At 46.3% G+C, this 245,598-nt stretch overlaps 5 protein-coding genes and 3 long non-coding RNA genes across 24 annotated transcripts in view; 3 read left to right on the forward strand and 5 right to left on the reverse strand.

The window, feature by feature from the left end:
- Positions 1–3,840, reverse strand: part of LOC309644935 — a 21,458-nt gene extending 17,618 nt beyond the window's left edge. For 2 of the 3 annotated variants that reach the window (XR_014254665.1, XR_014254666.1), the window contains exon 1: positions 1–3,840. This exon is cut by the window's left edge and continues 1,813 nt beyond it. This is a non-coding gene — a long non-coding RNA (uncharacterized lncRNA). The other variant, XR_014254664.1, reaches the window with a different exon arrangement.
- A 16,873-nt stretch (positions 3,841–20,713) lies between these two features.
- SNAI1 (snail family transcriptional repressor 1) lies at positions 20,714–40,500 on the reverse strand. Its single transcript, XM_082430499.1, has 3 exons — positions 34,150–40,500; positions 32,876–33,403; positions 20,714–29,099 (listed from the first exon to the last, which is right to left on the reverse strand). Exons 1-3 carry the CDS (start codon positions 34,229–34,231, stop codon positions 28,915–28,917), a joined length of 795 nt encoding a protein of 264 aa, XP_082286625.1. The 5' UTR covers positions 34,232–40,500; the 3' UTR covers positions 20,714–28,914.
- A 7,979-nt stretch (positions 40,501–48,479) lies between these two features.
- Positions 48,480–64,511, reverse strand: RNF114 (ring finger protein 114). Of its 3 annotated transcripts, XM_082430500.1 has the most exons (7): positions 64,340–64,511; positions 60,110–60,260; positions 59,483–59,512; positions 57,935–58,041; positions 57,500–57,614; positions 51,834–51,941; positions 48,480–50,308 (listed from the first exon to the last, which is right to left on the reverse strand). In XM_082430500.1, exons 1-7 carry the CDS (start codon positions 64,477–64,479, stop codon positions 50,243–50,245), a joined length of 717 nt encoding a protein of 238 aa, XP_082286626.1. In that variant the 5' UTR covers positions 64,480–64,511; the 3' UTR covers positions 48,480–50,242. The 3 variants fall into 3 exon arrangements, with proteins under 3 accessions (XP_082286626.1, XP_082286627.1, XP_082286628.1); XM_082430501.1 differs by lacking the exon at positions 59,483–59,512; XM_082430502.1 differs by lacking the exon at positions 51,834–51,941.
- A 10,938-nt stretch (positions 64,512–75,449) lies between these two features.
- SPATA2 (spermatogenesis associated 2) lies at positions 75,450–86,478 on the forward strand. Of its 4 annotated transcripts, XM_082430472.1 has the most exons (4): positions 75,450–75,796; positions 75,986–76,114; positions 81,708–82,155; positions 83,122–86,478. In XM_082430472.1, exons 3-4 carry the CDS (start codon positions 81,820–81,822, stop codon positions 84,346–84,348), a joined length of 1,563 nt encoding a protein of 520 aa, XP_082286598.1. In that variant the 5' UTR covers positions 75,450–75,796; positions 75,986–76,114; positions 81,708–81,819; the 3' UTR covers positions 84,349–86,478. The 4 variants fall into 4 exon arrangements, with proteins under 4 accessions (XP_082286598.1, XP_082286597.1, XP_082286599.1 ...); XM_082430471.1 differs by lacking the exon at positions 75,986–76,114 and having other exon boundaries at positions 81,644–82,155; XM_082430473.1 differs by lacking the exon at positions 75,986–76,114 and having other exon boundaries at positions 81,647–82,155.
- A 134-nt stretch (positions 86,479–86,612) lies between these two features.
- Positions 86,613–106,280, reverse strand: LOC309645427 (interferon lambda-1-like). Its single transcript, XM_082430503.1, is given in 2 exon segments — positions 86,613–89,411; positions 89,414–106,280. Coding segments are annotated over 2 exon segments (573 nt in total). The 5' UTR covers positions 89,838–106,280; the 3' UTR covers positions 86,613–89,262.
- Positions 106,281–106,380: 100 nt separating this feature from the next.
- LOC309645428 lies at positions 106,381–107,617 on the forward strand. Its single transcript, XR_014254883.1, has 3 exons — positions 106,381–106,405; positions 106,459–106,534; positions 106,690–107,617. It is a non-coding gene; the product is annotated as an uncharacterized lncRNA (long non-coding RNA).
- Positions 107,618–107,764: 147 nt separating this feature from the next.
- SLC9A8 (solute carrier family 9 member A8) lies at positions 107,765–175,299 on the reverse strand. 10 transcript variants are annotated; one of them, XR_014254881.1, is made up of 19 exons: positions 175,110–175,195; positions 174,515–174,669; positions 173,032–173,210; positions 167,294–167,374; positions 152,537–152,595; positions 147,134–147,217; positions 141,939–142,040; positions 140,789–140,823; positions 134,987–135,130; positions 129,511–129,649; positions 127,897–128,002; positions 120,619–120,735; positions 118,295–118,377; positions 117,959–118,015; positions 115,413–115,524; positions 111,760–111,980; positions 109,502–109,648; positions 108,781–108,901; positions 108,079–108,192 (listed from the first exon to the last, which is right to left on the reverse strand). XR_014254881.1 is itself a non-coding variant. In XM_082430461.1 (18 exons), the coding sequence occupies exons 2-18, from the start codon at positions 174,547–174,549 to the stop codon at positions 108,085–108,087; spliced, it is 1,809 nt and encodes a 602-aa protein (XP_082286587.1). In that variant the 5' UTR covers positions 174,550–174,669; positions 175,110–175,195; the 3' UTR covers positions 107,765–108,084. The 10 variants fall into 10 exon arrangements, 9 of the variants coding, with proteins under 9 accessions (XP_082286587.1, XP_082286595.1, XP_082286591.1 ...); XM_082430461.1 differs by lacking the exon at positions 108,781–108,901 and having other exon boundaries at positions 107,765–108,192; XM_082430469.1 differs by lacking the exons at positions 108,781–108,901; positions 174,515–174,669 and having other exon boundaries at positions 107,765–108,192; positions 175,110–175,299.
- A 9,913-nt stretch (positions 175,300–185,212) lies between these two features.
- On the forward strand, positions 185,213–217,846 carry LOC309645432. Its single transcript, XR_014254887.1, has 2 exons — positions 185,213–210,372; positions 214,226–217,846. It is a non-coding gene; the product is annotated as an uncharacterized lncRNA (long non-coding RNA).
- Positions 217,847–245,598: the final 27,752 nt, after the last annotated feature.

A 245,598-nucleotide genomic window follows, 5' to 3' on the forward strand; every position in this document is an offset into this window, starting at 1 on the left:
TACAGAGTTTCCTCTTGGAGTGATGGAAATGTTCTGGAACTAGATGGCGGTGATGGTTGCACAACAGCATGAATGCACTAAATGCCACTGAATTGCACACTTTTAAAAGGTTAAAATGGTAAATTTTATGTGTCTTTTACCACACACACACACACACACACACACACACACACAAAGTGCTTAGCCCAGTGCCTGGCGTACAGAAAGCATCCAGTGAAAGTTAGCCAGGATTATTATCTTATTTCAAGAGAATCTCGTTGTACTCAGGGCTTGGGTTCCAGAGTTGGCTTGTGAAGCTTAAATCAAGTCAAAACTACAATCCACAAAACCCAGGACCTGTTTTCCCTGCCATCCATCAACGGCTCCCATGCTTGGATCCTGTGGCCACATTTTCCATGCCATGTGGCAGCCAATAGGTAACTCTGGGTGATTCTGCCCAGCTGACATTGCAATTATGGGAAAAGAAAGACAGTACATCCCTATACACGGGATAAATAGAGACTCTGATGCCACATAGCGATGAGTATTATAAGGAAGAATGAAATGAGGGCTAGTTTAGCCAAGGTCATCAAAGAAGGCTCCTTGGATGAGGTGACTCAGGGAGCCAAGAGGATCTCTGTGATCTGCTCAGCCCTGCATGATTCACCCCCAACTCCCTCAGCCCCACCAGGCTGCCCCTGGTTCACCGCATTCTAGCAACACATTCTCTCAGTCACCTGGCTTGCTCTGTTCCCAGGACCTTTGCACATGCTGATCACTTTGCCAGGAGCCCTTTCCCCACATCTGCCCCCGACCAGCTGCTTCTCACTCTCTGGATCTTTTCTCAAACGTCACCTCCTCCGAGAGGCCCTCCTGGACTGCCCTGCCTCAAGGGGTCCCCAGCAGTCATCTTCTGTCACTTCCCCCTGCTTTATTTCTATCCTAGTACTCTTCCCACTTGAAATTATGTTTTTATGTGTCTATTATCTGTCTCCCCCGTTAAACTATCAGCTCCATGACAGCAAGGCTTTTGGTCTGTCTTGTTTTCTGGTGTATCCCCCTATGCCTCAAGCCTAGAACCATGCCTGGCACATAGTAGGTGTTCAAGAAATATCTGTGGAAGTAAAGCACAAATAAATGAATGAGTGAATGTGTGAGTGAATGAATGAAAGAATGCCTCTTTGCAGAGAGGATGGGGCTCTGTCCAGAAAAGGGCCAAGGGTTCCCCAAGGGCATGCAGTGGGAAGAGAGGTGACTCTAGTGGTCCCCTCTTGGCTCAGGACTTAGCCAGGGTGTCAGTGAGGCCCTGCTTGTTGACGAGGGGCTGTGGCCAAGGTAGCTCTGGTGACCGCAGCCCCATCTGTCTTCCTCCCTCTGGACGCCCACTCTGCCCACACAGTGTGGGAGCTCTGCCCGCCCAGCTCCCCAGCCCACGTCCTGGCTGTGACAGCCTCCAGCCCTGGGTGACCCGCAGGGACTTCCCCCAACAGGTGAAGTCTGGGGCAGGGAGAAAGTGCTAGGCAGTTACCAGTCTGACCTTGTGTTCCCGAAATTGCCATCCAGGAAGTGAGTAGGGGGTGAGAGAGTCAGTGCGGCTCTACTGAAGGCCCCCCCAGCACCCCGCCGCCCAGTGGCACTTGAGGCCCGGCCCTCAGTCAGGACGCCCAGTCCGAGTGACCCTGGGCGGGTGGGCACACTTCCCTGAGCCTCCAGTTCCTCATGAGTAAACGTGGGTGATAATTCTCACCTCATAGGGCTGTGTGAAAAAGAAATGGGGGCGTGTGAGCAAAATGCCTCCCACAGGTCCTGCCGTGGGGCTGCACGGGATATACTTACACTAATAGATATTGCATGGGATATGCTTATACGAAAAATGTATTTGCTGTTTATCTGAAATTCAAATTTAGCTGGGCATCCTGGGCTTTTTGTTGTTGTTATGGATCTTGTTTTTGTTGGTGCTAAATCTGGCAACCTTAGCCAGGCACGAAATGTGTTCAGCGATGTTCACTGAATGAACCAACGGAGCTAAAATATATTAGCTGAAAGCAGAAACAAATGAGGGAGCGGTTGAAAGCTCCGTTGTACAGGCATTATTATTATGCTTGTCATTGTTTTCTCACTTGTGGTTCAAAAGTTCCTGCCTCTGAGAACATTCCTGCTCCTGTCCCAGGCTCAGGCTGTTGGGGGAAGTTGGGACCTGCAGAGCAAAATGACTCACCCAAGGCCCTCAGGGCCTGTCGCTTCTGAGGCCAGGCCATCTGCACCCCCAGACAGCGATGAAAAAACCCACCCCAGCTGGGCATACGTGACCCCTCTGAATCTCAGAACAGCCCCACCAGGCTGGGACAGCTGCCCTCCCACCGTGCCGATGTGGAAAGTGAGGCTCCGAGAGGTGAAGGAATTCGTCCAAGCACACGGTGGCACCTCCTGGATGCTGCTTCTCATCCCGGGGCAGAACCTGGGGCCCAAGAGCCACAGCTGGCAGAGCTCCAGGCTCGGCTAGAACTGTGAGTCCCACGGCCCCATGCCTGCCCTCCCAGCCGCCGCTGGACGAGGAATTACTCAGACCCGGCTCAACTTCATGAAGGAAATTCCTCCCCCTGGCAGCCTTCCCACAAATCCCCAGCTCCATGGCCGGGAACTGCCTCCCCCAAGGCCCACTCACCTCCTGGCAGCAGCAGCAGATGTGGAAACCCAGGCTTGGCTCTGAGCTGGCAGACAGTGGGTGGCGGGTGGGGCTTGAGCCAGACACGCTCCACCAACGCAGCCAGCTCTGCATTTCATTCAGTCATTCAACAGACAGAGGCCCAGGCACCAGGCCCCTTTCTTGTGTTGGCTGGGGGGAAAAGTGGGTCAGATGATGAATGTTTAAAAAGCCCAACACACAGCAAGCGCTCAGGTATCTATCCTTCTCCTCTGAGCACCTACTGTGTGCTTGGCACCAGCCATAGGCCTGTTTGGCCTGTGAGGGGGACAGGATCACACCAGGAAATCAGAGTGAAGACTAGGAAGCTGCTGGAAACAGCTAATGCCCTCAGAGCCTATTCTATGGGGCTTGGGGTCCCGGCGTTATCTCACAGGGTCCCCGTAGCAACCCTCAGTGGTAGGACTGTTACTATCCCTGACACTCAAAGCAGGGCGAGACGACCAAGGCTCACAACAAGGATTAGCACTCGCTTTGATATCTCCCACATTTAGGGAGAATGAGCCGTTACTGAGGTAATAGCCATTACCTATTGAGTCAACTCCCTTCAAGGGGTGATCATTTATTCATTCCACAAATATTTAGTGAGACCTACCATGGGTCAGGCCCTGGGGACACAACAGTGAATAACACAAACAAAGCGAAAATTTTATACAGTACTGGTAAGAGCACAGGGTCTGGAGCCAGATGCCTGGGCTTTAAGTCCCAGCTCTGCCACCTACCAGCTGTGTGACCTTTAGCAAGTAACTTGACCACTCTGAGCCTCAGTTTCATTTTCTGAAAAATTAACAAGAGTAACAGTACTCACCTCCTGGGGCTGTGAGGATTGAATACATTTCTCCATGCAAAGTGCTGAACTCAGAGCCTTGTATACACTAACAGTTCAACACATATTGAGCCTTTTTCTTTTGAATCTCCTTTTTTCAGATGAGTAAACCAAGCCTCAGAGAAGTTACAGCACCTGCCCAGAGTGAAAAACTAGTTGAGGTGAAACTTGAATCCAAAGAGCCAAAGGACTTAGAGGGCCCCTCCTTCAGGTCCCCAGCCTCAGTCCACTCCAGTTCAGAGGGGTCCAGCTCCCTAGCACCCGCCCCACCCGAGGCACAACTTTTAACCGTGATCTTCAAGGCCCTCCAAGGACACCCTCGTGCAGTGTCCCATGAATCACCTGCATTTGAATCTCCACCGGGTGTTCATCTCCACCGGCCCTGCCCCCAGTGTGCAAACATGCCTGTGTCCATGCAGGGCCCTGGGGTCTGCATTTTAATAAGTGTTGCTGATGGTTGCTGTACTGGGGCCTAATGCAGCCAACTAGGCCAGGAGCAGGGCTGAGATGGAGGTCATCCAGGCAGAGGTGAAAGCATGAACCAGATGTGAGGTGGGCTGGAGTAAACAATGTTTTATTTCAGACAGGAGGGAGGGGGTGGGGAGGAAGGAAGGAAGGAAGGGAGTGAGGGAGGGAGGGATGAAGGGAGGAAGGGAGGAAGGAAGGAAGGAAGAAAGGAAGCAAGCGAGGAAGAGGAAGGAAAGAAAGAAGGAAGGAAGGAAGGAAGGGAAAAGAAAGGAAGAAAGGAAGGAAGGAAGGGGGAAGAAAGAAAGAAAGAAAGAGAGAGAAAGAAAGAAAGGAAGAAAGAAAGAAAGAAAGAGAAAAAAGGAAAGGAAAGGAAAGAAAGACAGAAAAGGAACGAATTCTCATCTCGCCAAGCTTGCCCAAACTGAGTTTGGGGCCAGACCACAGGGCTCTCATTTCTCCCCTGATTTTTCTGCCAGAGGCAGGAAACGTTCTCCCTCGGGATGATCAGAAATAGCTGAGTTCAAAAACTAGGCTGGGTGAGAGAATTCCAGGCTAGGGGGAGGGATTTACACCAAAGAGCTCTGTGGAGTCTAGAGGTTCAGGGCACAGCCGCTGGCGCCAGTCGGCCTGGGTTCAAATCCCTGTTCTGCTCCTGCCTGGCTGTGTGACCCTGGATTTGGCCTCAGTTTCTCACCCACAAAGCAGGAACCATAATGGTACCAGGATTGGCTGCATCTAGGTACTCAGATTTCATCCTCAGCACTTGCTTTCTCTCCATTTTTCCTGCCTCCATTCTCATTCAAACTCCCCGCTCATAGAAGCAAGATGAACTCCATGCTCCAAGCTTCCACTCAACCAGCAACCTGAATAAAAAGCACTTCATTCTTTTTGGTTCCAGCTAAAATCCCATGCCTGCCTCTCATTGGCTGCGAGGAGGCAGTGCTCTGATTGGTCAGTGCTGGGTCACATGCCCTACCCCTAGGTGAAGCGTTGGCTCCACCCCAAATCCCTGGACTGGGGATCAGAGGGGGGGGAGTAGGTGCTGGTTAGGAACCAACAAGAGACGTCCCCAATAGGGGCCCATAAGGGATAAGAATTCAAGAGAAGGAGGACTTAACACATGTTGAGTACCTAGCATGTGCCACTTTATTTACAAGATCCTGTTAAGCTTCCTGACAATCTCTTTTGGAAAATATCCCCTTGGGAAGGCTTGGAGAGGTGAACAGACTGGGCCAAGGCTACCCAGAGCCGGCCTCAGCTCCTGATCCCTCCCCCTCCACCCCTGCCCCTCTCCCATCTCAGCCTCCAGGAGAGGAAAGGTAACAGGGATGACTCATGGGACATTTGCCTTGAGAAGAACAGTCCCGTCCATCTCCTCATCCCTGAGCCTGGGGGGAAGGGTAATCACCTGAGGCCCTGAGAGGTTCAGGCACTTGCCCAAGGTCACACAGCAGGGAGAGGGGAGCCAGGGTCTGGACCTGGTGCTGCCTGAGTCTAGTCAGGGCCTGGAGGCAAGGCTGGCTCCTGCCAATGGGTCCAGGACAAGGGTTGGGGGAGCCAGGCCCCCTGAAGGTGGCCTGGGTTTGAACCCAGCTCTGCCCCTTAACCCTTGTGTGACCCCAGGTGAGGTGAGTGCTTTGGTTCTCTGGGTCTCACTTGCAAAATGGCCCTAAGCCCAGGAGACACTCCGTGGGGTTGTCAAGCTGATGCTTACAACTAGCACTTACTGAAAAGCTGTGTCCCGCGACTCTGGGGCCCCAAGCCTGGCTTACACAGTGTGGGACCGGCCGCTGCGGTGAGCACTTTACCCGGATTAAACTTCGTGACCGCCTGGAAAAAGGGAGGTGCTGCTGTTGTTGTTGTTATTATTACCTCCATTAAGAGAAACTGAGGCACAGAGAGACATGACTTGCCCGAGGTCACATAGCCAGAAAAGGGCAGAGCAGGGATTTGAACCCAGGCCACTCTGGTTCCAGAGCCCACCTCTTAACCATTATCCAGTGCCCTGCACGCAATCAAGGCTAGCTGCCATTACTGTTTTTGTCACTGTTACTGTTGGTATCTGCCTAGCTTTCTGCAGTTAGGGTCCTACCCTGAGAAGGAGGGTACGTCCAAACTTCCCAGGATCCCATCCCAAATGCCCACCCTGCTATGACCCTGCTGGGGAAACTGAGGCACAAAGCAGGCATGTATGGTGCCCAAGGTTGCACAGCCCTGGGGTCAGCTACAGCTTCTCAAGGCAGCCTCCCCCCGAGCCAGCATCTCCTGGACCACTCCGCATCTCCCTCTCTCTCTCTCTCTCTCTCTCTCTCACACACACACACACACACACACACACACACACACACACACACACACACTCCCCGTGGGGCAGGGGCTGCCTCCCCCGCCTCCCTCGGCTCCACGCTGGCTGCGGGACATTTGTTACTGTGTCAGTTCCAGCTCCCGCCCTGATGGGGGGCCGACAGGCAGGGGGCTTCCTGGCGGCTCTGGGAGGGAGGAATGCGCCCCCGCCCCCAGCCCCATATGGCCTCCATCCCGGCCCATCTGCTTCCCATTGCCTGACGCGGCCACTGCGGGGCCGCCAGAGCCCGCCCGCAGGGGTGCGAAGTTTATGTGGCCGGGACCGGAGCCGGCGGTGACAGGGCCACACACGCTCGCACAGACACACACCGGACACCCCCCACCAGCCCTGATGCGTGCACGCACACAAAATCCATCCTTCCCTCCGCCCCCAAACACACCCGTGTTCTCACGCTCACACCAGCTAACAGCAAAGACCCCCAACCTGAACACTCCAGAGACCTCCAAATCCCACACAAATACACCAGAGCCCCCCACCAAACCCTGACACACACACAACAATCCACTCCACTCCCAGAACTGACCCGCTGACAAATATACACACAGACTCACACATGCAACCACTCTACACTCCCCACCCACTGACACACACCCCCCACCCTCCCAAATGTGTCTCCCGCACAAAGACACACTCACACCTACACACACACACCCTGCCCTGACCCAGATGACACCCAGATGACAGCGACGCAAAACGGTGACTCACACACAGTCCCGGGTCCCAGAGAGGCCACCAGGCACAGAATGGCCGCTCCCCTCCGGCCCTGTCCCACCCTAGCATCTCCCAAACCTGGGAGGTGTTACGAGGGTCCAGACCCCTGTGCTGGCCATCTGACACCTACTGTCCTGCCCCATCTTCCCTCCTGGAAGCCTGCCGAAGTCGGACCCAGGGGACTCCGTATCCGGTTCCTTTTCTAGAACACCTGAGGCTGTTCCCACCAGACTCACCTGGGCTCCTGGGCACCTGGACCATCTCCAGGAGACCTCATCATTCACCACCACCTCCAGCGGCCCACGGTGGAATTCAGGGGTCCATGAACCTGGACTGGGAAAGAAAGGTACATCTTCACTAACCAACTGAAATTCAGCATTTCCTGCTCTTACAGGTGGACTTGGGAAATGAACCTCAGCAGGACCGTGGCTTTGTCCCTCAGAAATCACATGCTGTTCCACATCCCTCTACAGTGTCTCAGAAACAGCTTTTATCCTCTTTTCAACTTCAAAATTACCCTAGTTATTAGGCCCGATCTTATCATTAAATTCATTAGCAAAGAAGTACAGCTGTCCCCGTATCGAACATTCGACTAGTTCAATATAACTGGTTTCTTTTAATCCTATACACTTTAATTTATAAATTTAAATCTAAATTTACAAACATAAAAGGGGTCCATGGCATGAAAGCAGATAGGAGCCCCTGAACCAGGTTCAGGTACTGTATTATTTCACATTTTTAATATTATTATAGCTTTTTATGGTTAGGAACACAGTGCGTTTGGGTAGGTTGCCCAGGATCACACAGCTCCAAATGGCTGAGCTGGGATTTGAACCTGGGCAGCCTGACTCACCTTGAGCTCTATGCTATCGGGACTGTGAAAATGCAGGGTCCGTGCCCCGCCCCCAGGGAGAGGATCCCAGGGTCTAGGAGGCCCCACCAGATACACTGCCCAGCCTGGGGACCCTGGGAACGTCCTGGCCAGCCCAGGGCAGATCCAGCCGGCTGCCCCAGCCAGAAGGGAGCCTAGCTGCCTTTACAACGTGTGAGATTTCTCACCAGTGGCAATGACAGGAAGAGCAGGCTCCCAGGTCCCGGCCCGCATGCCACTGGGGCTGCTGCAGAAGTTGAAAATGAGCTTCCCTCTGCAGGGCCCCTGGAGGAGGGAACAGCCGGTGGGCCCTGGACCCCTCTGTCCCCTGTCCCTCTATTCACCTGACCCTCTCTCTGTCTGCCTGCCTGCAGCTCAGGAAACCTGTCCCCTACAAGCCAGAAACAGTCACCAGAAAGAAAAGGGAGGCTTTCTTTGTCCTCCACTGCTTGGCTCTGTCCATTCATTCATTCCTCAGTCATCTATTGAGCACCTACTCTGTGCCAGCCCGGGAGCAGAGGCTACAGCTGTGAACAAAATTCCCATCCTGGTCGAGCTCATGGGCAAGTGGAGGTCTCAGACGAGAAATACGTGAACAAAAAGATATATAATATAATAACAAGACATAAATCAGGGCCGGGGGCAAATAGAAAAGCCCGGGGTGGGAGTGTGTTTAGCTAGTGGTCGGAGGAGGCCTCGTTAAGGAGGTGACCTTTGAGTAGAGGCCTGGAGGAAGCGGTGGCGAGAGCTGTGGAATATCCAGGTGGAGGAAGGAGCAGATGAAGGGCCGCTGCCATCTGGCTGCCCTGAGCTCTGCTTTCTGCCTTCTTCCAGTCTGACTCTGAAACTGGGCATTCAGGAGCTTGCCTTCTCGCCAGTTCCCCCATCCTGGGGTCACCTCCCTTCATCCTCCCGTTCCTCCCTCCCTCCCTCTCTCTCCTTCCACCCTAAGGGCCCAGGGTGTTACATAAGCACCTATGTAACTATTTGTTTCCCTCTTTCAAGGGACTGCCTCGTCACCCCCACTGGAGTGGAAGCCCAGGAGTCCAGAGGCTGGGGGTCCTGCTCCTTGCTCTTCCCCAGCACCTGGTACAGTGCCTGGCCTGTGCCCATTTGACAGATGAGGAGACTGAGGTTCAGAGCAACACCTTGGCTGACTCAAGCTTCGCCATGGAGGCTCTGCAGCTGGGGACTCAGCTGTGTCAGACTCCAGGTCCTGGGCCCATAACCTTAATCTGATGGCCTCTTCTTCAGGGACTGCCCTGATTCCAAGCCTGTCTCCCGTCTCACCGCAGGCGGTGGGGAACAGCCCCCAAATCCAAATGTGCCGCGGTCTCCTGAATACCTCAGCCTCAACTTGTGGCTGATGAAATCATAAAGTTTATGGTACCCATAAATTACTAGTTTTGTCCAGGGCTTCCCATGTGCTGGACACCATTGCATCTATCAACGCATTTAATCCTCCCACCCACCCTAAGAGGGCAGGGCCCATTTTACGGAGGAGGAAGTCAAGGCACAGAGCAGCAAGGCGCCTGGAAGGGAAGAACAGCCGGCGCGGAAACGAGCAGAGCCCAGGCGCACGGCGCTCCCCGCTCCCTCCACCTGCCGACCACGGCCACGGGCAGCGCGGTCCCGGGGGGCCCGGGGAATGCGCGGGGGCGGAGGGCGCCCGCAGAGCCCGGCTCACGTTTCCGGCCCGGCCGGCAGCCCCCTCCGCCCCCTCGCCGCCGCCGCTGCTGGCGGCCCCCTCATTAAGGCGCCTTGCCTTCCACCTCCGAATTTTCCACGCAGGGTTAGCCTGGCGACGCGCTGTCTGCGGGCCCCATAAAGGCCGCCGTGTGCTGCATTCGTCTCGCTGGGGGCCGGCGGGGGAGGGGGCCGCGGCCTGGAGGGGCGCCCGGCGGCCCGCGGGCGGGGACCTCGCCTGCTCCTTGCAGCAAGGGCCCCCTTCCCGGGACGGGACGCAGCCTCGAGAATTCCACATTCATAAATATCTATTTCCAAAAGGCAAACAACAACAAAAAAACCCAGCCGGCATTTATGCAGCCCTGCTAAAAGGACCAAGCGAGCTTCAGAACCAGCACGTCCCATGAGACCCTCCTAGCAAACTCAAGGTGGAAAGGCTTTTCTGAGCTTCGTTTTTGCAGGAGAGAAAACCGAGCCCAGGGAGTTGAAATAAACTGACCACGGTCACACAGGAGGGTGTGGGATCACTTGAATGAATCCGAGCACAGCTCAGGCTTCTCTATGGAGTACCTACTATGTGCCAGGCACTGTTCTAGAGATTGGGATATAGCTGTGAACAAAACACAAAACTTCCTACCCTCCTGTGGCTGATGTTCCAGTAGGGGAGCCAGACATTGGCAAATGAACTCCTAAAATAAAGTGTCAGATGGTGGTGAGTGCTGTGGGGAAAGATCAAGCAGGAAGGGGGGCTGGGGAGTGAATGTGGTGGGGAGGCGCTCTGTGAGGGGGGTGGGGAGTGCATGAAATGGTCCATAATAGGATGGTCAGGAGAGGTCTCTTTGAAGGTTGGAGTCATGTGGACTTCCATTAGATAATGGAAGGGTGTTCCAGGCAGGAGAAACAGCATGTGCAAAGGCCCTGAGGCAGGAGCATGCTTAGCCAGCATTTCTTGATCATTTACTATAGGTATCTCTCATGCATTATTTTTTTCCATTCCTTTCAACCACTCTGGCCAGTCCAGGAATCTACATAATTCTCTTTTTCTAGCTGAGGAGATTGAGGCTCAAGAGATGTTAAGAGGCCTACCTAAGGTCCCTTAGCAGGTCAGTGGCCAAGGTGGGATTTGAACTAGGGTCTCTTGCACTCATAATGATGTGGCACATTGATGTGACATGGGCAAAGGCAAGTCTGATTCTCCATCTTTTAGCACAGGGACTGGCCAGGGCAGTAGGGGAGGGACAGAAGGGAGGAAGAATTTCAGAACAGTGTCCACCCTGCATCCATTAGTGGTGGGATTCCTCCTGGTGGCTCATCTCTGTGTGAAGATGCATGCAATAAATAATACCTAGATTGTCTCAGAGGAGGGCAGCATCTGGATGAGTTTGTCTGAGCCGCCTGCACCTGGTGCTTACAGGGTCCTGCAACCTGCAAGGGAATTCAGAGGGCAGAAGGACAGAACACTTGGTAAGTGAATCTCTGTCCTTCTGCCTGCTTTGTTTATATCCACGTTTGTTTCAAGGGCACACACACACACACACACACACACCCCACACTACCTTCCATTTCTGCTGTCAAGAGAGGGCTCGGGTATCCTGGGAGCTTTGGGTTTCTCAACCATGTCCACATCTGAGGAGAGTGGGGTCCTCCCATGAAGGGTCCTCCAGTCCTGACTCCCCAGACTACACGTCAGTCTCAGCCAGCTTCTCACTGGCTCTCCAAGCATCTCAGAACCAAGAGGCAACTCTTGACCAGTGACCCTGGCCTACTTTACATTCTCCCCCAGCGACACCAGCCTCCTCTGCATTATCACCTCCACTGCACAACTTCACGTTTCCCTCTCCATGCCAGCCAGGATGCCAGCGGAGTTATTTTGCTCTACCCGGACTTCCCCTGGGCATTCTTCAGAATCGCTGCGCTCATCAACAATATACCATGTTTTTTTTTTTTTTTTTACTCCCATCACTTAGGAATTCATGCCCAGCTCTCCGAGAGTCACCTGTGTCACCCAGCTACTCTCCAGCCATCCCCAGATTTCTGTGTGAGTCAGTCCATCACTCAGGAAACCCCCGTCGGCTCAGACCTCGGGGGTTACTCCTTTTGCTCCCCCATTTATACAGCATTGCCTCCCCGACGTCCTCCAGTTCCCATGCTTATCTTTCCCACTTGACACACCCGGGACCTCACAGCCACGCTCCATGATTCTCCTTTTACTTCAAGATGTGACCAAGGTTTGGGCCGACATAAGCCAGTGTCATGCCTATTTCTCCATGTCCCCGTCACAGTCACACACCCACCTGCAGAAGGAACACTCCTGCATCCCGCCCTCACACACACTTGCTCTCAGAGGAGACCCAGCTAATGGCTGACTTCACCACCCTGGCCTTTGTCACCCTTTCTCTGTGCAGTGGGACCCTCCTGCCTGCCGACGTCCTAGCTTCTGGGGTCCATGCTAGCGTGACTCCCCAGCTTGCCTGTGTCCTTTTGGGTGACACTGCAGATGACGGGGACCCCGTATCCCCAGTGTACCTGCGTCACTGCTGCAATGATCCCCTAGCTCACATATGAGCAACTGGTAGAAAACAAGACCGTTACTGAATCACCCTCTTCCTTCACACCACCTCTCAGCCTCCCAGTGTCTCTCGACAATTTTAAACCATCTTTCCCTCCTCATTTGGTTTCTCGCTGTCTGGCCACTGCCCCCTCTTCTGTGCTCTGCCCTTTCCCCGCCTTTGCATCCCTCTGATGTCATCCATCACTGCTTTTGTTCTTCCTCTCCGGAGGCCAGGCTTTCCTCTGTGTTTTCCCAGGAAAAGGGCTACAAGCCCAGCTCTCTTTTAGTGGCCCCCTCTGCCCTGCCTTCCTCTTCCTCCCTCTTTCCCTCTGTGTCGGCATCTCCTCTCCATTCTTCCTACGGCTCCAGCCTCTCAGGGAACACGTTGTCTCTATTCATCTCTCTCTGAGTCCCTGTCTTAGGTTCATATCTCTTTCTTCTCTTTTCTCACTTTCTAGCAACTCTCTCATCATTTTACTCCCTTTCTACCCTCCCCTTCTCCAACCTCCCGAGGCCCCCTTCCTCCTCCCCGTTCTTGCTCCCTCCATCTCTTGCTCTTTAATCCTTTCCCCCATCTGTCACTCACCCACCCCATACCCCAGGTCTTCTAGTCCCCTGTGCTTCTTAGTCCCCTTTTCCAAGTCCCACCCCTTGTTCTTTCAATTAAGCGCATCACCTTATTTCCTTCCTCCACCCCATGACCCTGATCCATCTCCAGATCCATAGATATCTTTATGCCCTTTATCTCGCAAATTTATATTCACCCTGGTCCTCCCTCCACCATCTTTGGCCTTTATCCAACCCCACCCTGACTTTCATCTCTGCACCAGCTCTTTTCCCCATGAGCTCCATCCCCTCATGAGCCAACCATCCCACTCTGCCTCAACCTTGTAGGGTCTTCCCCCCACTGTATGGTCTGTCTCCCAGCCCTGCTCAGACCCCCTACTAATTCCACATCTTCTGCCACCTCCCCTTTTGCTCTCTGTCCCTGGGCCACCTTTCTGCCCTGTCCCTTTTATCTATCATACCAGCTACACACTCTCCTCTCCTAACCCCATGTATACATTTCATCTCAGTACTAAAATTCCTGAGGGTTAAAATCTCTGTTTTCTGAACGCTGACTGAAGCTGAGTATCACCACCATGGAATGCATCTGAAAGGCAAGGGGGAATGTAAAATCCTATTGGACAATTTAAAACTATCCGTCCATTTTATTATTACTATGATTAGTAGTCAATTTTAAACTTTGAGCTCATTGGGAAGATCAATTTCTCTCACGCTGTCAGCTGCTCGGGGACCCTTTCCCTGCGCCCAGGGCACAACACTGAAGAGATGGGCCCTCTCAGCAGACACATGGAAGGCTATCACTGGTCTCTGGGTCCAGGGCCATGAATTCCCAGACACACTTTTTCATAATATGTTCTCAAGATGGAACTTTTTTACCCAGGATTCACGATTTGGGCAAATTTAAAACGTCCTTCCTTTTCAGCTACTGAAGTACTTGCATGAATAGCAATAACTATAGCACGTTGCTTGTACAGCGTTGTAGCCTGAAGACAGGAAATAGTATAGAAAGTATGTACCTAAAGCTCTTGCAGGATATCCATGGTTCTGCAGTTTGATCGGCAAGGACAAAGGATCATGTGGTTCCTCATTTTCTCTAAATCTTCCTTCATTTTCTAAATATGCCCAAATAAGATTTTTTCCTAAAAGACTCCTAAAAGAGGAAATGAAATAACTGAAAACTATTACATTCTTAAAGGTTATATTCTTATTATGAATTTTATGATTTGTTATGAAAGCTAGCAAACCACATAATGGTACAAGTAGTAGAATTAATGCTACTGCTCTGTTGCTATCGTTTAATTATTTATAATCATTTGCTCGAGAAAAAATGATGTTTCATCCAAAGTTATCACTTTTGTATTAACCATCTATTTATTTCCTTAGTTTTGATTTCTTTGAACCTTCTTGTTTTTAATACAGTTGACCATGTTCACAATAATTATTAAAATAGGACTGTGTTTTGCTCCTTTATAGTAAATATACGTTTATATTTCAAGTGATTTATAGACTTTCAACCAATAGAGCCCACAAGAAGATATTCACTCAACTGTCCTGTAGTGACAACTTTTAAATTTTGCCAACTTTTAAATTTTTATTTTTCTAAGGCCTGTAGGCTTTTGCCAATGTTTCATGATGACTTTTAGAAGCAACCAGTAAAGTGAAATACAAGCCTTGTTCATATCCCTGATGAGGTGCGACACTGACAGCATGTTCACATATTGGCAGGTCAGGCCAAGTGTGGCTGAAAATAACCGAGAGAAAAGCGCTTGGTTCTTAGGACAAACAAGGCCATTGTAAGCGTTTGCTTATGAAGAAACAGGAGTTTCTTAAAATAATTCTCATCTTTAACACCAGAGGGACACAGCTATAGTTCTCTCTATTCTTTATTCTATTTTACTTATTTTATTTACTTATTTATTTATTTATTTTTGGCCACGCCTCATGGCATGTGGGGTCTTAGCTCCCCGACCAGGGATCGAACCCACACCCCCTGCACTGGAAGCTCGAGTCTTAACCACTGGAACACCAGGGAAGTCCCCTATTTTACTTATTTTAAACAATGCTCGGTCCCATTTACCTTTGATCATCGACTCCCACCCTCATCCCCACTCTCACTAATATTTCGAGTCCCAGTGTGTCACCCCCTTTCAGAGCCTCCTCAGCCCCTAGATAGCCATGGAGGAGACATGCACTTTCCCAGCACGCGCTCTACGGGCCAGGCTCTGGTGTGGGTCTCGGAGGAGGCAGGTGAGGCCATAAAGGACCCTGGCCTTCAGCTCCTCCTCTGTCAAATGCAGTGATTAGTTCTGATCACTCAGAGCTGCCGTGAGGATTAAGAAAGATCCATGTGAGGGGACAGGGTGATGCTGGTACAGGGTCACCTAATCCCCGCATTCGTTCAGACACAGACCTGCTCCCTCAGCTCCACTGCCACAACAAATCAAAAATCTGATATGCCATTGAACTTGTCTGAATTTCATTAAAATAATAATAGTAATAATAATACCTAATTTTTTTTTCCAGCCTTTACTCCATTTTACCTGCATTCGGGTATTCAACCGTCATATGAACCACCTTACAGATGGGGAAACTGGGACACAGACGGAAGTCCCTTGCCCAAGGTCGTGCAGCCAGGGAGTGGCAGAGCTGAGATTTGAATCCTAGCACTTGCACTCTAAACCACAGTGATGAAAATGATAGCAATAAAACTGCCAGCCAGTGTTTCCAGCGTATATTACAACTCTCTTCAGTCTATCTGCCAAACATATCTGATAAAGAACTTGTATCCAGAATTTATAAAAAACTCTCAAGATTCAATAATAAGAAAAGAAGCCAATTTAAAAACGGACAAAAGATTTGAATATTGTATATCTTCACTAATTAAGATCTATTGATTGTAAATAAGTGCGTGGAAAGAGGTTCAATGCAAACTAAAACCACAAGGAGAAACCAGTAAACACCCAAGAGAATAGCTAAAATCTAAAAGACTGGCCGTACCAAGTGCTGGTGAAGCCATGGAGGCGCTGGAAGCCTCGTGCACTTCTGGTCGGAAGGCAACATGGTGCAGCCTCTTTGGAAAGTGGTTTGACAGTTTCTTAAAAAGTTAAGCATATACTCATCATTCAGTCCAGCAATTGCACTCCTGTGTGTTTACCCAAGACAAACAAAAACATATGCCCACACAAAGACTTGTCCATGTCTGTAGCAGTTTTATTTGTAATCCAGCCCTCAGGTCTCTTCCATAGAGGCCACCAAACACATGTCTGTATTAATGCCTGGAATGCTCTAGAAGGGCCTCTACCTAAAGGAATTCTTTCTCGCCCCAGGCCCCAATTTTTTTTTTTTTTTGCCAACTTTTAAATTTTAATTTTTCTAAAAAGTCTTTTTGAGGACAAAAAGATTAGATAAGGACCTACGCAGTTAGACAGGTCTGGGTTTGAATCCCTGCTCAGCCGTTATCACCTGAGGGGCACCTTGGGCAAATGCCTCCTTACTCTGGGACTCAAGTCTCCTCATCTTTAAAATAAGGATGTGATAGTGAGCGCGTTTGCATCTCCCAAGAGCTGTTGTGATATCCTCCTTCCTGGGCTCTAGAACCGGTTGCTCCACCTTGGTGAAGATCCCCGAGAGCCTCTGCCCTTCCACAGGCCTGGGAGAGGAGGGAGAGAGTGAGCGAGAGAACTCAGCCTCCCTTCCTCCGAACTCCTCTCTGGCTCCCTAGTACCATACTCTCTGCCAAGGTCATCCACAGCCTTCTTTAATTAATTCACCACATATTTACTGAGAGCCTGCTGTGTGCCAGGCACCGTACCAGGTGCTGCTCCTGCCCGCTCAGAGCTGCTGTCCGGTGAGAGAAGCTCACTGAGAAAGGAGGTGGGACCAGGGGAGGGAGTTGAGGGGGGAAGGTCCGTAGAGTGCAGGGGGCTGTCCATTTGGTTGCTGGTGTGAGGCATTGCATCACAGGTCAGGACTCGGGCGAGGAACACCGAGGCGGGGTGGGGGCTGTAGCGGAGATGGCTGGGGGAGGGTCCGGCAAGAAGACAGTTCTAAAGACTGTCTCCATCTTCTCTCCACCGCCCTCTTTTCCAGCCAGTAGCGCTGGAATCCCTCCTCTGCTCATCGCCTCATTCAGTCGCTCTCCAACCCCACCCAACCCACGCACAAAGACACCTCCCACCCATTCTTCCTCGGCCGACTCTCCAGGCGGAAGCCACAGCCTGCAGGTGCCTCCTCTCTTGTCTCCCACTTCCTTTCAGTCCCCTCAGTCAATTTCCCACCCACAGCCAGGGGGAAGTCTCTCCTCCGCATAAAATCCCCCTGGCAGCTTCCCATGGCTTAGAATAAAACCCAAACACCTGGCCTACAAGGCCCTGAGGGGTCGGCCCCTGCCCACGTCTCCCACCCCCTCTCCCATCTCTCCCCTCCAGCCACACTGAGCTCCTTGTCACATCATGAAGACACCAAGCACATGCCCACACCAGGACCTTTGCACTTGCAGTTCCCTCTGCCCGCAGCTTCCTCATCCCCCTGAAGTTCTCTTTGCCTGGCTCGCTCCTGCTTTTTCACCGTCTTGGGACGGCCCCCCAAATACCTCCACAGCCCTGACTAAGCTGGCGCCCTCCTGCTGTCTCTCGGCACCCTGCACCCTTTCCAGGCAAAGTCACTCCCCTCCCTGGACTGTCAGCTCTCTGAGAACAGACCTCGACTATCTGTTCACTGCCTGGAATGGGGCCTGGCACACAGTAGGCGCTCAGTGTACGTGCTGAATGCAGATGGGACTGAGCTCCAGTCGCGGACGCTCACGTCTGGAGCTGCTGACCTTCTGTAGACCTGCCCTCTGCTCAGAGAGAAGACCCAGATGGCAGAGTCAGGGCTGAGGCCCACCGGGGGCACCCCAGCCTCCCCTTCCCAAGGCAGTGGGCCCCGCCAGCAGAAATCCCCACCGGCCTACGGGCAGGGCAGACACCAGTTCAAATACCGGTGCCTGAACAGAGTTACCACATGACCCCAAACTCGTTTATTTCCCAAGAGACTAACTTATCAAAATGTGTACTTTATACCTGGCAGTTGATTGCATGTCAATTACATCTTGAGAAAACTCTTACACTCATACACACGCACACACACACCTTTATGCACTAAAATGGCTAAAATAAAAACTAAGAACCCATAATAACAAAACGTTGGCAAGGATGTAGTACAGCTTGAACTCTCCCATAGGTTGCTGTGGTCCACACAAGACCTGCACAGGAATGTTCACAGCAGCCCTCTTCATTAGAACCAAAAAGTGGAAACAACCCACATGTTCGTCAATGGATGAATGGATAAACAATATGTGGTATATCCATCCGTGGAATATTACAGGGTCATAAAAAGAATGAAATACTGACACATGCTACAACATGGATGAACCTCAAAAACCATCTGCTAAGTGAGAAAAGCTAGTCACAAAAGGACACGTGCTGAATTGTATGATCCATTTATATAACATGTTGAGAATAGGCCAATCCATAGAGACAGAAAACAGATTAGTGGTTGCCAGGGGCCAGGAGAGGAGGAAATGGGGAGTGGCTGCTCATAGACACGGGGTTTCTTTTTCCGGTGATGAAATGTTCTGGAATTAGATGGTGGGGTTGGTTGCACAACCTTGTGCATGTACAAAAAACCACTGAATTGTACCCTTTAAATGGATGAATTGCATGGTATGTGAATTACATCTCAATAAAGCCGTTGCAAAAAGAAAATCCTGGTGCCACCAATTATCTCACAGCTGTGTGCCCTTGGGAAAGTCCCCTGCGCTTTCTGAGCCCAGGCTCTGCCTCTCTCACTCAAAGGATTGACCAACTCACAGCCGGTAAACAGCCCTGCACAGTAACCATCCAGGCTCTTGGTGAATAACGGCCCCACCAGGGCTGGAGGATGGGCTGCTCATAGACACAGAGGCCGAGGATGAATTCAGCTCACGGGCAGTGCCCGGGGTGGGGGAGGCGCCCGATGACACCCAGACATCACCCTGCAGCCCTCGAGAAAGTGACAGGGTGGCTGTGATCACCATGCGTGACTTCCTTCACCTGGGGACATTGCCAAGTCTTGAATGTCGTTCTTCTGTGTGTGGGTGTGTGTGTTTCTGTTTACAAAGAAAAACACACGCTCATTATAGAAAATTCTGAGATCTATGAAGAGTTCTTCTGTGTGTGGGTGTGTGTGTTTCTGTTTACAAAGAAAAACACACGCTCATTATAGAAAATTCTGAGATCTATGAAGAAGAGAATTGAAACCTCAGCAACTCCGCCCTCCAGACAGAACCACCCTTGACCCCCAGGGCACACACATCCCTCTTGGTGAAGGCAAAGATGGATAAAGGTGGAGGAACTTTTTACCCAAATGGGACCGTACTTTTTTTTTTTTTCAGGCTGATCTGTGAGCTGCTTCTTGCACAGGTCGGCTCCTTTTCAAGTCAACCTGTGAGCATCAGGTTTATCCATGAAAATATCCATTGATTGACTGTAAATCAAGAGATGCTCACCGGGGGGAACAACAATAACACAGCAGTGGAAAAGGTTAAAAATTATGAATGAAATGCCCTCCTCTTCACCAGCACCTCAACCTACCCCCAGAGACAATCACGATGAGCAGTGGGTACACTTCTTACAGATCCTTCTTTTTCTTTTCTCTCCTCTCTTTTTTTTTAATAAATTTATTTATTTTATTTATTTATTTTTGGCTGCATTGGGTCTTCGTTGCTGCGTGCGGGCTTTCTCTAGTTGCCGCGAGCGGGGGCTACTCTTCGTTGCGGTGCGCGGGCTTCTCATCGTCGTGGCCTCTCGTTGCGGAGCACGGGCTCTAGGCGCACGGGCTCAGTAGTTGTGGTGCCCGGGCTTAGTTGCTCCACGTCATGTGGGATCTTCCCGGACCAGGGCTCGAACCCGTGTCCCCTGCACTGGCAGGCGGATTCTCAACCACTGAGCCACCAGGGAAGCCCTTTTCTTTTCTTTTCTTTTCTTTTCTTTCCTTTCTCTCTTTCCTGTCAACAACTATTCAGTGAGGACTAACCACTCATGCATTCATTCATTTCATCATTCGAGAAACATTTGAAGTGCTTTTCGTGTGCCAGACATTTGTCTTTCTCCACTCACATGCTACCTACACAATATATATTTTAAAGATTGTATGGACATTTATAGTAGCTGCAAAGTTCTCAGGATACGCAAGGACCCCAGTTAACACATTCAGTCTCCTGGTGCTGGACATTTGGGTTGTTTACGGCATCCTGTTATTCTGAAAAGCTCAGGGTGGAATGTGTTTATGTACTTTTTATTTGATGATTGGGTCAAAAGTTGAACATGTTTTACTGATGTGCAAAATGAGGGCTAGGGAGGGCAGGGACTCATCCAGGGTCACAGAGTGAGGTATTGGTGGCACTTGGATCCACAAGGCAAGGACCGAGTTTCTTAGGAAATCCCCTGCCCAGCCCCAGCTCATCTCCCTAAGGTAAAAATGGGTTTCCTTGGGGGAGTCCCACCCTAGGCACCCTCCTGGGTGATACATGGCGCTCCTTTCTCCTTGCTGTCACCTTTTCAGCACATCTAAAATGTTTTTTCAGGCCACAGCACCAGCTAAATAGAATTGGGTTTGGCAGCACTGGTTCCCCTCACCTGAGGCCCTTCCAGCTTGTACCCACAGAGGGATGGGGGACGTAGGACTTCACAGAGAGTCTTCAGCTCCCCTGGGCCCTGCCACCTGGCCACTCGAGGCTCCAGGGGAGGGATTTCCCTGGTGGTCCAGTGGCTAAGACCCTGCACTCTGAACGCAGGGGGCCCTGGTTCGATCCCTGGTCAGGGAACTAGATCCCACATGCTGCAACTAAGAGTTTGCATGTGGCAACTAAAGATCCTGCATGCTGCAACTAAAGAGCCTGCGTGCCGCAACTAAGACCTGGCGCAGCCAAATAAATAAATAAATAAATATATTTAAAAAAATAAATAAAAACTTTGCAATACCTTATTTATTTATTTATTTTTTAATTTTTTGGCTGCATTGGGTCTTCGTTGCTGTGTGTGGGCTTTCTCTAGTTGTGGCGACCGGGGACTACTCTTTGTTGCAGTGTGCGGCCTTTTCATTGCGGTGGCTTCTGTTTGTTATGGGGCACGGGCTCTAGGCACACGGGCTGCAGTAGTTGTGGCTCATGGGCTCTAGAGCGCAGGCTCAGTAGCTGTGGCTCGTGGGCTCTAGAGCGCAGGCTAAGTAGTTGTGGCACACGGGCTTAGTTGCTCCGCGGCATGTGGGATCTTCCCGGCCCAGGGCTCAAACCCGTGTCCCCTGCACTGGCAGGCGGATTCTTAACCACTGTGCCACCAGGGAAGTCCCAATAATAGCCAATGTTTACAGAGGCTTTCCTCTATGCCAGGCCCGAGGCCAAGCAATTTATAAATATTCATTCATTTAATCTGTACAACAACCCCCAGAAGGAGGGGCTGTCCTTCAGATGAGGAAATGGACACAGAGAGGTTGAGCAACATGCTCTAGGTCACACAGCAGGTAGGCCATGGAGGAGACATGTGAACCTAGGTAGTCTGGCTCCAGAGCCTTATACCTGTATGACCTAAGGTTGTTATGCGGATGAAATCAGGTAATCTGTGCAAAACAGATAGTGAACTGTCGTGAGCTGTTTATTGTTGTTATTATTATCATTGTTATTATTATTATTTGCCTGACTGGTTGCTCTTTGCCTCACTGAGTCTTTATTTCCCTCAGTTGCTGAAAAATCCGGACAAGGCATTGTCCTTGCCCCCGCTCCCTCATTCCCAGATATCTCTCCACTGCATCCTTTCCTCTGCCTCATCTGACACCAAGAGGGCGGGGAGTCTGTACTGCTGGTTTTGCTCCCTACACAGCTGCCCATGGGATCTTCCCAAAGAATGTATTCATTCATGTTCCTCCCCTGCTCAAACCCTCCCGCCCCTCCTGAGTGCCCCCAGGGTAAGTCCAAAATTGCCCCCCAGGGACTTCCCTGGTGGTCCAGTGGTTAAGAATCCGCCTTCCAATGCAGGGGACACGGGTTTGATCCCTGGTCAGGGAACCAAGATCCCATATCCTGCGGGGCAACTAAGCCCGAGCGCCACAACTATTGAGCTTGCGCGCCCCAAAGAGAGAGAAGCCCGCGTGCTGCAACTGAAGACCCGACGCAGCCCCAAAGTAAAAAATTAAATAAATTAATAAAAATAAATCTTAAAAAAACAAAATTGCCCCCCAGGCCTACATGGCCCTGGTCCTAATCCCAGCAGACCTCTCTCACTTGGCTCCTATCCCCCTGCCCCTCTCACACAGTAACTTCTGAGATCTGGGGTGGGCAGAGATTTTGCCTAAAGACCTCTCTCTTCCAAGAACCACAGAGACAAAATCCGACTCCTCAGATCTCCTCCTAAGGGTCCCCCTCCTCCAGGCCAGCTTCCCAACTCTCCCTCAGGGTTTGTTGGGTGAATAATAAAAAGTTCCCAAATCCATTCCAGGCCCTGAGAAAGGCTTGTCACACCCTTGGCTGTAACCACCTGCAGGGGGTTAAATTGGGTTCCCCCCCACCACCACCCGCTGTCACCAAAAAAAATATATGTTCAAGTCCTAACCCCCAGATGTGTAAATATGACCTTATTTGAAAATCATGCTCTTGTAGATGTAATCAAACTAAGATGAGGTCATACTGGATTAGGGTAGGCTTTAAATCCAGTGACTGGTGTCCTTATAAGAAGAGTGGGTACACACTCAGAGAAATAAAGGCACAGAAGAAGCCCACGTGAACATGGAGGCAGAGACCAGTGATGCAGCTACAAGCCAAGGCTACCGGGAGCCGCCAGAAGCTGGAAGAGGCAAAGAAGGAGTCGCCCCCTAGAGCCTTGGGAGGGGGTATGTCTCGGCTGACACTTGACTTTGGACTTCTAGCCTCCAGAACTGTGACAGCATAAATTTCTGTTGTTTTAAGCCACCCAACTTGCAGTAGTTTTTTTATGGCAGCCACAGGAAACTAATTTTTCACCCAACTGTGGGCACCCAGAGTGGGTCTAAGGCCCTAGGTACCGAGGGAAGTCGGACCAAACAAGCTCTTGCCAGGTGGGTGGTCCTGCCCTCATGGAGCTCCTAGTCTGAAACTTCTCCTGGTCTTCAGGGACCACACAGGATACCCCACCCCACTGGGTACCGTTGGGGACTGAACTCTCTTTTCCTGGTCCTACACCACCCCTCTATCTATGCACACCTTTGGCTGGCTACCTGGCTGAAGAAGGATGTGTGGTGTTTCTAGAAGACATGTTAAAGGTCAGAACGGGCCCCTCTATGTGAGAGAGTCTAGGCAGGCGAGTGTAGTAGGTAGAGACCCAGACTCTGTTCTACTTCAATTTAAAAAGTTTTAATTACACCCACCCCAAAGGGAGAAGGAACAAAATGACAACAGTAATAAAAGAACTCAGGGTTTCAATCCCAGCTCTGCCACTTACTTGCTGTGTGACCCTGGACAAGTTACTTAACCTCTTTGGGTCTTGGTTTCCTCTTTCTTGAGTCAGTTGTGAAGGTTTAATGAGTTAATCTATACGAGGCACTCAGCACAGGGCCTGGCACATAGAAAGTGCCCCATGAGAATGGTGGCAACGTTGTACTTCCTAGGGGCACACATATATTCATTCATCATTCATTCAGCAAAGTTTTACGGAGCGTGCTCCTCCTGTGAGAGAGACGAGAGGCACCGCGAGACTGCACTATGAACAAAGCAGACGAAGTTTCCACCTGCGTGGAGCTGCCATTCTAGTGGGGAAGAGAGTCAACAGAGAAACTGTGGATAGTGAAATACATGGATTGTCGGATGGTGACAAGTGCTATGGAGAAAACAAAACAAAACAAAACAGGGCAGGGCATGGGGGCTGGAATGTAAAGGGGAGAGGGATGGTGGGGGAGACCAGCCACGTGAGCTTCTCTGGGGGCTGAGTCTTCCTGGCAGAGGAACAGCAAGTGCAAAGGCCCTGAGGTGGCAGAGGACCCCACGTGACTGGAGGAAGTGAGGGGGGTAGGGGAGGGGATGAGGCAGAGGTGATGGGGCCGGATTGTGCAGGCCCCTGTGGGCCAAGGTGAGGACTTTGGCTTTTCCTGTGAGTGAGATTGGAGCCATATGTGCATGTAAATATTTATTGTTTTAATCTAGAAGATATAAACTAAGCCCTTCACAGTGGCACGCTGGGGACAGTAAAGGCATCAGGATAGGGTGTGTTGATCACAGATCACTTGAACCTCACATCTAATCTTTTCATTTTTTCTTTTTTAATGAAAGAATAAATTTCCCTAACATTTGTGAAATTGACAATTTGAAAGCAAAAAGGAGCAAGGAGGACCCAGATCCCTGCTCGCCAGAGTACCCCCCCCATCCCAGCTCAAGGGACATCCATGAGTAAGCCACCGGATCACTAATGGGGCCCAGATGTGCCCAGAGGTGGCCCTGGCCGCAGACCTGCCTGCCTGGACACTTGCACGGAGACCAGCTTTACAGCCAGTTTATTTCCTGGACTCGTTTTAAAGAAAAACCCAGGGGAGGATCTAAGGGCCTGGCCAGACCCTGCTCCTCCCCACCCAATCTTTCCCAACCCACAGCTCTGAGCTGCTGCCCAGACAGAGGAGGGTAGTTCTTCCCTACGGTAGAAAGCAAACCAGTAAAAATAGAAGGAATGATGGAGCTAGAAAAATCACCATTTGGCAACCACCATAATAATAATTGATTTAGGCAGAAAACACCAGCGAGGGCTAAACCTTGTGGGTGGAAGTTTGAGGAGTAACGTGATATTCACGTGGCCCTGGAAGGTCTCCCCACAAGATACGGATTAAGTACAGAAGGGGAAAAAGAGGGACTTTATCCAGGCGACATCTGGCAGACACCACCTTAACCAAGTGATCAAAGTTGATGTCACCAGGAATGGGACAAACTGACGTCATGTGCCCCATGATACGTTGCACTGAGAAGGATGCAGCCCCACCGCTGTGGTTCTGCCAAAAGTGCACAGCTCAGATCTCATCATGAGGAAGCATTGGGAAAATCCAAACTGAGGGACGTTCTATAAAATACCTGGCCTGAACTCTTCAAAAATATCAGAGTCACAGGGGCTTTCCTGGTGGTACAGTGGTTAAGAATCCGCCTGCCAATGCAGGGGACACAAGTTCGAGCCCTGGTCTGGGAGGATCCCACATGCTGCGGAGCAACTAAGCCCGTGCGCCACAACTACTGAACCCGCGAGCCACAGCTACTGAGCTCGCGTGCCACAACTACTGAAGCCCGCAGGCCCCAGAGCCTGGTCTCCGCAACAAGAGAAGCCACTGCAATGAGAAGCCCACGCACTGCAATGAAGAGTAGCCCCCACTCGCCACAACTAGCGAAAGCCTGCGCACAGCAATGAAGACCCAATGCAGCCAAAAATAAATAAATAAATTTATTTAAAAAAAAAAAGTCAGACTCACAAAAGACCAAGGAAGGAGCTGTTCCAGAATAAGAGAGACTAAAGAGGACAAGTAAATGTAACGTGGGATCTGGATCTCTCCCCACCCCCTAAAGTGCTACGGAGGGCATCACTGGGGCAGTTGGGGAAACTTGATTATGACTGTGGATTGGATAATAGCATTGCACCAACGCTAAATTTCCCGATTTTGATCATTGAACTGTGGTCATATGAAAGAACGTTCTTATCCTTAAGAAATACCCGCTGAAATACTTCGTGGTAAAGGGGCATCATGCCTACAACTTACTCTCAAATGGTTCAGAAAAAAAAAAAGTGGGCATGTGCGTATACAGAGAGAGAAAATGCAGACTTGCATTTGATAAAATGCCAATTGAAAGATTCCAGTTTATTGTACTTTTCTTGCAACTTTTCTGTCAGGTTGAAACTATTGCAAAATCAAAAGTTTTAAAGAAATCTAAAAAGCCTGGCTCCCTGCTCTCTCCTGCCTGCCTCCATCCACCCCATTCTACCCCTGCACCCGCCTAGAGATGGCTTTGATTGTTTTATTGTAAATCCTTCCAGAGTTTCTGTATGCAAATACAAACAAGAATGAATAACATGCTCAATTCCACCCTTCTTCCCACAAAAGGGAGCATGGTCTGCATGTTATTTTTTTCACTTAGCTAAATGTGGCTGAGTGGGGGCTTGTCCACATCAGAACACAGGAACCATCCTTCTTTTTATCCCCACCCCCGCTACCGGGTCCAACATCTCCTTTAAATAATCCCTAGTAACTCGCACCCACCAGCGCTCAGGTGTGCCTGGCACAGCGCTGGAGGCGCAGCTGCTACAGATTCTTCAATCCAACCATCCCCCGAGGCCTCCACCCCTCTGGGCCAGGACAGCAGTCATTCCTCTGCCTTGGGCCTTTCACTGGCTCCCAGCTCTGACTTGGCTAACTCCATTCTCCACCAGGATGGGGGGAATCAGTGTAAAAGTAAAGCAGGCCTCATGGCTCCCCTGCTTAAAATGTCCCCGTGGCTGCCCTCTGGGCTCAACAAAATCCAACTCCTTCTCACCACCTGCACAAGTGCTGCAGGAGCTGGACCAGCTCATCAATCCCACCTGGTCCCCCCCAGCCTCTCTGCCACCCTGGTGTTTTTCGGCATCGTGGCAAGCTTATTCCAGCCCCGGAGTCTTTGCACTTGCTGCTCCCTCGCGAGGCTGGAGCTCTCTTCTCCAGGTCTCCGCTGGAATGGGCGCTGGGCTGCAGCTCTCCTGCCTTATCAGAGGGTGCCCTACCCCATCACTCTCTAGTAGGCGCTCTCTTTAATTCCATCTTGGCACGTCACTGTAGGAAAGCGGCTTATTTAATCACTTGTTTGTTTTCTGTCTCCCCTGCTAAAACATTAGTTCCCTGAGTGCAGGGACTGTCTCTCTGTTCAGGGCTGTAACCCTGGGGCCTAGAACAGGGCCTGGCACACACGGGGCTCATCAAAACCGATTGGATGGACATCCCTTCACAGTCTCCGGGGAGGAAGGCGCTGTCATCACCCTATTTTAGAGGCAGCAACTGGGGGTCCGAGAGGCGGAGAGCCTTGCTCCAAGGCCTTGCGAGCCAAGGGCATGAGCCTGGTTCCTGACTCCCAGAATGATCAGAGCCTCGTGCACCCACGTTGAATGCCAGCTGGGAGTTTCCATGAGGCCCATCCCTCTGGGAGTGTGTGAAATCAATTATTCATTCACCATCAATGTCAGCACCAACTACGGGTGGATGTATGACACCCAGGGACGTGGGACACAGTAGGCCTTCAGCAAATTGACGCCCAAGCCCCCAGCCCCCCACCGACTCCCTAACTTCCCTTCAGGGAGGCCAGCTACAATTTGGCGATTGTTAGAGAACTTTTTTTTTTTCTTTTGGGAGGAAAGCTGCAAGTCATTAAGGGCTGCTCCCGGCCTGCGGGTCACCATTTCCTGTTTAGAAGAAAGAATCATCTCTCCTTTGGAACACGAAGCTCCCCCGCCCCCGGCCTGACTCTGGGGCTCTGGGACGCCCGCTCAGCTCCCCGCAGGAAACTGGCACCTTCGGCACCTTTTGTGCTCAAAAAGGACACTCATTTTCTCCTGGCCCCAGGAGGGCCCCAGAGGTGAGGTCACCATGACAGCCTGCCGGGAGTGAATTATCTCAGCCCGGGACGCAAGCTGACCGTCTTCCCGTCCTGTCCTGTCCTCGAGCAGGAAGCAGAATGACCCCTACCCTTTGGCCTGGCTTCTCACCCTCCCGACTCCAGCCAGCCAATTTCCTTGCATCAAAGGCCATTTGGTACCCAGGGGCCAGACAGAGGTGTGGGTCTGACAGGGAGGCCGGAGCGGGGCCTGGAGCCCTTGGAAACAGGAAGGACGTCCTCTGTCCCCTTCTTGCTCGTTGCATTCCACTCCCTCATCTGGGAGCAGCGCCGCTCCCTCCCCAAAAGACCTGCAGTGCTGGGGAAGGCCCCACAGCAGGCCTAGCTGCTAAGACCCAGGAGCCCGCTTCTCGCCCTGTGGGCCTGGTGGGCTTCAAAACGGGAGCACGAGAGGAGTAAGCGCCGCAGTGTAGAGACCACTAAGAAACCTGCACACACAGCCCTACTGCTCACTGGCCCACAGGTGTTTCCCAACCTCCGCATCGGACAGGACATCCAGGCTCGGAGGAAAACCCATCTGCACAAACAAGGTCCCTGACAAACCCAGAGGTCCAAAGCCATGTGATGTTTAAGAGGCCAAGATTTAAGGCTGTGTCAGGAGTATCTGAGCTCCACGAATCCCTGCCCCCTCCTCCCTCCCTAAAGGCCCTTTAAAATACCCACTCCACTATAAAACCAAGTAGACTTTTTTATATATAAATTAACCACTTTATTGAATATCAATAAACCGAACATATAACTATACAAAACGTTTCCTTAGTACAAAATATCGCTTGCAATATAAATACCAGTGTACCTTTAAAAATGTAAACATCTTCCTCCCGGGCCCACCTGTCGGGCCCCCGAAAATAGTTCCGGGAGACACATCAGTGGAGCCGAAGCACCCCACTTGGGCCCCGGACAAGTGAAGGCAATTATTCACAGTCCCTTTGGAGACGTTGTTAAATTGCCCGTGAAACAGGTGCCACCATGACAAACAGGAGGCTGAAATAGCTGCCCAGGCCCTGGGGCATCCTGGGGTCTAGACGCTGTCCTTGTGTCAGGGACCACCCCCGCGAGTGCACCTGGGGGTGGATGTTTGCATAGTTAGTTGCACCTTCTGGAGGGGGTGGCCTGAGGGTTCCTGTAGGGGAGGCTGGGGTCCCCTGAGTGGGGTGGGAGCTTCTCATCAGTCTGCTGGCTTTTGTCCTGGAGCTCAAAGCAGCTGTATCCAAACAGCTCTGGATACAGAAACCCACGCAGAAAGGCCAACTCCAGAACACTCTGGAGCAGCGGCTGCCAGGAGGGGGTCTCTGCTGCAAGCCACTCTCCCATCAGCCATCCACAGAAAGGCCCCCCTCAGAGCCCGGTGAGGCGCTCAGAGCAGAGGACTGGGAAATGGTCCTCAGAGTCCTGGGGGGCCAACGCAGCCAGAAGGCGGAGCTCAGGAGGGAACTCTGCGGCAGCGAGAAGGATGCCGGGTCCTTCCTTCTGGAGTTGGGGGAGGCCACTGCATGGTGGGGGGAGGGCCCGGAGAGGCGCAAGGAGCCTTGAGAGTCAGCGGGGCCCCCCTGAGCAGCCTGACTCTTGGTGCTTGTGGAGCAGGGACATTCGGGAGAAGGTTCTGGAGCACGTCTTGCACTGGTACTTTTTGACATCCGAGTGGGTCTGGAGATGGGCCCGCAGGTTGGAGCGGTCAGCGAAGGCGCGGCTGCAGTGGGGGCAGGAGAAGGGCTTTTCGCCTGGGGAGAGAAGACAGGAGGGAGCTGAGTGAGACTCAGCCACTTGGGAGAACAGCTGATGTCTACTGAAATCCCCACCCACCCCCGGCTCACCCCAACCTTGAGGAACTCCTGCGACCCAGAAAAGCCAGGCCATACAGTGTCCAAAGGCCTGGATTTGGCAGGGAGCGCTGCTGCTTCCCACCGTGTGGCCCTGAGCAAGTCAGCTGGCTTCTCTGAGCCTCCATTTGCTCATCTGTAAAATGGAGCTGTTCATCCCCCACTCATAGAGGCTGGTAATTGAGAGAAGGTTGAATCAAGTACTTTTCCTGCCCTGCCAGCAGGAAGTGCTCAACAATGACAGTGATGGCAACTGTGTTTGCTGAACACTTTGTGCCAGGGACAGTGGAAGCATTTTATACTATCTCATTTAACCCCACCTTTGTCCTGAGTTTAGAGATGGTGAATCTGAGGCACAGGGAATATGCAGCGTCTCAGCAAGAACCAAATAGCCCGACTCCAGCGCCCTTGATTTTAACCACTACACAGACTGCCCCTCAGTTAAGGGGGCTGTAATGGGTGTTCCTTATTAACCCCTGGATTTACTTCCTCTTGAGGACAAAGCTTAGGAGTCAGCCTTAAAGCCCCACCCCACCCCCATCCCCCAGCAGGTCACTCCTTTATCCTGCTTCCCCATCAACTCGGATCACACTCAGGGTAGTTTCAAGTCTGTCCGTCCCCCAATCAGACTGAGTCCCATGAGGGCAGGATCCCACCGCCCGCCCGACCCCGAATCCATTCCAAGCTTCCAGCCCAAGGCCCAGAACCCCCAAGAGGCAACAGAAACCTTTTACCTTATGACTTATTTTTTTTAAAAAACCCCACCTGTGGCCCTCATTCACCTGCCCGGCCAGGCTGTATTGAGAAGAGTCTTGCACTCGGGGCTGGGTACACAGTGAGAGCTCAATAAATGCTTGTACAACAATAAGTCTTTTTTTATAAAGGTCTCAGAAGAGCCTGACTCCTCAATCACCACCAGAAAACACCATTCACCAACTTTTCATAATTCCTGCCCCAATCAAGAGACTGTAACTCACATTCCAGAAACGTCAAATGCTGTGTTTCGTTTTTTCCTGGGGCTGCAGCATTTCCCAAATAAAGTCAGAAGGGTAACGCATTAAACAAATACTAATCAGGCTCCTACCACAGGCCAGGCACTATTCTGTAATACTGAACAGTCTTTTCCAGAAGAAACTACATTCTCCTATCCTTCCATTCCCAGCCTTATATGCCCCTAGGCCAAGGCCCTCTAGTTGAATCCCAGTGCTGGAATTGAGAGCTGGGAATGAATGAATTCCAGCAGCCTTCTGGGTGCCTGGGGCGCTGCGCTGAGCAGGGAGGGCGGGGTCCAGAAGTCGGATGCCTGCGGCCCACTGTGGAACCACGTTCATGGGCTCAGTCTCCTGGGGCAGGTATACAAGGAAACAGGCCACCGGCAGAGAGCAGGGACCTAGCCAGAGGATTGGGGAAGGGACACCTGAGTAACCTGCTCTGCCGTTATTGAGCTGCCTCTGCATACCAGGCCCGAAGGGTTTGATGACTGCAGTCTACAAGGTCCAAGGGAAGTTCCTCCTCATTCACACACTCCTTTGTGAACTCAGGGCCCATGCTATGCAGGTCTGGAAAAGGGGAAGGAGTCCTGTAATCCCCACTGCCCCCTCACCCCCTTGGCCGAGGTGAAGGAGCCCTGGCTCCAGCCTATGGGCTGTGACTTGGGAAAGTGACTTCCTTCTCTATGCCTCAGTTTCCACACCTGTAAGATGGGGTTTATGACGGCACCTCTCTCTTAGGACTGTTGGTGGATTTACCGCCTTGACACAGGTGAAGGAAGCCCTGAGCACCACGCCTTCCCCCGCCTCCCGCACTGCCAAGTGCTCAGTGAACGTTATCTTTATGTTTCTTATGATTAGACACAAACCTGAACAAAGGGGCAGGCTTGATGGGATGTGAGGGGTGCAGCAGGAGGCAGTAGACCTCCACCCCTCGCGGATTCCCCCTCCCCAGCCCAGCCACTTCTTTATGGTGCTCCTGGAGTGTGAAATCGGCACCAGACCGGCGGGACAAAGGCCGCCGAGGGGGGCAGTGTACATGCGATACTCCCTGGATTAAAGCGGCCTGACACACTGCGGGCCAGCAGCTGCGGCCCGGAACAGGTGCTGGGCACCGCTGCCCCGTGCACCTGCTCCACCCCGCAGCCCCGCCTCCTGGGCGCACCATTAAGGCACACAATGGGAGTTGATGAGGATGGCACTGGTGCATTTCAACAGGCTTTTTGTGTCTGAGCCATGCCTTTACATTAAAATAATGTCCGAGTGGGAGGGGAAAGAAGCTGAGGGGCCCAGGGGAGCATCTGAGGGCTTCCACTCCTCCCAAATAGAGACCCCATCAGCTGGGCAGGCACCCAGGACAGAGGACAGGCAGTTGGACCCCTCCATGTTAAAATCAGGGCTGTTTGTGCACTAAGTAAGAGACATGGGTAGCAGCCACAGTCTGCAAGCTGTGGAGGATGCCTCCCCCCGCCCCCCCCCCGTAAGAGTAATGACGACACCAGTAATGCCTGCAAAATGCCAGGCTTCACAAACCACCTCACTGACCCTCACGGCTCACTCAGAGGTCAGCCACCGGATGAGGAAATGCCAGAACTGAGTCTCCAACCTGGCCAACCTGACCCCGAAAACCAACAGTCATGACCCTTGAACCCTCTTCTCCCTCAGCAGACACTCTCCAAAGAGCAGCCCCAAGCAGGGTTGCCTCCACCATTCATGTTCTGAAAAGGTGGAGTGGCTACCTTTTCTGCATTTCCAGAAAGCTAAAGACTAGAACAGGCTCCATTTCATAATTTTCTACACATTCAGCATTGCATTTTTTGAAACATCAAGACATAATTGTGTTTTCTGCCAGCAAAGGTGTTCCCGGGTCTGCATGATAGGATTAAGATTATCTCTTCAGCAGTGTGAGTCGGGGTGGGGAGAGCAGATCTGAGAACCATGATGATATTATAAAGCGATTAAGGAGCCACTGAATCTAGACAACCCCCTAGGAAATGCTACCATAACCCACCCTGTATGATTATATTATAATCGGAGAGGCTCAGAGCGTTAAATCACTTGCTCAAAGACACACAGCATGAAAGCAGAATGAATACCAACTATGATTTTTGTGTGTACTGATCATGTACCAAGCACTGTCCCAGGTGATTTCTGTATGCTTTCTTTCATTTAACCAGAGCAAAAACCCTACAAGGTGTTTCTATGCTCATTTCACAGAGGAGGGTACTGAGGCTAAGAGAGGTGAAACAGCAGCCCAAAGTTTGGGGAAGATCCCAAAGCAGGATTCAGAGGCAGGTGGGGAGTCTGACAACATCCTGTCTGGCTGGGGTGGGGGAAGGTGGAGCAGGGTGAGCCCCTTCACACCTGGCCCCAACAGCAAGGTGTTGGTTACACCTTTCCCATACCCAGCTCCAACCCATTTGGCTGAGGAACTGAGCCTGCAGAGGGACTTGTAAAAGTTATCTCCTTAGCCCATCTGCTTAGCTGATGAATGAACGAATGTTTCTGCCAAACTTTTCAGAGCCAGGCCCCTGAACTCTTGAGCTAGGAGTCAGGAGACTGGGCGGGGGTGGGGGGTGGGGGGCTCAGTTTCCACAATCTGAGAATAACAGCAAACCCATCTTACAAGAGCTGGTAGCAAAGGCAGTGGGACACTGAGAAGGGCAGCCAGCCTGCAGGGGTACTCACCAGTGTGGGTCCGGACGTGGCCCTGCAGCAGCCAGGGCCTGGAGAAGGCCTTCCCGCAGGTGCTACAGACGCAAGGCAGCGTGTGGCTTCTGATGTGCATCTTAAGGGCACCCAGACTGATGTACTCCTTGTTGCAGTATTTGCAGTTGAAGGCCTTGCGAGACTGGGGGTCCTTGGCCACGGAGAGCCCAGCCAGCTGCTTGGGCAACTGGCCCAAGCCTGGGAAGGCAGCATAACCCTCGGCCTCCAGGGAGGAGGCTGAGGTGGAAGAGAAGGACGAAGGAGCCGGTGAGGGTGGGCTGGGGGGCTGGGAGCCTTTCCCGCTGTCCTCGTCAGACAGGGAGGTCAGCTCGACGGCCTTGGGGACCTCCTGGGGCAGAAGAGAGGCCCAGCCAATCGGCTGGGCTTGGGGGGCCAGGAGAGAGTCCCAGATGAGCGTAGGCAGTGAGGCCGTGGGATTGAGGACCTCAGGCGGCGGGATGGCTGCCAGCAGGTGGGCCTGGTCATAGGGCTGCTGAAAAGTGAACTCTGGGGGGAGACAGGGAAAAGGGCAAGGTCAGGGATTAGATCATTCAGTCAGTCAGCAAACATTAGCCTGATGTGGGCCAGGGGCTGAGTGGGGATGGCACTCAATGCTTAGTAGATGAATAAAAAAGATTCATGACCAGGACAGACAGGTTCCTGCCCTGGCAGAGCCCCCTCCTCAGCCAGGTCACCTGGTTCTCCCATCTCAACCTCCAGATCTTACAGGAAGGACCCCCCCCCTTCCCCAGCTCCAACTCAAGGAGGTCATTCTCAGGTCTCCTTCCTCCTGCGGTGCCCAAGTCCCCAGCCTGAGGCAAGACCCCCAGCTCCCTGGCCCCTAATCTCCCCAGCTGCCGAGGCACCACCCCTGTCCCCCTTCCATACACATCTCTTCTCCCACCCCCTCCCCCAAATCCTCTGGACTCCGGACTCTTTCCAGCCCCTGGCCGCCGTCTATCCAGACACAAGCCGCCTCCTCTCACTTCTGTGCTCTCGAGGCGCCCGGCTTCTCGGCGGTTAATTAGTCCCCTCAGCCCAAGACCACCGGCCTCTAAAAGCCCTCTCCCAATCTCCCGGATCCACCTGCCCCGGCCTATTCACACCCAGACTGTTATCTTTTGACTCGACTTTGGCCCCTCGACTTTGGCCCCTCGATTTTGTCCCCAAGCGCCCTGCCTCTCAAGTGCCCCCCATGTAGCCTTCGCCTGCCTCCCCCAAACTCCCTGGGGTCCGGCACCCCGTCCACTCACCTGGAGAAGAGTCGTGGAGCTCGCTGTAATTGGGTCTCCGGCGGGAGCAGGCGGACTTCCTGACGAGGAAAGAGCGCGGCATGGTGGCCGAAGCACCGAGGGTAGCCGGGTCGTGCTGGGATCCCAAGACCCTCCAACCGCGAGGCCGTGCAACTGCGCTATGCGTGGATACTGGCCGCCAACTCCCTTAAGTACGCCAGCCGCGGGTGGGCGGGGCCTCCGACGGCCGCGCCCCTTTGTCACCTCCGCGCCAATCGAGGCGCGCCTTCGCTGGAGGCCACGCCCCAAGCAGGTGCGCCGGGGTCTGGCGGGGCTCGCGCCGCGTGGCGCTGGGAGCCGGGAGGGGCCGCTCGGGCGCTGGGCCTAGGGGCTGCACTCATCGCCCGGCTGCGGGCTGCCGGGGGCGGGGCGCCGGGAACCCCGGACTAGGCGGGACCCCCTTCGGGACCCGAGCTCCAGCCAGCCCGACGCGGCACGGTCGCCCGCCTCTGGCGCCCCCTGGCGCCGCGCGCCGCGGGTCTGGACACCTGACGTTCCGATACTGCCACCGCCTCGGGTTTGGGAAGGGCGTGCCTTCGCCCATAAGGTGACTCGCAAAGAGCGTGGGATTGACAAGGGACAATACACAGTTCGGGGACGGAGAAGAGCAGTGGACTTCTGCACGTGGTTATTGACTGTGCAGTGCCACAGCCTTTTTTGCAAAGCAAACGGGCATCATCTAGAAAAATGCATTCGTTCCCTCAGTGTTTACTGAGTGCCCACTAACATGCCAGGCACTGTTACCGGAGCTGGGGGTACAGCCCTGAACAAAACACTCGGGGTCTCTGCTGAAGGGTAGCTCCCCGTCCGGCGGAGGAGACAGACGAAGTAAACAGACAATTCCAATGCAAAGGGAAGTGTGCTTTGATGAGGGGAGACCACAGGGCACCGTGACAGTCAAGAGGCGGGTCACTTGACAGGGGGTCGTGGGGGGGAGCCACTTACCAGAGGAAGTGAAGAAATACCGAGGGGAAAGGCCTGAGGTTAGAATCAGTAACTATTTCAGAGCCACTGAGAGCAGCTCTCAGGGCTGGGGGTGGGGTGGGCAGGGCTGATGGGTCAGATCTGCCGGGCCTCCAGGGCCTGGAGGAGTTTGGACTTTGCCCCAAGGGCACTGGGGAGCCAAGGAAGAATTTTCAGCTGAGGAGGGACCTGTTTAGAGTGGTTGAGAAAGAGTACTCTGGGCAGGTGGGAGAAAGAAGTGGGGAAGGGTGGGGCTGAGGTGGTCTCCTCACTTGTCTGGGGACATCAATACTGTGCCTAAAGGACCTAATGCTGGGCTCCAAGGGGGGCACTGACTGATTCATTGTGGGGTGGGCCCAGGGGAGGGACACTTCATCCTCAGCTCTCCTTTGAGCCCACCAACTTTGAGGGCCATGCCCAGCCTAGAGTGGGGTTGTGGCACAGAAATAAATCCACAGGTCTTGCCCACGGGTTTCCACCTGTGAAGCAAGGACGATGAAAACCTGTAAGTCCCTCCACTCACCACCTAGAATGAGGGCAGGGACAACTGTCTGTTTTGGTCATCAGGTGCTGGGGATAACAGCTGTGAACAAGACAATCCTTACCATGTTCTAACTGGTGAGGGGAGGGTAAGGTAGGGGAGACAGGCCATGCACAATCATTACGAAGAATATAGCCTCTTCTACATCTGTTTACTTTCAATCACGATTTTCCACATGCATCCAGAGGGAGGAGTAAGGCTGTGTCTCTCTGCTCAAAACCTCCCATGTTCCTATCTCACCCAGAGTAAAAACCAAAGTCTTCACCACGGCCCTCCACCCTGCTGATCTGACCTCTGCTGATCTTGTCTTGAGCCACCCTCCTCCTTCCCCCTGCACAATGATACCACCCTTCTTTCTGTTCCTCCGCATCCCAGCCCTTGCCTACCACAGGACCTTGGCACCTGCCGTTCATCTTCCCTGCCCCCTAAATCTCTCTCCCCAGATCTTCACCATGTTGGCTCCTTTTCTGTCTTTGTTTCAGCATTAACTTCACCAACTGCTCAGCCTCATTAGTAATGAGAGAAATGCAAATTAAAACCACAGTGAGGTACCATTTCACACCATCAGAAAGATAAAAAGTTAAAATTTGGTCACTAGCAAGTGTTGAGGGTGTGAGGGCAGCAGGACTTTCGTTCCATGCTGGCGAGAGTGTCATAGGTACAAGCCACTTTGGAAAAGTTTGGCATCAGCTAATAACAGGTGACTCTCCTCCTAGCAATTCTACTTCCAGGCCAACTGCATCCCAGAGGTTCTCAGCCCTGGCCGCAGATTAGATTCCCTCAGGGAACACCCTAGCCTGGGCCCCACCCCCAGAGCCATCCTGATTTGATTAGTCTGGGTGGGACCCTCTGGTATTAGCATTTAAAAAAACTCCTCAGGTGATTCTAGTGAGCGGCCAAGGTTGAAAACTGCTGCCAGCCCTAATCCCAGAAGAAACAAGAGAATATTCATTGCACCGTTGTTCCTAATAGCAAAACAAAAACAAAAACAAAAAACAAAAAAAGTGGAAACAACCCTAATGTTCTAATGTTTATCAAAGGATTAATAAACTGCACTTCATTCCCATAATGGAACATATACAGCAATAAAAACAAACTGCAACTCCATGCAACAACAGGAATAAATCTCAAAAACATAATGTTAAGCAAAAAGAACCAACTCACATGCATACAGTTAGTTGGATTTACATAAGGTTCAAAAGCAAGCAAACGAAACCCTCTATTGTCTAGGAATGTATATGGAGGCGGTAAAACTATAAAGAAAAGCAAGGAAACGTTTAATACAAAATTCTGGAGAGTGGTTAGCTGGGGGAGAAGGTGCTTCTAGAGAGTTCTTGATAATGTTGTTTTAAGCACAGAAAGATATTTATTAGTAGTCTTGAAACTGTACAGTAGACAATTTAAACACTTTTGGTAAGAATGATATATTTAACACAAATTTTATGTCACCTCAAGGGAGGCTTGCCTGATCATCCCAGCCAAAGTAGCACCCTGCCCCACTCACAACATCACTGTTTATTGCATTACCCTATTCAATTATCTTCAAAGCTCTTAGTAGGGGCTCAAGTACTTGGTGAATGACTGATTACTGGCTGTACCTCCTCCTGGGTCACCCTGTGCGAGTTACCCAGTCTCTCGGAGCCTCAATTTCCTCGACTGTGAAAGGTGGGTGTTCTGTCTCCTGGAGATGTCGGGATGGGCAGAGTCCAGAGGCTGGTACTCAAAACACCATTGCCTGGGCCTGCCTCTCTCCATTTTCCTTCGGTCGGTCACCTGCGCCCTGGAGGAGGTGTAAGGTGGGGGAGGGGCCTTTCTCAGATCTGGGCTGTCCCCTCCCTTCCTATTGAACTGTCCCGGCGGTTTCTCCTCCCGGGTCACCCTCACAACCCTCCCTCCAAGAGGCGGCGGAGACTGCGAGGTGGGAGGGGGCTTTGGGCGAGGCGAGGACCTGGGCGGCGAGCCAGCTCCCGGAGGTGCGGTCCCGGCCTCCTTGCAGGTGAAGGCGAGGCGACACTTTTGATGCTGTGGTGTCAGGTCCTCCCGGAAATGGACTGGCTCTGCGGCTGGGCTGCAGCGGACCCGGTCGGCCCAGCCCTGCCCACGGCCCTACGCCCCGGGGCGCGGCCCTGCGGCGCCCTCTGCTGGCTGTCACGTGGGGCCGGGTGCACACGCCTTTAACGAGGATGAAAACTGGTACAGCTGCCTTGGAGAGCAGTTTGGGAATATCAAATGCGGCCAGGAAAGGCCTCTGAGAGAAGATAAATTTGAATAAAGGCCTGCATTTTCCACGGGTGTCCACCCCCCACTAAAAGAACAATAACTAAAAATGTGATTTACAACCCAACCAAACAAAAAAGCGTCCCTCCATCCCAGATCTCCATTTCCCTCTGCAAAGGTAACTAAATATTTTTACCAGTGTCTTGTATGACCTTCCAGAGATGGTTTTTATAGAGACGAGGAGATATATGCATATGTGAATATAATATGTACCTCCCTTTTTTATGTAACACAAATGAGAGCCTATATGCTAGCCTACTTGCTTTCCTCCCAAGTACCTATACTGCGTGTCTTGAAAGTTGTTCCAATCAAAGTTGTTCCATATCAAAGTTGTTCCACATCATCCACATGTAGCTCCCTTCATCTGTTGCAGGGCTGCAGACTTTTTCATTGCATGGATTATACCATAATCACACAATTTATCTAACAAGGGGACTTGTGATAGGCATTTAGATTAGAATATAATTTTTTGCTACTACAAACAAGGTGGCAATTTCAATGAATGTCTTGTACACACATCTTTGACCTGAAGTGCAAAGATACGTTATAAAAAATGTTGAGGGAATTCCCTGGTGGTCCAATGGTTAGGACTCTGCGTTCTCACTGCCGAGGGCCCAGGTTCAATCCCTGGTCGGGGAGCTAAGATCCCAAAAGCCATGTGGTGTGGCCAAAAAAAAAAAAAAAAAAAAAAAGTTGATACATTAGTCCAAATGTCCTCTAAGGAGGTTAAACTAAATTATACTTACCAGCAGGGAGGTGGGGGCCCTTCTCAAAACCTGGTGGAGGCAGGGTATTGTCAAATTTTTTTTATCTTTTCCCATCTGATAAGGGAAAGTGAGATCTCCTAGTTACAATTTGCATGTACATGATTGAAGCGTTTCTTACATACTCCAAAGCCATTTCCTTTTCTCCATGTCCTGAACTATCCCTGTGAGTCTGTCCTTTGGTCACTGAGTTGATGAACTTGCTAACTGATAAATACTCTTTGTATATTACGCCAACTGGCCCTGTTGATTATTAGATCATTAATCGGTGAGTGGATCAATCAGAGTGGATCAATCAGAGTGGATCAATCAGAGAGTTAATCTCGACCGGGAAGAAGACATTGTCCATGGGAATTTCAATGAATGAATCAAGGCTCAACCTCCATCCTTATCCTTGATTTAAAAAAACAAAACCTCTTGAGTGTCTCCCACTTGCCTGAATGCAAATAGTGATTCAGCCTCGGGCCTTGACTCAGAAGGCGCTCTGTCACCATCCCAGGATACAAAAGGCTTTCAAGGGAAGTTTTTGGGTCCAAGTCCATTGGGCGTGGCCGAGTTGGGGGCTCCAAGAAAAGATGGATAAGCCCTTTTTGTTCCCATTTACTGAGCACCTGCTGTGTGCCAGGCTCTGTGCAGGAGCCTCACCCACACAGGTGCCCCTTTAGCATCCCCAAGTGGTATTTGACGCTCCTGCACTGGAGCCAAGGCCCACATAGGACCAGTTGACACTTTACAGTGCAGTCAGATTAGCCACCTGTCAGAAAGAAGGAAACTCTAGATGTAATGGATGTGGAATCATATCTAGACATGAAGTGGTAAAAAGCAAGGTACAGAACAGCATGCGCAATGTGATGCCATTTGCATATAAAGAGGGAGAAATATGTGGGTATTTCTTAGAGACACAGAAACAACCATTGGAGGGAGAACTAGAAACTGGTCACAGGGGATTGTCTCTGAGGAGGGGATCTGGGTGGCGTCCGGGCAGGAGTGGGAGGGAGGTTCTTTACTATCTGCCCTTTCCTGTGTCTTAAATTCTTTTTTAATCATTTGCAAGTATTAACCTCATTAATTATTTTTTTGAGGATGGCCATGCCTCGCTGCATGTGGGATCTTAGCTCCCCGAACAGGAGTAGCACCCGTGCCCCCTGAAGTGGAAGCGCAGAGTCTTACCCACTGGACCGCCAGGGAAGTCCCTAACCTCACTAATTCTTTTTTTTTTAAATTTAGTTATTTAATTTATTTATTTTTGGCTGCATTGGGTCTTCATTGCAGCGAGCAGGGGCTACTCTTCTTCGCTGCGGTGCGCAGGCTTCTCATTGCAGTGGCTTCTCATTGTGGAGCACGGGCTCTAGGCGCGCGGGCTCAGTAGTTGCGGCGCACGGGCTTAGTTGCTCCGTGGCATGCGGAATCTTCCCGGACCAGGGCTCGAACCCGTGTCCCCTGCATTGGCAGGCGGATTCCCAACCACTGCCACCAGGGAAGTCCTAACCTCATTAATTCTTAATAGGGTAGCAAAAGTTGTCCATCATGGAGGACCTGTTAAATATATAACAGTCCAATCAATGGAATATTTTGCAGCTGTTGAAATGTTGAAGCCTGTCTATGTACATATAAACGCTCCAAGGCTCCCACCTCTCTCATAGGAAAAGCCAAAATATTCACACCACCATGAGGCTCTGCGGGACTGGGCCCCCTGTGGCTCCTCTGAATTCACCTCCCTGACGAGGCTCCAGCCGCAACGGACCACACCAGGCATGCGCCAGCCTCAGCACCTTTGCATGTGATGTTCCCTTTCTGTGGAATATCTCCCCCTCCCCCCACCCAGACGGCCACCAGGCTCAGCTCCTCACGTCAGGGAAGTCTCCTCTGGCACCACTCCATCCCCCACCTACCCAGCCTCTCACACTCCTTACCCCCTCTCCTTGTTTGACTTTTCTCCCCAGCACTCAGCAAATATCTGACATCATGTATATTTTACTTATTTTACTGACTGCCCTTCAGACCAGAGGTTAGCAAACTACAGCCCCCAGGCCAAATCCAACCTGTGGTTTGCTTTTGTATGGCTCTTGAGCTAAGAACAGCTTTTATAGACAAACAGTTGCTATCAATTTGAGGAAAGGGAGTTCTACCTGGGCAGGAAGTATCTGTCTCCTTCACTGCTGTGACCTAAGCCTGGTTTATAGTAGGTGCTCAACAAATATTAGCTGAACAGATGAAAGAACTCATATACTTTTTTTTTTTTTTTTGGCCACACTGCGCAGCTTGCAGGATCTTAGTTCCCCGACCAGGAATTGAACCTGGGCCCCCTGCAGTGGAAGCGCCGAGTCCTAACCACTGGACTGCCAGGGAATTCCCACTTTTAAGTGAAAAAAATTCAGGTGAGCAGAATATCTCAGAGGCTGCCTGTTGTGCAGAACTTAATAAATTATAAGTTTAGGCCCAGACTGTACAATTAGACCCAAGAATCTGGTTACTTCTGAGGAGGGAAGCAGACAGGGCTGGGAAGGAGATTTCTTTTTCTCTAAACCATTTCTGAAGGATATGAATGTTTTATTTCAGATGCATGTGTCACCATTTCAAATAAAATACTTTTTCATGAAAAAAAACCCAACCACAAAACCCAGGCAAATACTGACTGCCTGCCGCTGAGACCCAGTTTCTTCATCTAGTAAATGGGGGTAAATAAGTAGGGTGACCAACCATCCTGGCTTGCCCAGGACTGAGCGAGTCCTGGGACGGTCCCAGGCAGCTGGGAAGAGGGGGTCTCCCTGGGTAAAAGGCAGTTGTCCAAGGCCTTGAGGGTGGTGGGTGGATGTGTGGGTGCTGAGTGGCGCCCTGAAGCTAGACCTCTCCACACCTGCTGGGCCGGCATCCCACCTGGAGGTCCACTGATGTTCCAGACCTGACGCAGGTCCCTGGATCTCTGGATCTTGCTAAGGTGCAGAGCGCATCTTGCCTGGCTAATCATGCGTTTGCCAAAGGGGCTGACATCCGTTATCTCGCAGACTATCTCGAGCGAGCGCACTAATTTGCCTTGGCAGCCTCGCCCCTCGGACTGCACTGATATCGCCCTGTTATCTCCACTTCCTGACAGAAGGCTGAGCCTGTTTCCAAGTAAGGCCCCAGGGCCTCCTCTCTCCCCACCTGTGCCCACCTTTCGCACCTGGAGACCTTTGTGCATCTCTGGACCACTGAGTGTGGCAGATATTGCCAAGGAGGGGAAAGTGAGAACAAACTATTTCCTTAGGTCAAAGCTACCTTAGTCTCGGACTCAAAATAAAATCCAAACCCTGCTCTTGGTTCACAAGATGCTACCTAACGTGGGGCTCGTCTCCTCCTCTGTCCCCGCTGTTCACCTGCTCCAGCCTCAGTGACCTTCCTGCTTCCTCTTCATACAGGTTCTTGCCCACAGCAGGGCCGCTGCCCTTGCCGTGCCCTCTGCCCACGACGGCCTTCCTCAGAGCTCTTCTCAGTTCATACAGCACCTCCCAGATGCTAATGTCATCTCCCTTGCCCACTGCCGCCACATTGGCCCATATGACCCCCACAGCAAGCCCTGAGTGGTAGGCAATATTATCAGCCTCTTTTTATAGATAAGGAAGCCGAGGCTCAGAGAGGTGACATGCTAACATGCCCAAGTCACAGTGAGCAAGCGATGGGATGTTCCTGGCCTAGCAGGCTAGGATATTGTAATAAATCAGCCAGACACAAACAAGCCCCGATGCTCGAGGAGCTCACAGGTGAGGAAGAGTGGTAACGGGCAATTTGCCAACCCCGAGGGACCCAGGTGAGTCAGAGGAGTGAGACTCTGACCGACTCCAGGCTGAGGTCACAAGGATGGGCAGGTGAGAAAGGGAAGTGAGAAGACATTCCAGGGGGCAGTGACCGCTGACCACCACGATTAAGAAGCCCAGGGGCAGACGAGTGTTCCAGGATGAGAAATGAGTTCAGATGGCAGAGGCTCCAGGGCCGAGAGAGCCCCAGGCCCCTTGAGCCCATGGGCCCACCTCCCCCATGAGGCTCCAGCCACAACAGACCACACCAGGCATGCTCCGGTCTCAGCGACTTGGCATGTGGTGTTCCCATTCTGTAGAATATCTTCCCCCCAGATGGCCCTTGCAGTTTTTGAGATTGCCAGTCTTTTTTAAAATTAGAAATGTTCAAATGGAGTTTAGAAAACTATGGTTTGTTTTTAATATTTTTATTTAACACATTAACACTTTTAAGACATATACGCACATTACTGCAAAGCACAAAGGTGGGGTCCCACCTAGCCCTACCACCTGTGGTTGTGTGACCCTGGATAGGTCCCTTCCCTTGAACTACAACTACCACGTAGGTTGGGACCTAGAACCTGGAATAGCCACCCCAGAAGCCCTCCTCACAGGCACGTGTACACAGACACAGACACAGATACACAGACACCCGGACACACACACACACACCCTCTATCTTGATTTCACCTGGCTGTTCTCACTGATCTTGGAGATAGGGTTGCCAAATAAAATACAGATACCCTATTAAACTAGAATTTCATATAAACAACAAATAAGCTTTTAGTATCAGACTGCATGGAACAGAATTAATTCTTTACCTGAAATTCAAAATTAACTGTATCTCTTGTATTTTTATTTGCTAAGTCTGGCAGCCCTACTTGGAGACTGGCTCCGACCAGCACTTAGAGCACAATCTATATAACCAGTCCCCTGCTGATGATGGGCAATGAGGTTGCTTCTCATCTTCTGCTTACAATAGTAAGCAACAGTCCCATGATAATCCTTGCACAAAGGACACTGACCTCATCTACAATTGTATCTGTAGGGTGTGTTCCTAGAAGTCGCTTAGTCACTCTCTGCCTGAATTCCTGTGGCCAGGCTGTCAGGGCCTCCATGCCTCAGACCAGCTCCCTCAGTCTCCCTGGAGAGCAGCAACCCTTCTCTATCCCAGTCTCTCCCTCCACCTTGTTCTTTCTCCTTGTCTTTCTCCATCTCTGTCTCTTTCCCACTCTGTCTCTCTGGGAGTCTCTTTCTGACTCTGTCTCTCTCTCACTGTCTCACCTTGGGCATGTCTCTCTCTGTCTCCCCGGACTCTGTCTGCCTCTGTCTCTCTCAGTCTTTCTCCCTATTTCTGCCTCTCTCAACCTGTCTCCATTTGACCTGGCAGCTCTGTATATAAAATGCTTAGATGAGCAGGCAAGACATATTTGGAAGGATGCTCACTCTAGCACAGTCCATAACGGTTGTGAAAATTAATAAAGGGAAAGAAACCTCACTAAAATGGAGGTGGGAGGCCAGAAGGGGGAGCTCTCATGCATATGCCACTAGAAGTCAATACAAATCCCAACAGGGGATGTACCTTGCATCTCTGGCAGGAAGTGACGCTATTTTAGTAGTACCAGCAGGAGGAAGAAAGATTTTCTCCTTGCTTGACAATAGCTCAGCCATTGAGAGACTGTCACAATGCAGCCAATGACAAGGCACTATACTTTGAACTCCCAGTTTCCTCCAATGGACTTTTTGTTTATAACAGCCCCTCCCAACTTCCCCTTCTCCTCTATAAAAGAGTTTCCTCTCCTTTGTTTTACCAGACTCCCATGTGGTTTGCCATAGCTGCATGTCCCGATTTGCAATTCTTTGCTGCTCCTGGATAAACTCATTTTGTTGGTAAAATAACTGGCTGTATTATTGTTTTAGGTTGACACAGTCAAACTGGAAACAACCTAAATACCCACTGATAAATGAAGTATGGTCCATCCTCACCAGGAGCATCATGCAGTCATTAAAAATGACACCACAATGACAGGAAGGATGTTGAGAGATAGATCGTGGCGTGAAAAATGCAGGTTATAGACCAGAAGGAAAGCATTTGCCCATTTTAAGTTTCAATCAAAAATATGGTGATCCAAGGACATGTTAAGTATTTCATTGAAGAAATGATCACTGGTTGTCTGTGGGGTGGGATGAGGAGTGGTTTCCACTTTCTTTTTCAGATTTTTCTGCTTTACCTGTCTTCTGTTATTTTTTAAAACAATAAGCATTATAATTCTTAACATTGTGCATATTTGCTTTATCGTTTTATTTATGTATTTATACACAGGCATGTATAATTTTCTTCTGAACCGTTTGAGAGTAATTTGATATGCTCTTCTATGCATATCTCCTAAGAATAAGGACACTCTCTATGTGACTGTGGTGTAATTATCAAAATCAGGAAATCTAACACTGATAAAATACTATTACTTGTTCCACAATCCATAGTCAAATGTCAGCATTTGGCCCATTAACATCCTTTAGGGCAACCCCTATCCCATCAAGAATCCAACCCAGGATCATGCAGCATTGCAGTTGGTTGCTTGCCTCTCTAGTCTTCTTTAATCTGACCTTGACATTTTTCAAGAGTTTCGAAGAATGTCCCTCAGTTTGGATGACTTGCCTGATGTTTCCTTATAATTAGACTCAGGTTAAACGTTTTTCTGCCAGGAACCTCGGAAGTGCTGCGTCCTCGAGTGCATCCCATCAAGTCACCCACGGTTTGTCCCATTATCGGGGATACTAAGTCTGATCCCTCAGTAAAGAAGGTGTCTGCTAGGTTTCTCCACTACAAAGTTACTAATTTTCCCTTTGTAAATAATTTGTGGGGTCATCATGTGAGACCAAACAGATAGCCTAGATGATTTTTATAAGCAGAAGAGTTAGCACTAAAGTCTTGTAAGAACTGAGCTTGTCCGCCTGGTTCTAACCATCAACTGAGCGGCTGCCCCACCCCAGCTGCAATAGACGTGTTGTAACACTAGCCTGTGTACAGAATAGAATTTCCTACCCTAGCCTAAGGATGCGTTTTACCTGAGGCTCTTTTCAAAAGATACAGATTCCCAGGCCCCACCCACATCTGCCAATCAGAATCTCTAAGAGAAGAGCCTGAGAATCTATTTTGGAGCAACTGCCTCCCAGGTAATTCATGTCTTCAGGGCAAGTTTGGGAAACATTTCACTTAATAGTAGTACTTAGTCATCAAACAATTACAGCTGCTAGCTGCTTGGGTGAGGCTGAGCACTGCTGGGTGGTCTCAAGAATGGAGGAGAAAAACAGTAGTGGCACTGCTAGCTCACATTTATTAAGCACTTATTTTGTGCCAGGGCCTGTTCTAATGCTTGACGTGGATTATTTCACTAGATTTCCCACAACTCCGTGAGGAAGACACGTTTATTAACTCCATGTTACAGATGAGGAAACCAAGGCACAAAGAGATTAGAATAAGTTGTTCGAGGGAATTCCCTGGCGGTCCAGTGGTTAGGGCTCTGCGCTTTCACTGCCCAGGGCCCGAGTCTGATCCCTGGTCGGGGGACTAAGATCCCACAAGCTGCATGGTGCGGCCAAACAAAAAAAAAATTGTCCAAGGTCACACAACTAGTAGTGTAGATGCTGGGGCCTGTGCAGTGTGCCTGAGACCATGCGTCTATTCACACCTCTATGCTGTACCACCGAGTCGCTCCTGTTCCGCTCGGGCAAATCACTCACCCTTTCCCTCCTCCACTCCATCATGTGTGTAATGGCAAGGCTGGTTAAGAGGATTCAATCAGATTGACTTTTCTGGAGTATCCTGAATGCCTGGTTTTGGTCACCTTTCAGGAGAGAAAGGAGGGAGGATTAAATAAAAATTATTTGAGGGCAGGCGTTGTGTCAGGAACCCGGGATGAGAATGATTATCTATTGTCGTTATTCCTGTACTCATTAACGCCCAGCTGAGCCTCATATGGGACATTCAGCAGATACCGTGGAAGGCCAGGGGATATTGAGAGAGGAAAAAAGGCAAGAGAGCGTCCAGGGATCACGTCGAGGGCCTGGGCAGGTCAGGTCCCCACCAGGCAGCAGCCATCTTACCTGCCCCCGGTCTCGCCCCCTCTGCCCGTCAAGTCCTGGCTCCTGCGCTTCCGGTTTGAGGACCCGCCTCCCCGCGCTGGACAGCGGGGCCAGCTTCCTTCAGGCTCTTTTCGCCACCGTACCGGCCCCTAATTCCGGGCTGGAAGAGTCGCCATGGAAAGGAAGTATCATTGTAAAAGGGCTCCCTTTAGTTCCATTTCAATTCTAGGAATATTTACTGAGTATACTCGGGGTCAAGTATGGAGGACAGTGGTGCACGAGACAGGTATGGTCCTTGCCCTCAAGAGCTTTACTAGTGTGCGAGGCAGCCATTAAAACAAGTAACTGCGCAAATGATGATTTAATGACAAGGTGTGAGCTGCCTGGCATATAGCAGATGTTCAGGACATTATTCTGCTAATATACATTGACTGGGGCTTCCAGACTTAACGGATAAAAATACAGGACACCCAGTTAAATATGAATTTCAAACAAACAACAAATAATTTTTTAGTATGAATATTCCTGGTGTTCACTTCCTAACTTGGGGAAATTACACTCCCATGCAATATTACAGGAAAGGGAGAAGGCACAGGTGGAGAAGGGATAAAAGGTCTAGATGCTTCTGTAACCCTTTGGACTTCCGGCTTCTAGTTTCTTTATGAAGTAGGAGGTATTTACTATTTATGAAATAGCTACCATTTATTAATCCCCTACCACGAGCACTCAACAGTCTGTAATTATACATGTGATTAGTGTATAAATCCCCAGTGGCTACCACAATCCTGGCTCATAATGGGTGCTTAGTAAACACCATATATGCCTGAATATAAGGAAATCAAAAAAGTTTTTTGGTCAAACTGAATGTGAGAGCTTTTACCACTGAAGATGAAATACTTCTAATGCCTACTTATTTTTAATTATACTATATTTAAAACAAGTGTAGAAATATATTGTCTAGTCATACATTTTAAGAAATAGTTTGATCCACATCCATCTTTGACATCAGAGTAATTGACAACATCAGAGTAACTTTTAGAGTTACTTAAGTGTCCCAGGCATGTCCTAGTCCTACTTGAGTTGCTTGAGAGCTGGCACTTCCTGTATCTTGTGCATGATGCTAGAAGTCTTACCCCAAGGCCTAGGTACCCATCCCTAAAACATCTGATTCCCCCACAGCTGCTCCTCTTGAGGAGTCTTCCCTTCAATTCAGAAAGATAACTCCACCCCCCACTCATTCAGGCCCCAAACCTTGGTGTCATTCTCTCATGGCAACCCCTCTCTTGCTTTCACACCTTACCCTCAAAAAATATCTGACGGAATCAGACAACTTCAGCACCCATGGCTACACGGCCCCAAGCAGCCGCTGTCTCCTGCCCGGAACCGCCAACAGCAGCCTCCCTGGTCTCTGCTTTCCCTCTTTCCCCGCTGTTGTCCCTTCTCCACATGTAGGAGACAGATCCTATTAAAACCTATTTAAATCGGGAGGGGGAAGTATCTTCCAGATGTCCTACAGCCAGCGGCAGAGTGCAGCACGGAAACACGCCCATGACCTCAGATCTTCACGTGTGGAACCCTCTACTATGATGTCTCAGGGCTGCCGCTAAGGCACCTGAAGTCGTTTCATGGAACGTGGCCACTTCTTGCCTCACGGGAGCTCCCAACATGGTGGGCGGGGTTCGGCGGGGAAGGGGGTTCGTTCTCCAGACAAGACAGGCCCGGTGAAGCCTGCCGGAGAAGTGTCAGAGCTGAGATCAGAGCCAGATGGGACTCACTCGTGACAGACAAGACCTTCCCCTTAAAAAGAGCAACAATCTTCCGGAGGCCCCCCCAGGCCCAGACTTCAGCAAATGGTGGTTAATGAAAACAGGCATTACAGCTTACCAGTTGGATAAATTATGAAATTTATTTATATTTCACCTTTTAAAAGCCAGAACATAACAAATGTCACTTTCTGGAAAGTCGTCTTATTAGAAATACATGAAGTGCACTTAATACAAGGAACTCAGTTTCTTGGTATCACCAGTGAGACGACCATCATCAGGTCCCGCAAATGAAGATTTGTCAAATTTCCCTCTAAACTTAGACTGAGATGAACTTCTTCCAGAAATTACAGTGAAGAAGCTGACCATAACATCGGGGCCCTCCCAAGCAAAAGCACATTAGAAAAAGTTACTTTGACCCCAAAGGGCCCATCTTTGCTGGGCCCTGGGCATGTGCAGCTCTCGCTGGCAGGCAGCGCGAGGCCCACAGCGCAGTGCACAGGCCCAGAGCCCCTTGTCATCTGAAACCTCAGCCACTGACCATAAACAATGTCCATATTCAGACAAGAGGTCTAACAAGGAAAAATGAACCTAAAACCCAGATGCCTTTTGGTGGATCAGAAGCTCTGCTCCTACAGATTAGACAGCGCTTAGCCTTGTATTTATTAATATTCGTGAAACAGTCCAACTTCAAGCTTCCGGAGCTATTAGCAAAGCAAGTTTCCAGTGGACAGTTTCCATTACCGACTGCTCCCAGGAAGTGTGCTGTGCCTTCTGAACAGCGTGTCTTGTCAGAGACAGCAGCGGCGATGCCAGACCTCCCCAACCCCTCTGCTTTAGAAGGCAGGTCTTCACACACCAACTTACGTGTTGAAAACAGTTTTATAAGGAAACCATTTGTGATAGAAAAGCAACACGCAGTTTAATCTAAATTACCAAATAAAAGAACTAGTATCCACTGGAGAGCCCAGACTTCTTATTCATTTGAGGACTCCTTTTTGTGCTTCAAGGACAGGAACATAAGCAGGCTCCCCAACAGAGAAGCAAACATAACCAAGTCACTGGAAAATACTTCATTAGTTTGAAAATCAGAACCAAAAAGCTATGGCCCTCCCACCTCACTTAGGTGACCCTCCTCCCCACTTATGGATAAATGGAGTTTAACTTCCCTAAGCCAGAAACACTTACTTTCACTAAAAATATGTGGTTACACCTTTATCCTAAAAAGGCACCATGCAGGCATTTAAGATTGAACCAGTTACTCCTAAGGGTGTGCAGGAATGGTAGGAAAATATCACTAAGCAAAACTTCCAGCACCAGAGCATGTTAAGTCCAGAACATTCACCCCAACAGGACGTGTGAAATGTCTCCCATGAGGTAACTCCAGCTTCTGGCAGCTGCTGCCAAGGACCAACTAACAGGAACTTGCACAGCACAGAAGGAGCTCCATCACTGATCAGATGCATTATTGCCAGAGCTCACACACCCCGGGGACAAGGAGAGGAGACGCTTGTCTCATCTGTGCTATTCATGACCCAGAAAAGGTCCTGGCTGGCTCAGAGGACCTGAGAGGTCAACATAGAACACGAGGCTCAAATGTGAAACAAGGACAGGTGGAGAAGCTGGGTTCCCTTCCAAAAAGGAGGGAGAAGCTGTAGGACGTGGCTGAGGAGCAAGACCAGACATGTGACAAACAGGGTAAACAGTAGGGGAAGAGCCCAAAGGAAAGGAGGGCTCTGATCTGGGGACCTGTTCCCTGTCGGAAGTGACCCTGTCCTAATACCACGGCTCACTTCCAGGTCTGTTGTACGTTTAGGTGGAGGAGTCACACGTTTCCCGCTGAGCACGTAATGGAAGCTCTGGAACACGAGCCCCAGCAGAGCCTGCTCACTGGTCGATGATGGAGCGCTGCAGCACCTGGTTCATCATGTCCTCCTCATCCACGTCGTAATCCTGCGGGCAAAAAAGACGCTCAGCCTCAGCCAACTGTGCGCAGCTGCAAGAACTCACTTTCAGTCAGAGAAGCAGGGCATGTGAGCGGCGGCTCTGGAGAGGGGCCAGAGGCCAGGGGCCAGCTCCACGGTCTGCGATGCTGGCTGCATGACTCTGGGAAAGTGTTTGATCTCTCTGTGCCTCGGCTGCCTCATCCTGACGATGACCATGATGACGGCTCCCTCAGACGGGAGGGTGGGGACCAGAGAGCACCTGAGTGAAGCCTGGCACAGACCAAGCGTTCAGACCTGGAGCGCTCCGAAGTGAAAGCAGCCTTTTTGATTCAATGAGGCAAAGCTATCTACTTGGGAACTGTATTCATCTTTAACAAAACGACAGTTATTTTGAAGTCTTGAGTTTCAGATACTCTGTTAAGCCGAGAGTAAAATACTCTTTATGACAACTCAGGAAAGAGTCATGCTTTCCTTCTCAGGTCCTGAAACACAGTCATTAAGACTGAATACTAGGGGCCTGACTGGCGGCGCAGTGGTTAAGAATCCGCCTGTTAATGCAGGGGCCACAAGTTCGAGCCCTGATCCGGGAAGATACCACATGCCGCAGAGCAACTAAGCCCGTGAGCCACAACTACTGAGCCTGTGCTCTAGAGCCCACAAGTCTGAGCCCGCGTGCCACAACTACTGAAGCCTGCATGCCTAGGGCCCGTGCTCCTCAACAAGAGAAGCCACTGCAATGTGAAGCCCATGCACTGCAACGAAGAGTAGCCCCCATCACCTCAACTAGAGGAAGCCCGAGTGCAGCGGCGAAGACTTGATGCAGCAAAAAAACAAACAAAAAAACTGAATACTATTCTAAAATCCGAACTTGACATCTGTATATGCAAATAAAAGGTTTACTTTAAACAGCCGGCCGGATTTGTCTGCCACTACAATGCCAAGACAACAGTGTGCTCTTCAAAACCACTCAGCTCTAGAGAAAGGATATAAACCTGATGACCACACTTGGCTTGTTGGTGTGTTTCGTTTGACCTGAAGTACTTTAAAATAAACCCGGGATACGTCATATGAAATTCTGCATTGCCAGCTTCCTGGGGCTGGGGCGGGGAGGAGCCTGGCAGTGCTGTGCCTGTCTTTCCACACAACAACAATCAGCTGGCGCTGCTGGCTGCACTACCTGAGTCACACACCGCCCAGCTTGCCATTCCTTAGCAGAATCACTTCCATTACTTGCCTGGTTCCCGTGGGCACCTGAGCTTAAGGATCCTAAACCAGGTTCCGTAACAGGTAGAAACCACATACCGAAGTGGACAAAAGTTTTGGAAAACATAAAATAAAAGCAAGCTTACTATATCTCAGTCTAGATGACTGGCCAGTTCATCTTCTTAAATACCACACAGCTGTCATTCCAGGGAGCCCATCACATCAGTGACAAAACTCACCAAGGAGGCCCACAGTTCTCCAGGTAAGAGAAGGGAGGGAGCTGTGCCATCCCCCGGGGGAAGGAGTTAGAGCCCAGGCTCCAGACTCACCACGAAAGTGTCGTAAGAAAACTGGTGCCGGCGCTGGATGTGCTCTATGAAGTTGGCGCTGCGGTAGTTAGGGTCTCCCCAGGGCATCGAGGCACATATCGGACAAACCTTTCAATAAAGAAGCACGGTATCAGGTACTGGATGTCTGAGCTGACATCAACCCTCTGTGGCCTGTGTCCAGCCACCTTTCTTCCAGGACAGCTTTCCTGACCACCAGTCCAGGGCCTGGTCACATCTTCAAGTGCACATTCACATCCCAGAAGACACCGTCAGTCTCCTACTCGAGTCAAAAGGCTTAGGCCATGATACCACCCATTTTTGATCCCCTACTGAGGTGAGAACACTGTGTCAGCCTAGGAGGAGCCTAGACTACGACCTTCCAACCCAGCACACAAAATGATCTAAAAGCACAAAGAAAACCAAGGAAATGACAGATGAGCAACATCCCAAGGAAGTAAAACACAGCCTTACGTGCTGTTTTTATAAAGTAAATGCTCAGACGAGGGGGCTCAGGCTAAAGGGCCTTCACACAAGAGGTTGATTTGGGCTTTGAAGAGCGGGAGATATTTGGAAAGACAAAGAGTACGTGGCAAGCAGCCAATGAGTCTGGCTAGAATGGAAAATTCAAGGCGAGGGGCAGAGAGGGGGGTGGGGGGAGAAGTAGGTGTAAGTGGTCTGGCTTGACAATGGAACCCCACCATCTACAAGGAAGATATGTGACCAAGGGGGTTGACATGAGATAAATGCGAAATGGTGAAGGAGCCAGGCAGGCGGCTGGCGCTGTGGAGGAGAGCATGATCAGAACCAGAGTCTGGGGAGGAGGAGGCTTCCAAAGGGAAGGGCTGAAACACTGACGTTTAAGGAGTTCTGCAGAAGCAGAGGAGCAGAACAGAGGACCAAGGGCTGAAGGAAGTGAGGCTTCAACAGAGCCAAAATAATCAGAGGGATTTCAAGAAGCCAAAGGAGGGAAAAAAAGGACAAAAAATTAGGTTGCAGTACCAGATACCACAGAGTAGTTTAGCAATATCTATCAAAATTATGAGTGTACTTAACCTTTGACCAAATTAATCCATATCTAAGACTTTATTACTATTCTTTTTTTGTTAGGAAGTGGGATTCACTGATGGGCCTCAGTGAGGAAGGGACAGGGCCAAGGTCTCATGAGTGCCTCTGTCCAGGGGCCATGATTAGGGATGTATTTGACCCCAGAGCCATCTGGGATGAGCCACTTCTCAGCCGCCACGGCTTCAGATTCATCTGCATTACACTTAGTAAATCCCCACTCCTTGGAGATGCAGATGTCCTGGCGGCCAGGGAACCTGAACTTGGCCCTGCACAGGGCCTTCATCACGTGCTCCTCGTTCTGCAGCTTGGTGTGGATGGGCATGATGACTTGGCCAACGAAGACTCTGGCCACTGTGCCCGAGGGCTTTCCCAAGGCACCCTGTGTACCTGTCTGGAGCCTAGACTGGGGACGGCCTGAGGCCAGACATGAATGTCCACTGGAAAGGGCTGTCTCCAAGGTCCCTTCGGGCAACCCGTACAGGCAACAGGCTGCATACACTACCAAGGAGGCTGCTCTTTGCAGCCATTGCACACCGGGCCCCCACGGAGAAAAGAGCACGGTCGGCTTAACTGGCTGCAGGCTAAGACTTTATTTTTCAGACATACGTAAATATAGGCAAAGGTATGTTAAAATCTATGACAGCCTTTAAAAATGTACTATGAAAAACTTCAGAACTATAGGAAAGTAGATAATAGTTTGATAAACCATCCCTTATCCTCAACACCTAGATTTAAGTTTGGCATACTTACTTCAGCAAAAAATGAAGCATTTAAAAATAAGACACAACAATTCACCCTTAACTGTTTCAGAACAGTCTTAAAAATATGTTTCCCTTTACAAATACAGTACTATTTATTATCTCACCCATCGATCAACAATTTTTTTTAGTAGCATTTAATATCCAGTCTTTCATCAAATTTTCTGATACTGTCTGGAAGTAACCTTGACGTTTATCAATAAGGGACCAGTTAAATCATGGTACAGACAAGTAATGGAAAACTGAGAAGCTCATTAAAAAAGAATCAGATCTACATGTACTGATGTGGACAGATGTCAACAACATTGGTTAGTGTGTAGAAATGAGCTGTCACTTGCATCCAAAGGGGGACAAAAGAGGAGGACAGCATGAGTCATACACGTGAAAGCTAGAAATGTCTCTGGATGACGTAATTTTGTATTTTCCACACACGCAGTGGAGCACTACTCAGAGGCCAATGAGCACTCCACACAGGTGTCTCTGATGCTGTTAAGACAGAACTGGTTTAGGAGCCAGGACACTGGGCTCCAGTACTGGTTCTGCACTAACCAGCTTCACAATGTGGGCAGTCCACTTAGCGTGCGTGGTACGCTGGTTTCTTCACTTATTCACTTCCAGAAATGAGTGCAGGGGAGACAGTGGTAGGAAATGAATTTGAGTAGCTCTATCATTTGACTTAACATCCGTTTTAGTTTTCATAATTACTAAAATAGTTGAGCTTATCTGGCTAACTTTAAAATGGAAAATGGGTAGTGGGGGCAGGTGGTGGTGTCTGTGTATCTCTGTGCCTAAGCTCATTTGCTCTTTCAATTAGTAATTGGTTATTAAGAACCATAACTGAAACATCTTGAAGAAGCAGCTGAAAACTTGGCTTTGGGGTGTTTTTCATAGAACATATCATGCTTAGTGCAGACAAAGAATGTGTACTGAGCAGCTATTCTGGAATCATAGGAAAAGAAAATGTCTGGCCTCAGGCCGTCCTCAGTCTAGGCTCCAGACAGGTACACAGGGTGCCTTGGGAAAGCCCTCGGGCACAGTAGCCAGAGTCCACGTTGGCGAAGTCATCATGCCCATCCACACCAAGCTGCAGAACGAGGAGCACGTGGTTGAGGCCCTGTGCAGGGCCAAGTTCAGGTTCCCTGGCCGCCAGGACATCTGCATCTCCAAGGAGTGGGGATTTACTAAGTGTAATGCAGATCAATCTGAAGCCCTGGCGGCTGAGAAGTGGCGCATCCCAGATGGCTCTGGGATGCGATGGCCATTCCAGATTGGCATCTGCCTCAGAAACCTCAACACTCATCTATGTAATAAAGATACAGATCTCAGAAGGAAGGGTATTAGTATCAAATGATGGGGCTGTTTATTTTTGAGAGAAAATAATCAATTCTTTGTGACTGATCTCATGAAAGGCCGGCAGGCATGGTGTGGTGTTTTACTTTTACACTGGGTTTACTTCTATTATACAAAAATGACAAGTGGTAATATAATGCATGTATTACATCCAAACATAAACTAAATTGCAAAAATATAAAAAATACTTGAATAACTGATGGTATAGAGGGAACCAGGAGTCTAGGGGAAGAGGCCACAGTCCACTTCTTATACAAGGAACTGACTACATACAAAGAAACAAATTTTTAAAATTGTAGCAAGGTGACAGAAAACAAGGACTTAAGAAGACCAGCTGGGCCCCTGGATAATGTGATGCCAGCAGTGGACGCTGGACTCTAAAGGGATAAAGGAGAGAACATGGAAGAGACAGCAGCAGCTGACAAACCAAAGCTTGAAGGAAAAGAGAAACTGTAGGCTATATAGAGAAAACAGTGGATCAAATATTCCTCCCACCAATTAGACAGGGAAGACTGGGCATGTCTGAAGGAAAGCAAGTGTTAGGAGCGGGTAGAGAGAAAAGCTGAAGGTGACAGGAGAAACATGGTGGGGAGAGGAAGCCTCAGGAGCAGGGCAAGGCCCTAGTCTCAGTCCTCCACCTGGATCTGAGGATGCGGGCAGAGAAGAGGCAGACTTGCAAAGGAGCCTTTTCCTCAGCACGAGGGAATGATAAGGACACAGAACGAGGGGTGCACTCTTCAAGTGTTCACAGGAACCCGGCGGGAAAGGCAAACAAGCAAAGCAGGATGTCTGTGAGCCATCTCATCTAGAGGGGCCAGCACTATTCAGGGCCAGCCAACTTCTGCCGGAACTTCTAATTTCTCAAATGTAGAGTATCAAGGTTGAGAAATCTGCTGATTTTTAAAGTTTGGGGAAATGAAATTGTGTATGGGCCAGACAGGCTGCCAGTCTGTGACCTCAGAGATAGATCAGAGAGCTCCTGAGACAGAACGAACAGAGGAGAAAGGAACACACACCTGGTACTTGGAACTTAGTGAAAAGCAGGACTCACCATTATCTGTGGAAAAGATGGGGACAGTTCATGCCAGGAACTTAATGAAAAGAGAGTGCCCAGAATAGCCACCAGACAGTGTGTGTGTGCGCCAGCGGCAATAGGGCCTGGCTGAAAACAGCGTGCTCGCTGGGCCAAGCCAGCCCAGTTCCCTAGTTTGGGGAGTTGGGAAAAGCAGAGAGAGGGGGGATTCATCTGTGGAATCTGTCACAGCACAACATTAAGAGTCCAGGGAGCCCAGTGTAAAAAGTAGCTGTACTGACCAGAATTTGGACTTGGCAAGGAGTTCAATAAAGAGAAGATTCAAGGTATTCTCAAACAGACTAGCTGAATCTTAAGATTTAAGACAGAAAAACACAGAGTGCCATCAGGCCTAATTCTACTAGCAAAAGCTCATGCAAATTCTCAAGTCTGTGCACCATCTTTTACAGCAGTGGAGCTGAAGATCTGCTCATAAAACTTGCTACATAGTTCAACAGAAGCAGTGTGAGATAAATGGGAAAACAAACAAAACTACAGAGAAAGTTGTATTAAGACCTAGTCTGTCAATCACATTAAGAGGGAAGGATAACACTGCTGAGATGGACCAAATTCAAACTTTTTTAAAGAAAACTACATGTCAGCCTTGATATATAAATTAAATATCAAAGGACTGATAAGCACTTTCCTAATAATTTCATCTACATTCTCTTTCCCCACAACTATGAAGACGCTACTCAAATGGAAAATGGCAGCTTTATGCAGACGCCATGGGATCCAAGTTAACGTTACCAACAATGGGAACAACAAACATCACATGACCCTCCTGATGTATACCCGGACGTGTAGCATCCCTGCACGATGTAGCACCCCTGCACGTAATCATGAAGAAACAGACAAACCCAAATTGAAGGGCGTTCTACAAAACAACTGGCCTGTCCTCTTTAAAAATGTCAAGGGCATGAAAGACAAAGAAAAACTGAGGACTAAAGAGACATGACACCTAAATATAACTCACAGATCCAGGATTTGGGGGCCAGGGGAGATTGCTATGAAGGACACTACAATTGTTAAAATTTAAACATGAATTCCAAAGGAGGTATTAGATTGTATCAATGTTACAATTCCTGAATGTGAAAATCAAACTCACAAAAAAATGTGGTTTTCTAAGAAGACATTACTTCTTCTTAGGAGACATGTGCTCAAGTATTTAGGGACAAAGGGTCATGATATCTGTAACTTATTCTCAAATGGTTAGCATAAAATATGTATATAGAGTATGGTTAAGCAAATATGGTAAAATCTTATTAATCTGTGACTCTAGGTGAAGGGTACATAGAGTTCATTTAACTAACCCTGTAATTTTTCTGTTAAGTTTGACTTTCTTTCCCCATAAAAATTCAAAAAACAACAACAACAAAAACCCACATAACAAAACAAAAAACTCAAAGAGTTACTCTTACCACAGATTTAGTGTCCGTGCTATGGAACAACTTGCAGTGTTCTACAAGTCCTTCTTGATCAAAATTCTTCTCGGGACAGTAAGGACAAGGAAACGTATAACGGTTTGGGACATTTCTGGAAGATGAAAGGAAGGAAAAAAGAAGAAACCTCTCTGTGAGTACCTTTCCGCACAATTTCAATCACTGTACCCTCCCAAAAGGAGCAAAGTTCACTCAATGTGTTATGACAGGGGTTCTGATGATCACTTATGCATCAGGTCAAATGATTTGAAAATAACAGCTCAGCTAATATTTGAAGTGAACATGAGAGTCCTTCTCCACACCCACCCCAAAACAAAACCTTAGGTCAGCTTTAGCCAGCATAACAATTATACCTCCACTTTCCAAAACTCACGAAGAAAGACGTCCACCTAAGAGAGTGACAGAGTCATTTACCTTGGCTGAAGGGACACATCCTTGGTGGTGGCCTTCACACCTTCCATGATGTAATTCTGGTATTTGGAACAGGTGGCCACATGCGCACGGATCTTGGATAGGAAGAACTTAAGTAGGAAGAACCAGAGCCCACAAGTTAGTCAGGATCTTGTACCCAGTCCAACATAGTCCCAAAGCGAAAGCAAGATGAAAACTAGACCTATATCACCCTGGCAAACAATCTCACCAGACTCCTGGCTATGCTGATGGGACTGAAACTCTGACTGTTGCAGGGTTTCTGTTAATACCAAGCCTGATGTTTTACTTGACCGAACAAGGATATCTGCTTCCACTCTAAAATCACTCTCAGAGAGGTTTGCTTTATTCATGATATGCTCTCTGCTCACAGAGACACTCCAAACCCAGTGAAGTTTTTAAAGTTTTCCACACTAGCACTTAAACTAATCTCCTTACGCAAGCCAAGAACCACATTCCATTATAAGTGCGGCAGAGAAAAGTGATGATTTACGTAAAAGGGATAAAGGCTAGTAATCCTAGTTAAACAATTATATCCTATCACCAGATTGTGATAAATGATCTTACAAAAAAAACCCAGACTCTGAATTCTATTTCTCTAATAAAATCTAGTCTTTGCAAGATGGAAAGAGAAAAGAAAACCCACAGGAAGAGTGCTTCATCACAGGTGATCTAAAAACAAAGAAAAAGTGTAAGGAATGAAGAAAGAGGAGGTAAAGGGAAGATAAACATTTTTGGAGGTATAATATAATACAATCACAAAGCATACAGAAATTTTTAAAAACTCATCATGCATACATAAAGAAAGATGAAGGTAACAGGAAACTTTATTTCAGTATATTGAGTTTCTAAATCAAAAGAAACTACAAGGAAAAATATGTTTCAGTATTTGAGCTGTGGCTTACCATGATGCTTCTTTCTGTCTTATCTCCAGCTAAAGAACTTGACCTCAAGCTGTCTATCAAAGAGCTCCCAATTAAAAGGGATGGGAAAGAGCCCTACTCAGAACTGCAGCCACTGTGTACCCCTAGTGCTAAATCACTCTGAAAGGAAAGAAATGGTAAGGTATATCCATTTTATGGCTATCCGTATTAAGGTGTTAAAGTAATGAAACTAACATGCGAGGATGTCAAAGTCATTAAGTAAAAAAGTTTTCAAAAGTGAAAAGAACTTGCAGAAGTATATATTATAGTATGATCCTATTTTGTAGAAATCCCACACTTGTGTTTGTCAATGGGCAGAAAAATGTTTTGCAGCCTTCTAAATTGAAGCATTTTTAAAGAGGTAATCTCTGGAGTGGGGAACAAGCCTACATTAGTTTATATTTTTGTGTTGTTTGGAATTAATAAAATCATAATGATTTAAAAACCAATAATGCTGTGTATATCTCTTTGAAAATAAAATGTTGTAACCTGTGCAGTTACAACAGATGTTAAAATAAATATTCTTGACTCTAACATGGTCATGCAAAAGAGTATGGGTGCATTTCAAATGTTAGATATTGCTATTATAATCAAATGACTTCATATTGACCTTTGCACTACAATTCCTCCTTGCCAAGTGCTAAAAAGTTGAACAAGTTTTATATCTTTAGTAATATACATTATAAAATTTCCCCTCAGGACTTCCCTGGTGTTCCAGTGGTTAAGACTCCGCACTTCCACTCCAGGGGATGCGGGTTCCATCCCTGGGGTTGGGGAACTAAGATCCTGCATGCCGGGTGGCGTGGCAAAAAAAAAAAAAAAAGAAAAAAAAAAATTCCCCTCAAACTCATTGCAACAGGTAACTTTGAGTCACTGACTTCATTTTATATTTTAAAAAATTAAGAAATATCATTGTCATTATATTCTAATTAAAACTGTGTATGCTGCTTTGGGAAAATGGGTCTTTTGCAGGAAAAAACTGGGACAACTGATTTCTATGGCTTTCAAGGCTAAACTATGTAATATACTAAACCAATTTTTAAAGGAAAAAAACCCCCACCACAACCAATTAAGGTTACCAAAATGCAACAGCACAGCCACTGCCACAGATAACCAGCATGCACACGTGCTGTTAGTCACTTAGTCACGTTCTAACTTCAGAAACAACGTGGCAACAGATCTACATTTTACCCATCTTATAGAAAGACACTGACTCTTCCGTTTTACTTCCACATACATTTTTACGGCAGCCATGGCAAGAAGTCTCTGTGCTCTCAATCTGCCGCTCGAGCTCCACGGCTCGGACGCCAGGTGCCAGAGTGCTGCGACACACCCCACAGACAGGCTTCTTCGGCTTCAGACATTCCTGCAGGCATGCAGAGCAAAAGCTAGAACAAGACATACAGAGAACCTGCGTCATGCATCGTGGAGACAAGACAACAAAAATGGATAAACTTTTAAAATGACATCAATGAATAAAAAACAACTTGCTCCCTGCTCTTGATTCAAATACTGAGTCCTTCTGGGCAAGAAAAAGGGGGGGAGGGTGTTCCTTGCAACGAACACACAGGTCCAGCAACAGAAATAAATGCAAACTCCCACGGCATGGCAGAAGGTGCTATGGCACAGTCTTCAGACCTCAGCCCCTGCCGCTGAGGGATCTTGGTGGGATCTCCTGAACTTCAGTTTCTCCTCTGTGAAGTGGAGATCATAGTACCTACTTCTAGGATTGTTGGGAGGGTGGATTATGCATAGCACACTCTTACTACAGTGCCTAGCACATATGAAATGCACCACAAACAGACGCGGCTATCACTAGAGGTGAATGCAAAGCACTATGGAAACACAAAGTCAAGAGCAACAGTTGTGACCCAAGGACAGAGCTGGTAAGACTTCAGAGGCAGCATCCGCGAAAGAGCCTTAAAATAAAGAGTTCAGTGGTACAGGAGGGGAAGAATATTCCAGGCCCTTAGACTTAGACTTTTATTTCCTCAGATGTATGGTGAGTGTTTAACAGCTTTCCTCATAAGCAGTAGGGAGCCAGGTGTTTAAAACAAGGTAGCAACCAGACCAAATTCAAGTTTTAGAAAAATAACTCTGGCGTTATCATGAACAATAGAGTTGTCGGCTTTAAAAATTTTTTAGATGAGGAAAGACGAGAAAAGACTTGATGTAGAAACCAAACAGACGGCCAAAGGCAAGAAACCGCGAGGCAATAAAGAATTCAGGAAATGATTCAGGGGTAGAATCAGTAGGACTTGGTAATTTACTGAATTTGGAAAAGCAAAGAAGTCAAAGATGACCAACTTTCTGTCCGAAGCCTAGACAGGTGGTGATACTCAGATACGGTACAGAGAAAGAAGGAATAATAAGGCATGAAAATACCCTGGCTACATACTCAACCTGACAGACAAGATAACAAAATCTGCCAGGAAGAACTCAGGACATATAATCAAAGGTAATTTGTGCATCTGACCATTTTTTACTGTCTCTAAAAATTTTCTTCCTTTTTGTTATTTAGCTAGATGTTAAATGCTGCTAGACAAAATTCTAAACCAGGATGGGAGAAGGTGAGGGGGTCTAATGATTCACAACCGAGGGCACAGTGGTGAACTAAATAAACAAAGTCCCTGTCATCATGATGCTTATATTCCAGAGTAGAGGAAAACACAAGTGTTAATTTCAGATAGTGATTAAATATATGAAGGAAATAAAACAAGGCAAAGAGATCAGCTGCGGGGGAAGGGGATCACAGAAAGCTTCTTTAAGGGGGTAACAGTTGAGCTGAGACCTAAAATTATGAGGAGAGCCGCACAGACGTGGATGAAAAGAGTTCCACAGAGATGACACCAAGTGCAAAGCGGGAACCAAGAGGTAGAAGGGAAGGTCTCTGAGGCCATGATGTGGTAGACCACGGGGAGAGAATAAGTGATGAGGTTAAAGAGGCAGATGGGGCCTTATGGCCATCATTTGTTGTACCTCTTCTCAAAGGCAGATCAATAGAGTAACCCAAGAGAGCACAGACGATCCCAGAGAGCATAATGAAATCAAACCCAGCTTGTAGATAAAAGCGGCTCAAAGCCTCCCTTCAAGCATACACCGAGATTCAGCTCAGAGATCAATGTTCACAAGCCACTCTGTGACTGAGTCATGCCCGACGAACAAGCCTGCTTTTAAATGGCCCCTGTATCTTGGACTGGCTTTTAGTTTCCATTTCCTATTTATGGGCCTTTTTCTAGTTCAGCCTTCTAGATGCTCCACTTCCTGTTATAATGCTACTTAGAAAATCCTTCTCTTGGGCACCCAGCCACCTGCCATTCTCCAGCTGTACTCCACTAAGTTGGAGGGGGATGTAAAATTCAGGGCTTGAAATAAAGTTTTATAAAAATTCAATGCCCCACGCAGCCGGAGCTGCAGTGATGCTCACTTCCAAGCAGGAAAGTTAGCAAAAATCAACCAGGCAGAGCAAAAAGCACTTGGCTGGAGCTGAGGGAGACTTGGCTGCCCTCACAGAGGTGTAGCCATCTGTCTTCAATCAGCACTGAACTGATGAACACACGGAGCTAGTATGGTGAGTATAGAAAAGAGCCCAGGTTTGAATCCCAGTACTGCCCCCTGACCTCTGACCTAGGAAAGGTCCATCTGGCTCAAGGAAACCTCAAATTTTGCTGCTCTTCAGTTGGCAAATTGTGCTGGGTCCATTCTCCTTATAAATGTTAATTGTAAATGAAATCCACTGAATTAATCCAAAATTAGGTAAACATAATAAGGAGGACTGATCCAAGGAAAAGAGGAGTCAGCGAGAAAGCTACCTGGGCTCCACTTCAACTTTCACAAAGTATGCTTCCCCCACTAATTTCTTAGTTCATTCGTTCCTTACTCGATCACTCCCCCTGCCCCCACCCCAGGTTTGATCTCTATAATACCTTCCCATCGCACAATGAGTTTTGACAAAAGTTTGAGCATTAGTAGTACTTATTTATCATCAATTCACTGGACTGTGAACTCCATGGGCAGAGTCACCTTGTTCCCTACTGTGCCCCCAAATCTGGCGCATAGTGAGCACACAAATATTTTAGCCAGTTGAACATAAGATTGGAAGATGGTTGCTCAGACACTACGTTGGGCACCTGGGACAGAAAGAGGCGCAAAACATACATGACCACTGCCCTCGTGATCTCTAAGTTTTGCTCTGTGCAAGATAGGAGAAAGAAACCCCAGGAAAGAAGCAGAGAGGTAATTTAAATGGGGATGGTGACAAGGGAGGTAACTTAAACTGGGACTTGAAGTCTGGAAAGGATCTGGGATAGTGACGGGGGAGGTGCAAATGGGGCAAGAAGAGTTCCAGGCTAACTGAACTGCAAACAGGAACAGCCTGAAGCTAGAAAGAGCGTGGTGCACTTGAAGAAGCAAAAAGCAGTCAGTGTGCCTGAAGAGCCCTTGCCAGGTGCCAACTGTTCTCTGAACTGGCAAACAGACACCTGCAGTCCATCTGGGGAGAGTAGACAACGGTGAACCTGCCCTAAGTGAGCCTCAGTGCCCTCACCCGCAAGATGGCCTCCAACCCTCTTCCCCTGCAGGAGTGCTGCAGAAATAAGAATGCCCATGAGGTCCAGTAGGTGCCTATTGTGCCTACTGACCAACAGAGGAGTCCTAAGACCAATACCAAGATGATGCCCGTGACGAGCACTGGGGAAGGCTACAGAGGAAAATCCAACTCCCAGTAGCAAGAGGAAGGTAGCCACATTCTCTACAGTTCTTTCAACTTAAGTGTCTGATGTGTGTCTGATGGAGCAAGGCTTAGATTCAAATCCAGCCAACCTCAAAGCACCTACCCCAGAACCTGTACTGGACATTGTCACACACATCTCCTTTAATCGTTATAAGCAGTCTATTAGCAATATGGAGGCTTTATAATTTCAAATACAGTGCAACAAACCTCGTACCCAAGTAGGAATGCTAACAATCACTATCTGCCAACTCCCCACCTCTTTCACAGTGAAGGGCAGACCGGTCAGATCTACATCAAGACTTCCCTTTTGTTCTTTTGGTCTAGTCCGGCGTTTCCCCGACTGTAGTGAACACTAGCATTACTTGGCACAGCTGGACACATGACGCCATACACAGTGTACTTCAGGGGCCACGTACAGACTATTTAAGGGAAACTGGCTCCCCAAGAGCCGACTTTAGACCCTACCAAACCCCCAGCAGGGAGCGACTCCACCATCGCGCGTGGGAAGGAGCCTGGCAGGCTGCCTGTAACACAGCAGGCGCTCAACAGAAGAGCGGGATACTTGGGTGTAAGCAGGGCGGAAGAGAAGACCACCCCGCCAACTTCCACGGGCCTCCAGGAACTCCATGTCCTCTCGCTCCCGCCTCGAGACCCTCCCTGCCGAGGCCTCGCTCCTCGGCTCCATTTTCCTCCCAGTCAGGCGCCCCCCCGACCGGCCCCTGACCCTCCACTTACACGTGTCCACAGGGCACCTGCACGGGCTTCTCGTACACCTCTAGGCAGACGGGACACGTGAAGCGGCCCAGGGGGTCGGCCTCCGCCGCGGGCCCTGCCAGCTGCGAACCACCATCACGGTCCTGCAGTTGCGCCGCCATCTTGCCGCCGCTGAGCGCAGGGCAACGGCGGCCTAGAAGGAGGAGCCCGAGGGGCGGAGCTAGGGGCGTGGCTTATGGAACGTGCGTCGGGCTGGGGGCGGGGCTAGCGGGTGGGCCGCGCCTCCTGGCCTCTCTGACGGGAGGGAGGGAGGGAGGGAAATCTGGAAAATGTGGAGCCAGATCCAGAGACTGGCTTTGTGGAACAGGCTTTGTGCTTCAGCCACTGTTTCCCAAATTTAAATAGTTATTACTATTACTTAATATTTACTTATGCACTATTACTGAATCTTTCTCTTCAATCGAGTTGTTCTTTCTTTAAACTTCAGCAAACAAATTTTAAAGGGAGATCTGTTATCACTCCCAAGCTACAAATAGAAAATCAGTATCACATTTCTACAGGACACTGGAAAAATACAATGGAAACAATACAATCTTATAAAGTCATGCTGGATACTGTTGCCGCTGAAAAGGGAGATTAAGCATGATTAGAGAGGTGCTGAAGACAGACTACCACCACACTGAGACTTCCTAGTGAAAGCAGAAGTAATCTCTATCTCCCTTAGAGTCAAACTATTTAAAATTGTGTCCACATGCCTCCTGGCCATGGGGTCCAGCTCCAGCTCTGTATAAGATGGGGAGCCTCGGGTTTGAAGAGAGAGACTAAACCTCAGTCTTGAAAGGAGCAGGCCTAGAACCCAGATGTTTTGAATCTCAAATTTCTCCACTTTTCACTGCACCAAATTGGCTCTTGTATATAGCCCACTTAACAAAAGCTACATCTTTTTAAAAGGCAGGCTCTGCTAACAAGTCTGTGTGGTTTTCTTAACCAGGAAAGTCAATGATCAATTAAACTCCACCCTGAAAGGCCACAAAGCCCTCACAGTAAGGAGTCTGCACAGGACAAATAAACCACATTTACTAAGCCAGATAAATTGAATGCAAATTTGCGCCTCATTTGTCCCATTCTCAGTCCTCTGGGTTGATTTTGCTTGACCTGCTGGCAGCAGGAGGATTATTTTTAGCTTGCCATGTGGGCATCTTTTCACAAACGAATAACCTGGCGGGTAGGCAGCAACCCTAGAGGGCCAATGCTTACGTTTTACCATTTCTTTTTCTTGTTCCTATGCCAGGCACCTGTGCATCTGACCTCTTCCCAGCCAAAAGTGCCCTTTTTCCTCTCCAGGGATGGGGGTGCTTTAGTGGGGGCAGAGGTGTGTTGTGGGTATTTATAAGCCTTTGTGTTGGCTTTGTAGCTGCCACCAGACCCTGTGCTGAGAGCAGGGAGGACGGTGAAGGCAGGGGAGTCCCAGACCCGGGCTTCAAATCCACTGAGTGCCTCCAGTTTGGGCTCTTGAAATGAACTTTCCATGAGCTCGTACACTTAGTCACAGAGACAGGAGGACAGGATTGAAATAATACTATATTAATAGTGAACTTTTTGTATGCTTATTATTCTAAGCACTTTACATGAATGAATCCTCTGAGCAAGCTATGACTTAGGTTCTACTACTCACATTTTACAACTATGCAAATCGAAGTACAGAGAGATTAAATTACCTTTTAACACAGATGGAAACCCGGAGTCAGGATTTGAACCCATGCAGTCTGGCTTTGGTACCTGTGCATTTAAGAGTGCCAGTCGTTCTCAAACTCTTACGTGCATCAGAGTCACCTGGAGGGCTTCTGAAAACAAGAGGTGCTGGGGCAGACCCCCAGAGTTCCTGATTCAGCAGGTCAGTAAATCTAGGGTGTGGCCTGAGGATTTGCATTTCTAACATTTTTTCCAGGTGATGCAGCCACTGCTGGACAGGACCATACTTTGAGAACCACTAACCTACATTATACGCCGCCCCCTCCCCAGCCCCCAACCCCAGCCCCAGTCAAATGCTGAGACTAGACTATATGTGCAATATTCCTTCCTATTTCTTCTGGGCATTCTCCGTGAAAATGTCCCCACTCTCCCTTTCTTAGCTTGCAAATGTATTGCCAGCCCTCCTCATTCGCCACAATCACACTGGCTGTTTTTCAAAAACAATCAACCTAATAATGTGTCAAATGAATGGATCTTTCTCCTCCCATTTTCCCTTAATGTTCTTGAGGAAAACGTTTCCCACAATCATCTCTTCCTCTTTAGTTTTTGGCAGCCTCTCTCAGATGGCCTACATCATCTAAGACCCTCTTGGGGTTCTGATGAGAGCCTGGAGTGGGGAAGGGTCCTGCTCAAAGGCTTCGCAAACTTGATTTTTACTGCCAAGGGAAACTCATTCATTCAGGCAACAAAGAGTCCCTGTGGGCCTACTGTGTGCTGGGCCCTCCGGTGCCGGGGATATGGTGTGAGGGAGAAAGACATGGTCTCTAATAGGCAGTGAGGTAGGCAGGTGGCGACAGATGGTTTAAAAAATTATTCAACTAAATAGTGATCCTAAGGAAAATCAATGGGAAATCTGCTCCTGTAATCTTCTGTTATGCCATGATCCAGTCCCGCCATGCCCACAGAAACTGTGACATAGTGTGTGTTGCTTAAGCTGCTAAGCTTGTGGTCTTTTGTTATACAGCAACAGATAACTAATACAACCTCTTTGTGGGCGATTTGCCTATAATTATCCAATTTACAAGAGCACACATCTTTTGATTTATCTTTTCTATTTTTAGGACTTTCTCCCACAGACCTGCATCATCCAAAACTGTGGCTATTTACATTTAAAAATTTAAATTAAAAAAAAAAATTAAAAATTCAATTCTTCAGGCTCACTAGTCATATTTTTAGAGCTCAATAGCCCACGTAGCTAGTGGTTACATACTGGACACAGCAGATAGAGGACATTTCCGTCAACACAGAAAGTTCTGTGGACGGTGCTGCTATAGACCAACTCACACTGACATGTAGGAAAGATACATACACACAAATGTCCAGGACAGCATTGGTCATAATAGCAAAGTGATTAATACAACAGATACAATTACTGGTATGTTAACTCCATGAGGAAAGGGATTTTTGCCCATTTTGTTTACTACTGTATATTCAGCTTCTAAAACAGTACCTAGAGCATGGTAGGTAACTCCATAAGTATTTGTTAAATGAATATACAGCTGATAAGGAATGATGTTTGAAATATAGTTTTGATTAAAATAACACCAGGATGCTGAGTAATGCAACTAATATGTGTATATGTTTGTGTATGATGAATAGATGTCTCTGGGAGGTAGGGTGACCAACTATTCCAATTTGCCTGGGGCTGAGGGGTTTCCCAGGATGTGAGGCTTTCAGTGCTAAAGCTGGGAAAGTCCCAGGCAGAGCAGGATGAGTTGATTACCCTACTGGAAGGATTCCAGAGAATCCAGTACAAGTGGCTATTATCAGGAAGTGAAACTGAGGGCCTGGGGCCTAGGTTCTGGGCCTGGAGCAAGACTTACTTGTCATTCTCTTCCCTATTGTATTGTCTAAACTATTCTATCAAGTTCATGCATTACTTTTTAAGTAAAAAAATAAACAATGGTGCATTAGGCCCTGTGGGAGAATAGTTGAGATGAATTAGACATGACAGCAGCCCTCAAATCAAGAAACCCTCAGAGTCCTCTCAGCCTCAGGTCACATTTAAAATTTATTACTATGCTTATCTAAAGTAGGAAGAATTTACACCATGATGCATTTCTACATTTATTAATTTATGGGTAGATAATTTCATCCAGTTCTTCAGGATTGCCAAACTGGGGACTTCCCAGGTGGTGCAGTGGTTAAGAATCCGCCTGCCAATGCAGGGGACACAGGTTCGATCCCTGGTCCAGGAAGATGCCACATGCCGCGGAGCAACTAAGCCCGTGCGCCACAGCTACTGAGCCTGCGCTCTAGAGCCCGCGAGCCACAACTACTGAGCCCACGTGCCGCAACTACTGAAGCCCGTGAACCCTAGAGCCTGTGCTCCGCAACAAGAGAAGCCACTGCAATGAGAAGCCCCTGCACCGCAATGAAGAGTAGCCCCCTCTCACCGCAACTAGAGAAAGCCCGTGTGCAGCGACGAAGGCCCAAAAATAAATAAAATTAAATCTTTAAAAAAAAAAAAAAAAGATTGCCAAACTTGTAAGAGAGCCAGGAGGAATTCCCATCGTCACCACTAGGGGGCGTAGGAGTATCTCACAGGCTCACCTGGCCTGGCTCAACTAGGTGATCATGGCTTCCCTTGCTCTTTACAGTTCCTTAAATGTTTACTGCCCCTACCTCTATGGCTTACTGTACTTAGCATGGAAGTAAAAACCAAAAAGAAAAAGAAAAAGACTGGGGAAAAAAAAAAGGACATAGTCTCGGATTGCAAGGAGTTTTTATTTTTATTTTATTTTTTTTTGCAAGGAGTTTTAACATGAGTGACACTGACATGTAAATGTCTATTTAGGGACTTCCCTGGTAGCACGGTGGTTAAGAATCCGCGTGCCAATGCAGGGGACAGGGGTTCGAGCCTTGGTCCGGGAAGATCCCACATGCCGCGGAGCAACTAAGCCCGTGCGCTACAACTACTGAGCCTGCGCTCTAGAGCCCGCATGCCACAACTACTGAAGCCTGTGCGCCTAGAACCCATGCTCCGCAACAAAAGAAGCCACTGCAGTGAGAAGCCTGCGCACCACAACAAAGAGTAGCCCCCGCTCGCCACAACTAGAGAAAGCCCGTGCACAGCGACGAAGACCCAACACAGCCAAAAATAAATAAGTAAATTAATAATAAATAAATAAATGTCTATTTAACCAAATAACTTCTAGGTGTCAGGTATCCTGATAGGTGTTGAAATTATGGCAGAGAATGATTTGGATATAAACAGGAAAGACGCAGGGGATGACCACGTAAAAAGGCTGCTTCCAGAAAATTGCAGTTCATCAGTTACTCCACCAGCTCATTGCTTTTGCACAGCATTTTACAATTTGTATTATATCAAGGGTCAGCAAGATCCGATAAGAACTAAAACTGAAAAATGGATATTATGGTTGCTCCTGGTGATGTCTAATCTACTTTCTGTCCTTTGGTTGTTTTGTTTTGTTTTTTTTTTTTGGCTGCGTTGGGTCTTCGTTGCTGTGCACGGGCTTTCTGTAGTTGCGGCGAGCAGGGGTTACTCTTCATTGTGGTATGCAGGCTTATTGCGGTGGCTTCTCTTGTTGCGAAGCACGGGCTCTAGGCACACGGGCTTCAGTAATTGCAGCACATGGCCTCAGGAGTTGCGGCACGCGGACTCTAGAGCGTGGGCTCAGTAGCTGTGGTGCACGGGCTTAGTTGCTCTGTGGCATGTGGGATCTTCCCAGACAAGGGATTGAACCCATGTCCCCTGCATTGGCAGGCAGACTCTCAACCACTGCGCCACCAGGGAAGTCCCTGTCTCTTTGAATTTGCCTATAATAGGCATTTCATGTAAGTGCAATCACATAGTATTTGTCCTTTTGTGACTGGCTTCTTTCACTTAGCATAATGTTTTCAAGGTTAATCCATGGTATAGCATGCGTCTAAACTTCATTCCTTTTTATGGCTGAATAATATTCCATTGTGTGGATATACCATATTTTGTATATCCACTCATCTGTTGATGGACACGGGTTGTTTTCACCTTTTGGCTATTGTGAATAATACTGCTATGAATATTGTTGTACAATATTCTGCTCAAGTCCATGTTTTCAATTATTTTGGGTATATACCTAGGACTAGAATTGCTAGGTCACATGGTAATTCTTTTTAACTTTTCAAGAACTACCAAACTGTTTTCCACAGCAGCTGCATCATTTTTTATTCCAACCAGCAATGTACAAGTTTTCCAGTTTCTCCACATCCTTGCCAACATTTGTTATTTTTCTTTTCTTTTCTTTTCTTTTTAATTATAGCCATCCTAGTAGGTGTGAAGTTGTATCTCATTGTGGTTTTGATTTGCATTCCCTAATGGCTAATGATGTTGAGTGTCTTTTCATGTGCTTATTGGCCATTTGTCTGTCCTCTTTGGAGAAATATCTATTCCAAATATATATTCCAGTCTTTTATCCATTTTTAAATTGGGTTGTCTTTTTTTTTTTGTCCACGCCCTGCATCATGTGGGATCTTAGTTCCCCAACCAGGGATCAAACCTGTGCCCCCTGCAGTGGAAGCTCAGAGTCTTAACCACTGGACCGCCAGGGAAGTCCCTAAATCGAGTTGTCTTTTTGTTGTTGAATCGTAGGAGTTCTTTTTTTTTTTAGGGGTTCTTTATATATTCTGGATATTATAAATTCTACTCTTCTGAGCAGCATAAATGCAAGGTGCCCAGGATTGAGCAGAAAGACATCAAGCACAACCATGTTGCCCAAACATCTGAGGCCTACTGTACACCCCAGCCTAGCAAGCCCCATGAGTCTGAGTCAGAAACAATCCTAGCTAGCTTGTGTTGAACTATCACTCCGCACGGGCACCTGTATTAGCTCATTCAATCCTTGGGGGTAGTTAGTTCTATTAACCCCATTTTGCTGATAAGGAAACTGAGGCCCAGCGAGGTAACTAGCTTGTCCAAAGTCACATATAGTTGGAAAGTGGCAGAACTGGGATCTGAACTCAGGCCTTTTGGCTTCTTTTCACAAGTCCCATCATTCTTTTGGCACTTCCTTACTTTCCGGCTCAATAAAATGTGCCAGCCTCACATTGTAATTCCCCTGCCGCAGCTCTGACAATCAGTTGTTCCTCCAAGGCTTGGTTCATTTTAGTGGAGAATGGTATTTAGAAAGCAAGGCATGGGTGCTCAGTGCTTATTGCCACAGCGGTGTCATTTCTTTTTCTTTCTTTCTTTTTTTTTTTTTTTTTTTGCCATACTGCATGGCTTGTGGGATCTTAGCTCCCCAACCAGGGATGGAACCTGTGCCCCCTGCAGTGGGACCAGGGAGTCCTAATCCCTGGACCGCCAGGGAATTCCCCCCTCCCCCCCCACTTTTTTTTTCTAACAGCGGTGTCATTTCTCATAGGCTCCCTCAGTAGACAGAACTAGGAAGTATATCTACATATAGTGTTTATAATTGCAAAATTTCACTTAAAAATCTGGACTTTCGGCTCCTCTTCAGAAACCTGAATATCTGATCATGATCATCTGGGAAATTGGCAACAATCAGCTGGAGGATGGTAGGGGTTCAATAATTTTTGTTTTCTCACTAAAGTATTTATTGAATGCCTACTGTGAGCCAGGTACTATGTTGTATTACATTACTACTAATTTCTGGTACTATATAGTATGAGATGATAGTACTCTAGTACAAGTTATGCCTACCTTATATGTTTGTAAGCAGTTGAGTTTTAATTTCCAGTCCTTACTTTTTATTGCTTTCTTCCCTCTAGCTGGAAGGAAAGCTGGACATGCTTACACGTCCAAGTCACTCAAAGCCCAGTGCAAATGCCACCTCCTCCTTGAGGCTGTCCCCAATTTGCCGTCTCAGATGTCACTTCTCCATTCTCTAAGCTCTCTATCCCTCTCATAACGTTCGCCACCTTCTATCCTGAATCACTGGTTTTTAGTTCATCCTACTCCTAATTTATTAATATTCTCTCTCTCTCTCTTTTTTTTAAAGTATTTATTTATTTATTTATGGCTGTGTTGGGTCTTCGTTTCTGTGCAAGGGCTTCCTCTAGTTGGGGCAAGCGGGACCACTCTTCATCGCGGTGCGCGGGCCTCTTACTGTCGCGGCCTCTCTTGTTGCGGAGCACAGGCTCCAGACGCGCAGGCTCAATAATTGTGGCTCACGGGCCCAGCTGCTCCGCGGCACGTGGGATCTTCCCAGACCAGGGCTCGAACCCGTGTCCCCTGCATTGGCAGGCAGATTCTCAACCACTGAGCCACCAGGGAAGCCCAATATTCTCTCTTTTTAAAAATAGTTATTTATTTTATTTATTTGGCTGTGCCAGGTCTTAGTCGCGGCAGGCGGGCTCCTTAGTTGTGGCATGCGAGCTCTTAGTTGCGACATGCATGTGGGATCTAGTTCCCTGACCAGGGATCGAACCCGGGCCCCCTGCATTGGGAGTGTGGAGTCTTAACCACTGTGCCAGCAGGGAAGTCCCTTAATATTCTCTTTCTGATAAGGAGGCTGCATGCTCCTTGAGGGCAAGGGCTGTATCTGTCTTGCTTGTGTCTGTCTCTGCCCCTTAAATCGAACATCAATCCTGGCACATTGTAGGCATTCAATGAAAATTTCAGTTGGAAACAAATGCTGTTGAGCTCTCTAATGGGTGTGCTACTAGTAGTAGTGTAGTATGGCAGGTAGTAGTAATATAATTGTGAGCAAAACAGGTATACTAGTTTTGTCCTCACAGAGCTAACTGACTTCTAGGGGAGAAAGATATTAATAAAAATCATATAATATGTATTTGTAGAATGATGTAAAAAACATTGATCTGTATTTGCATTATTGTCCACAGTTGGCTTCATACATGTGCATACATACATACGCACCCTTAGAAAATATATAGTATCAGTTGATGTTTTGTTTTCCATTTCAGGGTATGTCTCTTTTTTCCTTCCAAAAATGTCTTGCAGAGTTATGTAGGTTTACATTATCCTTTTTAAGTGATACATAGTAGTCATTAGTATGGCTACACCATTCCCTTATTGATGGACATTTAGAATGTTTCTGGGTTTTGTTTTGCATTACAAACAATGATGCAACAGGTCTCTTTGTGCACTTATGCTTTTTCTCTGGTAGATTCCAAGAAATCAAATTGATGGGTCATAGGCTTGCTTTTTTTTTTTCATTTTTTGCTCTACACGTCTGTGTCATTAGAATTCATGCATTACTTTTGTGATTTAAAAAAAAAACACTAAAAAATAGAAAGATGTAGGTAGATGGTTCATGTTGCTGGCTTTTAGAAAGTAGAGGTGCCTAATCACTGTTACATGACTGTTACATAATCTGCTAATCATTATGTAATAAAAGCTGAAAAGGATGCTCCTGTGATTCCATGTCACCAAGCAGAGAACTCTCAGCCCTCCAGCCCTGTCTAAAAGATGAGAAACATGTCTCCCTTCAGTGACTTTGGTATTTTTCTGATATGAAATGTCACCGAGAATCAATGGCCAGGGTTTCCTACCAGTAAAACCTTCTTAAAAATCTGTTTTCTTTTTTGCTGTCACAGAACCACAGAGCTGGAAGGGACTTATTAGCAGCCTCATGCAGTCTTGTAACAGTTTCCAAAGGACAGTTTTGAGTTGTTGCAAAGGCAGAGGGTTTGGGTAGGACAGTTTTTCTCAGCTGGAATTCCTGTAAACACCATCACCTTACAGGTGATTAAGAGAGGAGCTTAAACGTGAGCTGATAACAGCTGAAGTATACAAAGACCTTAAGTGATGCTCAGACAGCAACAGCTAAATATAGTAATTGCTGCTGTTTGAATAGCTGGTTGCTGGTTCTCCAAATGCTCTCCCATGTATTATGTCATTGACTCCTGAGACAAGACCCACTGACTTTAGCTGGGGACTCCAAGGCTGTGAGAGAATCCTGCAATCAAGCAACATCTGTTGGGTACCTCCTGTTCATGTGCAGAGCTCACAGGAAACAGAGATAAATAAGAAGCTCCAGGTCTTGTGGGGGGTGTCAGGTTTAAGTATATATATATATATATATATATATATATATATATATATATATATATATATATATATATATATATATACTTATTTATGGTAAGAGCTGAGATAAAATTATGAAAGACAGTGTTATGGGGTGGGAAAACAGAGGAAGGTGGGTCTTTGCCTGGAGAAATCAGAGAAAGCTTCAGAAAGGATGTGAGGACTGAGCTGGGGCTGGAAGCCAAGAAAACAAGGAAGGGAAGAGGCAAAAGGAAGAACATTCAAACCCAGGGAACAGCATATAGAGGCATAGAGGCCAGAGGGGAAGAAGAGTATGGTAGGTACAGAGAGCCAAGACCATGTTGGAGAAAGAGAACTTGGCATGGAGTGGGCTCTGAGTCTTCAATAAATGTCTGGGGGTAAGATAGAGAGAATGAGTGGTTCAGTGGTAAATATGTTCAACAAAGTCTTGAGTATGTGCTAGGCACTTTGCAAGCACTAGGGATTCAGTGAGTGGTGAATCACAAAAGCGGAGTTCACGGTCAATGTGGTGGGTGGGAGGCAAATCTATGAAGTGAAGTGACAAGCCACCAGAATTTATGCCAGTGTAGTTTACACTGCAAGTGTCTGGTGAGGTCACAAAGCAAGGAGGCAATATTTGGTTTGGTCTTCCCCAACCCTGGTTTCCATTCAAGGAAGTTGAGGGCTGAGAGAAGTCATTTCCTTTAACTTAACCAGATTTTATTTTATTATTTATTTATTTATGTATTTATTTCTGGCCCCGCGACAGGGCTTGCAGGATCTTAGTTCCCCCACCAGGGATTGAACCCCGGCCGACGGCAGTGAAAGCGCCGAGTCCTAACCACTAGACCGCCAGGTAATTCCCAACTTAACCAGATTTTAAAAACAAAGTGTATTTAGATTATTACTATAAGCCAACTACTGTAATAAGCTGTTTCCATACTCACTTCATTCTCACATGAATCTCAGGAGGCGGTATATTATTATTGCATTTTACGGGTGAAAAAGCTGAGGCTCAGAGAAGTTAAGTAACTAGCCTAAGGTCATGCAGCTGGTAAGTGGCAAAGGCAAAGCTGGAACCCTTACTAAACATAGCCTGTAACATCAACAGTCCTCTCAAGTCTGGATCCAGGCTCACGTGATACTGGGCACCTCACTTGCTCTTTTTAAGCCTCTGGTATTTCCACCTGTAAAATGGGGGTGAGGGAGCCAACTGTCAGCTTCTGGTCAGGCGCGGTCGGGAGCTCAGCCCGCAGATCATCTCGACAAGGGGAAGAGGAGGCCGCGGGTCGCTCAGTCTGAGATCGCAGCTCCGAGCTAAGATCTCCAGACTACATACCGGTTCCCATGACAACCCGGCCAGCCGCCATCCTGTGACCGAGGGCGTGCGTCACTTCCGGCCCATTTATTTCCGGGTCCCAGCCCCAGCAGTGGCAGTGGGCCTTCAGGCCCCAAAGCGGGACTCCGCGGCCTCTCTGCTCACTCTTCTGCCTCCCGCTTCTTCCTCCGCCGCCGGCGAGCAGCAGCCTCTCCCCAGCCCAGGGCGTAGCCGCGGCCCGGCCTCCCTTTGCACCCGCCTCCGAGAGACGTCACTTCCTGGTTGAGTGTTTCCGGGTCGCCGCGGCCCCGGGGTACTGGTCTCTGTCTCCTGCTGCCGGCCGGAGCTGCGAGAGCCCAGCGGGGCCTGGCTCCGGCGGCGGCCGCGGCTCCTTCTTGCTCCCCTCGGCCGGGGCGTCCTCGGCGGCAGTGCCGGGGTGAGTGCGGGGCGGCCGGGGGCGGAAAAGGCCTCTGGGGCTTTCCCTGGCGGAGGGGGAGCCCCCGGTTCGGCGGGGCCCGGCCGGCCCGGGAGCGGGGTCCTTTCGCGGCCTGCGGGGGCGACGGGCGGGCCCGTCTTTTCGGCGCTCCGGGGGCCCATTTAATTCTCAGGATCCCCACTCCCCCAGGGTGGCTCAGGGCAGCTCAGGAGGAACACTCCCTCTACAGCGAGTAACACGGCAGGAGGACACCCCGATTCCACCGTGAGGCAGTTACCGCGCAGTGGTCCCCAGCTCACGCTCTGGCGGCATACTGGGGTTTGTACTCACTGTGTGACCTTGGGCAAGTCACTTCGTCTCTGAGCCTCAGTTGCCTGATTAGTTAAATGAGGAGTGAACCTGCCTACTGGGGCCGTGGTGGGGATGAAGTGAGACGCATGCGAAGCACAGTCTCTGGCATACAGCAGGCGTCCAATAAATGATAGCTGCTGTTAATTCATTTACGGACCCGTGGGGAGGGCCCGAGTTTGGGACTAGGGTGTTTTTCACAACTGATGTCGCACTCAGAGGCTGTTGGAATTATCAGGCTGGGAATAGCAGTCGCCAGCTTCTGTCCCCTGCAGGGACAGACCTCCTTGCTTCAGAGCCCCTCTGCGAGTCGCAGCTGCCACTGGGGAAGCCCAATTTCAGCATCGCTGAGGTTATTTTCAGAGGTTTGGAAACCCTCTCTCTGAATTTCTCTGGAACTGGGTTGGGGTGTGGGGACCCTCTGGCGCTTCACAGCCAGTGGAAGGTTGCCTAGGATGTGTCTCACGGGCCTCGGGCTGGGGATGAATGCAGAGGAGTGGGGTGCGGAGGTGGAGGGGGTTGATCTGCGCTCCCCTTGCTGCTGTTTGGAGGCCAGGGGAACTCTGAGCCGCTTGAAGCTAGACCAGGGATACATAAACCTGTGGACTGGGGCGATGCCGGGCCCAAAATAGCTTCTGTCTGTGCAGGGAGGGGGCGCCTTCAAATGCTGCTTGGGGAATGTTTCTGCTTGAATGGGCCAGCTGAGGTAAAGCCAAGCTCATGCTTTGCTATCCAGAATCATTTCAGTTCCGTTTAGTGAGGTTTTAAACAGATATAGCTTTCCTTTGAAATGTTTAAAAAATAATAATTAAAAAGCCACCACCTCCCTGACTGCAATATCTCTCTCTTCATTGCTTTGCTTTTCAAAGGGGGCCCAGATTGTGAGTGCAGGAAGTGCTGACCAGGCCTGTTGGCTCTGGGCACCCGTCTGATTCTGTTAGGGATGTTCACGGTGCCATTTTTTTTTTTTTTTCTTTCCGCCACACTGGCACGTCTTGGCGTTCCAATCCTTGGGTTGCTTGGAGAAATTAACGGCTTCTGTCACCAGGCTGTCTTGGTCTCCTGTAACCACGCTGTTTTTGCAGAGAGCGTGTTTTTTGTTGTTTTTGCAGAGTGCTAGGAATAAATTGCTGGCTCTATGCTCAGAAGAGACACCAGCTACAATGCAGCCTGTATTCTCAGGAATGAATTCAGGAGGGATGATGTCAGCTGCTCTACCACTGGCCCGGCTCTGGTCAGCCTCTCCTCTTGGCCCTTGAGCTTACGTCATAAATAGATTTGTGGCTCTTCCAGCCCCATTCTGTGTGAGAAGATGTGAATTTTGCTACTACAGGAATTTTTAGAACTCAACTCTGCTGGCCCTGCCATAGGGCATTCTGACTTAGTTGAGCCCTTTCAAGAAGAGCTGTCCAGCAGCAGGACAGCTTTGCCTAAAAGCAGCACAGCTCAGAGCTTGAGTCAGGGTTTTGGCCTCAGACCTAGGTTCAGATCTCAGAGGCACTTCTTCCTAGCCTTGTGACGTAGGGCAAGCGACTTGGCCCCTCTGAGCCTCAGTTTTTTCTTTTTTAACCCTGGGGTTGTCGTGTGGATTTCGTTGATTTTCACGGAGCACTTAGCAAAGGGCCCTTATGTACTAATCCCTTGGTGAATGGTACTAATGGTAACAATAAATGAGTGAGATAAATGAGAAAAAGCACAGGCTGCAGGGCCGGTCAACCCAAGTTCAGATTCCAGCTCTGACTCATTCAAGCTGTGTTGGGCAGGTTGTTTAATGGCTGAGCCTTGGTTTGTTTCCTCGTAGAATTGTGAGGATTAAACTGGGTGATGCAGTTAAAGTGGAAAGCCCAATGCTTAGCACGTAGTAGGACTTCAGTAATTGTTAGTTTCCTTCTCTCCTTGCCTTAATTATCTTTTAGCATTCATTTTCTTTCACCTGTTTCCTCATCTACCTAGGTTGGTTCAAGATTTTTCTTGGATGGGTTTCCTATCCTTGACTTTGGGACTTTGAATACCAACTGGGCTATTTGGATCCCTTTTCCTTGTTTATCTGTCAGCCATAAACAAGAGTGTGGACTGTGGTGTGATTACAGAGCAGCAGACGCTGAGCTTGAGGGCGGCTGACTTTGTTTAAAAAAAAAATCAGTCTCTATTAGCTGAAGGCTGACGTCCTTGGAGAAAAATCACAGCAGTGTTTAGAAGACTTGATGTCCCTCTGTTTAAATTGTTCTCAGGTGTACTAAAAAACAGTCCCTGGGGCCAGAGGCTGGATGAAAGCTTCTTTTGGATTAAAAAAAAATTGGTATATGTATATGGGTTTTTTTTAGCAAGGACAGTGATGTCGTCTCTCAGGTTGCAATACAATTTTATTTTTTAAGAGAGCATACATACTTTGTTCCTGGGCAGTAAGCCCTTTCAAGTAGAATTCAGGGCAGAGCTATATCTTCTCAACTTCTGTTCCCTACTGTCCCCTACCCACCCCACATTCCCCCCACTGCACCCAGCCTAGGGCCCGGCATAGGGTAGGTGCTGCATACTTGTTGAGCTCAGGAATCATGGGGTGGTGGGAGGTACACAGGTTTCAAGTCATAAGGCCAGTGGAATCTGGGATCCACCTTTTCCTAACACTGAGCTATAGACAGCATGTCGTGTCATGGAGCCTCGGCTTCTTCTCGCTCCCGCTGGTCTCCCAGAATTCTGGGGAGAGCTAAATGAGAAACTGAAGCATCATTTCGCCTGTTTTATCAAACACCTACTATGTGCCAGGAGCTGTGTTAGGCATCTTGGTGAACAAAACAGACACTGTCCTTGCCTTTGTGGAGCTTACTGGGTATTGGCGGGAGACAAAGAGAGGAAGCTAGTAAATGAATAAAGTTGATAATTTCAAATGGTGATTACCCCAGGGTAACGCAATAACGAGGGCCAGGGCAAGTGGGATTTACTGAGCTGAGGTTGTCAGGGAGAGCCTCGGAGGGATGACATTTGAGCTGAGACCTGAATGATGGGAGTGAGCCAGCGACGGGAGGAATCAAAGGAGGAACATGCAGAAGGAACAACATGTGCAGAGGTCCCGAGGTAGGGACTTCCCTGGTGGTGCAGTGGTTGAGAATCCACCTGCCAATGCAGGGGACACGGGTTCGAGCCCTGGTCTGGGAAGATCCCACATGCCGCGGAGCAACTAAGCCCGTGCGCCACAACTACTGAGCCTGCGCTCTAGAGCCAGCGAGCCACAACTACTGAAGCCCACGCGCCTAGAGCCCGAGCTCTGCAACAAGAGAAGCCACCGCGATGAGAAACCCGTGCACCGCAACGAAGAGTAGCCCCTGCTCACTGCAACTAAAGGAAACTCGCGCGCAGCAACGAAGACCCAACGCAGCCAAAAGTAAATGAATTAAAAAAAAAAAGAAAGGCTACCTGGCCTTTAAAAAAAAAAAAAAAAAGGTCTTGAGGTAGAAATGGGCTTGATGTGTTTGAGGAGCAGACAGAAGGGTCCTTGTGGGTGGACCTTAAGAGGGAAGGGAAAGACTGCTCTGAGGACCACAGAGACGGTCAGGAGGTAAAATTTGATCCCAAGTGGATTTGTTTGCCTTGTGTGCTCCTCAGGCCTATTTGTTCTATTTGTTCCTGAAGCCTTGGGCTTCCTTGGCAGGGCAGTGGGTGGGAGAAGGTGACCTCTCTGTGTCCCTAATTCTCCTGCATGTCTTACCCCTCACCCCACAGTTAAGACCCCTGGGTGTCTCCCCAAAACTGTGGAGAAGCCAGAGGAGTGGCTCATTGAGACATGGGTGATTTTATTGACTTCCTGGTAGTCGCCAGGCTGGTAGGCCCTTAGAACTTCTGAGCTGAACTCAGATCTGCTAAAGGACTCCACAGGTCCGTCCCATCCCACTGCGCCTTCTTTTTGGTCCCTCATCATTTCCCACAGCCAGCAGGACCCCACCCTTCACTCAGGCAGCAGGTCTTTATGAAGCACGTAACCTGCTCTGGCATTGTGACCCTTATTGAGTCATTTGGTCGCAATCCCTGCGCCCATGAGCTTGTGGTCAGGAAAGGCAGGACAGGCGAGTGTGAAAATGCATGTCCACCCCCGAGTCGGAGTTATTTGCATCACTCTGATCTGACCTTGAGGATGCTTGGAGGGTCTAGCACCTTCACACACCAGGAATGTCTGCTTGTGTGTATCAAGGGCTTACTTTGAGCTGGCATTCTGAAGAGCTTTCTATACTGTTTGCATATAATCCTTCCACCAGCTCTGGACTATGAGTGCTATTATTAACCCCCTTTTTCAGATGAGAAAACCGAGGCCCAGGTTGAGTAGTTTGCCCAAGTAACCTAGAAAAGCAGATCAAGGGTTCACACCAGCAGTCCAGCTTTGCAATCTGTTTGTAACCCCGATGCTGTGTTGCCTACCCTGGCCTGGCAGGTCCCTCCATGAATCCAGATTTGCTCCCAGCATCGTAACACCAAGGATACTGATGGATCTGTGCATGTTCTACTAACAAGTGGCCAAGGAGACAGCAAGAGTGTATAAATTCTGTGTGTCCCAGCTCAGAATGTCCTTTCCTCTCCCAACAGTGGACTGTAAAAAAAAAACAAAGTCGGATATGGAATTCCCTGGTGGTCCATGGTTAGGATTCCACGCTTCCACTGCAGGGGGCATGGGTTCGATCCCTGGTCTGGGAATTAAGATCCCACATGTGGCGCGGACACAAAAACCAAAGACGGATAAAGGCACTCTCCAGGACTCAGCAGCCAAAGTGGTCTTTTTTAAAAAATTGCAGATATGATCGTGTCCCTCTCCCCCTTGCTTTGAACTGTTCAGGGGCTTCACTTGGCTCTTTGAATAAAACGTACGACTCTTTGAGACCTTGGGGATCAGGATCCCGCTTATGCCGGCAGCTTCATCTCCTGTGACTCCCCTCCTCTCTCTGCTTCAGCCACACTAGCCTTCTTTGTGTTCACATGCCAGGCTCCTTCCCGCCTCAGGAAAGCGGGGTGTGGTGGTTAAGGGGACGGACTTGGGAGCCAGCCTGCCTGGGCTCTGATCTCAGCTCTGCTTCTTAATAGTCCTGTAACTTTGGGCAAGTTTCTTGATGTCTCCATGTCTCAGTTTTCACATTTGTAAAATGGGGATAACAATAGTGCCTATCTCCTGGAGTTGTTTAAGAAGACGGAATGAGTTAGTCCATGTAAGCACCTGGCATGTAGTAAGTGCTGAAAGTGTTAGCTCAGGGCCTTCCTCCCTGCCGACGCCTCATCCTTTGGGTCTAACCGTCACTTTCTCAGGGGCTTTTTAACCATCCCCCATCCCCATGAAACCAGGTTAGGTGCCCCAATCGTATTTTTCATTTGTGAGCTCAGCAAAGTCAAGGACCTTATCTGTCTTGTTTCCACTTCAACGTGGTGCACCTATTCACTAAATGTGTTGAATGAGCAGAAAGGGCCAGGGGCTGGTGGTGCCTGGTGTAGCTCAGGACAGCTCTGTTTTTTGTTTGGCCTCAGCAGCTGCAAGCTGGGACGTGGACCATCTCAAGGAATGATGTGCTGCTTATTCTTCCTCTTCCAGAGCATTCTGCTGGTCCAGGCAGGCGACACGTCAATGCTTTTAGCAATGTCCCTGCCTCTAACTCAGAAGCCATGGAGGAAATAAGGTAGCCCCCGTCCCTGGATCGGATCGGATGGGGAAGCCCAGTTCAATGGATGCAAAATATAAGGATGACTTATTTCGGAAGTACGTGCAGTTCCATGAAGGCAAAGTGGACACCACCCCCAGCAAGCAGCGGCCTGGCAGTGATGAGTCCCTGCGGGTGGCAGCCTCGACCCTGCTCAGCCTGCACAAGGTGGATCCCTTTTATCGATTCCGGCTGATCCAGTTCTATGAGGTGGTGGAGAGCTCCCTGCGCTCGCTGAACTCCTCCAGTCTGCGGGCTCTGCACTGTGCCTTCAGTGTGCTCGAAACGGTGGGTGTCAACCTTTTCCTCTACCCGTGGAAGAAGGAATTCAGAAGCATCAAGGTAAGGTCTCGGGATGGGCTCGCCACGCTGGTCTCCCTTCTCCCTTCTCGCCCCTTCCAGTCCATCTTGAGAGGTTTTGTACCCATCTAATCACATCCTTCCTCTGCTCGCGGGCCCCCCCGGCTTCCCCACTGCCTTTGAGATAGCAACCAGAACTGCCCCCATGGCTCCCCACCTGGCCCCTCTGCCTGGTGTCATCTCTTAACTGGCTCCCCACCCCTGGCAGCTCACATCTGAAACTGAGGTTGGAAAGGTGGGCAGTACCCGGTTGTGCAGGGCCTTGGAGCCCAGGGCAGAGGGCTGGAATTTATCCTAAGGGGGCTGGGAAGCAGGCAGTGCCGGGATCAGGTTTACATTGGAAAAGAATACTCCTGCTTGCTGTACGGGAGATGGATTGTAGAGGGGCAAGAGTCGGCGGGGGAGACCATTAGGAGGCTGCTGAAGGTGTCCGCGCAAGCTGAGGAAAACAGAGAGGAGGGAGGAGGATGAATTCGAGACAGAGAATTCTGAATCATTCCACAGGCAGCGATGGCTCAGGAGAGTTTGCACCAAGTCAGGCTAAGCCTAATGTATGCTTCACACCTTTGTAGAAATGCCGGAAAGGAGTATTCTCATTGCTCATGGCTGTTGTGCCTCTAATCCGATCCCCTTTCTTCACCCACGTTTGCCCTGCTCTTCCTCAAGGAGCAGAGCCACTGCACCCCATGTAGAAAGCTAGTGGCTTTGTTCCCTACGCTGAAGAAAGGAGCGCTGTGTCATTTCCCTCAGACCCGTGCGCTGAGCTGTTGGGAGGCATTAGCCTCTGCCTCCCGCAGTGAGACGCTGCCCTGGAGATCACTCCCCCTTCCTCTCCCTGCGTGTTCCGGTTCAGACTTGATGGGATACGCTCTGATGCAGGCTCTGTGCGTTGTGTGCCTCAGAGAGAAAAACATGCCTCTCTTTTTCTACCCCCCTTCCTTCCCCTAGACCTACACGGGCCCCTTTGTTTATTATGTCAAGTCCACATTACTGGAAGAGGACATCCGAGCCATCCTGAATTACATGGGCTACGTGCCCGAGTTGGGGACTGCGTACAAGCTCAAAGAGCTGGTAGAGACCCTCCAAGTGAAGATGGTCTCCTTTGAGCTCTTTCTGGCCAAGGTGGAGTGTGAACAGATGCTGGAAATCCACTCCCAAGTCAAGGACAAAGGCTACTCTGAGCTGGACGTGGTGAGCGAGCGCAGGAGCAGCGCGGAGGACGTGCGTGGCTGCTCAGACGCCCTGCGGCGGCGGGCCGAGGGCCGGGAGCACCTGACGACCTCCATGGCCCGCGTGGTGCTCCAGAAGTCGGCCAGCGAGCGGGCAGCCAAGGACTACTACAAGCCCCGTGTGACCAAGCCCTCAAGGTCGGTGGACACCTACGACAATTACTGGGAGAGCCGGAAGCCGCCCCTGAAGGCCTCGTTGAGCCTGCGGAAGGAGCCTGTGGCAGCAGACTTGGGGGACGACCTGAAGGACGAGATCATCCGCCCGTCCCCCTCACTCCTGGCCATGTCCAGCTCCCCCCACGGCAGCCCGGATGACCTGCCGTCCCCCTCCCCCAACAATGGCCTTGGCTTGCTGCGTGGCATGTACTTCTCCACTCAGGAGGATGTGGATCTGTACACAGACTCGGAGCCCAGGGCCACATACCGGAGGCAGGATGCCCTGCGGCCAGACGTCTGGCTGGTCAGAAGTGATGCCCACCCCATCTACCACAAGCGCTCGCCCCCCGCCAAAGAGTCCGCCCTCTCCAAGTGCCAAAACTGCGGTCTGTCCTGCAGCTCCTCCCTCTGCCAGCGCTGCGACAGCCTGCTCGTCTGCTCCCCGGCCTCCAAGCCCGGCGGCTTCCCCAGCAAGGCCTCCGCCCACGACAGCCTGGCCCACGGGTCATCTCTGCGGGAGAAGTATGCAGGCCAGACACAGGGCCTCGACCGGCTGCCGCACCTCCACTCGAAATCCAAGCCCTCCCCTGCAGCCGCCTCCCGCTGTGGCTTCTGTGACCGCCCGGGGGCCGCCAACACCTGCACCCAGTGTTCAAAAGCCTCCTGCGACGCCTGCCTCAGCACCTACCATTACGACCCCTGCTGCAAAAAGAGCGAGCTGCACAAGTTCATGCCCAACAACCAGCTGAACTACAAGTCTGCCCAGTTCTCCCATCTCGTGTACAGATAGACTCGCCTTGCACCTCCCTGCTACAAGGGCTACACCACTGACCTTTCTGGTTTCCTGGGGAAGAAATGTTAACGCGTTGATCTCAGAAGCAGAGGCCTGCACTTGACCACGTGGTTGTGGCGGGGGGATCATGCGGCCGGCTGCCTCACGTGGGAGTTCCCCTATCGACTCAGATATGTCAGCTGATGGCTGCTTTGCCACCTGGCAAGAGAGACGGTGGCACTTGCATTCAGATTCATTTTTGCTAATCACTCCCTGTTCCGTTCTTTTGTTTTTGTCTCTCAAAGAGGATTTCTATCTCTGGGACTCTTGCCATGCCGACTGCTCCCACGGCAAAGCCAACTTGGACTGGGAAGGGCCCTCCAGGTCCCCTCCAAACGCCCACCTGGAGTGGTGAGCTAGAGGCCTGTTGGCTTGTGAAATGAGCCCTCCTGCCACACCGGGCCTCATCCACTGGCTCATCCCTCCACCACCCTTTCCCAAACACGAGGATCCCCGGCGGCAGCCCCCCACCCAGCTTCCCTGCCTCTCCACGTATCGAAGGTGACCCGAGCCCAGGATTCGCTTAATGTCATCCTGTTGCCTCCACAGCTCAGTTCAGCCTTGGGGTTTGTGAAGTTGGCTCTAGCGCTCTGAAGGGTGGACCTTCCACACTGGGACTGACTTTTCCCCCCTTTCTGTTGTTTGCACGTGCCTCTCTTACTCTACTGTAAATAGATATTTTTGAGATTTATTTTTAAATAAATATTCAACTTGCTGTGTGTTTCAAAGTGGTTAAAACATTAACGATGTAGCTATTTATAAAAATGCCCCGGGTTCTTTAGTCTTCCAAGGGAGGGGCTCATGCCCTTCCACCTTGTATCCTCCACTCGCCACAGCCCGAGGGTAGAGTGGAGATTGTAGGGGCAGAGGAGGAACAGAGACGATGTCCCCTGAGTTGGTGGAGGGCCACTGTCTTCCCTACAATAAATTTCTAACACCTACCTCCAGTGTGCACTTAGGGGGTTAGTCCGGACCGAGAGGTCTGTGCGCCTGCAGACTGTGACAACCTAGTGACAATTCAGGAACCTCACCCTGTGGATCTCCAGCCTGGTCTTTGCCGCTTGCTGAGCGTGAACCTCGCACTCCAAACTTCTTGAGTCTCAATTCAGAAGGAAAATCGTTTGGGATTCCCACCACCCCTCCATCTCAGTCCTCTTCTCTTCACCTGTTTCCAGGATTCCTCTGCAACATTTGTGACCTTTTTGCACTAAAAGGGGGCAGGAGCCGGCGTGCGCCCATCAGACAGATGTGTCCTGAGATTCTTAGCTGAGCCTCAGCGCTTCTAAACCCGAAGGCCTCTTAAACTCCTCATGTGAATTGCTGACCCCGGATTTCCTTTTGGGGTGCAGAGCAGGAGTGGGGCAAGAATTTGAAAATAAAACTGCTTCCTTGTGAACTAACAGTATATTTTAGCCATAAGTGTTTGTGATGTACAGAATGTTGTAGGAATTTACATGCAGTGGGTTTTCTGATAGAAGGAGGTATTCAGCTCTTGAGCAAATTTAAATCTGGCTGAATCCTGAGGCCACTGTGAATTTGCTGATGTTCTTCCAACTCAGTTGCGTGATTTTAAGGTTTTCAAAATCTTCTATGGCTCTTTTTCTATATATCTAGTAGATCACATGCAGATATTCAATGTGTATATAAAGCTGAATTTCACCCAACTTCATTACTAAGACCCACCCATTCTGGGGCATTCATCTCTGATGTTCTTTTCACGTTTCAGAAGTGTCCGTGCCTGTCCCAGTCCTGAGTTTTCTAGTTTTCCATTTCCAGACTGCTCTAGCACTACACTAACTCTTTTAACCAACCGTGATGCCACGTAACTTACACAGCAGACAAAAGTAGGAATAACTAACTTGTCCTGGAAGAGAAAGGCCAGTGTGTGTATCATCACGGAAATACTGTGTTCGTGGACTGGAATAGGAAATGCTATGACCATGCTCCTCCTCGTTGTGTATCTTATTGTATGAGGTTGCTGTGACCGAGATAAATACACGCTAATTTAAAAAAGCAGATGTTTTGCATTTGATTTCTACCAAGAGTTGAAATGTTGAGAGATGATTTAAAAAAAAAATAAAGTGTCTTCCATTGTTAAATGAAGTGTTTGGGGTTTTATGTTCCTCCTCCCTGCTGCTTTGAAGTTTGGGTTGCTTGGGGGTTTTTGTTTTTTTTTAAATTTAACTTCAAGAAAATTTTATTTATTTATTTATTTGTTTATTTATTTATTTATGGCTGTGTTGGGTCTTCGTTGCTGCGCGCGGGCTTTCTTTAGTTGCAGTGAGTGAGGGCTACTCTTCATTGCAGTGCGCAGGCTTCTCGTTGCGGTGGCTTTTTTTGTTGCGGAACATGGGCTCTAGAGCACAGGCTCAGTAGTTGTGGCACACGGGCCTAGCTGCTCCGTGGCATGTGGGATCTTCCTGGACCAGGGCTTGAACCCGTGTCCCCTGCATTCTTAACCAGGCAGGTGGATTCTTAACCAGTGCGCCACCAGGGAATTCCAGTTGCTTGGGTGTTTTGGTGTTTGTTTTTTGGTTTTTTGTTTGTTTGTTTTTGCTCAAGCCATGTTCTTTAGTGACAGGACTCACATTTTCTCCTCCATGAAACTGACAAATAACAGCCAGCATTTGAGTGCTTATACTGTGAGCCAGGCATTTTATACGCTGAGACTTTACATTCATGATCTCATATAATTGTCTCAATCCTCCTAGAAGATAACATAAATCCTGCTCTGATCCCCATCTTACCAATGGGGAAACCAAGGTGTTCCGAGTTCAGCCATGTTTCCTAGGAGTGAGACTGCAGACTCCAGGAGAAGTGATTGTTGATGGTGACTGACAGGAATTAAATAACATTGAAGGGCGTTGTGAAAAAAATTAATCCCATTAAAAAGTTTTTTGATCCGTTTAAATTCCCTAAGGAGGATCCTGGTCAGTGTAATGGGAGTTTGTCTTTAACAAAGAGAAAGCACGAGTCAGGCTGAGAACCTCTGGCAGAATCTTAGGTTTTCAGTTACCTTCTATTTAGGGCAGGCCATACTACTTTTCCAATGATTGGGGATTACTTTAAAAATCAATTCAAGGTGTTTTTAAAAATGAAGTTTCCTGAAACTAATATAACATTGTAAATCAACTCTACTTCAATAAAAATAAATAATAAATAAATAATGAAGGTTGACTTAAAAGCAAAATGTCTTGCAAAAATCTTAAGGGTGGTATAAGAGCAGCTGTGGTTTGGGACATCCTGTCTTTATGCACTGGTAGGGTGTCTGTGCCACCATGCTGACCACTCTGCAGGGTTGGACCCCACGAAGCCACTCAGCTGTCGGGGAAGAGACTGAACGGTTTTCTCCATCTCATTCACTGGCTGAGCAAATATCCAGGCCTTGGACCAGACCAAGGCCCAGGTGCTGGGTTTGGTTTTAGTGACAGCATAGGAAATGGCACTGCCATCGTGGCTCCCGGGAACAGCAGCTTCCTAGAGCTGAACACCCAGCCTGGGAGAGCAAAGGAAGCCAGACACTCACTCCTGTATCTAAAGCGGAGCAGAGACTCTGAGCAGATTGCTTAATTTGTATATGTAAATGACAAGCATATTTAAACATCCTCAGGCCCACCAGCTGTACAACATTAACATTAGCCTTGCTGCCAGTTCTGTACACCACACGACATTGCCAATTGAACCCCAATCTCTGCTCACCCTTTCTCCCTTGGTAATAGAAGCCTTGAGTTTTAGACATCTAGCCATCCAGAGTAAAGACCGCCTTTCCCAGCCTCTCCTGCAGCTGGGCATGGTCATACGGTTATGTCTGGTCCCTAGGATGGAAAGATGCTGTGTGTGGCTTCTAAGACATGCCCTTCAAAGAAAGAAGCTTGTTCTTCCCACCCTGGCTGCGCTGGCTGGAATGGAGCAGCCATGTGAGACACTGAGGCAGAGGCCAAGTGAAGGGGGGTGCAGTTAGTAGCTGGAAGAGGCTGGGTCCCTGGTGCTTAGGAAGCCACCATCATACCTGGCCTGCCCAACCTACCTTCAGAGTTTTATATGCGAGAAGTAAACTTCTATCTTGCTTAAACCACATTTTTTCCATTTGCTCATTTTAGAAAACTTTTTATTTACAAAAGAAGTGAGACTACTCTAATGATGCCTCATGTACATCGAACGCAGGACTTCACCAGTTCAACGGTTAACAGCTTCTGGCCAATCTGACTTTTTTCTGTACCTGTCCATCCACTTCCCCACTCCTAAGTTCCTTAGAAGCAAATTCCAGACATCTGTTTCATTTGTGAACATTTCAGTACCTGTATCTAAAAGACAAGGACTTTTAAAACAATACCATGATCACATCTAAATTTTTATAACAGTTTCTTAATTGTAACAAATATCCAGTCACTGTTCGCAGGTCCAGTTGTCTTATAAGTGCATACTTTTAAAACTGTGTGTTTGCATTGGGGCCCAAATAAGGTCTCACGTTGTTGCAATGGATAGATCTTTAAATCACATTTATCCTAAAGGCTGTCCCTATAGAAAAGGACACTTTTCTCTTTCTCTTTTTTTCCCTTGAAATGTATTTGTTGAAGAAATCGGATTGTTTGTCCTTTAGTTTGCCCGAGTCTAAATTTTGCTGATTGCAGCCCCTGCTGTTGTTTATCATGTTCCTCTGTTCTCTCAACCTCCTGAAAATTGGCAGCTGGCTCTTCTTTTTTTTCCAGTTTCTTACTGTTTGTTTGAATATGTTGTACAAAAGTAGAAAAATAAACATTTCTTCTGCAGCTCCATAAATAAAGGGTGAGAGGAAATAACTTAAGGCAGGGTTGGGGCTTAGTGCATAAGTAAGGTCTGGGTCCCAGACGGGGTGGGGCTGGGTCCAGGTTTTCAGATATGCAGGTCTCCACTGGCAACAATTCTCAGGTCCCTTATGAGGAGGCGGAAGAGGTTGAATGTGACAGAGGCCTCGAGACAGCCTTGGGATTCCTCCTGTGTGGCCTCCTGGAGCTGGCACAGCCAGTGGTGGAGGCGGCCTGGGGCTGGGATTCTGCTGTGGGCCGAGCCGGGATGCAAGCCTGAAGCTCAGAGTGGATGTGGCGCAGCGTGTGCAGCGGCTGGTCCAGGATGACCCCCGAGGACGAGTCTGCCACAGCACCCAGGACCTTCAGCGTCAGGTCTAACTCCGCCTCCAAGGCCACAGGGCGCTCCCACACCTGCGGCTGCCTCAGGTCCCGGGTCCTGGGGAAGTGGTGAGAGCTGCAGCTCCAGTTCTTCAGTGAGAGCGACTCTTCTAAGGCATCCTTGGCTTTCTTGAAGCCCTCCAGCTCCCGTGGCGACAGAGATTGGAACCGGCCCATGTGGCAGCCCTTCCCAGTTGTGGTGGGCTTGGACGTGGGGACAGGGCCTGCTCTGGCCAAGTCCAGCATCACAGTCACCAACACCAGGACCCAAGCTGCAGCCATGGCTAAATCCCAACTGCTTGTTTGGCCCCATGGCTCTGCTTTTAGCCAGGTTCACTGGGCAATCCCAGCTGATGTGTATAACGTGAAAAGGCAAATGGAAATAGGAATCTCCACTTTGATGGCAAAGGCACGAGTCGGGGGGCCAGTCGCCGAACCAGGTGAGCCTGGACTTGTGCCAGGAAGGAAAGAGATACTGAAATTCAGTCACAGGAGAGAACTTTGCTTCTGAGAAGTCCCTGTGCATGGAGAATCTCCAGGTTAGGACTCCCGGGGGCAGCCCTTAGCTCGCTGACTTTGGGGAGCCTCCGAATGAGGCTGAGGCAGGTGGAGGGATGGGAAACTGGCTCGAGGACTCTCACAGTGGGGTAGGGACCTGGCGGGTGTGGGTGAGGCTGCCTGAGCGGCAAAGAAGGGGCATCCCTTGAATGTGCAGAAGTTTTAAAGTTTGCTGTGGTCCCCTTTTCTACTTTTGCTTTTGTTACCTATGCTTTTGGTGTTATATCCAAGAAATTGTTGCCAAATCCAATGTCATGAAACTTCTCTCTGTTTTCTTCTAGGAGTTTTTTAGTTTTAGGTCTTACATTTGAACCTTTAATCTGTTTTCAGTTTTGTGTATGATGTAAGGTAGGGGTCTAACTTCGTTCTTTTGCATTTGGATATCCAGTTTTCCCAGTACCATTTGAGGAGACTGTCCTTTCTTTCCCCATTGAGTGGTCTTGGCATCCTTGTTGAAGATCTTTTGACTACATACATGAGGGTCTATTTCTGGCCTCTCTGTTCTGTTCCATTGGACCATATGTCTATCTTTATGCCAGTACCACACTATTTTGATTACTGTAGCTTTGTATGTAATGTGTTTTGAAATCAGGAAGTGTGAGGCCTCCAACGTTGTTCTTCTTTTTCAAGATTGTTCTGGCTATTCAGGGTCCCTTGAGATCCCATATAAATTTTAGGATTTTTTTCCCATCTGTGCAAATATGCCATTGGGATTTTGATAGGGATTACATTGAATCAGTAGACTGCTTTGGGTAGTGTGGACATTTTAATGCTATTCAGTCTTCTAACTCATGAGTACAGGATGTCTTTCCATTAATTTGTCTCTTTAACTTCTTTCAGCAATGTTTTGTAGTTTTTGGTGTACAAGTCCTTCACCTCCTTGGTTAAGTTTACTCCTAAATATTTTATTCTTTTTGATGCTATTGTAAGTGGAATTGTTTTTGTAATTTTCTCTTCAGATTGCTCATTATTCGTGTATAGAAATGCAACTGATTTTTGTGTGTTGATTTTGTATCCTGCAACTTGGCTGAATTCATTTCTTAGTTCTAACAGGTGTGTGTATTTGTGTAATCTTTAGGGTTTTCTACATAAGATCATGTCATCTGAGAACAGATACGATTTCACTTCTTTCCAGTTTGGATGCTATTTATTTATTTATTTATTTTTGTTTAATTGCTCTGGTTAAGACTACTAGTACTATGTTTAATAGAAGAGGCAAGAGTGGGCATTGTGGCCTCTTCTAAAGGAAAAACTCAGTCTTTCATCACTGAGTATGAAGTTAGCTGTGGTGTATGTGTTTTCATATGTGGCTTTTATTATGTTGAGATAGTTTCCTTCTATTCCTAGTTTGTTGAGTGTTTTTATCATGAAAGTATGTTGAATTTTGTCAAATGCTTTTCATGCATTAATTGAGATGATCTTGTAGTCTTTGTTCTTCATCCTATTAATGTGCTATATCACATGGTAGCTGACTTTTGAGGCTTGCTCAGATGTGGGTATGATTTTTTTTGTTGTTGTAAGAATACTTCATAGATGTTATCTTCTTTCATCAGGAGGCACATGATGTCGAGTTCTCTCCCTTTGGGATATTAATAGCCGTTAAGGCTGTTACTCAGTACTTAGAACCATTATTTCATCAGAGCATGCAAAATGGAGATATTCCAATTCTAGTCTTCCTTGTTTGGCAACTGGAATACTTCTATAAAAAGAAACTTTTCTGTGGTGATATGACTCTATACCTGGGACAAAACTGCATGGAACTAAACACACAGACGTACACACACACACAGAGGACAGCATGTAAAACTGGTGTAATCTGAACAAGGTCTATGGATTGTACCAATGTCAGTTTCCTGGTTGTGATACTGCTTTATAGTTGTGCAAAATGTTACCCCTGGGAGAAACATGGGTACATGGGACCTTTCTGTACTATTTTTGCAACTTCCTATAAATCTATGAATTAAAAAAAAAGTTAAAGACAAAGAAACTTCCCTTATCTACTATTTGACTACCAGTGATATAGTTTAAGAAAAGCAGGATAGGGACTTCCTTGGTGGTCCAGTGGTTAAGACTCCGTGCTTCCACTGCAGGGGGCACAGGTCCGATCCCTGATCGGGGAACTAAGATCCCGCATGCCACACGGCCAAAAAAAGGTGGGGGGGATAGATGCTTACTTCTTTGCCTTTATTTATTTATTTATTTATTTTTGGCTGTGTTGGGTCTTCGCTGCTGCATGCACGGGCTTTCTCTAGTTGCGGTGAGCGTGGGCTACTCTTCGTTGGAGTGCGTGGGCTTCTCATTGTGGTGGCTTCTCATTGCAGAGCATGGGCTCTAGGCACATGGGCTTCAGTAGTTGCGGCACGTGGGCTCACTAGTTGTGGCTCACGGGCTGTAGAGCACAGGCTCAGTAGTTGTGGTGCACGGGCTTAGTTGCTCTGCGGCGTGTGGGATCTTCCAGACCAGGGATCGAACCCGTGTCTCCTGCATTGGCAGGCGGATTCTCAACCACTGCGCTACCAGGGAAGCCCTGCCTTTATTTTTAAAATTTATTTTATTTATTTATTTATTTTTGGCTGCATTGGGTCTTCGTTGCTGCGTGCGGGCTTTCTCTAGTTGCGGGGAGCGGGGTCTACCCTTTGTTGTGGTGCATGGGCTTCTCATTGCGGTGGCTTCTTGTTGTGGAGCATAGGCTCTAGGCACACGGGCTCAATAGTTGTGGCTCGCGGGCTCTAGAGCGCAGGCTCAGTAGTTGCAGCGCACGGGCTTATTTGCTTTCGGCATGTTGGATCTTCCCGGACCAGGGCTCGAACCCATGTTCCCTGAGTTGGCAGGTGCATTCTTAACCACTGTGCCACCAGGGAAGCCCTCTTTGCCTTTATTTTTACTTAGAATAATGAATTGGTGCCTTAGAATTCCCCAGCAGTGACTGATTTTTTAAAAGCATATTATTATGAACTCATTGATTTCAGTATATTTTAAGTATTTCAATCCATTACATTATTACTGTTATTGATGCTCAAATTCCCGTCTTTATTCAGTCAGAACCTCTTCAAGCTGGCTCCTGAGTCCTGACCTGACCCTGAAACCTCTGATTGCTTCCTCTCTGTTTGGTATGACAAGGGGTTCCGTGTTCATCTTTGTACATCTCGTGCCCAACTCCTGGACTCAGACGTTTCTCCAAAGAGCCCTGGGTCCTTTTGCTGTGAAATGACATTTGGATACCAAAGTCTGAGAGCTAAGCGTGCTCACTGCCACTGGGTTGGTCATTGTTTCCAGGTCTTTTCAGTGAGCAGAGCTAGCAATAGGTTTATATCTCTAAAAATACAAACCACGTTGTAAGTTCATACTTATACTTAAATAAAAATTCAGGACCACAGGATTTTTGCTCAACCTCATTTCTCTTTTATTCCCATGCTGAGGATCCTGGTTCTCAAGGGGTCCAGGGAAGCCACTACTAGTTTTGATTTTGTCGCCATAGCTACACCTGATCCTGAAAGGAGGGAGTCACCTGGGACAACCCTTGGAGAGCATCTCAGTTACTCACCACAGAGCGGGGAGAAGGACTAAGGCTCAGAGAGCATGAGGAGCCTTTGCAAGTTTGCACATATGATTAACTCCTGGTTGCCCATGGCTCTGTTAGGAAATGAAACATCAGGGATACAAGTGAAGCCAGGGTAGGTGTCATGTGGTTCAAATGCAGTTCCTCACCTTCCTTCCCCTACCCCAGAGGAGCCCTGGATCCTGGGGTTAACTTTTCCAGCCTTTCTTCACACTCCGCTACACTTGGCTGCATCCCCAAGCACTACTGTTTCACAACATCATTTTGCCTGGTTTTATATGTACTTATTCATCTGCAGCTTTCTTTCTCTCCTCCTTTCAATATTTTGAGATTTATCCATGTTGATATGTTATTCTAGTTTCATTCATTCATCCATCCATCCATTCTTGCTGCTGTATACTGTTCCTTACATGACCGCGCCACTGTTTATCCATTCTCCTAGTGGGAAACAGCTCGTTTCCAATAATTTGCTATTACAAATATTCTTGTAGGTGTCTCCTGAGTATGCATGACTATGTAAGAGTTTCTGTAGGGCAGCGTGGGCAAACTTTTTCTGTAAATGGTGATAGTGAATATTTTTGGCTTTGGGAGACAAGAGGCAAAAAAAAAAAATGTATATATATATATATATATATATATATATATACACTATATATATATTTATTTATATATTATTATATAGATAATATAGAACAAAGAGAGAAAACAAACTTCCACGGATTTTTTATTAAAACATTCAAAACTTTATGGACATTGAACTTCGAATTTCATATAATTTTCACGCCATGAAGTACTGTTCTTTTGAATTTTTTTTTCAACCATTTGAACACGTTAAAATCCCAGGCTCAGCTCGCTGGTGGTACAGAACAGGAGACAGGCTGGGCTTGGGCCTCAGGCAGTAGTTTGCCTCTCCTCGCTCTCTAGGGCTTAAACCGAGGAGAGGACTCGCTGGATTGAAGGGTCCCAGGCGTCTTTAACTTTACTAGGCACTGCCAGGTGCTCTTCAAAGTGATTCTATCAATTTAGACCCTCACCAGAGCATGATGAGACTTCCTATTTCCTTAGCGCTCTTTTTTTTTTTTTTCACTTTTTAAAAATCTTTTTAAAATTTATTTTTAAATTCTTAAAAATTTTATTGAAATATAGTTGATTTACAATGTTGTGTTAGTTTGAGGTGTCCAGCAAAGTGATTCAGTTGTACATATATATATATTTTAGATTCTTTTCCATTATAGGTATACTGAAGATATTGAGTATAGTTCTGTGTGCTTATACAGTAGGATTTTGTTGGTTATCTATTTTATATATAGTAGCGTGTATATTTTACTCCCAAACTCCTAATTTATCACCCCCTTTCCCCTTTTTGGTAACCATAAGTTTGTTTTCTATGTCTGTGAGTCTTTTTTTTTTTTTTTTAAATTTTATTTATTTTTTTAAGGAACTCCTTTATTTATTTATTACTTATTTTTGGCTTTGTTGGGTCTTCGTTTCTGTGCGAGGGCTTTCTCTAGTTGCGGCAAGCGGGGGCCACTCTTCATCGCGGTGCGCGGCCCTCTCACCATCGTGGCCTCTCTTGTTGCGGAGCACAGGCTCCAGACACGCAGGCTCAGTAGTTGTGGCTCACGGGCCTAGTCGTTCCACGGCATGTGGGATCTTCCCAGACCAGGGCCCGAACCCGCGTCCCCTGCATTGGCAGGCAGATTCTCAACAACTGCGCCACCAGGGAAGCCCTGTGAGTCTGTTTTGTAAATAAGTTCATTTGTATCATCCCTAGCCCTCTTGAAATCACATCACATCTCTCCATTTAATGCATTGCTCCTCTAGTTCTGGTTTCATTTATAATCACATTTTGAAAAGTGAAGATAGCACGCTGTATGTTCCTTATTATTGAATGAAAGTTCTTTTTTTTGAATTTTATTTACTTTTTATACAGCAGGTTCTTATTAGTTATCCATTTTACACATATTAGTGTATATATGTCAATCTCAATCTCCCAATTCATCCCACCACTACCAACCCCCTGCCACTTTACCCCCTTGGTGTCCATACGTTTGTTTTCTACATCTGTGTCTCTATTTCTGCCTTGCAAACCGGTTCATCTGTACCATTTTTCTGGATTCCACATATCTGTGTTAATATACGATGTTTGTTTTTCTCTTTCTGACTTACTTCACTCTATATGACAGTCTCTAGATCCATCCACGTCTCTACAAACGACCCAGTTTCGTTCCTTTTTATGGCTAATATTCCATTGTATATATGTACCACATCTTCTTTATCCATTCATCTGTCTATGGGCATTTAGGTTGCTTCCATGACCTGGCTATTGTAAATAGTGCTGCAGTGAACATTACGGTGCATGTGTCTTTTTGAATTATGGCTTTCTCTCGGTATATGCCCAGTAGTGGGATTGCTGGGTCATATGGTAATTCTATTTTTAGTTTTTTAAGGAACCTCCATACTGTTCTCCATAGTGGCTGTATCAATTTACATTCCCACCAACAGTGCAGGAGGGTTCCCTTTTCTCCACACCCTCTCCAGCATCTGTTGTTTGTAGATTTTCTGATGATGCCCATTATAACAGGTGTGAGGTGATACCTCATTGCAGTTTTGATTTGCATTTCTCTAATAATTAGTGACATTGAGCAGCTTTTCATGTGCTTCCTGGCCATCTGTATGTCTTCTTTGGAGAGATGTCTATTTAGTTCTTCTGCCCATTTTTTGATTGGGTTGTTTGTTTTTCTAATATTGAGCTGCATGAACTGTTTATATATTTTGGAGATTAATCCTTTGCCATTGATTCATTTGCAAATATTTTCTCCCATTCTGAGAGTTGCCTTTTTGTCTTGTTTGTAGTCTCCTTTGCTGTGCAAAAGCTTTTAAGTTTCATTAGGTCCCATTTGTTTATTTTTGTTTTTATTTCCATTACTCTAGGAGGTGGATCAAAAAAGATCTTGCTGTGATATATGTCAAAGAGTGTTCTTCCTATGTTTTCCTCTAAGACTTTTATAGTGTCCGGTCTTACATTTAGGTCTTTAATCCATTTTGAGTTTATTTTTGTGTGTGGTGTTAGGGAGTGTTCTAATTTCATTCTTTTACATGTAGCTGTCCAGTTTTCCAGCACCACTTACTGAAGAGATTTGTCTTTTCTCCATTGTATATCCTTGCCTCCTTTGTCAAAGATTAGTTGACCATAGGTGCGTGGGTTTATCTCTGGGCTTTCTATCCTGTTCCATTGATCTATATTTCTGTTTTTGTGCCAGTACCATGTTGTCTTGATTACTGTAGCTTCGTAGTATAGTCTGAAGTCAGGGAGTCTGATTCTTCCAGCTCCGTTTTTTCCCCTAAGATCGCTTTGGCTATTCAGGGTCTTTTGTGTCTCCATACAAATTTTAAGATTTTTTTGTTCTAGTTCTGTAAAAAATGCCATTGGTAATTTGATAGGGATTGCATTGAATCTGTAGATTGCTTTGGGTGGTATAGTCATTTTCACAATATCGATTCTTCCAATCCAACAACGTGGTGTATCTCTCCATCTGTTTGTGTCATTTTTGACTTCTTTCATCAGTGTCTTATAGTTTTCTGAGTACAGGTCTTTTACCTCCTTAGGTAGGTTTATTCCTAGGTATTTTATTCTTTTTGTTGCAATGGTGAATGGGATTGTTCCCTTAATTTCTCTTTCTGGTCTTTTGTTGTTAATGTATAGGAATGCAAGAGATTTCTGTGCATTAATTTTGTATCCTGTAACTTTACCAAATTCATTGATTAGCTCTAGTAGTTTTCTGGTGGCATCTTTAGGACTCTCTATGTATAGTATCATGTCATCTGCAAACAGTGACAGTTTTACTTCTTCTTTTCCAATTTGTATTCCTTTTATTTCTTTTTCTTCTCTGATTGCCGTGGCTAGGACTTTCAAAACTATGTTGAATAATAGTGGCGAGAGTGGACATCCTTGTCTTGTTCCTGATCTTAGAGGAAATGGTTTGTTTTTCACCATTGAGAATGATGTTTGCTGTGAGTTTGTCATATATGGCCTTTATTATGTTGAGGTAGTTCCCCTCTATGCCCACTTTCTGGAGAGTTTTTACCATAAATGGGTGTTGAATTTTGTCAAAAGCTTTTTCTGCATCTATTGAGATGATCATATGGTTTTTATTCTTCAGTTTGTTAATGTGGTGTATCACATTGATTGATTTGCATATATTGAAGAATCCTTGCATCCCTGGGATAAATCCCACTTGATCATGGTGTATGATCCTTTTAATGTGTTGTTGGATTCTGTTTGCTAGTATTTTGTTCAGGATTTTTTCATCTATATTCATCAGTGATATTGGCCTGTAATTTTCTTTTTCTGTAGTATCTCTGTCTGGTTTTGGTATCAGGGTGATGGCCTCGTAGAATGAGTTTGGGAGTGTTCCTTCCTCTGCAATTTTTTGGAAGAGTTTGAGAAGGATGGGTGTTAACTCTTCTGTAAATGTTTGATAGAATTCACCTGTGAAGCCATCTGGTCCTGGACTTTTGTTTGTTGGAAGATTTTAAATCACAGTTTCAATTTCATTACTTGTGATTGGTCTGTTCATATTTTCTGTTTCTTCCTGGTTCAGTCTTGGAAGGTTATACCTTCCTAAGAATTTGTCCATTTCTTCCAGGTTGTCCATTTTATTGGCATAGAGTTGCTTGTAGTAGTCTCTTGAGATGCTTTGTATTTCTGTGGTGTCCATTGTAACTTCTCCTTTTTCATTTCTAATTTTATTGATTTGAGTCCTCTCCCTCTTTTTCTTGATGAGTCTGGCTAAAGGTTTATCAATTTGTTTATCTTCTCAAAGAACCAGCTTTTAGTTTTATTGATCTTTGCTATTTTTTTCTTAGTTTCTATTTCATTTATTTCTGCTCTGATCTTTATGATTTCTTTCCTTCTACTAACTTTGGGTTTTGTTTGTTCTTCTTTCTCTAGTTCCTTTAGGTGTAAGGTTAGATTGTTTATTTGAGATTTTTCTTGTTTCTTGAGGTAGGCTTGTATAGCTATAAACTTCCCTCTTAGAACTGCTTTTGCTGCATCCCATAGGTTTTAGATTGTCATGTTTTCGTTGTAATTTGTCTCTAGGTATTTTTTGATTTCCTCTTTGATTTCTTCAGTGATCTCTTGGTTATTTAGTAATGTATTGTTTAGCTTCCATGTGTTTGTGTTTTTTATGGTTTTTTTCCCCTGTGATTGATTTCTAATCTCATAGTGTTGTGGTCAGAAAAGATGCTTGATATGATTTCAATGTTTCTTAAATTTACTGAGGCTTGATTTGTGACCCAAGATGTGATCTGTCCTGGAGAATGTTCCGTGTGCACTTGAGAAGAAAGTGTAATCTGCTGTTTTTGGATGGAACATCCTATAAATATCAATTAAATCTATCTGGTCTATTGTGTCATTTAAAGCTTGTGTTTCCTTATTAATTATCTGTCTGGATGATCTGTCCATTGGTGTAAATGAGGTGTTAAAGTCCCCCACTATTATTGTATTACTGTCGATTTCCTCTTTTATAGCTGTTAGCAGTTGCCTTATGTATTGAGGTGCTCCTATGTTGGGTGCATATATATTTATAATTATTATATTTTCTTGGATTGATCCCTTGATCATTATGTAGTGTCCTTGTCTCTTGTAACATTCTTTATTTTAAAGTCTATTTTATCTGATATGAGTATTGCTACTCCAGCTTTCTTTTGATTTCCATTTGCATGGAATATCTTTTTCCATCCTCTCACTTTCAGTCTGTAAGTGTCCCTAGGTCTGAAGTGGGTCTCTTGTAGACAGCATATATATGGGTCTTGTTTTTGTATCCATTTAGTGAGCCTGTGTCCTTTAGTTGGAGCATTTAATCCATTCATGTTTAAGGTAATTATCGATATGTATGTTCCTATTACCATTTTCTTAATTGTTATGGGTTTGTTTTCGTAGGTCCTTTTCTTCTCTTGTGTTTCCCACTTACAGAAGTTCCTTTAGCATTTGTTGTAGAGCTGGTTTTGTGGTGCTGAATTCTCTTAGCTTTTGCTTGTCTGTAAAGCTTTTGATTTCTCTGTCGAATCTGAATGAGATCCTTGCTAGGTAGAATAATCTTGGTTGTAGGTTCTTCCCTTTCATCACTTTAAATATAGCGTGCCAATCCCTTTTGGCTTGTAGTGTTTCTGCTGAGAAATCAGCTCTTAACCTTATGGGAGTTCCCTTGTATGTTATTTGTCATTTTTCCCTTGTTGCTTTCAATAATATTTTGTCTTTAATTTTTGTCAGTTTGATTACTGTGTGTCTCAGCATGTTTCTCCTTGGGTTTATCCTGCCTGGGACTCTCTGCGCTTCCTGGACTTGGGTGGCTAGTTCCTTTCCCATGTTAGGGAAGTTTTTGACTATAATCTCTTCAAATATTTTCTTGGGTCCTTTCTCTCTCTTCTCCTTCTGGGACCCCTATAATGCAAATGTTGTTGCATTTAATGTTGTCCCAGAGGTCTCTTAGGCTGTCTTCATTTCCTTTCATTCTTTTTTCTTTATTCTGTTCCACGGCAGTGAATTCCACTGTTCTGTCTTCCAGGTCACTTATCTGTTCTTCTGCCTCAGTTATTCTGCTGTTGATTCCTTCTAGTGTATTTTTCATTTCAGTTATTGTATTGTTCATCTCTGTTTGTTTGTTCTTTAATTCTTCTAGGTCTTTGTTAAACATTTCTTGCATCTTCTCGATCTTTGCCTCCATTCTTTTTCCAAGATCCCAGATCATCTTCACTATCATTATTCTGAATTCTTTTTCTGGAAGGTTGCCTATCTCCACTTCATTTAGTTGTTTTCTGGGGTTTTTCTCTTGTTCCTTCATCTGGTACACAGTCCTCTGCCTTTTCGTTTTGTCTACCTTTCTGTGAATGTGGTTTTTCTTCCACAGGCTGCAGAACTGTAGTTCTTCTTGCTTCTGCTGTCTGCCCTCTGGTCTGAATAAAAGTTCTTTGTGAAAGAAATAGAAAATATCTTCAGACGAGATCTTAAAAGTTACCCATTATCCTTCCACTCAGAGAGGACCAAAGTTCTCTCAAACTTCGTACCTATCCTTGCACATTTTTTCCTATATACACACACATCACTTTAATTTTTGGAGGCTGATGCTATGTATGTTGTTTTGGAATCTGCTCATCTGACTTCATGAAGTTCTTTCAGTTAGGATTATTTTTGTTGTAACATAAAACCCAACCCGAATAGCATCAGCAGCAAGAACACGTATTGTCTCCCGCAGTGAGCTCTGGAGGGAGGTCGGTTCCAGGACTGGTTAATTCACTGGTCCGACAGGGTTGTTAACAACTCAAGGCCTCTGTCTTTCTGCACAGCAGGTTGGTGAGGCCTTCCCTTGTCTCCGAATTGCTGCAGCAGGTCCGAGCACTGCATCCTCACATAATGGGAGGCAAAGGCCAGACCGTGGGAAGAGGGTGCTTCCCTTCTTTCAGTGACTGTTTGAGTGTGAGGAAACAGTCCTGGAAATTCCCTAAGATGTTGCTTCATTCTCCTGCCGGAATTTGGTCAGAGGCCCATTCCTCAGCATTCTCAGGCGAGGGGAGTGGAATGACCATAAATGGCTTCATCTCCCCTCAGCTCCCCTGGGGGTCAAGTGGAGGTCATGGGGCCCTCAACTTTGTGTGTGACCCTCCCCTGCAGCTTTCTGGCCTCTAAGGAAAATACTTCTTCCCTGGTTTGCTCCCCTTCACCCTGAGTGCTTTTTCTAGACATTGAGAAGGTTGAAATGTGAATGAAAATACCCAGTCCCACTCAGGCTCTGCTCACCTTTACTACCAGGGTTCCACTTTGTCCAGGCTGACACTCTGCTCGTTTCCCAGCCTCCCCTGCAGCCATCGGTGGCCTGGGAAGATTCTGCTTTATATGTGCCAGAGGCCCATCACTCCAGTGCCGCCTGTTATCACACCTGCACGGTTTCATTAGGGTGGAGGAATCCTTCTCCGAACCCAGGTCTCCGTCACAGGGGGAAGGGAGCTGAGGGCCACGTGCGCCTCCTACCAGCCCTGCTCCCTGACCGGGTTCCCTGCCTGACGCCAGCAGGCATTGGTTTGGGCGTGCAGTTGGCAGTCCAGGTAGAGGAAGGGTCCAGCATATGATTTATTCTCCCCGCACCCTTCCTCCTTTGGCCTGGGGGTGGGGGTAGGGGGTGGGGATGCATTGCAGGGTGGAGAGGAACTAGAGTTCCGGTTCTGGCCTCCCTGTCAGGAGGTTCGTGCCTGGGGTCAGGACAGGTTCTTCTGCCTGGTTTCGTTTATGTCACGTGTATGTTTTGTTTGCCCCTGTTACCGTAAGTAGCTTCAGCTGCCTTCTGGAAGCATGAGAGAGTATAAACAAACGGAGCCTCCAGACTCCCCATAGATACCGCCACCAGCTTCCATCTGACTCGCACGGCCGTGTGGGTTCAGAGCCTGGTTTCAGTCAAAGGCCTACCAGGGGCCAGTCTGCAACCCCAGCAGGGAGGAGGGCGGCTAGCCCAGCGAACCCCAGGGAGGACAAGTCCCTCACACCTGTGAGGAAGCAGCTGTGGCTGGAGGCTGGAGGCTGGGCCCGAGCTGAGCCCTCCTGCTTGGCCTCACGTCCTCCTCACTGAGGGACTGTGTGCTTAGGCCATTCAAGATGGCTGTCTCCTGCTCTCTGCACATCCCCTGCTCGAGCAGCCCCTGCTTCCCTCACGTGACTATCCAGTCCTCTTAATCATAGGGCTCAATTAGTTCCTGGTAACCGAGCCCACCTGACATCAATCCCCCCTGTAAATGGCAGCCTCCTTCTCCCGATGTGGTGAGGACTGCTCCCGTGTCCTGGTGTCCCGTCCGACGGCTGCTGCACGCCGTGGGGTTTCGCTCCAGGACCGTTTGTTAAGATCCCTCTACCCAGCAAACCGTTCACGTCTCTGTTGCTGTCTCTAGGCTCTTTCTCTGGTCTCAAGGCTGGGCAACTACAAGGCTTGTGGGCCCGCGGGGTCCAGCCCAACAGGGACAGGGGCAGGAATTGGGCCCCAAAGCCCGCACTCCTGCCCACTAACCACTGCGTTCTGCCAGGCTTCTGGCCGCAAGAGCCGGGCAGGCGTGGACAGAGCCGAGTCTAGGGGGGCGAGACCCAGGCCTCTGTAAAGCCACGGAACACAAACACAGAAAGTGGGTCTGATTCAGCAGCATTCATTTTTATTTCTAAATAAGAATCCAGTGACATTACTGTTTTCCATCCATTTCTGAATTCTTTAAAGAGTCCAGTGAGACGAGGTAGAGGCTCCAGCAGAGCAGCTGCAGGTCCCTCCACCTCCGACCCACCTTCCCCTCCGCAACCCGCAGCCCCACCAAGAAGAGCAGCAAATCATCTCTCAGGAACCAGGACCTAACAACTGCCTCTCACATCTTACTTGAGGGAGGGCAAAAGAACAAGCCTGACCTTCCCAATAGTCCTTATATCAAAAAGCTGTACTTAAAAAATCCTTCATTTTTACAAAGAAAATTACTCAAAAGAATACAAGATTCTGATTAATCTTGAGAACAAATCAAGCTTTGCAGGAGCTGTACTGGAGAAAATGTTAAAGCCTTTGGTAGCCACGAACCTAACCTTCGGTAGTCAGCCGAGCGAGTGAGGAGCCTTCCCTGGCCCATGGGCCTCCGCGGCTCCTTAGAGCAGCGCTGGGGCCTGGAGAAGTGGCTCTTCCGCGTGGCTGACCAGCTCCTTGGACAGGGTCCCATAGCGCTGACGGGTGACCTTTCTCTCTTGACCACCGCACTGCACAATCCCCATCGATCCCATGGCTACGGGGCCCACGGCTGTGCTCCGAGCGCTCAGCTCTCTTGCCCTGAAGCCAGGACGCTCACGCAGAGCAGCTGGGCAAAGACCAGCTCCTGGGTAGGAAAAGCCACACATTTTTTTCCCCTCTAGGATTAGGGACTGTGTCGGCTGGGGTGAGAAAGGGTGAAACGGGGTGGGGGAAATTAGAAAGTCTTCTTTCGTAACATGGGCGATGACGGTGAAGTCCCTGAACATCCAACTCCATTTGTGTGAGAAACGGCAGGAGACTGAGTGGACGGGAGTGTGGCTGCTTATCCGAAGCCGTCACTCTGACTGTGGTGTTTTCATTTAAAACATATCGCCTGCCTGGGGCTTTGGAGACTGCGTTCCTGGTAGAACAACTTCTTAATGATTCTGGCTGCTCTACTGGGAACGTTTCAGATAATTTCCTACCCACCACCCAGCAGGAGAATCACATGCCTGCATTCTGGAGGGAATGGGGAAGGAGCAAAGGATCTTTCTTTCCTCTTTTTTTGGCATTTGAAGTCCTAACTGACAGTCAATCATTGCTGTTGAGAGAGATTCCTCCTCCCACTAGAATCAGGGGTCAGTTCTAAGGCCAGAGCCCCCCTAAGCCACGCCTGCACCTTCCCGCACCTTTGGTGGCCCGGACCTGGCTGAGGAGAAGCCAGTCTCCGCCCGGCCCCACCCTCACTCTCCCCACTGAAGCAGAAGAGGGATTCTGGCTGTGGCCTCCCCGCTGGGGACTTTGCCACATGTGTGGACCCCCGTGGGAGTGCAGACCTGAGACCCCGGAAGGCCACCTTAGGCAAGGGCTTGAAGGAGAAGGCTCCCCACTCACCAGCCTTTCCACACTCCACTGCACACAGAGGAATCTGCAGGCAAATCAGGGCCTCCCTAGGCTGACTTGGGGTACTCAGGGGCTGCCAACATTCTGGGCCCCCAGCCTCACGTCAGCCGGGGCCCAGCCAGCATTCCCAGTGTGTGGCCTGGGGGAGAGGGTCTGCCCCTGGGCTGAGTGAGCACCAGACGATGGAACTGAGCCACCTTCCACCTGGCTCTGTTCCAGCTCAGCCCAAACTTGGTCTCCGGGTACCTAGGAAAAGCCAGCTTCTTCTCCTGGGAGGCCTCACACGCCAAGCCTCTGAGCATGGTTACTCCCAGAGGTCCTACAACCACAGGGCTGCAGAACACGTGATATATTCCAAGTCCCCAGTTGTAGGGCCTGCTGCGGAGGGGCTGCTGGGGGAGCCTTGGGGTGGGGCCTTAGTGCTACAGAACACCCCAGCTCCCCAAGACGGCACGTCTTCAGAGTTCACTGGCTAGCCAACCAGCTTCCCCAGAGGCACGCACTGACCTTACAGCCTTCACCTCCTCCTAAAGTATTACCTTCTCTCTGTGCTATACTTCTCCTGTCCCATGGCCTAGACCTAAAAGAAAACGTGTGTGAAGTTATAGTTATGCTGGATTTTTTTAATCTTCTAGGCATTTATTGCCCCAAACAATAGAATTATTAGGAATGCTAAAGATAGACAGCAGCAATTTTTGATTCTCAGGCAAAGACATCTGAAAAAAGTCCACCAGAGGTGAACAGACAGATGGCTGAGGCACACGGGGTGCCCTCCTCGACGGGGGAATGCCCTCCCATGCTGCTAAGCCACTACTTGGCCAGCAGAGGGCAGGAGCAGCTCACGGGACACCCAGGTTGGCGCTGCTCCAGGCCGGGCAAGACTCCCCCAGCCACCTGCACACAGCCAAGCCTTGGGGACCTCGCCCCGCCCCCGCGTGCTTCTCTACTTAGTGTCACTCTCAGGTCTCAGCTAAAAGTGGGAGGACAGGTGGGACCTGGTGACAAAGGGCAGTCTGAACTGAGAAGACCCTGTTTTCATTATTTAATCTGTGAACTTACAGCCAAAAAAATTTTTTTCCGGCAAGCTATTGAGTTTACAATGCAACTTACACCTCGGAGATCAGACTCTGAATTTCAGGGGGAAAAGTCAGTGACTTATGAATTGGAGAATGAGAGAACAATCTGGCCTCTGATCCCTGCCCCCTCCCCCATCCCCTTATGGACAAAGGTCCCCTCCCTTTGACCTCTTCTCTTTTCCACTAAAAAGAAACAGGAAATGATGGAGCCTGGAATTATGCATGGCATTAATCTTCCAGTGGGGATATTAGGTGAAGTAAAGTAATCCTATTTGGCTCAAATTATGGGGTTAAGGTGGGAGATTACAAAAAGAAATGATCATATTTTAGCTCTATCAAGTACAAATTTACTGTTCATGCATAAAAAGGAAGCCATGTGCCCTCCTGCCTGACTGGCTTTACGCTTACACTTCTGGGGCAAGGGAAGGGGTTAGGGCAGGGGTCTGGCCTCGTGGGCTGGGTACATGGGTCCTGGAGGGTCCCGAGGTCAGTCCTTCCTCACATCCAGAGCCACGCTGCCTGAGGCTGAGAAGATGGAAACATATTTGCCGCCAGCCCAAGGTCCACGCTGGCCCACTGTGTCCGAAACAGAACCAAGGACATGCACATGATGAATTAAACCACGCCAGAGGGTGCTGAGTTCCGAGGCTCCAGCTGAGACCCTGAGGCACATATGGAAACGGCCAGAGGCCTGTAGATGGGCACAAGCAAGCAGGTAAAGACTTGTTAAAGGGCCGGTGAAGGGGGTGGATGCGGGGAAGTCAGAAACTCCATGTCCTCTGGACATGACTGGCAGCTCCTCACCTTGAGATGGCCCGGGGGCCCCGACCATGGGGCCGGGGCAGGTGTGTGTGTGTGTGTGCATGCGCGTGTGGCTGGGGCAGGTGTGCGTGTGTGGCCAGGGCAGGTGTGTGTGCGTGCGCGCGTGCGTGTGCGTGTGTGGCCTGGGCAGGGGTGTGTGTGTGTGTATGGTGTGTGTGTGCGTGCGCATGTGGCCGGGGCAGGGGTGTGTGTGTGTGTGTGTGCGTGCGCGCACGCGTGTGCGTGTGTGGCCTGGGCAGGGGTGTGTGTGTGTGTATGGTGTGTGTGTGCGTGCGCATGTGGCCGGGGCAGGGGTGTGTGTGTGTGTGTGTGTGTGTGTGTGTGTGTGTGTGTGCGCGCGCGTGTGCGCATGTGTGGCTGGGGCAGAGGGGGTGTGTGTGTGTATGGTGTGTGTGTGTGTGCGTGTGCGGCCGGGGCAGGGGTGTGTGTGTGTGTGTGTGTGTGTGTGTGTGTGTGCGTGGCCGGGGCAGGGGTGTGTGTGTGGCCGGGGCAGGGGTGTGTGTGTGTGTGCGCGCACGCGTGTGTGGCCGGGGCAGGGGTGTGCGTGTGTGTGTATGGTGTGTGTGTGTGCGCGCCCGTGTGTGGCCGGGGCAGGGGTGTGCGTGTGTGTGGCGTGTGTGTGCGCGCGCACGCACAAGCACTCTGTGAGCGAGTCCTGAGGCAGCAGTGGCTGCTCAGGGATTGCAGGTGAGACCCAGATGCATCTGGCTGCAGGCCACTGGAGTCCCGGGGAGGGGTGGCAGAGGAGGAGCATGGGGACAAATGGGACCCAAGATGGTAGAGAACTGGGAGAGGGAAAAAAAAAAAGATGCCGATGAGCACTGAAGGTGCAGCAGGTAAACGGTGGGCAGAGCCCAGGAAAAGGGGCCTCTGAACAAACAAGGACCACTAAGTAAGGAATCGAGGTCAGGGAAGGGACTGCTAGGCTCTCACCACTTTATAAAAGTGCATGAATTTAAACTGAATTCTAAGACAGCAGCTGCTGGCCAGCATAAACCCTGTAGACTTTCCCTCTAGAGAGTGCTCTGACCCCACAGAATAGGGTCGCTCACCCCCTAAAAAACCCAGGGATACGGCTTCCATTGGGGCTCTAGAGAGGTGCCTGTGCCCTCGTGCTCGGTTCCAGTGTAAACATTCACAGTATTCCCAGAGAAGGGCAGTAGCTGCCTGCTGCCCAGGGAGACAGCCTGTGAGATGCCAATCAGAGGTAAAGAGAAAAAGGTCACTCAGTTTCTCTTTCTCAGGGAGTGCAAGCGACATCACGAAGGGGAGTGTGAGGTTTTCAAGGTTTCTGAGCCTGCCGCTTAGGTGAGAACCGCTGCTGCTGAGGGCGGAGGCGTCTTGATGACGCACAGGGAAGCGGCAGCCGGCTCCTCACCCTGCTGGTACCGACACCCGTCCAGCAGGGAAGGGCCCCTGTAATGAAGGCAGTGGCCAGGGATGGCGGCAACGGCACACCACGCTCCCGGGACGCCCTGCACAGTGGGTCCACAGCAGGATTTCTCCTCTCAGGCACCTCGGCGTGACAGATGACTATTCCCCGGCTACAGAAGCAGAAGGAAACATTTACCTGCAAAGGTGGTCCCTCCAATCCGCGGGCTGGGAAACCACCCTGAGGGAGAGGTCCAGCCCAGTGAGGAGCGGGGAGAGGGTGCTTCAGGGCAGCCGGCTGGCTCCAAAGGCCTGGGAGGTCCTGGGTTAAGACGACAGTGGCCTGTGCGTCACCCTGCTTCCATCCACCCTAAAGAACTGCCAAATGCACACGCCTCGGGGGCCCTTGCTGGGTGTTCGTCCTGGGAGCCGTGGGGAGGCTGGATGGCACTGCTGCGGCCCCGGTTGCCCGGGAGCCACGGCGTCCCACTCGGTCACAGCAGCTCCTGCTCGTCGTCCTCGGAGCCTGAGGGGCCTTGGCGCACCTCTTCGTACCACTTGTTGGTGAGGGTTTTCATCTGGATGCGCCCGTGGTGGAGGTCCTGGGGCGGGAGACACAGCAAGCCCTTGTCAGTGGGTCTGGCTCAGGGTCAGGGTTGAGGAAGGGAGGAGACGGGAGGCAGGGTGCACGGCCACAAGCAATTTCAAAGTGTTAACTGACTAACCGCAAGCTGGGATCATTCTTTGTGGAGGAGGAGATAACGGGAGGTGTCACCCTGGAACAGGAGTAGGAGGCAGGATGGCATGATGTTAAAAAACCTGGCCTCTGGAATCAGACACACTTGGGCTCTGCTTCCAGCTTTGCCACGTACTGGCTGTGTGACCTCGGGGGGTTACTTCACCTCTCTGGGCCTCAGTCTCCCCGGCTATCAAGTGAGACAACCCGCTGCATCTACTGCATGGGTTGCTGGGAGAATGAAACGAAGCAATCATGAAAAACGTCTGGTGCAGCGCCTGGCTCACAGTAAGAACTCACGTGCTGACAGCGATCCTGACTGCTGACGGAGGGAAAACGGGGCTCAGAACCAAAGCGGGGCAGCAGCCAGGAGAACCCCTCCCCCACCCTGCACGGTGCAGGATGACGGTTTCAGCAAAGCAGGCCCAAGCTGGTCCCTGAGTGTGTCACTCACTGTCAGGCCAGTGGTGCCTGGAGGGATGGAGCGAGAGCCCTGAGCCTTGGGCCACTGTCCGAGGCCCTGGCAGGTCTGAAATTCCTCAGCTCAGATTCAGTAGCCGATCAATGTCCCAAGTCTATCATCCAGGAAAACCAAACTGGGTTAACAAGTCTATTATTAAACTAGCACTAGAGACTTCCCTGGTGGCGCAGTGGTTAAGAATCCACCTGTCAATGCAGGGGACACGGTTCGAGCCCTGGTCCAGGAAGATCCCACATGCCGTGGAGCAACTAAGCCCATGCGCCACAACTACTGAGCCTGCGCTCTAGAGCCCGCGAGCCACAACTCCTTAGCCCACGTGTCACAACTACTGAAGCCCGCACACCTAGAGCCCGTGCTCCACAACAAGAGAAGCCACCGCGATGAGAAGCCCACGCACTGCAACAAAGAGTAGCCCCCGCTCGCCGCAACTAGAGAAAGCCCGCGCGGAGCAATGAAGACCCAACGCAGCCAAAAATAAACAAACAAACAAACCAGCATTAAATACGGCAGGAAGGAAAAACAGCAGATGCAGAGTGCCGCAAGCATATCCAGCCCGCGAGGCTGGGAAGGAGAGAAAGCTGAGTGGGGAGAGGCCCCCACCCAACCCGGCATGTGGGTCTTCCCTGCCCACCCTGCTCTTGGCCACTGCAGGCCCTGAGGGAGGAAGGCAAGGGACCCCTGGCCTGCGTCCCACCTCCTGGGTCAGCCGCCGCGTGAAGAAGGGGTTCAGGTACTTGGCATCCAGCCACAGGAAGCCTTTGAGGTCCTGCCGCCTGATGTAGTGGGCTTCGTACTCCTCCTCGGTGAGCTCCGACAAGTGCTCCGACTCGATGGTGTTGCCCTGCGGCGGGTGGGGAAGGCAGCCGAAGGCTCGTCAGCTGACACCTGCCTGGAAGCCCTCACACCACCCAGCCTACCTCCTCGCAGCTCTTCACCCCGGCCCCCGTGTCCCCAACCCTAACGGTGGCAGCAAGAGGCCTCCTGGGAGCCTGTAGGGAGGCGGGAAGGTGTGTAAGAACACGATGGACATCCAGGAAAATCAGAATTGTGAATAAGTTGGAAGCTCAGGGCTGGGGCTTGGTCTGTAAGTGCTCCAGGTGGCTGGCTGTGCGGCCAGGACTGGGAGCTGTTCTAGGCTGTCTCTTTACCAGTGAACTCAACGAGGGAGGCCGCTCTTGTCGTTTTTTGCCTGCAGAGGCCCACTCTGGGTACATTCGCTGGTCATGTGGATGCAGCGGGGAGGGATGTGGAGAGGGAGATAGGGAAGGAGGGAAGGACCACCCACCCTCTGCAGGGGCGACCAAAGGCAGTTTTGCATTGCCGCCCCCAAGCGCAGGTGTACCCCGGGTGTAGGAGGTGGGAGAGAGGGAGGGGCAGGGAGGGCATTTTCCTGCCATGGAGCAGTGCTTCTCAAACTCTGGCCGGCATCGGAATCATCTGGAGCTTGGGGAGCCACAAAATGCTGGGCCCACTAGGCCCACCTGCAGTTCCTGATTCAGCAGGTCTGGGAGGGGGCCCAAGAATGCGCATTTCTAACAAGCGCCCACCGATGCTGCTGGTCCAGGAACCCCACCTTGACAACCAGTGATGGAAAGTGGGGTGGTTAAGAGTCTGTGTGACCACAGCTGTGTGATTTGGTCTCTCTGTGCCTCAGTGCTCTCATCTGCAAAATGGGGATCATGAGACCATCTGCTTCCTGCAGGTTATCAGGGACAGTCCAAGGAGAGCGCAGGCACCACAGAAAACATGCCCTAAACAGCAGCTGCTCCCCGCTGAGCACACATCCTGGTTCTACCAGAGCTGTGCTTGGCCAAGTGTGGCTGCACCTCCCGGCAATTCATCAGAAATGCAAATTCTCTGGGCGTCCACCCCAGACCTGTAAGACCCTGGAGCCCTCCACCAATCCTGACACCCACTAAAATCTTTGAGAACCTATACTTGAGCTTTGGTTAAAAACAGACGAGAAGGCTGGTGGATGGGGGTGGGGGGAGAAGGGCTACGGAGAGTGAGGAAAGTTCTGTGAGCCAGCCCTCCCTGAGGTCATCTGAAGGTTCTCCCAGCAGCACAACTCTGGCTGGAGAGGCCGCGGGCAGAGACTGGAGGCCAAGATCCACCCAGACTGGACTTTCCAGAGTGAGAAATGGGCCACATCCCCTTTCCCCACCTCTGGTTGAGGATTTCTGTGCCTTCCATGGCTGAGTAAAGTTACTGATGGCCTTGAAAAAGGAAACTAGAAAAAGATGCATTTCTGCAAACGTGTGTGCATGGAGCAGGGGGTGGTGCAGGAAGGCAGGACAAGAGGCCAGGGCTCCACAGCCAGGGCCCGAGGGAACACAGGGTAGGAAAGGCACAATCACAGTGACTCAGGGCAGGAGGGTGGCTTGGAGGAGGCAGAGGTGGGCAGGGGTCCGGGGGCCTCAGGCTCGCAGCAGCTGGCCCTGGGCACCTCCACCCCCAAATCATGCCCTCGCCTGTCCTCAGTGGAGGGCCCTCTCCCGTGACCCTCCAAGCCTCTGTGAGCACTTTCTCCTTCTCCAGCCCCAACAGGAGGCTTTTAGTAGATGCTAGGGAATGATATGATTTTGTCATTTTGTGATTTTGAAACCCTCCTTCCAGTCCCGGCCTGATGGGGTGGTGTGGTTACTGGCAGGGGAGGAGCGTTACTGGAAGAGTCTGCTAGGGGTCCACGTTCCTACGCCACTGCCTCCGTGGCTTCACGAGGCCGGCAGACAACCCACCCCAAAGAGCCACGCTTCAGACCCTGAGTCCAACCTCCTTGTCACTTTGGGAAGCTGGTGCGTACGCGTGTGCATGTGCCGTGCGCCCATGCGTGCGTGCCCAGGGACGGATCATCCTCAGATCGTGTCTCGTTTCCCCATTTTCTGGCAGCGAGTGGAGACCCACCCTCTGCCCCTGCCCACCCGCCTGCCTGCCCGCCCGGCCGGCACTCACCATCTTCTCGGTCTTGCTGAGGTTGACGTCCTTCTTGTTCCTGCGGCGCGCCCTGGCGTCCTCGATGTCCGCGAAGCGGATGAGGGGCATGGTGCTGCCGCCCAGCAGCAGGATGGTGAAGAGCACGATGCTGATGGTGGTGGTGCCGATGAGCTGCCGCTTCTCAATGGGCTCCAGGTCCAGGTGCAGGCTCAGGGCGTAGGGGATGGCCCCCCGCAGGCCTGGGCGACAGTGAAGGGAGTAAGAGGGACGGAGGCAGGCGGGAGGGGGCAGCGGTTCTCGGGGGATCTGGGCCCAGGCCGGCACCACGCTGCTCGACATTCTAATGCACCCACTGGAGAGTGCGAACTCAGCCTGTGAGGCTCTGGGGTGTGAGAAAAGCAGGCGCAAGAAACGGAGGCTCACCTCCGTTCCCACTTCTCAGGGCGGCAGAGCGGATCAGGTGAGGTGACCTGCCCGGGCTGTGACGCGCCGGGCGTGTGCGTGTTGAGGATTTATCAAGCCCAGCGCTTACGTTTTAGAAACACGACAGCTGGTGCAGACGAGCCCTCCCTGTGCGTGCCCGGCCCTGTGCTACGTGCTCCGCGGGCACGACCTCATCCGATTGTCACAGGAAGCCCTGTAGAGCTGGTCCTGTTATTCTCACAGCGCACAGATGAGGCGCCGAGACTGAGAATGAGGTGTCCTCCCAGGGCCACACGCTTTACTGGCAATGGCACAGAATGCCATTTGCCCAATGCCCACTGTAGTGGAGGATGCCAGCCCCGCGGTGGCCAGCGGCTCAGGGGACCGCATCACGGCCTCTCCCTTACTTCCTGTTTTGGTTCCCTGGGAGGCTGCTGGCTGGACTGAGGGGTGTGGACTGAGCTGGGAAATGGCATTTTATCTCTAAAAAACTTCCTGGCTTGCCTGGTGCCATACAGGGGGGACAGGACCTCCCAGAGCAGCAGGGAGGAGAGACGTCAAACGAGGACTCGTGAGGGTGAGGGCCTGAAGGAGAAGGGAGGGCGGGCCGAGCACACAGTGACAGGATCTGACCCAGATGTGGAGGCCAGCACATCACAGCATGATGAGGGGCTGGCTGCTGCAGCCCAGACCCTACATGGGGACACAGCGGGGCGGAGGGAAGGGGGTGGAATTAAAAGAGACACGGGGAGCAGAAGTAACAGGTCACAGGAGCGAGGGGAAGGTGGGGTGACCAGGGAAGGGAAGGGCCTGGAGGATGCCCGGGTCCTAGGAGGCTTGCTGTGCGATGGTCTGGGCACGGGGTCAGGAGTCTGGCTCCTGGGTCCACCCCCTGGCCCCCTGCTTTCCCTGGGGCCTCCCAGGCTGGCACGAGGAACTAGACACAGGGCCTGCCATGACGGTGGCCCGAGGATGAAACGCCTTGGCATAGGACAGCATGTGCACACAGTAAACACTTCGTAAGAGGCAGCCACGTGTTACTGTTTCCTGTGGAAGGAAGGGGGATGCTGGCAAACAAGCAGGTTGGGCAGGAAGGTAAGTTCCGTCCTAGACAATGAGCTTGCAATAGCGCCACAACATCCAAGGAGGATTCAGACGCTGGAGTCTGGGTCTCAGAGGGAAGGCCTGGTCAGAGGAAACAGCTTTGGGAGGGTGGGAACCAGATGGAAGTTGAGGCCACAGGACAGGTGAGCTTGTGAGAGCACAAGAGATGAAGCAGGTCTGAGGCTGAGTCCTGAGGAAGCCAATATTTACTGAGGTGCCGGTAAAGGCAGATGGGGACCTGGACAGGAGCCTGAGGAGATCCCAAGGGAAAGGAGGGGAACCAGAGCATGGCCTGGAGGCCAAGGGAAGAGGAGAAGAGGGTATCCTCCCAGTCAGAGGGCACGTCGGTGGGAGGAAGGAGCCCCAAGCCGAGGCGGCGGGGGGGATGAGGGCTAACCGGTGCCCGCCAGGCCTGCCTGCGGGAGGCTGCTGGTGACCCAGGCGAGGCCAAGTCCAGCCCCGAGGACAGGAGGTGAGGAAGTGGAGAAAATGGGCAAGAAAAGCTCGCTCAAGAGGTCTGGCCACGATAGGAAGAGATGGGGAAGCAGCTGGAGGGGACGAGGAGCAGGGGTTTTGGCTGAAGTTGTTGGTTTTCTGCGGGGAAAAGGAGAATCTTCCTGGAGATTCATTTGGAGGAATCATCATCCCAGGTGATTCTTACCATTGAGAAGAAAAGCTCAATGATGGAGGCGCCAGTGAGACAGGGTGAGGAACCAGGAAAGAGGGCGGGAATGGACGGCGGGAGGCCTGGGCAGCCTGAGGACACCCGGGACCAAGAGCCGTCCCTGTTTGAAGCCACCAACCACTTCCCTGTAGAGTCTCTCACGACACCCCCAACCCCCAAAGAGCTCACATACTTTGTAAAATGCCCGATACATTTCTTAGATTTTCTTCCAGAGTTTCAAGACCTTGGATCAACTACTTTACGATTTTTTTCCCTCACTGGCAAAAAAGATTAAGAAAAAAGCTTCTCTCACTGTACACACATATATACACACCTACCTACCTATATCAGTCACACACACACCTATGTATATATTTTAAACAAGGTCTTTTGAAAAAGAAGAGAAATCTGCGAGAAATTTACAGATATGCTGTTGGAGAGAAAACAGCTTACAAAGCATGTTGCTATACCCTGACCCACACAGAAATATTTTAATTATAATATTTAAACAAGAAAGCACAAAGAACTGGATGTATTGCTCCTAAGTAAATTTAAAGATGTCTACGGATCCAGTTATTTAGGAGTCAAAGATTTATGGAATCATTTCCATCCTTTAAAAAGTAGAGGAGGGCTTCCCTGGTGGCGCAGTGGTTGACAGTCTACCTGCCAGTGCAGGGGACACGGGTTCGAGCCCTGGTCTGGGAGGATCCCACGTGCCGCGGAGCAGCTGGGCCCGTGAGCCACAATTACTGAGCCTGCGTGTCTGGAGCCTGTGCTCCGCAACAAGAGAGGCCGCGACAGTGAGAGGCCCGCGCACCGCGATGAAGAGTGGCCCCCGCTTGCCACAACTACAGAAAGCCCTCGCACAGACACGAAGACCCAACACAGCCGTAAATAAATAAATAAATACTTTAAAAAAATCTATAAAAAGTAGAGGAATATGGGATTGAACAGCAACTGAAATGGCCAAATAAACTATCAGAACTTAGTAACTGAATTAAAAAAAAAATCCAAATCTAGCCTGTAGTACAAAAAAGTTTGAACTTTAACCTTTTTATTCTGAGCCCCTTGTTACTTCAGCCTAGAAAGCGCTCAGGTGGGAGTGGCGCCGTGCACACCTTGCCCTGGGCTGCCCGTCTGTCCAGGAAAGAGTGGAGGGAAGGAGGGCAAATCCTGGCTCTGCTTCCCGGGGCCCCTCGTCCCGAGCAAGTCCTTTACCCTTGAGCCTGAGCTTCCTCACCTGTAGAGCAGACACGCACCACCCACTTCCTGCGCTGTGGGGAGGGGTACCGCCTGCGAAGGGCCTTGCTCAGGGCCTGTGTTATAACAGGCGCCCCTAAATGGAAGCACATGCAACTTGGGGCTGATGAGGCAGGCTCGTTTTGCAAGGGCTCCGGGGACACGCACGTGCATTCTCCGCAGGGCCTGTGCCTTTATAACACGCACTTTCCCTCCACCATTCATTCAAGATTGGGCTTACCGCTGAACCACATGATGAACATCATCTTTGGTGTGATTTTATGATCACGGAAGAAATTCAGGAGGTAGGAGAGAGGGAAAATGTTCACCGCTCTGCCAAACAGCACAAGCACCTGTTAACAGCAACAAACTAAGTCTTAACATGGAAACCTCTGGTTCTTCAAGTTGAAGCTTGTTGAGGCTAACACAGACCTGGTAACACACCCATTATAAAGGCAGCATCCCCTTGTCATCAAAGACATGAACTCAGTGCTAGGCAGAGACCCAGGAGATGCCAGTTTCTATGTGTCTGGGAAAGGATTAAAGCTTTGTAGGTTACGTTTCCACTGTCAGAAAGAGAGGACTAACAAGGTATCAATGACAACTTTAGTAATGCCAAGAGGCCGCGCAGAAGTACCCAGAGATTAATTTAAGGGTAATCTGGCTCCTCCAAATGTGCTCCACTGTGGGACGGGCCTGCACTAATCATTCCCAATGGGCTAGCTCTGGAGGAACAGACAAGGTATTCCTGCCTCTCCCATGGGGGCCCCACTCCTCAGGGAAAGGAGCGAAGACTGAGAAGCGCCTACCTATGTCCGTAAATGCTGCTCCCTGAGCAAGAGGAATGCACAGGTGGGTTCTAACTGGAGGTCACACACACCCTGTCTAGCCAGTTGCTTCATGGCTTTTGGTTCCTAGCCATCTCCAAAGGCATGTCAATTTTAACAAAATATAGCTTTATGTAAAGTCTAAATCTTATCTAAGTGGCTTCTTAGAACTACTTATTAATTTACTTCCATTTTCTTCATCTTGGTTCTCACCATAACTAACTTGAACAGAATAATATATATATAGACATTCTAAGGCTCTAAGTTTATTCTTTTAACCAGCATGAATTGAGTGTGCTTTGGACTGTTGTGCCTTGGAAGGTCAAGTTAATAATTACCCACAATCATCTAACATTTATATGCCAGACAATGCTCTAATCATTTTATATGCATTATCTTGTTCAATTTACATCCTTCCAAAGGTCTTATGAGGTAGGTATTACTGTCTCTATTTTAGAGACAAGTAAACTGAGACAGCGAGAGGTTAAGTATTAAGTAACTGGTCTAAGCTGACCCAGGCAGGAAGTGGTGGAGCCAAGTCCCAAACCTGGCTCAGTCCCCAGAGCCCATGCCCTTGACCACTGAGTGAGTCTAAGGTAATCCATCTGAACAGCACAGGCCGTCCCTAGGAGTGCCAGGGCCAGACTGACCAGTTGCTCAGCGGAAAGTGAGTCACCATCCCAGGCATCGCCTCATTTTTCTTTCCCTCCCAGCTCATGGCTGAGATCGCCACCTCCCTGTTTCACCCACTGAAATCTAATCCTCCATTCCCACATGTGTGTTTCAGGGTTGACCAAATGTGGCCCCTTTCACCCAGTGACCACACTAAAGGCTACTATACTTTCTATAAAAGACTTTTGCTGCTGTTTTCTTGTCCTAAAACCTGAGTTTGGAGGACACATAACAGTGACAAAAGCAATGAGCTTGTGCCGACTAAGGTAGAAGCACCCAGATTGCGAGGAGAAACATCTTTTTCTTTAGGGTTCCTTATCTTCTCTGCCTCAGGTTCCCCATATGCCAAATAGGTAGGCCTCACTGGTTTGCACATGGTAGGTGACAGTGATTTAAAAGAAAAAGACTGCCTCTCAATAGCTGTGTTTTGTTTAGTGGAGCTGGTAATAAAAGTTAACTCAAGATGAATTATGGTAACTCAACAAGGTGTGCTTTGTAAGTGCCTTAAATTAATAGAGGATCTAAAAAGACAACAAACAGATCAAATTAGGGACAGGAGTATAAATCAGCAGGAGGACCTATGGGAGATGGGTTCACACTGACGGGACAGAGACACAGGAGGGACACAGACGAGGGACCTGGCAACACCAGGCTAATGCCCAAATGTTAGCCATTCCCGGCACTTTGATCAGATGCCTGAGGGAGTTGGACCTTTCTTTTAAATGCTTAAACATTTATTTTTTTCCTATTCCATTCCCAAGATCTGATTTGAATGCAAATGATTAAACTTCTATTTTCCTTTTTTAAAGGTACATTTTAATTTGTCTCCGACTGCCACCACCCCTCTCTCGTCCAGTTACAACACTGTTTCCCAAATCTTCTCAATGGTAAGAATCACCTGGGATGATGATTCCTCCAAATGAATCTCCAAAGGAGGTAAGGGCCTCGTAATCTTTACCTTGAACAAGTGTCCAAGGTCATGCTTATAAATGGACACATTTGAAGGAAACCACAGCAAGAATTAGGTATATTCATTATAATCATCCAGAAAAAGTAGAAAAGAAAAAGAAATCATCCCCAGTTCTACAACCAGTGAACATCTGGCTGCATTTTCTTACATATTTTCTTTTTTCTATGCATGCTGTTTATACATGGTTATGATCAATTACACATTCAATTCTGAAATCTGCTTTTAATACCTAACGTTAAAAACTGGTAAATTTTTTTTTTTTATGGCTGCGCTGTGCAGCCTGCAGGATCTTAGTTCCCTGCTGACCAGGGATCAAACCTGTGCCCCCTGCAGTGGAAGCTCGGAAGTCTTAACCACTGGACTGCCAGGGAAGTCCTGAAAAAAATGGTAATTTTTAAAGAAGACTATAACAATTCAAGGCCACTTAAAATTAAAACCAAGCAAAAATTCTTTTCTAGGGATATTTATTTACTTAATTCCATACCTTCCCATTTATTGTATGTTCATGAATTTTTAACAAAAAGAAACTTTAAACAGAAGGTTGTCTATGTAGCTGTTGACTTTGACCAGTTAACAGTTACATAAATGAATCCAGAATACATGGTTATCGACCTACAAATAAGTAGTTAAATAAAAAACAAGGAAAATACTTACTATGCACCAGATGACAAAGGAAATTTCAAACTTGTGAGGGAAACTAAAAATGGACAGGCCAAGAAATGCAAACACACATGTTTCTGAAACAAACCAAAGAATGGATTATTCAGCCTCAACTATTTTCTTCCAATACAGCACGGGATTGTTATGCAAGCAAACATTCAGAAGTTAATCAGAATCCAGTATACCACTTTGCTTATTTTCTGGAAAATCCTGCAACCAGTACCTTGGCAAACTTGTCCTTTGATTCTCTCATTCTTTTCTATCACATAAGCAACAAGTGCTTGCTATTCAGAATCTCCTAATTTAATAAGCCAGCTGTCAAATACCCATGCAAATAAATACTCTCCCGCCTGGGGATGATGATAAATATATGAATCTGTCCATTTGCTGAACACTGCGATTAGCAAGGATCCCAACTGCGGCAAAGTGGCAAAAATTCAGAGCAAATGACTGCAGACGCCATGTGACTAGTGTGAAAGGGCCCTTTGTTAACTTCCTTGCCAGAGCGGACAAAGCCAAATGACTGACTTCACATATTTAATGTTGCCACAAAGTTTAGAAGAAAGCTTACACCCTGCAGGATTTGCAGGAAGAAATACATTTCAACTCTTGGCTCCACTCCACAAGTCAAAGAGAGTCTGACATTTACTCTTGCTGTACAAGCAGTCACTTGTGTATCCTAAGAAAAAGCACCTTAGAAATTCCTAGCACTAGGCTCCCTGCTTAGACTGTGACATCCTCCAGAATAACCGTACAGCCAGGGAGACAAAGACACTATTTTAAAAGTTGAGCATCATAAAACATCAAGGCTGTTTTAAAACATTTCAGCAATGTTTTTTTTCTTCAAATGTGTATCCTTTTAGAATAAGTCCACAAGCTGGACAGTATACTTACCCTTCTACTCCTTGAATGTTTTTATCAAATATTTTTGTCATCTTTCGAAATCAGCTTATTTAGAACACATTCAGATCTATGTAATGCTCTTCCCTGGCGGCATGAATACTATTATGTGGATACGTCATGGTTAATTTAATGAATCCTTGATGGGTATTTAGACTGTTTCTATTTCTGATATTGAAAAAGCAACAACAAACATCCCTGTGCACAGACTAAATTCCTGATGGTAGAATCGCTGGGTCAAAGAGTATGTGCCTTTTTAATTCAGACTGATGCTGCAAATGACTCTCCAAAAAAGATGGCATCAATGTATATGCCCATCAACAGGGCCTATTTTCTATACATTTGTGCCAGAAGTGGGGAATCACCAAACTTAAAATCTGATGGGTACAAAATAGAATTTGATGGATGTTTTGCTTTACATTTCCTTATGGTGAGAGAGTCTTCCGCCATGACTTTCTGAGAAGGGTGCTGTGGAAACAATACCCACTGGGCCAGGAAGAGACAGACCGCTTCCAGACGCACTTCTTAGCCATGAGACGGTGCTCGGGTCATGTGACCTGAGACTCCCTGTTTGTGGAATGAAGTCTCTGCACAGCTTGCGCCCAACTCCCAGCACGTGACAGTGTGGAACTGGTGCTGCGAAATGAGACAGCCCACAGAAATGCCAGGGGAGGTGCTGATGATGACAGGCAGAGCACAGCCACTTGGGGACCGGCGTGAAGGGACAGTGTGGGAGTGGTTCCTTCACTCCCAGGTGTAAACTAGGGGCAGGTACATGACGGGTTCATCAGACTGTGATGCATAACTGAAACTGCTTAAGAGAAACAGTCCTCACGGTGTGGCCCAGGCCAACGATGACACCTCTAATTCAGGATTTGCCTGAGACACGTCCTTCAAGATGCTCTTGTGGACAGAGGATCCTGTGGACAAGTTTGGGAAATGCTGTCACTCTGTCTCTCTCTTAGAAATTCCCAATGCACGTTGGCGGAAAAGTCTCACAAGTTCAGAAACTTGTTAAACTTTATTTACCCCAGGATTTCCCAAACTGTTTTTTGACTATGGAGTCTTTTTTCACTTAATTCTCATCAATATCAGTTCCAAGGAACACATTTTTTAGAAATGTCACTTTTATATATTGCAAATACATGAGTCTCAAATGTTCATTATTAGCAGTTCTCATTATTTTTTGGTCTTAAAATTATAGGCATCGAAAGTTCCATTTGTTAGGTCTTAGGCTTACTTTATGGAATGTGAAAGCCAGAGTAACAAACAAAAGCTAAGGGAGTGCAGTATCTGGCTCTGAGGAATTCTGCGGCCTCCTCTGTCAGGGAAAATCTCAACGGACTCCTGGAACAGGCTGAGGAAGAACAAGTAGCTCTGGGTAGGCCCACGTGGGACCACACAGAGGCAGAACTCACCGCACAAGAAGGCCACAGTCCGGAGGGTTTGCTGCATGAGGATCTGGGTGACTGGGGACAGGTTATGGTGTGTGTAGTGAGACATCACGATGCCTGAGAACAGGATGGCCATAATGCCTAGAGAGGGACAAAGGGGCAAAGTGCACAGACATGAAGAGAACAGAAAAGCACCTTCCATGTGATAGGCAATAATGCCTCACACCTCCTACAAGTCCCTGGAGCCTATAGTATTAGGTGTTTTAAGAAAAAGGACGGGAAAATAACACCTGAGGCCTCCCAGAGGCTGCAGAGAACTGCTAAGGGCCCGTCTCTCTGGCAGCTTCATTACCGGCTGGATGACCTTGGGCCAAGTTTCTTCCCCTCACCAAGCCTCAGTTTTCTCAACTGTACAGTGGGACTAATAGTACCCATGCTCATGGAAATGTTAGGAGGGTAATGCAGAGAAGCCATGTAAAGTGCCCTTCACAAGACCAGGGCAGAACAGGTGTGAGCCATCACTATATCCATGTCATTCATGGATATAAGAGGGGCAGGTGAACCACTCTTGGGGCAGAAAGGGAACATAAGAATCTGGGTATGGAGAATGGGTGGATTTTTATTTACTTTGTCATACTTTAATTTTGAATTTTCCTCTAATCGCCATGAATTAACCTTATAATATGAAAAGAGAGATGTGTTATTAAAAAAAAAAAGTGATGTCTTTTCTTTAAAGGTCACCATGAGAGAGTCTACAACTTTTGTTGTGTACTCAGGATTTGAGTTTCAACTTTCGTCCACTGCCCCTAATCACTGCTGAAGCCACTTCCATGGGTTTCCTCTCAGTGTCTCCCTGGCGAGGCAGAAGCTGAGATTTTTACAAAGCCATTAAACAAGCTGCCAAGATACATGAATTCCAAGTCAAACTTTATAAGCAAAAATTTAACTCACTTCTGCCATTTTGTAGAAACAGATTACTGGCTAACTTTCCATTTAAAAATGAGTGAAGCAGGGCTTCCCTGGTGACGCAGTGGTTAAGAGTCTGCCTGCCAGTGCAGGGGACATGGGTTTGGGCCCTGGTCTGGAAGGATCCCACATGCCGCGGAGCAACTGGGCCCATGAGCCATAATTACTGAGCCTGCGCATCTGGAGCCTGTGCTCCGCAACAAGAGAGGCCACGACAGTGAGAGGCCCGCGCACCGCGATGAAGAGTGGCCCCCGCTTGCCACAACTAGAGAAAGCCCTCGCACAGAAACGAAGACCCAACACAGCCATAAATAAATAAATTAAAAAAAAAAAAAAAAGAGTGAAGCAAAGGAGAATGTCCTACTTGGGAGGGCAGAAGCAAAGGAACTAGACAGGAAGTGCGCTTGGGGGACAGAAGTTTAGCTTTGATAGCTGAAGGCTGGGTCTCTGCACAAGGAGACTCAAAAGGGGGCCCTGCTTCCAATTTCCCTCTTCCATTCCCAGAGCTGGTACAAGGCTTGGAAGAACGCCCTTGGTCTGTTGGTCCAGTGTTACCTGTCATCCATTTAAGTGTTCCCACTTTCAAGTGACAATCCTCTCCTTGGTCCTGCCATGGGCAGAGCATGTCTGGCGTACTAGCCTGACTTTTACACCCTAATCTTGAGTTGAGGAAATATATGCACAGGAGTCAAAGAGATGTCTTTATATCTGACTGTACATAAATGAAGTTTTTTTTTTCTTTTTGGTGCAATAAACTTTGTTTTGGCAGAAAACAAAATGACTGAAAAACGCAGAATTGCGTTGGAGACATTTCAACTGCTAAGCCTGCTGCGTAAACAATATCTTACAAAACAGAGGAAAACCCTGCTCTTTGTGGTGCCCAACAGGTATTGGCTGGCCGGAGAGATAGCAGTAGCTGGAATGTGTTATCTCCTAGCCCTCTTGGGAAACAGCAAATTCCTTTGCTCTTTCATTTTTCCCAAAAAGGAGGCCAGACAGGAAAATTCCAGCAACGGTGCCCACGAGCCACACCTGACGAGCCTGGAGAAGGGAAAGGACAGGGCAGGAGACTTCTTTACTTGCTACTTTAGAGCAGTGAGAAGACTCTGGAAGTCACGAGTCGTTCTGAGCCTCTGCTCTGTTAGATAAAACACAGGATAACAACACCTCCGCTGTCCCCTCAATTCATCTGCTCTTCTCAGTAAGTTCCTGCAGGCGACCACCCGAGAGCTTCTCCTTCCTGACTCTGCACCTAGACCACAGACGCCACAGGGAACGTGAGGGGAAACAGAGGGAGAGACCAGAACCGTGGAGGTCGGGGGAGGAGCACGCGGCACAGCACACTTCAGTTTCTATGGACTTGCTCCTCAGCCTCTCTCTGCCTTCTGTGCAGTCCAATGCTAGAGACGGCTCTGGCTTCTGGGCTCTCAAAGGGCTTTGTTTCACCAGCCTGCTTCAAGAAGGGTTATCAATTCACTGCAAAGCTGAGGCTTTGGAGTTCTTACCCTGAAGGGAAAGTCAACCCCAGAGGAGCCTGAACCACTTAAGCTGTGAATCACAACCGCTTAAGTTGTGACAGGAGTGGCCTTCCGCCCACGTCATCATTCTGCCCACAGAACGAGGTCGTCATAGCTCACGGGAGTCCCGGCATTGAACAGCCACTCCAGAAAGCCAAAGGTTCTGGGAAGTCAGCTCTGACAGTGAAACGTGGAACTTCTCGTGGGACTGAGCGTCAGGAGAGGCCACTGCCAGAGCGCCAGCAAGCCTTCCTCCACAGGAAACAAGGAGACAGGCTCAAGGCAGAAGGGGTCTGGCTGGCCGCTTTAGTCTGGTGCACTACAGGCCAGGGGTTGGAAACCCAAACTCCTCAGGGGACAGACAATAAAAATAAAGATAAAAACAATAAGTGGGTGAGTGGCACATGGGCAAAGAAGGCACAAGCCCATCTATAAAGGGCTGATGGCAGCCCTGTGGATGGGGGCCTAGTGCTGACCAGACTTTCCTTCTGGTTTTTGAGAAACTCCAGAAATCTGTTTCTTATGGGAAATCTTCCAACTTTTTGTTTTTTTTGGCCGTGCCGCACAGCTCGCTGGATTTTAGTTCGCTGACCAGGGATCGAACCCTGGGCCCCTGGCAGTGAAAGCAGCGAGTCCTAACCACTGGACCGCCAGGGAATTCCCAGAAATCTTCTGACTTTTAACGACAGCAACTAATTCAAATGTTTAAACATTTTCTGTAGAGATAAACAAATCCCATTTGGGGGCTGAATTTGGACCATATAGAAACGGGCCCTCTGGCCAACAAAAGAGTGACCAGCCAGCCACGACCCTCATGCCAGTCTAGTCTGGGGTCGGAGGAACTTTCAAATCCCGGGGGCTAAAGGAAAGAGTCAGGGTCAGCAGTGGGTACAAAAGCCGCAGGGACAGCTTAAGTGTTTGCCCTACGTGCCCTCCCTAAGCCCAGGTGACTTTACCGCCCAGACGACCCTCACCCACTGCAGCTGCCCCCGGTATAGGCTGCAAAGACACTGAAGGGGAAACCGGTCCAGCAGGCTCGCTCCTGGAGATAAAAGGCCTGGGGATTTAAAACATGCCCTGGAATGAAGAATCCTGATATATTTACTTCTTTCAGAAGGCAAAATCATTTAAGGAAGTAGACAGCAGTGCAGCAAACGGTCAGCCTCTTAGAAGGAAGGCAGGAAGAGAAGAGAGGGAGGGAGGAGAGAGGAAATCCATTTCTAGTCTCAGTTAAATCCATTGTTTCAAATGTAATTAAGGAATAAAGGGATTCAAATCCAAAAGGCAGGAGTTGAAAGGGTATTGTGTACAATTTCTATTGCACTGAACTTTACTGTGGGTAAAACACGATGTACTTCTTGAAGGCTGAGTCAGGCCATAGTCAGTTTTCTTTGTTAATTACCCAATAAGGAACATATTTTGCTATAAAACATCTGAACTCAGAGGTAAAGAGTAAAACAAGACTCTCCATTCACACCGCCTGCCCAGAGGTGACTACTATTAACAGTTCAACATGCAGATTGCCAGCTCTTTTACTATGCCATTATAAAGTTTATCTGTCTTTAAAAAAGTAATAAACAGGGTCTTCCCTTGTGGCGCAGTGCAGGGGACACGGGTTCGAGCCCTGGTCCGGGATGCCGCAGAATGACTGGGCCCATGCGCCACAACTATGGAGCCTGCGCTCTAGAGCCCGAGAGCCACAACTGCTGAGGCCCGCGCGCCTAGAGCCCAAGTTCCGCAGCAAGGGAGGCCACCGCAATGAGGGGCCCGCACACCGCGGCGAAGGGTAGCCCCCGCTTGCCGCAAGTAGAGAAAGCCGCGCGCAGCAGCGAAGACCCAACGCAGCCAAAAAAAGAAATAAATAATAAATAAATTTATTTTTAAAAAGTGATAAATGGTATCATATTACAGATATGACACGTATTACTGGCACAGTGATTTTTAAAAAGTCCTCCAACACTTGGCTTTGCATGTGTAACAGAACGCCAACTCCTTCCCAGGCCTACAGAGCCCTGTGGGACGGGGTCCTCGCCCCTGTGTCAGCCACGCCATCTTCCTGCTCTTCCTGGAGCAAGCCAAGCTCCCTCAGGTCTATCTGGGACTCTCGGCACCTGCTGCTCCCGCTGCCAATCGCTCCCTCCCCAGAGCCTCCAGCGCTGGCTCCTGTTCACCACACAGGTCTTAGCCCCAGTGCCACCCCTTTGAGGACACCTTCCTGACTCGCTACCTCATAATGTTCCTGCCCCCGTGACACTCCATCACATTACTCTGATTTCTTTTTTTCACGTCACTTTTTTTTAAAAAATTAATTAATTAACTTATTTATTTTTGGCCGTGTTGGGTCTTCGCTTCTGTGTGAGGGCTTTCTCTAGTTGCGGCGAGCGGGGGCCACTCTTCATCGCGGTGTGCAGGCCTCTCACTGTCGCGGCCTCTCTTGTTGCGAGGCACAGGCTCCAGATGCGCAGGCTCAGTAGCCGTGGCTCACGGGCCCAGTTGCTCCGCGGCATGTGGGATCTTCCCAGACCAGGGCTCGAACCTGTGTCCCCTGCATTGGCAGGCAGATTCTCAACCACTGCGCCACCAGGGAAGCCCTCACATCACTTCTTACTACCTGAAATTACCCTATGTGTTTGCTTACTTGCTTATTATCTCGCTTCTGCAGGCAGAAACCTGATCTTGTCTTGTTTATTACTGTACCTCTGAAACCAAGGAGTGTTCTCGGCACAGGGTAGGCATTAAATAAATATTTGCTGAATGGATGAGTGAAAGGAGGTTTTTCTTTTTCTTTTTTAAATTTAATTAATTAATTAATTAATTAATTTTTGTCTGCGCACGGGCTTAGTTGCTCCGCGGCATGTGGGATCTTCCCGGATCAGGGATCGAACCCGTGTCCCCTGCATTGGCAGGCAGATTCTCAACCACCGCGCCACTAGGGAAGCCCCAGAGTGGCACTTTTATTACGTCTACTTCATATTAAGAAGTGGAAGCTCAGAGTGGTTAAGTCTGCTCTCAGAGGTTACACAGCTAATGAGAGGTGGAGTTGGGATTCAAACCGAGTCTGTCCGGTGCCCTTAACCGCTGTGTTCTAGACACACAGATTTAGGTAAATGATTCTTAGGGAGAGCGTCCTGTTTGGTGGTCCTGGTAACCACTTAGTCCTTTGTGACAGTCAGGAAAAGCAGAGCACAAAGAGGAAGGAGGGGACAGCACCAAAGTCACCTTTTCTGTTTGTACCCTTACAGCAACAGGGTGAGCCTCCCCTTCTCTGAAAACCCTGCATGACAAACATCCCACCGGCAGAGTGTGGGCAGAGCCAGCCCGTCACCCAGAGGTGGACGCGTGTGTTCTTGGCTTGCATGTGCTCTTTTTGGCCCCATTAGCGTGCACGGCAGAGGTCCCTAAGGAAACGAAACCCCTACAAATAGAAAACACTGCCTGTCTGAAGAAAAGACAAGAAAAACACTCCCTGGTTTTAATCACAAATTTCAAATGGATGCATGAAATATATCTTTGCCACCAGGTACTCAGTGTTCATCTCAAAGGGGTGGGGAATGATCTAGAAAAACAGACGTAAAAATAGCTAGGCTAGAGCCAAATGACTTACAGGTAGTGGTAAGTGCCAAAATTCAGGAAAGATAAGAGAGGGAACAGGATGGCAGATACTGGGATGAAATTATCCAAGAGAACTGGCTTGGGATTAAAAACAAACAAGACCCTGAGGTTTACAAAGTTCTCCAGAGAAAATGGCCAGAGTCCTCTCTGCCTCCTCCTTGGCAAGACCTGCTCACAGAGAACCCATGTGTGACGCCAGACAGTGACCTGAGGGAAGGAGAATTCTGCTCAGCAGCAGAGGAGGAACAGAAAAAAATATTGCAAGAAACTGATAAAAACGTACTACATTTGATAAAAGCCATACACTTACACAAAGTATAAACCCACGAAGTTCAACAAATCCCAAGAGGAATATAAAGAGAACCACACCAAGGCACATCAAAATCAAACTGCCACAGGCCTGTCAAAATGGCTAGTTTTTAAAATTAAAATAAGTGTTGATGAGGATGTGAAGCAGCTGAAACTCTCTCATACATTCTGGTGGGAACGCAAATGGCCCAGTCACTCTGTAAAACACTCGGCAGTTTCTGATTAAGCAAAATATACACCTACCGTAAGACCCAGCAACCTTACTTACTCCTAGGTATTTATCCAAGATAAATGAAAATACGCATATTAATAGCCAAAATCTGGAAAAGTCCAAATGTCCTTCAAAGGGTGAATGGAAAAACCGGCTCAATAAGAATGTAAAACTACTGATACAGCAAAAATGTGGTGTCTCTCAAGAACATTATGAAAACTGAAAGAAACAAGTCACAAAAGACTAAAAACTACATGATTCCCTTTATATGACATTTATATTCTGGAAAAGGCAAAACTATAGTGGAAGAATGCAGGTCAGTGGGTGCCGGGGCCCAGGGACGGGCTAAGGGATTGACTGCCCTTGGCAGTCTGACCCCATCCTTTGACTGAAGGCCCTTCAGAGGGCTTGTTTTGAGAGAGAGGCAACATTGGAAGAGATGTTTTGATCTCTGCTACAGGATGGCGGGTAAAGAGAAAAGGCGACCGTGACAAGACTGAGTTCCTGGATCCAGCCAGGTCTAAATTCAGATGTATCCCTAGAGAGCCAGTTAGTCCCCTTTATTGCTTAAGCTCTTCTGAGTTGTGACTGTCTCTTATGATTGAAAGTGACCCAATCGACATAACCTTTCACCAGGCAGGACAACAGACCATCAAGCCCAGCGTTTCAACACTCTCCGTCACTTACCTGAGAGTGAGATTCCTTCTGCGAGCCCATATGGAAGATAAGCGAAAATGATCATCATGCCAAACTCCAAGGAAGGCGTTTTCCTCAAGTCAATATGCTTTAGCACGTAAATGACAATTGTCAAGGAAAAAGAATCAAAGGACACTTACGGGTGATCTAGAGAAGTCACAAAACTGCTGCCTTCCAAATAGAGAAGGTAAACAATGGATACAAAGATTTGGGAACATCTCAAGGTAACAGGTGAAAATTTGTCATGATGGATTTTTTTCTTTGCTGGGAGACTCTTGTTTTAAGGAAGGGAATCTGACAAAATACTAAGAGATGTAAATTCCTGAGACAAACGGTAGGGGAAAACTAAAGTCACCCTAAGTCATTTCATTTGGAAATGCTGACTTGGAGGGCTGGGAGCCACGGGGTGCGGGGGGCGGGCCGGCTGTGGGGAGCTGGGGCTGCAGACAGACTGAGGACAGCCCACACTGCCAGGCCCCTTCCAGGGCCGTGTCCCTCTTCCACTCCTCTGACGACATCAGCTGAGGTCACTAACGGGGTTTCCAGAATCCTGGGGATCAATGCCCCATTGAAGGACCTTCTCTCCTATTCCTGGACATTTATAAACTCATGTTCCTGTGAAAGGAGAATCTTCCACGTGTTCAAATGTTGTTCACATGCCTGTGCTGGAGCCCACAGCATCCATTTACTGGGGCTTCATTAAAGAAGATGCTCTCCCCGCCCCTCCGCTCTTTTAAAGAAAGAGATAAATAAAGAGGAAAATACTGAACTAGAAAAAGTTTTCTTTTCCATTCCGTTTATTGATACAATATGAGAAGCTGTCAGCTGACTCAATAGCGCCTTGAGACTTCTGGACATAGGGACTGAAGGGAAAATTCAACAGGATGGCAGACAAACACGCCTGTCTCAGGCAGAAGAGGCTTTCCTGGACGGCCATCTGTGAAACAAACTGCTGGCGGAGGAGGGCCAGGTGGCCATCTCCCCAAGATGCATGCAGGCTTACGCTCACACAGAAATGGTCTGGTGCCTGTTCCTGTTTTAAACGTGACAAATTTTCTACAGCAATAAAGGTGTCGGCGGCCTTAACAAGCCTTTTGGCTTCTGTGGCTGGAAAAGCTTATGGGTTGTTAAGCCACAAAATCAGTGTGAATAACTTAGATGGAGCTCACTTTGAAAGTCTCTTTTCTGGTTCTTCCAGATAAATACTTTCAGTGGCGTAGAGATTTTCTCAATTTGACATTTTCTAAGGAAATTAATTTCCGATTTTCTTAATGTGAAAAGTGAGACAGCAGAAAATGAAATTCATCTGAATGCAGTTATCACACTCTGGGAACTGAGAAGACCCCAAAGTCAGATCTGATATTCAACAGTGTACATGTTTTTTAAGCTTTGAAAAGTGATATCCTAAATTTCACATGTTAAATTTTAAAATCCTTGAGTTTAAATTAAAGTGTTCTTCAAACCAGAACTAAGCATAAAAATCCTCCTTAAATACGACTTTAGACTAAAATTGGTCCCCTTAAGGAACTGGAGAAAATGACGAGAGATGGATGTAATTAGGAATAATCTTCTCAGCCACGTGTGTTCATCATATTAAAAGGATATTAATGCAGAGATTAAGCCAGTGAGAGTGCCGAGTGCTGCTGAGCCAAAGAACATTTTGAGGAAGTAGCCAAGGGCTTGTAAAAATGTTTGCCACCCACTGACATCTGACATATTTTTTCTTGTTAAACCTTCAGCTGTGCTAGGAAATAAAAGAAAAAAAAGAAAGAAGTTAAAATGTTATAGACAAAGTTATTAGAAATTAACTTAGAACTCAAAACTTATTTCTGGCTTATTCTCTCATTCATTCATTCATCATTCAACCCGTTAGTCAAACACTTATTTGTTCACCTACTTTGTTCCAGGCACTGTGTTAGTTTCTGGGGGTTCAGAGATGAGAGCAGGTGCCTGCCCTTAGGGAACTCTATAGTCTAATGAGGGAGAAAAACAAGATGGAGGGCTTTCCTGGTGGCGCAGTGGTTGAGAATCCACCTGCCAATGCAGGGGACACGGGTTCCAGCCCTGGTCCGGGAAGATCCCACATGCCGTGGAGCAACTAAGCCCATGCGCCACAACTACTGAGCCTGTGCTCTAGAGCCTGTGAGTCACAACTACTGAGCCCACCTGCCGCAACTACTGAAGCCCACGCGCCTAGAGCCCGTGCTCTGCAACAACAGAAGCCACTGCAATGAGAAGCCCATGCACCACAACGAAGAGTAGCCCCCGCTCACCGCAACTACAGAAAGCCCACACGCAGCAACGAAGACCCAACACAGCCAGAAAGAAAAAGAAAAAAAAAAGAAAAAAAAAAAACAAGATGGAAACTAGGACCATCTCAGGAAAGAGCAAAGAGCTGTAGGAAATACACGGTGGGCATCTAACTCAGACTGGTGGGGGTCAAGGAAGGTTCTTTATGACACATGGGCTGGGTTTCAATTTAGGATAGAGAAGAGTTAACCAGGTGAAGAAATGAGGGAATGCACCCAAGGCAGAGGGAAGAGCATGTGGGGAGGTAGGGAGCCCCAAAATACTAGCAGCATATCTAGGAGCAGGAGATCACACCGATGACTGTGGACAGAACACAGGAACTGGCTGTGGGGGGAGGGGGCTGGTGGGGAGGACAGTGGTAGAGTAAGGCAGGAGCAGCAGGCAGGGCCAGGCCCCGTGAAAGGCTTTCGATGAACCAAGCTAAGGAGTTGGTGTTTCGTCCTGAAGGCCCTGGGGAGTCACAGGGAGTGTTTTCAGTGCAGGGTGGGCGTGGGGGAGTGGGGATCCTGTGGGATAAAACCCGAAACTGAGGCTGTGGCATGAAGTCAGACTAGAATGGAGCCTCCTAAAGAAGAAATATCAGTGGGTAAGGCCCAGAGTGGGGATTTGGGAGGAGACATCAAGAGGAAGAATTGAAAGGACTTTCCTTTCACTGCTACAGAGCAAAGAAAAATGTCGGCAGCCATTAAATTCAACTGTTGGTTTTATCCCCAAAGGTAAAACCATTACACCATTAAAATAGTTATTCTCATTCAATATCCTCCTCCTGCTGATTCCACCTTCTCTCAAATCCATCCACTTCTCTCCCTCCCTCCCCTACTATCCTCCAGCTCAGGGCTTCTGCCTCGCGGATCTCTCTCTATATACATCCTGCTCTTCCTAGGAGAACCCATTCTCTACTCAGGGGCCTGAACGATCCCTTGAAAATGCACATCTGATCGAGTTATTGGCCTGTTCAAAACCCCCCGTCAGTCTCCTGCTGCTTCCTGGGGGAAGCTCAGCCTTCTGAGCCTGACCGACTCCTCCCACCACACCTCCCACCCCACCTCCTCCTCATTCAGGCCGGCCTCCACTGTCACCGACACCTCCCCGTAGGTCGTAGGTCACTCTTCCTGGGCTCCAGCTGACTCTGGCTTGTTCTCAGAACCCAGGGTCAGTGACACTCCCTCAGGGACACCTGCCTTCACATAGGCCAGCCCATTTACAGGCTCTCCTGGTGCCTGACTTCTCCACAGCATGTGGAACTAGTGAATCATTCCATGAGGACCATGCCTGTGTCCACCTTGTTCACTGCCATATATCCAGAGCCTAAGCAGAGCCCAGCACACAGAAGATACTCAACAAATTTTTGCTGAATCAGTAAACAAAACAAAGAATTGTCAATAGTAATGTTCAGCTTCATTAATCTGCGTTTCATGAACTGGTATAATTTTAAAGCAGGATAATTTGTGATAAAAGGGTGGCTTGGTCAGATAACCTCAGCCTTTTCTGGTGATTTACAGCATAATATAACATAATAAAGGTTCTGAGAAGTCCTGCAAAAAAAGAAAACCAACTTTTTTCACATAAAAGTTTTCTAAACTCACCCCAATAGCCCCATTCCCTTTCTTTCCCAGCAGATCCCATGTTAACATCCCAGCTTGGGGAAAGCTGGGAACCAACAAGGTTCTTACTGGGAAAGTACTTTTGAAGGCTAAGATCACCTCTCGGTCCCAAAGGGATCTGTGGGCCACGAGCATAGCATCCAGCCCCCACCTCATTTCATTACCACAGCTGGGACACTGGCTGGTGTCACTGCTTTCTTTTCATACAAAGGAGACTGAGGCCTAAAGAAACTGGCTAACTGGGTGAGGTCACACCAATGGTTAACAGCAGACCCAGGGGCGAGGCCAGTGGTTTCTGAACTCAAGATAAATGAAGGTAGATTTCGGACTCTTTCTAGCCTGGAAATGTTGTGCATTTTATTTTTTCAGGTCATGTTTCTCACACCTTAAAGAATAAAAGACAATGTTGCTTCAGGATCCATTTCATGAGCTTTAGCTGCAGCGGCAGAGAACAAAAGGTTTCCTCTACCACAATTATTGTAAGACTAGATTGTCATAGTAACAAATCAAAACTAAAAATAATTTAATTAAGGTTAATGAAGAAACAGAAGATACTCAGCCTTCTGGCACTTATGAAAGTGAAAACATTAAAAAAGGGGTAATTCATTCACACACTCAGTTACAAAGATAAATGTATCATCATCAGATCACTTTGCAAAACAAGATGTGATTCTTCCCTGTAACCAAGGAAAGCTGACAACACCTCCCCCTACACTGCAAAAACAAGGCAGTCCTACCACATCCCCTTTCTCCCCCATCTCCCGCTTTTACCTGAAAATGCCTAAGGACTCACAGGACAACCCATCTGAGTCAGAGACTTAGGTCAGTGACTCCTACCCCAGCCTGTGTACCGGTAAGTAGTGGAGGTGAAGGCTGGAAACCATATATGCATGTGGCCCACTGATTCAATTTTGGAAACTGTCATCATAGGTGAACTTGGCCTTCAAAAGCAGTATTCCAGGAAGAATGCATGGCTAGTTACAATGACTCCATCCTTTCTCATTTTAAAAAGAAAGTATCTCCTAACCTTTGGCCTTTTTGTGGCAAAGGAGACCTGGGAAAGCTCAGAAAAGATCCTACTTCTGACAGATTTAAGAAAAAAATAAATTAGAGACAAGGCAGTTGAGTTTAGCTCCTCATGTATAAGAATAACTCATGATGTCACCTCCAATTTAGGCACAATTCCTTATCACAAATGTTCAAATGCACAACCAGGACACAAGATAAAGGTAAAAACCAGAAAACTGAGACGCTTTCAAAGTAGATCTTAAGAAAAAATATCAGATTTTTTAAAAGCTCTTACAGCATGATATATGATAATTTCCTAATAAAGCTATAGAAATTTTTGCTAAGAGAAACATGAAAAAGCCAGCAATAGGGAACTGGTCAAACAGATCACAGTAAATCCATAAATAGATCACAGTAAATCCACAGAAAGAATACTCTGCAACTAGTTAAATGATGTTATGAATATAAATGATGTTTATCAACTCCATTCAATGGAAAAGTTACAATACAGTATATACCCATCTAAATAAATTACATGTACCTTCTACCAAATTGTTAACTGTAATTATCTCTTGGGAGTTACAATGCTCGTATTTTTCTTTTCTTTCCTTCTTTGTGAGTTTTCTAAATTTTATATGCAGAATATATGTATTATTTCAGAATACATACATATGTTTTTGTTTTGTTTAAGGGTCTGCTGAGCACCTCTTTCAATTAAGCAACATTTGGTAAGTTCTTCCTGCAAAAGCAGGACAAAAACAGGACAAACAATAGCTGGGGGACAGGAGCAGAAAAGGAAAGGATCTCACATTAACCGATGGCAGATGCTTTTCACATAGTATATTTAACTACTCAACCCTCAAATCCAATTCTAGGCTGAGGCATTATCACCCTCACTTTACTGTTGAGACACCTGTGGCTCAGAGAGGTTAAGGAGCTGACCCAGGGTGTCACACAGCTATGAGTGGCCATCACTGGGACTTGAACCCAGGTCAGCCTGACCCCAAGACCTGGGCTCTTTCCATGATAAAATGTTCTTTTATTCCAACATAAGAATGCTGAATATAGTCTATAGTAAGGCTTTTAAGAAAACCACAGAGTGGTTATGCTTTGCAAGGAATCCCACAACAAAGGAAACAAGTCCAAAATCAAAATGGAAAAACTATTCTTTAACAGAACACATAATGGCCCCTAAAATTCTCTTAGCTCATCTCTGATACATTGTCCAGGGCTCTTTTCTCCAACTGCTTTGACTGTCTGTACCTTCTTGTTTTTTGGTAAAACTGTCTGGGTCTCCTGCCCATACATGAACACCACAAACCTGGCCAAGAAAATAGCAAGGAAATAGCCCCGCATCCGACAAATGGATTTGAGATGAACTTAGACTCATTTGCTTTTCCCAATGACTTCTTGACATTTTATGGCTCATCTCTAACTTCTCAGATCCTATCAGCAAGGGCAGTATACCAATGAACAACTGAAAAAGAGCTGCAATTTCCAAAGTAGCTTTCACATAATAGCATCTTAAGGCAGGATGCCTGTGAATATCACTACCGTACCTTACAGCTGCGAAAAGGAAGGTGACGTGCACCAGCTCACAAGTGGGAGAATAGGGCCTCTGTCACATGCTTTCATCTGGAACAATGCTGCCCAAATACTGATCCCTCAACTGGCTGCTCCATCATCATCTGGGGACTCACCCCAGACCTACTGAATCGGAAGCTCTCAGGGTGGCGCCTGGGAATGCTACATTTAATAAGCACCCCCGGTGATGCTGATGAGAAGCTGGGCTTTATTTATTTATTTAGGCCACACCCCATGGCATGTGGGATCGTAGTTCCCCGACCGGGGATCGAACCCACACCCCCTGCATTGGAAGAGTGGATGGAGTCTTAACCACTGGACCGCCAGCGAAGTCCAAGCCGGGTTTAGTTTAAAAGCACTGCTAAAAGGTAGATCCTAAAAGGCAGATTCTCCTCTAATCACCCTGGGCCTTGACAATATTCCTGGGGCACATCAAGACTTGTCAGGCCAGAAAGATGGAGAAGCAGTGAACCAATCACCCAGAGGATAAGCAACTGTACACGCAGCTGCATGGAAATACCTGCCCCTCTGATACAAGGCCCTTTAGTTCCGTCACTTGAAGAAAGCACACTTACTTGGTCAGGACAATGGAGACTGCATCGTTGAGGATGCTCTCTCCAAAAACCAGCATGTTGAGCACCGGGTCCACATGAAGTGCATTGAAAATAGCAATAGTAGCCACTGGATCAACAGCAGAAATTAGGGAGCCAAATGCAAAACTGTCAAAGAGAAAAGGAAGGGGTAATTCTGTAATGCTTAACCCCTGGTCCACACAGGAAAACATTAAAGTCAAAGACCGTATGTAGTATAACATAACAGTACACACTGTAGCTGAAGGAACCACAGAAGATGGTGTTTTTTCTCCACTTAAAATACCTGCTAATTGACATTGTGGGTGGAGAAGTGAAAGTCCCACTCTACAAGTTGTTGTTATGAATGGCCTGGTTTTCCACTGAGAATACCAAGATTTTATTTTGACCAATGTCAGAGGGAAGACTTTTGCTTAAAAACATGACAGCCATCCCAGCCTTCTTGGTCAGAGCAGCTGGAACCATGGTGGCCCGGAGGGCCTCCCCTAAACGGCCCATGTGCTCCTGGGTCTGACCTCTGCTTTGCCCCTTGCCACCAGGCCACCGGAGTGCCATCTGTGACCGACGCCAGCCTCCACTCAGATCTGCAACATCTAGGAAAGTGCCAAAAGTCAGCAGCAACTCCAGCCTGCTTCAGGAGCTGCGCAGCCTGGGAGGCAGACAGCGACACCAGTGCTGCCTACCGCCAGGCCGGCAGCTCTCGCCCCAGTACCCACGAGGGTCTAACTACCTCCGACAAGTGGGCATTAACTGCCTAATATGTTTCAAGCACTAAGGCTTTTTTTTTTAAAAAAACATTTATTTATTTGGCTGCGTCGGGTCTTAGCTGCAGCATGCAGGATCTTCGCTGCAGCGCGCAGGCTCCAGAGCGTGCGGGCTCAATAGTTAACGGTGAGGGCTGAGTTGCCCCATGGTGTGTGGGATCTTCGTTCCCTGACCAGGGATCGAACCTGAGTCCCCTGCATTGGAAGGTGGATTCTTAACCACTGGACCACCAGGGAAGTCCCAAGGCTTATAATAATAGCAAATATTTATGTGGCACTTACCACGTGCCAGGCACTGCTCTGAGCACTTTACATATAGTAACTCAATAATCCACAAAGCAACCGTATGAAATGGTACTAGTATTGCTCTGATTACACAGGAGAAACCTGAGGGACAATGAGGTTAAGCAACTTGCCCAAGGTCAGACAGCTAAGAGGTGGCAGAGCCCGGATCCAAACACAGGCCTTCTGGCTCAGGGTGGGTGCTCTTAGCCGCTACACTGGATACAGCAAAACCCGGAGGCCAAGGCCAATTTAGAAAAGGCGAGTGTTACACAGGAAGTCAGGGTGATGAGAGAAAGAGTAACATGGCAGGGTGGTGTGGAGGCATGGGGGTGGGGCCCACTTAGATCGGGGGGTCAGGAAAGGGGGGGGTCTTCTCTCTGAAGAAATGAGGCTTATTTAAACGAGGGCCTACCTGACAAGAAGCAGGTAGACAAGCCAAGACCTGGGGGCAGCGACCAGAGCAAGCTACCTCGGAGGTGGAGCAAGCTTGGTTGCCTGAGAAACAAAACAGTGAGCCTGGCAGCAGCGCAGGGAGGGCGAGTGGCTGGAAATGTTGGCGTCTGGGAGGGAGGCAGGGCCAGGTCACCCCGCGGGGCCTCGGGGGCCGCCTAAGGAGTCAGGACGATTATTCTCGCAGCCCATTTGTCTTCTTCCCCTTAGAGTTCTTGCAAGCCCTTGTTGGTTCCCTCAGAAGGCCTCGCCTGACACTGCTTTCCTTCCAGCTCAGCAGAATGGTTAGGTCTGCCCCCTTCCGCAACACAAGGAGCCACGACGGGACAGCCTCGGGTAGAGACGTGAGCCAGAGACCATCCACCTGCTTCCCGCCCTCACCAAGCCTGCGGTCTGGGAGGGGTGAGGCGCTAGCTGGCCTGGGGACTGGAGCGTGCTCTGTCCACCGTATGTCACCAGCAGCCTTCCACGAGCATCTGGCTCCGGGCTCAGGGAGGGGAGTGCTGGTGGCAAGGGACGCGTGGCTGCCCTGCCAGTTCCAGTTCTCTTCATAAATCGATAATCTGGCATACTGGTTTCCATGGTGGCACGCTGAGTTCGCTTAATGTGAATTCCTGCAGGAGAGCCTGCTCACTTCAAAGACGGCCTCAGCTCAGACTTCAGTTCCCGGACTTGCCCTGTCCTCACAGAGCTTGTCGCGTGCATTATGAGCTGTGACTTCACCTGCCTCTCACCTCACTGTGAGTGCCCAGAGATACCTGGGGAAGGCAGGCAGGAGGGAGGGATCGGGGAGGGATGAGAAGGTAACTCCACCGAACAGCTGCCAACCCGGGAGGCCACGATTTGTTGGCAGCTGGCCTTGAGGTCCTTGCTCTGCAACCCACAGAGATTCCTCTCTCTCCTCTCCTTCTTTTACTCCCACTCTCATCACCCACAGCGACATAACAGAGGCCTCGAAGGAAGAAGAACGTCTAAAAAGTACATCTTGGGGACTTCCCTGGTGGTCCCTTGGCTAGGACTCTGCGCTTTCACTGCCAAGGCCTTGGTTCGATCCCTGGTCAGGGAACTGAGATCCCGCAAGCTGTGCGGCAAGGCCTGAGTAAGTAAAAAAAAAAAAAAAAAAAAAAGAAGTACATCCCAAAGCAGGGTGGGAGCCTGGGAGTGTGCAGCGGGTTGTGTGCTGGGCGACGACTCTGCGCGGCTCGCGGGCCCCTCCCTCCATCCCTCAGCAAGCGCAGGGTGGACAGCACCCACGGCCCCAGTGGGTGTTACCAGCTCTGGTAACAGCACTCCAATTTCCCCTTGTGGAGCCAGGCCTCCTCCACTCTCCATCCCTGTATTGCGTGGGGCTCTAGGGGTAGGCAGGGGACCCAGGCCTGGTCAGAGGTCCATCGCCAGGCATTTCACCAGGACACCAGGAATTAGGTTGGCCCTTTTGGCAGGGACGGCGAGGGTGATGGTGAGCCAAAAGCCATTGGTGCTGCCACGTGGGGTGAGCGCGCCGGAGGATGACGTCGACCAGCGAATAGCTAAGACAGAGAGAGGAGAGGTTCCTGACATCACAGGCCCCCAGAGGCTGCCATGCAGGAAGCCATCACTCCGGGGACACTTCTGTTCTACCAGTCAGCAAACTTCTTTTTTGCTAAAACGAGTTCGTGTTGGGTTTCAGTTGCACTGAAAGAGGCCTGACTGATGTTCTTTGTCATAGTTCCTGTGGCATCCTGAACTGAAAATCAAACAGCAGGAACTAGAAGACGGAGTGATGAATGGACAGAGGGATGGAGAGATGGAAAGATCTGTGGTTAAAGCAAATCCAGTGAAAACAGTGATTGTAGAATCTAGGTGGTCATGTGCGTGTCCACTGTACAGTGCTTCACCTTTTCTGTGTGTTTGAAATTTCCACAATAAAAAGTTGGGGGAGAAGTGCTTTGCATAAATTATGTAACACATTTAGCTTTGGCTGAGACTCTAAATTGGGGCACAGTGTTTCTGACAGTGAACATGGAAAGTCTGAAATATGAACTGCCTGAATCATGGAGAGGTCTGAATATAAGCAGTCATTGAATCTTGCCCGCAGCTGTTCCACTTCACACCTTATGACCCAGTCTTTTAAAAGGCCAGAAGCCAGAAGTTCAACTGAACAATGTGTTTTCTTTATTCCATCATCTCAAAAGACAGCAACGTCAACAAAACAAAAAGAAAACGGACTGGGGGACTTCCCTGGTGGCGCAGTGGTTGAGAATCCGCCTGCCAATGCAGGGGACACGGGTTTGAGCCCTGATCTGGGAAGATCCCACAGGCCGTGGAGCAACTAAGCCCCTGCACCACAACTACTGAGCCTGCGCTCTAGAGCCCATGAGCCACAACTACTGAGCGCACGTGCCACAACTACTGAAGCCCATGCACCTAGAGCCCGTGCTCTGCAACAAGAGAAGCCACCGCAATGAGAAGCCCCGCTCGCCGCAACTAGAGAAAGCCTGTGTGCAGCAACGAAGACCCAATGCAGCCAAAAATAAATAAAATTTAAAAATTAAAAAAAAAAAAAAGAAAAAGAAAATGGACTGGGATGGTGAAATAATTTAGGGTGTATCTATGAGTGGATTAGCTCTCCAGAGGAAACACCAATGAAGTAAAACCTTCTGTGCAAAAAAGTTATTTTTATGTTTCCTACTGTGCAGAGGTCCATGGGCCTCATGTTTGACCTGCATGGTATTTTGAAAAATGGATTAAGTTGGCAACATTTAAAACAGGAAAATTCCCTATTAAAATCCAGAAACTTGGCCTCTTTTGGAAAAAAAACAATTCAGTATCTGGCAATCCTGGGCCCATGTTCCCACGTGGTAATTAGCAGGTGGAGCTAAGAGGTGGCTGTCCCCTTCAGACGATGGGCTCTCTGGCTCACCACTGTCACCACCTCCAGACACACACCTGGCCAGCTCCCCTCTGTGAAGGGTTCTGCCAGGCCCTGCAGCTGTGTGGGTTTGCGACCGCTGGCTAATTTCCCCCAGAGCACCCCCCACCTGTGGGACAGTCACTTTCTAACAGGAAAGGAAGCGTCTGCCCCACAGAGAGAAACTCCACCTGGTTCTTACTCTGCTTGTCTAAGGGCCAGTTCTTTTATTCCTCTCCTCCTGAACATCCCAACCTCCGGTTCAATTCAATTTCACAAGGATTTATCAAGCGTTTTTTGTATCTCTAAGCAGTTGCCCCCAAACAGGTTGAAGGAACGAATGCTGTGACATCTTCCTTTACATCCACTGGGTTTTGAGCATTTCTTTTCAGTTGCAAAATACCTACAAAATGCAGGGCATCAGTTCTGCTCGGCTTCATGCTCCTTATGGAACAGGAATGTGACTTTCGCTACTTGTTTGTATAGCAAGACTATCTTACAACAAAGGCTTTGAAATTTATGTCCCTGGAGAGAAAATGAGATTGGACTTGATGCTATCAAAGGCACATTTCTCACGAAAAGGGCCCCAAGATTCTAATCTCCAAGTTGCTGCTGAAGGCTGTAAGCTCCGGCTGGCCCCGTGAAAGGGACCCCGGGGCCGAGCACTGGGCCCCACTTCTGAGCTCCCCAGCGAAGCCACAAGACAGAGTCCAGTGCTCCGGGGGAGAAACACAGAGCGAGGCTGCATACTCACTGTGCTTCTCAGAGAGGGGAAACCAGGTCACACTGTGTGTGGGCACTTTTTTAGCACTAGGCTTCCTAGGTTGCTTCTTGCTACACCAATTATGGAAATTTCTGGATTGGGCTCCTAGACAGCAGCTCTGAGGGCCCAATGGAGTAGCTGCAGCCTGAGAAGGATGCCCACAACAGAGCACCTGCTTCCCCCTCCCCATCCCCACCGCCTTTGTGGGAATCCCAGAGTAAAGATTCACATCTCACCCCCAACTCCATCCCCAATCTATCAAGAAGACAACTTTTCATTATGGCCATTGCAAAGCCTTAGAAATGAGTTGAAGATGATTCTTAATAATAAAAGGACAATGGTGCAGTGTGTGGTGTGTGTGAGGTGGCAGTTAACTAACCAAGAGTTATTCCCTTCAAAGCTGAAACTAAATCATTTCCATCAGCAACCCTCTGACTGGAGATCTTCAAAATTCCTCAATATAGTTTTGATTCATTTCAGAGACACAAATTAATTCAGAGTAGATTCTACAGCAGAAATAGTCAGCAAAACGAAAAGACAGAATAAAGAAGTACCACAGCCAGGAATCAATGTGGAGAAAACTTGGCCCCAGTCTGAAAAGTAGCCACATGGGTGTTAGAGTATGAAAGGTTTACCTGTCTGTCATGTTGAGTTTAGAGATTACATCAGCCTGTAAAATAAAACACACAAACACAGACACAAAAAAAAACCCCTGGAGAACAGCCAAGAAGATTAAAATGTCCATTAGTGCTTTATTACAAACTAATAAGGACATTAATCTTCAGTCCCCAAACCACTTGAAAAATACAGAAAACTCCTAAGTTTTAGTTTAGGCATGCATTCAATCATCATACATAGGAAGTATGAAAATGAACACTAATACTTGCAAGCCAAATTAACTAGTTTTCTTCTCTGAAGTTTATTCCCATTTGATGCTGGAAGCTGAGCAATGAAGAAGGTTGCATGACAGACAGATTTATTCTGGTGCCATCGAGGCAGCAGTAAAGGTGAAAATCAGATGGAATGGGCTTTTACCGATAGCCATCAAAAGAAGCAAACACATCTGACACATATAAGAGAAATCTGCCAGTCACCCCAAGGCCTGAATCTCAAACTGCGTTTGCAGAACTAGGGCGGACAAACTTTCTGCAACTGACCATATTGGAAAAGAACTGTGACATGCATAGACGTGCATAATGCAAAGCTACAGATACTACCTTCCTAGGTAGGTCTGGTTTAAAGTAATTCAAATTAATTTGAATTCAAAGTACAAAACACTCAATTGATGACACCGGGAATTGGTTTAGCAATGGTGGAAAATCCAGGGAAAATAATTCTACAGGAGGACAGCTTAGAATTGAGTGAAGACATTCAGAATCATCTTTGATTTTTAAAATGCAAATTTTTATTAAAGAAACAGTGTTTAACCTTGATTCAGTCTGATAATAGAATTGATACTGTTATAATTTGAAGATCTTGATGTATATATTCTGCTTTATTTTTAGGTATTCCAACTTAAGACAATATTGGTTTGCAAATAAGATCAAATACTTTTGGGGATTATGGAAAAGATTCACTCAATTCCAGACACTAAAGCTTCTCGAGGACACTGAGAGACAACTTCAGCATGCCTTTACTGTGCCTTGCTTGAGTCTGGATTTCTTTGCAGGAGAGCATTTACCTTGACTGTAGAACCCAGGCCCCATGAGGTGTCTCTACCCCACTTCCCTGCATGAGCTCTAAGAATGTAAGCTTTTCAAAGTTTCTCAAAGATGTTTTCCTTACCTGACCCAGAAAGTAAATTCCTCCACCTACTACAAAAGCGGAAATTGCCGTACCAAAAACAGCAAATAGGGTGATGGAACCAATATTTTGAAAGAAGTTACCCTGTTTGAGAGAACAGAAATGAGAGGAATGATTAGAAAGGCTGGTCTGCTCAGTGAAGACAAGGACCCCACAGCTGGCCCTTCTCACACGCTTGATTCTCTGTAAAGGGCACCATCACCCACCTTGGTTGGCAAGCTGGAAACCTGGGCATCTTCCCTCACCCCCACATGCAATGCAGAGCCAAGTCCTGTGGCTTTTGCGTTCCCCGACGCGGGGAACACATCTCCCTGCTTCTCACATCTCCCTGCTTCGCTCCATCACCATCCCCACCGCCCTTGCCCAACTGCCATCATCTCTCCCCTGGACCACTGCAATAGCTTCTAACAAGTCTCAACCATCCCTGGCCCTTGCCCTCTGCTCTCCAAGTGCTTCCAGAATGATCTCTGCAAAAGATAAATCTGACTGTGCTGCCTACACTCTGACCCCCACTTCCACTCAAAACGCAGTTAAAACCCAACCAAAGCCTCGATGGTTTGACCCCTCGAAGGCCTCTAACCTCCCCTTTGTTCTCTGGGTTCCAGTCACACTGGTAGCTTTTTGTTTTTCAAACACATCATGCTCCCTGGGCTTGGACCACTCTTCTTTCCCCTTCGCTTAGTGAACTTTAATCGTCCCAAGATCTCAGGACATTTGGACTCTTCCTGAGGGAAGCCTTCTCTGATCCCTTACCCAAGTCAGATCCCAGTCTATGCTCTCAATGCACAGCGACTCTCCCCTGGTAGCACTTGACATAGCTGAAACGTTACATTTATTTATGTAATTATTTGGTATCTGTCTCTGCCACTAGGCTGCAGGCTCAATGGGGGCAATGACCACATCTGCTTTTGTACAACACAGTCACTGGCATACTGCCTGTCAGATGCAAGATGCCCCATGAATAGGTACTGAAGGAATTAACTGTGTTTCATGTCTGATTAAAGTCCAAAGTTTATATAATTATAATTTTTCAATTAATTAAGAAAAGGTACATTACTACAAAGAATGTCAGGATAATAGGTTATACTATCAGAAGCTCCTTTGTGTAGTCCACATCTTTTAAGCAGTTTTATTTCACTCTATTAGTATCATCAAATATGACAGATAAAATATATTCCCATCTATACAGCATTTAAGAGAAAATATTTGAGTCCAAGCAGTATGGTAACATCTTTCAAATTTCCATAAAATTTAAAAAATTAAGCTATTTATTAGAATCCTGTGGACTCTGTTTAGGAATAAGGGCAGGGAAACTTGATGGTCTGTGATTGTGGGTCTGGACAAGGAAAACCATTTTTTCGCTCAGAAACTGTCGAGCCATAGACAACAGGAACTGATACTTTTTTTTTTTTTGGCCACGTCACGCGGCTTGTGGGATCTTAGTTCCCTGACCAGGGACTGAAACCTGGGCCCTCGGCAGTAAAAGTGCTGAGGTCCTAACCACTGGACCACGAGGGAATTCCCAGGAACTGATGCTTTAAAGCTCACTTCAGAAGACTGCCCTCAGCTCAGCACTGACAACCCACTAAGCCTATCTCCTTCAGGAAGTTTCTTTGCTTCATTTTTTGCAATTTTGATTTGGCTGACCATAATCCGACATTCAATTACTTTGTTCGGCATATCAATCTTTAGCACACAAAGAACTTTAAAATAGCTCAAGGCAAACACAATGATTTGGTTTTTTCCTAAACAAAAGGCTTTTCATCTATGAGTTTTTCTTTGCAGAGAGCTGCTTAATTTTGTTATTTAAAAATAGATTACACTAAGTCTTGGTTTGTTTATAGGGATCTAATTCTGATATAACTTACGTAGTTGGCTAATATTAATCTGGATGTTGAAAAGTTACCCACATTCAAGTTGCCCCACTGTAAGAACTTCCCTTTGCTTCATAAAGCAAATTTATCTGCTTCTCTCAGACATAATTTAAAAAATGTTCTATTCTTGGGCTTCCCTGGTGGTGCAGTGGTTAAGAATCCGCCTGCCAATACAGGGAACACGGGTTCAAGCCCTGGTCCGGGAAGATCCCACATGCTGCGGAGCAACTAAGCCCGGGCACCACAACTACTGAGCCTGCGCTCTAGAGCCCATGAGCCACAGCTACTGAGGCCCATGTGCCTAGAGCCCGTGCTCTGCAACAAGAGAAGCCACCACAATGAGAAGCCCGCGCACTGGAATGAAGAGTAGCCCCCGCTCGCCGCAACTAGAGAAAGCCTGCGCGCAGCAATGAAGACCCAACGCAGCCAAAAATAAATAAATAAATAAATAAATTTATTTTTTTAAAAAGTTCTATTCTTTATATGATATTAATAATTTAAAGAACCAAATAGCTGCCTACCTAATGCATACCAACTGATGATAACTGTACTGAAATTTTTATTCCAAGTCCAAATTTACATCAGCAAATACAGCAATATTAAAATAAAGTCAACTTCCTCTCTTCTTTGGGGGTGGGTAGGCAGTGGACAGAAATCTCTGAATTCCCATTCCAACTCACACTAGTCCCACATAAATTGTCACAGTTTCTGCTATAAAGCCATCTTCAAAAATATGTTCTCTTAAGAAACTACTATTTTCCTCAAATTTTGAATGAGTTTATTTCCCCTCCCTCCAAAAAATTAGAAAATAAAAACTTTACATGTGCTAATATAATAACCAGTCTTATGTTTTTAAGTCAAAATCGAATCATTTTTTGGGAGTTCCCTGGCAGTCCAGTGGTTAGGACTCTGTGCTCTCACTGCCGAGGGCCAGGGTTCAATCCCTGGTCGAGGAACTAAGATCTCACAAGCCGAGTGGCAGCCAAAGGGGGAAAAAAAAAAAAAAAAAATCAATCCATTTTCTTCAGCACTATTTTGAAATACTTTCATAATCTGCTCTCAGTTCTTTCAAGATTTGTTCACAAAATTAAAGAGTAAGAGATACTGACCTTCAAATCCTTCTTGCTTGTTTTCTTTTTAACAATTATCTGATGTCAGTAATGGTTTATAAGATATGGGATTTTTTTTTATATTAAACTTCCTTTTCACTTTTTCTTTTGATTAATGCACAATAAAATAATAACTTAAAAAACAATCTGGCCTGAACATCTTAGAATAATTTTGCTTCAATATCCAGGAGGAAAATTAAAAATTTAATTTGTATGTTTTTACCAAAACTCTCATAATAAATTTAACTCAAGTTTATTACATTATTATTAATAATAACACTAGTCATGTTATAATAGATAATGACAAGAAGCACTACCAATTATTTAATGTGGTGAGTGGTGCTTTGCATACATTCTTTCATCTAATGTAAATCTCAAAGCAACCTAGGAGGTAGGGTTTTGGGGATCTTTTTGTTCTCTGTTTTTAATTTCTACTCTACTCAAAAGGAACCTATAGGGGGCAGCGCATGATTAGGCCTAGGTCTCTCTGGCTCTAAAGTCCAGGCTCTTTCCTCTCTCCAAAGATAGGCCAAACCTTAGTCCTTCCAACCTTCACAGTTTTTTAAAATCACATTTACAAAATAACTGTTGTATTACTAGTATTTTAAGTTGAATCACCTTTTTATTTTAAAACTTAAATACACTTATATTTAAAAAGAACTCATATGGACTTCCCTAGTGGCGCAGTGGTTTAGAATCCGCCTGCCAATACAGGGGACACGGGTTCGAGCCCTGGTCCGGGAAGATCCCACATGCCATGGAGCAACTAAGCCCATGTGCCACAACTACTGAGCCTGCGCTCTAGAGCCCGTGAGCCACAACTACTGAGCCCACGTGCCACAACTACTGAAGCCCGTGCACCTAGAGCCCATGCTCTGCAACAAGAGAAGCCACCACAACGAGAAGCCGGCGCACCGCAATGAAGAGTAGCCCCCGCTCGATGCAACTAGAGAAAGCCCGCAGGCAGCAACAAAGACCCAACGCAGACAAAAATAAATAAATAGGGCTTCCCTGGTGGTGCAGTGGTTGAGAATCTGCCTGCCAATGCAGGGGACACAGGTTCGAGCCCTGGTCTGGGAAGATGCCACATGCCGCGGGGTAACTGGGCCCGTGAGCCACAACTACTGAGCCTGCGCATCTGGAGCTTGTGCTCCGCAACAAGAGAAGCCGCGATAGTGAGAGGCCCGTGCACTGCGATGAAGAGTGGCCCCCACTCGCCGCAACTAGAGAAAGCCCTTGCACAGAAACGAAGACCCAACACAGCCAAAAATAAATAAATAAATAAAAAATAAAAATAAAGGAATTCCTTAAAAAAAAATTTCAAAAATAAATAAATACATAAATAAATTTATGAAAAAAAAGAGTTGCTATACAAATTAAAAAAAAAAAAAAAAGGAACTCATAGACAAGGAAAAGACTCAGGTACACACACAAACTGGCTTAAAAGTGAGAAGCTCCTGCCCAGGCAGAAAGAGCCCCAGTGGAAGCTGAAGACAGAGACCAGAAATGCCAGAGCAAAGCAGAGAACTGAGCAGGGCCCAGTGACGCTGCTCTCCAGGGTCAGGGAGCCAAGAATGAGCGGAGCAACTGTGGGAGTAGATGAATGGGCCAGAAGGAGGTGGAAGACTAGGGGGAAGGATGGGGGCTCCAGTTTGGTGAGGAAAAGCAGGGCCAGGGAGAGGGTGGGAAGGAATGGAGACTGGGGCTTAAAGGGCATAATGGCTGGGAGTTGAGGCCCAGGGCAGTGCCCTGAGAGGGGAGACACTGAAGGATGGATGGGTGCAAGGCAGGAGAAAGGCCCGATATGGTGACATGAGAACCAGTAGGCCTGGGGCACCTGTCCCTGTCATCCCAGGACACAGTCTGTCCTCTTAACATGGGTCAGTCTGTGTCCAAGAGGAGTCAATGTAACACCTGTGTACCATCAAAATCACTTTGGCTATTTCTTTCTAGGCAAAGTACCCCTCTATGGAAAACACTAGTAAGCCACACTGCCTGAAACCATGAAAGCAGCCCACTGACCATGTTTGTTCCCTCTGCAAGTCAGGCATGACAGTCCAGCTTCTACCACAGACGCCAGGGTGTTCACACAGAGCCACCACTGCTAAATTAACACCCGAGCTTTTAAGGAACTTGCCCTACAAACACACGGAGCCACCCAGACCAAAAGCACTAATGTGTGCCTGAGTCTTACCTTGTGTAATGAATATCCTGACTCAAATATAATAGGTGGAAGCAAAAGGAGGAAAAACATATTTGGACGAAACATTTCTTCCTCCTGTAAATATAAAATGGATATTTTCAGAGGCATGAAATCTGTGTAATTAAGAAATAAATCCATCAATGATAAGCCAAAGTAACTGTTCTCTTAGAACCTGGCCCAGTGGAAAAATACAATGCTTAAACCACAACCTGATAATAAAACCAAACAAAAGGAGCGACAAAAACAAACAAACAAAAGGAGACAAAAACAAACAAATATACAAAAACCTCAAAACCTGCATTTAAAAATGTAGGACAAATGATTTTAAAAGGTGACCAGCAAAATAAACAGCAGAATGAACCACTTCCGAACATAAAGCGGTATGCTTTTTATTCTTTACTAAGGAAAGAAAGCTAATTTTAATATAGAAGACATTTCAATTCAAATAGAACACTTTCAAAAACAAGTCCACAAATTGGATTCCTCCAGGAAAAAGGTTAACGGTAAGCCCTAAAACAATCCACTTAGAGGAAGAGTAAACCCTACTCATGTTTAAAACAGCCCTGCCTTTTCTCTGCATGTCATAGACAACTATGCTATTTTCCTAAATCTGATGTGATGAAACAGTCCTCACCTGATGCCCTTGCAACCTGGGACATGGCTATAAAGCGAGCCCCTTGCCATGCTTTCAGATTCAAATATTAAGTACCATTATGAAAGGTGTTTTTAGAATATGGCCACCTTTGGGGGGAATGGAATAATAATTTCATCTTCTAAGGTAATACAGCTCTCTAGTTGTTGGTGGATTGGGGGAAAATACATACTGGTTCTCAAACCCAAAATGACTACAGGTAATACGCAGTTTATTTAATACTGCAAAATCAGGCCCTTTTCATATGAAAACTTCTATGTCACAATCTTGACAGTCTGACTTCTTGTCAAAATCCCTATTCAAAAGAATGATAAATGTATCCTTACAAATGTACGGCTGTTACCATAAAGACTAAAATAACATTCAAAAAAGGCTCAAAATAGAAGCAAATGATGACTTCTGAAAATGCCTTATTAAGTCTTAAAATAACTGCCTGTATCACAAGCTCATGACTCAGACTGGGGCCATGTGAAAAGAAATGGGCTGATCCCTGTGCTTTGTGGGGCAACCTATTCGCAGGATCTGTGCAGCTGGGCCACTGCAGAGACTCTGGGAGTTTCAGAAACAAAACCTCCCCTGGGAAAAAGGAGAACCCACCTGCAGTGGGTTCACAGTGTCCTCTATTCCCAATTCATGTCCACCTGGAACCTCAGAATGCGACCTGATTTGAAAATAGGGTCTTTGCAGATGGAATTAAGGGAAGAATCCAGCTGAGATCATACTGGATTAGGGTGGGCCCTAAACCCAATGACAGTGTCCTTAAAAGAGACAGAAAGGGACACACAGACACAGAGACGAAGGCACATGAGGACAGACTGAAGCAGAGACAGGAGTTAGGCTGCCATCACCAAGGAATGCCTGGGACCACCCGAAACCGGAAGAGGCAGAGAAGGATTCTCCTTTAGGGCCTGGATTCGCTCCCTTGAGGGAGCGTGGCCCTGCCAACACCTTGATTTCAGACTTCTGGCCTCTAGAACGATGAGAGAACAAATCTCTGCTGTTTTAAGCCACCCAATTTGTGGTAATTCGTTACAGAAGCCACAGGAAATGCACACACCACCTTATAGTGAATAGTGTTACAGAAAGATCCCAGGTTCCTTTGGGCAGTATCTCCCCTAAAGTGGTCTGATGTGGTTTTAGGTGGTACTTGAGCAATGTGTGTCGAATACCACCAACCCCACGGATTGAGAAAGTCAGCCCTTTTTGATTCTTTTTCAATCCCAATTAAGTCAGATGCGTCAGTTTGGTGCTACCGTGTTAAGCCTCTCTCCAATATGCTGATCCCCCTTTTTGACAAAGAGGACAGGCTTGACCTCAGAGGCTTCAGCAAGCAAATGTACCACTTTGTTTTTATCGTATTTATTTATAAAAACAATATTGGTTTCCCACTTAAAACAGTATTATAATGTTTCCTTTAAAATAAATGTATATAGTACACCAACGTTCATAGCAGCATTATTCACGACAGTCAAAAGGTGGAAACAACCCCAGGGTCCATCAACAGATGAATGGATAAACAAAGTGTGGTATATACCGACCATGGAATATTATTCAGCCGTAAAAAGGAAAGAACTTATGACACAGGCTACAAAGTGGATGAACCTTAAAAACATCATGCTAAGTATTGATAAAATAAGCCAGATAAAAAAGGACAAATATTGTATGATTCCACCCATTTGAGGTACCTAGAATAGGTAAATTCATAAACACAGAAAGTAAAATAGGGGCTACTAAAAAAATAGAAAATACTAAGAAAAATAGAAAGTGGAAAAGAAAGTAGGGAGAGAGGAATAGGGAATTGTATAATGGGTAGAGTTTCTGCCTGGGATGATGAAAAAATTCTGGAAATAGATAGTGGTGATGATTAAACAACATTGTAAATGTATTTAATGCCACTGAATTGTACACTTAAAAATGGCTAAAATGCTAAATTTTATGTTACGTATATTTTACCACAATAAAAGCTTTTAAAAAACTGTTACAAAGACGTATACATAAAAAAGCAAGTTGACTTAAAGAAACATATTAAGCATATGACAATATAGGTAGAAGGCAGGCCCAGCAGGACAGTTTGGAAACAGACCTACATGGAAAGAAAACACCCAGCAACTTCACTGTTTTTCTTACCTCCCCTGTTCCCTGCAGCACCCAGTTTCCAAACAGATCCTGCTTCCTGCTTTGGCTTCCACAAACACCTGCTCCTCCAGAAAGCCTGCCCAGCTGTCTTAGCCTAAAAACCTCACCCTATTCTGAGGTCAAGCACTGGTTGTCTAGATGGCTCTTCAGGGCACTTAATTACAGTCACCACCCAACTGTGGTTCACTCATCTATACTACTCAATATATTATTATTATTTAACTTGAAAACTAACATCTGTTGAAAAATAAATTTAATAATACCGAAGCATATAAAACTGAAAGTAAAAGATAACCTTTCCTCCTCCTGCTCGGAGCAGGGAATCATACAGCATTCCCCAGGGGAGCAGCTGCACTCAGTGCCTCGGATCTCTGCTGTGGGGAATGTGGGCTTGGTGTTGAGAGAGCTTCTGCTTCTTCGAGAGAATCTAGAAGTTCAAATTTTTATGTCAGGACTTCCCTGGTGGCGCAGTGGTTAAGAATCCGCCTGCCAATGCAGGGGACACAGGCTTGAGCCCTGGTCCGGGAAGATCCCACATGCCTTGTGGCAACTAACCCCGTGAGCCACAACTACTGAGCCCGCATGCCACAGCTACTGAAGCCTGCGTGCCTAGAGCCCGTGCTCCACAACAAGAGAAGCCTGCTCACGACATCGAAGAGTAGCCCCCACTCGCAACTAGAGAAAGCCCACACGCAGCAACGAAGACCCAATGCAGCCAAAAATAAATACATTAATTAATTTTAAAAAAAGATTACAAATTAAGCAGTTTAAAATATTTTTTAAAATCTATGTGAAATTTCTATAATTTTGTATAGATTAATAACATTTAAAATAAAACTGGGGGCACAGTTCTTGAGGTGCTAGCCTACTGTGTTCCCCCTTTGCCTGGCAAAGAAATAAAGCCACTCCTTTCTCCTCCATGAAAAACAAAATAAAACAAAACAAAAAACTTAATGATTTTTTAATTGTTTTAAAATCGATTCCAATTTTGATCAATTGATTTTAAATCAAACAAAATGTGTTAGTGGGCGGTATTTACACATCAGGCTCTATCTAGTCTAAGAGTTGAGAAAGGGTGTACGGTCAGTTGCTCCTGCCCTAGAATGAGCCACTGAGGGGGGGGTTAAACTGAACCAGCTGCAGAAGCCACTGTGAGGGGGGTTAAACTGAACCAGTTGAGCTTCATACACAGCATGCTCCAGTGGGGTCTGCCTAGCCCCTTCCTCAGCTGAGGGTAGCTCTAGAAATATTCCAAGCTCAATGTACATTTTGAGAATTCATTTAATACATACAATATATCCTGAATATTATTTATAACAGCTTCAAATTGTGTTTTACGTCAGACCATGAGGCTTGTTTTGCAAATTTTTTTTTTTTTAATTTACTTATTTCTTTATGTTTGGCTGCATTGGGTCTTCATTGCCGTGTGTGGGCTTTCTCTAGTTGCGGTGAGCCGGGGCTACTCTTCATTGCTGTGCGCGGGCTTCTCATTGTGGTGGGCTTCTCTTGTTGCGAGCACAGGCTCTAGGTGCACAGGCTTCAGTAACTGTGGCTCGCAGGCTCTAGAGCGTAGGCTCAGTAGTTGTGGCACACGGGCTTAGTTGCTCCACGGCATGTGGGATCTTCCCGGACCAGGGCTCGAACCCGTGTCCCCTGCACTGGCAGGCGGGTTCTTAACCACTGCGCCACCAGGGAAGCCCTGTTTTGCAAATTTATACACTACATTTCCACAGGTAAATTAATCCTCACACCTAGGAGCTGCATCAAAGTAGGAAGGGCTCAGATGTGACACATTTTAACCATACAATTCTTTTAATATTTTGAAATGGACCTTATTTCCCTCCACAAAATCAGTTTTGTTACACACTTGTTAAACTCCCTACTCGATATAGATGCTCAAAGTTCAAGCTGAAACTTGAGTTTCAATTAGTCCTTGGACCTCACGCTCTAATGACCATTGCGTGAACGTAAGGGTGGGAACATCCACAAGTGAGGACAGCATGGTGTGGTGGAGAAAATATAGAACACATAGGACCAGATGGTCTGGACACAAGAGCCAACTCAACCGCTCTCTAGCTCTGTGATGTTAGACATGTCCCAACCTCTCAGAGGTCACTTTCTTCATCTGTAAAAATGGGGATAATACGTGGTCAATCTACCTCCATGGTTGTCATGAGGATGACAGAAGCTACAGTATATAAAGCATTCTGTAAGGTCTACAGTGCTGGGCAGATAGATATGTCTTATTGGGCTCAGCTGTCAGAATGGAATTAGGAGCAATAAACATTGTTTAATGTTAAATGTTAATTAGAGCCTTGTATGCAGCAAGTTAGTCTAAGATTATAAAAATGCAAATAAATAACAAAACATGGCATTGAATGCTCCTATGTTAATTTGAAACAGTGTGAGATTTATGCTTTTTCAAAAAACTCAGATGTAAAGATATCAACCCTAATCTACCAGAATGTTAAAAAATTAATGGGACAATATAAACTTCACTGACAGTTGAGGAATGATAAGAAAGCCACCATAATCAGTGTTACTAAACTTAAGAACCAATAAAAATTATAATTATGTTAAAAAAAAGAACAGTTGGGTAAACCTACCTTCCAATTTGCCAGTTTTTTAAACTCTATAATTTTTATAACTGCTCCCATGAGAATACCTAGAAGAGAGAATATAAAGTTTAACAAAAATTAAGATATAAGAAAGATTACTCAGGTTTATTATTCTAAAGAAACTGATTATTATTACGTCTCTAAATGGCATCTGTGAATTTCTGCAAGTTTTATGTCTGAAAACATAAGAATGGAAATTAGTGTGGAGTTTTATGAATCACATGAGTTTCTCACTTGCATCTCAGGCAAACATACTATAACGAAGTCTACAAAAACCTGGGGGTGGGGGTGGGGGGAAGGGTGAAAAAGCTTTACAAAACAAGACCTAGGGATAGTTTGCCTGGCATGGAAGATTTAAGCATCTGTCATTCTTGCTATATCCACCCATTTTCGATTTGAAATGGCAGAAAGCTAAGTTTGCCCTGTACTACTTATTCCTACCGTTTTCAAAAAGGAATCCAAGATCACTTTCTCAGGCTCAGATGGTAGCTCTATGTAGAGTATTTAGTTAGAGTTAAAGCCCCAATGCTGAAAATAACCTAAAGTGAAAATTCTGTGAAATTCCTGGAACAAAACAGACCATTAAGTTCAGGCATGTTTCCACAAAGCTGACAGGCTCATTATTATCTCATAAAGAACCTACCAAAAATAATTCTCAAAGAAGCATCATGGGTACAATTTATGATTGCTCTGTTACTCACTAGATTAATGATTCTTAACCCTGTGGGCTCATCAGAATCATCATGGGAGCTTTTTATGAAATAGACACCTGAGCAGAACTTGGGATCTGCAAAATAACAATCTCTGGTAGGGGGTGATACAAAGCAAGGCTGAAGACCACTGTTACAGATGCTTAAACATAAAGACTTCCCTTGCGGACTTCCCTGGTGGCACAGTGCTTAAGAATCCGCCTGCCAATGCAGGGGACACGGGTTCGATCCTTGGTCCGGGAAGATCCCACATGCCACGGAGCAACTAAGCCCGTGTGCCGTAACTACTGAGCCTGTGCTCTAGAGCCCACGAGCCACAACTACTGAAGCCCACGTGCCTAGAGCCCGTGCTCCGCAACAAGAGAAGCCACTGCAATGACAAGTCCGTGCACCGCAACGAAGAGTAGCCCCCGCTTGCTGCAACTAGAGAAAAGCCCGCACGCAGCAATGAAGACCCAACGCAGCCAAAAAAAAGACTTCCCTTTCCCCTAGAGGGGAAGGAGCTTTTTCCCATCAACAACAGAAAGCTGAAGAAACACACCTTATTGGGTGGGGTGAGGAGAAAATACAAGAACACAGAGGTTTATTAGGAAAAGAAGGTGCACTAACACTAATTGTCATGGGGAAGGAGGGGTTTGAGGTGAAGAGAGGATCAGTTGATTTTAACTTTATAAACCTCTGTACTATTTGTACTGTTATATATTAGTAAAAGACCAACAAAACTGTTTTGATAAAAAGGACATAAGACGAAATAGGTCTGAGCTATAAAGGGAATCAATGACATTTTCAGAACAGTAATTGTACATTCACTTCCACGTGGCATGAAAGCACTGATTCTAACCCCTCTCTAGAGTTCCCCAGTTGCTTCCTTTTTCTTATATTTTTAAATTGTGTATATATTTTAAGGAGTTTTCACACAATTTTTTATTAACCGAATAGTTCATGAATACTTTGTAAAATGTTATAAATAAGACAAAAGTCCCTTTTGATGAAATCCCACCCCCACTAGTTCTCTCTCTCCCTGCCCCAAGGTAACCAACCATCTTGATAAGTCTGGGGAATATTCTACCAGACCCTTCTCTATGCCCTTACATATTTATATTTACCATACAGTACTAGGGTGCGTGTGTATGTAACACATGGCACACCTGTGTGTATTTATATAAAATTTATGGTACTATAATGCATCTTTTTTTTCTTTTTCTTGGCTGCCTGGCACACGGGATCTTAGTTCCCAGACCTGGGATCGAACCCGTGCCCCCTGCAATGGAAGCACACGGTACCTCCAGAGAAGTCCTATAGCAGGTAGTTTCTACTACCTGCTATTTTGCTCAGTGTTATGATCAGGGGTGACTACATATAGATCTGCCTCATTCCTTTTTAACAGCTCTACAGCACAGCATAAAGATGCCACAGACTGAATAGACATTTCTCCAAAGATATACAAATGGCCAATAAGCACACGAAAAGACGCTCCACATCATTAGTCATTAGGGAAATGGAAATCAAAACCACAATGAGACACCAGTTCATACCCACTAGGACAGCTATAACTTTTTTAAAATGGAAAATAAGTGTTGGCAAGGATATAGAGAAACTGGAACCCTTAATACATCGATGATGGAAAAGTAAAATGGCACAACTGCTGTAGAAAAGTTTGGCAATTCCTCAAAAAGTAAAACAGAGTTACCATATGACCCAGCAATTCTACACAGGAGAATAGAAAACCTATGTTCGTACAGAAACTTGTACATGGATGTTCATAACAGCATTATTAGCCCAAAGGTGGAAACAACGCAAATGTCCACCAACTGATGAATGGATCAGCAAAATGTGGTATATCCACACAATGGAATGTTATCCGGCAGTAAAAAAGAATGGAGTACTGATACATATTGCAATGTGGATGAATCTTGAAAACATGCTACGTAAAAGAAGCCAGACACAAAAGACATCTTTTATGATCCATTGATATGAAATATTCAGAACTGGCACATCTATAGATTGCCTTTGTCTCTACAGAGACAGAAATGGTTTCCCGGGGCTGGGGAGGAGAGTTTCAGGGATGATAGGTAAAGGGTATGGGGCTTCTTTTCGGGGTGATGAAATGTTCTAAAATTGTTCTCATGGTTGCACAACTGTGAATATACTAAAACCCTGAACTGTACGTTTAAAATGAGTAACTTGCATGGTATGTGAATTATATCACAATAAAACGGTCACCCCACCCCCGCCCCCGAAAGGCCAGATCGTATGGTTCCATTCATATGAAATGTCCAGAACAGACAGATCTAGAGACAGGAGGTAGGTTAGTGGTTGCCAGCGGAAAGGGGAGGGGGAAAATGTGCAGTGACTGCTAATGTGCAGAGAGTATCTTTTTGAGGTGATAAAAATGTTCTGGAATTAAGACAGTGGTGATAGTTGCACAACCCTATAAATATACTAAAAAGCACTGAATTCTACACTTTAAAATTATAAAGTTTATGTTATGTAAATTCTGCTTTACTGTTTAAAAAATTTTATTGAAGTATAGTTGATTTTCGCTGTCATGTTAGTTTCAGGTAAACATATATATATATATATATATTTTTTTTTTTCAGATTATTTTCCCTTACAGATTATAAAATATTGAGTATAGTTCCCTATGCTATACAGTAGGTCCTCGTTGGTTATCTATTTTATATACAGTAGTGTGTATGTGTTAATCCCAACCTCCTAATTAATCCCTCCCCTCCATTTTAATTTTTTTAAAAGTCACTATCTTTTTAATGTTCCCCCAATGATGGCTGTCTCCAACTGTTTGCCATTAACAGCTGCAGTGAACATGCTTGTATGTGCCTCTTTGTGTAAGAGTGTCTCCCTAGGGCAGATCCAGAGACAGTGAATGGCATGAGCATTTTTATCTCTGAAAACGTTGCCAAACTGTCCTCCAAAGTGGCTGTGCCGATTTACACCCCTTGCACCAAAGCATCCTCACCAACCCTGGAAAATCATCAGACTTTAACACTTCTGCCAGTATGAGGGGCAAGAAATCGTACTTTAAGGTTTCGATTTGCATTTACAGTCAACCTGCACTCAGTAATCATTCCTGATTACTAGGGAAGCTGGAACTTTTTTCATGATTTCAGATTTAATTTTTAAAGCTAGTGTTTTTCTGTGCTACTAAACCTCAACTTTCTTTTTCCTTTGTAAATGTACACCAAAAACTTTAATACTATGATCAATGCTTTTGTAATTAATATACATGAAGCAATTACATTTGAGAATCAGTGATTATTCTATTGCCTAAGCTTGTTCCTATATTATTATTAATGAGGCATTAGAAAGCTTTGTAAAATACAATATGATATTATTACTACTATTACTATTATTACTATTACATGAGGAATCCTTTTGAAATGTCCTAGGACTGAACTATGGTACAACATTAAATTGGCAAACTCCTTTACCTTTTGAGATTGAGGTTCAAAGTTAGGTCAAATCAACCTAGTGTCCAGGAGAAGTTAATTTATACCATACAACCAGACACCCTGGAAATAATACCCTAGATACAATTTTGTATCTTCCTATCAGTAAAAAGAATTTGACCATGCACCTTCAAGTTACAAATTTTTATTTTATTATTATAAAAAAAGTGCTACTACATTAATGTATTTTAAAATAACACAGGGATTTGGCTGTCCAGTGGTTAGGACTCCACACTTTCACTGTCGAGGGCCCAGGTTCAATCCCTGGTCGGGGAACTAAGATCCCACAAGCTGTGCGGCACAGCCAAAAATTAATAAAATAAATAACACAAAAAACAGAGATTGTAAAGGAGATTCAAATTAAACAGAAACATAAGTTCTAATATTTCCTTTTGCCTCCTATGGATCTTCGTACACACACCTCATTATGGATACCGCTGGATTCACTCAAAGGATTAGGAGTAATTCATAATTATTTGCTGAGACCCTTCTCCCAGGATTTGTCAGGTTAAATCATTCTTACTCCTCAAGAGAATGCTCCAGGTAGGAAGGCTCAGAGAGCCTCTTCTGACAGCTCAGGGCCAGCAAGTGACAGTGGACTGCTGGCTCCTGGGTGCCGTCTACCACCTCTGGACGAGGAGACACAGGGAGACTGCACTACTGCTACGAACTGATAACACCCTTCCCACTCCCAGGGTGCACTGCTGGTCTACCATTATCGCTGTAAAATACGAGTATTCCTGAATACGAACAGTACAGGAAAGTGCCTAAAATGTATTAAGTATAACAATCAGTACAAAACAGTATGTAGAACATGATCCTAGTTCCCTTAAAAATATACGTATATGTGTATATGCACACACATTTATTAATTTGCATTGTGTTAAAAAGAAACACACACACACACACACACTATGGTGCTAGGCACTGTGCTACCGTATACAATATACGTTATTTAAGCTCATTCTCATGATTACCCTACAAGGTAATAAACCATAATAATATAAATGATAATAATATTGATAGCAGCAGCTAACAGTTATTGATTACTTAGCAGGTAGGCATTATACTAAGTGATTTCTATGCATTGCCCTGTTTAATATCTGCACTCCTATGAAGTGAAGGCTTTGTCGCCTGCATTTTACAGGTAAGGAAACCGAGGCTAAGCACAAGCATCACTGAGCTAGTAAATAGCAGATCCAGAATTGTTTTAAAAATGAATTACTCGGGCTTCCCTGGTGGCGCAGTGGTTGAGAATCTGCTTGCCAATGCAGGGGATACGGGTTCGAGCCCTGGTCTGGGAAGATCCCACATGCCGCGGAGCAACTAGGCCCGTGAGCCACAACTACTGAGCCTGCGTGTCTGGAGCCTGTGCTCCGCAACGAGAGGCCGCAATAGTGAGAGGCCCACGCACTGCGATGAAGAGTGGCCCCCGCTCACCGCAACTGGAGAAAGCCCTCGCACAGCAACGAAGACCCAACACAGCCAAAAATAAATTTAAAAAAAAAAAAAGTGAAAAAATGAATTACTTTATTTTTTACTTGATTATGTAACAGATGCCTATGGTACAAAATTTGAAAGGTATAAGAGAGTATGCAGTGAAAACTTAAGTCTCTGTCCCATTCTTGTTTATTTTCTCCTTCCCGGAGACCACCACCGTTACCAGTTTCTTGGTTATACTGCACATTTCTGCTGAGAGTGTCTGTACGTTTAAAATTATATACATGCATATGCATGCACATATAAAATAAATTTTAAAACAAAAGATAATACAGTATTTACACTATTCTGAATTTTTTTTTTTACTTACCACTACCTCTTAGAAACTATTCCATATCAACACATAAAGAGCTTCCTCACACTTTTTGTTTTGTTAGTGGCTGCAGTGTATTCCACTGTGCCATCCAATATGTCCTCTTGTAATGAGCGCTCAGGTGTTCTCCAGGCTTCTGCTACCACTGCCATTGCCATCTGAGTAAATACATCATCATTCCACATGTGTGAGCGTATCCACAGACAAAACTCCTGACAGAGGGGCTGCTGGGTCAAGGGTACAGGCATTTTTAATTTTGTAAAGAGCTCGTCAGCTGCCTTCTGTGGTAGATGCTGTGAGGCTCGCCCCCTCCCCTTCCCTGGGCCCATCTGTGTGAGCTGCTGTGCGTGTTGGCTGCTAGGCACTCACGGCTGTCCCCTTCTCCAGAAAACTGCCCTTAGCCGCCGAGAGGCACCTCATCATGGAAGCTGTGCCCGCCCCACACCAGCTCATAGCCACTGACTAACTGATGGGGGTCCAGAAGTCCCACTCCCTTGGTTTAAGGAGAGACAGACTCTGCTTGGCGTTCTTGCCCCAGAGCCCTCCTACTGAGGCTAGGCCAGGCCTACCCTGAGGTCACACCCACCGTTTGGCTTTCTCCTTCCCTGGTCGCGTTGACTCCCTCCGTTACAGATCTGCTCTTGAAGAGCACCCCTCAATACGTTACCTGTCCCCAAACCCCTGTCTCAGATTCTGCTTTTAGGGAGCCAACCCAAGACCACTGGTTCCAGGAGTGGAGTGGTCAAAGGAAGCAAACTCGAGGATGGGGTTCTGGAGTTGGACCACTCAGCAGCTTCCGGGCAAAGAGGATCCCAACACTGGAGGTAAAATACTGCTAGCCCCTCCCCGGGGGTAGCAGTGCCACTGCTAAGACTTTCACTTGTGGCAGACTGGGTCGGGACACTGGTGGAGGAGGCAAGGGCTCATGCAGTATCTCTGGTGGTAAAGAGGTTATGACGGAAATAATAACTGTAAGAAAAGTGGAATTGTGGTTGTTGCTGAGTGCCACCGATGCTCTGAAAAAAGAAAACAAAAGGCCCGAACAGTCACCAACTTAAAGCAAACGGTGAGAGTCAGAGGGCCTCCTTGGCAGCAGTGAAATAGACCGTCATCTCCTGCAGCTGGAGGGCCTCTAGAGCTGAAGACTGGGCACGGGTCTTAACCGCACGAGTGGCAGATCTTCAGAGAATGCTGAACTCAAGATGATAAATTTCCTATGCCTTCTCCCAGCAGGGCCCTGATAAGGAAGAAGTGGGGCTCAGACATGGGATAGGGGTGCCTAGGGAGATGCACATGAGCACCTTTAACCCTCAGGTTCCTGTGGACCTTCTAGGCCTGCAGAAGTGGTCCCTACCACCCCGTTGGAATACAGAGCTCCCAGGTTATTTCAAGATTACACAGATGCCCCAAATGAGGCAAGTGCCTTAGGTTAACTACTGCTTCCTGCATAATACAGTCCCCAAGGACACAGACCATATGGACGTTCCACAGGACAATACACTGCTCCACTACTGACATCATGCTAATGTATAGCGACAAGCATGAAGTGGCGAGGAGACGTCTTGGTAAGACACGTATGCTTCAGAGGATAGAGTTTCAGGGGCCTGCCCATCTGGGAAGTATTCAGGGGTCAAGTGGTCTGAAGCACACCAAGACACTGCCTCCAAGTAACGGAAAAGGTCTGCCCCTTCTACCGTAATAAAGAAGCACAATGCTTGGTAGGCCTTCTCCAGGTTTTGGAGGCAATATATTCCACACTTGAGAAAACTATTCAACACTTCAACCCATTTATTGGATTTTGAGAGACTGATGGTTTTGAGTGAGGCCCAAAACAGTTAGCTGCAGTTCAAGCAGCTCTGCTGTTTTCGCCATACGATCTGGCGGACCCCATGGAACTGGAAGTATCTGGTAGGAAGGGAGGCCGGCAAGCCCCAATAGGAGGGTCGCTCAGCATAGATCCCTAGGGCTCTGGAGCAAGGTCGTGCCATTTGCAGAAGAGACACATATACCACTCAAAAAACTCCCAAGGGAAAAACACGAAAAAGCTCCTGGCATGCTATTGGGCCGTGGTAGAGACAGAGCATCTGAGCATGGAACGTCAAGTGCCCAGGTGGCCAGAATCATCTTTCATAAGTGGGGTTGCCATACCTACTGTCAGGCTGGGTGGGCCCAGGAGCAATCCATTTTAAGATGGAAGTGTTATATTAGCGATCAGACTTGTGCCGATCTAAAAGGCACAAGTATGCTTTACCTGTGGCCCAGACCTCTATGTCATCTTCAGCTGTTACAGCAACATCTCTCTCTCAGCTCAGCTCCTACATACGGCCTCATGGGGAGCTCTTTAAGACCAGCTGACAGAGGAGAAAAAAAAAACCCACGCGAGGTTCATGAAACACTCGGCCAGCCTCTGATATTGGCCACTTCGGTGTCTATGCAATGGGCTCAGGAGCACAGTAGCCATGATGGCAGACATGGAAGCTGTGCAGGGCCCCTACGGCATGAACTCCCTCTCACCAAGGCTGCTCTGTAGCCATGGCCACTGCTGAATGTATGGCTGGAGAGCCACAGAGATCAACACTCATCACCTGGTGTGGTACCATCCCTTGAGAAGACCAGCCAGCTGCATGATGGCAACTCGATTACATCAGACCCCTTCCATCCTGGAAAGGGCAGCAATTCATTCTGACCGAGGCTGACACGTATGCTAGCACCACCATCCCAGGCAGGGTCCATAAGTGTCTGAGCCACCAAAGTGGGATACTGCATAACAATATGTCAACAACATGTCAAACCAAGAGACTCACTTTATGGCAAAGGAGGTGCAGAAGTGGGCATGAGACATGGACACCACACCGTCCTATCCAGAAACTGCCAGCCAGCCAGAGTGGTAAATGGCCTCTTAAAAATGGAGCTGAGGGGCTTCCCCGGTGGCGCAGTGGTTAAGAATCCGCCTGCCAATGCAGGGGACACGGGTTCGAGCCCTGGTCCGGGAAGATCCCACATGCTGCGGAGCAACTGAGCCCGCGCACCCTAGAGCCTGTGCTCCGCAACAAGAGGAGCCACCGCAATGAGAAGCCCGCGCGTCGCAACGAAGAGCAGCCCCCGCTGGCCGCAACTAGAGAAAGCCCGCGCGCGGCAACGAAGACCCAACGCAGCCAAAAATAAATAAATAATAAAAATTAAAGAAAAAAAAAAAATGGAGCTGATGCACCAGCTTGGAGGTGACATATTGTGAGGAACGGCGCACTCCTCCAGGGTGCGGTATACTCCTGAAACCAGTGGCCATTATAGGGTGGTACATCCCCAACAGGCAAGCATGGGTACAGCACACAATGGGTACACCACTCACCATCACTCTCAGGGACTCACTTAAGAGTGGGGATTCCTGCTTGGAGGATTTCTGCTTCCTTAGCCTGAAACTTTAGGCTCGGTGCGTTGAAAGAACCTGGCTCCCAGAAGGGGACATTTCCACCAGAGTTCACATAGTAAGAGTTACAACGGCTGCCGCCTGGTCACTTTGGGCTCTTTGTGCCAACAGACCAGCAGGCCTAGAAACAGGTTACCACGTTGGCAGGGATGACTAACCCTGATTACCATGAGGAGACAGCCCTGCTACTACATGATAGGGCAGAAAGGAATATAATTACTTATGTAATATGTTTTTAACCACAAATGATTTTTTGAAAATACTTTAAAATATTGTTAGCACGTTTTGTTAGCTATAATCATAGAATCACTTATGCTATAATAAGGTGATTTTGAAATTCCAGTCCTTGATGCTGCTACCTATACTAAAATAGATACTCCAAAGATAGTATTCTGAAAGACAGAAGAGCTGCCAGGAAGATGAGAATCAGGACCTCAGAGCTGTCTGTCTGTTTTCTGGGGAAATGTTGTTTATATATTTTGTTTTTAAGTGGCTTACTTTTTCAGTGGAATGTTATTCCTTTCTATTCTGTTGAGAACATTTATGTGGCGAAAGAGGAAATTTATAGAAATCAGCCCAGATGTAGCAAGTTTCCAAATGCAATCCTTTAACAACCTTTCTTCCTTGAAAGTTTAGACTACTTCACTATTCTGACATAGCTAAAAGATTTAAGTATAAAATACAACTTTAAGATGAAAAAATGCTGAGCCAAGAGCAGATGACCATAAAACTAAGGAGAATCAGAGCAAGACTCCAGGCAAAAGCATGCACTATTACACACAGAGCACACATTTAGCTAATGGCAGCTAAAGAGCAACAAGACGTTCCAAGAATAAATTGTCACCTCTGAGCCATGTTTCCAGAAACACAGAGGCTAAAAGTCCGCGCTAGCACTCTTCCTTGGAATGCGACAGCCCGGAAAATCCTTAGAGTCTAATGTGATCATTTTGTCAATGTGACAACCAATTTTGGCCTCTACCTCTGAGACAGCTACTCTAATGCCAACAAATGAATGCCTGTTTCTTCTCTAATAAAAATCAAAGTACCTGAGATTCAGGGAGAGTTACCCGTGGGACAGCTCAAGCTGCATCACAATTGGACTCTCACAGTCTAAAACATCAGGAAAGCTGTTAGTTACAGTCAGGATTCTTGCTTTAGGTTTTCTCTAAAAAAACCGTTTTTAGAACTTAAGTACAATTAGAATATAATCACTATATATGCTTTTTTCCAGAATTACCTTCAGTCAACAACTCAGGAACTGAGTGATTTTTTTTTCATTGTCTTCCACTCAAAACCCCCATTGACAAAAAGAGCCCCACTCTTAAAAAAAAAAATTTCAATCCTTTAGTCAAAACAAGGAGTTAATATAACTAAAAGCACAAACATAGTTAAGCAGGTTATGACAAGGAAGCACATTTGTGTATTCCTATTTATTCAATGATTCAATCAAATCCAGTTACTAGTTAAAATACGGTTTTTCTAACTATCAGCAGTATTCAGGCTAAACCCTGGCATTTGTAGTCAAATTCCATTCTTAACCCCATTCAGGCCTTTCCTCACTCTACGATAAAGTATGACTATGAAAAAAAAATTTATTCCTATTTTTGCTATATACAACAGAGGACAGTAGGCAGTACAACTATTTCATTTTCACTCCTTACCAATTTCAGCCCAAAATATATGAACAGTGAATCAGCACTATATGGCCAATAAAAATAAATATGTGAACTTTACTAATACATGGAAAGAACAGTAAAAAGTGAAGAACACAAAAAATGATTCAAACTCAAACCAAGTCAAGTCATCGATGGACATATGTGCATCTACACATGGTTTGGAAGAGCAGGAAGCATGATAAAAAGAGCTGGTTGTCAATGAAAAGGGTTTTTCTTCTTTATAGCTAAGTGTGAAAAAATATATATACATATTTTTAAAAGGCCCGAACTACAGAATTCCCTAAGTATAGAAAGTATCTGAAAGCTCTGAACAAGGGCCAAGGAAATAGCTTTAGAACTTCATGTTGATACTATGTTTTTATAAAGAATGAAAAAAGTCTCGATTCATTTGAAAATACAGTAAAACAGAAGCGCGGAAATGTGCTTTTTGAGTACAGATAGTGCTCTTCTATACCTACGATTTCTTAGGAACTCTGAATGTTTAACACAAAAGGCCAACAGTATCTCTAAATGACTGTGGACTAAAAAGTAACTTCTGGTTAGAAAAAGTAGGCTAGGAAAACTTACCCCTGAAAGAATGAAAACCCCGTTTTCTCTGGCAGCTTCATCTAGATTCTTTTTTGGCACAAAAGTTGGAAATTCTTGAAACGGTGGATATCTCAATATTTTGTTACACTTCACTCCAGTAGGAGAAAAAAGTTTTCCTTCCACTTACATAGCTTTATGACATACAGAACTACTTTGATAGCTTTGTCAGCGTTTCTAAATTCTAACCAAGTGTCCTCTAATATAACAAAAAATCCATTCTGGACCCCAGTACTCTCCCTAGAAGTGCTCTTAGTATTCCAATCACCTGAGTTAGCAAATAAGTACTGAAAGCAAGACTCACTTTCCATCACCCACTCCCAAGCCCTAGCTGTATAGGCTACAGTTATTTGTGCAACATCAGCGAAGAAAGAAACCTTGTGGACCGACAGCCTTTGCTGACCCCCAGCATTGCTCCACTCCATGTCCAGTTCTGGGGTGGCCATTTGGTCAGACTTCATCCTACAACTTCTGGTGGAACCAGGGAGAAGAGGAGGCCACCTTTCCCACCATGACTGCTACTGTAAGGAGAGCAAGCCTGAAGCTGTCAAGTCTTACCATGTGGAGAGAGCCCGCCTGAGAGTGAAGCCAAAACAAAGGGAAGCACTGTTGAGAATGGAGAAAACCTGAGTCCAGGAGACTTGATCCAGCGAAGTCTGAAGCTGGCACCACCTGTAGCTTTTTTGGTGCCATGAGCCAATGGGTGTGCAACTCCACCCGCACCAATATCTGTTTTCTTTGAATCATTTTGAATTGATTTTGTCCATTGAATGGAAAGAGTCCTATATCAGTTAAGATGTTTTCCTCTGCAAGTAAAAGAACACCTGACTAAAAACGGCTTAAACAATGGATGTTTATTATCTCATGTAACAGGCAGCTCTGAGATAGGTAGTTTCAGGGCTATCAATTCTACAAAACAACAGTGCAGTCAAGAATCTGGGCTTCCCATCTGTCCCCTTGGCAAGCTTCAGCATTCTGGCTTTTGTCTTTGAGCCACAGTGATTGCAAGATGGCTACCAGTGCTCCTGGCATCACATCCTCATACAACAGCATCAAAGGAAGGGGAAATTTCTCTTTTTATCAGAGAGGAAAAATGTTTCCAAAACTCCTCACCCCAGCAGCTTCCCCTTGGTCTCACTGGCCAGACCTGGGTTTCACACTGCCTGCTGCCTCCACCCCTTTGAAACAATTATCACGATGGCGAAAACCAATCTTGACCTGGAGGAGGGGCCCACCTTCCTTGAGCACACTGTGGCAAGACACCGGGTCAAAGCGAGGGTTCTGTTTTCATAGAGGGGGAAATGGCTCTTAGGTAGGCATACAACAATGTCGCTGTAAGTCCTTGTACAAGCACTGGTGTTCAGTGACCCGCAGTTACTGAAACATTCAAGAGATAGTGAGGAACCTGACATTCCAAACCAAATTAACCACCACTTAAATTTCCATGTGCACAATACCTAAATACACACCAACTATAGGTCTTATTCTTAAGAAACTATGTAAACTGACCACAAAACTGTAACTTCCTTGCAGTGGCTTTTTAAGTCTTTACTGAATGCCCCAGAATAATAAGTATTAGCTATATAGGTTATTTTCGAGGTGCCTAATATCAGGAAAGGAATGTTAACAAATGATCCTCCTCTTCTTAGAGCTCTAAGGCTCTTGTTAACTAAGTTTGTTAGAATCTGCCAGGATGTGTAGCGAAGAGCCTGCTCAACAGAGAGCAGGAACTCTGAGTAAAATTGATTTCTAACTCTTTACTGAAGATCAAAATTATCCAGTGGTACATCTGCCTTAAAATATGGCATCACCTGGGGGTTACGGGACTCAAATGAGATGGCAATGTGAAAGCTCATAGGCCAGAACCTGGCACTTAGTAGTACTGTGAAGTCCAGGGAAAATATAGGAGGGGTTGAAACAGAGTAGTAGGAATGCTGGTACTGGTAGGGGAAGGAGAATGAACAGAGTCTGATCATTCATTTCTAAAGCTAACCTAAACCATTGCTATACTGCGAAAAATACTAAATACTACACTAAACCAGATCTAAGGCAAAGAAAATTAACTTATAAAGCACCAGTGGTGATAAGGAAAATTAAATATCATCAGTAGGCAAGTGGAAACTAGTAAAAGTAACTACAATATAATAAGCTGATGAAAGCTTTGGCTGACCTTAGTGAAACCCTATTTACTATCCCTTAAGCTTCCCCACCGATCTGGATTTTAATACTTACTGAAAAGTAAGGTCCCTGCTTCATTAACCACTTCAATGAACTTACATGTGAGGTCAACTGTGATTACAGTGATTCATACATTCTAAATAGAGGCTAATTATCTTAACAGTTAATTGCCACAGGAAACAAAAGAGGGACATGTAAGTGAGGTAGAATGGAATGCTCTCTGAAGACCTTAGATCTGACTGACATTAAAGTGAGCCATTCCTCCATCCTAAACCTTAAAGTGAGAGCCTCTTCCGGCTGTAAAATTCAGTGATTCTATGAATTAACTGTCAATTATTCGCCTTAGTCGAGTGACAGCACAGCCTAGTAGTAGACCTTAGAATGAACAGTGTGAATGTTCATTTACAAAGCTAACCTAAACCATCGCTATATTGGGAAAGAATTTCTAAATATACTAAACCAGATCTACAAGGCAAAGAAAACTTATAAAGTATATATAATTTTATATATAAAATTAACTTATAAAGCAGTGGTGATAAGAAAAAAATAAATATCATTGGTAGGCAACTTGAAACTAGATATAAAGTAACTACAATATAATAAACGGATAAAAGCCTTGGATGTGCCCTGAGGGTGGTTCTAGAAGTAGAAAGGGCTCTCAAGTTGGATAGAGGGGCTTCTATGTGACCTTTAGGAGGTCATCACCCCTCTCTGAGCCCCCAGTGTCCTCATCTGTAAAATGGGATCATAACATCCTCATGGCAGCTTGCAGTGACAATGAAATGAGCTCAGGTATACACCACATCTCTTGTGGTTCCTAGCACTTTGGAGGCACTCAAAAAGTGGTATAGTTAGTGCTTTTATTATAGGATCATCAATAAGCACTTACCTAAAGAGACAACAGCAACGCTCTCTGGCAGGAAATGTAATCTGTATCGGATCAGTAGATGCACCAATATGATGCAGATAGCTGTGGGAAAAAATAAGACATTGTTAAAACAGCCCAACTTTGTTTTTTTATTTTATTTATTAGTTTTTTAACATCTTTGTTGGAGTATAATTGCTTTACAATGGTGTGTTAGTTTCTGCTTTACAACAAAGTGAATCAGCTATACGTATACATATATATCTCCTCCCTCGTGCGTCTCCCTCCCACTCTCCCTAACCCACCCCTCTAGGTGGTCACAAAGCACCAAGGTGATCTTCCTATGCTATGCAGCTGCTTCCCACTAGCTATCTATTTTACATTTGGTAGTATATATAAGTCCATGACACTCTTTCACTTCGCCCCAGCTTACCCTTCCCCCTCCCCATGTCCTCAAGTCCATTCTCTACGTCTGCGTCTTTATTCCTGTCCTGTCCCTAGAAAACAGCCCAACTTTGAATGATAAACACCAAGTCCAAGGCAGGGGTTATTTCTAGGAGGCTGTCAGGGAAATGGACAACTGACAATGACACAGTAAACTTCAGCTGTATTTTCAATTTCTTATTTCTTAACCTGGAGGTAGATGCATGGTGTTCATTACATTTTCTCTGTATTTCTTTACATGCCTGAACTAGTTTGTTTTCCAGTTGTTGAAAGAGCAACAGACATCCACCTCTATTCTAAGCTGTAAACCTTATACAACCATTTAAAATTATTCAAATTTCCCTGATTCTGAGAAATGATCCTCAGTGGTGAGGAGGAAGTCAATGAAATCAATCACTTTTATGCAACTAGAGCTGCAACAGAATACATGTTGACACAAAGTATCTTGCCACCACACGATCTCTTTTAAGGCAGAAGGAAGTGAGGGTGTTTTTAAAAAACAGAACAAAGGTAATATTGGTTTGGTGATAAGAGCATCAGAGACCTGAAGATGGGGTGCTTGCTCCCCAGATGGGTACTGGGGCTCCCACTGGTTGAGGGCTTCCCATGAGCCAGGCACTGCCCCAAGCACTTCCCAAATGCTATCTCATTTGACCCTCAACACCCCCTCTGAATGAACTGTTATCACCACTACCTCCTTTGATTAAAGATAAAAGCCGAGGCTTACAGAGGTCCCACCGCTGGTAGGCGCGGCAGGGTTGAGCTTAATTCCAACCCTGTGCCCTTAATCCTGGGCACCCACCACCTCCCTCCCTGCAGCCTCCATTCCTCAACCAGCAAAATAAGAATAACATCTGACTTTCCTCACAGGGGCGTTGTCATGAAAGAAAAGAAACAAAAAGATGTAAAACTATTTGAAAGGAATACATATTTCTGAACCAAAAAAAAAAGCACACTTTTGCATAAATAACTCCTAAATGTAATTTCAAGACCCAAATGTTAGTGTGCATGTCTTTTTCTCTTACTAGGCACCTAGGTGGTATGCCATCTCATCAATCAAAGTATTACCTTGATAGTACTAAAAATAAATGTGTTGCCTTTTTTTTCTTTTTTGCAAAAGGAAATGTTTAAACAATCTGCACGGCTGTGAATTGGCCACCCTCAGAGCCCACACTGACAAATTAGATTATCTTTAGTCCCACCAAGAAGCACCAGGTGGCCAGAGAAAGGAAACAGCTGTAAATACAGAAATTTTGTCCTCCTTTCATTCTGTGCTCTAAGCTATCAATCTGTGGTGTTATTTTATTATAAATATTTAGCCTAGTTAGAAAAATCCTACATTAAATACTAAGAGCAAGAAAAAAGTTCCAATGCATTAGTACATGAAACCAATGAGAACGCCTATTGCCTAAAAAGGCAGGCAGGTAAGCACATAAGTAGACAGAAAATTGATCTAAGGAGTGGAATCAGTTTCTGCTTTCTTTGCACCAAGCTGGATGAAAAAAGTTTACAGTTTATTCTCATAAATCACACAATTTGCAGCTTTAAGAGCAAAAGAGAAAACTCTATCAATGGAGAGAGCTCCATGTAAGAATGATCAATGCCAGGGAATGGTCTTCAGCTATAAAAAGAAGGAGATCTGCAAAGACAACCCATAGAATCGGAGAAAATATTTTTAAGTCATATGTCTGATAAAGGTCTAGTGTCCAAAGTATATATAGAACTCTGACAACTCAACAACAAAAAGACAACACAATTTTAAAATGGGCAAAAGACTTAAACTGACATTTCTCTAAAGAGATGCAAATGGCCAATAAGCACATGAAAAGATGCTCATCAGCATTAATCATTAGAAAAATGCAAATCAAAACCACAATGAGATAAAACTTCATACCCACTAGGATGGCTATAATCAATGTAACAAGTGTTGACAAGGATGGAGATAAACTGGAACCCTTGTGCATTGCTGGTGGGAATGTAAAATGGTGCAGCCTCTGTGGAAAAGTTTGGCAGTTCCTGAGAAAGTTACACATACAGTAACCACTTAACCCAGCAATTCCACTCCTAAGTATGTACCCAAGAGAAATAAAAACATATGCCCACATAAAAACCTGTACAAAAATGTTCATAGCAGCACTATTCACAATAGCCAAAAGGTGGAAACAACCCAAATGCCCATCAAGTGATGAATGGATAAATATAATGTGGAATATTATTCGGCCATAAAAAAGGAAGGGAATTCTGACACATGCCACAACGTGGATGAAGCTTGAAGACATTATGCCAAGTGAAAGAAGCCAGACATAAAAGGCCACATATTGTATGGTTCCAATTGTATGAGATATTCTGAGTAGGCAAATTCCTAGAGACAGCAGAAAAGTGTTTACCAGAGACTGAGGGGACAGAATGGGGAGGGACTGCTTTTAATAGGAACTGGGTTTCCTTTTGGGGTGATGAAAATATTCTAGAACTAGATAATGGTGATGGTTGCCCAGTACTGTGAATGTACTAAATGCCACTAAATTGTGCACTTTGAAATGGTAAATTTTATGTTATGTTTATTTTACCACATATACATCCTTTTTCTTAAAAAAAGAATGAGGTAGATACAAAAAGACTAACATGGAAAGAGCTCCAAGACATTCTGTGAGATGAAAAGGCAAGTTATAGGACCCCACTTATATTAAAACAAACTCCAAACTATATGTGCCTGTTGGTGTGTATGTGCTTACGAATGTACACATGTATATATACACATACAATTGCATGTTTTCAAGTACACTTGGGAAAAAACAGAGCAAGAAGGGACAAAAACTTCTGTGTCATACGGAGGGTATGAGTAACACAAGTTAATGTGTTTCCAATTTTTCATGCCTGAAGTTTTAATTACAGAAAATATATTGAAACATAGGCATGTCAATTTTAACAACTCCATTAAATTTAATGGCCCATAAAATGTGTCAAATGATGCTAATAGTTAACTCTAAGTCAATAATAATGACTCACTATTGTCTCTGTGGAGTCAAAGATCAGCAAGGGTTAAGTGTAAGTCAACGGATTTCAAGCTTCTAAAAGTCAAAAGTAACAAGAGTTTTGGCATCCTTTCCACCCAAAAGTTACAATTTCATTTGACTTGACTAAAATAGTAAACAAAAGTGGTTAAATCCATTCCAGGTTATGAGTTCCTGAAGTCTAGAATAATCTATGGACTATTTCCCTCAATTCACTAGTGAATATTTAGTGAGCTGGCAAGTTACCTATTAACAGCCTTTTTTTTTTTCTTTATCAGATTTACACTGTTTGGACATATAATCACAAATAAATATACAAGATACTTAATAATTTGTTGATATACAAGAACAGAGGAAAAAAATGCCTTCAAATTCACTTAGAAAGCATTCCACTCTGCTAATGCATGCTGACCTACACATAAAAAGTGGAGATACCAACTCATCAACTGATTAGGTGAAAACAGAAACCATCTGACATCAGTATGACTCTAAAGTGTAGGTTTATGATCTGTTTGAAGAGAAGACAATCCAATAGAAATATGCAGCACTACTAAATACAGTTCAGCCCTTTTTGGCCTCAAAGAGGCCAAAAGTGGGCAGGATTCTGTCTGGATTAAAAAGCACATTATAAAAACCTGTTTTGTGATCTCAAGCACAAGCTAATCCTAGACGCTCCACACCCTGAAAGTTACTTTGAAAGTCTTATCTTTTTCACCCTCCTGTGAAAAAAGTGATTACAAAACAGAAGTTTTTTTCCCCAAGGCTTGCCTTTTGTATTCCCTAACATATCATGCTGACAACAATGTAAATAGACTAATAATACTCTTTCAGGTTTAAGGATTCAGGTACTAAAGACTTCTTGATCAAGGAAAGAACTGCTTTTCTTCTCTGTATTCAACTACTGTAACAAAAGGAAGAGAAAAGAAAAGAAAACAAGATTCCTTGATTGTTAAAGAATCCCCAAGAAATAGAATTCAATTACGCTGAAAGAGTAAAAAATTATTTGGGCATATCAAATCTAAATGGACATTGTACACTTGTGGTTTGTGTACTTTTTCAGTATACAACTTATAAGTTTTTTAAAAACTATGAAAGACAAGGATGAGTCCTGGGATTTTAAATAAAATTAGTATCTTATTAAAATTATTTAATTAACAGAGTCTGAATAGAAATGTGAAAGAAGTTACACTTTTCCTCAAAAAAACAGTCCTAATAGCCATCTATTATGGCTATGGAAATACTCTGCACTTTTCCATTTTTTTGTACCTTCCTTTCTTCTGAAAAGATCTAATCAGAAATATGACTCAGTATCATTAAAGAGAAGCAGAAAATGTAAACCTTCCAACTTCACTCTTCAAACAAGAGTTTGGAGGGTCATATTTGAAGCTATTTCTTCCTTAGCTGATCCAAAGTGGTTGTGCAGTTTCAACTGGGTCTTCTGGTCTAAAACGGGTATCTATTGTCCATAGTCTCTGGGAGGCAGCTAAGTTATTGCCTTTTACCTAAACTTCTTGACCGATGTCTGGCAACCTGGATATTAGCCTCTAGTCTCCCCCAAACCAGGTCTGTCAATAACTTCACCTCTCTGGGCCTAAATTTCTTCACCTGTTAAAGGAGGAAGTCGAATAAAATGAGATTTTCAGTTTGAGAGAGTGAATCTGTTTAAAGAAAAACATTATATAGGTGAATAACAGCACAGGTGGTACACAGATATGGCAAAGGTCATGACCATTTGTTAATGGGAATGACGGAAGTTAAGGAAAACAGGGTGCTAGGGCAAGGGTGTCTGATCTTCTACTCGCAGCAAACCTCTTCACTAGGTAAAATTTTACGTGGAGGCCTAATGGGTACAAGGGACAAAACGCTGCTCTGGTCAGAAAGCTGGACGCTCTTCCATTTCACGCCCCACCCCACCTCCTGCTCCCACCACTACCTACACAGAAACACACACACACACACCCAGACTCCCATAAGCAGAGTCTGAAATACACTAAACTAGATGCTCAAGGTTCTCTCTAGAGCAAGAATTCTTTACTTCTTCCTTTCAAAGGATGTCTAAGATATATAAAGGGCTCTTCAGAATTGCTCAGCCCAATGATTTTATAAAGAAAAAGGAGCGCCCTGTTATGATGTTATGAACCGACTGATCGCTGACCCTCAGCGTTTGAAGTGCAAACCAAACAGGAGGGAGACTTGACAAAGTCAACAGGGGCTGACACGGGGTTAACCATACAGAGAGCACACACAGACACTCAAAGTGCCAGATGACGGCGTTTCCGCACGCATTCACCGCGGACCCGCGTTCACCTAGGACGAGGAGGCTGAAGAAAATGGTCATGCCGCTCGACTGCTCCTCCTGCTGGGCCTGCTCCCCCGTCTGCACCGGGAGGATGGGCTTGGCAGGGGTCGGGCGCACCAGTTTCGTAGTGACCACCAGGGTGGTGTGAAGGGTGACATTGAAACCTTCATGAGTTGTATTGGGGAACCTGTTGGAGAACATAAAAAGCAGCGGAATTAGACAAAGGAAAAAGGGCCCCGAGTTATCAACACATGCACAAACCAGACAAGAGAACTTTGGCACAGAGCTTTATGGGATTCACAACTCTTGCAACCAAGAGGCAGGCCTCGGAGAGAAACTGATTAGGAAGATTCCTGCCTGCTGCAGCACGAGGGCACCAGTGGCCTCAGGTACTCTGAACACAAACACTTAGAGGACAGGGACAAGGGGAAATCAGGACCGGTGTAGAATCAAATGCTGCCTGCTCTTTGGCACTTAATGGGGGATTTAAAGGGAGGCAAACTGGAGTCTCATCATATTCCAAGGTCCAACATTATTTACTAAGTGCCTTATTTCTCCAGTTTACGTTCTTTTCCTTGGATGGTATCTGCAAATTGAAGAAGCCACTGAATTTGCCCAGTTGTTGATCTGGTCGGAATGCTCTACCCTACTTTACAAAAACCTTCTGAGTTCAAAAGGCCCAAATGTAATCCCCTCTGTAATACCCTCCTCCACGCTACTGCTGTGTTCCTCACACTATCTCCTCACACTGTGTTGGGACTGTAAACTAGCATGATATTGACATAATGATCATTGTAACTGTGATTATAACAGCTAATGTTTTTTTGAGTACTGCTTCAATCCAGGAACCAGGTAACATACCAACTCTCATTTAATAGGCATAATAAGCCTGAGGTGGACACTACTACTTTCTCTTTTTTACCCATGAATAACAAGCTCGGAGAGGTTGCATAACTTGGCGAATATCAGTCAGTGGCAGAATCAAGCTTTGAGTCCAAACTTGAAATCACTGAGTCATACCACCTCTTTTGCTTTGTACTGCTGAGGCCCTATTTAGTGTCTGGGACAGAGAAGATGCTCAATAAGTAATGTGACCAAATGAAATGACCACCAGGCCAAAAGACATACATGAAAAGTTGTCAGGTGAGGAAGTCAAATTTCAACCATGGGGTTGGTTCCTTGTTCATTTTCACATACTCATTCCACAAACACAGATGGGGCACCTATAACACGCAACAGACTGTGCCTGGCAGGTATGTAGATGGACTAAGAGTGGTCCTTCCCCAGCAGCACCAGGAGGACAGAGACACCTTCACCCACTTTATCTCATCTTGTACAGTTAGCTCCCTTGCTCTCCACACTCCAGCCATCCTGCCATTCTTTCTGTCCCTCAAAAAGGCACTAGGCTCTTTCTTGCTCCTGGCGTTTTGCACCTGCTCTTTCCTCTCCTATCCCTCCTTCTGGTCACTAAGGTTTCATGTGGCACGTCACCTCTTCCCGAGAAGCCTCCCACACGCCAACACCATTCCGCTTCCTCCAGAGCAATGAAATCATCTCGTCTATTTATGGTCTTCTTTTTCCACTAGAATGGAAGCTCCCTGAGAGCGGCTCCTGGTCGGCCTCCTTCACTACCATGTGACCAGGGCCTGAAATAGAGTAGATGGCCACCAGTTAACGAATAAATGAAACTCATTGAAGGAAACAGATGTGAAAAATAGTCGTTACAATGGAGGAGGTGACTGGCTACGTAAGGGGTGCGGCTGGGGGACTTTATGGAGGCGGCGAAGCGCTGCGTAATCAGCGGATGCGAAAACTGGGAAAGTGAAATTTGACCTGCGGTTTCCGCAAGACGGCTTTCGAGACCTACGCTGGGCAGCCGATCCCTAGCCAGAGGGTCCAACCTCAAGGAGGTTGCACGGCCCAGGCCCGTCCCTCCAGCCCTCCTCGCAGGCGCCGGCATGGTCAGTCCTGACCAACCAGCACAAGGAGCTCCGCCTTCTGGGGCCGGAGGGCGGCCTGAGGTGCTCGCAGTCACTCGATGGGGCCCAGCCCTGCCGCCTCCGCCGCCCAGGAAAAGCCCACTCACTCCTCTTCCGCCATCTTCTCCCCAATCCTGCGGAGCCTCCGAGACCACCGAGCCGCGGGGCTAGCAGGGCCCGCTTTTGCTTCCGGCTTCCGCTGGAGGCGCGGAACGGGGGGCGGGATCTCGGCTGCGCAAGGGCGGCACTTCTGCCCTTTCGTCTCTATGGCCCGAGGGTGGGAGGTCCTCCGAGAACGTTCAGAGCATCGCTCTGGCCTGAGTCTTTTGACCTTACGGCCCTACGAGGTTCCGGTTTTTCCCTTCCACAGGGTAGGGACGTTTTTGGGGAAACTCCTGTGAGGTCCCTGTGACTCACCCTGAAAGCAAGCTCTTTCTTCTCAGTGTCCAGGAATTCGCCATGGTAAAATTGGAAAGGAAGCGTCTAGCGTAAGCTGTGCAGAGGGACCCCAGGAGTATACTTCCTCAGTCTGTTTTCCCCAGCTGTGAAGAGGCCTAGCCACCTGGGTTTTGCAGAATCGTGCGGTATTCTGTCTGTAAACATTTATTGAGTTCTGACCATATGCCTATCGTTAAAATAGGTGATGATGATCTAGGGATAGATCATTCATTAATTTGTTCATTGTCTCAACAAATACTCATTAGACGCCTATATGAGCTTAGCAGTGGTCTGTGGGGTTGGGGATACAGGAAAGAACAAGGTGAGCTTGGAGGGGTAGGAAGAACCCCATCGGGAGAGCTGGTACCCTGTTATGAGGCCTTTGGGTTTGACACCACCTCTGCTGCTACCTCCCTTCCTAGTGGAAACCATCGTATCTCAGCAGCTGTGATAGCTGCTTAAACCCTCTTTCTGACTCTGCTATTGTTCTTTAAGCTTTTCCACACATCGGCCTCAGTGATCCTTTTGAACTGCAGTCACGCCGCTGCTCAAAATGTACACTGGCTTCCAATCTCAATCTGAGGAAAAAAAAAACTTAGAGAATCTCCAAGACTGAACCCTGTCCCCTTACCCCCGTGAGGTCAATCCCCTCTTCCCCTCATGCACACTTTCCACTATGGTCACAGTGGCTTCCTCGGGGTACCTAAAACACACCAGGAACACTTCCACCCATGTATTTGCTGAGCCCTTAGTCAAGGATGCTCTGCTCCTAGGCCGCCCCTTGGCTCCCACCTTTCCCACTTTCGGGCTTTTTGTTTACCCTTTTTTTGTGCATTATACCTTCTCTGACCACCTTGTCTAAAACCCAAGCCCTCTTCCCCTCCCTCTGTTATTCCCCTCCAGAACACTGAACATATTAATAGTACATGTTTTACTTATATATTCGTTTATTGTCCTTCTCCCCATGAGAATGTAAACTTCTGAATGCAGAAGTCTTGTTCTCTGTTTTATCTCCAGTGCCTGGAATAGTATCTGGCATATAGTAGGTACTCAAGAAAAAATGATCCTTGAATAATCCATTTTGAGTTTATTTTTGTGTATGGTGTTAGGGAGTGTTCTAATTTCATTCTCAGAATAGGAGAAAATATTTGCAAATGAAGCAACTGACAAGGGATTAATCTCATGCAGCTCATGCAGCTCAATACCAAAAAAACAAATAACGCAGATAAAAAATGGGCAGAAGGGCTTCCGTGGTGGCGCAGTGGTTGAGAATCTGCCTGCCAATGCAGGGGACACGGGTTTGAGCCCTGGTCTGGGAAGATCCCACATGCCGTGGAGCAACTAAGCCCACGTGCCACAAACTACTGAGGCCCACGCGCCTAGAGCCCAAGCTCTGCAACAAGAGAAGCCACCGCCATGAGAGACCCGCGCACCGCAACCAAAAGTAGCCCCCGCTCGCGGCAACTGGAGAAAGCCCGTGGGCAGCAACGAAGACCCAATGCAGCCAAAAATAAACAAATAAAATAAAAAATGGGCAGAAGATCTAAATAGACATTTCTCCAAAGAAGACATGCAGATGGCCAAAAAACACATGAAAATATGCTCAATATCACTAATTATTAGAGAATTGCAAATCAAAACTGCAATGAGGTATTGCCTCACATCAGTCAGAATGGCCATCATCAAAAAAATCTATAAACAGTAAATGCTGGAGAGGGTGCGGAAAAAAGGGAACTCTCCTACACTGTTGGTAGGAATGTAAATTAGCACAGCCACTGCAGAGAACAGTATGGAGGTTCCTTAAAAAACTAAAAATAAAACTATCTATGACCCAGCAATCCCACTCCTGGGTATATACCCAGAGAAAACCATAATTCAAAAAGATACATGCACCCCAATGTTCACTGAAGCACTGTTTACAGTGGCCAGGACATGGAAGCAACCTAAATGTCCATCGACAGAGGAATGCATAAAGAAGATGTGGTACATATACACGATGGAATATTACTCAGCCATAAAAAAAGAACAAAATAATGCCATTTGCAGCATGATGGACCTAGAGATTGTCATACTGAGTGAAGTAAGTCAGACACAGAAAAACAAATATCATACGATATCGCTTTTACGTGGAATCTTAAAAAAAGGGTACAAACGTACTTATTTACAAAACAGAAGTAGAGTCACAGATGAAGAAGACAAACTTATGGTGACCAGGGGATAAGAGGGGGAGGGATAAATTGGGAGACTGGAATTGACATACACACTACTATATATAAAATAGATAACTAATAAGAACCTGCTGTGTAGCACAGGGAACTCTACTCAATACTCTGTAATGGCTTATATGGGAAAAGAATCTTAAAAAAAAAAAAGTGGATATATGTATATGTATAACTGATTCACTTTGCTGTACACCTGAAACTAACACAACATTGTAAATCAACTGTACTCCAATAAAAATTAAAAAAAAAAGTTGTTAGTTAACTCCAGAAGTGTTAGGAAACAGAAGGGTTTTGAAAAGAGGAGTGCTGTGGAGAGCTGGGGGTGGAGGCAAGGATGGAAGATCTCAGACCAGCTAAGAGGCCTTTGCAATAATCTGGGCGAGAGCTAACGGCACTTTGGATTAAGTTGATACCATGGGTATGGTAGGAATGGTTGGACTGTGGGTGGGTATTGAAGGCAGGATTTGCTGATGGACTGTGGCCCGTAAAAGAAAGAGAGGAGTCAAGGATGATGTCAAGTTTTGGCCCTTGAGGAGAAGAGCTCTGTCTGGCTCAAAGGCAAAGTCCTCTGCCACGCCAAGACCTCTAAGCCTGTTGTCAAAGCTAACTGAGAGAATGGGCTCTGTGGGTGTGGTGCTGGGCTATTGTTTCCTTAATTCTTTACATTTCTTTCAGGCAGAGATTATCATCAGTGGTAAACTGAAGCACAGAGAAGTCAAGCCACTTGCCTGAAGTCACACAGCTGGCAAATACTGAGTCTGGGATTCAGGTACAGAGTCTTTGGTTTTAACCAGTACCCCCTGTTGCTCCTCACTGCCTTAATTTCTCTGGCTCTAAAATGGGACTAACATTTCCTCCATTAGCACAGAGCCTGGCAGGAATGAACTGGCCCATAAAGGATTGAGAACTGGGTTCTCTCTGAGCCACATTTATTAACTGAGAGCTTGAGACTGTCACTCTTCTTCCAGCCTCAGAAAACCCCACCTGGCTGGAGTCAGGCCCCCCTGGGCTGGAGGTAGGCTTCCTTGCATTGGGCCACAAGCTGTGAGCCAGTCAGGATGAAAGCAGGGCCCTGAATTCATCGAGGGCTGTCCCGTTCTCCTTGCCATGCCACAGATCCTGCTATCATGGCCAGATCTGGGCTTTGTGCCTGTCCTGGACCTGCTGCCAACAGGGGGGCCGTAGAACACCTGCTCTCAGGACTGTGAGCCAGTCCCAGCCCTTCTCACCTATTCCTGGGAACGAATCTAAACTCCCCGGTCACTGTCCCCAGCAAGGCAAATAAAGCCTTTCAACATGCAGTTCCTGGGTTCATGTGCCATGCCAGGCTGAGAAGGGACAGGCTCTGGTGCCAGGCAGTTCTGGCTCTCTACCCCGATTCAGGACCTGTGGGCTCTGACCCTGGGACACCACAGCACCCTCAGAGCCTCAGGGCCCCATCATAGTTTTGACAGAGCCCCTCTTTGGAAGGCTGTTGTAAGATTAGAGAGAAAGCTTTTGCCTTGGTTCTCTGTTCTCTGCCCTCTTACCCCTAATCTTCCTCTTTCCTGCCATTCAGGTCTCAGTTTAAATGTCACCTCCTCAGAGAGGCCCTCCCTGACCACTCAGTCTAAAGCAGGGGTCAGCAAACTTTTTTTGCAAAGAGCCAGACAGTAAATATTTTAGACTCTGTGGGCATTCTGATCTGTGGCAACAACTCAACTCTGCCATTGCAGTGGGAAAGCAGCCATCGAAGATTTAAATAGGCATGGCTGTGTTCCAGTAAAACTCTATGGATATTGAAGTTTGAATTTCTTATGATTTTCACGTGGCACACAGTGTTCTTTTTATTTATTTTTTCAACCATTTAAAAATGTAGAAACCATTCTTAGCTCACGGGCCATATGAAAACAGGTGGCAGTCTGGATCTGGCCTGCCGTGGGCTGCCAACCCCTGGTCTAGTCTTAAACGTAAGTGTTTCTGAGACACTTATAACTATCAGATATTTTTTCCCTTCTTCCCTCCCTCCTTCCTTTCCTTCCTTCCTGAGTTTATCATCCATTTCCCCCTCTAGGATATAATCTCCTTGAAAGCAGGGAGCTTGTCTCCCTCTCTCTCCTTTCTTCTGTCCTTTATCTCTTCCAACATTTTTTGAACACTTTGTACCAGACATTATTCCAAGTGCATTATGCTCAGTAATTTATTTAATCCTTTTAATAACCCTATGGGGTACACTGATTAGCCCAATTTCACACATGTGGAAACTTGAAGTCTTGATCATCATTCTGTTGTTCCCAGAGTTTAGAAAATGCTGAAGCTGTCAACAGAACAGAGGTACCAATGAAAACTTTTGAACAAATATGATATTTCATATTTTTTAAAAAAGGGAATCAAAGTGGTTACCATCAAGTGGTTATTAGTCAAGGTTCAATCAGAGAAGCAGAACCAATAGGAGATATTTATTAAGGGATTTATTGCAAGGAATTTTCCAAAAACAACACAGATTTATTATAATTCTATAGGTTAGAAGTGTCATGGGGCTAAACTCAAGGTGTCAGCAGGGCTACATTCTTTTGGAGGCTCTAGGGGAGAATGTGTTTCCTTGCCTTTTCCACCTTCTAGAGGCTGCCCACATTCCATGGCTTTTGGTCCCATCCTGTATCTTCAAAGCCAGCAATGGCATCACTCCAACCTCTGCTTTGGTCATCACTTCATTTCTGACTCTGACTGTCCTGCCTTCTTTCCTTTATAAGGAGCATTGTGATTACCTTGAACCCACCCAGAAGGATCTCCCCATCTCCAGATTAACTGATTAACAACCTTAATTGCCCCTTGTCATGTGACATAATATATTTACAGGGTCCAGGGATTAGCATGTGGACATCTTTGGGAGGTATTACTCTGCCTCCCATGCCATGGAAAAATAAGTTCTGTGTTGGCTTTCCCTGTATTTTTTCTTACCATTTAGCATTGTGTCATATTCATTTACACATGGGGGAGATTTGGGAATAATGTTTTAAAGCCTGTTGACATTAGTGTTTTAATCTGGCCCTGGCCGCTTAGCAGGTAATAGGCACTAGAATTACCAGGCACAAATGAAAAAATTGGGCTTGTAGAATTCAGTGGAGTCAGGTGCAGTAGGTACTCCTGAGAGATTTTGTGAAAAAGTACAGATTCCAGTCCTATCACAGACCTACTGGATCGTGGGCATGGGGCCTTAGAATCTGAATTTCTTCTTGGCTCTCCCCTACCCTTACCATACTCTGCTAGTGCCTGCTCATAACGTCTTGGAGGGTCTTACTGCTGCCTAAGGGCTTCCTCTCGGCACAGTACAAGCCAGCTGTGCTGGGGAGTTGATGCTGTCAGAGCACCCCTCAACCAGTAACTCGAAAGAGTTGGAGGATAAACACCCCCAATCCTTTGCCCCTTGGGTGGGGCAATTCTGCGGTCATATTCTAGTTTCCTGGAACCCCTCAGTGGGAGTAAGCTTCAGCTGCCCTCAGTGGTGACCCACTTGAACACACACACACACACGCACACACACACACACACACACACACACACACACAGAGCCAGCCCTCCTTCATATCCTTGGGTTCTGCATCCTCGGATTCAACCAACTGCAGATCAAAACTATTTGAAAAAATATTCCGGAAAGTTTCAAAAAGCAAAACTTGAATTTGCTGTGCCCTGGCAACTATTTACATAGCATTTACATTATGTTATGTATTAAAGTAATCTACAGATGATTTAAAGTATACCAGAGGATATGCTTGATTATATGCAGATGCTACACCATTTTATATAAGGGACTTGAGCCTTTATGGATTTTGGTATCTATGAGGGGTCCTGGAACCAATCCCCCCAAGGATACCAAGGGAGGACTCTGTGTGTGTGTGTGTGTGTGTGTGTGTGTGTGTGTTATGTATTTATGCTTGGATGATATAAACATTCAGGAGTTTAACTTTGTTTTGAAAATCTGCTTTGAGGATATCTCATGAGTTTTCACCCATGATACTCTCATTGCAGTTTCTTCTTTGAGACAAGATTTACTTAGGGAGTGTTTTAGAATTTCCTACTTATTGAGTGTTAAATGTAACTTTTGTTATTCGTTTCCAATTTTATTATATTTTTACTCAGTATATACTAAACATTTTCTGCTTTTTGACTTCACAGAGACTTACTTCACTGTCTAATTCATAAATAATTTTTGTGAAGTACACAGAGAATTGGAAAAGTTTATTTTTTATTTTTAGAGTATAAATAGTGCTGTTTAGTAACTCATTATTTAAATTCTATAAACATTTAATTTGTTTTTTAGATTGTAGAAGGCTTTGAATACATAGGAAATGAAAGAATATCTTTGATAAACATTAACATTCTGTACAGTAGACAATGCCAAAAATAACTTTCTTCCTAATTGTATTTTATTTATTTATTTATTTATTTATTTAATTTTGGCTGCATTGGGTCTTCATTGCTGAGCGCGGGCTTTCTCTAGTTGTGGCAAGCAGGGGGCTACCCTTTGTTGTGGTGCACGGGCTTCTCATTGCGGTGGCTTCTCTTGTTGCAGAGCACAGGCTCTAGGCTTGCGGGCTTCAGTAGTTGTGGCACGCGGGCTCAGTAGTTGTGGCTCACGGGCTCTAGAGCTCATGCTCAGTAGTTGTGGTGCAGGGGCTTAGTTGCTCCGTGGCATGTGGGATCTTCCCAGACCAGGGCTCGAACCTGTGTCCCCTGCATTGGCAGGCGGATTCTTAACCACTGCACCACCAGGGAAGTCCCCTAATTGTATTTTAATAAAAAATACATACTCTCAAAATACAGTTTATAAATGAAACTCTGAACAAGTTTACAATCATATTTTAATTGACGTGTAGTTGATATACAATATTGTGTTAGTTTCAGGTGTACAGCAAAGTGATTCAGTTATACATATTTTTTTCAGATTATTCTCCATTATAGGTTATTACAAGATATTGAATATAGTTCCCTGTGCTATACAATAAATCCTTGTTGCTTATCTATTTTATATATAGTGGTGTGTATCTGTTAATGCCACACTCCTAATATATCCCTCACCCCCTTGCCCCTTTGGTAACCACAAGTTTGTTTTCTGTGTCTGTGAAGTTTACAACCATATTAATTTCAGAGTCCTGAAATTAAGACTGTTTATATTCTCCCTATAGACTTTAAATATATATTTTTTAAATTGAGATATAATTGACAAACAACATACCCTATACTGACTTCTCTGTCCTCCCTGTCTTAATTCTCCACTTCTGCATCTGGGCAAACTAAGACACTCCCTTCAAGAGTTTTTATGTCAATATCAAAAACAAACAAACAAACAAACAAAAACCAAACAACCCAATCCAAAAATGGGCAGAAGACCTAAATAGACATTTCTCCAAAGAAGATATACAGGTTGCCAACAAACACATGAAAGAATGCTCAACATCACTAATCATTAGAGAAATGTAAATCAAAACTACAGTGAGGTATCACCTCACACCAGTCAGAATGGCCATCATCAAAAAATCTACTAACAATAAAGGCGGGAGAGGGTGTGGAGAAAAGGGAACCCTCTTGCACTGTTGGTGGGAATGTAAATTGATACAGCCACTATGGAGAACAGTATGGAGGTTCCTTAAAAAACTAAAAATAGAACTACCATATGACCCAGCAATCCCACTACTGGGCATATACCCTGAGAAAACCATAATTCAAAAAGAGTCATGTACCACAATGTTCATTGCAGCTCTATTTACAATAGCCAGGACATGGAAGCAACCTAAGTGTCCATTGACAGATGAATGGATAAAGAAGATGTGGCACATATATACAATGGAATACTACTCAGCCATAGAAAAACCCAAAATTGAGTTATTTGTAGTGAGGTGGATGGACCTAGAGTCTGTCATGCAGAGTGAAGTAAGTCAGAAAGAAAAACAAATACTATATGCTAACACCTATATATGGAATCTAAAAAAAAAAAAGGTCATGAAGAACCTAGGGGCAGGATGGGAATAAAGACACAGACCTATTAGAGAATGGACTTGAGGACATGGGGAGGGGGAAGGGTAAGCTGGGACGAAGTGAGAGAGTGGCATGGACTTATATATACTACCAAATGTAAAATAGATAGCTAGTGGGAAGCAGCCGCATGGCACAGGGAGATCAGCTCGGTGCTTTGTGACCACCTAGAGGGGTGGGATAGGGAGGGTGGGAGGGAGACGCAAGAGGGAGGAGATATGGGGATATGTGTATATGTATAGCTGATTCACTTTGTTATAAAGCAGAAACTAACACACCATTGTAAAGCAATTATACTCCAATAAAGATGTTAAAAATTTTTTTTTTTTTATGGTAGGGACTTCCCTGGAGGTCCAGTGGTTAAGACTCCACACTTCCACTACAGGGGGCATGGGTTCAATCCCTGGTCAGGGAACTAAGGTCCTGCATGCCACGCGGTGAGGCCAAAAAAAAAAAAGAATTTCTTATGGTAATCACACTTGGTAACAACTGCTGAGGATGATCCTGTTAAAAAAAATCATCTCCATGCTTACCATGTGGCAGGCCTCATTCTTGGCACAGGGAATGGAGAAATGAGTTAGGCATGGACCCCTGGGGAAGGAGGAAGTGGGATTTCAGCAGATGTACAGAGCGTCATTTTAAGATTAGCCCATTGAGACTTTTGGGAAAACAGCCAACTGAATGCACACTTCTACTTTTGCTACACCCCTTGGCTCCACTAGGTTGACAGTAAAGGGATTTATTATTTTTTTTAAAGGCATAAACCGTTAAGGACTGGAGAACGGGAGAGGAGACAATAGTGAGAACATTTTGGAGAACAGAAAGCAGATGGGTTAATGGGCAGAACTGAGAAAACCCAGTCCTCAGGCAGCAGAGGGGAAAGTCAAAGCCAACCTGATTTATCCCCCAAAATCCCTCCCAAAGACTCGGGAATTGGTGGTACCAATTCCTGAAAGTAAAATTGGGGAGAGGAGTAGGCAGCAGAGAGGAGGATGTGAAATAAAGGAAATTCCCTAAAAGTCTGTTTGAGAAGCAGTCAGATTTGCAGATCCTCCCAGCCCCCGCCCGACTCTAGGTAACTGGCCACCTACCTATGCAAAAGGCTGGAGGTTTATTCTTTGGAGACAGTAAAACAGAGTATCTGGACTTGGGGACCCCAGCACATTTTCAGGCAGAGGTACTGTATTGAAAACAGGAGGATTAAGTGAAATCTTGTGTTTAGTTTCCTGGGACTGCTGTAACAAATTACCACAAACTGTGTGGCTTCAAACAATAGAAGCATATTCTTTCATAGTTCTGGAGGCCAGAAGGCTGAAATCAAAGTGTCAGCAGGGCCATCCTCCTTCCAGAGGCTCTGGGAGAGAATCCATCCCTTGTCTCTTCCAGCTTTTGGTGTCTGCTGGCATTCCTTGGCTTGTGGACATATCTCTTTCTGCTCTGTTTTCACATTGTCTTCTCCTCCAAGCTTCTCATCTCCCTCTGCCTCTCTCTTATAAGGATACTTTTGATGGCACTTAGGACCCACCTGAATAACCCAAGAAACAGAAACACAGCACAGGGGAGAAGCAGATAGAATCCCCAGATGATGGTGAACGGACATCCTAGGATGACAGCTGTGCACCAGAGTGGGTAACAGGTTAGATTCCAGCAGGTCTGAAGGCTCCAGGGAGATTTCTTTAAGAAGGTGAACACATAGATTTTCTGAGGCATTAGAAGGAGTTGAGAGGATACTTGCACCACTGACAAAGAGTTTAGAGTTGAACTGATAACAAATACTGAGAAAATTAGGTCAGCTTGAGCGGGGTCAGAGAACAAGACAATAATCAACTTTAAAAAAAAACAAAACTGGGACTTCCCTGGTGGCGCAGTGGTTAAGAATCTGCCTGGGGCTTCCCTGGTGACGTACTGGTTGAGAATCTGCCTGCCAATGCAGGGGACACGGGTTCGAGCCCTGGTCTGGGAAGATCCCACATGCCGCGGAGCAACTAGGCCCGTGCACCACAACTACTGAGCCTGTGCTCTAGAGCCTGTGCTCCGCAACAAGAGAGGCCGCGATAGTGAGAGGCCCACGCACCGCAATGAAGAGTGGCCCCCGCTTGCCGCAACTAGAGAAAGCCCTTGCACAGAAAAGAAGACCCAACACAGCTAAAAATAAATAAATAATAAAAATAATAAAAATAAAGGAATTCCTTTAAAAAAAAAAAAAAGAATCTGCCTGCCAATGCAGGGGACACGGGTTCGAGCCGTGGTCCAGGAAGATCCCACATGTCGTGGAGCAACTAAGTCCGGGTGCCACAACTACTGAGCCTGCGCTCTAGAGCCCGCGCTCCTCAACAAGAGAAGCAACCGCAGTGAGAAGCCCGCGCACCGCAACGAAGAGTAGCCCCCGCTCGCAACTGGAGGAAGCCTGCGTGCAGCAACAAAGACCCAACGCAGCCAAAAACAAAATAAATAAACTAAAAAAGCAAAACAAAACAAACAAACAACAACACAAAAAAACGCTGTGGGGAAAAGCAAAAGGACATCATAGTTTACCATGGTGCTCAGTGGTGAATGTCACAATTATGTAATTAGTAAATATTGATCTCACCAAAATTACCATATACCTATCACGAGAGGATGGGGGAGTGGGAAGGGTATACACATATGTGCTGGGGCCAAGTGTAGGGAAGGAAAGAGAGCAGAACCCTCATATCCTAGAGTGGGAAAGCAGATTATTCTGAAAACTGAAAAATTTAGAAGTGGCAATCAATAGAAGCATGTTATTTAGAGACATGGAATTAAATATAAAAAATTTAGCTTAAAGTAGTCGAAGTCGTTGCCTTTGGGGAGGGGGAAATGGGAGGAAGAAGTGAAGTGGGGACTTCTGCTTTTAGAAAATTTGACTTTTTAATTCATGTGCATGTATAACCTTGATAAAATAAAATCTAAAACCAAAAAATAAAAAAGGACAGGCATACCATATATTAAAATGTTGTTTTGATAATAGCTATCTCTGCATTGTGGACCATGGATAATTTTCCCCCTTTTTCTTACTTGTCATTATTTTAATAATTTTTGTCTGCAAATAACATATGGCATAAAGTGAGAAAAAAATATTTTTTAAAGGGAGAAAGAAAAAAAGGTCTGCCCAGGGGCAGCCTGGAAACCAGTGTTTCCATCTGTCACCAGGTCTCAAAGTGGGGACAGTGAAAAGGATACAAAGGTGAAGCAGGGTGGGCGGGGAAGGAAGAATTGACAGAGCTTGGTGACTCACAGAATAGGGAGGTGAGACAGTGTCACAGAGAGAGATATCAAAATAACCATGGCCTTGACTTCCTGTTTTTAAATAAATATGACAAGCTGGCATATTTCTAGGTTGTGAAAGATGACTGAATGTTCCTAGTCACAGCACAGTGTCAAAGGGTGTTACTTATCAATACATTTTATGCTTCTACTTTTACTCACCTGCTATTTACTTTACATGGCAGTCCAAGTGATCCTTTTTAAGCATTCATCGGATCACGTTATTCTTTTGCTCAAAACCATCCCATGGCCCCTCATTTTACTGTGAACAAAACCCAAGGTCCTCTTAGTTATCTACAGTGCCCAGTTTGGTCTGCTTCTTGCCCCTGCAGTGGTCTCTGACCTCTTGTACCTTTTCCTCTGCACCCCAACTCAGTGGGCTTCAACTCATTGAATGTGGCAAGCTCATCCTCAGGTCAGCACCTTTGCACATACTGATCCTTCATCTCCCTTCCTCTAGATATTTATATAGTACCTCCTAGTCATAATTCAGGTTCCATCACAAATGTCACTTCCTCAGAGGGGCCTTCAGGAACCACTCTGCCCACTTACCCCAGCCAGCTACTATCTCTTGTAACATTTTACTTTCTTGTCTTCAATGCACATATCACCATGTGAAATTATCCTGGTTTTCTCTTTTTAAAATGTTTTAAAATTATTGTTGAGATATAATTCATTTAACATAAAACCCAGCATTCAAAAGTATACAATTCAATGGCTTTTAATCTATTTATTATGTTGTACAACCATCACCACTGTCTGATTCCCAAACGTTTCCATCACCCCAACAAGAAACCCTGTACCTGTTAGCAGTCATTCTCCCCTCCCCCCATCCCTGGCAGTAGAAACCAACCTACTTTCTGTCTCTATGGATTAACTATTCTGAACATTTCATATAAATAGAATCATATACGTGGCCTTTTTGTGTCTAGCTTCTTTCACTTGGCATAATATTCTGTTTCTTATAAAAATTTGCTTCCTTATTATCTATCATCCCCTTTAGACTCTCAGAAGCTCTAATACCTAGAATAGTGCCAGTATAAGTCATTAAATTTGGATTAAGCACCTATCATGTGTTATACACACAGTAGCACAAAAAATCCTCTCCAAGGAAACTCTCTCTAATCTTTATTTTTTCCTAAGTAGTCTTCAAGTCTCCCCTCATGCATCCCCAAGGAGGGTGATGGGCCAAGGCTTAGTGGGCTGGTTTGGGGAAGTCTCCCCCTTCTTGGCCCAGCAGACATGATCCAGCTATCTCCAGAAAGGGAAACCTCACACCAGCACAGAGGCCCCAACCAAGACTGAAACAAAAGATAAGTCCCAACTGAGCACCAGTTACTAAGGGGTTTCCCTGTCCCTTTGGTTCTTATTAAAGACAAATCTGAGTGACAGTTAAGATATTCACCTTAAATAAAAAGTGGAAGGGACCATGGGACAAGGAATATGGGAAGCATCTAATTGCACAGAGAATAGCCTCCACGACCAACAAGCAAGGAAATCAGGACCTCAGTCCTACAACCACAAGGAACTGAATTCTGCCAACAACCTAAATGAGCCTGGAAGTGGATTCTTCCCAGAGCCTCCAGATAAGGATTTAGACAGACTGCTGTCTAGACTTCAGCCTGTGAGACCCTGAGCATGGAACACAGCAGAGCCTGCATGGACTTAGGACCTAAGAACTCTGAGCTGGATGTAGTTTAAAAGAAAAAAAAAAAAAAAGATATTCACCTTGCTGCCTGCAGTCCGCCACTAAATGCAGGCTTGCTCTGAGGACTCCAGGGCTGGTTGGATCACTTGGGCCAGCTGGTAGACCTAGAAGCCCATTAGAATAGGAGTTAAGAAACCAGATGCTGGAGTCAAATTTCCTGAGTCCAAACCCCAGCACCGCCACTTACTACCTCTGTCACCTTGGGCAAGTTACCCTCCCCATGCCTCAGTTTCCCCAGTATGCATTTCAGAGTATTATTTTTAGATTAAATGAACTAATATTCATGAAGTCTTAGAATGACGCCAGGTACATATTTAGATGTTTCTCAAATTAAAGTAACCCCTCCCCAGATAATATATGTATGCCTAACGGGGGCGACTGCTTCCAAGTGATGCTGCACTACTTTTTTTGCTTCTCCTGGGTTGGAAATACTGGTTGTTGTGACATCTAACCACAGTTTTGTTTTTTGTTTTTTTTGTTTGTTTGTTTGTTTTTAACCTCATTTAAAGACCAAAAGGGTAATTCCTCTCTGTTTCCTAAGAGGAGAAAAGTGGAAACATTCCAATTATTCGTTAATGGAAGAGTAAATGCAGACACTGAAAATGACTCACATGTATGGATATTAACTTAGGAAAGGACCTGTGCTCTGCCTTGGCAATGTAGTATAGCGGTTAAGGTCATGGACCTTGAAGGCAGACCACCTATGTCTGAATCCCAGCTTGACTACCTATGGCTGTATGACGCTGGCTAAAACACTTAACCTCTCTGGGTCTCAGTTTCCCCATCTGTAAGGTAGGGTTAATAATAGTGCTTATCATACAGAACTATTGTTAGGATAAAATGAAGTAATACATCGAGAGCAACTAGCACAAGCATTGTAAGTATTCATTAAGCCTTAGCTGTTACTGTTTAATTAAAAAAAAAAAAAAGCACAAATGGACTTTAGGATTTAAACATACTTCTATGCATTGAAAAAAATCTGAGATAATTTATAAACTGCTCTAAAATTATAACTGTTTTTCACTCTCTTCTTCATGCTTTTCTGTATTGTCTGAAAACAATTTTTCATAATAATAAGCCAATACTACTTTTGTAACCAGAAAAAAAAATTTTAAGTTAATTCCATTTGGGGGTGGGGGAATTAATAAACAACTCCACCCTCCACTGCAGAGGCAATCAATGAGTTATTTGCCTGTCCTTGCCTTTTGTGTTTGAGGACTGTTTTTGCCTGGGAAATTCTTGCTAGAACACGAAGTTACCCTTGTTTGCTTAACTTCTCTGTCTGTGAATCAGCCTGTTAAAGGCTGGGGGGGCTCTCCTTCCCCCTGCCTGACTTTGTTGCAGGGGAGGAGGTACTGACTCACGAAACCCCCGGTTCATCTGGCCGTTTACTTCACTCACAGTCATTCAACAGGATTGGGAAACAAACATGGCCCATCCAATCAACAGAATTCCATGGTTCGTCTCAAAGATCGAGACACATTCATATCTATTACCCTGGAAAGATGTTTGTGATCACACCACTCAGTGAAAATAAACAAACCAACTACAGAATGATATTTATTCAACAAGTAGGTATTGAATTCTTAGCCACTCTGTTCGAGGCACTAGGGACACAGCAGTGGTGAGCAGAGAAAAACCCCTGCCCTGGTAGAGCAGAAATTCTGGAAGAAGAGAAAGAGAGCACAAGAAAACAAAGTTAATTTAGGTAATGAAAATTGCTGTGATGCTGAAACAGGAGGGAAGGGGGAAGGGCACAACATTGTAAAGAATAACATAGCCTGAGGACAGGACAGAAACTGATTAGAACCAAACAGGTCCAAGATGGCAGATGAATCAACTTCCACTAGACCTTGAGCCTCAGTATATGCTCATTGCAACACATCAGCAAGCGAAATGATACACCCACAGGCGCCATGACAGTTCCAAGGCCGACCATAAAGGTCAAAAAGTGGGCAGTGACCCAATTCCTGGGAATCTCCACTCCCTTCCCCAAAAGAGCTGGAATAATCCTCCCACTCATTAGCCTATGAAATTACCCACCCCTATAAAAACTGACAACCCCATACTCTGGTGCCACTCTTGCCTTCTGAGATGGGCCACGCTCTGTCTGTGGAGTGTGTTTCTCTCTAAATAAATCCACTTCTTATCTATCACTTTGTCTCTCACTGAATTTTTTCTGTGATGAGACATCAAGAACCTGAACTTCATTAAGTCCTGAAAAGAGGTGTGTGATCTCAATTAAAAGACCGTGGGTTTTGGCTGGGTTCAAGTCCCAGCGTGTGGGTTCAAGTCCCAATCTGAGGTCCATGGTTTTAATGCAAGAGAGTGGGAGGGAGGCAGAGCTACTTAGATAGGGTGGTCATGGAGGGCCTCTCTAAGGAGGTGGTGTTTGAGTTGAAAACATACAGTGTGATTCCACTTTTGTAAAACATATTCCTCTATGTGTGTGTATATGTCTGTTTACTATAAACATAGAGGAAAAGTCCAGAGAGATACTCATCAGAATATTTCCGCTTTTAACTCCAGATATTTCTGGAGTTCTGTTCTATGCATTGGACTGGGAAAAATTCTCAAGACACTAAGCTGATTCGGGCAGGTATGGTCCTGCCCTCAGAGGACTATCTCCTTTTCTGATTCCCCACATCAGCCGAACTGGGCTGGACTCCAAACTCATCATTGCAAGTAACAGAACCTCAAACTAGTTTAAAGGAGAATTTATTGGCTCACATAAGGAAAAGTCCAGCGATATAATTGGTTCAGGCACGGCTGTATTCAGGAGCTCAACATTGTCAACAGGACTGTGTCTCTCTTCAGCTCCCATCTCTGCTTTCCCTTCTGTTGGCTTCACTCTCAGGCAGGCCCTTCCCATGAGGTGACCAAGACATCTTCAGCTTCTGTCCTCCCAGCTCAGCGATCCTAGGGAGAAAAGAGCACCCCTTTCCCTGGCAACACCAGCAGAGTTCCAGAGCTGCCTGTCATTGGTTCACTTTGGATCACATGCTTTCCCTGAGCCAGTCACATTGGCTTGAGGGATGCTGGAATGCAGGTGAGGATAATGCATCCACTCCCGGAGCCAAAAGGGAGTCTCCCTCACCTGGACCACATCTACTGAGGAGGGGAAAAGACCACCCAAGTTGCTACTGGGAAGGCCAAAAAAAAAAAAAAAAAAAAAAATGCATGATTAACTTTTTGCCACACAGTAATGATGCGGGATAGGAACACTTACCATTTCCATTTTACAGAGTAGATTTGAAGCTTAGCAGCTTTCATAAGACCACACAGCTAAGAAGTGGAGGAACTGGTGTTTAATCGAAGTCTGTCTGATGCCAAAGCCCCCAAATGAGGATCATGATGTTGATAATTATTGTAATAAGAACTACTATTAGTTGAGCACCTACGGAGTGCTAGGTTTTGCAAGCACGATCTCATTTTATTCCCCCTGCAACCCTTTGAGGCAGGTGTAGCGGACAGTTGTAGTTGACTCCTTGATATCCATTCCAGCTCAGCCACAGGCCTGGGACCCATTTAATGTAAGCCAATCATGGGAATTGCATCCCCTTGCCAGAGATTGGTTTGGGAATGGGCATGTGACCCAAGTCTGGCCAATGAGAAGTGAGGAGACGTTTGCCAGAGGCTTCTTGGAAAGTTCTTCCTCACTTTCAGGAGAGGGTCTGGAAGTGACCCTCTTTTCCTATTGAACATGAAAGAGAATGCCTGTAGCCCTGATAGCTCTTGACAGTCATCCTACGATGACGAGGAGAACCAGCCTTAGGCGGAAACCGACACTGTGGATGGAAGAACAGAGAGACGGAAAGAACCTGAGTCCTTGATGATATCATTAGGTTGCTAGAACTACCTCTGTCCTACAGGTGGCCTGACCTGGACGTCCTGTGAGGGAAGCAGGATAGCCTGTTCTAGTTAAGCCAATTTGTGTTTTATTGGCTCCTTTTTTCTAGCAAAAGACATGCTAATAGACTTAGTATGGATTTTTAAATCTTTATTTCACGGATGGGGAAACTGAAGCTCAGAGAGACCAAGTGAGTTGCTCAAGGTCACACAGCAAGCCAGGCTTTAATCCAGGGTTTGTCTGATTCCAGACTCATCTCACAGTGTGGTTTCCCCACAGTAGTAGCCGTCCTTCTGCTAGATATTTTTTGAGCACCATGACGCTGAATCCTCCTAACTGCCCTGTGAAGTAAGTGCTTTTATTATCCCCCCTTCTTTTTTAAATTATTTGCTTTATTTTTAAATTTTATTTATTTATTTATTTATTTATGGCTGTGTTGGGTCTTCGTTTCTGTGCGAGGGCTTTCTCTAGTTGCGGCAAGTGGGGGCCACTCTTCATCGCGGTGCGCGGGCCTCTCACTATCGCCGCCTCTCTTGTTGTGGGGCACAGGCTCCAGACGCGCAGGCTCAGCAATTGTGGCTCTCAGGCCTAGTCGCTCTGCGGCATGTGGGATCTTCCCAGACCAGGGCTCGAACCCGTGTCCCCTGCATTGGCAGGCAGTTTCTCAACCACTGCGCCACCGGGAAAGCCCCTATTATCCCCATTTTGCAGATCAGAAACATTCACAAGGGAGGGGAGGTTGTTTAGCAGAGAGGCTTTTGGATCTGAGGCTTTCCTTTCGGGTTTATGATTCAGAGCCAAGGGCAGATAATAGTCAAGTGGAAGGGGACAAGAGTGGGATTGGGGAGTAAGGAAATTCTGAAGGTTGCAAAATGCTAGGGTCTTATTTCAACCCTGCTGAAGTATTGAGCCAGGAGGATTGGGAAATAGAACCCCAGAAACTCATTTGTCCTCTCAGGATTGGCTCTTAATTAATTTTAAATTTGGGTTAAAAAAATTCATGTAGGGAATACATCACCATTTTAGAAAAAAATTGGAAATATAGGCACATAGTAAGATAACATAATTTTAAAATCTTACCAATACTCCAGCTGTATAGTTGTTGACAATTATGCTTAATCCCTTCATGCCTCTATTTCCTCTACATGGGGAGTCAGGACAGCCTTTCTGAGGTGGTAGCATTTGAGCCAAGGCAGGAAGGATGAGATGGAGCCACCACTGGAAGAGTGTTCCCGGCAGAGGGAATAGCATATGCAAAGGCCCTGAGGTGGGAGTGAAGTTGGCTGACTGAAGGGATGGGACGATGGCCAGTGGGGTTCATGAGAAACAAGGGAAGGGGGAGTCGAAGGAGATGAGGTCAGGGAGGTAGACTAGAGTCAGATCACAAGAGGGGGAAATGGTTTTGGGGACAGGGAGCTGCTCATGTGCCCAAAACACAGATGATCAGCCAGTAATCCAAGCAGAAGTTTTATTAATTAGCATCAGGCTTCTGAGAGGAAGGGCAGGTGAGAGACACTACCAGTTAGTCGGTACATTTTTACCAAGTGTCTACTCTGTGCCAGGCCCTGCCTGGAGTTCTGGCTTCCAGGAACATTTGCTTTGAAGATCAGAAATTCAGGGGCAGCCAAGTCTATAAAGAGTCATTTTTCCAAAGAGGACAACTGACTGGCCAACAAATGGATGGCAAGAGCCTCAAAGTCCCTCCGAAGCAGGCAAAATGCAGGTTAACACAGTTAGAGACATTTCACAGCTGTGGACTGGCAACAACTTGAAAACCAAAACCCAGCAGACTGTAGAGGAGTGGATAACAGCTCAGGCTCTGGAACCAGCTTCCTCGGCTTGGTACCATGCTCTGCCATTCCTAGCTGGGTGATTTGGAACTAGTTACTTCACCTCCCTGTGCCGCCATTTCTCTATCTGTCGAATGGGGATGACAATTGTCTTTAACTCAAAGTTTCTTAGGAGGGTTACATGAGCTATTTCATGTTAAATGTTGAGAAAGGTGCTTGGCACAGACTTAGCGCCATATGTGATGGTGGTATTATTATTGGTGAGGAAGTGGGAAACAGCAACTTTCATACACAGCAGTTTGGCATTTGAAAGGCATGCAACCTGTGACCAGCAATCCCACTTCCAGGTATTCACCGTAGAGAAGCTCTCACACCTGTAAGGATGGATAGCTTCACCCATAATAGGCCAAAAGTGGTATCGACAGTATAGGTGTCAGCGGGTGAGTGGATATTATAAACTGTGACATATCCCCATAAAGGAATATCATTGAGCAGCAAAAATGAATAAACTAGATCTAAAGAGGTCTTAAAAATATAATGTCGAATGAAAAAAGAAACTTTCAGAAGTAAACTCTTAGTATGATAGCATTTATGTAAATATTAAAGTCACAAAACAACATTATATGTATAGTAATACCAGGGGTGATATTGAAATATGACCTGGGCACCAACCGATCAGAGCAGAGGCTGACCATGTGGACCCCAGCGGGTGGTCCAGAAGTGGCTTCTCCATGCTCACTAGCACCTCCCAGCCTCCCCACCCCTGTTCCGTCAATTCTATTGCTTATTAGCTCTGTGATGTCAGGCAAGTTGATTAATCTCTCTGGGCATCAGCTTTTTCATCTGTAACATGGGAACAATAGTTGCAAAAGCTAATACATACACAGTTCCCCATGTGCCAAACCCTCATTACAATCCTCATAGTAACTGTTTGTGGTAAATTCTATTATTACTCCCATTGTGTATAAATGGAAACTGAGGCATAGAGAGGCAGAGAAACTTATGGTCATGGTCCGTAGAACTTAACCTATAGGATTATTGCAAATATATAGTAAATAATACATGTTAAGAGCTTAGGAAAAGGTTTAGCACTGAATAAGTGCTCAGTAAATATTAACAGTTATTTTTACGTCACTGCCCTGCTCAAAAGTCTTCAGTGGTTCACCATTGCCCTTAGGAGACAGTTTGAACTCCTCAACATGGGCTACAAGGTCATGGCCTTTTCCCTTCCCACCTCTCTATCTCATTCCCCTGTTTCCCCCTGTTCTCTATTCTCCAGTCAACTTTCCTTCTCTCAATTCCACCCATACCTCTCACCTTCCCTGCCACTGGGCCTTTGCACATCTTTTCCCTTGCCTGAAATGCTGTTTCCTCCTGCTCTTATTTTACCTGGTTAGCCTCTAAACACCTTCACAGTCATATACAGTGACACCTCTTTCAGGAGACCCTGTAGGAATCAGTTAGGTTCTCCTGGTCTGTGTTCTCATAACTTTAAAAAAATGTCCCTTAAGTAATGCTTATCCCTCCTGGAATTAACTCTTTAGTGTTGGTCTCCCCCTCTCAACAGTGAGCTCTTGGAAAGCAGGGAACTTCTCTGACTTTATCACTGTTGATGGCCTGTGGCAGGCATTACAGACTGGCTCACTCAACACTTGTCCCAATCCCCTTGTAATGTGGCTTCTTGTACTGTAACAGCTAGAAAGTGAAAAACTAGATTTCCCAGACTTCCTTGAAGCAGGAGTGATTCATGTGGTCCAGTTTCCCCTGGTAAGCCTTAGAGGCAAAAACAAGCTGTGGGGATGCCAAGTGGTAGAATCTTCTGGCAAGCACAACGGTGGAGATATCTGGTCCTTCTAGGGAATAGTAGTGGAGTTGTAGCTGCCAGCCCCTAGCTCCCTAAGTCCTGAGCAGGTGGCAGAGGCAACAGAGATGTTTCTGTTGGAATAGTTCAGCAGTGAAGTTTTTTGTTTCTCCTGGCTTTGATGCTCCTGGCTACAGTGGGGTTATTTAGCATCTGTGGTACCGCCTAATACCTTTAATAAATCCTTTGTTCCTTAAGCTGGCTCTAGTTGATTCTGTTGTTTGCAATTTAAAATGCCTTGTGCACGCACTCAATAAATTTCGGATGAATGAATGATGACCTCTTAGGAACCTCCCTGTTCCCACTGCTTTTATCCCCAAGTGGTAACATCACAAGCCCTAGACGGTTACCTTTCTTTCAAAGGTCAGGGACGGGAAGATGACGTGGAATGTTTTATCACTGGCAGGCCTTGTAGATGAAAGAGAGTCCTAGGGAGGAACTGGGGCTGTCTCCTAGGGCTGCCGGGGGAGCTGGCTGGGGCCTTGGAATGATTGGGCTTGGAGAAAGGATGTTGTGTGAGGGAGTGGGAGCGGGCAGGGTGGGTCACCGAGCTGTCCCGGGGCCATCGGGGCAGGGATTCTCTTATTGGGGCCCACCATATGTCAGTGCATGTACTGCTTTTCAGCTGAAAAGCATGTTAGAAAAATATAGTTATGAGCCAAAGATTTTCTAAGGAAGCTTAAACTGCATGTCAGCCAGAGCACTTTTGGCTGTGAGTGACAGAAAAACCGATCTTAGGAAATGCTTAGGTTGGGTTCCTGCAGAAGCAGATCTGAGACAAGGATTTGTGAGCAAGTAGTTCATTTGGGAGATGATTCTGGGAAGCGCTGGTGGAGGAAGTGGTAAGTGAGATGGGGAAGGGAAAGAAGCCAATATAAGGGGGGGTCACTGAGCAGGTAGTCACTTTGGGCGACTGAGGCTCAGCCCCATCATGGGGCTCTGGGACACAGAGCAGAACACAATTCAGAACTGCCCACTCAGTGGGCAAGGGAGTCGGGGTATTTATCCACCGACTCCTGTCAGTCGTTGGGGAGGGTGAACCCCCCCACCCCAGCATTCTCAGTCTGTTTGTACTAAATGCTCATGGGGGACAAAGCCCTCAGACAGAGAGCACAGGGGCTGGGAATTGGCAGCCATAAGGTCGTTGAGCATCAAAACAATGATTGCCAAGGGGGTATGGGCAGAGGATCAGCATCATCTGCTACAGTGACTTAAGCCAAAAAAAAAAAAAAAAAAAAGAAAATTTGGCTCATGGAGAATAACATGTCCCGGGATATGCTGGCTTCACATACAGCTAAATTCAGGGGCTCATAAGTTATCAGGACTCAGTCTCTCTCTTACTCTCTCAATAGTGGCCACCTTTGAGCTTCAGGCTCTCTTCATACTGGTCTAGCTCAGCAGAAAGTAAACAGTGCTTTCCCAATGACTCCAGAAAAAAACCTGAGGGTTGACTCATTGGTCCACTTGGGGCCCATGCCTATCCCTGAACCAGTCCCTGTGGGCAGAGAGATGAGGTATTGATTGCCTGCTTTAGGGCATTTGTACTCCCTTGGAGCCAAGGATGGAATTAGCCCCATATGTTTCATATGGACAGGGAGTAAGGAAGGGGGCTCCCAGGGAAATCGGAGTGCTGATACCAGAGGATGGGGAATTGGATACCGAGTAGATAAAACCAAGAGGACAGATGTAGTCCAAGCTCCCCATGTGTAGATGAGAACCAGCACCCCAGATAGGGGAAGGGACTTGCCCAAGGTAATTCAGTTAGACAACAGCAACCTAGCTTCCTGTCTTAACCCAGCATCTTTCCACCAGGAGCCGGTGGCCTCTCAGTAAATCGGGTTGGTTTACCCAGTGCAAACCCTTTATATCCTCCCATCCTAGCTTCTTCTCTCGATCCATGAGAGCCGTGTGTGACTCTAACACATATCTTCCTGCTTTTATTAAATAAATATTTAATCCCCCATTTCCCAGGCAGAGAAACTGAGCGTTTTTAAAAAATAGTGTTAATTCAGCAGTTAGCAAGCTTTTTCTGTAAAGGGTCAAATAGTAAATCTTTTAGGCTTTGTAGGCCACTTAAGTCCTCTGTTGCATATTCCTTTCCTCCTCCTCTTTTTTCTTCTCTACCTATTCCTTCTCATTTCTTCAGCCCTTTAAAAATGTTAAAACCATTTTCAGCTGCAAGGGCCAACAGGCCACAGTTTGCCAATTCCCAGTATAATGAAAGAACATAAGACTTGGTGTCCCAGAGGGTGGACTCTGGTGCTGATTTAGAGCAAATCCCTTCGGCTCTGAGCCTCAGCCCCTGAACCATGGAGGAGAGACCATACTCCCTCTCTCTTGATGCTGATCTAAGAAATAAAGATTATGAACATAAGGTACTATATATTAAAGTACAAAGTAAGACCCCAAATAACCATGGCTTAACAAGGGAAAAGTTGTTTTTGTAATTGAGATAAAATACACATAACGCAAAATTCACCGTTTTAACCACTCAAAAATGTATACTTCAGTGAAGAGAGCAGTTTTTAATTTCTTTTTTAAATCTACCTTGGATCTGAGGGGGTATGAGTGCTCCAGGGCCAGGATGGCGCCATGGAGTGGGGGCCTAGGCTCCTACCTTGTTGCTCCTCCATCCCTAGAGGGGCATCCTTGTCCACATGGTCCAAGAAGGCTCCCCAACACCATGTCTGTCATTTCAGCCAGCTGGAAGGGAACAGTGAGGGGAAGAACATTGCCCATTCCTTGTGAAGGCCAGGACCCAGAAGTGGGTCCAGGGGATATGTAGGGGAGGAGCTTTCCATTAGCTACAACTTAGTCGCATGACTCCACCTTGCTGCGAAGAAGCCTGGGATATGTGGTAAAGCTGTGGGAAGCTGTGTGTCCAGCTAAGAATCAGGTGTTCTCTTACTAGGAAAGAGGGGCAGGAACAGATATTGGGGGGAATCATTCATAATCTTTGCCCAAAGCATCTGGCTCAGAGAGGCTCTACAAAAGATAACTGCTATTGTTGTTGTCTCTTCTTTGAAAAACTCTGTAGGTGTATTTGAAAGATATACATAAATACTGGATACTGATACCACCCTGCATTGGATTTTGGAATCAGTACAGTAGGGTTTAAGTCTCTATTTTCATGCCTTCCTAGGCTATGTGATCTCTCCGAATCCTGTTTTCATCAGTCAAGCAGGGATAAAGGCATATTATTCATGCAGGGGCTGGGAAAATCAATGGACATAAAGCTCATGCACAATGTCCAGCCCAAAGGGGGTGCTCAGTAAAGGGTCATTTTATTGATAAGAAATGTGCATGATAGGTAAGAACATGAGCTCAGAGATCAAGCAGACCTGGGTTCAAATGTAGACTCTTCTACTTCCTAGCTGGGCAAACTATTTAACCTGGCTGTCCCTCAGTGCCCTCATCTGTGAAATGGGAGCAGTAACAGCTCCAGCCCACTAGATGTGTTTCAGGCTCCAAGGAATTGCTGGCACATTGAAACCAGCAGCAAGGTGAGTTATTATTAGGTCCCCTTTCCCAGTTTGAGCTTGTGGAGGAAGAGGCAGGGTCAAAAAGCTGATGCTGCAAGCTTAATGTTGTGCAAAGAAGTCATACATGAAAGAATTAATGCTGTATTGTGCCAACACACGAAGTTCAAAACAGGTAAAAATAACCATTGGTGTTGGAAATCAGGGTAATGGTTACCATTCAGGGTGTCAATAGAGGCTGGAAGGAGGCTTCTAGGGGACTAGAAAAGTTCTGTTCCTTGGTCTGGGGGCTAGTTACCCTAGTGTGTTGCCTCTGTGAAAATGTATTGAGCTGTCACTTGTGTATGTGCACTTTTCTGTATGTATGTTACACTTCAATAAAAATTTCCCTCCAAAAAATAGTTGTAATCTATTAGAAAGCCGGCAGTGGCTGAGGGGCCGAGGGGCACAGGTCGGGGCATCCTTCCTTGTCAGCCACCACAGTTTCTGTTTCAGCTCGAGGTACAGGCATCAGCTTCCCCTCCAAATGCTAAGCTTGGTGTCTACCACTGGAGCCTCTGGCCACAAAGTTCCCCTTGCCCTGTGATGTGGCCTGATTACCACATCCGGGTCCAGTCTGGTGCCAGCCAGCCTGACTGCCCATGTTATCAGCTCCTGGACCGTGGGAGAGACTTGTTTAGACAGGGGAACTTCCATAAGTCACCGGAACAGCAGCCTCATTTCATTGATCTTACAGCTGGGATTAGTGCTGTTCAGTCTTCATTTCATTAATCCAGACACTGTGTATGCAGCTCTCGACAAGGTTTGTGGTTGGTACAAAGATGTTTCATTCATTCATACAATAAATATTAATTAAGCACCTATGAGGCACTGTGCTGGGCACTGGGGATGCCTCTGTGTAGAAAACAGACATGGTCCCTGCTTTCCTGGAGCTGACTTATTAGTGGAGGGAGATAGACAATAAATAAACAAATAAATATATAGTATGTTAGATGGTGATGGACGCTATGGAGAAAAATTAAGCAGAGATGGAGACACAGAGTGTAAGACAAGTTTGGGGGCGGGGTTTGCAATTTTTAACAGTGTTCAGGGAATGCCTCCCTGAGAAGGTGACGTTTAAGCAAAGACTTGAAGAAGAGGGAGTGGGCCAGGTGAGGATGTAAGGAAAGAACGTTCCAGCCAGAAAGGAGAGTAGGGCGCTGAGGTAAGAGAAATTGCAGGGAACCAGATCCCCTGCCTTGGGGGTCAGGGTAAGGATTTTGACTTTTACTCTAAGTGAGAAGGAAGCCATGGGGGGATTTGAGCAGAGAAGGGACATGATCTGATTCTACCTTAATGCTGGCTGCTGTTTTGAGAGTAAGTTATTGAGAAAAAAGGTGAAAGCAAGGAGACCAGTGAGGAGGCTGCTGCAGTAATCTGGGTGAGAGATGATAGTAGCTTGGCCCGAGATGGTATCAACAGAGGAGTATGGATGCTGGATGTGTTTTGAAAGTAGTGCCAAAAAAATTGCTGATGATTGAATGAAGGGGGTGGTGAGAGGCAGAAAGGAATCCAAGATGGAGCTCACATTTTTGGCCTGAGCAAATAGAGAGATGAAGGAGACATTAACTAAGATGGTTAGAAACATGATGGGGCAGTTTGGGTGGGGAGAAAGTCAGGAGCGGGATTTGGGGCATATCCATTTTGAGATGGCTGTCAGATCTCTAAGTGTATATGTGGAAGGGGCAGGTAGAGATCTGGCCCTGAGGTTCAGGACAGAGGTCTGGGCTGAAGCCATCCATTCAGGGAAGTCAGTGTTTAGATAGTATTTCAAGGCAGGAGATTAGATTGGAGAAGGTATTCGAGGACTAAGCTGTGGGGCACATCCAACACGATCAAGGTCAGAGAGACAGGGAGAAAACCAGCAAAGGAATTGAGCAGGAGCAACCATCATTAAAATAAAATTATTCACCATTATTAAAATAATAACTACCCTTGGAAAAGATTGTATCAAGGTGGAATGCACTCCAAGATAAATTTTTACAAAAAAATAAACAAATCCTAAATGCAGAAATGTATATACTTACGTGAGTAAAAATATATATAGTATTTTAAAACCGTCATAGATTGGTTTAGGCAAAAATCATCAATGAATGCTAATCTGAGGGCTTGGAGAAATTTATGAGGAACAAAATATTTCGTTGGTCTTCACTTGTCCCCCCAGTAGATTCCTTATTAGTTTCAAGGAGAACTAGTATACCTTCACCAGGAAATCAAAATCGACATCAGCAAGGAGGGGCAGATGGACATCATGTTTCTCCAAATGTGATTCCCTGAGAAAGATACAACATCACTTAAGCCATATTTCAGCCAGGGATGCATAACTTAAATCACACTGGGGCAGACTGTATTTTCCAAAGATGGTCACACCAATATGTGTCCCATCTCAAATACTTTTCTAATGAAGTGACATCAACATGTCTTGTCTAGAGGTGGAGTCCAGGTTCCTTGGCCTTGATCCTGAGCAGAACATTGTAACTTCTTCAACTGATAGAATTCAGTGAAGGTGCCACTACATGACCTCCAAGCCTAGGTCATAAAAGGCAATATGGCTTCCTCCATTCTCTCTGTCTCTCACTTGGATGCTTGCCCATCTGTCCCAGCCAGCATATTGTGAGGAAGCTCAGGGCACATGGAGAGGCCTGGTATAGGTGTTCTAACCAACAGCCCCAGCTAAACCCCAGCCAGCAGCCAGCATCAACTGCCAGATATAGGAATGAATGAGCCTTCAGATAATTCCAGCCCCTAACCTTTGAGTGTTCCAGCTGAGGGCCCGGATGTAAGTCTTCTTTACTACCCCCTTTCTGAATTTCCGTCCTTTCAGAATTTGGGGTAATCTGTTACACAGCAATGTTAAGAGAACAAATCTCAAGTGAGGAACATTCTATGCAAAAACTGGCCTGCTTTCTTCAAAAGTGTTAATGTCATAAAAGACAAAGAAAAGCTAAGGAATCATTCCAAATGAAAGAAAACTAAGGAGACATAATAACTAAATGCAAAACATGGTCTTGAACTGGATCCTGTACTTGAGGGGAAAAAAAAGTGCTGTAAAGGATGTTATTGTAACAACTGACAAAATCGGAATATGGATGGTAGATTAAAGTATTATATTAAGGTAAATTTCGTGAATTTGGTAACCGTGCTTAGTTACACAAAATAATATCCTGTTCTTAGGAAAGATATGTTGAAATATTAAGGGGTACATGGAGCATGATGTTTGTAATCTATTCTCAAATGGTTTCAAAAAATAAATATTAGTAATCCATAAATATATTCACATGAAGAAAGAGAAGATGATAAAACAAATGTGGCAAAATATTAAAAATTGGTGAATCTGGGTAAAGGGCGTACTGGAATTCTCTGAATTATTCTTACAGCATTTCTATAAATTTGAAACTGTCTCGCAACCTGTAATTGTGGTTGCGTCTGGGGTGGAAAAAGGAACATGGAGGAAGGAGCCCCACTTTTTTAACCCTTCTGTAGTTTTTGGAAGTATTACCTGGTTAAATAAATAACTAAAAAGTGAAAAGTAACTAAAGTTCATTTATTAGACACATGTTCTAGGCACTGTGTTACTACTTACGTGCTCCAGACCATTCTCATTTATTCCTCACAACTATGCCCATTGCACGGAGGAGAAAACTTAGTCTCCAAGAAGGGAGGTGATTCACCCAAGGCAGAACTCAGAACCAGGAGTTAACCCAGGTCAGTCTCATCTCAGAGGCGTCAGTTGGGCAGGATCTTCATTGTTTAAAGGAAGAAAAAAAAAGCATCTGGCTCTCACTGTGCGGGTGTGGATTGTCCATTGTGAAGATTAATAAGGGGTGTAGCCATTTGACCAATTAGTCATTCAACAAACATTTATTGAAAAATCTTTATTGGGCTGAAAGGCAGATTGACTGTGATTTACGAGTACTGGGCGGTATTAGGAGTTCTAGAGTGTTCTGGGGTGAGTGAGGGGCAGCCAGGGTACAATCGGGAAGTATTTCTGTGTAAACTGCCTGAAGAGATTCCAGAGGAAGGGGTCTTGACTCTCCAAGTATCCAATAATTTGAGGTGAGTTATATTTTTTCCTTGTCAATAAATACTTTCTTACCTATTTCATATTTATAGTTTGTGTTCTTTTTCTAAAATTGCATGAACTTCAAAACCCATAACCACTAAGAATCGAAGAGCGATCTCACAGTCTCGGGGGGTTGAGCAGTTACAACACAGTGGCAGGTACACTGCTGGGGGAAGTAGAGGTACCATAAGTAGCCCTGATCCAGTCACTCAGAAGTGCCCAGGCTGTCCTTCCCATTTCCTCACAGTTGCCCCCAAACTCCTGTTTGACCAGCAATTGATATTTTTATCATCTACTTTCTTGCTGTCCCAAAAGTGACACGGGTAACTGGCGATGGCTCTGTAGCACGTGTGTGATAGTATCAGATAATATACTGAATACTTGTCTGCTAGGCACCCCCCGGTCTGAATTTACTGAATTCATCTCATTTAAGCCTCAGAATAGTCCTATGAGGTACACACTATTATTATTTCCATTTTACAGACGAAGACATTGAGGCATGGAAAGGTTAAGTACTTTGCCCAGGTCACAGTGGCATGTGGAGGAAACAGGAATCAAACTTGGGCAGTGTAGTGTTGCCCAACACTGTGGGCATCTGCGGCTCATACCCGCCCAGAATCCCAACTTTCCTTTGGGGATTCACCCACTTCCACTTTGGACCATGTGGTTTGGGTGAAGCTGACCATGCCCCTTGGCTCTGGGGTAGGTCATGTCATCAGTCCTGGCCCATCAAAGCTAGCCATGGAGATTAATTCAAAGGCGACCCCAGCCAGGTCAATGGGAACCCTCCCTCAAAACCTTTATTAAAACTAGGTGAAAAAAAGTACTCCCCAGGGTGGCGGGGATGGTAAGAGAGAAGCAGCCTAGAGCTACTGAGACCTTCTTTGTCACCTGCTTGAGAAGGAAGGCAATACAGGCAAATCTGAGCATGACAAAGCCCCACTGACATTGCTTGAGTCCTGGATCCAGCCATACCTGAAATGCCTGTGGGCTTTTCCATTAAGTGAGCTAATATATTCTGTCCCCCTCCCCCCTTTTGTTGGCTCAGTTAAGCACATAGTAGGAGCAGATGTTCAAACAGCAGTTGTGGTTGCTGTCATAGTCACAGGTCCATCCCCTTACTTCTTTTTTAAAACTTTCTTTAACAGCTTTATTGAGATATATATAATTCACATACCACATAATTCACCCATTTATGGTATCCAGTTCAATGGTTTTTAATATATTCAGAGCCATGCTGCCATCTCCATAATTTTAGAATATTTTTATCACCCTAAAAAGAAATCTCGTATCCATTATTAGTCACTACCCATTTCCTTCCAATCCCCCCACACCACCCCAGACCTAGGCAACCACTAATCTAACTTCTGTTTCTATACATTTGCCTATTCTGGACATTTCATATAAACGAAATCATATACTATGTGCTCCTTTGGGTCTTTCCCTTAGCACATTTTCAGGGTTCATCCATGCTGTAGCATGTGCCATTACTTCATTCCTTTTTATTGCTGAGTAAGATTCCCTTGTAAGGGTATATCACATTTTTTTTAAACATCTTTATTGGAGTATAATTGCTTTATAATGGTGTGTTAGTTTCTGCTGTATAACAAAGTGAATCAGCTATACATATACATATATCCCCATATCTCTTCTCTCTTGCGTCTCCCTCCCTCCCACCCTCCCAATCCCACCCCTGTAGGTGGTCACAAAGCACTGAGCTGATCTCCCTGTGCTATGCGGCTACTTCCCACTAGCTATCTATTTTACATTTGGTAGTGTAGATATGTCCATGCCACTCTCTCACTTTGTCCCAGCTTACCCTTCCCCTTCCCTGTGTCCTCAAGTCCATTCTCTAATAGGTCTGTGTCTTTATTCCCGTCCTGCCCCTAGGTTCTTCATGACCATTTTTTTTTTTAGATTCTATATATAGGTGTTAGCATATGGTATTTGTTTTTCTCTTTCTGACTTACTTCACTCTGTATGACAGACTCTAGGTCCATCCACCTCACTACAAATAACTCAATTTCGTTTCTTTTTATGGCTGAGTAATATTCCATTGTATACATGTGCCACATCTTCTATATCCATTCGTCTGTTGATGGGCATTTAGGTTGCTTCCATGTCCTGGCTATTGTAAATAGAGCTGCAATGAACATTGTGGTACATGACTCTTTTTGAATTATGGTTTTCTCAGGGTATATGCCCAGTAGTGGGATTGCTGGGTTGTATGGTAGTTCTATTTTTAGTTTTTTAAGGAACCTCCATACTGTTCTGCATAGTGGCTGTATCAATTTACATTCCCACCAACAGTGCAAGAGGGTTCTCTTTTCTCCACACCCTCTCCAGCCTTTGTTGTTTGTAGATTTTTTGATGATGACCAATCTGACTGGTGTGAAGTGATATCTCATTGTAGTTTTGATTTGCATTTCTCTAATGATTAATGATGTTGAGCATTCTTTCATGTGTTTGTTGGCAATCTGTATATCTTCTTTGGAGAAATGTCTATTTAAGTCTTCTGCCCATTTTTGGATTGGGTTGTTTGTTTTTTTGATATTGAGTTGCATGAGCTACTTGTAAATTTTGGAGATTAATCCTTTGTCAGTTTCTTCATTTGCAAATATTTTCTCCCATTCTGAGGGTTGTCGTTTCGTCTTGTTTATGGTTTCCTTTGCTGTGCAAAAGCTTTTAAGTTTCATTAGGTCCCATTTGTTTATTTTTGTTTTTATTTCCATTTCTCTAGGTGGTGGGTCAAAAAGGACCTTGCTGTGATTTATGTCATAGAGTGTTCTGCCTATGTTTTTCTCTAAGAGTTTTATAGTGTCTGGCCTTACATTTAGATCTTTAATCCATTTTGAGTTTATTTTTGTGTATGGTGTTAGGGAGTGTTCTAATTTCATTCTTTTACATGTAGCTGTCCAGTTTTCCCAGCACCACTTATTGAAGAGGCTGTCTTTTCTCCATTGTATATTCTTGCCTCCTTTATCAAAAATAAGGTGACCATACGTGCGTGGGTTTATCCCTGGGCTTTCTATCCTGTTCCATTGATCTATATTTCTGTTTTTGTGCCAGTACCATACTGTCTTGGTTACTGTAGCTTTGTAGTATAGTCTGAAGCCAGGGAGCCTAATTCGTCCAGCTCCGTTTTTCTTTCTCAAGATTGCTTTGGCTGTTCGGGGTCTTTTGTGTTTCCATACAAATTGTGAAATTTTTTGTTCTAGTTCTGTGAAAAAGGTATATCACATTTTATTTATCCATTCATCAGTTGTTGAGCATTTGGGTTGCTTCTACTCTTGGCTATAATAATAATGCTGCTATGAACCTATGTGTACACGTTTTTGTGTGGGTGTATGTTTTCCGTTCTTGGGCATATTCCTGGGAGTGGAATGGCTGGGTGATACGGTAATGCTATGTTTAACCTTTATTATTATTAGTTTTTATTGGAGTATAGTTGCTTTACAATGTTGTGTTAGTTTCTCCTGTACAGCAAAAAGAATCAGTTATACATGTACATATAGCCACTCTTTTTTAGATTCCCTTCCCATTTAGGTCACCACAGAGCACTGAGTAGAGTTCCCTGTGCTATACAGTAGGTTCTCATTAGTTATCCATTTTATATAAGGTAGTGTATATATGTCAATCCCAATCTCCCAATTCATCCCATCCCCCTTCCCCCCCTTGGTAACCATAAATTTGTTTTCTACATTTGTGACTCTATTTCTGCTTTGCAAATAAGTTCATCTGTGCCATTTTTCTAGATTCCACATATAAGCGATATTATACAATATTTGTCTTTCTCTTTCTGACTTACTTCACTCTGTATGATAATCTCTAGGTCCATCCATGTCGCTGCAAATGGCATTACTTCCTTCTTTTTATATGTTTAACATTTTGAGGAACTACCAAACTGTTTTTTGAAAGTGGCTGTACCATTTAACATTCCCACCAGCAATGTATGAGCCCCCCTCCCCCACCTTACTTTTGCTGTGTAACTCTGGCAAGTTGTTTCAATTCTCTGGGCCTCAGTTTTCCATATTTGAAATGGGGACACACCATTGTGAGGATTAAAAAGAGATCATGCATATGAGATTTAGGGCAAATCTCTTAAGTTCTGGGCCTCAGTTCTCATTTGTGAAATGGGAATAGCAAAAGCATTTCCTTCATAGGGTTTTTCTGAGGAGGAAAGGAGACAGCTGCTAGAGAACAGGACACAATCAATACAAGGTGGCTGTACCCCTAGTTACAATGTGATTCCCTCTCTCCAACTGAGCAAAACTCGCCTGCACATCTGTGTGCTATGCACTGGACTGTGTATGTATCAATGCTCCCTTGATTTTCTTTCTTTTTTTTTAAATTAATTAATTAATTAATTTGTTTGTTTTTATTTTTGGCTGTGTTGGGTCTTCGTTGCTGCGCGCGGGCTTTCTCTAGTTGCGGTGAGCAGGGGCTACTCTTCGTTGCGGTGCGCGGGCTTCTCATTGCGGTGGCTTCTCTTGTTGAGCAGCACGGGCTCTAGGCACACGGGCTTCAGTAGTTTTGGCACGCGAGCTCAGTAGTTGTGACGCATGGGCTTAGTTGCTCCGCGGCATGTGGGATATTCCCGGGCCAGGGCTTGAACCCGTTTTCCCTGCACTGGCAGGTGGATTCTTAACCACTGAGCCACCAGGGAAGCCCCTCCCTTGATTTTCCAGTTGGAATTCCTTTGCCTTGCGCAACCCTGGAAGATCTGTGGTCTAATCGTTGATAATTGGCTGACATTCCGGAACCCACAGAGTGTTTCAGTGGGGTGACATGATCTGCTGATGAATGACACATCCCCTTAGATATAGAAGCTGCCAAGCTTGAAGCAGGAAAGTGTGAAAACCCCATGACTGAGTCATGATCCCTGGAGTGGGATGGGGGTGGGGAGGTGGGGGAAGGAGTGGGAGGGGGCTGGATAAAATCGCAGTTCCCTAAAGGCATCTGGCCTTTCTCTCTGATCTCATCTCTTCCTGTCCCTCCTCCTACAGTAGCCATCAGTCAGAGTAAATCCCTCACATTTTCTGGAACAAGCAGTGCTCTCCAGACCTTCGCGCATGCTGTTCCCTCTGCCAGGAGCACCCTTTCTGCTCCTTACCTCCCCGTCACCTCTCATAGTCCAGTTCATCCTTGGGTTTTCAGATTAGAGGTCAACTTCTCCAGGAAGCTTTCTGCAGTGGGGATCTTTTATCTTGCCTATGCAACGTTTGTTTCCTCTGGATCAGAAAACAGCATCTCAATTTTCCTTTGGGGAGCCACTGCCTCCCCAGCTCTTATCCATGGGGTTCAGATATGGGCCCCTGGCTCCGCGGGTGAGCCTGGCCAATGAGCATATCCCATTCCCCTGGCCACAGTGATTGGCTCCTGGATGGGCACGTCATTCCAGTGAGGCCAATGAGACTCACTGGAGTTTTGTTGGAATTGTTGAGAGAGAGGATCTCCCTTCCCACTGGGGTTGCCAGTTACAAGAATTAAGCAAGCTTGGAGTTGCTTCTGGCCATCTTTGGCACCATGTGCAGAAAGCCTGTCTGAAAGCAAATCCAAAACAGAGGAAAGCAGAGCTGAAAGGCGGAGAGAGAGATGAAAGAAGAGACAGAGACATATATTTTTTGACATTGTTTGAGTCCCTGGAGTCATGCCTCAAGGCAGTTTTACATCTTGATTTCTTACAACTCAGTAAGTCATCCTCTCCCACTTTTATTTCACTAGTTTGGTGGGTATTCTTTCACTTGCAACATAAATACACCTGACTAATACTCCCTGATTCCATACACACCCTTGAGCTGGGATGGATACCCTTTCTGGGCTCTCCCACAGCTCCGTTTCTTCCATTTTCATTGCATTTAATAGATTGTATTATAATGATCTCTTTGTTCGGTTGTATCCCCCACGAGACTCAAGGAGCAGTTGTGCCTTGTTTACTGCGGTATCTCTAGCACCTAGCCACACCCAGCACATAATAGCACCTCAATAGATTCAATTTTCATTCCTTTTTTAAAAATTACAGACTAATTCATAGTAGCATATATACACATACACAAAATGATTCTATAATTTTCTATGGGTCTGTATGGAAATGCACAAAAGAAGTTTGGAAAGCTACCACCCATGCATCATGGTGTAAGTTACCTTGCATCATGGTGGTCACAGGGAGAATGTACTTATGTATCACTCATTATTAAAAATTAACTAAAAACGAAGCTTAAACAAAAGCGGCACAGGCTCTTTGTAATAACGAATGCAAACAATTCAAAAGTGTATAGTTAAAAGCGAGAGTTACCTAGCCTCTCCCAATTAATATTTGTTGAATGCAGGAATAAATGTCACAACTATAAATAGTTGATGAATGAATGATTAAATAAGAAAACATTTCCTTCCAGAGAGACCTCAATTCAAGGTGACCTCCCTGCCGCCGCCCCCAGCCCAGCCCCTAAGAGGCCAGCTGCTTTCCCTGAAAGTCTGGGCCTTGGGCCAAGGTTTTATTTCTTTCTGGACTGGGCCCTTGTCTGGGAGTCCTTTTTCCCCGGAGCCTTGTAGAATGACTCACAGGGTTTTTTGTGGACAGAGTCCCCTAGTGACCAGAGGGTCACCTCCTATTCTTCAAGCAGGTGGGTTCTGTGTAGACTTCCCAGGGACTGGGTTGGTGAAGGACAGGGGGTTCCTGAGTAACTGTGTGACCAGTGGCTGAATGCTGTTCCCTAGGAAACAGCCACCAGTAGACAGTCCCCAGTTGTAACAGGCTGTGTGGAGAGACTGATGGCCCAGGCAGTGGGCCCGAGGTCCAGTCCTGCCAGCTGACTTGTGGTGGGCCCTTTCCCATCCATGAAGTGAGGGAGGTATGCGGTGGACACTGGTGGTGCCCAGCTAATAACAGTCCTGCGCCTTCTTTCCTGCTCGCAGACCCTCAGTGCGGGCGGTGGGGGAAGGGACTGGATTGCCATGTGTTTAAGGGGAAGGTTGGGCCTCTCCCCGTCCCCAATCCCCAATGTTTCTGTGTCCAAGTGAGTGTGCACACACACGTGTATCTTCGTGTACACACACACACACACGCACACACACGAATCTTAAATAGTCCAAGAGAATCATTTTAAGGCCGTAACATCCACTTGCTAGTAATGGGTTTAGCGTGTCATAACACCTTCGGTGTGGTTTTAGACAAGTCACTTATTCTCTTTGTGCCTCAGTTTCTTCTTTAAAATGAGAAGAGTTCTTACTTTCCAATGTTTGTTGTGGGCCTTAAAATTAAGCCAGCTAAAGGACCCAACGTCCAGCAGGAGTTAGAGTAACAGTTCTTAGACAAACACTGTTGGCTTAATTCCCCGTTTGAGGACTTTTTGTTCTTTTCGTAGGTGACAGCTAGTGACAATGACTTTATTAACTCCATTTGCTAGTCCTACTTGGAATATGTATGAATTATTATGTTAAAGGCGCATTTTGTTCAATGAGCAAGGTGATCTCATAACATTGGCGGTGCATATGAGGAGAAATCTCTAAGGACAGAGGATGTAGGTGGTGAAATATGGAGATTTACTTGTGTCTGGAAATTGCTGATGTCTGGAAAGCCATCCTGTGGGAAATACGGAACGCTGGCCCCTTCTCTACAGTTCCAGATGCAGTGGGGCCTCTGTTAACAAGAATTTTATCAGTTGAAGAATTTGGGAAACCGTGGTTTTAGAGATTCATTCTAATCCCTGATTTTGCCCTTTACCATCTGGGCAAGTCATCCTATTTCCATAAGCCCTGGATTCCTCATCTGTAAAATGGTAATGATATAACCAACCTCAGTGGTTTGTAGTAAGAGTTAACAGTGGTTCCCAGCTGGGAGTGATTTTGTCCCCCAGAGGACATGTGGCTGTCTAGAGACATTTTTGGTTGTCATAACTGGATTGGTGACAGGAGGGTGCCACTGGCATCTAGTGGGTAGAGGCCAGGGGTGCTGCTAAACGTCCTACAGTGCACAGTATAGCCTCCGCTACAGATAATTATCTGGTCCCAAATGTCAACAGTGCTGAGGCTGAGAAGCTCCAGGTTAAGTGTGTTAATGGGGCTACAGAGGGTGTAGGCCAAGAAGACTTTTTTAATTGCCTTAGAACAAACAAAGCTGCCCATAACATAAAGGCCTTCCCCCAGTCCGGTAAAGCAGAGTTAAGTGCGGGGTGTAGATAAGGTTGGAGAGCCAGAGAGAGCTCCACTGTTCCGTGTGAGCTGTGGTGGGGAGAGTGGCAGCAGTGCCAGAATCTCTGTGTGTGACCCACTGGGAGAAGCCAACTGGCTGCCAGAGGTTGCCAGGGCCTTTACTCCAAGCTGCATTGTGTGACAAGTTGGAGGTTTTTACATAGATGGTATCTACAGCTCAATGAATGTGACTCTGTTTTCTAGAGTTGCTTGTTGTTACATTTTATATAATATTAAGAAAATATCAATGGTCCATATCAGTGGTTCTCAACCAGGAGTGACTTTTGTCTCCTGGGGGCCTTTGGCAATGTCTGGAGACAATTCTGATCGTCACAACAGTGGAGGAGGCTGCTGGCATGTAGTGGGCAGAAGCTAGGGGTGCTGCCAAACATCCTGCAGCACAGGGGACAGTCCCTTCCTCCCTGCAAAAAATTATTTGGCCCCAAATGTCAATAGTGTGGATATTGAGAAACGCTGGGTTGTATCAGGATGTTGTTGTTATTGTGTACTGGGGTCTAAAAGCCACCCCAACTGTCAGAGGATGGGGGAGGGGCAGGTTTGATGGAGTGGAAATGATAAATTCTGTTTGGACAGGTCAGGTAGTTCCTGAGATCATTTGGGAGCCAGAGGGGGACCCTAGCGGGTATTTCACAGAGCGTTTCTTGAGTGTTTCTTTTACATGCCATGTCCTCTGCCCTCTGCTGACCACAGGGACATCTTAGAGAGAGTTCATCTCGGCTCTGGAGAAATGTCTGGTCAGTTGAATGACAGGCACTAAGGATTTTGAGGGTACAGAAGGAAGAGCCCTGGGCTGGGAGTTCAAGTCCTGACTTTGTTTCAGTGAGACCAGCAAGAGCCTCTCTCCTGTCGAGCTCTGCAAGCCCTGGACTCTCAGGGGCTGAGATGATAGGGAAACAAGATGGCGGGGACACGGGGAACTTGGGAGCAGGACTGGCACCCCTGGGGTTCCCAGGAGACAGGACACAGTTGAGGGCCAAGGAGGTCCAATAGTAAGGACTAAGTGTAAGCAGATGCAGGGCAGGGCAGAGGCCTGGCCACCTTTTAGCCAGAGAGGAAGTGATGAAGGGAAAGAGAAGGTTGTCAGGGGGAGGAGACGGTGCAGAGGATACACCTCTCGAACTGGAGTTAGGGTCTCAAGTCACATAGGGGTGGCTGCAGTTCCTGAAGTGGCTTTTAACACTGTGTCCCCAGAACCCCCTTAGTCCTAGGCAAACTGGGACAGTTGGGCACCCTGCTCAAACTGCCCATTCCCACTCCTCCTTCCTCTTGCCTTCCTCTACTAGAGAAGCCAGGAAGCTAAATATTTCATTTTCCTAGCCACCTTCTGGCCAGCGGAGACCATAAGACACAGTTCAGGCCAAGCAGAAGTAAGCTGAAGTCCACTGGGAAGGCTTTCCTTCTGGAAAATAAAGACAAAGCCCTGCCAGGACAGGACGTTTGGACTTTCTGTTTCTTTTAGTAGCAAAATCCCTGAATTTTAGCTGGGTGGCCAAAGACTGCATTTCCCAGAACTCCTTGCAGATAGGAATGTCTGTGTGACTATGTCCTGGCCAATGGGATGTGAACAAAAGTGACACGCACAAACTCTGCTGAAGTTCCAGCATTCACTCTGATTGGACTAATTTAGGTCATGGCCTATCTCAGAACCAATCACTGTCACTCAAGGGAGGTAATGCTTTGATTGTCCAGGTCTGGTCACTTGTCTGTTGGGGTAGGGACAGTCTCACCTGAACCTCAGGGACTAGACATGGGGGAGGGGAAGTTCCCCAAAGAAATACTGGGTGCTGTGAGCAAACGATAGGGGGATGAATGGTGGACAGGCAAGAGGAATTGTTTTCTGTGTAGAATTCCTGTTCTAGGCCATATATCTCCCCTGCGTGCTCAGGGGCTCTGGACTTCTTGGCACTCTTGTGGGTCCAAGCTGCCTTTTTGTCCAGATGACAAAAGGAGAACTAAGGCACTGACTTAGGAGACCATCAAAACCAAGAAGCAGACTTTGTGGATTGCTTTATTCCCCTTCTTCCTTGCCAACAGAACCTAATTTTGTTGTTGAAGAGCAACATGCCAGGTCCAGAGAATGAATTCTGATTGGTCTAAGCCAGCCATAGCAATCCTGTCTCCCTTTGTCTTAGTCTTGGGGTAAACTTGGGACCCAGTCCTGGCCAATGAGGCAGCAGGGAAAGTCTGCCGGGGGCTTCTGGGAAGGATTTTCCTTCTTGTTAAAAGAAAGAGAAGTTTTCTCCCCCAACCCCTTTTCTTTCACAGATATCTTCTTATAGCCTTTGGATGTTGTTGTGACATTTGGAGCTGTAGCAGTCATTCTGAGACCATGAGGGAAAGACCAAGGGAATCCTCCAGAAGCTGACTCACTGCCCTAATACTGAGATGCTGAACTATCCAACCCTGAAACATTCCACCTGTTGGTTTATTGTTGCCTGAGATTAAAAATGTCCTCATCATTTAAGGCCCTCTTAACTGAGTATACAGTTATCTTCAGCCCAAAGCACCCCAGTGGATTTACCTCCAGCCTATAAATTTTAAGGCAAGGAGGCTGCCACTTCTCAGAGATTATTTGGTTCTAAAGCTGGTCAGGCCTCTCCTACTTTGCTCTCTGAATGTTCTATTATGAAGCTCTTGCATGTGATAAACATTAATTATTCAGGCTTCCCTGGTGGCTCAGTGGTTAAGAATCTGCCTGCCAATGCAGGGGACAGGGGTTCAAGCCCTGGTCCGGGAAGATCCCACATGCTGCGGAGCAACAAAGCCCATGCGCCACAACTACTGAGCCTGCACTCTACAGCCTGTGAGCCACAACTACTGAGCCCATGTGCCACAACTACTGAAGCCCACGGGCCTAGAGCCCGTGCTTCCCAATAAGAGAAGCCACTACAATGAGAAGCCTGCATACCACAATGAGGAGTAGCCCCCGCTTGCTGCAACTAGAGAAAGCCCACGCACAGCAACGAAGACCCAACGCAGCCAGAAGTAAATGAATAAATAAATTTATTTAAAAAAAAAACATTAATAATTCATCAGGACCCTACCGCCATGGACTGAGTTTTGTACCTTCCTTGTAAGTCTCAAAGTTGCCTGAAGCTCTTTACAAGCATTCACAGCACAGAGAGTAAGAGTGGGCTGGCCTAGGAGTCTGGTCTCTAACATTTTAATTTTTGTTTCTAATTTTTAAATTTGTTAATAATATCAAACCTACAGGAAAGTTAAATGAATAAAATTAGAACAAAGTATATCTATATACCCTTTACCCCAATGCACTTATTGTTAATATTTCTATAATTTCTTTATCATTTGTGTTCTCTCTCTTTCTGTCTCTCTCTGTGTTTACATAATTTTTTGAACCTTTTGATTGTAACTCCTAAGAGCAATGGTGAGTCATGGGAGGATTTGAAGCAAGGGAGAAGTAAGTGTCATATTTAGGCGTTGGCATTTGGCGATGGGAGGATTTTCTAAACATCTTTCCAGGAAAAGTCCAAATACCTCAGCTGGAACTCTGAGCTCTGTACCTTCAAGGGTTTGCTAGCTTTGGTTTCCTTCCTTGCAATTTGGGCAATAGGGCAGGGGTCCCCAACCACCAGGCCATAGACCAGTACCGGTTGGTGGCTTGTTAGGAACAGGGCTGCACAGCAGGAGGTGAGCGGCAGGCGAGTGAAGCTTCATCTGTATTTACAGCCACTCCCCATCACTCGCATTACCGCCTGAGCTCTGCCTCCAGTCAGATCAGTGGCGGCATTAGATTCTCATAGGAGCACGAACCCTACTGTGAACTGTGCGTGCGAGGGATCTAGGTTACGTGCTCTTTATGAGAATCTAATGCCTGATGATCTGAGGTGGAGCTGAGGCAGTGATGCTAGTGCCGGGGAGTGGCTACAAATACAGATTGTCATTAGCAGAGAGGTTTGACTGCACCGAGACCATAATAAATCAACTGCTTGCAGACCCATCAAAACCCTATCAGCGGGACTTCCCTGGTGGCGCAGTGGTTGAGAATCCGCCTGCTAATGCAGGGGACATGGGTTCAATCTCTGGTCCGGGAAGATCCCACATGCCATGGAGCAACTAAGCCCGTGCGCCACAACTACTGAGCCTGCGCTCTAGAGTCCGTGAGCCACAACTACTGAGCCTGTGTGCCGCAACTACTAAAGCCCGTGCGCCTAGAGCCCGTGCTCCACAACGAGAGAAGCCAGCGCAACGAGAAGCCCGCGCACTGCAACGAACAGTAGCCCCCGCTCGCCACAACTAGAGAAAGCCCACGCACGGCAACGAAGACCCAACGTAGCCAAAAATAAATAAAGAAAATAAAGAAGAAATAAATAAAAAACTATCAGTGAGTGGCAAGGAAAACAAGCTCAGGGCTCCCACTGATGCTGCATAATGGTGAGTTGTATAATTATTCACTATATATTACAATGTAATAATAATAGAAACACACAATAAATGTAATGGGCATTTAAATGTAAGTGCATATTAAATGTAATGAGCTTGAATCATCCCGAAACCATCTCCCCACCCCGCCCCTCCCTGGTCCGTGGAGCAATTGTCTTCCACCAAACCGGTCCCTGGCGCCAAAAAGGTTGAGGACCGCTGCAGTAGGGCATTGGGAAGGTGACTGCATTGGTTATGATATTTTCAACTGCAAGTGACAGCATGCCTGACTCGTAGTGGCTTAAGCAAAGAAAAAATGTTGTTACCTTTTATAACAAAATGTCTGGAGGTTGGCAGCTCCAAAGATGTTGCAGTGGCTTGATGGTGTTCTCAAGGACCCAGGCTCTTCTCATCTTTCTTCTCTGTCATCTCCAGCAGTTGGCTTTAGTTCTCAGACTCATCACCCACGACAGCTGCTTCCAGTGCCCCACATCATGTGATCACAAGACACTGATCAAAGCAGGAAGGAAGGGGCAGGGGCAAAAGGCTCTCACCTCCTGAAGTTCTATGTTATTAATGAAGTTAATCCCCAGATTTCCCCTGACTTTCCATTGGGGCGAAGAGCTGGATCATGTGCCCATCCTGGACCAATCATTGCTGAAGGGGAATAGGATTACTGCTCTTACTTAAGATGGATCATGATTTATCAGCTGGGGCTGGAGAGCAACCTATCTTTCAAAGATCAAGGGATTCCTGCCTCTTAGCTGAGCCTCAAATCAAGGTTCTTTGGTGAGGGAAGATGTGGAGGTGGAATGGGAATGCCTGTGGGGTAGCAAAGGGTGGTGTGTCAGTTCGGGTGCTCTGTGAAGCAGATGCTAAAGTGGAGTTAGGAATGCAAGAGGTTTATAGTGGGTGGGAGGAGTGTTATACTTATGAAATATAAAATATGGGAGAAAGCAGAATTGATCAAGGGAGCTTCAGACATCAATACAGATCTGATGAAGTCTTCATCAACAGTGTGGGGAGCTCCAGAGCAAAGGCCGTTGGTTAGAGGAGCCCCATGTTGGGCGGAAATGGCTGGCCCAAGTTCCCACTATACTCAGTCATTGCCTGGGGGCTACTAAGGAAGAGGCTGGCCTTGGCTTGAAGTTTAGACAGATCCCAAAGATGCTGCAGCTGGAGGCTGTCAGCTAACTGCGCTCTTCACAGGAGAATAGCAAGTTCTTTCTTGAAGCTGTGCCCCTCCAGGACTGTTGTAGGGCGCCCAGCATCTGGCCTGGCTGTGTCCAAGGAAGTCAACTTTGAGGTGACAAATCTATTTCTGCCCAGATCAGCATCAGCCTTTACAGAAGAAGTGAGAACAATTGAGAGATTAGGCTCAATTCAGAAATTGAGTTTCATTTTTAGAAAAACATTTTTTCCCACACATAGGCTATTTTCATTATAGTAAAATTAGAAATTGCACATATGCACAAAGAAGAAGACAAAAATCAGTCATAATTCTTGCACCATTGATGAGGATAATATTAATAAGATAATAATAGCTAACATTTATGGAGTGAGGATTATGTGCCAGGTGCTGTGATAAACAATTCATATTCATTACTTCATTTAATCCCAACTCTGCTGCTTGAGTGAGTTGCTTAGCCCCTCTATGCCTCAGTGTGCTCATCTGCCTAATGGGGATATATGATAATATCAACCACATGGGGTTGTTCTGTGGATTCAACGAAGTTAATCCATGTGAAGTGCTTGGAACATGGCCCGGCTCAAAAAATGCTCAATAAATATTAGCTATTATTTTCATTACAAGTCCTCATTCTTTTATCCACAATTCTGAATTTTTTTAAGTTATGAAAACCAACAGTTTCCCAAAAGTCTGGTGCCAAAGCTCATCTGGGAACAAACCCTGACCTGATCTGAGGTTATGTATAGGCTTGTTGAACCCACTTAGTGTGAGTTTTCATGTGTTTCATATCAATGAGTTTGATTACTTTTCTGAAATGTAAAAATTTCTAAATTTTGAAGCACTGATTTCTGATAATGGATTGTAGACTTGTGCTATCAATCCTCGTGACAACTCTGTGAGGTGGGTACTAGTAATATCCTCATTTTATTTTTATTTATTTATTTTTTGGGGGGGTTGTGCACAGCATGGCTTGTGGGATCTTAGTTTCCTGACCAGGGATCGAACCCGTGCCCCCTGCAGTGGAAGCGTGGAGTCCTAATCACTGGACCATCAGGGAAGTCCCAATATCCTCATTTTACAGACGAGGAAGCTGAGGGTCAGGGTCATTATGTGCGTTGCCCAACCCACCTGGCTAGTAGGTGAAACAGTGAGATTTGAACACAGACAGACTGACTCCAGAGCTTCTGTTTGGGGGAATTTTTTTTTTATAGTTTCCTTTACTGCAAGACTTTCCAGAGGCTTTAATCTGCTAACATGCTCTATAAATCTCCAGGAGGGGCCTACAGAAAGTGGGAATCCCCAAACTCATAGACTGTGGATGTCAAGGTCACTTTTTCACAGGGGATTTCCCAGTGCTAACACTGAGAACGAGGGAGTCCCTTGGAGCAGATAAGGAACCTGGGCTGACCAGGATCATCAAGGGGCCAAAGCAAGTGAACATGGGCAAGCAGGGGAATCCTTGGCAACTCCCACCCTGTCACCAATTGACTGTATGTGACCTTGAAAAAAAATCCTACTTCCTGACTTGTAAAACAGATGAGGGTTTTGTCCAGTCTTTGAAGGAGAGGAGGCAGACTAATGCATTTGAAGTATACCTTCAAAAAGAACTTCAAGGAGGTGCAGCTCATGCCAGCCTCCTGGAAATCCTCTGAAACACTAGGCTGGGCTGGTTGAGCTGCTCAGTGGCAGGAAAGCAGGCAGGAGAAATTCCGAACGTCCCTCGAGTTCTGCAGTGCTGAGTCCCAGATCACCTTCCAACCCCTTAACAACTGAATTTTTTTGTTTTGTTTTGTTTATTTTTGGCTGCCTTGGGTCTTCGTTGCTGCGCGTGGGCTTTCTCTAGTTGCGGCGAGTGGGGGCCACTCTGCGTTGCGGTGCGCGGGCTTCTCATTGCGGTGGCTTCTCTTGTTGCGGAGCACGGGCTCTAGAGCGCAGACTCAGTAGTTGTGGCGCATGGGCTTAGTTGCTCCGCGGCATGTGGGATCTTCCCAGACCAGGGCTCGAACCCGTGTCCCCTGCGTTGACAGGCGGATTCTTAACCACTGCGCCACCAGGGAAGCCCTTAACAACCGAATTTGTCAACATTTCTGTTTTGGCTGTCCAACCAGCCTCTCTCAGATTACATCGGTAAGGACCAGGCTTGCCAGATTAAATTTATTTATTTCATGCCTTTAAAAGAAATGTAAAACTCAATTGTTCCACTGGCTTTTGAAGTTTTATTTTCTAGTTTTTGAAATGGTAAAAAGCTGACCCGAGATAAACAAAATTTAAGCAGAATGAAAATATCCAGAAAAAGTAAGTCTTCCTCTCATCCTCTTCCCACTGCCTCCTGCCCCCTTCCCCAGAGCCATTCACTGTCACCACTTTTACGTATCTCCTTCCAGGTACACTGGAGACATACACAAGCATATATTGTTGTATCTATTGAGATGCTTTGGGCTGCAAAACACCCAACCTACAAACATATGATTTACTTATAAGACGTCTGGATGTAGAAACGTTTTAAAGTTGGTTCATTTAAGGGACCAATGATATCATCAAGGGTCCAGGTTCTTTCCTTCTTACTGCTCGGGCCTCGGCAGTATGACCTCTGGCCCTGCACCTCTGAGTCTTGATACTGGGTGAGTCAGAGTGTGGGCAGCCAGAATATTCTGGAAGCTACTCCTATGCCAGGACAGCAGGCAGTACTTTCACAATGCATGGAAGAGCATGTGAGCTCCGTGATCACCTCCACTGAACACAGACTGAATGTATCCCCAGTTCAGCTTCTCTTTAGCTGGTCCCCCCAGTGCCTCTGCTTCCCCAGTGCCACCTGATGCCAGGGCAGGAAATGGGGGGAGGTGGAGAGACAGCAGTCTTGATGATTACAGTTAAAATTCCTTACTTTGCAGATGTTACAGAACCACATGACCCTGTGGACACATTGAAAGGGCTGTGCAGCTGAGGGACCCTGAACTTTTCCTTCATTCTCTTCATGGTAGAGCTACCTCTAGATTTACAGGAAAGCCAGACAGGACTGAGTGATGGATTGGATGTAAAAAGTGAATGAAAGGCAAAAGTTGAGAGTGATTCTAATGAGCTTCTTAGCTTGAGCAGCCAGATGTTCAGTAACGGAGAAGTAGGTTTTGGAGGATCAGAAATCAGAAGTTCAATTTTGACCATATAATGCTTGAAATTTCTATTAGACATCAATAAGTAACAGTTGCACGCATGTGACAGGCCTTTATTATCTCCAGACTTCTTGATAAGTAAATCATACATTTGTAGGCTATTATTTTGTACTTGCAGCCAAAAGCATCCCAACAGATACAATATATGCATATATATGTGTGTGTGTATGTATATTAGGTATAGGTATACACATATACATCTAAATATATATACATCAATCTATTTCTTTCTCTCTCTCTCAAATTTACCTGGAAGGTGATATATGAACCTAGTAACAGTGCATGCATTCTGGGGATGGGGAGACTGGGGGCAGCAGGTTGGGCATGGGAGAGAGCCTGAGAGACTTACTTCTCCTGACTGAACAAGGTAATGGAGGCTCAGATGTAACTTGCCTGAGGTCCCACAGCAAGTGGGTGACAGAGCTGCCATTTGAAATGAGCTTGGCCTGTCCCTGGAGTCCAAGCTCTTTCTATGCTGACAGACTCACTCTTTTTTTTTGGCCATGCCTCGTGGCATGTGGGATCTTAGTTCCACTACCAGGGATCGAACCTGCGTCCCCTGCAGTGGAAGCGTGGAGTCTTAACCTCTGGACCGCCAGGGAAGTCCAGACTCACTCTTAATGGAAAGGGAAGTGAGTTACTTCCGGACACACGCTGGTCTTCTCACCTGCCTCTCCCAGGGCTGGCTCCTTTGTATGTCTCACTATGGCACCTCCTGTGGTTGAACATCAGTAACTGACTGCCTGAAAGGATTCCTGTCTGTGACCAGGAAAGGCTTTGTGCTCTCTTCTCCCCTCTTTTATGGAAACCACAAAGCCTGTGGCTACAGATGCAAGTGAAAATAATCCTGGAAGGCCCCCAGACTACACACCTTCCCCAAATGGATGAATTTCTCCTGCCTTCCTTTACTTAAGGATTAGAGCTGCTTGGGATTCTGGTTGGAGAGGTCTAACATCAGTTCTACCACTGCTGGTGGAGCTGTGTGTCCTTGGGCAAGTTACTTATCTTCTCTGTGCCTCAGTTTCCTCATCTGCAAAATGATACTGAAAATAGTAGCTACCTCATAGGATTGTTGTAAGGGTTCACTGAGTCAGCAGATGTACTATAAATTGAATGGTTCTCCGCCTGCCTGGGTCACCATTAGTCCACCTACATCACTCCTGCCTCACCTACTCCCTTCCCTACAGGGCCTTAGCACATGCTGTTCCCTCTGCCTGGAATGCTTTTCCCTTTCCTTTTTGCCTAATTAATGGCTATTTGTCCTTCAGATCCTCCAACATTTGACCATAACCTTCTTGAGGGCAGGATCATTTTTGCCCTCCACTGTGGTCCCAACACTCAGGACACACATATTTGGCATATAGTCGGCATTCATTAAATATTTGTTCAGAGACTGAGTGAATGACTAAACGAATAAATGAGGCAAATGATCTGTTAATGCTAATTCAGTCAACAAATGTTCTGTAAATGAGGAAAATAAGTACCTACCTCATTGTATCACTGTGAGGATTAACAACATTTTGCATGGGACTTCCCTACTGGTTCAGTGGGTAAGACTTTGCCTTCTAATGCAGGGGGTGCGGGTTCGATCCCTGGTCGGGGAGCTAAGATCCCACATGCCTTGTGGCCAAAAAACCAAAACATAAAATAGAAGCAATATTGTAACAAATTCAATAAAGACTTAAAAAATGGTCCACATCAAAACAATCTTTAAAAAAAATAGTTAGGCATTTAAAGTACCTAGAGTGATGCCTGGTAGTGGTGCTGAAGATGGATTACTAGTAGCACTATTTTGTGTTGTTGTCATGATTATTATTTCCTGCAGGTATTCTTGTGACTTCCTGGTGGGATCAGGCTCTCTTGGTCCTGTTCTGATTGGATGCTCCTCTGGGGATCCTGCGGAGCTCCACCCCAACACCTGGGTCCACTTGTCCATCCAGGCAGCTTCATCCATTCCCCAGAGGCAAGAATTTGTCCTGTCCTAAGGAAACACATTCTTGGTTTCCGCACTGCTTCTGCAACTTGGCTTCAATCTCTTTGTAGATCACCTCGTCTGGATACAGAGTGTCATGGACACATTATGTGGTACCTGCCCAGTCCATTGGTGACCTCTCTCTTTGAAACAGGTGTGGGCACCCCAGGAAGCCATGCTTACAACTACATGACCCTGTCCTCCAGCCAGAGTTGACTGGATAAAGATGGGCGCCTGATTACATGAGCCAATCAGATCCTCTCTCCTGTGAATCTGGGATTATGACCTAGTGATTTTTGTGGGTAGTTGTTTAAAGGAAGGGGTCATGCACTCAGGTGCTGTGAGGCAGCCATGTTTGGTCATGGGTTTGGGGAAGAGGAGGAGAGAGAGAGGGGGAAAAGGGAAACAGAGGTCAAGGAATGTGTGGGCAGGGTGATAAAGGGATGCAGAATATTGCTCCCACAATTCCTGGTGGTTTTTCAGACGCTATTTCCAGAAATGTCTGAAGCCACTGCTCTTCCTGCCCTTGTGTTTGATATGATAGCAGTGGTTCTCACATAAGGATAGCTGGGTGATGTAGTGGACACCTATTGTCTTAGCTTTTCAGGTCTTGATATTCCCCCTTCTTCCAGAAATAGCACATTGATTTTCCCAGGGGAACTACCCCCCTTTTACTTCCTGTCCATGGTGTTCAGCAAAGCTGATTCCATCTTCACCTGACTCTAAGCTGGCCCAGTCATAGCATTTTATCCCCTGAGGGTGATAAGTGGTTCAGAAATGGACACATGACCCAGTTAGAACTGATGAGGACTCCATTCTGGGAGTGAGAAGACAGACTCTCTTGGCCCTGTAGTTGCTGAGAGGGCTGGAGCCACTGGTGCCATATTGTTCCTGGGAGGAGAGGCTCACTGCTGAGATGGAGAGAATGTACCCAGAGCATCATTTAAGCCTTAGATCCAGCTGTGCCTGAAGCTGGCACTCATCCTGGTCTTTTAAATTAAGTGAGCCAAATGACTTCTCTTTTTGCTTAACCCAATTTTAGTTGGTTTCTTCTGTCACTTACAAAGGAAATGCTCCTCACTAATACTCCACACAGTAAGCTCCTCCTTTTCACTTGAGCTAGTTTGAGTGGGTTCTGTTACTTACGATCTAAAGATGTTGGACTAGGATTAGGATTGAGTTTCTATTCTGATGACCATGCTTCTACTCCTTTCCCAATAACTTTGTTGGTTCTTTTTCCTTTCTCTTTTGAGACTCTGCCTGGGAAAAAGAGAAGTGGGAACGCCCATTCATCAAATGATTACAATTTTAATGGTAACTCTGAAGAAGGGATTGTAATCAGCCAGAAGTGAGCTGAGGATCAATGAAGGCAGGGCTGTACAGATGAGGAAACTGAAGCTCAAACAGGTGAAGTGACTTGCCCCAAATTAGCCACGTAGTAAATAGCTGATCTGGGATTTGAACCCTGATCTATATGACTTCAAAGCCTGGCCTCTAACTACCACCTGTTGCTGCTCAGCAACAAGAACACGCCCATGTACCACCACCTGCCAACATTATATGCATGGAAAGTCTCCAAGTTTATGCTCTTTGACCTGCAAATCCCATGTCAAAGTTTTATTTTAAAAACTGAATATGTGCTTCACAACTGAGAGTTGTGAGTCAAAACTGAAGACAACCTAAATGTCCCCGAGTGGGGATTCCATCAAGTATGATATAATAAATTATGCTAGGAAAAGCTATATTTACATATATTACAGGGTTATGGTTAAGGTCATAGGCTCTGGAATCAGACTTCCTTGAGTTCAGATCCTAACTCTGCTGTTTACTAACCATACACTCTTATTTAATTTACTTGATAACTATGAGCTTCACTTTCCTCTTCTATAAAATGGGTATAATAATAGTCCCCACCACAGAGCATTCTCAGGAAAGATTAAATGAGTTAAAACAGAGACTGCCTAGAAATATCACTGAGTGTAAGTAAATGTGGGCTCTGGAACTAGACTCTCTGGGTGAGGGTTCTAGCCCTGCTGTTTACTTAACCTCTCTTCTTTCCCCATCTGTAAAATGGGCCTAAGAATAGGATTATTGTGAAAAGTGAACACATACATACAAGTGAAGTGCTTTGGACAAGGCCTGACATATAGCAAGGACTTAATAAATGTTAGCTGTCTGGTGGGGCAGGGTCCTGGCTCCTCCTCAAGGGATATACATAACAATCTGGTACATATCTCTGAGTTCTACAGGAAGTAAGGCCCCCACCCAGGTGGAGGATGGTAGCTTCAGGCTGAGCACAAGCACTGGACCCCAGACTGGTTGGAACCAGAAGGCTGATGATTCAGATTCCTGGAACACCGCCCTGTTACTTCACCACCAACCAATCAAAGGAAGGTCACACACCCTGCAGACCTCCCCTCAAATTTTGCCTATAAATACTCTTCCCTGAGAAACCATCGGGGAGTTCAGGTCTTTTGAGCACAAGCCACCTGTACTCCTTGCATGGCCCTTGCAATAAACCTTTCTCTGCTCCAAAAAAAATTTTTTTTAAAAATAAATGTTAACTATTATTATTTTACCTGTTAAAGTCTTATAGAGTCACCTGTATCTACTTTTTACAAATTCTATGTGTTACTCTCAATATGATAATTGCTAATGTTCTGGAGCACTTATATGTGCCAGATACTGTGTTAAGCTCTGTCCTAAGCCCACTGCCTGTTTGTTTGTTTGTTTTCCTAGATGGGCAATTCATATTTTGTTTCTCCAGTGACATGTTTATAGTTGAATATAAATTAAAGGCCTCCTTGCACACCAAAGCCAGGTCCTTTGGGTGGACCTCACCTGTTTTTGTGCACCCATAGAGCTCAGATTTGTTTTTTACATTTTTTAATGGTTTTAAAAAATCAAAAACTGGGAGTTCCCTGGTGCCCTAGTGGTTAGGATTCCAGACTTTCACTGCTGTGGCCCAGGTTCAATCCCTGGTTGGTTAACTGAGATCCTGCAAGCCACTACATGAGGCCAAAAAAACAATCAAAGGCTGAACAATATTTGGTGCCACATGAAAATTATATGAAATTCAAATTTCAGTGTACAAAAATAAAGTTTTGTTGGCACACAGCCGTACCCATTTGTTTTCTTGTTGTCTATGGATGCTTTGGCCTCTGATGGCAGAGTTGAGCAGTTGTAGCAGAGACTGTATGGCCCTCAGAGCTTAAGATATTTACTAAGTGACTTTTACCTAAAAGTTTTGTGGACCTCTGTCTTATTTGAGTCTTATAATGTTTTTATCCCCTTTGTACTAATCCCATTTTAATCTACTATCCCATTTTTATTCCCTTTCTATTAAGGAGAAGAATGAGAGGTTATGCCATGCCCAGGGTTATGCAGCAGGAAAAGCTCGTCTTGGAACCCAGGTATGCTGGCTTCTGAGTTCTGGGCCTGCCCATTAGCCTAGAATCCTCCTCATTAGCTGTGCCTGAGACTCACCCTGGGGAACCCCCAGCCTGTGGCCCATCATCCTGGTTACAGCAGAGGCTGGTCCAGCATGAGAGACTGCAGTGTCTCCTCAGATGGCCTCACGGGGCACCTCGCCAGGCCCTTTTTCCCTCTGGAGCCCGGCCTAGCTCACACAGGCTGCTCTGTGAGGCTGTGGGCAGGAGACCTCTCTTGCCAGCTGTGTGCAGTTACCCCAGTGACATTCAATTGTTCCCAGGGGAGGAGGCCCATTTTTGGCAGCTCCTAGACCTGGATTCCAGGAAGTTCTGCCCGACTCCTTTTCTGTTTGTTTCCAATCAGCAAGTCGGCCTGTATCACTTTCCACTGGGTTGCGTATGTCCGCCTGCCGCTCTCACTCTCTCTCTTGCTGTCATCTTTATTTATGCCACTCTGAGCTCACTGCCGGTCAGGGAGGAAGACCTGGGGCCTATAAGGGGAGCGGACAAGATGCAGGGTGCCTCATCAGGAGTTTATTGCTGCCCAGATAGACCCAAATGGCAGCTTGGCCGAGCCCCAACATTTCCAGGGATGCATGTCTTATCCTAGACAGAGGAGGCCAGGCTCTCAGCGCTGAGAAGAGATCCCTGAGGTGGCAGCTCAGCCCTGCAGGTGAAGAACCCATGTCTGTGTGTACACTGATATAGCCCCTCTACCCTCTGCATGGTAGTGTGGCAGGAGCTTAGAAAACTCCAGGTTGAACACACAACCCCAGAGGCAACTGCCCAAGTACAGATTCTAGCTCTGCCACTCATTGGCTGTGTGACTTTGGGCAAATTACTGAGCTTCTCTGAGCCTCAGTTGCTGTATCTGTACTATGGAGATAATAAGAAAACCCCCCTTATTAGACTGTAATAAGAATTGAATCAGTTAATACATGTAAAGGACTTAGTACTATGCCTTGCACATAATAAAGGCTCAATAAATGTAAGTGATTTTACTATAATTACAATAATAATAATTATTATTGCTATTCACCAGAGAGAAAAGGTCATATTTGTGCCCAAGGAGATATGAACAGTAACATTTATTGAAGCACTGTTTCTAATAATGGTAAATTGAAAGTCATCTAAATACCTCTCAGTAGGGAATGGCTAAACAAACTATGGTACACCCACACTATGGATTTCTGTGCAGCAGTTAAAGAGAAAGGGGCAGATTAATATGGCCTGAGGTGTTTTCACTTCCAAAATATAGCATTCAGTGACAAAAAGCAAGAAGCTGAAGGATTTACAGACTTGAACACTGATGTAAAACACAAAAATGCAAAACAGTGTGCGAGTAATACATATATGTAAATGCACAGGGAACAATGCCTGGGACAGCACCGTCTGATACGGTCATCGCTAGCCACACATAGCTATTTACATTTAAAGGTAAAAGTTTACTTATTTATTTATTTTTGAATTTTATTTTCCTTATTTATTCAAATGTAAAAGTTTATTTAAAATTAAATAAACAATTCAGCTTCTCAGTGGCATCAGCCATACTTCAAGTGCTCAGTAGCCACGTGTGGCTAGTGGCTAGCGTATTGGACAGCGCAGATACAGCCTGCCTCCATTACTGTAGAACGTTCTATGGGATGGGACTGGTCTAAATGGTTGAAAAAGCCAAACTGATAATAATGGTTAACTTGGCATGGAGGGGGCAAGGATGGCAGGGTAACATTTATTCTTTTAACAGGTATTTACTGAGCACTAACTCTGTGCCAGGCACTGTCCTTACACAGGGACCACGGCTATGAGTAAATCACTGAACTCCCTGCCCTCTTGGCGTTTTCGTTCCAGTGGGTGGTATGTCAAGTGGAAACTGGTGCTTTGGTGAAAAATAGAGCAGGCTCGTGGATAAAGAATGTTGGCAGATGGCACAGGGTGGTCATTAAAGACATATTTTACATTCACCTGCATTTTTTTAAAAAGGAGGAGACTGCCTTACTTGTGTAGTTAAAAACTGATAAAAGGAAACAAAAGTACCTCAGCCCTGGAGAGAGGAAGCCTGAATTCCTGCCCCAGTTCTGTCCCTAACCCTTGCGCCCTGTGCCTAGTGGCTTCAGCTTTCTGGTCCCCCAGTTCTGTATCTCGATGTGCATTAGACGAGGGCTTTGAGGCCCCACCGGCCCCTCCATCCTGTGGTTGGACGTTTGCACGAGTCTCTTCATCTGTCCAGGAAGCCCATGGGTCACTGGAGTCCTTTGGAAGTGTTAACATGTAAAGACTCTGCGGGAACCTGTTGCAAGAATCATAACAAACCAAGGAGGAAAAGGACAGAGAAGAGGAGGAGGATGGGAGGGGTCGGGGGAGAGACAGGAAAGCGGGGAGACCTCCTGCCATCAGCAGAGGCTTGGATTTCCAGCAAACTCAGCCTGAGAGCTGCTTCTGCATGGCCAGGTTAAATTAACACAGAGTTCTTCTTATAGTAGTGCAGACAGACACTTTATAATCATAGCTAATGTTTATTGAGATTGATCATGCTGCAGGCACACTTTACGTGGATTAACTCCTTTAAGCCTCACTACAGCTCTATGGAGGTCAGTACAATTTATCAACTGCATTTTACAGATGAAAAACCTGAGGTTCCAACAAACTAAATAACACCCGATTGTTAGGTGGAGAGGGATGGACTTCAACCCAGAGGTCTTATCCACTGTGCTCCAGCGCCTGTGGCTTAGAGTCAACTAGAACGTGAAAGAGAAGTAAAGGCTTTTGCTTGTTGAAAGCTGTCCGTGCATGTGTTCTGGGGGCATAGACCAAGTGGGGATTAATTCTGATTGAGGGTGTTGGGTCTTCTTGCTTTTGCCCTTGCCAGCCACTCCCCAAAAGCTAAAGGAATCTTAAGTCAAATCCTGTCCCTCTGCACAAAATCTCCCACGGCTCCCAACTCATTCAGAGTAAAAGCCTTTCTTTGATCAGCAAGGCCTTCTGTGATGGCCCCCACCCATGCTACCTCTGACCTCGGCCCTCCTGCTCCCCCCAGCCCACTCCAGCCACACCCGCTGTCTCCCTGCTGTTCCGCCTAGCAGGGTGTGTTAGGTGTATTTAGCCTCAGAGAGGGGAAAGGGAGGGGAGGTTTTCAGGGAAAAGGGGTGTGGGGTGGGGGAGAAGGGGGGTAGGGCTCATGCAAGGGACATAAAGAAAACCAGTGAGGTCCATGTTCCTGAGAAAAGAGACTGAGCGGAAAAGGTGGAGGAGGAGTGACAGGTGCCCAGAGATCAGTTCATGCAGGTCTTGGCAAATGTTGGATTCTCTCTTGAGGGCAATGGGGAGCTATGGAAAAGGGTTTGAGCAGAGGAAGGACACATTTGAATTTGCTTCTCCCCAGTTCACTCAGTCCTTCCTGGGGGCACGTTGCTGCTCATGGTTGGCTACAGGTGACCCTCAGTTTCACCTCCATCAGTAACTCAAACAATATATATATTTTAAAATTATGTCTTTTTCCCCCTTGAGGAATGTGTTTGTGTGCGTGTTAATTGTTTGTTTTATTTTATTTTTTTAGTGCAGTTTTAGGTTTACAACTAAATTGAAAGGGAGGTACAGAGATTTCCACATAACTTCCCCCCTCCACCATGCATAACCTTGCCCATTGTCAATATCACTCACCAGAATGGTACATTTTTTTAAAATCAAAGATGAACCTACATGGACACATCATAATCACCCAAAGTCTACAGTTTACCTTAGGCTTGTATGTTCACTCTTGTACATTCCATGACTTTGGAGAAATGTGTAATGACGTATATACACCATTATAATATCATGAAGATTATTTTCACTGCTCTAAAACTCCTCTGCACTCCGCCTATTCATCTTTCCCCCTGCCCGCATCCCTGGAAACTACTGATCCTTATCTTGTCTCCATAGTTTTGCCTTTTCCAGAATGTCATATAACTGGGATCATACAGTATGCAGTCCTTTCAAATTTGTTTCTTTCACTTAGTAACATGCATTTAAGGTTTCCGCTTTGGGGCTTTTATGACTAATGCTGCTATGACCACTCATGTACAAATTTTTGTGTGGACACATATTTTCATACATTTTTTGTGTATACCTCAGAGTAAAACTTCTGGGTTATGTGGTAACTCTATGTTTAACTGCTTGAGGAACTACCAGATTGTTTTCCAAAGTGGCTGCGCCATTCTGCATTCCCACCAGCAGTGTATGAGGGTTCCAGTTTTTTGATACCTTTTTATACTTTTTTTTTCAGTCACACAACCATATGAACATATAGAGAAAGAGGTGAAGAAAGGTGAGGATAGGGTGACCAGAGGGGGTTAGAGAGGATGGCTGGTGGGTACCTGATCCTTCTGGATCCGTAGGCCTCAGTGAGGTGTTGACTTTTATTATTATTTCAGGGCATGGCTCTTGGAAGTTTTTAAGCAGGGAAGAAGCATAAACTGATTTGTATGTGTGTGTATATGTATGTGCACTTTCACTGTTTCAACATTTAATCCCTAAATGGGTAATGAATGATTCATATTGTTCCCTCCCCCTGCAACAGGTAATTACTGTTTTATTTTTGTATGTGTTCATTTAGAGTATCTTTTTGAATACATGCGCAAATACAAACATACAGTCTTGTTTTCCTACAGTTTTTATACAAGGTAGGTATCATCACACTTATTTTTTCCCATAACAATGTGTTTAGAGACTTTTCCATATCAGTACATAGAGAGCTTCATCATTCTTTTTTTTTTTTTAACTGCTGCGTCGTATTCTGTTATTTGATGGATCACAGTTTACTTTACCAGTCTCCTCTCAATGGACAATCGGTTTTTGTTCTCTTTCTTTTTTTTTTGCTATTATGGCCCATGTTTTTGTTAAATAATTTCATACAAATGTCATCTTACACATATGCGGGGTTATTTGTAAGACAAAGTCCTAGAAATGAACTTGCTGGATCAAAATGTATATGCATTTATCATTTTGATAGATTTTGCCAAATTGCCCTTCAGAGAGGTTGGGCCAATTTATACCCCACCAGGAATTGAAGGTTCCTGTTGCCTCAAACTCTTATCACTCAGCATGTTATCAAGCTTCTGGAACTTTGCCAAAGTGATAGATGGAATGTGGTGATTCCTATAGTTTTAATTTGCATTTCTTAGAATGAGAGAGGCTAAGCAGCTTTTCATATGTTTAACAGCCATTCGAATTTCCTTTTCTATGAACTGTATGTTTATATCCTTTGTTCGTTTTTCTATTGGGTTTTGTCTATTTTTCTTGTCTGTCTCTATGAGCTCTTCTTACATGAGGGAGAGTAGCTCTTTGTGGGATGAGTCACAAGAATTTTTCTCTGGCTTGTCATTTGTGTGGTTTTTTTTGTTTCTTTGTTTTTTGTTGGCCACTTTGGGTCTTCATTGCTGCGCAGGGGCTTTCTCTAGTTGAGGCGAGCGGGGGGCTACTCTTCATTGTGGTGCACAGACCTCTCATTGCGGTGGCTTCTCTTGTTTTGGAGCACGGGTTCTAGGTGTGTGGGCTTCAGTAGTTGTGGCACGTGGGCTCAGTAGTTGTGGCTTGCGGGCTCTAGAGGGCAGGCTCAGTAGTTGTGGTGCACGGGCTTAGTTGCTTCGTGGCATGTGGGATCTTCCCGGACCAGGGATCGAACCCGTGTCCCCTGCATTGGCAGGGGGATTCTTAACCACTGCGCCACCAGGGATGTCCCATCATTTGTGGGTTTTCTATCTCTCTCTCTCTTTTTTTGCCATAAGTTTTTTTTTAACATAATCAGATTTATCAGTCTTTTATGGCTTCTGGTCGTTGAATCATAATTAGAAACCCTCTTTCATATTTTCTTTTAGTATTTATAGTTTCATTGTTTATATGTTTTAAATTCAGCCAAATGTTATCCCCCTGTATGTCTCATTTTGTAGCTTGCTGTTCTCTCACATTATTGATATGTAGAGAAGCTTTAGTTCATTCATTTTAACTGTTGCATGGTATGCCATCATGTGACTAATAAAACCACTTTTTCCCCCATTCCCCTAATAACGGCTTTAGGTTGCCTGTAATTTTTCACTGTTACACTCTATGCTGCAATGAACACCCTTGTATATATCCCCTTATGCTCACTTGCCAGAATTTCTTTGGAGTACATATCTAGAAGTAGAATTTCTGTCAATCTCTGGATGTAAAACAGTATCTGATTCTGGTTTTAGTTTGTATTTCCCTGATTGATCCTGACACTGAGCACCTTTTCATATGTTTACTGGTCCCTTGGGTTACCTCTTCTCACAGAAATGCCTTTTAAAACTCTCTAGTCCTTTTTCATTGGGGTGATTGTCTTTTTTCTTATTGATCTGTAAGAGTTCTTTATAAATTCTGGATATAATCTCTTTGTTATATTGGTTGTGAATATCTTCTCTGGCTTGTCGCTTGTCTTTTCCCTTTGAGAGGTCTTTTGTCATTGAGGGATATTCAATTTTGATGTAGTCTAATTGGTTAATCTTTTCCTTTATACTTCGTGCTTTTCATGCTTGATTTAGGAAATGCTTTTCTCTCGAAGGTCATAAAGATATTCTTCTGTATGTTCTTGAATCATTTTAGAGTTAGAGGGAAAAAATTTCTTTTGAAATCAAAATGATGCCAAGGGAGACTGAGGTGCTTTTATGTTCATTGAAAGAGGGGTATGGGTTAAGAAAATGGAAGAACAGAACTCTAACCTCTGCCCATCCTGTGGCCTCTAGCTCAGGGCAATATTACATTTGCTGTCATATGGGCTGATTGATTATGGCCGGGCTCTGGGATGTTTAGACCCTAGACTCAGATGTTCACTCACTGCCTTTGGTCAACACTCCTCATTCCTGCCTGTGACCCTGGAGCTTAGCTGCCGCCACAGCTCCTCCCTCTGACCCCCATTACTCTGCTCAGAGTCATGCTGCTGGCTCAGAGGATGGGAGGGGGAGAAGCAGACACAGCTGTTTTTCCTTCCTGATACCATGACAATATCTGATTGCTCCAGACACCTGCCACAACATAATGTCCTTGGCTCACTGGCTTTCCCTGTTGCGGACATGGGCAGCCTTTCCTGCAATCAGTGAGTGGTATTTGGAGCCCTGTCCATCTCTTGGGAGTTGGGATATTTTCTCACCCCAGCAGAGAATGAACTGAGCCCAGCTCTGGAATGTCAGTGTTCTGTTCAGGAGCTGGGCTGGCAGGGGCAGCAAGTGGCTTGGAGATGAGAGTCCTCTGACCTTCCCACGGGAACTTTCCAGCAACTTTCCCATCTAGGGTCATTTTAGGATATTCCTGGGCCTCTGGCACTGTTACTTTGTAAGGCCGCATCCACATCATATTAAGCATAACAAAATGCATCCCCATGGCTCAGTAGATACAATTAGATGCAATCGTGTGAGTTCAGAGGTAGATGACTAGTTGACCTAACATTATAGTTTGTAGACATTTTTATTAAACCTAGACTAATTTCAATTTTTTGCAGTTTCCTTTTTATATTTTGGAGTCAGTATTGGTCTCAAACATCTTTATGTGCATTTGAAACATTTAGAGACTCTGGGCTCTGGCCTTTGGGGTCCATTGATAAAACTGCCCATCCCCCAGCTTTCCTTCGTAAGATCAGATTTGCCAAGCCCACTACAGCCCACAGAATTCCCAAGCACTTGCCAAGCACTCTCCTGCGTGTTAAATAATAAACTGGTTCCAAATCCTCTTCCTGTATGTAACATCGAGGGACATTTATAGAGATTCTTTGTCTCCTCAGCAGAATCAAGGAGTGTTTGCTGGACTCCCTTCATCTGCGTAAAATCTTGGAATGTGTTCTGAACCCTCTCCTACATATAAAATCATGAGATATTTGCAGACTGCCCCCCCGCCGTGTGAAATCAAGGAATATTTACAGAATACCCTCCTATCTGTAGTATCATTAACTGCACCCAGAGTTTCCTATGTTTGGTACCATGGAATCTTTACAGAGCATCCCTGTTCTCGGTAGAATCAGGGAAATGAACACCCTCTTCCGAGTAGAATCATTAATTATTTGCAGATCCCTCTCCAGGATCACCAACTGTTTGCAAAACACCTTGGAAAATCAAGGAAGACTCACACAGCCCTTTTCTATCTAAAGAATTATGTAATATTTGTAAGTCTCTTCCTAGGTATAAAATCATAAAATGTTTACAGAGCACTCCCTGAGTATAGAATTTTAGGGTGTTTGATCAACTTTTCCTTCCTGTATATAAAATTATGAACTATTTTTGAGGAACACTCTTTTTTTTTTTTTAATTTACTTATTTTTATTATTTATTTACTTTTGGCTGTGTTGGGTCTTCATTTCTGTGCGAGGGCTTTCTCTAGTTGTGGCAAGCGGGGGCCGCTCTTCATTGCAGTGCGCGGGCCTCTCACTATCGTGGCCTCTCTTGTTGCGGAGCACAGGCTCCAGACGCACAGGCTCAGTAGTTGTGGCTCACGGGCCTAGTTGCTCCACGGCATGCGGGGTCTTCCCAGACCAGGGCTTGAACCCGTGTCCCCTGCATTAGCAGGCAGATTCTCAACCACTGCGCCACCAGGGAAGCCCGGAACACTCTTATATATACAGAATCATGGAATGTTTGCAGAACCCTTTTTGTGGCTTAAATCTTGTACTGTTTGCAGAACACTTGCTTCTATAAAATCATTGAATGTTTGCAGAACCTCTTTGCTTATCATTATGGAATGTCTACAGAGCTTCCTCATCTGTATAGACCCAAGGAATGTTAGCTGAACCCACTTCTTTTTTTTTTTTTTTTTTTTTTTTTTGGCTGTGTTGCGCCTTCGTTGCTGTGTGCGGGCTTTCTCTAGTTGTGGCGAGTGGGGGCTACTCTTCGTTGCGGTGCGCGGGCTTCTCATTGCGGAGGCTTCTCTTGTTGTGGAGCATGGGCTCTAGGCATGCGGGCTTCAGTAGTTGCAGCATGTGGGCTCAGTAGTTGCAGCACGTGGGCCCTAGAGTGCGTGGGCTTCAGTAGTTGCAGTGCGTGGGCTCAGTAGTTGTGGCGCACGGTCTTCAGTAGTTGTGGCTCATGGCCTCTAGAGTGCAGGCTCAGTAGTTGTGGTGCACGGGCTTAGTTGCTCTGTGGCATGTGGGATCTTCCTGGACCAGGGATTGAACCCGTGTCCCCTGCATTGTCAGGATTCTTAACCACTGTGCCACCAGGGAAGCCCTGAACCCCCTTCTTCTGTGTAGAGTCATGGAATGTTGACTGAGCCCTGTATGGTGTAGGATCATGGAATATTACTAAGCACACTCCTCAGTATAGAACCTGAAATACTTATTCTCCATCCCCACTTACATGTTGGAGGGAAGTAAGAGATACAAAGGGTCACGGCCAGGTCATGGAGGGTCTTGAAGGTCAAATGAAGATTATGCTTTCTTCTATAAGCTATAGAGAGCCACCAAAGTTTTTGATAAGAAGAGTGACATGATGAAAATTATGTGCCAGGAAGTTTAATATACTGAAGGAAGTAAATGGGATAAGCTGAAGGGTGGTAGCTTAAAAAATAATTTTTCAAAACAAAGGAAAAATTAAGGTACTGATGGATTTTACTAAGTGTAGTAATCTGTAGTAAATACTTTGATATAATAGAGACTCATTCTCTAGTGCAGGGGTTAGCAAACTACAACTCATGGGCCAAATCTGGCCTACTGCCTATCTTTGAAAATAAAGTTTTATTGGAACACAGCTGCATGTCTATGGCTGTTTTTGTGCTACACTAGCAGAATTAGGTGGTTGTGACAGAGATTGTATGGCCTGCAAAACTAAAAATAGTTGCTATCTGGCCCTTTACAAAAGAAGTTTACTTACCCATGCTCTAGTGGGAAAAGAAATACCTTGAGGGGCTTCCCTGGTGGCGCAGTGGTTGAGAATCTGCCTGCCAATGCAGGGGACATGGGTTTGAGCCCTGGTCTGGGAAGATCCCACATGCCACGGAGCGACTAGGCCCGTGAGCCACAATTGCTGAGCCTGTGCGTCTGGAGCCTGTGCTCCACAACAAGAGAGGCTGCGATAGTGAGAGGCCCGCGCACCGCGATGAAGAGTGGCCCCCACTTGCCGCAACTAGAGAAAGCCCTCGCACAGAAACGAAGACCCAACACAGCCATAAATAAATAAATAAATAAATAAATTAAAAATTAAAAAAAAGAAAAGAAAAGAAATACCTTGAAACATTTTTTAATGATTGGATTTTGAGGGGGAATTTTTTTGTTTTTTTACAGCAGACTCAGATGAATTCATAAACATTTTATTCATGCATTCGTTTAACCAATATTTGCCAGATATCTACCATGTGCCAGGCCTTGATTTAGACACAAAGGGTGCAAAGATGAAAAAGAGACATTTTCTTGCCCTCAAGGAAATGTATAATCTAGCCATAACTGTCGCATAATTTATATTAAAAAAAAAAAACCCAGCTGTGTGACTTTGGGCAAGTTCCTTAATCCTTCTACACTTCAGTTTCTTCATCTGTGAATGAGGGTGGTGATAATACCTCCCTCAAGATGTTGCTGTAAGGCTTAAGTAAAGCGCTTAGAACAGTGCCTGATGCAGCGTAAGTGCTATTTAATTGCTTGTTTTATTATGTACACACGTGAAAATACACCCACATGTATGTATGTACACATAAAGCAGTGTAATTGGTGCTCTCACAGAGGTGTCTATGATCATTCGACATCAGAGAATTTTATGTCAGGATGTAGTTCAGGAAATAGAAACCACTCCAGGTACTTTAGTGAAAACAGGATTTGATACAGGATTTAGGTGCTTGCAAAGTCACCGGAAGGGGTGGAAGATTGATCGGGGTGACCATTCTGGACTTCTCTCTTTTTTTTTTTTTTTCTGGCCACGCTGCGCGGCATGTGGGATCTTAGTTCCCTGATCAGGGATCAAAACTGAGCTCCCTGCAGTGGAAGTGCAGAGTCCTAACCACTGGACTGCCAGGAAAGTCCCCATTTTGGACTTTTGATTTTAAGGTTCCTCCACTTTAAAGTTCCTTCTGACCATGCTTCAGAAGTCACCAAACTGCTGCTGCTCCTGCCATCACCACTGCCACATCCTCCTGCCTCACACCCTTCAAACTGGGGACTAGATGGAGGGCTCCACTGCCCACGCTCCTCCCATCTTCCAGGACTGGCTAGTCAGGGGCCACAGCCACAGGAAGAGGACCACTGCCTCCCTCCCACCCTTCAGATCTCATGCAAATGCATCTAGTTGACAGAACTTAATTTACCACTGGCCTCCTTGCTGCAAGGGAGCCTGGGGAATGTCATTTTAAGCTTTTGAGCCTCTTCCAGTAGAAGGAGAGTGAAATGGAGGTCAAGAACACCCATCTGAGTATGCAGACCAAGCATTCTGGGAGGTATCACACTGGGGAAAAATACTTGAGCTGGGTCTTAAAGGATGAAGAGAAATGAGAACCCAGGGTTTCCAGGTAGCAGAAACAGAGTATGTAAAGTCACGAAAGCATAAAAAAAGCTTGGTATGGTCCACTAACGTCTATTGTTTTTGCCTACCCAGCATCTATTCCACTGGAGTAACTGCACCTTGGTCTCCCTTTGGGGAGTCACCCTCTCCACTGTCAGTCAGGGAGTTCATATGAAGTTCCTCTTGCCCCCTGGCTCTGGGGGTAGGCATGTGACCAGGTCCAGCCAATCAGCACACTCCATTCCCTTAGTCCCTGATTGGTTCAGGGATGGCCATGTGACCGAAACCAAGCCAATGAGACTTGATCATAAACACTTTTTTTGGCAGGGATTCCTTAGCTGTGGGGACCACCTCCTCAGGGGGAGCAGGTGAATCTGATGAAGCCAACCCAAAGGAAAGCAGAGCTAAGATACGGAGAGAAATTGTGTGCTGATGATATTACATGAGCCCTTGGATTCAGCTATGCCTGAAGCCATGTAACCTTGCTTCAGGCCATTATAGTCATTTAAGGCAACAAGTTTCTTTTTTGTTTAAGCCAGTTTGAGTTGAAAGTCCTGACTAATACATTATGTCAAGAGAGTAGTTTACTAGTACGAGAGCCACTACACTAAAGACTTTACAGCAGCATTATTCATAGCAGCCTCCAGCTAAAAACTGCACAAATGCCTGATAACGGTTGACTGGAAAATAAAATGTGGTATAGTCACACAATGGAATACTATTCACCAATTAAAATGAGTGACTTACAACTTCACTCCTCAATATGATTGAATCTCACAAACATAATGCTGAACAAAAGAAGTCAGACATAAAAGAATATACCCTATGATTGATTCTATTTGTACAAAGTGAGTGCCAGTGATGTTCTTCTTCTTGATGTGAGTGCTTGTTAAATGGGTATATTCAGTTTTAAATATTCAGTGAGCTATACACTTGTGATATGTGTATGTTTCTGTATGTATGTTATACTTCAATTAAAAATAAAACAAAACAGAAAAAGTTCAGCAGGTAGAAAACTTGGTGTGTGTGTGGGGGAGGGGGGCGGAAAGAATGGCAGGCTAGGACTAGATGGATTCAGGACTCAAATTATGTCATCGGGACTCGATTTCTCTTTGTTGCTTGCATCAGTTTCTCTCCATATGCCGGCTTCATCCCCAGGCTCCACATGTGGATAAAATGGCTGCCATTGCGTCAGCCTCACAACCTTTCATAGTTATATCTAGCATGAAAGAGAAAGTTGGCTTCTCCAAAAGAACAAATTTAAATGTTTGGGAATTTAGTCTCATTGGCTCTGACTGGTCTACCCAACCCTGAACCAATTACTATTACCAGAGGAATACAATGTTCTGACTCGCCAGGCTGCCTCACCTAACAAGTCTGGAGGCAGAAGTGGAGTCAACAACCTCAGAGAACCCCACAGACTGAAAGCAGAGGAGGAGGAAATTGGAACTATTGCAGAAGTGAATGGAAGTTAAATATCTAAAAAAGTTCAATAAATATCTGGTACCTATACTTCTTCTCCTCCTCCTCTTCTTTCTTTTCTTAATATTTGGAAAAATGCCTGGCACCCACTTTGGTAGATATAAATACTTGCTGAATGAGAGAATCACTTCCATCAGTTGAGATTCCCTAGGAGCCACCTGGTCATGCCCTAGGCCTTCCTGTCCAGGACAGAAAAGATAGTGTCAGAATTTAGAAAAGGGATATAAATCAGTCTTTTGACTGCAAAGCCATAGCTCTCTATAGAATCAATGCTCTTGAAGGACTTTTGCTAACTTTTTATGCCAGTTCCTCATATCTTACTCTCTTTCTTCAGAGGGGCTTCGTGGCAGAGGGACAGAGCCCTGGAAAAGTCTCATCATAGCAGCCATGGTTGAGGCAGGAAGTCCTTGTTCACTGCTGCAGAGAGTGTAAATTGGCACACCCATTTCAGAGAACAATTGGGAAACAGTCAGTTAAACAGAAGATGTGCATCTCCTACTGCTCAGCAAATGCACTCTTGTATGTTTGTGCTCTGGAGAAACTTTTGCCCTGGTGCGCAGGATACATACAAAAGAGCACTGTTGTAGGTACTATTGCTGCATAGCAAACCACCCCAGACTTAGTGGTGTAAACAAGAACCATTTTATTACGCTCATGGATTTGGAAAGGGCACAGTGAGGACTGCTTGCCTGGGGCTTCAGCTAGGAAAGCTTGAAGGTGGAGGATGACTTGACAGCTGGGGGCTAGACTGTCTAAAGCTTTGCTGTCTCACGTGTCTAGTGATTGATGCTGGCTGTCAGCTGGGCCTTGACCAGAGCACCTGGACGTGGCCTCTCCATGGACGTGGCCTGGGCTTCCTCACAGTGTGGTGGCTAAAGGCTCTTAAGGTGGATGGTCCAACCAACAAGTCAGAAGCTGCATTTCCTCACAAGTTGTGCATTGGCATTTCCACTACTTTTTATTGGCTATAAGTGATTCACAATCCCACCCAGGTTCAAAGGGAGAAGAATTAAAGTCAGTTCCAGAAGAACATGGGAATGGGAAATATTGTTGAGGCCATCTTTGTAAATGACATTCTTCAAGAGATGTTCAATGCAGCAACGTTTGTACTGGGCCACCATCCCTCATCCAAACCCCTTTGGGGCCGGATATGTTTTGAAATTAAAAAAAAAAAAACTCAGAATTTTGAAAGGTAACATGGTACATACACTGAATATTTATATAACACCCCTTGAGAGGAATGGGTCACCCTGTAAGTAAAAATCTAAATATTTTCTCAGTGGAACATATGCTTATTCATATTAAGTGTGATAAAGATTATAGATAGCTTTCTGTCTATTGAGGTCAAGTTTTGCCACCAAAGAAGTTCAGGTCAGGTCAGGTCTTACTGCCAAATAAATTATGAAAAAACGTTTAGGTTTCAGATTTTTTAGATTTTGAATTGTGGCTAAGGATCTATGGACCAGTAATAGCAAAAAAAAAAAAAAAGGAAACAACTTAAATTAACATCATCAAGAAATGAATAAACCTCAGTTACATGTTTCATTGTGGCTATACCTTATAAAAATATGTTGAGAGAAAGTATGACGCACAAGAGTATATTTGTGATCAGTTAGGATAAGCCAGGTTATGTTGTAGTAAAATAAACAGCCCCTGTATCTCAGATGCTTAAAACCAAGTTTTATTTCTTGCTCATGCTATATGTTCATCACTGGCCTGATGGGCTCGGGGGAATTTTCTCCTCTCTTTGGGACTCAGCTGGTGGGGCAGCTGGTCTGTGGAACATTGATGGTCACTGTGATAGAGGGATAAGAAGGCACACTGGCTCTTAAAGCTGCTGGCAGGAAATGGTGTCTGTCACTTCTGCTCTGAGCCTCAGTTTCCTCTGAAGGGGTTGATTAAGGACTGCCTGGCTGGAGTTTACCAGGGTGAACCTCACAGTCAATACTCAGTCAACAGGAGTTTCTGGCACCAGAAGTAATCAATGCCAAGTCTCCTGGGGCCTGGAAAGCAGTTATGACATGTCAACGACCTTTATCTACTCACTGCCTCTGGGAGTTTGAACTCAGATAGTCACTGCTTTGTAATATTATCACAATACTGGTGATGGGCATTTATGGATTGTGCAATGGCTTCCTCAGGGCAGGTGCCTGGAACAGGAGAGTTTGAGGGGTTGGGGAGGGCATAGTGTTATTTCTGACTTACTTCAGGCTCTGGATCCTTTTCTTGTGTTTTACTTGGGCTAGTCTGTAAGTGAATGTTGACAAGCATGTGAGGCCCAATTCATGCTCTCCTGGAATTTCTCAAGGGACCACCCCCACCCCGACATTTCTTTAGGCCACTCTTCTCCTCTAAAGCCTTCAAGGGCTCCCTATGGCCCACAGGAGAAAGTGTAAGAATAGGACAGCTCCCATTGAGTGAGCGCCTGCTACATGCCAGACACTTTATAGGTACTATCTCTAGTCCTCACAGCAACCCCAGGAGGAAAAACTATGATCCCCATTTTACAGATGTGGAAATGGAGGCTCAGAGAGGTGAAATGACTTGCCAAGGTCACAGAGCGAGAGTGAGGAAGAGGCAGGACTGGTTGGTCATGAGATCTTTCTGACTCTGGGGCCCCTACTGAGCTATAGGGTTAAGGCCCCTCTGATCTCACCCCATCCCTTTTCCTTTTCCTTGGAGGCACCAGCTGCTCCAGGCAGGCTGGCCTCCTCTCACTGCCCCGTGAGCAAGCATGTCTCAGCTCCCTTTCAAAGGCCATCTAGAGGGCTTCCCTGGTGGCGCAGAGGTTAAGAATCCGCCTGCCGGGGCTTCCCAGGTGGTGCAGTGGTTGAGAGTCTGCCTGCCAATGCAGGGGACACGGGTTCAGGCCCTGGTCTGGGAGGATCCCACATGCCGCGGGGCAACTAGGCCCGTGAGCCACAACTACCGAGCCTGTGCGTCTGGAGCCTGTGCTCCGCAACAAGAGAGGCCACGATAGTGAGAGGCCCGCGCACCGCAATGAAGAGTGGCCCCCGCTTGCCACAACTGGAGAAAGCCCTCGCACGGAAACTAAGACCCAACACAGCTAAAAATAAATAAATAAATAAATTAAAAAAAAAAAAAAAAGAATCCGCCTGCCAATGCAGGGGACACGGGTTCGAGCCCTGGTCCGGGAAGATCCCACATGCCACGGAGCAACTAAGCCCGTGCGCCACAACTACTGAGCCTGCGCTCTAGAGCCCACGAGCCGCAACTACTGAGCCCTCGTGCCACAACTACTGAGCCCACGCGCCTAGAGCCCGTGCTCCGCAATGAGAACCCACCGCAGCGACAAGCCTGCTCACCACAACAAAGAGTAGCCCCTGCTCACCGCAACTAGAGAAAGCCCACATGCAGCAACGAAGACCCAACACAGCCAAAAAATAAATAAATTAAATAAAATAAATAAATTTATAAAAAAAAAAAAAAAAAGGCCATCTAGAATCTCACAGGACACTTCCCCAGACTGCTGGTCATATGAGTCTTGCCCTCATCGCATTGTACCACAGTTACTCACTTTCCTGTCAGTCCTGCCAGCGGGCTGCAGGCACCTCCTCTTAGTCACCTCTGCATTTGTCATGCCCAGATGTGCTCAATGCACATCTGTTATTCATTCAGCATTCCTTCAATAATTATTGAGCACCTGCTGTATGCCAGGCACTGTGCTAGATGCAAGGATTCAGCAGAGAATGAAACAAAATTCCTGACTGCATGGAGCTTATGTTCGATACAGGAGACAGAAAAGGAACAAATAAACACATACATGTATAATACGATGTCAGGGATGAAAAGTGACCTTGGTCTTGTTCAAAAAGGCAGAGGCGCCTCTTCCCTCAGCTTCCAGAGCCCTCTGTTTCCTTGGCAGAGTCATAATTTTTAGCTCTGCCATTCAAGGTGGACTTCCTCCAGGCTCGGCTCTAGGCACTCCCTGTTATCCTCTGAATCAGCAGCCCACAGATGGTATTGAGGTGTGGTTTTAATTTGCATTTTTCAGAAGACAAATGAACGCAAGCACCTTTACGTGTGCTTATTGACCACTTGCATATCTTCTTCTATGAAATGTCTGTTCAAGTCTTTCCTTTTTTTTCCTTATTGGTTTGTTGGTCTTTATAAATCTGTGTGTGTTTTAAACAATATTCTGGATATGAATTCTTTATCAGCTACATATTTCTATTTCTTCTACTGTGCAGCCTATGCTTTCCCTTAAAGGTGTCTTTGGATGAAGAGAAATTCTTATTTTAATGTAGTCCAACTTATCAAAATTTTCCTTTTTGACTGGTGTCTGATGAATCTTTGCCTACCCCAAGGACAGGAAGATATTCTTCTATGTTTTCGTCTAAAAGCTTTTGTTTTTTTGTTTTATCGTTCATATTTAGATTTACAATCCATCTTAAACTGATTTCGTGGATAGTGTGAGGTAGGAGTGATGTCTTTTTTTTTTTTTTCCCCATATGGAAGTCCAATTGACCCAGCACCAATTGTTTTGTTTCAATTAAACAAAACATTGAATGGTGGTGTATGGGTGTTTACGGTACCATTCTTTCAACTTCCCAATGGGTTTAAAAGTGTTTTAAATAACATGTTGGGGGAGGGATGATGAAAAAAAAGGTAGAGGGACTACGGGAGATAAAAAAATACTATGGAAATAATTTCAAATGCAATGTGTAAACCCTGATTTGATACTGTTAAAAAAAAAGCTATAAAAGGCATTTTTTAAAGCAAAGGGTAAATTTGGGAATGGACTGGATATTACAGGTCATTGTGGTGTGATTGTTCATTTTCTTAGGTGTGATAATGTTATTGTGGTTATGTAGGAGAATGTACTTTTTCTTAGGATTTCTGTGGAAGTATTGAAGCATGAAGTACCAATAAGGCAGCAACTAATTTAAATAATTCAGAAAAAAACTGTACATATGAATATAGATAGATAAATCTGAAAAAATAAGGGGGGGGGCAATATAGGGATGAGGGAGTGAGAGGTACAACCTATTAGATGTAAGGTAGGCTCAAGGATGTATTGTATGACACAGGGAATATAGCCTATATTTTGTAATAACTGTAAATGGAGAGTAACATTTAAAAATTGTATAAAAAATTTAAAAATATGGAAAAATAACAATCCAAGTGGAGAGTGTACAGGTGCTCCTTGTACTAGTCTTTGAACTTTTCTGTATGTTTGAAAATATTTGTTAAAGACAGAGCTGGGCGGGAGGTGGGGGCCATTGTATGGTCCAAACAAAAGTAGTGGCAGGTCAGATTATTCCAGCTAGTTTGAGATTTCTGGTCTAAGGCCTCACCTCTGCTATCTCACTTACTCTGCATCACATCCCTATGGGGTAGGCAACACTGGGCCCATTTCACAAGTAATGAATAGAAGCTCAGAGGGTGAAGTGACTTGCCCAAGGTCACACAGCCAGTTGAGACCAAGCTAAGATTTGAACTCACATCTGTCTGAGTCAAAATTATTTGCTTTTCTTTTTTGTTGTTTAAGCCTCTTCTCTCCCATTCCATTTCCCAGGGGTGTCGGTCAGCTGAGAGCCTGTGTGCATGTATTACTCAAATTCTCACAACAACCCGATGCAGTCATTACTAATAATACATGCCATTTTACTGAGAGGCCGAGAGGTTAAGTAACTTGCTTAAGGTCACTCAGCTAAGAATGGAAGAGACAGGAGTCAAGGAACCAGGATAGTCTGGCTCTAGAGCCCTAATTTAAAGAGTCAAAGAAACACCATAAAAAGTATAAATCACTTCAGAAACACAAAGCAGGATTATTGCTGGCTCTCACAGAATCCCTGCAAAGTCCTTTCTTCTCCTGACTGCTATGGCATTCCAAGGGGACACTTGCCTCCCCAGTTCAGCTGGTAACTTCTTGAGTTGAGGCTGAGGCAGGTTTTATTGGCCCTCACCTGAGTCTCTAGTTACTGCCTAATGCCATCAGAGGTCTTCTGGCCTGGGGCTGATCTTAAAGCATTGTTTTGGATATGGCCGCACACTATCCTACAGGGCAGGGTACCGATTTGTCTGCAGGATGGATATTAGGGTTCAGATGGAATGCTGAAGCACTTACAACCTAGTGGTCAAGGGTGCCTTGGGAGACAGGTCATTTTTTATTTAAGCCCTTATTGCAAGGCTTGGGTGGATTACTTCTCCATCTAGGAGCCTCAGTTTCCTCATCTGTACAATAGGAATAATAAGAGCACACATCTCAGGCCTGTTGGGGTGATTTAATGAGGCAGGTAAAGCCCCGTGTCTCTCAAGGGCAAGTCTTCATATTGATAACTGTTATCATTAAGCTCCTTAGGAGTCTTTGGGATATGGAACCTGCCCAGAGCTACAACCTCATCCCAGTCGCTCTCCCTGCCCCACTGGATTGTATCCATGCTGGCCTTGAGTTAAGCTGGGGTCAGATCAGGCTTTTTAACCTCAGGACCTTTGCATCTGCTGTTCACCGTTTTATGTCACCCCTCAGTGAGGCCTTCCCTGACCACATTAGTCTGCCTCAAACATATTCTCCTGTTTTATTGTATTCAT

Source organism: Balaenoptera physalus (assembly GCF_965194825.1).
Source record: "Balaenoptera physalus genome assembly, chromosome: 16".
NCBI classification, from domain to species: domain Eukaryota; kingdom Metazoa; phylum Chordata; class Mammalia; order Artiodactyla; family Balaenopteridae; genus Balaenoptera; species Balaenoptera physalus.

Bases quoted from the DNA above. Each gene is read 5' to 3' on its own strand.
- SNAI1 (XM_082430499.1), bottom strand. From the start codon at position 34,231: ATGCCGCGCTCTTTCCTCGTCAGGAAGTCCGCCTGCTCCCGCCGGAGA. The intron at 33,404-34,149 runs GTGAGTGGACGG...GTCTCCCCCCAG, and splicing joins GCTCCACGACTCTTCTCCAG to AGTTCACTTTTCAGCAGCCC. The intron at 29,100-32,875 runs GTGAGTACCCCT...TTCTCTCCCCAG, and splicing joins CCACGTCCGGACCCACACTG to GCGAAAAGCCCTTCTCCTGC.
- RNF114 (XM_082430500.1), bottom strand. From the start codon at position 64,479: ATGGCGGCGCAACTGCAGGACCGTGATGGTGGTTCGCAGCTGGCAGGG. The intron at 58,042-59,482 runs GTCAATATGAAG...TTCCTACTTAAG, and splicing joins GGAGGAATTGTAGTGCAAAG to TTCTTCCTATCCAAGATCCG. The intron at 50,309-51,833 runs GTGAGTCTGGAG...TTTTGCCCGCAG, and splicing joins TTTCTTACGACACTTTCGTG to GATTACGACGTGGATGAGGA.
- SPATA2 (XM_082430472.1), top strand. From the start codon at position 81,820: ATGGGGAAGCCCAGTTCAATGGATGCAAAATATAAGGATGACTTATTT. The intron at 82,156-83,121 runs GTAAGGTCTCGG...TCCTTCCCCTAG, and splicing joins AGGAATTCAGAAGCATCAAG to ACCTACACGGGCCCCTTTGT.
- SLC9A8 (XM_082430461.1), bottom strand. From the start codon at position 174,549: ATGGTGTTGGCGTGTGGGAGGCTTCTCGGGAAGAG. The intron at 140,824-141,938 runs GTAAGGAAAACA...TTTATTTTACAG, and splicing joins GAATTTACTTTCTGGGTCAG to GCTGATGTAATCTCTAAACT. The intron at 115,525-117,958 runs GTTTGATCCCTG...TGCTGTTAACAG, and splicing joins TTCCACTGCAGGGGGCACAG to GTGCTTGTGCTGTTTGGCAG.